This window comes from Prionailurus viverrinus, chromosome F2 (genome assembly GCF_022837055.1).
Source record: "Prionailurus viverrinus isolate Anna chromosome F2, UM_Priviv_1.0, whole genome shotgun sequence".
In the NCBI taxonomy this organism is placed as follows: domain Eukaryota; kingdom Metazoa; phylum Chordata; class Mammalia; order Carnivora; family Felidae; genus Prionailurus; species Prionailurus viverrinus.
The window spans coordinates 38,654,596-38,942,953 of NC_062578.1; the positions used below are offsets into that span (position 1 = coordinate 38,654,596).

At 38.9% G+C, this 288,358-nt stretch overlaps 1 protein-coding gene and 2 long non-coding RNA genes across 6 annotated transcripts; 2 read left to right on the forward strand and 1 right to left on the reverse strand.

The window, feature by feature from the left end:
* The first annotated feature begins 12,394 nt into the window (after positions 1 to 12,394).
* On the forward strand, positions 12,395 to 129,094 carry SLC26A7 (solute carrier family 26 member 7). 3 transcript variants are annotated; one of them, XM_047841993.1, is made up of 19 exons: positions 12,395 to 12,507; positions 12,644 to 12,952; positions 39,232 to 39,342; positions 41,108 to 41,280; positions 62,023 to 62,187; positions 75,953 to 76,105; positions 79,583 to 79,665; positions 81,803 to 81,950; positions 83,839 to 83,952; positions 92,612 to 92,689; positions 93,708 to 93,803; positions 103,245 to 103,351; positions 104,420 to 104,486; positions 107,931 to 108,068; positions 112,738 to 112,786; positions 122,637 to 122,737; positions 127,412 to 127,466; positions 127,545 to 127,648; positions 128,888 to 129,094. In XM_047841993.1, exons 2-19 carry the CDS (start codon positions 12,760 to 12,762, stop codon positions 128,921 to 128,923), a joined length of 1,971 nt encoding a protein of 656 aa, XP_047697949.1. In that variant the 5' UTR covers positions 12,395 to 12,507; positions 12,644 to 12,759; the 3' UTR covers positions 128,924 to 129,094. The 3 variants fall into 3 exon arrangements, with proteins under 3 accessions (XP_047697949.1, XP_047697948.1, XP_047697950.1); XM_047841992.1 differs by having other exon boundaries at positions 12,395 to 12,952; XM_047841994.1 differs by lacking the exons at positions 12,395 to 12,507; positions 12,644 to 12,952; positions 39,232 to 39,342; ... (1 more) ...; positions 62,023 to 62,187; positions 79,583 to 79,665 and having other exon boundaries at positions 76,030 to 76,105.
* LOC125156242 (uncharacterized) lies at positions 79,486 to 211,269 on the reverse strand. 2 transcript variants are annotated; one of them, XR_007148504.1, is made up of 5 exons: positions 211,123 to 211,269; positions 197,834 to 198,040; positions 138,774 to 138,925; positions 83,167 to 84,362; positions 79,486 to 81,912 (listed from the first exon to the last, which is right to left on the reverse strand). It is a non-coding gene; the product is annotated as an uncharacterized LOC125156242 (long non-coding RNA). The 2 variants fall into 2 exon arrangements; XR_007148505.1 differs by lacking the exon at positions 211,123 to 211,269 and adding an exon at positions 199,592 to 199,892.
* Positions 199,989 to 208,759, forward strand: LOC125156244 (uncharacterized). Its single transcript, XR_007148507.1, has 4 exons — positions 199,989 to 200,056; positions 201,162 to 201,230; positions 205,535 to 205,609; positions 208,603 to 208,759. It is a non-coding gene; the product is annotated as an uncharacterized LOC125156244 (long non-coding RNA).
* Positions 211,270 to 288,358: the final 77,089 nt, after the last annotated feature.

Here is a 288,358-nt window from a genome sequence, read left to right on the forward strand (position 1 = left end):
AGGCAGATGGAAATAGATTTGGGTTGTTACTCAGTTTGGAGGCCAAGTAGACTGGTTTGCAAAAAATTATAAACTGGATAAGATTGTCCATTCCAGAAGAAGAAAACATTCCATTCTAATTGAATAATGATGGGAAATAAGACATATATGGTGTTCTTCTTTTAAGCTTTTAATGCATTAAGGCATATGAAAAGCTCAATTCAAAACTGTTGAAATACTCACACACACTGTTCAAATCATCTTAGCAACCAATGAAAGAGATTTATAGGAGTTAACAACTAACATTTATCAGTGCCTCTCCCATATGCCAGGCATTGTCCTTGGTACTCTACTTATCTAAATCCTCCCCTCAAAGACCTTGAAAAGCTAGCATAGAATTTCAGCTTTGCCTGCCAATGGGCCGGTTGGTTGTCTGGCTCCATAGGACAGCACTTCAAATACTTCTTTTTTGTCGTTCTCCTTTTGACACAAACAAAAAGCAAGGTTCCCCAGGGTTTGGTTTATCTGCTCTACTATATATATAGTGGATATGGTGCAAATATCATTGCAATCTATGTGCAGTGTAAACCTTGCAACTTCTAGTGTAAATTTCAGTAATGCCAGTAATTGGGAGAATGAAAACTCTGGTACTATTCCCTATCTGCTACTTCTTGAAGCAAAAGAAATGCTTTATGGAAGGCCTAAAAAGTCCCTTGAAGGTTTGAATTTTCAATAAACTAAAATGGTTTGGGTATTTGTTTACATTTTCCAATAAGTGATAAATTTGTAATTATTAACTGTTTCTTTCTCTGGCTCCATTCCCAGAGTTCTATTTAGCTACCCAATTTGACTTCCTAAGGACAAATAAGCTTGAGCACTGAGAATTTCTGAATATTATTATTTTTAAAATATTTTATTTTTAGTTGAAGTATAGTTGACATGTAATATTAAGTTAGTTCCAAGTGTACAACATAGTACAATTATATACATTATGAAATGTTCAACACAATAAGTATATTGTAATATTATTGACTACATTCCATATGCTCTTTGAATATTATGTGTTTTTTGGTAACATTAGTGGTAGCCCACATTTGAATTATGTTGTCAGATATGGAATGTAAACCAGCAAGTAAAAACTATCTCAAAAGAAAAATATGTTCCATGGCTTCAAGGTCCCAAGAAATTCTAAGCATGGTGCTTTAAATTTTTATTGGAAAGTCAATTGATCCAGAAAACTAGATATCATTAAGTGTTGTGTAAGTCAACATGTGACAGATCGAAGAATGTCCCAGTGAGACCACTCAAAAGATGAATTTATTATAGATCAGGGCTGGTGTAAGATGTTAACCCAAAAAAGTGCCTTGGAGCATGGGAAAAGTATCCACCAATAAAAATGACATCATTGGTGATGATTCTTTGCCAGTTAGACCCTAATAATTCTACTTCTAAGGAAATAATCCAAGACTTGCCTTAAGATTTATGTCCAAAGATGTGTATCCCAGTGTTATCTGTAATTTTTTTTTTAAAAGCCTAAAAACTGGAAGAACCAAAGTGTCTACTCCTAGGGGATAGGTATGTAAACCATGGTACATGAAGGAATGAAGGAATATTGTATAGTCATTTAAAAAAATTGGTCTTCTCTGAGAGTTTTCTATAATATGATAAAGGCTGATGATATACTACTCAGTGAAATGAAAAGTTATATGTACAGTAATGTCTTAACTATGTAGAGGAAAATTTTTCATGAAAAAAAAAAAACCAGAAAACTAGAACAGATATACCAAAATTTCGATCACCAGTATGACTCTGGGACATGTTGTTTTTTTTTAATTTTTTAACACTTTTCTATACTTTACAAATTCTTCTATTTCATAATAGCAATTTGACCATTTAATAACCATAAAAATGAAAAGAATCTAGAAAAATGACTTCTAAATTCTTGTCAAAGTGTAAGTGTTTTTGCATTTTTCCCTATTGATCCTTGACACAATGTATATACAAAGCCATGAGGTTGAACACGGAAAGTAAAAGGAATGGAATGAGTAGGAACTTGAGCTTTAATTTTTGATATTTTAATGCATACGTATTTATGAGACCAGTTTGGTTATTTTTCAGTTTTGTAAGTTTACTCATATTTCATGTACACAATTAATTACCTTTTGGTAAAAACACTTCTTGGGGTGCCTGCCTGGCTCAGTCAGAAGAGCATATGACTTTTTTTTTTTTTTTAATTTTTTTTTTAACGTTCATTTATTTTTGAGACAGAGATAGACACGGCATGAACGGGGGAGGGGCAGAGAGAGAGGGAGACAGAGAATCGGAAGCAGGCTCCAGGCTCTGAGCCATCAGCCCAGAGCCCGACGTGGGGCTGGAACTCACGGACCGCGAGATCGTGACCTGAGCTGAAGTCGGACGCCCAACCGACTGAGCCACCCAGGCGCCCCCGAGCATATGACTTTTAATCTTGGGGTCATGAGTTTGAGCCCCATGTCGGGAATAAAGATTACAAAACAGAACAAACAAAACACTTCTTGTTGCAAGTAAGTGAGAACCTAAAAGTCGTCTTGCATCTTAGAATAGTCCCCTGTTTCATGCGTTAAAAGCTGAGTGACTGTCTCTCAGGGAATGCTATAAAATTATTTTCACACTACTTGGATCTTCTTCATTAGGGATCATCTCTAAGTACTATTTCAACTTTAAGACTTAAAAGCGAATAAGGTTAGCATTACAAAATCCACACTAATGTTGAAATTTCACTAAAAGTAATTTCATAAATTAAATACCGATAATATTGGGGAATAATGTTGATAATGTTGGGGAAATTTACTTTTCTGGACTGATTCTAATGCAGCAATATAGGCTGTGTGGACTGTTTTAGCTCTTTTTCTTCTAAGTAACACAACAATTCCAAAAAGCCAATCTTTCCTCTGATATTATGATCCCTTCTAGATGAGGACTGTGCCCAGAGGGAGAGTCTAATGAAACGATTAGACAAATTCCATGATCTCTTTTAATAGAAATACTAGATTGAAATGTTACATTACTACTAAAGACATAGTATATTTGATTTCAGGAGTAAGTTTGCTATAGACTCTTAAGACACCTTTTTGGACAAAATGAAAAAAAATCCTATTTGACTGTTCTCAAATAATTCCTACTAAAGAATAAATTAAAAAAAATTTTTTTTCAACGTTTATTTATTTTTGGGACAGAGAGAGACAGAGCACGAACGGGGGAGGGGCAGAGAGAGAGGGAGACAGAGAATCGGAAGCAGGCTCCAGGCTCTGAGCCATCAGCCCAGAGCCCGACGCAGGGCTCGAACTCACGGACCGCGAGATCGTGACCTGGCTGAAGTCGGACGCTTAACCGACTGCGCCACCCAGGCGCCCCCTAAAGAATAAATTTTAATCTGAAGGAGTCTAGTAGATGTGTCTGGTTTTTCTTATTCATTGATTTGAATAAGGACACATAGGATGCTTAATCAATTTCTGGGTAATGCTATGGCCTGAATTCTGTCCTCTGCAAATTTATGTTAGAGCCCTAACCTCCAGTATGATGGTATTTGGAGATGGGGCCTTCAGGAGATAATTAAGTTTAGATCAGGTCATGAGGATGGGGCCTTTCTGATTGGATTAGTACCCTTATAAGAAGAGATATCAGAGCTTGCTTATTCTTCCCCCCCCTGCTATGTGAGTAAGGACACAGTGAGAAGGTGTATGTCTATAAGGTAGGAAGAGGGTCCTCACCAGGAATCCAATTGGCAGGTACCTTAATCTTGGACTCTCCAGTCTCCAGAACCATGAGAAATAAATTCCTGAGGTTTCTAGAATAAGCTACTTACTCTATAGTATTTTTTGTGGCAGCCCGAGCTAACTAATACAGGTAACACAATGCTTGAAGGAATAGCTAATATGTTGAAGTGAAATATATAATTATGAGTATTAATAATGACTGGGTCAGATTCAGAAAGACTTTGGCAAAATTAATTGAATGACCAGATTCAATATATCAGATAAGGTTTGATGTAAAACTTGGTGCTTAGATTGTTATAAAAAGGTCCTACATAAAAAGAATGGAGAACATATCATTTAACAGATTGGTTTGGAAATAGAATTTAATCATATGGTATTGTTTACACTTTTAGTCAGAATACAGCTAAGGACTATTAAATTCTGGTATCACATTCTAAAGGAAAATTGGAAGCTGTAGCAAATGATAAGGAAATGGTCATAATGGTGGACTGCTTGAAGCCATATTACATGATGAATAACTTTTATGTCCAGCCAGAATGGAGTAGTAGGGACTGAACTTACCCTTCTGCCTGAAACAAATAAAAAACCTGACAGTGTATGTGAAACAACACTGGCAAGAATTTGGATATTAGGCAACAAAGGACAATAATGGAGAGATTGGAGACAAATTAAATGAGTTCAATGATTGTCCCAGCTTACTGCTAGGAACATTTCCAAGCCATGGTACAGCAGAGCATGGGGATAGATGGGAGCCCAGGAGACTGGTAGTTTTCCTAAGCTACAGAGAAGGATCTGGGAGACTGGGGAGGCCAAAGCAGATAGATTTCACATGGCAGAGTATGAGAGAAAAGAGTGACACAGAGATAGAGTCTAAGAAATCTACACATGCTGAATATTCAGCTAAGTAAAGATCAGCACATGGATGTGAGGAATCTATAGACACTAGGTAAATGGTTAGAAGGAGCGATCCTAGGGACTCACACAGGGTCAGGAATAGTTCATGTTTCCATCAGCCAGAGTGAAAATCTCACGATCCACAGAACATCAAGCAGCGAATTTGGTTTTGTCTCAATAGTGGGAATAAATGTTCTGTGGTCCCACCTACCAGTATAATGCTTTTAGGTCTTGCTTTTGAATTCCAAGATGAAAAACACACTGGATGGAATTAACAGTGGATTAAACACTACAGAATAAAAGATTAGTGAACTTGAAGACAGCAGTAGAAGCTACCCAAAATGAAACATTAAAAAAGCCTGAAATAAATATACATAAAAGCATCTGTAAACTGTGGGAAAATATCAAGTAGCCGAATATATATTTATTTGGAGTCTCCAAAGGATGTAGGGCAGAAAAAATATTTGCATAAGTAATTGCCAGACATGTTTCAAATATGATGAAAACTGTACACTCACATATCTAAGAAGCTTGACAAACACCAAGTATGTACATCAAGAAGAACAAAATAAGTTGGGAGGAAGATGCACCAAGATACATCATAAAGAAATTACTTAAAACCAGTGGTAAAGACTTAAAAGATCTAGGGAAGAGAGGCACATGTACAGAAGAACAAAGAAGATGACAAAAATTTTTTTGTTGGAAACAATGCAAGCTAAATGTGAAGCAATGTCTTTAAAGTGCTAAAACAAACAAAAGAATGCAACAATGACAATAACAACAAAGAAAACCCCTGCCAACCTAGAATCTACAACCAAATGGAATTATCTTTCAAAAACAAAGGTAAAACAAAACATTTTTCAGATATATAAAACCTGAAAGAATTCATTTAGCAAACGTGCACAAGAAAAAATGCTAAAGGAAATACTTCAGGCAGGAGAATAATAACAGATGAAAATCTGGGAATATCCGAAGAAAAACGAAGACCAATAGAATGGTAACTTCATGGGTAAATATAATAGACTTTTAAAATTATTTAGCTGTCTTTAAAAGGTAAACAACTTTAATGGGGCGCCTGGGTGGCTCAGTTGGTTAAGCGTCCGACTTCGGTTCAGGTCATGATCTCGCGGTCCATGAGTTCGAGCCCCACATCGGGCTCAGTGCTAACAGCTCAGAGCCTGGAGCCTGTTTCAGATTCTGTGTCTCCCTCTCTCTCTGGCCCTCCCCTGTTCATTCTTTGTCTCTCTCTGTCTCAAAAATAAATAAACGTTAAAAAAAAGTTTTAAAGATAAGCAACTTTAAGACAGAAAGTAATAATATATTTGGGGGTTTATAACACATATGGACATGAATATGTGACAATAATAGCGCAAAGGAAAATAGAAGTGTATAGTTATAAGGTCCTTATACTAAATGTGAAGTGATATACTCTCTCTTGAAGATAGACTTTGATAAGTTAAAGATGTGCAATATAAACCCTGAAGTGATCACCAAAATAAGAGTTATAGCTAATAGACCAACAAATGAAATAAAAGAGTCATAGAAAGTAATCCAAAAGATGGTAAGAAGAGAGAAAAATAAAGAACTGATGGAATAAGTGTAAAATAAATAGCAAAGTGGTAGATTTACATCCAACTATATCAATAAACACAGAAGTATAAATTTGCCTTCAAAGAAGGTGTAGATTGTCACATTGTATTAAAAAAGCAAGATCCAACTCTATGTTGCCTACAAAAAGCCTACCTTAAATATACAGAAATAGGTTAAAACTAAAAAGATGAAAAGCACATATGGCAAATAATCGAAGGAACTGAGGACATGTAGCTGAAAAATGAGAATACATAAGAGAAGCCCAATCACAATTTTCCAATTTACATATATTTCCTTTAACATGGGGGTTAATGTTCCTAGAAATAGGACAGCTAAAGGAGCAGTGAAAGATTCACAATCATCAAGTCCTTAAGGGGGTGGATTTCTAGCACTGCACTAATTACCCCTTTTGGCATTTTCAAATCTTGTTAAGTTGTGATATGCCCCCAGCCATAGTATATTTCACTTACTGTATATCAGTTGTTGGTCAGAAATGAGAAAGGGCTTTTACTAATTCTTAATGAACTATTTTTACTGTTTCCTTCTTTCCTTTTCCTTCCTTCTTCCCTTCTTTCCTTTCTCCCATCCTTCCTTTATGTCTTTTTCAGCTCAGGCTGCTGTAACAAAATTACCATAGGCTGTGTGACTTAAATAACAAACATTTATTTCTCACAGTTCTGGAGTCTGGGAAGTCTAAGATTGGGGCACTCAAAGATTAAATGTCTGGTGAGGGCTCTCTCCCTGGCTTATAGACAGCTGCCTTCTCATTGTATCTCACATGGCTGAGAGAAAGAACTATAGTCTCTTTTTCCTCCTTAAAAAGACCTAATCCTATCATGGGATCTCTATCCTCATGACATTATATAAAACTAATTCTTTCCCAAAGGTCTTACTTCCTAATACTATCCCATTTACTGTTAAGGGTTCAACGTAAGAATATTGGAAGGACACAAGCATGTGGTCCATAGTAACTTCCTCCCTCCTTTTCTCCCTGTCTCTGTCTCTTTCTTTTTCTTCCCTGTGTATTTGAAAATGCCTTGGATCCTTGTAAAATATGCATTTGATACCTCCCCCCCCCATGCATTTTTTTTAAGTTCCACCAGAGTTATCTCCTTTTGGCTGCTTTTATAAGTCAAAATAAGTCACAGAACACAAAATATTGGCAGAAGGAAAAAACATGGTAAAGAATACAGACTGGGAAGTGCTGTTTAATCCAAAGAAAGCAAAGTAAGGTACATTAGTAATCGACACTGAGAGCACAAGATTTTGTTCACACTACTATAATGGTTTGTGTGTCATGAGTAGAATATTAACTGTACTGCTCAGGACTGGAATTGACTTGTATGTGTGCATCCACATTTAAATTTTTTTTAATGTTTATTTATTTTTGAGAGAGAAAGACAGAGCATGAGTGGGGGAGGGGCAGAGAGAGAGGGAGACACAGAATCTAAGGCAAGCTCCAGGCTCTGAGCTGTCAGCACAGAGCCAGATGCGGCACTCGAACTCACAAACTGTGAGATCATGACCTGAGCCAAAGTTGGACGCTTAACCGACTGAGCCATCCAGGCATCCCCAACCCCATTTAAATGTAACAGTATTTCTGAATTAAATAACACCAAAAAAAAGAAATCAGAACGCTTTTGGGATAGCACTAAATGAATTAGTCCTAAAGCTGACTGATTGTTAAGTGTTACAGGAATTAGGGCAAATACTAAAGAGTGAACATTTTCATGGGGCGCCTGGGTGGCTCAGTTGGTTAAGCGTCCGACTTCGGCTCAGGTCATGATCTCACGGTTCATGAGTTCGAGCCCCACGTCGGGCTCTGTGCTGACAGCTCAGAGCCTGGAGCCTGCTTCACATTCTGTGTCTCCCTCTCTCTCTCTGCCCCTTCCCTGCTCATGCTGTGTCTCTCTCTGTCTCAAAAATAAATAAACATTAAAAAAAATTTTTTTAAAGAGTGAACATTTTCAGTAGTAGATCTTGGCACAATAATTGGGAAACAGATGTTTTAACAATTAGAATGTCTAAAGATTGGAATGAGCTATTGTTCTAAGCTGTTTCAGTCATTAGAAGAATTAAGACAGAGGTTGGAGTCAGGGCTGTGCCAGCCTATATAAAATTTTGGGTGAATTAGGAAAAGGTTTCCTAACCTAGAAGATGACTTAATAGAAGTTGCTCTCTTTGTGTGGTTGTATCCCCAGGCCAGTTCTGTGGCTTAGTAGCAGAACATGGCCTTCATTTCACAGTCTCTACTTTCCTCCTCAGATGGGAAACTTTTAAAGTGTCCTCTTGATAGAAATGCTGTAGATCAACTTCTTGAAGCTGGCATGAGTTTGGAGTGATGCCCTCTGAAGTTGATGAGTCTATATTTACAAGTGTAACCTGGATATAATTCAGTGCTTTAGGTGTCCCGGTCGTCAGCTAGATCACAAAGAAACATAATACTTCAATCAAAAGTAACACAAGATTTTTAATCTTAACTAGTGTCTCTCAAAACCCATTAAATGTGGTCCAATTTATAGCCTGTACAACATTTCTTAGAAGGTTCTTTCCTCATTCGAGCCTGACTCAATTTCCTCACACTTCAGAATTTCTTCAGAGGCTCTTCTTACAGTCTAACCCTGTAAAACTCTCTCTGAAACCCTAGCACATGAGGTTTTCTATCTTTGCTTTGTCTCCTCTCTTTCTCTTCCACTTACTATCTAGTTTGTCCTCCTTCTGCTCCCTAGACTCTATAATATAAGAAAAAGGAATTGTGTTGAAAAAGATAGAGCTTTCCTTACATTGTAAGAGAACTGTGAGAAGGTGAGCAAGATAGGATCTCTATTTTCCCCACTATCTCTTACTCTCTTTCCCTCTACACCGATTTTCCTCATTCTTTAATATCACAGTCTGGAAACCAGGCTGAGATAGACTAAATAATTCTGGGGTAATTTTCAAGAGTAGGGCCATTCATATGTTAATACTTTAGTGAGTGGATCCTATGTACGCTGAACTTTCTATTAGATCCTAAGGAAAAAGGCAAAGCAAGTTACTTAAATAATCCTTACTCACAAGGAATTTATGATCTCATGAGCCAGATGGATTACAATAAAAACAAATAGATTTCAAAGAAGAAAACCAATAGCGGACAATGACTACAGCTGTAGACCCATAAGTAGCTTCGGGGTTACCGGGGTGTTGGATGTTCATCATGAACAGAAGTATGGGGAAGCCAGGGAAGGTTTCATGGGAGAGATAGGTATTGAGTAAATGTTTAGATGAGGAAAAAGACCATAGAACAAGGAAAATTAGTGTAGAGATCTACTGAAGAGTCAAAGTAATGTGCCGTAAACAGTGGCTATACTTACCTGCTGGAACAGAGGGTCTGAGTAGGATGGGAAGCCTTTTTTTCTCCGTGAGCATGAAATTCTCCCTTCTCTGGTAACCATAACATTCCTTGTGCAACCTGTTATTAACTTATCCCATTCTGCTTTGAGTGAGTTAGTTACATATTTTCTATTTCCTTCATTAAATGTTAACTCCCAGACAATAGAGACAATCTCCCCTCACCACCACCCTACTCCACTTTTATAGCACCTCACGCAGAATCTATCAAATTGTGGTTATTCAATAAATACCTACTGAATTGAATGGAGGTAATGAGAAGCTAGTCAGAGTCCGTGGATAGGGGAGTGGAGAAGGGTCACATGCTTGTGCTAATGAGTTTGATATTGGAGATCAGTGGAAGTTCAAACATGTCAAGGATGTGATCAAAATGATATTTTAGGAAGAAGAATGTTTCTGTCATTCCTCATAGGAGGTGGAAGATATGTTCATCTTTCTAATTGTCTCAGTGTTGCCTGGACATTTGGGAAAAGATGTCTCCTATAGATGATTCATAGTACTGAACTTTAAGCTGATTTTAGTCATTGAATCTTTTGAATAAATATATTTAGTCGTCTTGAATTTTATGGGCTGGGTCTAACATACTCTGAGAATCTCATGGGTTTTCTTCATAAGGGTTTTTGGTATTGTTGATTATAAATAGGAGTGACATCACGCTCTGGGGTGAGATTTTGGCATGTTTTAAATAATGTGCAAACACACAGAATTGGAAAAAAGTCTGGATATTGGAATTCCAGATTTACACTTTAACGAAGATTTGGGGGGGGGGTAAGGTTTATTGTAATTTTTAAGTGGTTTTTGATTGAAAGACAATGGAACCATTTTGTCAAACTAATTTGTCCTCCTTCGTAGTCTTAGGATACTTTAGAACAATTGCTGGCACTAATATATATTTAGGTACTTCTATACAGATTTATCTAAAATTCTAAAAATCCATTCATGTGAATTCTTTGTTACTAACAAACATTTAACACATTTTTTTTAATGATTGAAATTACACAAATCATAGCTATTGCTTGGCGATTTCAGTCGAGCTTTCATTTTTTTTTTCATTTTGTCAGTATAGATTTGAATTTATGATCTAGCTATGTTTTGAAAAAATATCTTTAGTGTTAGTTTTGATTGTAAAAGTAATACATAGGATAGATAGATAAATATAGATATATTGATATATGGTTTCTGAATTACTTTGTTTATATCCTGAATGTAGTCTATAAAACAAAACCCAAGATTGCTGTTTGTGAAGGAAAAGCAATGTAGCATCATTATTAAGAGTGGATTTGGTTATCTGGTTCTACTTCTCACACCAAAAGAATAGGGTTAAAGTACTACAACTCAGTCTGTGATATCTAAACTAAGGAAAAATTTGTAAATTTAACACGATGTAAACAATCAGAAAAATACAGGGGAGCCTGGGTGGCGCAGTCGGTTAAGCGTCCGACTTCAGCCAGGTCATGATCTCGCGGTCCGGGAGTTCGAGCCCCACGTCGGGCTCTGGGCTGATGGCTCGGAGCCTGGAGCCTGTTTCCGATTCTGTGTCTCCCTCTCTCTCTGCCCCTCCCCCGTTCATGCTCTGTCTCTCTCTGTTCCAAAAATAAATAAACGTTGGAAAAAAATTAAAAAAAAAAAAAAGAAAAAAAAAAGAAAAATACAAAGCAAATTCTATTCTGTACATATGAATGAAGTATACATACATCCCTACATGTTTAGGATTCGTTGGATTTATAAAGAAAGGTAGACATTTTTGCACAGATAGAAAGCAATGCCATCTTTGGAAAGCTGAGGGAACTAGTCTCCACCTTAATTAAAAAAACAATGGAAAAAGGTCCAGCAGAGGACCTTTTTTATTCAAAAGTTCAAGTACTTTTTTATTCTGAAGGCTTTCAGAAACCAGATTTCTACTCTCTGGACACATAGGTATTAAAAGGGCTGCAGTAAATTTATACCATGATATTCTTTCTCTTGGCCTCACAATTTTAGTTAATATATTGGCTTTTTGGTTTAATTCCAATGGCACAACTCATAAATGCAGGCTTTTTCTTCTGGGACAGGGGGAAACAATCATAAACTAAAAATCTTTGACAGCCTGTCTGTTCTATTATAAAATGTAACACCCTATCTAAAAAAGAGAAATCTCCCAAAGGTCGTGTGAAAAGAGGGCAGCACCACACAAAAATCTGGGGATACTTCAAACAGTAGTTTGAAACAATACATTATTCCTTGAGAAATTCCAGTTACTTAGCATGAGTGTGAGAGTTATATGGTTTGGAGAAATCGAGAAAACTGAATGAACGATTTCAGAGACAGGGAAGAACTATTGCCACAAATATTTGTTCATAGTTCATAGTGATGCTTATTTTCTCAGCCCATGAGATGAAATTTCAGTTTGTTTATGAGACTGGCTATTCTGTTCTCAGGCTGGGCAGTGGCCGTCTGAATGTTTCTGTATGAATGAAAAGCTCATCTTCCAAGGAATAAAAAAGATAAGGACATTTAGCAACACCTTCTTATTTTTCTGAATTTTATAGAACTGGTAGTCGTCTGATGTATTGAAAATATGCACGCCCTCAAAAAGTAAGGCTAGATTGTCTGAATATATTTTGCACTATAAACCCCTCTGGCAGTTTTATGTTTTTGCACAGCTTGTAGGAGAGAGACTGGACTGGCTGAACGCTTCCTGGTTTCATTAGCATAACCCAGCCCACCTCCAACACACGCCCACAACTACCTCATTAGCCATTGGGAATGGAGCCAAAAACATAAGACTACAGTGAATATAAGGGGAATTACTGGCGAAAGAGCTCTAGACCAGCTTAACACTGAACCCATTACTTTTCCAAGATCAGAAAAATATTAGACTAACAGGAACCATTTCCCCGTCTTACTCAGATAAGGATTCAAGGTTTTAATCTATAGCTTTTAATCTAGACTAATTAGCTTCACCATAATAAGACATACAGCCTGGCTGCGTATATTTAAGTACTTCTGTTAATCTCTTTCCCTTTCTCCCTCTTTTATTGATTTATTTTTCTGGATAGCTTTGACATTGTAAACCACGGACGAATTGGAGCCTGGCATTGAAAAGAGGTGTTCTGCAACAATTTTTTTTTTTCTTGTCTAAAGAAGTTTACTTCTACAAGAGAGAATCTGAAACATGACAGGGGCAAAGAGGAAAAAGAAAAGTATGCTGTGGAGCAAGATGCATACCCCTCATTGTGAAGACTTTAAACAGTGGTGTAGAAGGCGGCTACCTATTCTGGAATGGGCACCACAGTATAATCTGAGAGAAAACCTGGTTCCAGACACCTTGTCTGGGATAATGTTGGCAGTTCAACAGGTGACACAAGGTAATGTACTGCATTTGATTTTCCTGTTTTAAGCAGAATAGATGTCACTTCGCTTTCTTGGAAAAGTATTATGACCCATGATCTATAATTTAGCTAGTGAAATGGACACTTAATTAATTGTGGGAAAATAAGCGCATTGACTATCTATATACAAAAGCATTCCTAGTTGTCTTTTTTTTTTCTATTTTTTAAAGCTATTAAACACTGAACCAATTTTTGAATGGTAATATTACATATTTGCAATGTTAAAATTCATACTATATAAGTGTAAAAGATCAGTAATTGTGGGAGAATGAATTTTTATAGCTTGACCTTACTGATACAGTTTGTTATTTTCACTGAGTCAAGCTATAAAATATCTCCTGGCTTGAACATATCGTTTGTAAACCTAATTAGCAGCACACAATTACCTGTTGTAGCCTTGAGAGTCGCTATAAGCAAGGAACAGAGCTTTCTGTACATAAAGGAGGCTCTTTGCCAAAACCATTATTTGCAAAGAGAATCCTGTGTGTCCTTAGAGCTTGTATTTTACTGTGCATGTTGATTTAATTCTGTATCACATTACATACTGTATTTATTTCTCAATAAGAAATTTAAACTGGTGAGAAGTCTGAGTTTAACTTTCCCAAAGCAGATTCTAAGTGGTATTCTGGATTTTGATACATAGGTGTTTCTCTTGGTGAAAGCTTTAAGTTGAGTAGTGTGTACATGTGTGTGAACATGTGTGTGTGTGCATGCGTTTTCCTTAGAGATATATTTATTGAATTATTATTATTATTTTGCTAATTCAAGTAATGATTTCCTACCTGTAGCACAGAAGGGAACCAATTTCTCAACCTTGAAAATTTGGAACACTTTCCTTGGCATAGACTGTAGATTTATATTTCCTTGCAGTTTCACTACATCCCTAGCTTGAACTATTATTCATTCTGTTAAATTATAAGCACTCTTTTAATTGAATTATTCTGTAGCTGGAACAAACTGGTTTGTGTATTTGTGTTTTTAGTATGATTAGGACCATCTGCACTGGTGGCTTTACTTTAAGATCCATAAGACTATCATACTTTATGGGATTCCATTTCCCTGAATAGTCTAATATTACATTTTTTAATGACTATTTCGCCAATAGTGAAGCATGGTAATCTTTAATAAAACTGCAAAGTAAATAATAGGTTAGGGCATTTTGAGCCCTGTTTTTATTCAGTTTTAAATTCAAAATGTGACACTACTATGTACTTTGAATCTAAGCGATTGACTTCCAAGGGCTTTTTCACCAGATAGTTTTAGTATAAATGTATAAATTTATTTTGCTTTAATGTAATGTAAAGTGAAAGAGAAATCTATTTTTTAAATAATTTGTTTTGTCATCTCTATAGAATATCAAGTTAATAAGGAAATCTGGGGATATGATAAAGATGTTTGTGATACACCCTTAGCAAGAGTATTTATGTGTAAGTCTTTGGTAGTTAATTGTATGGCTTTCATTTAGATAGAGATTTTGAGGGATTTTGTTTTATGAGTCATATATTTCATTGGTTATAAAGAAACACATTGGCCAGCCCCTGACTGATGGGAAGCACAAAGCTTACTCAGCCCTGTGTCTTGGAAAGTTATGGATCTGGCTGTTGGTTCTCTTGGAAAGCTACCAGTGACTGGGCAAGGCTATGCCGCTAGAAAGAACTTGAAGGTTTTCGTTGATGTATAAAAAGACAAATTCTTCAAAAAGTACCTATTCTTTTGAAAACAATTCTCTTAAACTTTCTCATGCTTACCCACCATGGAGAGATAAAAAGTGAAATATAGGTTACCATTGTTATAAGGGGCACTGTGCTAAGCCCCTGTGTTCATTGTCCTCCCCTTTCCTAACAAAAGCCCAAGGGACAGCAGTCTCTTCTTCATTTTCCATATGAGAAAATGGAGGTTTAGAAAAGCAAGTAATTTTCCCTGGATCTCATACCTGATAAGTGGTAGAATGAGGGCTTGATTCCAAAGCCAACACTTTTAACATTTTATACTTTATGTTCTACACTGCCAAGATAACTAGACTTTTTCATAATACCAATGTTATTGGTAATAAAAGACATTCCTTTGGAAAGGTATGAATATTCCTCCCTTCAAATTACTTTTTCATTTAGGTTTCATCCCTGAAGTTTTTAGACTCAAAGGTGAGTGACGAAGAAAATAACTACAGCGGAATGCACAGTAAGAATGGCGTTTAGATGTCATTAGCTTCTATTTATGTGAGTATAGGCACTCATTACCAGCTCCATTTCTTTAGGAAAATTGGAAGAAAGGGGTAATTTTTGCTTTTGCATCATAACACAATAGAAACAAATACCTGTTTTCCCTCTGCTGATCTTGGAAGCAGCTTTTCAGTTACTCGGCATAGTTGAATTAGGTGAAATTGTTGAATGAAACATTTTTTGACCTATAAATATGGAAAGTTATATGGTTCAATCCAGTAGTTTTTCATTCTTCTCTCTCTAGAAATGTCTTTAAAATTGAGAAGGATAATGGAAACTAACATTTGAATGTATTCTATATGTCAGATATGTTAAATTACGTATTTTAAATCGCTTTACTAAAGATTTCCCAATTGTTAAATATCGATGATTATCAGTCACTATCGTATTTGACTCACGTATAGCATTTTACGTAGTGAGTATACTCCTTCTAAGACTTTCTTCTCTTGGTTTTGAGACATTGCTCTTTCATTTTTCTCCTACCACATCTCTGGCCTTCTCTTCTTGCGAGCCTCTGCAGCTTTTGCCTCTTCCTCAATCCACCCAAGCATCAGTGTCCAGGAGACTCAAACCCTGGCCTTCTTCTCCAAGAAGGCCTTAGGCTTTTTAATCTGCATAAGAGGTTTTAACTACCGTCAGCCTGCTAATGAAACTTTCTCCTAAACCCAAGATCCACATATCCAATTGGACAAACCTAGACTTTTCTAAAAGCACTTCAACTGCAGCATTTAGTCTTCTAAAACAAACCGAATAGCACCACTATCCTAACTAGAATTATAATAATTAAAAATAATAACAGTAATTTTCAAGCACACATGTAAATGGTGTGGTAAGAACATTTGACATTGTATACAAAACTGAGACTCAGAGAGAATAAGTCACTTGCTTGAAGTCACACAGCAAATGAGTGGAAGAGTTAGGATCGGAACTCAGAGAGTCTGGCTCCAGGAGTGTCTCATCTTACACCAGACTGCTTCTCATACGGGGGGGTCTCAAAAGTCATTCCCAACTCTTTCCTCTCTTTTGCCACTTAGCTCGTTAGCACACAGTCAGCCCCTAGGTTCTGTTACTTCCAGTCGCTGAGTGTCTTTCCAACCAAGTAGTCTTCTGCAGGCCTCCTGCTGCGGCCCTAGTTCACGGTCTGTGCCCTTGAAATCATTTTGTGGCCCTTCCTTCTCTGTCTCCTCCTGTAGGCCATGTTGCATACTGCAGCCAGAATGTGAACATCTGAACACATGTCTTCTCTGTCCAAAAATCTTCAGTCCTCTCTTTCCTGTCGGATAAAAGGCCAATTCTTCAGAATAATTTATTAGATCATTAACAATCTGGGGCCCGTGATACCAAGGTCTACTCAAAGAGGCGTCTCCTCTGAAAATCCCTCCCAATCTCCTGGGAAGATGCATATTTTCTTCCCTCCTACTCCCTCTGTACTTTTTACCTATCTGCACGATAGGCCTTAGCAGATTGAGTTATAATATTTCGATACAACTCTTTCCACACTGGTCTGTAAGCTCTGGAAACAAAGGTAATGTTTCAATCTTTACATTTTTACCAACTTGCATGTTGCCTGTTGCATAGAAGTATGTTTTTAATAAATATTTGCTGGAAGTATTAAAAACAATTTAGCTCCTGCAACCTCTGATTATTCCATGGTAGCATAGTGCCACTCGAGGAAGGAAATTAAATTTACATTTTTAGGTTTTCAAAAGAAATGCAACAGAGATACGAAGAGTAAGGAATACATTAAAAATATGAGTGAGTAATGTCTTCCAATTCCTTTTACTTTCCTGAAGTTACAAACTTGCAGCCCTCCAGACAAATCTGGTAAAAGATATATTTCCTTTCTTCCAAAACAATGTTAATTTTTTCTCCAGCCAACATCAACAAATATGAACAGTTCCTATATAAATCCAGATGCTTGACCTCTCTTGAAAAGGGCGAATACACGGCCATACGGGGCCCATATTCCCATTTGGCAAAGATCTGCTGGGCCTTCCTAGAGGCCACCCCCTTTAGACAGGGCATGCACTTTGCATTTTGCCAGTTTCTTCATCACTCACCCATTGCCACCCTTCCTGCTAGTATTCCTGTTACTTGCCCAGCCTGTGTCTGAATTTGTTTCGCCTGCCAAGACGAAACAAATTCAGACGTATGTTTTGTCAATGGTTTTGTCAATTTGCCTAATATGCCCCTAACTCATCCCTAAATAAAACCTTTACCGAGAGATTACATAAGATTAGGTTCTTAACTTAGATCCACAGAAAGTTTTTTTTTTTTTTGAGAGCGAGAGGGCGCAAGTGAGTGGGGGGGGGGGCAGAGAGAGAGAGGGGGAGGGAGGGAAGTGGGGCTCATCCGAAGTAGGGTTTGAGTTCAACGGAAGTGGGGCTCGGATTCACAGAACCTTTAGGTCTGTGAACCTGGGTTTATGTATTCCAATAGACTTCATTTCTTTATAATCCTTTGCATTTTCTGTTAATTATTTTTTTATTTTTTTAACGTTTATTTACTTTTGAGAGAGACAGAGACAGAGCACCAGTGGGGGAGGGGCAGAGAGAGCCAGAGTCACAGAATCCGAAAGCAGGCTCCAGACTCAGCTGTCTGCACAGAGCCCGACACCGGGCTTGAACTCACAAGCGGTGAGATCATGACTTGAGGTGAAGTCAGCCACTCAACTGACTGAGCCACCCAGGCACCCCTCTGTTAATTGCTTAAAAAAAAAAAAAATTCTGCGAAGGAGTACATAGGTGTTGCCAGACTGCTAAAGAGGATTACACCTCCCCAAAGTAAATAAATAAAAGTATGGATGTCCTCATTTCAAAGGAAGAGAAACCTTAGATCACTCTTTCAGCATATTCAAATATTTCTTTGAAACAATGTGCATTTTTAAAAATCTTTAATAAATCTGGAAGCCCTCATCACCACCAGCAGGTACAAGGCATTATAGTCGCATCTACCACAATAACCTGTAACTGACATTTTGGGGGACCTCACTACAGAATGTGTTTTGAAGATGAGCAAACATCCTAGAGAATGTCATTAACTTAAAACATATCGCAAACATGGTGGGCAAGCTGAGCAGTACAAGACTGTACTCCCTAGAGTATCTAGTCCACATTCTAGCCTGAGCAAGCACTTGGGGGAAATAGTTTCTTTGTTTCCAACCTGAAAACTCAAGCACTGAGACAGGGAGGAGACCTAAATGCACGACTTGCCATGTAAGAAGCTAATCCACTGAGAAGGAATATGAGAATGTTTTGCCTTGCATTCCAAGGGATCACCTAGAAATTTTGTTCCCAAACCATGAAAATTTTATGCTGCCATAGGGTTGCCTGATGTTCAAACCACAGTGTTCTGGGCCGCAGACAAAAGATGGATATTCCTTATAATTATGCAGAATGTGTGGCATTGCTGGCACCGAAACACATGTGTGGAAGCCGAGCCTCGTTGCACTCCTGAGGGCAGCTTAGTGACATGTGGAACAGTAAGTGGAAACTCCTGAAGCGTCCTGCATTGGGAAGATGAAAGGCTTGTCTGGGAATTTTCCCCTGCGTGGTCTCAGCTTTGAGGATACAGAATCCTAGCATTAGTGATATATCTCTAACCTAACCCCCTTAATCACTAGTTCTCCCTGCTAGTAACTTTTCTCTCCTCCAGAACAAGGGGCAGCAAAATATTGCCAAGCAAGTCTCAAGTATACTTGTCCTGACCCTTATAAAAATACGCCCACCGGTTAGTAACACTTTGCTGACTTTTCTCTTGCATTTCAATCTATGCCCTGACCTCACCTCACAGTATAACTTCAGGCTTCATTTGACACTCCTGGTTTTCTTTTTCTTCTTCTTTTTTTTTTTTTAATTTTTTTTTTCAACGTTTATTTATTTTTGGGACAGAGAGAGACAGAGCATGAACGGGGGAGGGGCAGAGAGAGAGGGAGACACAGAATCGGAAACAGGCTCCAGGCTCTGAGCCATCAGCCCAGAGCCTGATGCGGCGCTCGAACTCCCAGACCACGAGATCGTGACCTGGCTGAAGTCGGGGACCGCGAGATCCTGACCTGGCTGAAGTCGGACGCTTAACCGACTGCGCCACCCAGGAGCCCCCTTTTTTTTCTTCTTAAATGTAAAGTGATGATGATCTGTATATTAAAGGGTCATTTACATACTTCTGCCTTTAGAGGAATGCTCTTTATAGTGTTTAGAGTTGTTCCCGTGGCAGAATCATGACCTTTCCTTCTAGGGTGTGGAGAATTTAGCAAGGTTTGCAACAAAATAGATTGGCAGTGAGTGTGAAGATAAAGTGTGTGGCCTATTTGGAGTAGACTTCTGTTTTTGCCAGCTAGGATCCATCCTTGCTCCTGTTAATGACTATATCTTGGATTATTTTTGAAGAAACAACCTCTCTTCCATTTTTAGTATATGTGGTTTAGTATATGTGTATATAAGGTTGTAATTTTGACTCTAGTGATGGAGTCTAGGCTCATCAGTGGCTTAAGTCCCCCTCAACCAGGATTCTCAAACCTGTAGATCTATTGGCGGGGGGGGGGGGGGTGCCTGGGTGGCTGAGTCTGTTAGGTGTCTGACTTCGGCTCAGGTCATGATCTCATAGTTCGTGGGTTTGAGCCCCACATCGGGCTCTGTGCTGACAGTTCAGAGCCTGGAGCCTGCTTCGGATCCTGTGTCTCCCTCTTTCTCTCTCTGCCCCTCTCCCACTCACCTCTGTCTCTCTCTCTCTCAAAAATAAACATAAAAAAAAACCAACCCTGCAGATCCATTGGAACCACGTTAGGACTTAAAAGAATACTGGTACCTGGGTGCCATTGTCAGGCAATTGTCAAATTTCCTGGGAGTGGTTTCCAGACATTGAGACATTATGTTTTTTCCTTTTATAAGTTGTCCCAGATTCTGTTGTGTAACGGTGTTGAGAACTGGGTACAGACGCAGTGATTGGTCCGGGGAGAGCTTGTGGCTCAAGTCTTGGTCGTTGGTACAGTCCCCTACATCAGGCCGGGGACTGGTTCATGGATGAGATCTGCCGCCTAGGCACAAGGGCACAGATTTACTATGCCACAAGTCAGTCACTTTTTGTCACTTTTTGTTTTAAAATGGTAACGGTAATACAGATGACCTGATTGGTCCATCAGTCTGGATCCCAGGGGATCCTGGGATTGTAGTGGGGGCAGCTGGCAGTGAGGATGATGTGCCTTTATAGCTTCCCAGGACCTCTGCAGCCTGAAAATGAAGCCAACCCAGCAAAGAGCATAGCAGAGAGAAACAGTCCGGAAGACAGCTAGCATACCCTCAACTTTTTACTTGCATGTGCAAATTGCTTAATTAGTGGGGGTGCCTGGGTGGCTCAGTCAGTTAAGCATCTGGCTTTGGCTCAGGTCATGATCTCGTGGTTTATGGGTTTGAGCCCCACATCCGGCTCTGGGCTGACAGCTCAGAGCCTGGAGCCTGCTTCCGATTCTTTGTCTCCCTCTCTCTCTGCCCCTCACCCAGTCGCATTCTTTTTCTCGCTCTCTTTCTCTTTCTCTCACACAAAAATAAACATTTAAAAAATTAAGGTGTTTAATTAGGTTTAAGTTGAGTTAAACTACACATTTGAGAATTGTTACAATTTAAATATTGCACATTTTTTTCTAATTCTACAGAACCTGGCAAGATAGATATCATTGTACTTTATATTTTTCTGAGAAGGGGGGGTTTGAGGCTCAGAACACTAGATCACTTGCCCCCAGTTCTAGCGCTGCTTAAGAGGGGCTCAGGCCTGATTCTGCCAGGCTCCATCCCTCATCCCTTACTGCCTTCTGTTCCCCTGTTAGTTCAGTTATAACAGATAGAGGACCTAACGTGGGCAAAAGAATGCCCGAGCCTCCCTTCAGCCCCTCAGGTGCCCCTACCCATGATAACACCTTGCTTGATAAAATAAAACCCAGAGATTCTGGTTGAGAGTGGAAGAGGGCTCTGCCACAGGGAAGAAATACCCGGACCAGGGCTCCTCCTCTCTTCCTTCAGAGCTTCTCGCTGCCCTCTGTTAGACTTGCTTCAGATGAGAGAGGGAGAGGACACGTGCTGTAACACTGGCCTGAGCATCAACGAACAATGGCTTTCACCATGTGGTGGAAGGAACACACGGATAAGCTGTTTGGATGAGACTTTACTAAAGGCTAAGGGGCAATAAAAGGGAAAGAGGGAGTGTCATGGGTTTGTAACCAGGCTTCCTTGTCTTCACTCGGTTTATTCTCCTTCATCTCAGCTCTGCTGTCCTCCATCACAGTAGGTGCCGTCTCTAACCCTCACTACCCCTGCCCAGAGCACCACGGTGGACATTTGTCCTTTGCCATTCTGAGTCTAAGAGAAGGCCTACCTAGAGCTCTTCTAACTTTTCTGACCTTGGAGATGTCTGCCCACCAGGCATGACTCTACTCCCTCCGTAGCCATGAGCTCAGCAGCATAGGTCTGTCTCAGCTTAACACCATTTGTATAAATAAAAAACACGAAAGCGTGTTTCTCTAGTCTTTGTTCTTGATCAGCTTTTCCCCGTACATTTTGTTTTTCAGGAGCTAATCCATTTCCATGGCTTCAATTGCCACTTTTCTGCTGGTGAATTGTAAAAATGTATTTCTAGCCCAAGTTTCTCTTTTTAGTTCTAGCTCTAAATATCCGGCTGCATATTGAACACCATCTTAATATCTCCCAGGGACATATTTACAACTGGACACATCATTTTCCCTCTCAAAATCAGTCCTTATCCTCTGTTCTGCATCATACTGAAAGTCACCCCCATCTACCCAATTGTCTATGCAGGAGTCTGGGGATGATCCTAATTGCCTTTTCCCCTTCACGACTGTTATTCAATTAAGGAGGTTCTCTAAATTCTTTCTTCTGAATGTCTCTCAAATATACCTCATGCCCACTGTCCTTGTGACAACTACCTCAGTGTTAACAGATATTGTAACATTTGCGGAATGCTTAAAATAATGCCATAAAGGGTACTAAACTACAGGTGTATTATATGAATCGATCTTCAGAATAACCTAAGAGTTTGAGACCATTATTATCTATATTTTGCAGATGAAGGAAGGAGAATTAGTTTGCCTGTAGTGCCAAGTAATACAGTTTCTATAAAGCAGAGGGAGCATCTAAATGCTTGTCTTTCTGATCCTGAGCCCATGCTCTGATCTTCATTAAAAGCCACCATCATTCCTTCCACGCCAGTTAGACTGTCTTCTTGTTTATGGTTTTGTGTCTCTGTGATCTATTCCAAACTGCCACAAAATTCTTTTTGAGTTAGATAGTGGAGATCTTTGTCTTAAGTTGCTTCAGCTGCACCTTTGCTGATGGCTTTTGGACCTTTTTTGGTGTTTCACTCTATACAGCGTCCTTGCTTTACACCATCTTGTTGGTCTCTCTCCCTTCCCCTCCCTTCCCTCAGCCCTTCCCTCGTGGCTCCCTGGAACTCCAGATGCTTCCCTGGAACCAAAACCACAGGTGTGTTTTTTATTGACATGTATAATGTTGGGAACCGTCAGTTAAATAACAGAAGACTTTATTTTAAAACTGAGTGGGTGTTCCCCCTGTATTGAATCTAATCATCTAATAACAAAGGGCTCATATTCCTGAACGGAAACTCCTAGGCTGAAGCTGATTGGTGCTTGCGCCCTTTCTGTGGGCATGGACTTTCCAACTTATCATATTCCCCAACGTTCGCTATCCTTTTATATCAGCACCACTTCGTTCTTGTTATTCATCCTTTTCCGGTCCAGAGCAGGACATTCTCAGATTCAGCTCAAGGACAGCTTGATTGTCCAAATTCATGACAGCATGCCGAAGCAGTATGTATTTAATATAAAAGCAGACACAATTTAGAATATAGTTAGGTATATAAATAGTCAACTTTTCTCTCATTAGACAGGATTAGACTTCTGAAGATGTTTATCAAAGCCCTTCAATATCTGGAACTTACTTTTGCAGCCACATCTCTTCTTTTTCACCCTGTGTTCCCTAATTTACCTACTTAACTCGCAATTGCATTTGTTTTTATATTTGATTTCCCCCCTCAGTTAGGACTCTTTATAGTCTAGGGTGACCAACCGTCCTGGTTTCAGCAATGAAAGTCCTGAGTCCTAGGAAACCCTTTCAGCTCCTATCAAAGTATTTGGCACATAGTAGGTAGGTACTCAAATGTTTGTTGACAGTGAAAAATCATAATTGAGATGATAGGGCAGAATTTTCCTGTGTCCACTTTCCTTTTGGTGGCTACTCTCCCCGTGGAAACTTTCAGTCTCTTACAGTTTCTGATATTTAAGCTCGTAGGTCCGTTGATCCTGAAGCTTCTTGGTCCTGGTAATTCTTTATTTTCACGTTTGTGAGATACCACCTGTATAAGCAGCCCTGGGATAACAGAACGATGTAATTTGCCTTAACCTCTCTAGTGATTAGAACCAATGATCTTTGATTAACGATCTTTGTCTATGAACCTAGAGAATGTGTGTCTATAGGAATTTTGTTTGCATATAGTTGTGGTTCTTGAACATATGTAAATTGACTCTGGGAAACCCATTTGTAATATCGCTGAGCCCTGAGCCCACTGATGCTGTGAACCAGACAGCTGATTATACTGTGGTTTGCTAATAACAATTCTAAGACCACCACAAACCAGTTACCGGAGGGAAGTAACTTTCATCATTACCCACACAGTTTGGGTTTGATTTCTTATGTGTAGTTCTTGGAAGTGCCTAGTGCCACCTAATTATTTTGTTTTCAAGAATACTAATCTGTCTTCCTAGGGTGCTTTATTCATTTCTATTAAAAAACATACTTGAAAGACGACGCAGTATTTTGCTATGTTCTTGGAAAGAGACAGAGAAGTATAAGACAACACTCCAGCCCACAAGGGCCTTATTATTTTTTCCTTCCTCAGAAATTCGTACAAAGTATATGAGAATATGATCTTGTTATTCAGCCTTGAAGATCTCAATCTGGTGTGGCTATGTAAGGGTGGGAACATTTTCTTAATGAAAGTTTGTAGAGTATTGGTTTCAGCCACTTTCTGCTGTGAGTAGGTTGCATAATCTAGGCAGCTGCCAAAGAATTCTGTATTTTTATTTAGGAACATGAAAAGTAGTACCAGCCCATCTATATAACAAAACATGAAATGAAGAATTGGTGGTAAAAAGTGGGCCAATAAAGAGACCAAAGTGGCAGTCTTGACAAGCTGGCAAGACTGGATTAGTACAGACATATGGCATTATAGGAGTTGGCGCTTTAAGAAATCAAGTCCTGCTAATCACTCTTTCTCTGGAGATGATCGCAAGGAAACTATATACACAGGTAACATTTGGGGAAGGGCAATCAGTGGCCCGCTTTATTAGCTGCGTTAGTGTTGAGTGTTTAAAGCATAGCTCTCGCTAAGCTGGATTGTATCAAAAACAACTTGAACCTGAGATCAAAGAGGTCTTCTCTCTTGTAAAGCTAAGGTTTGGATGTGCTTGTGAAAAGACTGATAGAGAGGTATGCCAGAACTTACCTTGAGGCAAGCCCTGGGCTTTCTGTCATATTAGGAGCATGGATGAAGAAATAGTGGAAGAGAAAAAATGTACATGTGTGAACATACCTTTACCCATTAAGCAATGTGGCCTCAGGTTAAGAGTGCACTTATTACAATGAGCACTGAGTAATGTATGGAATTGTTGAATCACTGTATTTTACACCTGAAACTAACACTCTTTGTTAATTATACTGGAGTATAATTTGCATAATTAAATACTGGAGTATAATTTGTTAATTAAAAACAAAAGGAACGAGGCCTCATAAGAGTGTTCAACTCTGGCCTCTCCAATTAGCAGCCCTCCTTTTGGGTGGGGGAGGTGGAGGGTGGTAGGGGGAAAGGGTCTGGGAACTTCTGCTCTACCCTTTGAACTGAGGTTGTATCTGTAACCTGGGAGAGGTTGGATAGACTCAGGACATTTGAGAAGGTAGGATTGAGGTCAGGCTCAAGAAGCTTAGTTAAGACATACAGATTCGTCCTGGTAGGTGTAAAGTTTAGTACCTGGATGTCAACCAGTGGGAGCAAGACATAAAAGGTCAACCTGGGAAATAAAGTGTCAGAGCTAAGATAAATACAGGAGCAACTTAGGATTAGAACCTGGGTCCAAGATTCTGGGTAGAAAGGGTCTGAGTTACAGTCTAGGAAGCCAGCAGAATGGAGAGATCTCAGAGTCTTTTCTAATTTTCTTTTTTCAAAAAAATTTTTTAATGTTTATTTATTTTTGAGAGAGAGAGAGAGAGAGAGTGAGAGAGAGAGTGCATGAGGCATGAGTGGAGGAGGGACAGAGAGAGAGGAGACACAGACACTGAAGCAGGCTCCAGACTCTGAGCTGTCAGCACAGAGCCTGGCGCAGGGCTTGAACTCCTAAATGAGGAGATCATGACCTGAGATAAAGTCGGACGCTCAACCGACTGAGCCACCCAGGTGCCCCTCTAATTTTCTACTCAGTATATGAGCAGACTTCAAATTTTGGTGGGTGCACTTGAGTCCATGGGAGGCAGTGAGAAAGGCACTTGGCTGGCAAAGACAAGTAAAGGAAGAAGCATGAGCCTGCATTTAATGTAAAGTGGGAAGAAAGTTCTTGTCTCTGCTGCTTCCTGGCCTCGTGTGTTGTCTAGAGGGGTGTTATGGAAACTTGGTCCTCAAAAAAACAAACAAACAAAAAAAAAGACAAAAGAAAACAACACTGAAAGATGCCAAGGGGCAATTCCTGTTCAGATTTACTCAGCTAGAGTGTTGAAGGGGAAGGAACATCAGGACCTGTGAGAAGTCTTAAATCTCCCAGTCATATTCTGCCCAGTGTGGTCAGTACCTGCTAAAAAACTGGCCTTCAGTACCCTTGGGTTGGTACTGGCGTCTGCAGTGAACTGTTTAATAACCTTGTTTCCTGACCTGTTTACAGTCTTCTTGACTACTTGACCTTGTTTATGCCTTCATCCCTCTGATAACCAGTGTCTTTCTTTGTCTTTGATTCTTTGTTTCTCTCCTCATACCCTTTGTTTCTCTGGGTAAATGTATCATTTCATTTCAAGGACCCTTTCGGTCTTTATCAGATCCCCAGTGAAAAAGATCCCAGTATTTTGCTCAACACAAAATAGTTTCCTTATAAATGGAAATATTTCTTATTATGTTCCTTAACAATAGATCTCACAGTCTAATTCAAACCTAGACACAAAAGCACTTATACTAATTTTGGTAGTAGTACAAATAAAGAATATACAAGTGTGGTAACAGCATTGATAACGTGATCAACTCTCACTGCAGTGGGATTGAGGTTTGTAGTTAGGGAAAGTTTCAAGAAGAAATTACACTTTAACTGGATCCTGAAGGCTAGATGAGAGTTTCTCAGGTAATCTATAGATGAAGGGTGCTATGGATAAAAGAAAAACATGCAATGATAAGAATAAAAGAACACAGTTTGTTTAAATACTCATCAGTAATTTAATTTGGTGGGAGTTGTAGCTGGAGAGGGTAGCAGGGCCCAGATCACAAAAAGTTTGAATAACATGGACAAAGTGTTTGGGCTTATTTTCCAAGGTGATGGAGGGCCTTGGTGGATCTTGAGGTATGCCGGGGTGTGACAGAGGTTTGTGTTCTTGAATAATCACTCTGGCAGCAGCTTATATTACATGCTTGACAAGGCAAGAAACTAGTTAGGAAAGACTCGTTAGGAGAAATTCTATTCAGGAAAGGAAGCACTGTGGTCTGAACAGACCAAGGCAGAAGTTGTGGCGGGAAAATAGAAGGGACAGAGTTGTCCAGTGTTAAAGTGGAGTAGGTGCAGTTTGCTCCGTGTGCTCTGTGATGGGAGGGTGAAAAAGAGAACATTGTTGATAATTTCTAGATTCTTGAATTGGAAGACTAATGAAGGTGATGTCCTTTTCTGAAATAGGGCATAAATAAATAAGGAATGCCAGTATGTGATTTTGTTTTGCGTTTAATGCGTGTTGTTTTGTCCTTATGGAGGGATTGGTGGTGGGAGGGACCAAAACAAACAATTTCCATCTTGGATTTGTTATGTGAGTGCCTATAGAATCTCTGGTTGATGTCCATTTGGGTCTGGGGTTTAGGAGAGATATCACTAACGTGCATATATTTGAAACAATTGGTTCTTTTCCATGTCATTGTGAGGGGTCATGATGTATCTCATCAAGAAAATCACAAGGTGTACAAAAATGTTTTAGCCGTTGTAGAAAGTGGGTAAAAAAAAATCAGTTTCGTATATATGAGGTGGTTATAGTCAATGGGATTGGATGGGGATAATTCATTAGTTTGTAGAACAAAAAGAGGAACCAGAATGGAAGCAACTTTGGGGAATCTGACATTTAAGTGGCTGAGAAGCTAGCAAAGGGGAATGAGAAGATGTGGTCCCTTAGCATCATGGTGCTCTGGGAGCCAGTGGGTAAGAGTTCTAAGTGTGGTTGACGTGATAAAAATTATGTATGAAACATAGAGTTCCCAGGACATGAAGAATAAACCAAAAATGTGAAACTTTATGAGAGCCCTGGAAAATATTTTTAGTAATAAACTCAGGTATACCACAACAAAGTGCTTTGCAACTCTTCAGGAATGCGGGCAACTTGCTGATCAAAAAAAAAAAAATGCTATCTATCCTCAACTTCTACTTGAATTAATTCTTGCCTTCCAGTAAAACTTTTTGTGATTTTGGCTCCCATATTTCTCTATCTTCTCTGAACTTTGACCACACTGATCATTGTATAAACTGCACATATAATTGTTCAATTGTTTCAGGCAAGGGCCTTATAATTCATATCTCATGTCCCTTTACATGTCTAATGGAATTGACGGTGGATTTGGGTACACAGTAAAAGGTTACAAGTACTTATAGAGTAACTGTCAGAAAGACCTCAGTTTTGAATTTCAGCTACATCACTTGGGCAACTTCTTTCGCTGCTCTAAGATGAAGTTTTCCTAGGTGTAGAATAGGAATAATAACACCTAGTAGATAGACTTACTTCGGGGGTTAAATGAGAGAAAATCAAGTGCTCAGGACAGAATCTAGCACAAAAGAGGTGTTCAATAAATGCTGTTATTTCAGTGCTATAATTACTATTTTCTATTTCCCATGAGAATGTAAACTCCAGAAAGGTGGGGTTTTTTATCTGGTTTGTTCATTGATGTATCTCAGGTGGCTGGCACATAGTAGGTGTCTCATTGTAGGCAGATGCTTTTCTACATCTCATTTTAGCTCTGCTACTTGAGGGTAAAAGGAAGGTAAGAAGATGGAAAATATCAATTTTGCCTGAAATCTCCCAGAACAATTAAGCTAGAGGAATTCTAGGCATCTTACAAAATGTTAAAGGTGCCCTCCCAAATTTGCCAAGAGGGTGCTTCAAATCTTACTTCTAGATGTTACTGGTGTCAGTTGCTAGACAGATACCATTTAACATCTGCAGGTACTCTGTGCATGGGTGTGCTAAGATTCTCTCTCTCCCACTTACCTTTCCTCCCCCCCCCTCCCCCACCTGGTTAGAAGACAGAAATAGAAGTGAAAACAGACAAATCCAGAAGGGAATGGGAAGAGATGCCAAATAGCTGAGTTGTCATTTTAGGCTCATTGTATCATTCTCTTTGGGTCTCAATGCCTGTGAGCCAGAACGTCTGTGCAAAACTGGGTAGAAGAACATTTCAATGAGTATTTGTATCCTATGGGTTCATGATCACTCTGCTTTCGCTTGTTGTGTATAAACTGGGGGTATTGCTGGAAGACGGCACTGTGCAGACAGCAGACAGAAGGATCATCATTATTGCTTTGGTACGATTTATGTGGCCAAGCCGCCTGCGTCTCTGAGGCTGCAGTATGTGAGAAGGGAGTGCCAGCCTGGACCGTGGCTGTCGGCGCTGGTCTGCACAGACAAGGGCTCCTCAGTTTTGTCTGGAGTCGGGGATTAGCGACGGGTGCCTTTCCTCTGCTCAGCATTTCCTCATTTTCACGCGGGCCCTACTGTTTGCTCTTAACACACTTAGCCACTTGAAACTGGTGAGCTAATGAATCCTTTCCGGAAGTAGCTGGATGATCTTTAAGTAGTGAATTAACCCTCTCAGAGCAGGGTGGCTGCACCTTATCCATTTTTGAAGCGACTGAGGCCATCACAACCTGAAAAGTGTTGCAATCTTACGTGCATGGTCTGACGTTTACTTACATAATTATGTCACTAAAGCTAAGGAATTACTTTTTTTTTACTCTGAAAATTACAATTTTGAATACAGTTAGGTAACAACTCTTGTATTACAAATATTAAAAGATGGGGGCACCCGGGTGGCTCAGTCAGTTGAGCGTCCGGCTTCGGCTCAGGTCATAATCTCACGGTTTGTGAGTTCAAGCCCCACGTCAGGCTCTGTGCTGACAGCCTGGAGCCTGTTTCGGATTCTGTGTCTCCCTCTCTCTCTGCTCCTCCCCTGCTCCTGCTCTCTTTCTCTCTCTCTCAAAAATAAATAAATAAACATAAAAAAATGTTTTAAAATATTAAAAGATGGAAGTGACCTGGAGAAAGTCCTTCAGATTGACCTGCTTCAAGACAGAGAAACCAGGGATCTACTGTTTCAGTCTCCTTCTCTTCCTAATTTAGTGGGTCTCACACTCCAAAGTAAATACAGTAAGAAGAAACAAAGAAATGACATGTGTCATGTATATTTGAGTTTATACTTGCACACTTGCCTCTGGTTCCTGGGATCCCTGATCACCACATGCCCTTTCTTTATCATCTCTCCTCTCCCTTCCCTTCCTCTAGTCCAGCCGTGTGTCTCCTCCTCCCTGGCTGGTACTTCCAGTGATAGATAGCTTTGCGGCCAGCCTTTACAGGGCATCCTTAGGAACTCTGCTTCCGTAGGGAATAAAATCCACCCTTTCAAAATGTTTGCAAGGTACTCTCTCAGCCTGTTTGCCTTTTTCTTTTTTTACGGTTTCATTTTATTTTGTTTTTTTTTTTCTTACTGTTTATTTATTTTGAGAGAGAGCGTGGGGGAGGGGCAGAGAGAGAATCCCAAACAGGCTCCACACTGTCAGCGCAGAGGCTGACCCGGGGCTTGATCGTCTTGACCCTGAGATCATGACCAGAGGTGAGATCAAGAGTCAGATGCTTAACCGACTGAGCCACCGAGGGACCCCAAACTGTTTGCCTTTCTTAAAAGCCGGCTCCCTCACTCAAGGGCATTATCCCCCAGACGCCCCTCTCCAGTGAAGGCTAATCATGCTCCCATTACCCTTGGTAATTTCACATACAAAGCACATTATACTTGTATTTACATGCTTAATAGCCACCCTATTCAATACTGCATCTCCATTTGCTTGTGCCTCTTCCAAGGTCAGTTGTCTTCATATGGTCATGTATTTTTGTAAAAATCCCACAGTGAGATATTTTGCCAGAAGTTGATTAAGAATACTGCCTCTTCCCTACTCAGCTTCCCTTGGGTCACGCCTCTTATGTCTGGTGGCATTGGAGTGGCTGCAGATATTTTTGGGATCCGGCTAAAAGGAAGTTGCCACAAACGGCTGGCACTGACAGAGATCAAATAAAACTCATCGGACAGCAGTGTAACAAGGGCATTTTCAAGAAACTGGTTAATTAGTGTTGGCAATTCTCAAATAATATTTAAGTTTCTGCACGAGAAAACTTGAAATGCCCTGAAATCTTACAGCTATCAAGAACCTCAAAAGAGTCTTTAGTTTGAATTACACGTAATATTAGTAACTAGTCATAAAGCTAAAATGAAAATTTCTAATCTACCAGTAATAAAAAAACAAACTTAAATACACACTGATATTTTAGTCTGCTTCCCCAGAAATTGGAACCTGAGTCAGAGGGCTTCTGTGCAACTTTATAATTAGGGAATGCAAGCCTGGAGGGCCGGAATAAAGGACTCTGAGGATGCCTGGTAGGGGGCTGGTTACCTCCAAGGTGGCAGGCACGTGGCTCTATCATGGGGGCCATGGCCCCAAGAAGGTATCAACTGAACCTCCAGGCCATCTTTCAGTGGGGAGAAACAAGGAGACGTGTATTCACTAGTTTACTTTGTCATTGGTCAGAGGGGCACCCCTTGGGTACGCCTCTGAGCTGACACGCGGGAGTCTGGGCATTCACAGAATCCCAGAGCAGGTGTCGACAGAGAAATGCTAGGGTAAGAAAAAGAGAAGCTGTCAGATTGCACTGCATGAAGTCAGACAGCTCCTGCAGGGCTACGAGAGACGGGCGAGGCCAAGAGCACTTGACATGATATATGAGAAATGTGTGATGTGCAAGAGGAGAGCCAAATTTATCTTTCCGTTGTCTCTATAGAAAATGTTACAAAAACTATTTTCAGGTGAAGAAGTGTTCAGAGCATATACAGCCTGCAATTATAAAGGGAAAAAGAAGTGTAGAGTTATATCAGGAAGTTAATAAAAATGGTGTATTATTTTTTGTGGGTATTTGATCGTGGAGTTTGTCAGATTTTTATAATTTAGCGTGATTTCTCAGTGTAAATAAATATTCACCTTTGTAACTAATGTTATGCTACTTCTCAGTTTTTTTTTAATTCACTTTGTTAATTTAATTTAATTTAATTTAATTCACTTTTTAAGTATTTTTCCTAGGAAGCCCGTCAAAATGTGTAAGATCTAGGGCTCATAAAACCTGACTGCCCAAGTGCTCATATGTGTCCTATCTTAAAACTAATAAGAAAATAAACGAACTCCACTTTCTTTGACCCCCATGTCTCCATCTGGTACCAAGCCTTCTTCTCTTCTCTTCATTAATAAGGATTTTCAGGGTTTCGTTCGTGTTTCCTGCCCCTTCTCCCTGCACTCGCGTCCATTCCTTAACCCGCCCACGCTTGGTTCCTACACCCTCTTTTCCCCGGGCCCTGCTCAGTCTGAGGTCACCACTGGCCCTTCTGTTATCCAATTCAAAGGACATTTTTGTTCTTTGTCATGTGTACTGTTTCTGTGGAATTGCCGCAGACTTTGGCCTTGACTTCTTTATGCCTTTTTTCCTAATTCTCTTCCCATGCATCTGGCAATTCCTTCGCTTTTCCAATTTTGGCGTTGACCAGGCCTTCAGGCTTCTCACGTTTACCTGTCCAGTCTCTTTGGGCCTAAAGCAGGATGTTTGCTGTCTTTTATGAGGTTCCTGTCATGTCCACTCATATCCGGTCAGTTGCCTTTGACCCTGTGACATGTTCTGGGAAGAAAGTGTTCTGTGCTAACACCATAGGCCAGGGAACTGATTTGTTTTGTTAACTGTGTGTGTAATGGCTATTTATATGTGGTGGAACCACATTTTCTTTGCTTACTGCTACTACTTGGATATCGGCAGTAGTTTTCTAACTGTTCCTTCCACCCATCTTGTGTGTCTTCCACATAACTGCTGGACTAATTTGCTGAAGAAGCCCCTGGGTGGCTCAGTCAGTCAACTGTAAGACTTCTGCTCAGGTCATGATCTCACGGTTCATGGGTTTGAGCCCCACGTCGGGCTGTGTGCTGACAGCTCAGAGCCTGGAGCCTGCTTCAGATTCTGTGTCTCTGTCTCTCTGTCCCTCACCTGCTTGCGCTCTGTCTCTCTCTCAAAAATAAACCTACATTAAAAAAATGTAAAAATCAAACCTCGTCACCTTGCTTCCATTAGAAAAAGAATCTAATGACTTCTATAACATTCAGGATAACGTTCAGATTGCTTTTAGAAGTCTCTATCAAAAATGTATAAGTTGGATAGGTTTATGAACAACATACAGGGTGAAAAAAGTTTCAAAAATGTGTAAAAAAATGTGGAATCTCCTGGGATTTTTGCATAAAGTATTACATAAAAAAGATAAGGCTACAACTTGTTTGTCCTATCTAACAGTATATAATCAACATGTCTCCAGATTAGTGGATATGGATCTAATTCATTCTTTTTAAGAGCTGTGTAATATGCCATAGTACTGTTATACTAAAATTCATCTAATCGTCTCTATATTGATGACTATTCAGGTCATTTCCTTGTTTAGTTACTACCTAAGTTATTTTAATACAAAGAATTAGGTATATATTCTTAGGTAATTATGTATTCATTAACAATTCTAATAAAAGTGAAATGGATTTTCATTAAGCATGAAGGTATCCCATGTCCTTCTCTACACTAGATGCTTTGGGGAAGGAATGCAAATCTCCAGTTGGCCGGGCTGAGCCATGTGTCCCCACCTAGAGCCTGGGGTAGGAGGCAACTCCCCTTTTCTCAGCCTATGATCTTTGGGTGGAAGGAGGGACTTCCCGAAGGAAATTGGTGTCCTGCTACCAACAGAAGGGAAAATGGAGATGGGTGGCTAAAAACAGCAAATGTTGTACCACGGAAGCCAATGACCTATTCAACCAGAGTGCAGGTGGTAACATTATCCCCATGTTGTAGACAGGAATTTCATCCTATGGGAGTAGAGGAGGAACAAAAATATGGAGGCTTTGCAGTGTTCCATAGGTCCCTCCTTATCAGTGAAATCTGACTGGGGACATTATTAGATTTATAAATCTGACTGGGGAATTCAACTGGCTTGAAGCCATGGTGGTTGGTGGCTTTGGTCAGCTTGGGGCCCGTGTCCATTCGTTTGCTCTATGAATGAAGGTTATGTGCCCTATCTAAAATTGAGAAGCACATATTCTCAGCAGTATGTAGGAGTCACAGAAAGTAATCAACTTAGATTTTGAAGGACCCAGAGGTTTTCCCTGCTAGAATCCATGGATGGAGTGAGGGCATGTCTAGGCTTTGCTTCTCTTGAGGGCCTAAATGTTGGTGGTGTGTGTGACATACGAAATTCCCTTTGTTCAGCCGGCCAGTAACCCATCCAGAAACATTCCACACTGTGTGGGAGTCCTGACTTTGCGTGTGTGTGTGTGTGTGTGTCCACATATTTTAAATTAGTTTTCATTATTAGATTTGTAAATGTACCAATTCTGCTTTTAGTCCTGGGGCAAATGATTCATCATTTGAAGAGGAAATACAACGTGTAGCTAATAGGCCATTTGTAGTGACTCAATATTCTTATCTTCCCACTGCTCCAATGTTTTGATTCCAGATATTTCTACCACCTTAGAAAATAGGAGATCATTTTAAAAATAGAGAAAGAGGAAAGGAGAAGTTTGGGAGAAGGAAGGGAGGGAGGAAGACAGGGAGAACAGAACTGCAAGCCACCTTATATCATTAGGCAGCGATTTCTCCTTTTTAACTGTTAACCTGTAAAAGTACTTCAGGTTCATCTTACTTTCCATTTCCTTTATTCTATAAGCTGCCCTTTCATTTTCATTAAAAAGGCTCCTCATAAGAACCTTAAGTCAGTGATTAAGGAATGCGGCACAGGACTGAATCTTTCATTTCCTTTCTTGGAGCCTTATTGTTAGTACTTTCTCTAAATTCTGAACACTTTCTCTGACTCTCACGGAACTATTGATACTTAGTCCTTACTCCCTGGAATGAGAACTTTAAGTGCTTCTATCTTTAGCCATTCTGGGCTGAGAATAAGTTCTGAAATGAACACAAAAATACTTCTGATGCTCCATATTCATGACATCTTCCACTCCCACCCCCTAGGCATTATAAGAAATAATTAAGCTTTTGTTATTGGCTTTTGCTCCTATGAAGTATCTTTACTGAGGGGGTGTTACTTGGGTAATGCTATAATTTATTAAGTGATGTGACTTATTAGGATAAGAAGCTCAGCTTTGCTTTTAAAATAAATATCTCAAATTCTAGAGTTCCTCCTTCAACCATACCTAAATGCAGTAATTCGTCTGTGGGCCCAGCACGGAGAACTGAAAAGTAATGTTTGATTTCTCCTTGGCAACTTGAAACAAATTGAATACAGTGCTTTAACATGATTTTGAGACATGAATATTTTCGAGACTGAACAAACTAAAAGCTTCCATTTTTGCAGAAGATAAGGAAATCTTTCTATGCTTTTCTGGGGAGCAGTTCCTCAGACACAGGTCACAGATAAGGTGGGTTGATCATCCAGCAGGGGGCACCTTTATCTCATTTGCATTTAGTGCTAAGTGATCCTGCAGAGGCCTCAGTTAGATGAAGCCTGGGAGGAGCCTCTGGAGTCTTTGCGTGAGCCCATCAGCCTGGGTTCACCCTTGATATTTTTGTAAATATTTTCTTTCTGATATACTGGAAATTGGAGAGATTAATGAGACAATTAAATTGTATTACTTCATATAAAAACTCAATTCAGGGGCACCAGGGTGGCTCAGTCGGTTGAGCGACCGACTTCGGCCAGGTCATGATCTCATAGTTGGTGAGCTCGAGCCCTGTGTCGGGCTCTGTGCTGACAGCCTGCTTCGGATTCTGTGTCTCCCTCTCTCTCTTCTCCCCTGCTCACACTCTGTCTCTCTCTCAAAAATAAATAAAGATTAAAAAAAAATTTAAAAAAAACTTTTCTAAAAAGAGTTTTAAAACCCCAGTTCTAAGGGGAGTAAAACCAGTGATTCTGAGTCCTAACTGCCTGACCTTAGAATAAACAGGTGAGGTCACTGAGCCAACAAAACAGTCTCCAGCAGTGGCTCTCCACGTGTAACCCCAATACCCAATCCCCAACTTCCAACACTTATTTACTTACTAGACACGATCTTTTGCAGTGTCAGGTTTCTTTGATTTTCTGAATAATTGCTATCACGTAAATGCAGATAAGACTGGGCTGAAATAGAAAACAAAATCTGTATCTTAAAGTATAAAACAGTTCTGTGATAAACAGTTCTCTTTCTCACCGGTAGTGACCGAGTGGCTTTCTAGGCATCTCAGCAGAGAAGTTGTCCTAGGAGCAGAGGTAGAGACTGAGTTACCTATCTGCTTTGGTTCTTTGTCTCCCTCGGGGGTCAGGCGCTGTGTTTAGGGAAGCCATTCTCAAGGCCCTGCAGCCTGCCTGGGTTGGAGGGGCAAGGGACTGGTCGGCAATGTTTGACTTTGTGCTCAGGGGCCCTTGAAATTTTGGTAGTGTTTGCAAGTCCTGAAACTACTGATGACATTGACGTGGGAATATGGAGTCTATCCTATTCCTGTACTGTAATAGCCATCACTACACCTACAAAACATGTTTTCTTAAAAACTGCACCTTTCAAAGCCTTCAGACAGTGACCAATATATGATTTTTGATCTTTAAAAATAATCGGCCCTCTAAAGACCTTAAGGTTTCGGCTCCCTCCTCCAATGTCTCTCTCTCCCTCTCCCTCTCCCTCTCCCTCTCCCTCTCCCTCTCCCTCTCCCTCTCCCTCTCCCTCTCCCTCTCTCTCTCCCCCTCTCCCTCTCTCTCTCCCTCTCCCCTTTGCTCTCTGTTTCCTCCATATCCCCTTTTGGGCACCCTGTGGCCTAATACTTACTTTGTTTCTTGATCCTTCTTTTTGTTGTCTTGCTTCTCCTCCAATCTCAACTAGATTGGGTAATACAAATATTTATTAGCATTTGAAGTTTTTCCTCCCGAAATTGGAGAGTTAGAGGGCTGTAATTCTGCTCTTAATTTATCGAATACCCTGTTTTAGAAACATGGAGAAGAGTGTAGATAATGTGGCTAATTTGTAAGTGACTCAAGCCAGTTAATACTTTCACCTTTTTTGGAGTATTTAACATATTTTAGCTGTGTTAGTGTGTTGTGTATGAAAATATGTATGTGGCTTATGTTGTGATCCAGAACAATAAATGAATCAGAAGAAGAAAATTGTATCCAGCCCCCTGTGCTTTTGGAGGTATGTGTGGGAGGATGGCTTGGGTTTTATGGTTCTTATTTGTGGAAGGAGCATTTGAAGTTTTAAAGCACTGTTTATCTACGTTCGTCCATTCCTCTTTTATTTGGGCCATTGTTCACTGCCGCAGAGAAGCAGATTCTGGCTGAGGGTGAAAGACACTGTTGCTTAAAGGGAAAGCTCAGTGTCAGTATCCGATGAAATGAAGGAAGTGTCTACAGGATCTCTGGTCTTTGAGCTTGTTTTTGTAGAATCTCCTGAAGTGATTGTTTTGCACATATGGATTTAGAGATCTCTTAAAGATTTGAGTTAAACATGTTTTACACGATGGTGCCCATTTTAATTTGGTAAGAATATAAGATCCAGAGAAATTCTGGTTTTGAACTGATTTTGCTATATATAGATTTGGGGGATGGAGATAGAGACAGACAGAAGGAGAGAGAGGGAGAGGAAAAGAGAGGGAGGGAGGGAGGGCAAGAAAGACAGAAAGATATAAAACAGTAAAACAAACAGATAAAGAGGTAGCTATTGACAAGGCAAGAGGCAGGATCCCACTGCTTCTAGCTTGGTCTCTACATTTGCTGCCGCAGGTAGGATAAAAATGTGGTCAAATAGGCCAACTCCTATCTTGCTGAGATTTACCACATTTATCAAAATTTAGCATGCATATGATTTACTCCAAGATGCTTTTGTTAAAGATGCTGCATGCAATTTCCCTTTGCCCCCATCATTGATTTAGTAGATCTGGGGGATCTTCCGAAATGTGGGTCACGTTATTTCTTACCTGGAAACACTCAGCATTCTGTCTCTTGATTGGTAATTTTTTTTCAGGTAACTCATTCTGAAAATGAATGAAAAAAGTTATTTTCTAGCTTTCTGCATGGCTGATGCAATGTACACTTTTTACAAAGTTGCATAAGGTATAAATGCCAGGAGGGGCTTGTTGGTGGGGCGGGGAAGACTTAACATCATCCTTCCCAATAACCAGCGTGCTGTGCTGCCTCTCATCCTGTATGCATGAAATTCTAGAACAGCCTCTGCCACTGACCCTTCTATAATCACTTTTTATTTATTTTCATCAGACATTTAAGAAGACATTGTGTGTAAATAGCAATCCAGATGAGTTTTTAAAAATAAATCAGGGACTGGTCATTGGTAGCCTTTTATGTATTTTAATTGAAGGTAAGATGTCTTGTAGGGTTTGAAAAAATATCTGATGTGTAACTAGAGTTTACATATTTAAAAAGAAATTAAGCCTAATTTTAAAAGAGTAAAAGTTAAACAGTAAAAAGTATGATCTTGGAACCATATTGTTGGGCTCCATAGTGTGAATAATGAATTAACCTCATATTTGGGTAATCTGTATTCTAACACCACTCCCTTCCTCAAGTCTCTTTGTGCCTTATTTATAGAGTGCATTATGCTTAATCAAATGCCTATCAGCAAGTTGTGTAGACTTGAATGGAAATGTCAGAACCTAGCTTAACTAGCCATTTAATGCCAAGGACCAGCCACAAGCAAGATCAATTTAATGAGCTCACACTCACATATATTTCGGTCACATTTAAACCACTTGTGGTCATTTAGACATATCTGAGAAAGTTTTCTATGTGTATGTAACATACACACTACGTAGGCAGTAGTGTCTATGAGGAATAAAAATGAACAGCTATGAGTTACTTCTTACTATTTAAGTAAAAAGTTGTTTTTCACTCTAAGAAACTATATCTGAAATGGGCTGGGGTCCAGGATGGGTAAAGCACGGACTCACACACTGCCCTTCCCCTGTATACACAAGGTGAGGCCGGCCAGGAAGCCGCCAGCCAGGCCCGCTTGAGTGCGTGTCCTTCTTGTCCCAGCCTTCCTGACCTTTTCATCTGTCATTGGTAATACTACCAGTCTTACCTATCCTGCAGATGCTATTGTGCCAATAAAATAATACCAAAAGTATAGAAATGGTCCTCGAAGTGTGTGTGGAGATATTTTGCTTGTGATGTTATCACTTTTACCAGGAAGACTCTGAACCAACGTTTCCTTATAGACACCTCTGTAATCAAGGGGAAAAGTAGTGGTCCAAAAGTGAGAGCTTTTGGAATTGAAATTTAAATATAAAGTAAATAAGGGAGTGGTCTGTAATTGAGGATCATAATGTAGTCTCTCGTTGAGCCAGTAGAATAATTAAATCATAGTCCCTTTTGTCATTAAATAAACCGATATCCCTTCTACTTTGTAGTGGACTGTATCTTGGGGTTATAAGGTGATCCTAACTACCTGGGTCTGCTTGACAGGGTTGGCCTTTGCTATTCTCTCATCTGTGCACCCCGTGTTCGGTTTATATGGGTCTCTGTTTCCTGCCATCATTTACGCCATATTTGGAATGGGACGTCATGTTGCCACAGGTAATAATTTCTGTCTATGTTTATGCTTCTCATGTTACTAATGAAAGCGACCCAGAAGTGCTCATTAGTTACTGATTACATTTCAAAGCAATTCTTTTTTTTTTTTTTTTTTAATTTTTTTTTTCAACGTTTATTTATTTTTGGGACAGAGAGAGACAGAGCATGAACGGGGGAGGGACAGAGAGAGAGGGAGACACAGAATCGGAAACAGGCTCCAGGCTCTGAGCCATCAGCCCAGAGCCCGATGCGGGGCTCGAACTCACGGACCGCGAGATCGTGACCTGGCTGAAGTCGGACGCTTACCCGACTGCGCCACCCAGGCGCCCCTCAAAGCAATTCTGACTTTACTTCTGACGACCTCAGCAAATATTAGGACAAGACATTTATCTCTTTGTGCCTCAGATACTCGACCCATACTGTAATATATTACTATATTATTATGTAATCAAGCTTATTTTAAAGACTCTTTGCATTTTTAGGTTGTAAAAAGGTCATAAGAGAAGGCCATATATTTTGAATTTACAGTGAATTAAGAGAAATTATACACTTTGAGGGAAAGAAAATACTGTATAGAATTTAGTTACTCAAATTTTGAAAAATATTTTTTTATGAAATCGATATTTGGACTGAAGGATCTTTTAGGTTTCTTCTCAGTTAGATTCTATAATGCCCTTTAATTAGTATATCTATTACCTTGCCTATCTCTGCATTACTAAATAAAAGATGAAATATCACAAATAGTCATAATAGAGCCAGCTGGTTAAAAACCTGGGTTTTAAAGTTAGATGGTCCTGGGTGTATGTCTCATTTGTTGTTTGCTATCTGCATGACCTTGGACAGCATTTTAAAGGCCTGTTTTCTGCTTTCTGGACAGTGAAATAAAAAAAAATCATATGACTGTAGTGAGAGTTGGATGAGATAGTTGATGTACAGTGTCTAACTTAGTACTTTCTAGAAAAGATTTAATAAGTTATTATTATTACAAAAATGATACCTTAGTCTTAAATATTAAATTAAAAATAATAAATCTGCTTTTAACTATAAATATCCATAGAGGCATTTCTGTGTATTTTGTACCCTTAAGATCTCAGCCTGTAAGTATGTGTCTATTTCTTCAGTGGTCAGTTTGTGTTATTGATTGTGTTGGTTTCCTATTTCTGATGTAACAAATTACCATGAGCTCAGTGGCTTGACACGAGATAAGTTTATTATCTTACAGTTTTAGAAGTCAGAAGTGTGAAATGAGTTGTACTGGTTTAAAATTGAAGTGAATGAGCTCGTAGTTAGCTACTGAGCCTACTGAGGTTTTCATATTTATCATCTCACTTATATTTCCCCCAAGCCCTGAAAGGTAGATATTATGGATAGGCTTTATGGATGAGGTAATGCAGACTCAGAGTAAGGTGCTTGAAGTCACATTATTGATAAATAGAGGACTGACATTCAAGTCCAGGCCATGATCTTAATCCCTGCCCTGAGGACATTCTCCATGCTCAGAGAGGTGGGAAATTGTAAGGCCTGGGAGGGAAGAGCAAGGAGATTGGTGTGGCTGTGTGTTGAAGGAAAATGTGTTTATGTAGGAAAGTTTGTTTGTTCTGTGGAGAGAAGGGTGGATGAGTCGGGGTGCTGAGAAGAGTGTTTCCGATAAATCTATCTGGTTTTACACCCAGCAGATGGATTCAGCTTTAATGGTGGAATCCAACCATTGTTATCGAGTCCGTTACTAACAGAAGATTCCCCCACCCCCACCATCACTCCCTTTTAGGCACCTTCGCCTTGACATCCTTAATATCAGCCAATGCAGTGGAACGGCTTGTCCCTCTGAGCAGCCAGAACCTCACCACGCAGAGTAACACAAGCATAGTGGGTTTATCTGACTTTGAGATGCAAAGGATTGGTGTTGCTGCAGCCGTTTCCTTCTTGGGAGGTGTGATTCAGGTAAGTGGTGCTGCGACTTGGCAATGAAGAAAGGGAGACAGTGGAAGGACAGGCAGTTGGTGGTTTATTTTTATTCATGTTCATGTCTTTGTCTCTCGAGATGGATGCAGCCCAGATGTGTTTTATCTTTATGGGAATACTGTCTACTATAAGGGTAGTTACTCTGTAAGTGCTAGTTGAATAAATGAATCAGAATCAAGAAATTGAAGTTACAGGGAAGTAATTGTTGACTTTTCAAAAACAAGATTTCTGAAGAATGTTTTACAAAGTGGAATAGGCTTCCTTATAAGGCAGTGAGGCAATCCTTGTGTTCATACAGTGACTGGATCATCACTGCAAAATAAGGTAGAAGTTCCTGCAGTGGGAAGAGACATGACTAGATTTCTAGGGTCCTTCCCGATTTTCAGATTTTATGATGTTACCGCCTATAGCGGTAACAAGTGGTGTTTCATTGGTGCCACACACCGGTTGGTGTGAAGTCTTTCGACTCACACTGGCACCAGCCATTGCCCCTTTCAACCTCAGGCATCTATTTGGTTGCCAGGCCTGCTCTAGCCTGTCTCTTCCTTCAAAATATCAGACTATGTAATTTGCTGTCTCCAATCAGTTGTCAGAATTAGATAATTCAGAAGTGAATATAAAATAAATGTGGGGGCGGGGACTGACTACCAGACATGGACGTCTGACAGCCGTTTTAGCTTATTCCTCTGCTTTCTCTTGAGTTACATGTACATAAACTTCCCAGGTGGCTGTTTTCTGGGTGGGCAGAGGCTCACTGTTACATTACACTGTAACATTATTTACAAGGTCAAAGATGGTATAAAGGTCAAGAAGGGAAAAAAGGGTAGTTGATGATTGCCTGGAATTGGAGGTTTAGAAGAAAAGATGTGATCTCGAGGGAAGGAAACACATTGTTAGAGTTATGTTGCCTTCTAGCTCTGTAAAAAGCGTGGGAGAACTGAAGATGTAAGACCAATACTAACTCCACTCTTCCTAGGTCTTTAGTGAATAGATCATCTGAGCAGCAGTTTTGCCTGGGAAACTACCAGACTGGAAGGCCAGTAGGTATCTTTTACGGCCATAGCGGTGCTTTCATGAAATACAAACTGGTTGAGCATCCTGTGACCTTCATCATATTTTTTTAAACATGGATGATGTCCATGTATTCTGACACTTGCACAGGCAGGCTCAGTGGCCTCTTCTGCCTTGATGGGCCACTGTGAGGCCTTCTAATGGACATGTCATCTGTGTCCACCTCAGAAATAATGAGCCATGTGAACTGATGATTCAGAAATTGATATGTTGCCATAGATTTGGTATAGGTCTTCCTTGATTTCTGTTCATTTAAAATAAAATAAAAATCTCTGTATTAGCACAGCAAAGATAATACCACTACTCCTTCTGGTCCCATTATTTTCCATCCATGGCTTTCTTTGAGTTTATGGTTTTTACGAGGTTTGGACTTCCTCTTATTCTATTAAGCACAGAACAGGTAGTTTTAGGTGTATATTATTGCCATTTTTAAAAATCCAAGAGAGTAAATAATTAACAATAAAACCCAGTAGCCTTCTGGTTAGTCTCATTTTAACCATTTTCCATAGTTTAAAAAACAATCATCAGGTATTTTGTTATTATCTAGCATATTTGGATTAAGAATTCAAATGATAATAAAATATAAAAGTAAAAGTAAAAATATAAAAATAAAAAGTAAAAATATAAAAGTAAAATATAAAAGTAAAATATCTAGCACATTTGGATTAAGAATTCAAATGATAATAAAATATAAAAGTAAAAGCCAGGATTCAAACAACATAAAAAATTAATGTTTCATTTCTCGGAAAGAAACTCCCTAGAATCACAAGAGTAAAACAGGATATTATTAAAGATAATAAAAATAATTTGGTTTTCATGGACTTTTATTACATGTAAAATCTGGTCCAGAGAGTTGCATGTTTTGTCTTATAACTTCATCAAACATCTGCTTTCCTTTGTCTTTAGCTCTGATCCTGGATATGTGACTCACGTTTTAGCCAATTTTTGAACAGATGGCTGGACTTTATTTGACCTCCAAACTCATCTGTCCATTGTCAACCAGAACCGTAGGATCTGTTTGGGTCTGCTGGATCCAGCTTTTCGGTCATTTTTCCTTTCCTCCTTCGGATTTGAAATCTACTGAATAGGAGGGCAGTACCAAGGTGTCCAGCTTCTACAAACACAGATGGTGTTTGTTTACCTTGTCTTACTTATTTTTAATTCCAGCTGATGGAACTAGTTAGGTGAATAAAATTATATTGTTAAGGTGCTTGAAACCGTCACATCCGATGTGGTTCACAGATTGTGTATCAGTTGGAAATGCTCTCAGCTGTAAGTAAGCGATGACCCTACCACCAGAGCTTACACTATGTAGACATTTATTGCATTTTGTGTTACAAGAGGTCATGGAAACAGGTTCTTCAATGTCTGGCAACCCATTCAATTGATGAACTGGTCTGCTTTTTTGTTTTTTGTGTTTTGGTTTTTGTTTTTTAATTAGATAGTAAGGTCTCTGTGACTTAGTGCTTTTCCTTTTTTTTCTGGTAGTTCACCAATAACGTTCCCCCCTAAGTTGTTGCTTTTATTTATTTAACTTCGTCTCCCTTTCAACTGTTTCTGCATTTCTTTACTCGACTTACATTCCTCAATATTGTTTTAATGATGCTAGTATGTCTTTCTCTTTAATTTTAACATGTCTGATGTTATTTTTAGGAGAAACTATGGCATGAAACAATAAAGGAGTTAGAATTAAGATGTATGTTTATAGCAAACGGTTTTCATACCATAAAATTTCAGATTTTATTTTGAGAATTGCTCTTTTTTGCCTTTCCTCCAACTTTCTGTACACCCATAATATTTTGGTTTGCTTTGTATATTAGATGTTATTTGGAACACAGTGTTTTTAAGATTAATTACAGTATCTACATCTGTTTTCCAGTCTTGATAGCACTTAGCATAGTGCTCTGCACATGGTAGATTCTCAGAAAAGTTAGTGCATTAGAAAATGAACTATTAGTTCAGAATCTGAAAACCAAGAAATAGCAGGCATCATGCCAGGTAATAATTTTGTGATTTTAAGAGAATTGAGTCTGACATTTGGTGACTTTAGTTACTATAACAGGAAGAGACTATGAAAAATGGTACATTCAGAGAACTGTCATGCTCCCCAACTCATTCCCATTCTCCCTCTGATTTCCGCTCTATTTTAACCCATCTCCTATGGGTGACCTATCTCAGTCATTTCTGGTTTATACTTTTACAAAATGAATATTTTCTTATTTACTCTTCTTTCTTACATGAAAGATAATCTTTTGTATTTGACTTTTTTGACTTAACAGTAGCATATCCTGGAAATCATTCCATGTCAGCTCCTAGAAATGCCCCTCATACTTTTTATTGCTGCATAGTGCTCAATTGTATGGCTATGCCACTGTTTATTCAACACATCCTCTATTTGGGCATATGAATTCACTCCAGTATTTTGCAGTTGTAAGCAATGATACTGTGAATGTGCACATGTATTTTCATAATGTTGGTAGTGTCTAAGGTGAATTCCTAGCATGGGATTCCTGTCTCGAAAGGTCAATGTAGTTTTGTTAGGTATTTTCCAATTCCCTGCCAAAAGGGTTGTAGCCATTTGCAGTCTGACAGAAATACACGAGAGCACCCTCTGCCTCACCAACAGAATGTATTGTCAGACTTAAAATTTTTTTAATGTTTATTTTATTTATTTACTTTGAGAAAAAGAGAGAGTGTGCACACGTACACACACACACACACACACACACACACACACACACACACAAGTGGGGGAGAGAAGGGGAGAGAGAATCCCAAGCCGGCCTGCACTGTCAGCATGGAGCCCACTGGGGGCTTGATCTCACGAAGCATGAGATTAAGATCTGAACAGAAATCAAGAATTCCACACTTAACTAACTAAGCCACCTAGACGCCCCTAGATTTAAAAATTTTAATCAGATAAGTGAGAAATGTTATTCAAGGGTAATTTGCATTTCTTAAATTATGAGTGATGTCAAATTATAACATCTTCGCATATATATTTTGTAACAGTTTTGTGGATTATGTGTTCATATATTTTTCTAATTTTTTTTTTAATTTTTTTTTCAACGTTTATTTATTTTTGGGACAGAGAGAGACAGAGCATGAACGGGGGAGGGGCAGAGAGAGAGGGAGACACAGAATCGGAAACAGGCTCCAGGCTCCGAGCCATCAGCCCAGAGCCCGACGCGGGGCTCGAACTCACGGACCGCGAGATCGTGACCTGGCTGAAGTCGGACGCTTAACTGACTGCGCCACCCAGGCGCCCCATTTTTTTTTTAATTTTTTTTTCAACGTTTATTTATTTTTGGGACAGAGAGAGACAGAGCATGAACAGGGGAGGGGCAGAGAGAGAGGGAGACACAGAATCGGAAACAGGCTCCAGGCTCTGAGCCATCAGCCCAGAGCCCGAAGTTTTTCCAATTTTTGTATTAGAGTTTTGTTCCCTTTTCCCTCAGATTTTAAGAGTTCTTTATATATATGGATATTAGCCCTTTACTGTGATATGTGCTGCAAGTGTTTTAATCTAATTTGGCAAGATTTTACCAGGCAATTAAAAAAATTTATGTAGTCAGATTTATCAATCATATTTTTAATTGTCTCTGGACTTTGTCAATATTAGAAAGCTTTCCCATGGGGCGCCTGAGTGGCTCCATTGGTGAAGCGTCTGACTGTTAGTTTTGGCTCAGATCATGATCTCACAGATTTGTGGGTTTGAACTCTAGACTGGCAGCGTGGAGCCTGCTTGGGATTCTCTCTTTCCTTCTCTTTTTGTCCCTCCCCATTTGCTCTCTCTCTCCTCTCTCTCTCTCTCTCAAAATAAATAAACTTTGTTAAAAAAAAGAAAGTTTTCCCTTTACACTAAGTTTATAGAAGAGTTCACCATATTCTTAAAATTTTAATTTATTAAGTTCTTTAAAAAGTTTTTTTTAATGTTTATTCATTTTTGAGAGAGAGAGAGAGAGAGAGAGAGAGAGAGAGCAAGTGGGAGAGGGATAGAGAGGGAGACACAGAATCCGAGGCAGGCTCGCTCCAGGCTCTGAGCTGTCAGCACTGAGCCTGTCATGGGGCTAGAACTCATGACCTGAGCCTAAGTCAGACACTTAACCAACTGAACCACCCAGACACCCCTAAATTATTTTCTATTTGATTTTCTTTTGCATTTACTATCCTGGTAGTGTGGAATTTATTCTTGTGTGCGGTGGGAGATAAGGATCTAATTGCATTCTTTTTCCAAGTGGCTGCCCAGTTGGGCCAGTGACGTTTACTAAAACGCTCCCCTTTGCTACTGTAGTTTGTAAAGCTACCTTTACCATTTCCATACTTACTTAGACCTACTCTTTTCTATCCTATCCTATCCTATCCTGTCCTGTCCTGTCCCGTCCTGTCTCGTCCCATTCCGTCCCATCCCGTCCCATCCTGTCCCGTCCTGCCCTATCCTATCCCATCCTATCCTGTCCTGTCCTATCCTATTGGTCTTATATATATTCTTGAGGCAGTAGCACCTTGTTTTAATTATTAAGACATGTAGTTTGGTTTGATCTGGTAGGACTAGTTCACCTTTGCAGTTTTTATGTCTTAGTATGTTTCTGGCTATTTCTGCAAGTTTGTTCTTTCTTCTGAACTTTAGCATCAACTTGTCTAGCTCCATTTAAAAAAAAAACTTGCTGATATTTTTATCAAGATGTGTTAAATTGACATCTTTATGACATTGAATTATCCTATCCAAGAACAGGAGCCTTTCTTTTTGCCACAGTCTAATTTTGTCAGACTTGTTAGTCTTTCAGGAGTGTTTCCTCTTACAGGTTTTGTACATTTATTCCTGAGTATTTATTCTTAAGTATTTAATCATCTTTGTTACTATTATGCATGGGGACTTCTCTACCATTATGTCTTCTACCTAGTTATTGTTTCTGTCTATAAAAGCTATTGATATTTTTCCATTCATTTCTTTATTTAACAAATGTATGTTAAGATGCTTTCAGCTGCAGAAAATATAATGTCCACACAAAAGTGTCTTAAAAGATGGATTTTAGTGTTTCATATAACAAGAATTCTGGTGGTAGCAAAATTTCTGGCTGGTTAATTCAGTACCTGTAATTTCATCAATAGCCTATGCGTTTTATGTCTTCCTGCTATGCCATCCTCGGCCAGTTACTTTTCTTCCTAGGAGACCCCATGCCCCATAACTGCATGATTCAAGATGCTGCCATCGTGCCAGGCACATCTCACATAATCACAGCAAGACTCAGAAAAATGGCAGTTTCTCCTTGTACATTTTTTTTTCAGGAAGGAAAACTTTCACTAGAAAGTTGCCATTCGACTTCTCATGCTTGAAAGTATCACATGCCCATTCTTAAATTAATTGCCAATGAGGTGGGGGTAATATTACCATGATTGCCTTAGACTAATTAAAATTCACCTCTGGGGATGGAAAGGCATTCCTTCCTTGAATACCTCACAAAAAGAAAAGTGAACAAAATTGGAATGTTAAAGAACATGATAGTTGCTAGAAAGATTAAAATCAGTGCCAGCCACAAAATAACTTACTGGGTCTCTACCCTAGCCAGATATCCCTTAGACATAGGGACTACAGGAGGGAGAGAATGGGCTGAGGTCACTTTTCATAGAAGATACAGTCTGGTGGGAAGAGGGGTAACTGAACATGTCATTATCAGGAAAGCATAAATTATTTTTGGATGAAGAAAGTGAATAAGCAAGCTCCAGCATTGTGTAAATGTACATATGGAGTGCTTTGGTCTATTAATTATATATCCTGATACCTTATTCTTACTGAGTTGTTGGTTTTATTTTATTTTATTTTATTTTACTATTTAAATGAGTTTTAGGGGCATCTGGGTGGCTCAGTCGGTTAAGTGTCTGACTCTTGATTTCAGCTCAGGTCCTGATCTCACGGTTTGTGAGTTTGAGCCTCACGTAGGGCTCTTAGCTGACAGTGTGGAGCCTGCTTGAGATTCTCTCTCTCTCTCTCTCTCTCTCTCTCTCTCTCTCTCTCTCCATCCCTTCCTGCTCCTCCCCTTGTCTCTGTCTCTCAAAAAATAAACTGTAAAAAAGCTTAAATGAGTTTTATTATTCATTAATTTTCCAGTATTTTATAAAGATATTTTTACTTCCTTTTTTTTTTACAAAAAAATATAATTTGTGGTTTCCCTTGTTCAGCTTCATTAGATGAGATCTGTTATAATGGCAAATAATAGTGGAAACAGTGGGCTTTTTTGTCTTTTCTTGCACTCACTCAAAATGTCATCTCTGTGAAGATACTGGCCTTGAGAATGGAGTGTGTATATTTTACCATGTTAAGAAATTATTTACTGCTTTATATTTTTGAATTTTAATAGAAATTAGAAAGAGTATTGAATATTTCTATAGGTTTTTCCAGCACCTATAGAGATAATCATATTATTTTTTCCTCTGAAGTCTATTATATGTTATATCATATTAATGGATTTCCTAGCATTGAACCAACCTTAATAATTTCTATTAAACATTCAAAAACAAAATTTAATAATTCCCACTTGATCATGGTGTATATTATTCTTTAAAAGATTTTTTTTAATGTTTATTTTTGAGAGAGAGAGAGAGACGAGTACAAGTGGGGGAGGGGCAGAGAGAGAGGGAGACACAGAATCCGAAAAAGGCTCCAGGCTCCGAGCTGTCAGCACAGAGCCCGACGTGGGGCTCCAGCTCACAAACTGTGAGATCATGGCCTGAGCTGAAGTCAGATGCTTAACCAACTGAGCCACCCAGGCACCCCTGGTGTATTTTATTCTTAAAGTGGTTTTGGATTCTGTTTATCAAATTTTTTATCTAGTACTTTTACATCCTTTTTCTTCAATGGTAGTGGACTACAGTTTTCTTTTTTGTGCTCTTTATCAGATCTAGTTATCCATATTTTACTTTCTTCCTAACCTTTTATCCTCAGTTTTCTTAAGCACTACTGATGGGTCTAGTATTAGAAGGTTTGTAGAATCGTCCTTTTAAAAATATCCCATTGAAATAATCTGTTTCCTGGTGCTCTTTTGGGGGGTAATTTCTTGATAATGTTCTCTATTTCTTCTATAAAATCGGTCAGTTGCAGGACTCTGTCTCCAATATGGTCAAATTTGGTCATCTGTATTCCCTAGAAAATTATCCTTTTTATCTAACTTTTCAAATTTGTTTGTACATAGGTCTTTGATTTCTTACGATTTTCAACCAGTTTCTTGTTTTAATGTTTTCTGCTTTGACATTTTCTCATTTTATATTTGTGCTTTTATCTTTTTTTCTCAATAAAATTAGCTAGTGGTTTGTCTATTTTCATTCTTTAAAAAAAAGTAGGATTTTGAAATAGTATGTCTACTTCTTTCTATTGCTGCCTATGCCTTTATCTTTATTGTTTCCTTTCTTTGGCTATTTTTTTTTTAGTTTATTTGTTCTTTTTCTAGTTTTTGAGGTGGGGATTCAATCATTTAATATAATTTAAAATTTTTTATTGATAAAAGCATTTAGTGCATTTAGTGAATTTTATCATGCTGATTGCTTGAAATGTTTTCTGTAGATTCTGATAGTGTTTAACTGTCCATATTTTTTAGAAATTCTGTACTTTTCAGTTTATATTTCCCCCTTTCACCCAACAATTATTTAGGAAAAGGTTATAAATTTCCAAATGAATGGGTCTTTTTGTTTTTCAATTTTGCCAATAATTTCTGGTGTTATTGCACTGTGGTCACAGAGTGCTGTTTGTAATATATCTACACTTTCGAATTTTCTGATGTTTTCCCTGTAACCTAACATATGATCAATTTTTGTAAATATTTCATGAGCACTTGGGGAAAAGATGGCATAGTCTGTTAGTATATAGCTGTAAGTTCTACCTTATTGGTTATGTTGTTAAGTTCTCAATACTCTGATTCTTTTTTGTTTGTTTGTTTACTTGGTCTATCTTGCACTGAGAACTATGCACTCCTTACTGTGGGCTGCTTTCATCAGAGTAAACAGACTTGCCTAGGAGTGATGTGATTACCTTTTAGGTAAGCTGTTTATATGTATGTCATAAACATAAATGCATTCAAATATATCTCATTCATTGTCATTCAGGCAAAGAAGTAATTCCTGTCTCTCTTCTCCCTTACCATTTCTTTTATATTGCTAGTATAAAGTGCACGTATATAACCACAATAATGTAATGTGACAGGTTTCCATGTTGTAGATTAGGTAATGGGCCCTTTAAAAACAATTTTATTGAGGTATAATTGCCACACATAAATTCCACATATTTAGAGTGTGCCATTTGACAAGTTTTGACATACACACATACCCATGAAGCCATCACCACAGTCAAGATAGTTGTGACTCCCCCAGATTTTTCCTTGACACTTGACCTTCTTCTCACTGCTTTAGGACCCCCACCTGCCATCAACCATTAATCACTATAGATTAGTTTGTATTTTTTAGAGTTTCATAAAAATATACTCATTGTATTATTTTTTGTCTGGTTTCTTCCCCTCTGTATACCTTTATTGTTGTTGATTTTCTACATTTTTGTAACATAGCAGGGACCCCTGTGATTAGAACTTATGCAGTATGTGATTGTAACTGAACTTTCTGGTCTGGGAATCTTTTTGTTTCCATTTCTACCATCTACCTCTAAGGTACATTATATGTCTCATTTTGCAAAGGAAGTGTTTCTGCTGTAACTGACACAATTTTGTGTTATTAGTGTTACTTTTCAAAAAAAAAAAAAAAAGAAAAAGGAAGAATTTTGTAGCCAAAAAACAGTAGCAGCCAAGAAAGGAATAGCTTGCTCACTCACAGAAATGGGGTGTTAATTTCCAGGCAAAGTGGCCCTGTTTAAAATGCCAACATCAGTAAGCATTTAGGTTGGGGAAACAAACACTCAGTAATAGTCAAGGCACTTTTAAAACCATTCTTCTCTTCTCCCTGTAGCTTTTATTATTCTCATGTTGGGCGTTTTGCCCATTCCCTTTTCCAAGAACTGAGAGGGGTCTGGGATTGTCCCCTGCCCATTTACTTCTGGAAGCTTTCCCAAGCTCTACTTTCCTGAAGCAACCATGGAACAGGATTTCTGCCCTGGAGGACATGGGGATATACAGCTCCTTTGTTTGACAGTTGCACAAGCATGGGGTGACACAGGTGGGGGTATTTAGTGCCAGAGCCTTGTATTATTGTACTTGGTGCATTCTGGAAATACAGTCTTGTCTTCAGGGATGATAAAAACCAACTGCAGACCCAAATAGGAAATTTTCAGTTACTTCTGGTTTTGTACTAAACATTTTTTGGGAGTATATTAAATAAGGGGATCGTGAGTGTAGACAGGGTTTAAAATACAGACTAGTTTAACCTGCCTATTCAACACATCATATGTACTCCTTCCAGAAAAATCATTCACTTCATTCTTTTGAAGTGCAGGGGGAGGACAATCTGAAATCTCTTTTGATGATGTTACACTATCTCACAGCCATTTGATGACTGACAGTCATTACTTTGTTTAATCTAAATCTTTCCAGCTGTATTTCTACCTAGCAAAGCTAAGAAGTAATACATGTAAAATTAGAATTATAATCCTTAAGTTTATAAAAATGAAAATCCTTCACATTAAAAACAATAATAATACTTATTACCCTATTATATGCCAAGTTCTGTTCTCATTTTACTACATTTATTCACACATTCAGTCCCCATCAACATTTTATGAAATAAGTAATATTATTCTTCCCATTATACAGATGAAGGTACTGAAAGGTGAAGTGACTTATTCAGAATCTTATAATTAAGACCCGGCAAAGTAGGAGTTGGATTCCAGTATACAGTCTCCTAACTGCTACACTACATGGCTTTCTAAACTCATACTGAGGCAGAAGCAAGGAACTCAACCTAGTAACTTTTTTTTTCAAGTTTATTTATTTATTTTGAGAGAGAGAGAGAGAGAGAGAGAGAGAGCGCGCGCAGGCAAAGGGCAGAGAGAGAGAATTTCGAGTAGGCTCCACACTGTCAGTGCAGAGCCCGGCGGGGGGGCTGGCGAACCCTGAGGTCATTACCTAAGCTGAAATCAAGAGTCAGACACTTAACCAACTGAGTCACCCAGGTGCCCCAACCCCGTAACTTCAAAGGCCAGGCATTTTGTTGGTTCTTTTCCACATTTCACCTCCTTAATAGTAGCAGCAGCCTATACAGAAGGCATGAGTTGAGTACTGGGGCAATGGCCTTGGCTGTGAAAACTGTGTACCTGCAATTCTCCAGGCCCTCAAGGTACTTTTTCATATCACCTGCATGTCCTTCAAGGCTCGGCTTAAATGTAATCATCTCAGAGAAGCCTTCTCTGATATTTCTGGACATGGTTATAACTGATCTCCCCCACTTCCTTTGGTGAGACATTGCTCAGGATTTACGTGATAGGATGCCTCAGACTACCAGGAAATATGTTCCACATATTTATACCTCCCTTTCTAGACTGTGAGTCTCTAGAGCAGAGACTGTTTATAATTCCAGCAGCTGGTATTTAATAAATGTAAGTCGAATAACTTGAATAAGAAAAAGGTCAATTAAATGTTAATGGTATCACTATGTTAAGTAGCCAAAATTGAATTGAGATTTTTTTTCTAATTTACCATTTTCTCCCTTTATCCCTGCCCAGAAGATAGGGAATGTGTTTTTATATTGTTTAAACTGTAATGCAGTTCTTGATGAAAAAGGAGTAAGAAAATGTGTAATAATTTTCCAATTTGATTATGGATTTTGCCAGATCTGTCCAGCTGAAATGTGAAGACATAGTCAATGCAGTCTCCTACCTCTTCCCACAGCTGTCCCCCGGCCACCACCCAATGAACAATGAAAATACAACGACTTCCCATGCCCCTGTGTCTTTTAATACTGTTAATACTGTCATGCTCCCGTCGTCCCATTATACAACATTGTCGTTTTCTATAGCTGGGGCAGGAAGGAAGGCAGAAGAGTCAAATCACTGCCCACCCCTAGCACTCTTGATTCTCACTGCCTCTTGCATTAGAGGATTTTTTTTTTTCTAGAAAAGTCTGAGAAATGAAAAGATTGTGATACTTCTTTCAACCACAGAATTCCAAATAAAGATAATTCTTACACCCCGTGAGTTTCTATATTTGACAATAAAAAATCAAATGAACAATAAACTGTGTTTCCTGGACATATGATCAGTTTGCCTGTAGGTGGTCCAACACGCGGCTCATTTCTGTTCTCTATTCCTTCTGGGTCCGGTTGAGGTGTTCTCTTTTTTCCTTTGGTTGCTCCTCCTCCACTAACATCTTAAATGGTCAATTGTTCCACATTTTATTGTCAGATTAATCCTACCAAAGCCTAGCTCTGATTTTTGAGCCAGCGTGCAGCACACCTCTTGGCAAATTTAGGTGTTTAATAAATGTATGCGAGAGTGATGTCACTCACTCCTGCAAAACTCCCTTTTCACTGATTTTAAGGTGCTCCATATTCTGACTTCAAAATGTCTTGCTTTATTTTCTATTACTCCCTGTTGGCTAGCTGTGCTCCTTCTAAACTAGCAGCTCTGCATTCTCTGAACATATCCTGTGCTGTCCTGCTTTGTACTCATATTCTTCCCTTTTTCTGGAAGGCTGTCTAATAACTTCTCTCACTTGGATTCGTGCTCATGTGTCAAGGCACAAGTTTACCCCTATCCAGAATAATTTCCTTCTCCCTCTGAAATCTGTGGCACATTTTCTTTCTCTCGCTTTTTTTTTGTTTGTTTGAGAATGAGATAGAGGGTGCTCTCCCTTGTAAGTAATTTGGGGAGCAGGGGAGGGGAAGAGAGAGAGAGAGTGAGAGAGAGAGAGAGAGAGAGAGAGAGAGAGAGAGAGAGAGAGAGAAAGACTCTCAAGCAGGCTCCATACTCAGCGAGGAACCCGATGTGGGGCTTTATTATCACACAATCCTAGAATTGTGACCTGAACCGAAATCCAGAGTCCCACGCTTAACTGACTGAACCACCCAGGCACCCCTGTAGCACCTTTTCTATTCCTCTCTTTTATGTGTGTGCACGCTTGTCTTGGTGTGGTTATTTATGCACATGTCATACCTCTGAAGCCCGGCTGTCTGAAGCTCCTCTGAGGGTCCCTCTTTTCCCTTCTGCTCATGTGTGCACAACTCAGATGCCTGCCATGCGCAGCATACACTTTGGGGATAAATGTGGTCTTACCTGAAGATTCTGTGGAAGAGGTGGAGAGGTACTTTTCTTTCCCTTTTTAAAAACGTTTTTGTTTTATAATAATTTCGGATTTCAGTAAAGTTGCAAAGAGGGTGTACAGAGTTGCCACCTGCCCCATCCACCCAAATTTCCCCTATTAATGTAACGTCTCACATTAGTATGGCATATTAGCCACAGTTACTGAACCAGATTGATGCATTGCTATCAACTGAAGTCCATGTGTTCTATTCAGCCTTCTTTAATTTTTACCTAATGTTAATTTTATGTTCCAAGATCCCATCCAGTATACCACATCACATTTAATTGTCCTATCTCTCTTTTGGCTCCTCTTAACTATGAAAATCTCTGAGATTTTTCTTGTTTTTGGTTATCTTCATGGTTTTGAGGACTTCTGGTAAGCTTTCTGTAGAATGCCCCCCCAGTTGAGATTTGTCTGATGTTCTTCTCATGATTAGACTGGGGTGATGGATTTTTAGGAGGAAGACCAAGGAGATAGAGCGACATTCTCATTACATCGTAGGAAGAGTATGGACTATCAATTTAATTTATAACTCTTGATGTTAACCTTAATCACCTGCCTAAACTGGTGTTTGTCATGTGCCTCCAATGTAAAGTTTCTCTCTTCCCTATCCCCCCCCCCCCCCGCCCGACACTTTCCACACTGTATTCTTTGGAAAGTCCACAGGCAGAGCCCACACTTAAGAGGTGGGAGTTACCTTACATGAGGAGTTGAGATAAGGAGTGAGGAGTGTCTAGGTAAAGTTTTGGAATAATAATTAACTTACACAGGAGATTTCCCAGCTCTCTCATTTTTAAGATGTAATCAAGTATTTATATCAATATGGACTCAAAGATATTTATTTTATTCTTTGGGTTATAATCCAATGCTACTTTATTTATGTTGTTCCTCAGATTGTTCTAGCTTTGGGCATTGGGAGATACTTCACTTGGCTCCTGTGTCCATCCTTGACATACCCCCGTGTATTTGGTTCTTTGTTTTTGGAGCATTTGCTTTCTTTCTGGCACTACAAAATGATACAGAATCATATGTATATTTATTTGCCCCAGGCCTATGGGTGATTGCTTAGAATCACCCATTTCTCCAGGGAACCCTCGTTCCTTTTATTGGAGAATGGTATCCAAGGTCAATATCTGGGTGCTGCGTGTGCTCATTGAGAACAGGGTGTTATTGCTTCTAGCCCTCTTGGCTGACTAAGGACATGCATGTGTATATATTAACCCATGTATATGGACATTATCTATCTATCTATCTATCTATCTATCTATCTATCCGTATCTATCTGTATCTTTTTAAACCTTTTCCCCCCAAGATACTCTCCCTGTTGTAAAGGCCATAGCCTTAATGTCATCTGCAAAAGTTCCTTCATAAATTAGTGTTTTTTTTAATAATGAGGGGTGGAAATTTGGGAAAGCATTTTGCCTACCACACTGAGTTTATATTTCAGAACTGGAGTGTGCATTTTTCAGTTTTGTTGGTTTTTAAAGGTGATACAATGAGAAAATGCTTTGCATGGTCTGCTAAATTTAAAAAATCAAAGGCTGATCATCTATATCTGTCTTTAGACATGAGTTCCTAGATACCAACTGTAATCCCTTACCATATTGATCATCCTAGCCTAATGCCCTTTGCTGGGCTTCTCCAACAGTGGGAAACTTGGCTCCCACCATTCACCATCCATCTACTTAATTTTTAAATTTCAGTATATATGGATAGTGGTTTCAGGATTGTTAACTCCTATCCCCATGGAAAATAACTTTATCAGCTGGAATATAGTGTCTCTTTTTCATCGTTGGTTTTACAGACTTTACTCATTTCCAGAGTTCGTGAGCATTTAAAAAAATAATTAAGTTTGTTTATTTACTTTGAGAGAGAGAGAGTGTAGGTGGGGAAGGGGCAGAGAGAAAGAGAGACAGGATCCCAAGCAGGCTCTGCACTGACAGTGCAGAGCCCGACATGGGACTTGAACTCAAGAACCTTGAGATCATGACCTGAGCTGAGGTCAAGAGTCGTATACTTAACCGGCTGAGCCACGCGGGTGCCCCTTTTGTTTGAGAACTAATGAAGACATGCTAACTAACTTGAATGGATTGAGATTCTCAGTTTCCATTATGAATTGATTCTGGAAGTGCAGCTCATCAAGGAAGCGCACACTAATAGAACACATGAAAAACTGTCATTAATTGCTAAGAAACGTGTTGCATTAATATAGGGTGAACATACATTTTTTTAATTTTTTAAGTTGATTTATTTTGAGAGCAAGACAGAGAGAGAAAGCAGGGGAGGGGCAGAGAGAGGGAGAGAGAGAATCCCAAGCCAGCTCCGCACTATCAGAGTGGAGCCTGATGTGGGGGTTGGACTCACGAACCATGAGATCATGACCTGAACTGAAACTAAGAGTCAGATGCTTAATTGACTGAGCCACCCAGGTGCCCTAAACATGAGCAATATTTTTTTTGCCACCCCTTTCAGTGAGGTTATTTCACCCATTTAGTCTGAAAAGTCTATATATTATATGATGCCATTGAAATGACACTCTGGAAAAGGCAGAGTTTATAGAGATAGTAAACACATCAGTGGTTTTCAGATTCTTTGTCATATTTTAGTCTGGGATCTCCTGAACTCCAAATGATTTTTTTTTTTGATTGTCATACATTAAGGCTAACTCTTGTGTTGTAAAGATCTATGGGTTTTGACAAATGCTTATGTTATGTATCCACCATGACAGTATCATATAGAAGAGTTTCACCAGACTAGCAAATTCACTGTGTTTTACTTATTACACATTCTCCCACTCCCAAGCCCTTGGCAACTACTGATCTGCTTACTGTCTCTATAGTCTTGTCTTTTCCAGAATATCACAGAAATGGAATCATTCAGCATATAGCTTTTTCAGACTGTCTTCATTCACTTAACAGTATCACTTAAGATTCATGAATGTCTTTGCATGGCTTGATAGCTCATTCCCTTTTATCACTGAAAAGTATGGAGTAAGGTTTTATATTTTCAATTCCGCAGCATGCAACTTCATTAGGTATCCATTTGACATTTTTTGCTCTTGGGTTTTCTGGCCACACAGACTTTTTTTTCCCCATGCCCCCATGAAGCAATTGTTTTCCTATTGTCATGAGCACTTTAGCTCTCTTCCCCAAACCAGCATACTCTGCTCAGTGAAGAATACAGCTCCTAGCATTTTAGCTCCCACCCAAAGAGCTTCTCTGACTTTACCTTCCTAGTAACACCTACACTATACAGTAACACCTACACCAACTTTTAACATTGGTGTAGTTAAAAGTGCCCCCTTCTGGGGCGTCTGGGTGGCTCAGTCAGTTAAGTGTCCAACTTCAGCTCAGGTCATGATCTCGTCTGTGAGTTTGAGCCCCGCGTTGGGATCTGTGCTGACAGCTCAGAGCTTGGAGCCTGCTTCAGATTCTGTCTCTGCCTCTCCCATGCTCATGCTTTGTCTCTCTCTGTCTCTCAATAAATAAGAATAATAATAAAAACATTAAAAAAAAGTGCCCCCTCCCAATATCTTCATTTCACCTCTTTTTATGTTTTTTTTTTAATATTAACTGTATCTTTATGTCTGTATTCTGCAACAATGCATGCCTAGCCCCTTATAGGTATTCAGGAACTATTTATTGAATGGACAAATAAATGATTTGGTGTAATGTAAAAACCAGATTGCAGACAAACTGAAAAAAAAAAAAAAAACCAAACCCTGAAATGCACGCTGTATTCCCTTGGGTAGGATAGTTGATTACTATATACTTCTTTTCCTTTTTCACTATTTGAAGGCCACTTGCAAAAAATGGCCTGAAATCTGAGATACATTCAATTTATATAGAACACATGGTGTTTATAGAAACGTTTACCCAATAGTGTCACGCTAGTGAACCTTGATAATGTGTGTCACAGGTTTTCAGCATTAGCCCAGATCATCAGAATTACTGCAAACAGCTGAAATATATCGATTGTATAACATTTATTTTCTCATAAAACATTGCATGGCCAAAGTTTGGGAGTTGGCTAGCCAGATTAGAGTTATTGTCATCTATATTATTGTAAAAGGAGCTGAAGTGGTTGTTTATTAAGTCATTAACTTTAAAAAAAAAAAGTCCTTAACATCGGTGTAGAATCTAAATACTGGGCCTACAAGCAAAATAGTCTAGAAGGATCCTCATCTCACATATTTAAGTTCTAAGATAATCTTGGAGGCCACATCCGTCTGTGGTGCTTCTAACAAAACCTGCGTTGCATGGATATTTGCTACATTCAAGCTGTGTACGTCAGCCTCTATATCCTAGAGCCTTAATTTTGATGTGGATGAACTGTTAAAATGTGAGTAGTGGGGAAAGAGGAGTTCTTAAATTTCTCATTCTTCTCTTTCTTATTCTTCTCTTTCCCTTCTTCCTCGTCCTCTCCCTCTTTATCCTTCTTAAAATATCCGCCATTGTCTTGGGTTCTGGAGAATATCGTCATCCAGAAGAGAGTTATTTCTCTCCAGCTAAATCTCACATGTTTGCAATCATCCTCCACATACCCAGTGGTTTGTGTCAGAAATGAGCTCTTCAGGGGCTTGTTGACCTTTCAGAGTCGAGAATTCTCCATTTTAGGGATTTGTCCCTTGCTGGGAAGATTTTCTTTTAAGCATGAAAATGTGCACAAGTAGAATATTACAAAAACACTTTGAGTCTTTAGCTAAGTTTGGAGGAGGATACTCCATCTCTCCTGCTCTCTGTTGCAAGGTATGTGTATGTATTTTCAATATGTGGAGTGGCTGAACTCTTCATGTCTTGCACTTTCCTGGGCCCTTCCATTTGTAACATTAAGGTCATGGAAATAACTAAGAAGCTGCTACGAGTAGACAGTGGTTAGCCGGAAGTGGTTGATGAATGACTTCAGGTTAAGTGACCTTTGTTTCTCAGGCACGAAAAATCATTAACTCCTCTAAAAAGATGATAGAATTTAGGAAACGAATATTAAACAGAAGGTAAAATGATGATGGTTCATACAAGGCTTCCCAAAAGCGTTTGCTTCTCAAAATAAGGTAAGATTTCCTGGCATACAGATAAGAACTTTCCAGCATTCCATGTATGCATAAAATTCCACATATGCAAACAGGTTTCACAATTTCAAAGATTTGGATTGCTTGTCTGCTGCATTTAGATGAATTGAAAATCCAACTCTCTGGTGTTCATCTTACCCCAATAATATGCTAATTTTGTCCTTAGGGCCTGTAAGAGTTAATGTCATAAGTTGGAATTTACTTACTAGTTAGATAGATGCTTGGGGAAAATTGGTTCAATGTTTTTCTTAACTGATTGTGTTTTCAGGATGAAAATCAACAGACTATGAATCAAGAGTTGCCAAGAAGATCAGTGTGTTCCATTTGTACCTATACCATTGATTGCATATTTCCCTCAGGACATTTCTACTTTGACAAACACACACACAGTTTCTTAAAAAAAAAATGTTACTAGCTGGAGTTGCTGCTCGGGCTTCCTCTGTTGGCAGAAACAGAATGCCTGATTTCTATGTTGGCAATCCAGATTATTTTTTATTCTATGTTGAATAAATGGGGCTGCTAAACTGCAAACAATTCAAATACATTTCTTTCTGCACCTATAAATTCTTTCAAGTTTTCCTGAGTTGGGAAATGGGGTGAGGCCCCTTCTATGTGTTCAAAACTGTGGCTGGTTTCCTATGATCAGTAAATATCCATGACATCTCCTGATGTTCCTGTGCCTTACATATTTTGCATGTTTTGCAAGTGTTGAAGTCCTTATATTATTTCACATTCACTTTATAATGATTCTGCAAGATAGATAGCATAGACTTCAGTCTAATGGCTTATAGATGATGATGAGGCTCAGAAAATTTCAGCAGGTTTTCTACAGTCACAGAGCTAGGACATAGTGAAGCCAGGATCAGAACTTCAGTTTTCAGATTTGAGCCCAGAACACTCTACTCTGATGCAAGTTCAGAGCATTATCGCTTTTGGTCAAAGGACATTGCAATATGATAGAAATGATATATTTTGCAATTTATGCTCTAGTGTTAACAGATAGCACTTTATACTTCTCTTTTTCATCACTGTCACCTCTTCACAGAAGGAGATCTCATTGCTGTTCTGTCCTCTGATTTCTTTAATAACTAATCTGATTTTCCAAAAAGAATTTTAAGACATGACCTAAATATGGTAATTAACACACTGAGAGGATATATCAACATGACCCGCTTTGTGTCCCTTTTCCAGTGTGGATACTCATGAATATAACTTAATGTTACTTTCAAAACACTGAATTTTATGTTTTGTAGTTTAAAAACTTTTTTAATGTTTATTTATTTTGAGAGAGAGAGACGGGGGGGGGGGGGGCAGAGAGAGAGAAGGAAAGACAGAATCTGAAGCAGGAAGCAGGCTTGAGGCTCCAAGCTGTCAGCCCAGAGCCCATTGTGGGGCTCCAACTTACGAACTGCAAGATCATGACCTGAGCCAAAGTCGGTTGCTTAATTGATAGAGCCACCCAAGCATCCCTGTTTTATAGTTTCTATGACTGAGTTTACACAGTAGTATTCAGTCAAAGGATGGGCCACCTTCTAAAAGCTCTCTCACTGGCAGAGGAAGAACACTAACCATTGCTATGTTAATAGGAGAATTTTGGTTCCTTTGGTCATCTTTTGCCCAGCAGAACTCAATGCACAGCTTCTACTCAAAGTTGATAATTTTGTTTGGTCATGAAACACAGCGGTAAGAGTAGCAAGGAAATTTTTAAGGAAAATGACTTTTCTGCCTATTCTTGGGTTTCTGAATTCATATCCCTTTAACCTAGCCCTATCTTTTGTTCTTCTCCGCCTATAAATAAGTCCTGATATCTTCTTATTATTAGTGGCCATTTAGAACTACTTGAGAGAGTTTCTAGTCAAAAAAGTGTTTCTCAGGACTGGGGAGAAACTCAGGAAATGGCTTTTTTTTTTCTTCATTGCTTTTGAGATTTTAAACCTACTGGGTGTGGGGTAGTGAAATTCTGAAATTTCTTTTAAATTCTGAAATTTTTTTTAAAGTATGATAAATGCAAATTTAATTTTTCTCCACAGAGCCCCATATACGAACCGATTCGAGTATATTTCCCTTTTTTATGACTTATATGATGAGGAATAGAGAAAAAAGGAAAAGTCAATATTCAGGGGAACAAAACGTGTTCACTTTAACCGAAGCAATTACACTGTACCCAATAACATTTGGAAAGCCTTGGAACCTAGTTATGTTCTCAAGAAAACTCAAGATACTGGATATATACAATTTAAGAAACCCATTTCACATCGGTTCTCTACGTCTGTGAGAAATGAAAATGAAAACGTGTCAGGTAGTAATTCCTCTAGGAACCTGGGGAAATGTCATTTTCCTTTGTCCTCTTAGGTGGCCATGTTTGTGCTACAGCTGGGCAGTGCCACATTCCTGCTTACGGAGCCTGTGATCAGTGCCATGACAACTGGAGCTGCCACCCACGTCGTGACTTCACAAGTCAAGTATCTCTTGGGAATGAAAATGCCATATATCTCTGGACCACTTGGATTCTTTTACGTGAGTTTCCCATATGTCTTTGTTCGTGTGTTTTGGGAGTGTGTTTCACAAAGTAGAATCTGGTTAATTCTAATACTGTGTTGAAGGACCTTAGGTTTAAATACAGTCTTTTAGGATACTTGAAGTGTGATTTAGGATACAAAACTAGTTGAACAAATTCTACTGATTTTGGAAGAAATTCTGTACAACAGTTGAGTATGGTATAATTTGGGGTCATGATTAGGAAAAAATAACTGGAATTTTTTTGAGAGTCAGATATGTTGCCAACTTCTCATGGCAGCCATCTACTGGGGTTGTGGCCCAGTTTAACTGCAGTACGCTCGACCACATTCATTCAGTGTTGTGAACTCTGGTTTGGCTCAAATCACAGGCCTGGTCAAGAATTGGTGGCTGAAGCCCCAATAGCAGACAGTTATTAAAAGTCATTTGAACAGAGAAAGGAACCTAGGGCCAGTTTCAAGATGTTATCCTAATACTACTCCATTGTTTTTGTGTCTTTTTGAAGCTGACCTAAAATCTATGACCACTCAGGAAGTCACATCCTATGGGAGCTTTAGAAGAAAATGAATGTCTGGTTAATAAACTTGAGGGCAATGAAACTTCCTTTTACTTAATTTTATGTGGTAGAGGAAGAAAAAAACATTTCTTTCTACTCTCTAGGTTCTGAGCTGTGGGCCCTCTAACAAAAAATAGATTAACAAGAGAAAACCAACAAGTTTATTACCATGTATATCTCATACATACATGGGAGAAACTCAGAGATGAGTAACTCAAAAGAGGGGGCCAGAACTTGGGCATAAATACCATCTTCACCTAAAACCCAGGAAGAGAGTGTGGGGAGGCAAGTTATGGGAAGGGGACCATGAAAAGTACTATAAACAAGGATAAGGTTTGCTGTGCAGATGCTAAGTTGCACCTTCTCCATTGATAAGAGTTTCTTGTGATTTAGAGTCCTCCTTTCCTTCTTAGTACCCAGAGAGAGACACCTTACAAAGGGACATTTCCTTTATAAATGTAAATTTCTCTTACAAAGGGGTAATTTGTACTCTTCAGAGCTTCCTTGCGTCTGCTGTTTCTCCAGATAATAAGCTGAAAATAATCCTAATGTCAAAGAGGCTTATTTTGAGGTGGCATATTTTGGGGTGGCATATTTGGAGCTCCCACAGTGTAATACTGTATGCTAAATAACATTAATGTTTTATAATGAGGGTATTCCTACCCTCAATTTTCTTGATCTTAAAGGCTAAATGTTAACATACGGAAGTACAGTAATTTCTTTATCGAATCCCTGATGTTGAGGTGGTTTGTCGTGTTTCAGTCTTATACACAGTATTATACACAGCCTTATGAGGATCTTCGTTATTTGTGTGTTATGATCTGCATCACCAATTATTTCATTAGGATAAATTCCTAGTGATGGAATTACCAGATTGAAAGGGTGTAATTTGTTTTTTTCTTTTTTTTCTTTTTTTTTTTTTTTTTGCCAAATTTCAATCTAAAAAGTTGTGCTAATGAATATTGCACTCTCATTCTATCATCATCAACTCTGATTGTTACTGGTTTTAAAATTCGCCATTTTGGTCTGTGAAAAGTAGGAGTATTTATCTACTTAAATGTGTGTTTTTCTGATTAACTGGTAAAGTGGTCAATAAACAATAACAATTGGCAAGACGGAGCTGGGCGCTGGTCCTGAATTTTTGTTATGTAGGTAATATCCTGCTCAGTGATTCATTCATTATAAGAAAGCTTAAAACTGAAACAAGAACACTGGAACAGAGCCTGGAGGCAACATAATTCCATGCTCCAGTACAAACAAGAGCAGACCAAAGTAGCTGTAAGCTGTCAGGTGACCGGTGGAGTAAAGACTTGGTGACGCCAGGTCTACCCCACAGAACCACATCAGCACTAGATTCTGCCTTGACCTCCTTGAATGGGGTGCTCCTCTGTGCACGTGAGGTGAAAGGAAATGTGAGCGGGTTACAAATTAGCCTCTTCAGTCACTATTCACCTACACAAATAATCATCCTTCCTTTTCCTGGTTCTGTTAACGGAAGCAGGGTAGCCGGATATGGGAATGACATTTAGCCTTTCAGCTTGCTTTTCTCACGGCAGTGTGCCTAAAATGCTACCTTAAAGGGTTTTGCGTATGATTTTGTTTCCCATCCTGTTTTCTTGTGAGGAAAACTGCAAGCGAATTAGTCTTTACTTTGTGGGTGAAATACCATGTGGCTTTTTGGGGCGGGGTTAAGTTCTCACAATGAAAGAGAATCAGATCTAAAAATTGTTGCAGGTGTCTGACTTTAAATTCACACTATTCCGTTGGTGGAAGTTGCTGTGCTGTGTGTTGAGGGAAAATGAAGAAAGTTGCTCTTGCTTTTCAATGTCACAGAGTCCTCCAGCGTTTAGGCTCCTAGGTTGGAATGGTGCCTGGATTCTTCGCCGGTGTTTTGAAATGAATAGGGACATTTTAACGTCAAAAATCGTGGCAGTCTGAGCTTTATAAAGATCAAGAAATAAGTTGTGCATCATGTGTAGGTTATACTGGGACATCTGCAAAGTGAGGTTTGGTGTAGTTAGGCTGAAGAATCTGATGATGATAATGTGTCCTCTGAACTCGCCCCTGCATCATGTGGGTGGGATGTGAAGGAGCAGAGCTGAGCTCAGCACAGAACGATAGAACAGAGGACAAAATGGAGGCCTTGGTCACTTGGTCAGAGAACCCAGAGGAGAGCGATTAACACATTTGGGGGATTTTTCACTCCGACTGTGCTTCCGACCTCTGAGCTTTTGCAACTGTTATATCCTTTTTGAAAGCCTCAGGCTGATGGGAGATAAAGATATTATTTGGGACATAAATTAATATCTAGACCATTTGAGGTTCTTGCACAAGGAGCCAGTTATCACTGCTAATTTTCTCAGCTAGAACCCTCATCTTTCTTAAAAGAACGCAAGTTTGGCCAATCAAAATGTTAATTCTGGTAGTAGCAATCCTTAATATCAGCTTTGAGAGAAAACACAGCCTTCTGCCCTTATCCTGTTCTGAGGTCACTGTAAGTTTGGCTTCTCAGTGTCTTCTACCTGGACGATGCCTGATTCTGTGCAAAATCTCCATCCCTTTGGTTGCTCTGGGCTGGTTGATGTTCTTGCCTCAGCAGAACATTTTTATTTTTATTTTTGTAAGTTTATTTATTCTGAGAGAGAGAGAGAGAGAGAGTGCAAGTGGAGAAGGGGACAGAGAGAGAGAGAGACAGAAAATCCCAAGCCGGCTCTGCACTAACAGTTCAGAGCCCTATGTGGGACTCAAACTTATCAACCCTGAGATCATGACCTGAGCCAAAGTCAGACCCTTAACCAACAAACCCAGGCGCCCCATGCAGAACACTTTTAGAGAACAATTTGAATCAGATACAGGTGCTGGTACTGTGCTCACTTCTGCCCTGTCAGATTATAGGAAAGGTCTCTGGCAGGTCTTAAGAAGGAGATATGCCCTAATGCATTTCCGTTTTCTGTGTCTGTAGATCACATGCGACCCATGCTAGCTAAGCTCAATAGTTAGACCACTTTTTCTCTTCTACCTGAAAACTGTTACCCAGCTTCGTAAGATGAGGGGCTCTCCCAGAAGTGTTAAACCCCACTAAAGCTTTTTGAGTGCCTTGGAATTTCTAGGGTCTTTCTATGCAAATGGATCCTCTGGAACACTATTATGATGCTCCTATATTTCCAATAATAAGTGGATGGAATTAGGCCTAATTCATCTTTTTTTTTTTTTGCCTTCCTAAATCCCTTCACACATAATGCTTTACTTTTCCCTTTGTTCTGCAAGTTTTATCTCTAAATTCATATACTTCTAATGAATTTAAATTATGGCTGTTTCTTAATGATCTTTAAAGGAGTGGGTAAATATCAGTTTTTTTCTCTGATTTAACTTTTAGCTCTGGTGATTTTATTAGGACCCATACAATCAAGTAGACACTAATTGATCTATCTTTTCTTTTCCTTACAAAGAGGCAACAGGAGAAAGAACTTTAGAATTTTAAAAGCCCAGATTCAGATCAGAACTCTGGCTTTGACCAAATGACTAAGTATCTTTGGCTCCTGCTCTATAAATTGGTGATAATTATACCTATTGGGAGTCATTTCCTAAATGAAATTTCTGGAACAAAATAAGTGTTCATTAAATAGAAGCCATTATCTTTATACTAGTAATTCATATTGGATATAACTAAGATTTTTTTTAAAGTGCTACTTATGTAATAGATACTGTTATCTATTAATAATAATAGAATAATAATAGATACTTTTCCTATAATCTGCGGAGGACTCAATCAAATAATCAAAGCTAAATAGCAAAACAAACTTACTTCTCTTTTTGCAACTTAGAAATATGACTTCGAAATTCATAAAACTTTAAAAAATAACTATATCTGCTCTTAATAAGGGTTAGTCATCAGAATTGAAGAAATTCTGATTTTTAGTTTATTTTCATTGAAAAATATTTCCATCTATTCAGCTCACCATCCCCAACGGTTATAAACTCGCTTAATAAGTTATAAACACTGCTGGAATATATTTAAAACTAAGCAGAAGCAATAAGATTACGAAGGTCAATTCTGTCTTGGGACTCTGGCTCACCAGTTACATTGTTTCATTCCTGTTGTTCTTAAGATTCAAATATTTGACTGATAGTTGGTTCCCTAAACAGATAAGAGGGAAAGTTTAATGCTTCTCTAGAATAAATTTTTTTAACTGAGAAATGATAATGTATCCTTTTATTAGAAAGGATGTTTCCCCAAAAGGCACAATAAAAATTACAAAAATTCCTAGTTCATATTAGCACATGTGGATTTCTTTGAGATGGCGCCAGTGTCTCGGCCTGTAGCAACATATGATAAATTTGGCAAAGTTAGTTTCACTGGCATGGCTTTATATGAGTACTGTTCTAAATAATTATGTGCAGTTCTGTACATTAAACCAGAGAGCACAAGTCAAGCTTGGCAATATATTCAACTACCCTTTTTGGAAGTTTTTATTTCCTTTCTTAAATATGAGGAGTTTCAAAACTGAAAAACAGTTTCATTCCTGCCCCCATCCCTGAAGTACAAGCGAAGCACTTTTCTAGTGTGAACATCCCTGAAGGCTGCAAAGCAGGAACCAAGAATGTTAATGAAATGGGATAGAAACGTCAGAAGGAAATCGGAGCCAATGAAACTTTTTTTTTTTAAATAGAGAATGAGATCACAATTAAATATGTACAAATGAGGTTTATATGTAGAGAATAAATCTACTTTGAAGGCCTAAGCCCTCTGGGAATTCTGAATCAAGAACACACTTTGATGGTTTATGAAAGCCTATGTTTTCTCTGCAGTTATTGTGACATGTCTATTGTGAATTGCAGGGATGTTCAATATACTCTGAAAAATGGACAGAATAAATTGAAGGGAAAGAAAATGAATGTTCATCTGCAGCTTGATTCAATCAGCAATGCAGGGGATAGAAAATGTGGCAGGTTTAACTTGGGTACGGAACAATTATATGGGTATTTGCAACAAAGGTTGCTTTACAATTCTAAAGCAGAGGGCAACTATTTTTGCCACTCGACCATCTTGGGTTAAGCTCTCTCTATCCCCCACAATTCACTGAAAAATGCAGCACTCCAAAATCCATGCTCAAGTAATTCAACTTAAACTTAGTGTTCTAAACAAGCGATGGCTGGATGCCACCTGGGCTGTGGCAAGCTTGGTTGTGCATGTTGTGAGTTTCGTGTACCCAATGTTGTCTCTTATGTCTAACACACCATACTTCCCCTAGTTCACATTTTGGTTGCAGACTTCATTTATCCCTTAAAGCAATACTGAATGGATTTATGCCCAGTGTGAGAATCACTTATTGATGAGAAGTTTGCATATAATTATGTAAAAAATAATAGAGTGTTGTGTTTTCTTTCTTCCTTTTGAGGTCTTGTTTGTACTCATGAAAATACAGCCTAGGGTTACATTTTCAGCTTCATATTTCTGTTGTCTTTCTGTTTGTGCTACTTTAGGATGTAGAGGGATTTGAGGCATTTGATTTAACAATGCTTATCTCAGAATGTTTAATGATATAATGATATGCAGGCAAAGTTTATAGGAGACATCAAATTCCTAAGAACAGGGAGAACGAGTACCAGCATCAATTTTGGAGGGATTGGAGATGGCTTTAGGGATCCCTAAGCAAAATCTATATCTGCTTGGAGGTGGGATTCAAACATAATAAAGTTGAAAGTGAGTTGGAGCAGGGAGAGGGCATGTCTGGGCAATTGTAGGTCATGTTTAAAGGTCCCAAGGAGGTGAAAGCTGACTTTAAGAACAAAAGTCAGAAAAAAAAAAAAACAAAAAAACGCCGGGGCTGACAGCAGACTTCAGTCTCGTCACCTGCCAGATGGGAGAGTTGGACTAAGTGTGAGGCTTCAAAATCAAAAATGTTCAACAGACTAATCTGGGGAGATTTTCCAAACTACACGTGGACGGGAAGAGATTAGTGTGCATCCTTGAGTCAAGAACCACTAGAATTGATTTCCTTAGTAAATATTAACTAACTGCCTCATAGGCATTGAGGATGCCTTTGAAAAATAATATTCCTGTTCCCATGGAGTTTTATTGAAATACTGAAAGGGCAGGAAGTAGGGCAGGAATAGGCAGACTGGTGAACAGAATCATCTCAGATAATGTTAATGAAGGAAGCCAGGTTGTGTAATTGAATGTGGGTAACGTGACAAGTGAAGGAGAAATGATAAGACTCACCTTTTATTAATTGGGAAATTAAATGAGTCATTGCACATAAGATGGCTAGCCTCGTGCCTAGAAATGTTAATTCTCCCACTCTTCTAGAAAGTGATGATATTGAAACAGTCTCTCCCATTCTTTCTCCCGCAAATTTCCCTCCCCACATCGCTTGTGATAGCAAAAATGTGAAAATTCCTCTCCATTTAGGGTGGTAAGAAGGAGTTAAGGTGAATGCACTGTATGGATGCAAGGAGGCTTTCACCAGATATGCATATGTTAAGAAAAAACAGTTGCGGTCCTTGTACTCGCAGCTTTTAGAATCAAGTTGGAAGGCTTTCTCGCTTGCCTTGCATGATTCTGCTACTGATGTCAAAGATGCAGGGCCAGGAGTGAGAAGGGCTGGTTTGCCTGAGTTGCGGCCAGGTACCTCGACATCCCACCACTAACAACCAAAATCAAAGACTGCATGTGCCATGGTGGTCTCCCCTTCAAAGGGGTGGTGTTGCCATTCCAAGGAAAACAGGAAGCACCAGGAAAGTTTGGAAAAATTGTATGCTGGACTGGAAGAGAGGAGTAGTGAGTGAGTCACTGGTAAACTGGTAAATGTGCTGGTCTAAGCTTCGGGGCATCTGCATTGCAGCCCCGACTCTGTCACTTGCAAGCCAAGTCACCTAGTAAGTCATGAATCTTTACAGCCTGGATTTCCACATCTACAGAATGAGTCTGTTCAGCTGCTTGATTATTGAGGCCTTTGGGGCTCTGACAAGTGTCTTCTAAATACTGCCTTTGTTAGGCACTTTTGTTGAGATCCTTACCACAGCTATCCGCCATGCCTTGTTATCTGGGAGAGATGCTTACATCAGCTGGCTGTCTCTCTTAATGGTGTTAATCATGTAGTGATTGTTACTAAAAGCTTTCTGTTTAGTTTCACTTTCTGTCTTAAAAATACTTCTATCTTAGTTAACTGGAAGAGAGGGTGATTAACTAGGGTATATATGAAGTTCCAAAGGGAAAAGATCTGAGTCACCCGTACCTCTGTGGCAGGCTGCCAGGGCACCTGTAACAAGCCGCCACAGTTAGATGGATCAAACTACAAACGTGGATTTTCCCACAGCTCTGGAGGCTGGACATCAATCATCAAGATACCGGGACAGGTGGTTTCCTCTGGGGCCTCTCTCCTTGGCTTGCGGATGGCCACCCTCTTGCTTCTTCACCTGGTCTTCCCTCTGTGCGTGCATATCGCTGGTGTGTCCTCCTTTTATAAGGACACCGGTCAGATTGGACTAAGGGCCCATGCTAATGGCCTCATTTTCATGTAATTACCTCTTTAGAGGCCCTCTTTCCATGTATAGTCACATTATGAGGTACTGGAGGTTAGGGCCTCAGCTTATGAATTTTAGGGGAGCACAGCTGAGTCCCTGACACCCTCTTTGAGTTATCTCAGCAATGAGAAGCGTTTGACTTGATGACTATGTTAGTGTCCTGTGAAAACTATTGCAGTTTGCCAGGAACCTGGTGGCTTAACCACAGAAATCTATTCTCATATTCGAGTCCAGAAGTCCAAAATCAAGACACTAGCCTGGCCACGCTCTCTCTGGAGGTTCTAGGGGGAAACCTTCCTTGTCTTCCAGCTTCTGGTGGCTCTGCACATTCCTTGGCTCCTGGATGCATCACACCACACTGTGCCTCTGTTACCACAAAGCCTTCCACTCTATGTTCGTGTCTTCTTCTCTTCTGTCTCTTATAAGTGCGCTTGATGGATTTTAAATATATGTCTGTGCACAGATGATGCCACATGTGTTTTCAGACCACAGGCTGAACACATGGTAGCAAGCATTTATGAATGTTACTATTTTTTTCTAGATGGATTCTTGGTTTTGTGCTTAATGATAGACTCAAAGTCATATAGGGGGAATCAAGACCCGTGGATTACAGATTAGTACTTTCTACCTATTATAGAGTAGCATACTGACAGATTTATTAAGGTTTGCTGATTGTACTATCACTCTGTTGTTTCTGTAGTGAAACAGAAAGTGATTTATGACAGATTCCTAACACAAAAATAGCACAGGAACAACAAATAATAGTACTAAAGGGTTTATATATTCTTTTTGGCATAGAAATGTATATTAGCATATTCCGTGTGGTCCCTTTGTAGATAGTTCAGAAATATACTCATTGCTGCTACTGAAGAGTTGTCGATGAAGCATTATATACTTAAAACATTAAAATCCTTTTTTTCTGTCATGGAGATTTCATTACTGCAAAACCTAAAGCAACCAGAATGCTGGCAAAAAGGATATTTTGGTTGACTGAATTTTCTGTTAATTGGTTGATAGAATTTTCTAGTTAATTGAGTATTGGACAGAAAGTCCATTTAGTTTGTGTTTTCTTAATTTTTTTTAAAAAAATGTTCATTTATTTATTTTGAGAGAGAGAGAGAGAGAGACAGAGACAGAGAGCGTGAGTGCAAGCAGGGGAGGGACAGAGAGAGATGGAGAGAGTGAATCCTAAGCAGGCTCCATACTGTCAGCCTGTAGCCCAATGAGAGCTCAAACTCACGAACCATGAGAACATGACCTGAGCCAGAATCAAGAGTCAGATGCTTAACCAACGGAGACACCCAGGCGTCCCGAAAGTCCATTTAGTTTTGAATACTATTAGTATTTCTAAAAAGTTAAGATCTTTCTCTTTGCCTTATTAAGTTTAACAAAATGGATATCATTTAGATTTTTCTTCATTTATAAGTATTTCTTTACAGGGCCTTGTTCAGAACTTCAGTAACAGTTGTATAAATGTGAAACTGTTGAAAGGGTATGACCCCCTTAACTAAATCCTGAATATGATTTTTTTTTTTTAGCTTTAGATTTTGCTTCATTCTTAAAAAAGTGGAGTTATTAAAAATCTGATTATCGGGATCAGATAGCAGATATAAAAAATCAATTACTTGAAATTTACTGCAACGGTAGCTTTAACATTTAGATCCAGGCCTTGTACACAAACATGTTGACAGAATAAATAAATGATAACTACAAATACCCTTAATATGATGTAGATCAGGTATTGATGGTGAGGAAAGAAGAGTCTGGGTCCTGCCTCTCTTCATCATTCTGCTTATTCAGAGTAAAATCTCCTCTTTACAGATTTATGATTATTTTTACTACATTAGGCCAAAGTATTTATTCATTCAACGATATTTGTTTAGTGTCTCTCAACCAGACACTATTCTAGAAGTTGAGAATCCATCAATAAAACCTTAAGAATGATCAGATCAGATAAAAACACATTATATAAATAAATTTGAGTGTGTGCGCAAATGTTTAGTGAGTGCTTCAGTAAAGAACATAAGAAACAATAGGTGTATTATGAATAGTCTGTTTTTATTCCTTAAAATACCTCAAAATGGATTTGTTTATACATATGGATATTTTTCATTTTTTTCAATATATGAAATTTATTGTCAAATTGGTTTCCATACAGCACGCAGTGCTCATCCCAAAAGGATATTTTTCATATTATGTCACGTTATAGTAAATGGTCCATTTAGAGAACTAGTATTATAGTTTCAAAATGAGCTAAACTCCTATTTTATTAAACAGTTTGGTCAGCTGTGATGAAATAGCTTATTTATTTATCTGTACACATATAAACTGTCTTTGATCCTCAGAGGTCTGAGAAGTGAAGTTGATCTTCAATAGGAATTTTTATCTACTGAAGCTTAGTGTGTGATAGCATTCTAAGATGACTGGATTTATATGAGAAATGAGAAATTTTAATGTGTACTTAGGATGCCTAGACTTGCATTAAATGAACATATGTAAATATGTGTAAGTATGTGTGTGTATATGTGTATCCCTATCCCTATTCCTATCTCTGTCCCCATATGCCACTCGTTGCCTACAAGCTGACTTTAGCTGTGACTTCTTTGTGTGGGTCCACATGACAGTCATTAGATGACGCTCCTCATCAGCCTGCTTTTCTGTTGTGTTCTTCATGCTGGTTCTAGCAAAACTTTGCCCGCCCCCGTGTTCTTCTGGAGCATCTTGTGGGATGTGCTTTGTTCTACAAGTTGTAGTTTAACTCAGACAGACAATAAAAACCCTGGTTTTTGTTGTTCTTGTTGTTTTGTTTTGTTTTGTTTTTGTTTTGTTTTGTCATTCCTTTCATTCTGGGGTGGTCATTTTTATTACTGCAAACACATGTTCTCAAAACGCATATTACAGCAAGTTTGGTATGGCTTGGAGTTTAGTAAATTTCTCCCCTTTCTTGTATAGGCACTCTCATGGCATACTTTTATTTTTTTTATTTTTTAATTTATTATTATTAGTTTCTTAATATAATTTGTTGTCGACTTGGCTAACATACTGTGTAAAGTGTGCTCTTGGAATGTACCACGGGTAGATTCCTGTGGTTTATCGCTTACATACAACACCCAGTGCTCAACCCAGCAAGTGCCCTCCTCAGTGCCCATCACCCATTTCCCCTCTCCCCACCACCCCCGTCCACCCTCAGTTTGTTCTCTGTATTTAAGAGTCTCTTATGATTTGCTTCTCTCCCTCTCTGTTTGTAACTATTTTTCCCCTTCCCCTCCCCCATGATCTTCTGTTAAGTTTCTCAGGATCCACATATGAGTGAAAACATTTGATATCTGTCCTTCTCTGACTGACTTGAAATAAGCAGCATAATACCTTCCAGTTCCATCCATGTTGCTGCAAATGGCATGATTTCATTCTTTCTCATTGCCAAGTAGTATGCCATTGTATATATAAACCACATCTTTATCCATTCGTCAGTTGATGGACATTTAGGCCCTTTCCATAATTTGGCTACTGTTGAAAGTGCTGCCTTAAGCATTGGGGTACATGTGCCCCTATGAATCAGCACTCCTGTATCCCTTGGATAAATTCCTATCAGTGCTATTCCTGGGTCATGGGGTAGATCTATTTTTAATTTTTTGAGGAACCTCCACACTGTTTTCCAGAGTGGCTGCACCAGTATGCATTCCCACCAACAGTGTAAGAGGGTTCCCATTTCTCCACATCCTCGCCAGCATCTGTAGTTTCCTGATTTGTTCATTTTAGCCACTCTGGTGTGAGGTGGTATCTCAGTGTGGTTTACATTTGTATTTCCCTGATGATGACTGACATTGGGCATCTTTTCATGTGTCTGTTTGGCCATCTAGATGTCTTCTTTGGAAAAGGGCATACTTTTAATACCATGCATGAAACAGAAGGAATAATCCTCTAACTGTTTTAAAACATTTGGATCCTTGTGTTTTTCCTTGACAAATCATCTGAATGATATTCTCAATTTTTTTTTTCTTAAATTTTTTTTAAATTTTTTTAATGTTTATTTATTTTCGAGACAGAGAGAGACAGAGCATGAATGGGGGAGGGGCAGAGAGAGAGGGAGACACAGAATCAGAAGCAGGCTTCAGGCTCTGAGCCATCAGCCCAGAGCCTGACACGGGGCTCGAACTCACGAACCGTGAGATCGTGACCTGAGCTGAAGTCGGACGCTCAACCGACTGAGCCACCCAGGTGCCCCAGATATTCTCAATTTTATCCTTTAATCATCAGAAAGCTATGTATTTGGACAAAAATTTTTTAACATTCCCCTAACCCCATATCCTATAGAAAATATTTCACTGAGTAGCGTTTTGGATTTTAGTCTTTGACATGGAGTAAGGGGTGACTATGAGAAGTGGAACCTGCTCCTTCACTTGCTGTAGGAATTCTGTGAACAATTACCATCCAAGAGACAGAAAAAATACTGTCTGCACTGCAGGTGACTATGAGATTATAGTACCCTCAGAGTGTGGGATAAAATAGAATACTATGAAAAAGATAACAGGTAAAGCTAATTATTCCTTATGTATTTGATCATTCATGTAGTGTTTTGGTTTTTGCTGTTGTTGTTTTGTTTTTAAACTGGAATTCTGGATTACCTACATTATACCCTGATCCCTTTCACTTAGTGAGGCTCCATTTTCACTGAGTTTATTTTATTTATTTATTTGAAAGAGTTACGGTGTTAATGGTAACATTTAACATATTGAATTGAGGTTCAGCTAGCCTGATGAATCTCCTTTACACCTCCTTTACAACATCCCTCATGTATGTTCCTGATCACTGGACCAGAGGGTCCTGTAATTAGGAAACCTGCTGAGCAGAATTTTAGGAGATGCTAAGGAACATAGTCTATGTAAGCTCTTTTGATCCATTATATACATAATATTTTGATCCAGTATTTTTAGTCGTGGTCAAATTATATTTGAGATACTAAAAAGAGAGGTCAAAGTACCAACCAATAAGTTGGGCTACTGTGAGAATAGCGTGTGAGCTAGAGTGAAAGCTAGTTTAGATCACCTGAAATGACTTGAAGAATTTGTTGTGGACAAACAGAAATGGGCTTATAAAAATTATAGCATGATCCAGCAGAAGGAGGAGTTAAGGGACATGTTGAAGATAAGCATTTAAGGTCTATTTAAAATCTTTAAAATTATACAAGTGCTATATCTTTGCAAGAGAGAATTTGGAAGACACAGATAAATGCAAATATCTCCTTATGCAGAGCTATTAACTCTCCAGATGTATCCATAGATATTTAAAGTACGAGTGCATGTTTGATCCTGAAATTTGAGGAAGAGCCTATGTCCCCTTACTGCTCTTACTGATGAATCTGCATGTAGGTAATGAGTTTTAGCACTCTGCCCATTGAAGTGTCCTGGGAAAGACCCAGAAGAGTCATTCTCTCTAGCCATGTCCTTATGTAGGAAGGAGCAAACACTGAGTTTAATGGGAGAATCAAGGGCAAAGCAATTTTGTACATGCAAATGTACTTGCTCTGGATCAGCACTGGCCACCCTTTACATCCCACGTTTCCACCCCCCATCCGTTAACATATTTTTTGAAACATCACTGAGTTCATTTGGAGCCAGATTTCGATGTTGGTATATTGTGGATGATCCTGAAATTTGTTTGTATTTTTCCTTATCACTGTAGATCTATGCATATGTCTTTGAGAACATCAAGTCTGTCCGACTGGAAGCACTGCTGTTATCCTTGCTGAGCATCGTGGTGCTTGTTCTGGTTAAAGAGCTGAATGAACAGTTTAAAAGGAAAATTAAAGTTGTTCTTCCTGTCGATTTAGTTTTGGTAAGTATAAAATCAACATTTAGCCTTCTGCCTTACAGTGCTTGCCAGTTGTTGGGGTAACCTGCAGAGGTTCACTCTATTGTCTACAGTAACCCACAACTATTCCTGTCTCTCATTAAAGTCAGGCTAATTTTGCAGGGCTATACATTAATGTAAGAACAGGAAACATTTTGAGTCAATACTTTTTAAAAAAGGAGGCACACATGTTTTCAATTTACACAGCATTTCTCATATGCTTGTAATTTTTTTTACATAAATAATAGAACATATAGCTTCAGATTTTAAATAAGAAGACATTTCTAAGGGTGAGACTCAGAAGATCTCTGGAATGATTCTCCCTAAAAGCTATAAAAAGTGATACCCCATCCTACTAATGTGGCATCTGTACGATATGCAGAGAAGTATTATCAGTTGACCAATGTCCATTAGTGATTGATAGAGTTATTAACACCTTTTTTGCTGACCTAATTTTGCTTTATTGAAAGGATACTCATGATTTTCATGGGCCAGGCCTGGTTCTCTAATATATTTTTCATTGTTGTACCTGGCAAAGCAATGAATTATGCTTTACATTAAGGTTTATGGCATTACAAACTGCATTTTGAAATTTTAAGAGCCTCTAATGAGGACTCTTAATTAAACAAAGCACAAGTTGAAAATGAAATATTAACACAATCACAGCCTACTAACCTATCATTACCTGACTGTAGTTTTTTAATGGTCTTTGGGTTATACACATACAGGACAAGAGGTGTCTAAATCATTTCACCTCTTGAAATATTCATTCATATTGCTGAAGTGGTGTAGGTTTACATAAACATGTAAGCTTAGCACGTTGGAAGCTCTCTGAGGACTATGACATATTTCTGTAAAACTGAGATGGATGGCCTCTCTCCATAGCTAGACCTTGGATGATTCTATACTCCTGATAATTTATGGAGATGCATGTAACATATGTGATCAATATAATGTGTGTGTGTTTGTGTGTATTTCAAATAAGCCATAAAAGTGGAGGGTACTATAATTATTAGTTTTCACAGCAACAACTGTGAAACATACCATTTTATTCCAAAGTCCTATAGGTATTAAGAAATCTTATTATATTTTGGGAAGCTTTATTACATAAGTTGCATGAAAACAAAAAAATGAAACCAAACCTTAGGTAACAAGGCCCTTTAGCTGGTAATAAAAAAAAAATTACTTATTCAATGCAAAACTAGTAAGAAGTATCTTTTATCCATATATATATATATATATATATATATAGAGAGAGAGAGAGAGAGAGAGAGAGAGAGAGAGGTAATTCTTACACAAGGTTGCTCCTAATATTTGCAAGAGCCAAGGTAAAAGTGCTAATTCGGGCCTGAATACTTAAAAGTTATAGACCAACGTGTTAAAGAAAACAGGTTTTGTTTTCCTAGTTTGACTAAACCGCCACAGTGATTACCTTGAACGGTCAGAATAGAGAATTCTCCCATTCCTTCCAGTTCTGCCAGAAGAAGGTAGCCTGGGGAGAGCCAGCCAGCTCTTTGGCCTGCCCCTCCTCTTCCTCCTCTGACTCTGTCCCCTGCAGGTGGGACAGAGATTCGTATGTATATGTGTGGCTATTCCTGTCCCATTATCTAAACTCCAAACACATCCTCACTCTTCCACACCAGAACTGTCCCTTGGCCTTTTCATGGGCCACGTTGGGAGGGTGAATCTGGGGGAGATACTCCAAAAGCAGGCATGGGCCATTTGGGCAGGAAATCATCAATTCTTGAGTATCCAAAGTGTCGTCCAGAAAGACCGGGACAGGCGAGTTGGACACATCCCTTCATCCCTACAAAGCTCTCCTTGTATGAGAAGGGCAACAGGTTGAGGAGGGCCAGATTAGAACCCTCTAAAGCACTGGACCTGCCTGGACATGTATCCCATGTTGCCCAAGTCTAAGGGCAGTGCGTGTCTTATACACACCTATAATACTAAAATAATATTGAAGAGGGACCAATGACTTGGCTGATAAAGGAAGTTGAATCATGTCAAAGAAATACAGTGAGGAAATAAGATGTTGTCTGGAAGCCAATTCAGTGGCTTAGATTCCTTGATTTTAATATTGGCTACAAGTCCTCCACCTTGTGTGTTCTTCCAGTTTCAAGAAGGAACCAATATTTTGTGCCTATGGTATATTTTCTTTTATATCTCATAGTATTTTCTGACGTGATGTAAATATTTCTTGGAAATTATTAGCAATTAAATTTATTAATTGTCTTAGGGATTTTCGAATACGTTAATACTTCTGATTCTAACCTAATAGGCCTGACTTTTTACCTACTGCTGTCTTCATCAGAAAACACTATTATATCACAATATTTATTATGTTTAACAGTATAATCTGCATAGTTTTATTTCCTTTTAAAAACATTCTCAAGGCTGTTTTGCTTTGTGAGTTTACTTGTTATTTTAAAACCCTCTATAAATTTGGTTAAATATCATCACAGAACAGAAATACACAGATAGGAAAAATCCCTACAAAATAATATTATTGGGCATTAATTTTCAAATATGCCTTAATTTGCTAGTGTGGTTTTGTTAAACCTTTTTTCTGGCCATGTATATGGTAACTTTGTACTTTAAATAGATAATTGGTGTTCCTCTTTTTGACAAAAAAGAAAAAGTGTCGTGTGTAAGATCTAAACTGATACCATAATCATGTGAAATTTCTAGTACCTACTAAAATTATCAGAAGAATGACAAGAGAACGTGAAAATGGATGGAAAACATGGGGGTGGCATGGTAGGAAAAACAAAGGCTGAACTGAGTTCCGAACATACCTTTTACAGGTGATTATGCACACAGGCAGAGGAGACCTCACCTTGCTTATCATATGTCATATAGCAGAGTGTAGGGCACCTGCGATTCCACGGAGGTGACTTTAAAAACAGTGAGTCCAGCATGTTATTAACTAGTATATTTTGCTTCAAGAAATAGTGAAAGCTCAAAATTAAAAATTTCCCAAGGAGACTGTCAATCATCGCTGACAACTAACCTATATAGAAATATTAATGCGATATCTCAAACTCCTGAGAGGTTGGTGTCATGGAGGGAAATCATGCTGTGTTACAAGGCATTCCCTCACGTCCTGAGACACAGGTATTTAGGTTGGTTGTGGTATCTGTACACACACATACACGCCTATATTCTGTTCTGCGCCCCTTCAAAATCAGACATAATTGGATAGACACATCAGGAAGGATATTAGAAAAGCCATATTGTTGGATGCCATTTAACTTTTGAGGCTGCAAATCAAGTGCTCACAAATTTCAGAGGGATTTTTTTCATTTTTAAAGTTTTCTTAATTTTTAAGTCTGTGCAACTGCATCATGACTCTTAACAATCATGGGGCACATGAACAATGTTTACTTTTAAAAATAGTTTCAAGGTGTTTGAGAGGCCAGTAATAATTTTCTTTTTCTTTTTTCAAATGGAACCACACAGATTATTGCTGCATCATTTGCTTGTTATTGTACCAATATGGAAATCACATATGGATTAGAAGTAGTTGGTCATATTCCAAAAGGGTAATGTAGTCTTTTTCTTTCTTTCTTCCTTTTTTGTTGGTTTGTTTGGTTTTGATGAAGGAAAGGACTTGGGGTAGGTGGCTATGGATTTCATTTCTTTCAAAGGCTCTCTATAGGACAAAATTCTAATTAATTTCTGTTTGAAAATAATAGGAAGAAATAATACACATATGGAGAAAGAGTAACTTCATAAACTGTTTGCCTATTAGTAGGGAAGTTGATGACTATCTCATACAGCCTTACTTCAGGTGAAAGATTTGCAAATTATTTACTAAAATATTATTTGGGGAAAAAAGGAGGACATTGAATTTTCAAATTATGGTCACACCCCTGGGATTTATTGTTCCCTATTCCACTCACATATTCTTATGACTATTTTTATTTCACTTCATACATAGTAAAAGTACAGAAGCATCATCTGAAATAATAACCCCGCACATAGGCCTAGGTGGTGTATAATGGTGAGGGAGGGTAAAAGCGGAGAAGGTTTCTTAAAGCCTTCCTGTGGACACCAAGAGGAAGGTTAATGTGAAATGTTGACCCTGAAGGGCAAAACGTGATCCAAATATAGTCTGAAGGAACATAAAGACATCTTAGGGAAGAGAGGGGTGTGTTATGGGTTATTCCCTCTTAATGGGCTATATATACACCAGTGTTTATAAATGTCCAGCAAAGTTACAGTTGTTGAGTCCTCTGTATTTTTATCTTCCAGTCCAAAATTTTGGTTTGTAATTACATTAAAATGGAAGAACGTAGAAAAATTCTCAGAGGTTATCAAGATAATTAGAAAAAACAACTGTCTTTAGCCTTTATGTAGATACAGGTTATTATTTAAATCATCTTGGGTTTTCTACAGGATTCTCTACTTTTCCACCTTCAAAAGTCAACTTATTGTTTCTTTCTGGGTCAGCTTATTGTTGTTAATAATTAGTCAAGCTCAGTTTTTAGAAAACAGAAATTCATGTACTCTGAAATGGCAACACTTTGTACATCATATTAAGATATCTTAGGGCCTGTAATGTTAGAGATCAATTTCTCTTGGGGGTAAACTTTAGTTAGTGGATAAAAAAAAATCATGCCTCTCCCCCACTGCTTTATTTCTCCTTAATTTTGAATGACCTTTCTAGACCTATTCTCAAGGAATCATAGAAAGAGTGTGGCATTGAAAAGAGATGGTGAACCCCAGCTCTATCATTCGATTTGTGACTTAGATGCATTACCTAAACTTTCTTAAAATGTTTTCTCTGCCAGAGTGCATGAGTGGCGCTTGGTCTAGGGTTGTGTAGACAATGAAACTGCTAATTGAAAGGGTTGAACATTCCACTTTCATGCTAGGTATTAAGTCAACATCAATTATCTTCCCTTTTGTCCCTACTTTTTCCCCAGAGGGATTTTTTGTTTGTTTTTGAAGAGGAAGTAAGTCTTCCAAAGTATCATCAGGGATATAAATCAACAATGATACCTTGGCTCAAGTGCTTTTCAAAACACAGTAAGACAATGGCTGGGTATTAGTTGAAAGAAATAATTTAAACAGTTCTTTAAAACTGGGAAACAGCTAACTGTGGCCTGTATTTCACAACGGAGGGTAGATGGAGCCTTTATCCACGTTTTTCTTCACATATGTGATGCATAGTGTACTGTGAAAGGATCGAGTTAAAAACATAATTAAGATTATGAACTCAATGGCGAAGTTAGGGATTAGCTCAAGAATTATAGCTCACAATAAACCATTGTTTGTACAACACTGTAGTACTCAGGGCAGGAAGTACAGTCTCTAACGCCTGCCAATTAAATATTTGGAAAAGTTCGAATGAAAGAACACTCCAGATTTGCTTTTGTTCTGGTACAGAACATTTTCCTTGAGTCAGAGTTTCTGTAGTGTAAAACCTGAATTCCCTGGGCGTAAATGCCTGATGGACGCATGGAGCTGTCACCATGGCGATCCTTGTGATTTTGCTTTTCTGCTAAGTAATATTGAAAACAAAGGGCTTCTCAGGGCAAGGCTGCTTGGTTTTCACATGGGTGTTTCACTTTTTCTATGTAAACTTCATAGTCATTACCACAGTTGAATTCATTGCAAGTTGTTACAGAAATTACATGAAAGTTGATGACTTCAGCATGGTTTTTCTTTCCACAGAATCCCTCCACCTAGAGCTCCCCCGATGAATGTCCTCTCTGCAGTAATCACTGAAGCTTTTGGAGTGGCACTTGTTGGCTACGTGGCCTCCCTGGCTCTTGCTCAAGGATCTGCCAAAAAATACAAATATTCAGTTGATGACAACCAGGTGGAGTATACCCCAGCCCCTCTCCCCACCTGTTGTATCATGGTACTCTTTACTCAGATCCTGAGAACGTTGAACTTACGAAAAATGTCACTTTCCTAAGTGTATAACAATAATGGATAGAACACAGAAATCTCAAAAATCATCCATAGAAAGCTGAAAATCTGGCCCTCATGGGTTGGTTTATAATTTATCATTTTTTCTCCTAGGAAGAGGGACATCTTGATGTCCTTTTTGATCATAGGAGGGAATCTACATATATTTATCATTGCATTCTGACTTAAAAAAAACCCGTGAATTTCAAAGTAACAAAAACACTAATATTACTTATTCTTTTTTTTCTTTGTCTTTCTATTTTTTTAAATATATAAAATGTATTGTCAAATTGGTTTCCATACAACACCCAGTGCTCATTAATATTACTTATTCTTGTTAGTAAAAAACAAAAGGGTACAAGGGTTTACTCTAAGAATATCAAAGAATGAAAATTTTATTGATCCTATTTCTGAATCTGCTCGTGCTAGTTTCTTCTTTCAAGCCTTATGGCCCTACGTTCCTGCACAGGTCGACAGGGACAGCTGTGGAATAGTGGTTAAGAATGGCAAATTACCTGTGTCTAAATCTCACTCCGACACTATGTGTCGTTAATTGTTTCTGTGTCCCAGTTTTGTCATCTGCAAAAAAGCAGATTTATTCATTTAACGGATGTGTATTGAGCTCTACCATGTACCAGGCACTGGTCTAGGAACAAGGGACACAATGCTGTATAACACAGACCATGTCTTTCCCCATCTCAGTCCTCCCAGGCCTTCCTTGGTACACCAAAATCTAAACACCAGATTTTTCCACTTCCTTCTCTGCTCTGCTTTTCATATTATTCTTGTTTACTGTCAGCATCCCCTAATTAGAGTGCCAGCTCGCTGGGGACAGGCATACGTGTCTGTTTTGTTGGCTGGCAAGAGCAGAAACAGGTAAACATTAGGAGGCCGTTGCAATAATCCAGGTGATACTTGATGACTTGGATGTAGCAGTGCTGAAGATGAGAAGTAGACAGATTATGGATTGGTTGTGGATGCCGTCTGGGAAAAGGGGAAGGAGTCAAAAATAACTCTAATGCTTTTGGCCTAAGCAACTGGAACTTGAGGTGGGGAAGAATGTGGGAGGACACGACTGGGGATGGTAGACAGCAATAAACCAGATTCAGTTAAGTTTGGGATACCTGTCAGCCATCCAAATGGAATGCCGAGAAGCGGGTTGGCCATATGAGTCTGGAGTTCAGAAGAGTGGTCCAGGCTGGAGATGTAGACTTGTGAGTTGTCAGCATATATTTGGATACATAGGATCAGAGAGAGAAATGCTCCCATACTTGTGATTGGTTTGGTGAGAAGGAACCATAAAGATAATTGAGAAGGAGTGGTCACAGAGATAAGGGTAAAATAGGAGAGTGTGAGGTCCTAAAAGGACCCAGAAGGAGCCTTTAAGGAGGAGGAAGTGAGCAACTATCTCAGATGCCGCTTTTAGGCCAAGTAGGTAAGATCTAACCACTGGATTTAGCTTTGTGGGTATCATTGGTGGAGTGGTGGGGGCAAAAGCCTCGAACATCGTGACTTAAAAGATGGAGGAGAAATGGGCAACAGAGACCATAAATCCTTGTACTTCCCTATAAGGTGGTTACAAGCATTAAATGAGTAAAATGCTTGCAACAGCTTCTGGCTCATTGTAAGCACTCTATAAAAGTCAGCTATTTTTGTAGTGGTGGTTAAGTCACAACAAATGGGGAGAACAGAAATGGGATACAAACAAGCCTCATCCTTTGACAGGATGCACCTGTGGTCACCAAAAGTTGATTGTGATTGAGTAATGGTATATTCTCCTATTACCCATCTTGTAGGAATTTTTGGCCCACGGCCTCAGCAACGTGATTCCTTCATTTTTCTTCTGCATACCAAGCGCCGCTGCCATGGGAAGGACGGCTGGCCTGTACAGCACAGGGGCAAAGACGCAGGTAATCTCATTGTTCAGAATGGGTCAAAGCACTTCCGGTAACTCTCCCTCTTGGACAGTGGGAAAATTGAGCTTCTCTCTAAAGACCTGGAAGTATTTTCACTTCTTCAATTTTTTTTTCTCTAACTGGTTTCGAGAAAGTTTGTCTGTCTGTCTGTCTGTCTGTCTGTCTCTCTTATGAATGATCCTTCCAGAAGCAGAATGAGTAGGCGAGCAGTCAAAAATCCTGTACTGGTAGCAGCTTGACTGTTGGCAACGTTTGAATAAAGCTCCCTCTAGTGGTGCCGCTGATTTTGTTTTTGGCTAATCTAACCAGTCCATTTGAAAAAACTTCCATTTTTGTTCATTTTTCCTTTCAATGAAATGAAGTCAATTATAGGCAAAATCGGTCCTTGATGCTGACATTCCTGTCTAGAGAGAGGTACAGGTAGATAAATGAGTAATAAGTCATCTGTGCACATTTTAGGCTAAAGAAACAATCAGCATACATTTTTAGGAACTGAAATCGATTCAACATTTGTTGAGAGCCTGCTGTATACCTGGCATTATGCTGGGTACCAGTAAGCTGACTATGGCGATAATGAAGGTGTTGCCATGATTTTGATGACGATGGCGGTAGTGTTGGTGGGAGCATGCGTTGAGTTATGTACCAAGCACTGCACATCATACTTGTTATATAAGTGAAGTCATTTAACCCTTTACGCAACTCTGTGAAAGAGGCATAATTATTATCCTCAGTTTCCACACGAGAAAGTTGAGGGAAAGAGGGTTAAAATAACTTGCTCAGGTCACAGAGCTCGTGAGTGCCAGAGCTGGGATTTGAACCCAGATAGATGCACCTCACCTCTTGCACTTTTAAGTACTATTTCATATAAGAAAATTTATGTATATGTTAATATAAGAAGTTAATATTAACAGCTAACCATTTTTAAAACAATACGCATTTATTTAGCATTGGAATTGAGTGAGAATTTTTTTTTAAGTTTATTTATTTATTTTGGGGGGGGAGGGAAGCACTGAAGGGGCAGAGAGAGAGAGAGAGAGAGAGAGAGAGAGAGTCACAAGCAGGCTCGACACCATCAGCACGGAGCCTGAAGTGGGGCTCAAACTCACGAAACATGAGATCGTGACCTGGGCCGAAATCAAGAGTTGGATGCTGAACCAACTGAGCCTCCCAGGTGCCCCCAAAATCTAGGATTCTCTACTAGTTTCCACCTGGTTTCTCATGAGGGGTCGTATATCCAATTTCTGCTCTTCATATTCAAGGTAGATAAATAAAGTGAGTGGCTAAGGGCATGGATTCTAGAGCCTGGACTTGTTTGTGTTCTGGCTCACCACTAGTGGTTGAGTGACCTTTCTGACCTAATTGGACTTGGGCTTGGCTGTTGAAGTATTTGTTATAAAGATTATATGCTTTTTGTTATAAAGTATACATGCTTACTTAGCCCAAAGCCTGAGCACTAAATAAATACTCGTTCATTGGTAACAATGATCATTGACTGTGTTGTTATTATCGTTAAATATTTTTATTAGAATAAAATCTTTCCAGGGGCGCCTGGGTGGCGCAGTCGGTTAAGCGTCCGACTTCAGCCAGGTCACGATCTCGCGGTCCGTGAGTTCGAGCCCCGCGTCAGGCTCTGGGCTGATGGCTCAGAGCCTGGAGCCTGTTCCCGATTCTGTGTCTCCCTCTCTCTCTGCCCCTCCCCCGTTCATGCTCTGTCTCTCTCTGTCCCAAAAATAAATAAACGTTGAAAAAAAAAAATTTAAAAAGAATAAAATCTTTCCAGAACCTTTTGTTTAACATTTTAATATTAAAACATCCTGGTTTGATTGGTGTGCAGTAAGGCAGTTTCTATTCCAAGCTGCCCCTCCAACTTGCTGGGGATGTTGAGTAGGTTAGCATCTCCATCCACCACATGGACAAGAGAAGGTTGGTGTGGACTCTGTGAGGTGTCTTCCCCCTGAGTGTGTACCATACCTAGAGTTTCCTTAGGCATCTACTGCTTTTCCAATGACTATTCTGGTAATAACAAAACTGTCTCATGAATCTCTGTAGCTTTAAATATTCAATGTCTAAAGGAGACAATACATTGAGAAAACATGTAGTTATTTTTAAATCTTGGACTTTTTTTCATTTAAGTTGGGCATAAAGTTGCTCAACTAATGGAGTGGGGATGGAGAAGCACCTTTCTCTGTTCTGCAGGCCACATGTTTGAATGATAAGAACAACAGAACTTTTCTAAGGACTTTTCAGAGTTATTTTTCTGCCTGGTACTTTTTTCTGGACTTCAGAAGAAATGAAAGAAATCTCACAAAACACAACTTAAGAGAAATAAACGAAGCTTAGCAGGAGATTATTTTCATGCTGTTCTGCTTGTTGAGACGGTCACCAATCTGTTCAACAATTCCCATTAAACTGCACAGAGAAGGAATCTGATTTAATGTGCATACCCAAATCAAAGATGCTTTCCCATGGTAGTCATTTTAGACCTTTAACACTGCAACTGTTAAGTTTATGTGGGTATAACTGATAACTGACATGATTTGAAGAAGGCACTGGGGAAGCCAAGGACTTAAAAGTTTTTCTTTTTAAATAGGCTATTTGTGAAACCAGTCTTCTGTGGGACAAGACTTCATAAAACAACCCTTTAAATGCCTCTGTCTTTTTTAGGAACTAGAGTTATCCCCAGCAAATTAATCAAAAAGACCTAGAAACTTTTCAACATTTAAGCTAATGACAAGTAATTAAAGGAGCAGTGGGAACCACCTTCCATTGTTAATTATTTCACTAACTTTTTCTTATTCAGAAACATTATTAGGCGGCACCTGGGTGGCTCTGTAGGTCAAGGATCTGACTCTTGATTTCAGCTCAGGTCGTGATCTCACAGTAGTTAAGACCAAACCCTGCCTCGTTCTGCGCTGGCCATGGAACCTGCTTAAGATTCTCGCTGTCCCTCCCGTTTGTACGCATGTGTGCATTCTCTTTCTCTCTCTCTCAAAAAAAGAAACATTATTGATATTTCTCTGTAGAAAGTTATTTTTTTTAATGTAAACATGATCTTGTTACGTCCTCCTAAAGCCCATAGAAGGCTTTGCAGAGGTCTCAGAATTCATACCTGTATTTACCTACAAGGTTCTGGGTGCTTCCTTCTATAGCCTCATCTTGGATTCTTCTCTTCCTCTTTCTCAGCTCTGGGGCTGCATGGTCCTCCTTCCTTCCTGTGGGCCACAAGTGTCTGTGGCTGCCTCCCCTTCCCCTCTAAGTGAAGTCCTCCCGTCCTTCATATCTCACTGCCCCTTCTGGCACAAGTGTTCTTCTCTTCAGGGTCAGTTGTACACAAAATGTTTGTCAGTGCGATTTATATGACTCATGCCTACCTTCTACCCTTGAGTTAAGCTCCTAGAAAACAGCGTCCTTGGTGTCTAGCCCAGGACTCAGCACCTAGTAGGTGTTTGGTAATTATGTGTGGAAAAAATGAATGAAAAATGAAAACATTAGATAATATTAAACTAGTCAGTTTTGCTGACATTAAGCAGGGACAGGTGAGGGGTGCCTGGGTGGCTAAGTCAGTTAAGTGTCCAACTCTTGATTTCAGCTGAGGTCATGATTTCACAGTTCTTGAGTCTGAGTCCCCATTGGGCTTCCCACTCTCAGCACGGAATCCTGCTTGGGATTCTGTCTCTCCCTCTCTCTCTCTCTGCCTTTCCCCTGGTTGTGCGTGTTCTCTCTCTCTCAAAATAAATAAATCAAACTTAAAAAAAAAAGGGACAGGTGAATACATGCAGTTTGTATTGGGACTTATAGTATATTTGAAATCAGGAAAATCCCACTTGACCAGGCTCGGGGTCACAGACTTTAGAAAAGTGCTGTCCAGGGGCACCTGGGTGACTCGTTGGTTAAGCGTCAGACTTTGGCTCAGGTTGTGATCTCACAGTTTGTGGTTTTGAGCCCCGCTTCGGGCTCTGTGCTGACAGCTCAGAGCCTGGAGCCTGCTTCAGATTCTGTGTCCCCCTCTCTCTGCCTCTACCCACTCACACTCTGTCTCTCACTCTCAAAATTAAATAAAACACTAAAAAAAAAGTAAGAAATAAAAGAAGAAAACTGCTGTCCAGTAGAACTGTAATACGAGCCATATAGGTAATTGAAATTTTCTAGTTGTCACGTTTTAAAAAGTAGAAGAAACTACTAAAATTAATTTAACAATACATTTGGATTTATCCAATGTAGTCAGAATATTATTTCAACAAAGAATCTGTCCAAAAATTGTCAACAATATGTTTTATATTATCTTCTTATTGTACTAAGACTTCAAAATCTGGTGTGTATGTTACATTTACAGCCTATCTAAATAAGGACTAAACACATCTCAAATGCCCAAGAGTCACATATGGCAATATTAGTGCATTTAGGACCATTTTACATACAAAAGAGTTGATGGTAAAGCCTTTCATTGCTTCCGAAAATCAAATTAAAATGTTTGAATTGAGGGGCACCTGGGTGGCTCAGTCGGTTAAGCGTCCGACTTCAGCTCAAGTCACGATCTCGCGGTCCGTGAGTTCGAGCCCCGCGTCGGGCTCTGGGCTGATGGCTCAGAGCCTGGAGCCTGCTTCCGATTCTGTGTCTCCCTCTCTCTCTGCCCCTCCCCCGTTCATGCTCTGTCTCTCTCTGTCTCAAAAATAAATAAACGTTAAAAAAAATTTTTTTTAAATGTTTGAATTGAAATAACAAAAGATACTGAGTATTTACTACCAAGTGCCACAGTCAGAGCCCAAACACAGTTCTATCCTCCACACGTTGAGGCCCTTTTCACAGTGATTCCCTTAAGATCTGACATGCTGAGCATGGATGTCTAGGAATAAGAAGGTCTCGGGGCTGCCTGGACACACCAGCACAAAGCAATGTTGGCAGGTCTTGCTTCTGTCCTTCCCTCTGAAGATCGGTAATCATGGGAGGGAGCACACAGTACGCCCTGGCTCTCTCCCCTCTGCATTTCCCTTTGCTTCCAACCGAGTAGCTATACTGGTGCTCTGCGGGCAGTTTGGGAGGCTTCACCGAGCCATGAAGGGTGAGAGGTAGTGTCGGCTGCGGGGAAAGCTCGGTCACAGCCGGAAACGACAGCTGGCATGTTTTCCTGCAACACTCAGATTGCCTTTGGGTTCTAATTGCCAAGCTCTGGTCCTTTATTCTTTAGAATTTGCCTTATTCCTTCCAACGTCTTTAAAGCTGTCTTCGTCTAGCCTTCGTGACCCAACATCCACTCTCTCCATCTGCCCTTTCCCGTCACTTTGGCCATTCCCCTACTTTCCACAAAACGGTGCATATAGTGCACTCTCAACCAACTTTGCATCTTTTGGCAACCATTTAGGAAGGAAATGGCTGGCATCTCACTCTTCCTCCAGCCGTCTAGATAGGTAGGGGTAACACTAATGCTTGCAGAGTCCCCTCTGTAAGCAACCTACAACATATATGGTATATGTAGTAACGTAACAAGAAGAAATGTATATTTCATTATCCTTTATACAGAATTAACTCAATATGAGTAGTTAGATTTTAGAGCAAAAAAATGTCTCTAGTTATTTAGTTAGTATGACCCGGAAAGAACTGAAGAGTAGCACACCTAGACAGTGTTTGCCCTGTACATGACTAAGGGTGCAAACACTTGTCGTTACTAGTTACAACCTAAGCCAACTTGAAACTTACTAAGAAGAGGACACTTAAGTGGTGTTTGTTTTCTGAGTTTAAAAAAAAAGTAACAAGGTTCTCTCTTGTTTTGAAGGTTTATTTATTTGAGAGACAGAGAGAGAAAGCAGGGGAAGGGCAGAGGGAGAGGGAGAGGGAGAATCCCAGGTAGGTTCTGCATTGTCAGCGCAGAGCCTGATGCAGGGCTCGATCTCACAAATTGTGAGCTCATGACCTGAGCCCCAAATTGAGAGTCCAACGCTCAATGACTGAGCCACCCAGACACCCTGGTTCTCTGTTGTTTGGGTTGCAACTTACCTTTACAGTTTTTCTCTTGGTAGATCAAAGATACATAAAAAGCAACATTTCATATGCAAAGTACCAGATATTCAGAAATCGGGTCATACTTGAAAATACAGCTCAACTGTGTTCCAGAAACCTGAGGTTAGAGAAGTCTATGATAGCACCGCAAATATCTGACCTTTGTTCAGCCTCTTTGCACAGTTACTGAGTGGGCCATATATAAATGATGATTTGGACTGCATGATCTCCAAGATTTTTACAAATCCATGTTTCAACATCTGCGGGTCTTAGCTATGGAGACAACGAATGTCAGTATTTTGAGAGCTTAGAGGGAAGGAACTATTATATCATTGATTTCTATGAACTAGAGACACTGGACAGAGCTGATAAAGATTTCTTGTCCAATTAGGTACACTTACCTTGTGAGCTAGGGCATCAACGTTTGGTGAGGCAAAGTGCATTGAAGGAGCCAACATAAGCCATTTGCTTCTGTGGTCTATTTCACTGTATGACTTACCATCAGACCTACACAAATAAACTTTTTTACCCATAGTTTATCATCCTTTGCAAGTAACATCCATTTAGTTCTCAATTCATGTTGACAGTGACTGAAATCATAGTTCAGTGAGTGCACAATTTGATTATTGATGTACATACAAAGAATCATGTGAACTAAAGGTCAGTTAAATATTTGAGAAAAGCCCAAAGGTAGTTGTAGTTTACTGTTTTTAAATAAAATTATTTAGTTAGGTCTTAATTTCTATAGCAGCTTCAGTGAATTATAAGGTATTTAAGAACTTTAAAATACATTTGGCTTTATGGATCCCAACTTGGCTCATAATCCACATGCCTTCTCACTCCTGAACTCTACGATCTTGGCCAAGTCACTCTGCCTCCCTGTGCCCCAGAGCCTTCCAAAGGGGTTTAGACTATAGCTGCCAAAGTTCACGTCTGCAACTAAGATGAAGGGTTTTATTTTTAGGTACATTGTAAGTATATGCATGAAGAGGCCCACAGAAGGGTACATGCTTTCATTATCCTTTGTCATGAAATACATTTTAGCATCTGGTGTCCTTTTCTTTCCATAAACATGCTGAGTCACTGAGCTAGTCGAATGAATTCTATGATCTGCTCTCTGATCTGCTTTCTCCAGCCTAATAGAATGTCAGACATATTATGCTGTTTAAAAATTCTTATGCAGTGAGTGATGGACATTGAGGACCTGTTGGGATGAGCACTGGGTGTTCTATGGAAACCAATTGACAATAAATTTCATATTAAAAAAATTCTTATGCAAAATCACCAATCATTCCTAAATGATCAGTACTATAACAGTTTGGTATACTGTGATTTGTTTTATGAGTGATCTTAAGTCCCTAATGACTTGTTTCCTACAGAAGTATTTTCTTTCCCCTTTATATGCTGGGGAGTGTCAGAGATGAGTTCCACTAAATATGAAAGGAGCCAGTGTCTACTGTCACTTAGCTTAATGGTTTTGAGTTTCATCTATGCTGTTGCATGTATTAATTATCTGTTCTTTTTTTATTGCTGAGTAGTATTCTATTGTATGGATGTACCATAATTTATCTATTCACCGATTGGTGGGATTTCACTTATTTATCATTTTTGGTGTTTATGAATAAAGCTGCTATAATTATTTGCATATAGGTATTCTCATGGGCATATGTTTCATTTCTCTTAGGTAGTTCTGGGACACATGTAAGTGTACGCATAACTTCATAAGAAACCATCAAACTCCTTTCAACGTGGTTTTACTATACTGTGTTCCCACCAGCAATGTCTGGAAACTCCAGTTGCTCTAAGTCCTTGCTGACCCTTGATATTGATAGACTGTTTACATATTAATTTTTCATTTTGGCCATTGTGATAGATCCTGCTTCCCTGTCCTATCCCCATAATGATATTCTGGGCATCTTTGTGGTCCCATGAAAGCCCTCTTTTCTCCTTTTAGGCTGACAGTTTGGCCAAATGTTTTTATTAAGTCATGCACATTCACTTATGTGAGATCAGGTTCTCTATCAAGTGGAGCATAGCTAGGGGTCAGGTGTTCTGAATTGCCTTTTGTCAGCAGGTTGAGTTGGTTGGAACACGACACTAATGACTCTTCAGGATTAATAAAATTAAGCCTATTTCACTACGGAGACTGCTCCTATAATCCCGTATAACTGCTTCATCCTAGAACCCTTCCTAACAAAGAACTCCAAAGAGAATAAATGCTTCGGTGGAAATTTATCATCAGCAGAGAAAAAAACTCTAAGCTGCATATTCAGTTATTATGCAACCTCGCTACGAAATGAAGAGAGTCAAGCTGAACAACAATGGGCTAAAGGACTTTTAATTGAAATGTCACTTTCACTATTAAACAAAAAAAGCCATTGCTGTGATGTGTGATAAAAGTTGATGGTGTCCTATTTCTTTGCGTGGAATTGCTTTTCTCTCATCACTGACTTAATTTGATTGCACCAGTTTGTCAGCTGTCACGTTTGGGTTTCCTCTGCTGCAAAATATAGATAATGGTAGTCTATGCAGTTTAACAATCATGCACTAACATTTGGTTTCTTATAATCAAGATGAACTAAGAATTATATTTCCCCCATAACTTTGGAATAATAAGAAAGTCCAACACTTTCTTTTTTGTCTGTCTTGTACTTTACAGGTGGCTTGTTTAATATCTTGCGTTCTTGTCCTGATAGTCATCTATGCCATAGGACCTTTGCTTTACTGGCTGCCCATGGTACAGTAGTCCTTTTTCAATATCTACTTGTCAACATTACTTTTAATGAAATCATTGTATATTAAAATGTCTTATGAGAGTGGATTCAATGATCCTGCATATGAAAGCCACGTGACATAAGTAATGATTGAATGAAGGGAAGGTGGACAGAGACCACCTGTTATGGGGGAGGAATGGGAAAGGACCGTGGCTGTTTTCTATTTCTTAGGCTCACGTGTAAACGTGGCATTGTGGAATTAAATTTATTCTGGGCTCATTTGGAGGGGAGAACTGGGCAATCTCTGTTATAAGAAATAGGCTTTGGAAGAGCTTTATCAGAACTTGGACTGTTGGAAAAAATGTGTGCAGGGCAAAGGAGTAGGAAACCAAATACATCTTGCCACCTTTGATACATCTTTATACAAACTGATTCAGAACACCAGTGTTAACCAGTGTTTACCTTGCTTTTCATAAGCCTGGGGCACCAATGTGACCCAAGTAAGTTCCTGGTCTTCTGGGGGCCAGAGACCATCTCAATCCTGTCTTGTTCTAATTCTTCATTCATATAGTGAGAATAAATCATTTCCACAGGAGGATCATCTAATAATCAAGTTCACCTTTCCAGAGAGTTATAAATATCTTCAGGTGAAACCAGATAATTGATATTGAAGGCAATTATCAAGAGATATATAATATAAATATTTAATTTTCTGCAACAAGTTTCAAATGGCAGTAGATAATTAAAGAGTACATTCAGCTATATAACATACACCCTTACAATTCATGACTTTCCTTTTTTTCTTTCTTGTGTTTTAGAATGGCGTTAAGTTTTACACTGTGATTTTCTAGAATTGATAGTATATTCCTAAAGTACAATAATAGGTTGGTTCTAAACAAAATGAGTATTGTTTTAGTCTTCTAAATGGTGATTGCTTTTCTCTAGTAAGTACTTTAAAAACAAATAAACAAAAATACCTTGGTCCTTTTAAATTCAGATTAAAATCTTTATCTTCTTCCTCAACTTATTTCCTATTTATAGTGTGTTCTCGCAAGTATTATTGTCGTAGGATTGAAGGGAATGCTAATACAGTTTCGGGACTTAAAAAAATACTGGAATGTGGATAAAATTGATTGGGTAAGTAGATATTTGACCTAAAATTACTGTCTTTGGCTTGACCATGTATTACAAAATCAGCTTTTAATATTTTTATTTGCAGAAAAATAGTTTTGGCCATTTGAGACTTGTCCGCTACTTGTAAACTACTGTTTCTTTTTTTCAGACTATTGAGGCATTAAAATAGAATGTGTCTTTATAAGAAACAGAAGTGGAATTTTGTCCAATTTTGATTGATGTTTTGTTTGAGAACTTTGAAGTTTACTTATTTATTTTGAAAGAGAGAGAGTGCAGGCGGAGAAGGGGCAGAGACAGGGAGAGACAGGATCCCAAGCAGGCTCTGCACTGTCAGTGCAGAGCCCAACATGGGGCTTGAACTCAAGAACCGTGAGATCATGACCTGAGCTGAGGTCGAGTCAGACACTTAACCGACTGAGCCACCCAGGCACCCCTTTGGCTTGAGAACTTATAAAGAAATGCTAGCTAAATTGAATGGACTGGAGATTCTCAATTTCCATTATGAAGTGATTCTGGAAGTGAAGCTCATCAAGGAAGTGCACACTAATAGAAGACATATGAAGAACTGTCATTAATTGCTAAGAAACGTGTTACATTAATATAGGGTGAATGTATATTTTTAAAAATTTTTTAAAGTTTATTGACTTATTTTGAGAGAGAGACAGAGAGAGCAAGCAGGGGAGGGGCAGAGAGAGGGAGAGAGAAGATCAATCCTAAGCAAGCTGTGTGCTGTCAGCACGTAGCCCTACACGGGGCTTGAACTCACGAACCATGAGATCATGAACTGAGCCGAAACTAAGAGTTGATGCTTACCCGACTGAGCCACCCAGGTGCACCAATTGGGAAGGAAATAAGGTTCCGCCAGGAAATTGTGTGGCCCTACGTTTAGCCCTTGCCACCCCCTATAAAGACTCCTCTACCTAAAGGAAGGATAGCTTCATACGTTTGCCAGCATAGGAGGGACAAATGGATTTGAAAGCCCCACTCTGGCAACAAAGGAGTGTATCTGTGGGCACAGGTAAACTTCTTGACAGTGACCATATTCCTTCTAAACATAAAAAGTCTCATTTTAGTTTTAGAAGGGGGTTACATTGAGAGGAGCATTATGTTATTTGGATATTAGGGGATTAAATCATACTGAACAATGATAAAGTGTGGCTTCTGCTAACAGAAATGTATGACATACTAATTCTAGAGAAATGTGTCCGTGTGGGAGCATCCAAAATTCGTTCTCTTTCCCATATGGGTAAAGTATTTCGTAAGTACCTTCTGTTTATTATGACATTCATCATGTTGAAATGCAATTAGCTATATATCCCCCCTCCTTCAGAATCTTTGTTCCGACTTTGGGTGCCTACTTTGTGATGGTGCCCACTTTCGTAATACTTCTCTCAAGGCTCAGTACCCTCCCGCAGTACAATGCTGGGTGCTGCCGGAGTCCAGCTCCAGCAGGTCCAGGGGTTCCCGAAGGATGAACGGCGTCGGCGAAAAAGTGAAAATAAATAAATAAATAAATAAATAAATAAATAAATAAATAAATAAAAATGGGCACAGACAGCAGCAGCGTGTTGAACTGGCCGCTTTATTGTGGCAAACGTGGCATTATATTTGTTAGCAATTTCCTCGTAGCGGACGTCATCTATGTTTTCTGGCATTACCTAATTCTAAAAATGTGCCAATGTGTAATCACCCTTCAAGGAATAACATGGTTATTTTCTCATAATGTTTCCTCCTGCCCTTTGCTTATTGATTGATTTCTTCATATTATTTTCATTATGTATCTACATTTATCTATAATCTATAAAGCATTTGCTTTGCTGTTTTTGTGAAAAGCCATCTATCTCTCAACACCTCAAGTGGAACAGTTACAGGGAAATGACCTCTTAGTTGTTTTCCCAAACCATTTGTGGTTTGAGGAACAAAAGTGTTCGCCTTGGTCCGAGGTGCCAGGAGGGGGCCAAGAGGGCCTTAGAAACCCACGCCTTATACATTCTCAGAGAGACAATGCACCTAGGAACTAATGAACCATTCTGTACTTTAACCAACTGGGTTCAATCATCATCTGGAATGCCTCCTGGGGGCCAAGTGGGCCTAGGGGTTGGAGTTAACCTGTGCCCACAGATACACTCCTTTGTTGCCGGAGTGGGGCTTTCAAATCCATTTGTCCCTCCTTTGCTGGCAAACGTATGAAGCTATCCTTCCTTTAGGTAGAGGAGTCTTTATAGGGGGTGGCAAGGGCTAAACGTAGGGCCGCACAATTTCCTGGCGGAACCTTATTTCTTTCCCAATGGTTCTTTTCCCAGGGGGCCTGTCAAGGGCAATTCCCCAACAGACAATTCCCCAGGTAGTTTTATTAAGGCCAAATTACATAAAAGCAGGAGTATGAGAAAGAAGCTTCGCTGTTCATGGGCCGCCCTGCAGTCCCGATCCGTCCACCGCCTGGGCCGTGCCATCAGGCTGGTTGGATAGCTCGGCTTTCAGCAGGGTGCCATGAGGAATGCAGAGATAAATAAGAACTACTTGTCTCCTCCCGACACTTAACATTTGTGCAGGAAGCAGACATAGAAACATTAACTTACAATGAAAGGCATGCTACAACATGACCCGGAAGCAAAAATACAAGCCTGGTCGGGGGGGTGGGAACACCTGGGTGGTTCAGTCAGTTAAGCATCTGACCTCAGCTCAGGTAATGATCTCACGGCTCATGAGTTTGAGCCCCGCATCGGGCTCTGTGCTGACAGCTCGGAGCCTGGAGTCTGCTTGGGATTCTGTGTCTCCCTCTCTCTCCACCACGCCCTCACTCGCACATGAGCATGCGCTCTTTCTCTCCCAAAAATAAACATTAAAAATATTTTTTAAAATGTACAAGCTCAGCGCTGGGAAAAAAATGGAGGCCGGATCATTTAGTTTGGACTGGGTCGATAAAAAACACTCTGACAGCAGAGCTGAAATGTGAATTGAGACTTGAAGGAACTGTATTTGATCGGCAGGCCAAGAGGTTAAAATTAGCCAGACTGATGGAGGATCATGGCTTTTTAAAGGTGATATGTGCGAAGTAGCACACGGAAATAGAGAAATTAGAAGATGCAGACTGAATTACAATTTATTTGGTAACTCAGATAAAGGTAATCCTAAGGAACTCATTAATTACATAAGACGGAGCACATTACCATATTGGAAGGGAAGAGATGCCAGGGAAGGCTTCTTCCAGGAAATGATGGGTAGAACATCTAGTAACAGATGGGGTATAGAAATCACCGAAAGGAGAAATAAGAATGAGATTTGTGTATTAGAAGGATTGCTTGAGTAATTTAGGGAAGATGGATGAAACTGTGTTAGTAAGTCAGGCAGATAAGTGAGGAAAGCCTGGAACAAAACTGAGACCAGGAGGTTCAAGAGGAAGAAATAAGCTTGAAAAATATTTAAACCATTGCATTAATTGGTCCTCACCACCAATTCATCATATACAGTGCATCAGTCTAGAACTACTTCTGAGTTTCTAGTTAGAAACATCATTGCAGGAAGATGATGTCATTCAGTTATAGAACATGGAAGATTGTTTGAAGGCATTTAGTGGTTACTTTTAGTTAGTTGTTTTTTTTTTTTAATACAGGTTCTCATTCCTGAGTTATTTTTTTCAATTCATCTCTTTGTTTTCCGTATGTCATCAACAAGTAGTTTTTCAAGAAAGGCTCATGTGTTTTATATTCCCTTTTTTTTTTTCTTTCATAGTAGAAGGAAGTTTTTGACTGAGTCTAACATGCTTCCCTCAGGACTGTTTAGACTTGGCACTGTCTTTGGGTATTGAGGGATAAGGCAGAGAAATCACAGGTCAACATGTTTTTTTTTTTTTAAGTTTATTTATTAATTTTGAGAGAGAGAGAGAGAGAGAGCAAGCATGAGCAGGGGAGGGGCAGAGAGACGGGGAGAGAGAATCCCAAGCAGGCTTTGCACTGTCAGTGCAGAGCCCCATGCGGGGCTCAAACCCATGAACTGGGAGATCATGGCCTGAGCTGAAATCAAGAGTTGGACACTAAACCAACTGAGCCACCACGTGCCCCAACACGATTTGTTATTTTATCTGAATTAGTTTTTCAGCATGGATGCTCAGTGAAAGTCTTACCTGCCCATGAATTTGGTAATATTATCAGAATATTTCTTGTGGCTGAATACCCAGTATCGAATTCCTATGAGAGTGACATATATTTTTTATCCCAAAATTAATGATTATATACACATTTTTTCTTCTAATATATTTTTGAACATTTTTTTTCAAACCAGATGTTCTTTTAATGAATTATATATTTTCTGATTTTATTTTGTCTTTTTGTATCTATACATTTTCCTATGATTATTTTTGGGAGTGTGTATGTGGTTTCTCTGGACTATTTACTGTGTCTCTGATTATGGATTTCTAGTTGTGATTACCCTTTTTTTAGCTTTAAATATGGATTTTATCTCTAATGTTTTTATTTCCATCCACATCCTTTTCTAAATTCTTCCAGCTTATTTTTTAATCTTTCAGGTTTTTTTTTAAGTACAGTTTTTCTTCTTTGACCTTTCAAATCTATGTGTGTGTGTGTGTGTGTGTGTGTGTGTGTGTGTGTGTGTTGTATGTGATTATATTGCCTATTACATGTCTAAATCTACCCTCTGTCTCTGTTTCATTGTTTTCTTTTTTTCCCCATTTCTATGAATAAGTCCCTTGTTGATTCTTTTATGATTATAATGCATTTTTAGTGGACCTGTTTGCTGAAAAATAATGTGGGAAGGGCACTAGAGCATCCCACAGCTCTGATGTAGGTATGTCATCAGAAGATTTGGCCCTTGTTGAAACAAAGCCTCACAATCACAGGCTCTCTTGTGACCTGACACTTGCTGCCTTCTCTCCATTCTTCACCTTGCTTCACCTCTGTCAGTCTCCTACTCTTAGGAAGCAAGGATGCAAACGATACAAATGGCATTTCATTTTGCTGCACTTCTTTCTATGGTATCAAATACAGATTAGATGCATGCATTTCCTTCTGTGGTGGCCCACCATTGCCCCAAGAGCTTAGAGCTCTCATCAAAATATTACTATATAGAATTTAAAAAGCCGTTACATTCATTTCAAGAAATCTATAGTTGATTGAAATTTGAGGGTAAATGTGTTGGCTTCCAGTGTCCTCCTTGATACCATCCAAATTTCACAGTATTTGTCAAATATACACAATATTTTAAATCTTTGTAACGTTTATTTTTGAGAGAGAGAAAGAGAGAGCATGAGCAGAGATGGGGCAGAGAGAGAGGGAGACACAGAATCCAAAGCAGGCTCCAGGCTCTAAGCTGTCAGCACAGAGCCGGACGCAGGACTTGAACTCACGAACCATAAGATGGTGACCTGAGCTGAAGTCAGACGCTTAACTGACTGAGCCACCCAGGCATCCTACACCATATTTTATAGTTAAGAGTCGTGACCATGTTCTTGTTTCATTGAAACTGGGTTTTCCTCCCTATACATTCATTCTTTATATTGTTTTGGACGGATTTTAATAGAAGGTAGTAGACTAAAAATGCCTTTAATATACTATCTAAATCTGCTATCCAAATCTATACTTAAAAATATAATCCTGGCAGCGGTATGGCAAATGGCTTACAGTGCTGATAACAAAAGCAGGAAGTTAATAGGCTGTCAGAATAGTCTAGGCAAGACATAGTAAAGTGTGACTTAGGGCAGTCTCAGTGAATTGAGAAGATGGTATCGTATGAGATAAGTTTTTATTAATAATTGATAGGACTTGGGAAGTGATTGGACAAGTAGATAAAAGAAGAGAAAGTAAATATGATTCCATAGTTTCTGATTGTAGTGTCTTAAAAAAAATTTTTTTTAATGTTTATTTATCATTGAGAGACAGAGAGAGACAGAGCATGAGCAGGGGAGGGGCAGAGAGAGGAGGAGACACAGAATCCGAAGCAGGCTCCGGACTCCAAGCCGTCAGCACAGAGCCCGACGCGGGGCTCGAACTCACAAACCACGAGATCATGACCTGAGCCGAAGTCAGACGCTCAACTGACTGAGCCACCCAGGCGCCCCTCTGATTGTAGTGTCTTGAAGAATATTAGTAATGTAACAGAAAGAACATTGAAGGAAGGGGAGATTTGGGGGGGAAGTTATTGAGTTTGCATTTGGACATATTGGGTTTGATGGTATTGGTAGACAGTTTGATAAATGGTTTAATAGCTCAGAATTGGTAGTCTCTATGTAGAGGTGATAGTTGAAAATTTGGAGTAAATAGTGTGGTGTGGGCAAAAAGTATGATTGAGAAAGGTGACGAGGATATAGCAAACGCATGATGGTTGAATGAAACATTGGGTTTAGTTTGACAAAGCCCTCCTAAGATTGAAGTGGACAGGTATCTCTTAGTTGCTAAGGAACAACAGTGAGAAGCTGTGGGTGATCTGGATATGATCTGGGCAGAGCACTTATTGTCAGAATATTACATAGACTTTTTGGATATAGGTTACATTACCCAAGGTAGAATACATCCAGATTATTCAATAGATAGAATATGTCTAAAATATCATGGATGTGGAGTTACCAAAGATGTGTGTATATGTAAAATAATTTGAAGGTTGAAATTTTAAAAAGTCACGTGAGGGGCACCTGGGTGGCTCAGTCAGTTGAGCGTCTGACTTCGGCTCAGGTCATGATCTCACGGTTTGTGAGTTCGAGCCCCGCATCGGGCTCTGTGCTGACAGCTCGGAGCCTGGAGCCTGCTTCGGGTTCTGTGTCTCATTCTCTCTCTGCCCCTTCCCCACTTGTGCTCTGCCTCTCTTTGTCTCTCAAAAATAAATTTTAAAAAATGTAAAAAAAAATTCAAAAAAAATTTTCAAAAAAGTCATGTGAGCAGTCATCACATGAAAAATTAAAAATTTTTATTTCTTTAAAATTTTTTACAGTTGAATACTGATTCCACTTTGAGTTATAGATCAAAACCCTGAAGTAATGAGGGAATAGGAATCCAAAATGAGGCCTGACTTATTAGCTCAGAGCTGAGTTTGAGTAACTGAACAGTAAGAATAGAATTCACAGCTACAGAAATACAATAATGTGTATCAATCACCAAAACAGACCAGGAAGAGGTAAAGCGATTGAGTAGCTGCTCAATGGTGCAAGGGTTTATGTATTTATGTGTTTTCGACTTGAGGTCAGCTTTGGGGTTACCTTGTGTTTAGAGGCTATCAGTACCAGTAGAGAAGGGATCAGGTGGTAACACATAATGAAAAAATACGGGACTGAGAGTTAAGTAATTCCTTATAACTGAAAAACAACACTTGGATCTTTAGTTGAAATTGTTACAGAACCATGTGGGGACTTACTCTAACCAATGGAACTATTTACTGGTCTATGTTGTTAATTTACATTTGATATTTTTTTCAAAACTATAAATGTAGCCCTGGGAAACAACTAAGCAATGGGAACCTAACTCACAATAGATGATGTTGTGGGAAAGTAAATATGCTTTAAAAATAGAACCAGATGGTACCAAAATTTTTGGTTGCTTTGATAAATCAAGGCCTCTGGGCCCTGCGGTTTTTTAAATGGCAGGGACCAGGATCCTCAGTTCCCTATGCTATATTGAATCATGGAGGTTGGCCATGAGGAATTGGGACTTACAAGCTTTTGGTGAGGTCTTGTTCTGCCACACCCAGGCGGTTCAGTCAGTATTAGGAGATGAGTAAGAAACAAAGCAATCATGGCAAATTGAAGTAATGGTCAAAAACTTGCAGCCTTATTTTGTATGGGATGAAGCATACTGTAATACACTAGGGAGGAAACATTACACTTACACAAATATAAGACTCAAATGACTGTCTTTTTGCCTGACTAGAGGAAAAACATCTCCATGTCTACCTATAGGATGACAGGCTGAGGATGATGTCATAATAAGTGCTAACTTAGCATTACATTTCTTGGTGATGGATCTGAACATGGGAACACTTAAGATATATTTTCTTGGGGCACCTGGTTAGCATAGTCAGTTAAGTGTCTGACTCTTGATTTTGGCTCAGGTCATTATCTCATCGTTCATGAGATGAAGTCCCGCATCTGGCTCTGCACTGACAGCATGGACCCTCCTTGGGATTCTATCTCTCCCTCTCTCTCTGTCCCTCCCCTTCCTCCCCCCCCCCCACAATAAATAAATACATACACTTAAAAAATGGTATATTTTCTTTTTTACTCCAGAATGGTTGTTCTATATCAAAAAGAATTTTCTAGGTAAAAAATCCCTCCATTTGTGTCCAACGGCTTAGGTTTTCAAAATAACCCATCGTGAAAAACAGTTCAAGCTCCATTTAAGATAAATAATACAAAGGAAAAGCATTTTGAGTAAAAAATGCTATTTAGAAACATTTGCTTCAAACTGGTCTCACCCAGCACCACAAGAATCTGTGCTATAGTCAGATTAGATAAAAAAGTTTCTAACTTTTTCATTTGCAAATAAATTGAATTAGGTTGTTGAAGATGTTTTAAAGTGATAATATAGACATTAGGACAGAAAGAAGTCAACTTGGAATTGTATGCATAGGTAAAGTAATGCAGATAATTTGAGGGAAAGAGTTTGAATATTTTGTTGGTCTACAATTTGATAAATGCAGGATTTTCTGTTTAAAAAATACAACCTTCTGGATTTCACAAATTATTTTGCTTTTAAAGATTTTTTTTGTCAGTAACAAACCTAGAAATGTCAACTATATACAATATTTGGTTGCTGATTATAATTTCAGGTGGTGGACAAAACTGCGATAATGTTGGAATCCCAACTAAAGGAGAAAAAGATCTTTCTTGCCATCTTCTGAAATATTTCCAAGGGCTAGGTTGGGTCAGATTTTTTAGCTTCAGAATTTCATAAGAAATTGGCTCTTGCAAATAAAAGTATAATGATCTTTAGAGTAGCTGATCTAAAGGTGGCCTTGGTAGTATTTGAGTCAGTTGTTTTAACCATTAGGGCTTGAGGGTCTTACTACATTAGTTCTTTGTATAGGAATCCTAGAAAACAGAAATTGTTGGGAATGACCAAAAATCTGCTAACAATTGCTTGTAGTATTATTACATTAAATGAGAAAACAGTGGAAAATTACGGCAATGCTTTTGAATCGTACACATCAACCAGTTATTTACAGATATTTAAATAAAGTGTTGTTGGGGATTGAACTAAGGGCTGGCAGTTTCTAGAAATAAAAGAATGTGCCTTTTCCCCACCTTTGCCTGCTGAGAGTCTCATGGGACCAGGATTTGTTTCTGTGTTCCTGGGCTTCTGTTCACCACTTTTTAAATAATCTGTTCTTGCTGAGGGTTTTGTTTACAGGAATGCTATAGAATAAGATGGCGAGAAATTTAACGATCATAAGAGGAGAGAATACCAAAGGACTTGCATCTTCGGTTTCCTGTTTCTCTTCTAGGGCATCTGGGTCAGTACATACGTATTTACAATATGCTTTGCTGCCAACGTGGGGCTGTTGTTTGGTGTGGTCTGCACCATAGCTATCGTGATTGGTCGCTTCCCAAGGTAAGATCTCACTTAAATGCTGTTTGTTTTGACACAGTAGCAAAGTATGGTATTGCCAGTTACTTTTATTTGTGTGGAATATTTAGTGCTATTCTCATGTTTTACTTGGCATCAGAGAATTAGAGATGAAAAGAAAAGGTTTTATCTATGTAGTGATACATAACAGTATTGGTTTTAAGTAAGAGAAATATCTTGTCCACACTATAGAGTATATAAAATCTTGATATCAAAGTAAATTAACTCATAGCCAAACAGGGTATCATGGAGCTGGTTTTTTTTGGTTTTTTTTTGTTTTTTTTTTGTTTTTTTTTTTTTAGTCAAGTGAGGGGGACATATTATTCAGTGACCATATAAAATCTAGATCATTTAGAAAATTAAATAACTTCAGTAAATTTAATTTTTCAGAAGCCAGATTTTTATACATATAAAGATTTCTTCTAGATAATTTACTGAAGAATTCTAGATCATATATTGAAGATTGTTACTGCATATCTGTAAGCCATTCCCCTATTTTGACCAATTCTCTTTCTACTTTCTCAGTGTTCATCATCTGATAATGCTTCTACTCATGTCTCATCCTTCTCTTGAAATTCTTTGTGAAATAATATACTTCAAAAATTTTTACGTTTTATCTGTGTCGATTCTATAAAAAGGCTTCTATAGAAATCTGTCTGTGTAGATTCATCAGTATCTGGTCCTATCTTGCCATTGACTCTCTCTTTACTTCTTTTTCCCCTAAAACAAGATTTCCCCAAACACCATATACTCTCTTACAATTCTTTTTGTCAATCTGCCTCTTGTGGCTTATAGAGATGGGGCTCTGGGAACCCAGATGAGGTCAATTGTATTTATTAATCTCTACTTAGATGTCTCTAGTGTTACACTCTATTCCTGAGAATCCCAGAGAAATAGAGATTTACCCATGTTTTATGCACAAATACGATATAAAATTTTAACTATTATGGGTATGTTCTAATTGTTAAGATAAAATGACATCCTTTTTGCATTTTCATTCTTAATGTAGTGATCAGGAAGTGACATTTTATTTTTTGTCTGCCTGAATTCTAGAGCAAAGACTCTGAGTATAAAAAACATGAAAGAAATGGAATTTAAAGTGAAGACAGAAACGGATGGTGTAAGTTTAGTTTTCTTTTCCTTTGTGTAATTATTAACAATATTTGTAGTTCAGATAGCTTTAAGGTACCATAAGTATGACTTTAAATACATGATTATCTTATTTTTAATTAGCATGAATTTTCAGTGGTATGCGTGACCACCATACTTGTAGCAGTTGACATACAACAAATTAACAAACAACAAAAAAATCTTGTGTTAGCATTCAGAGAAGATGATAGCATGGTTTCTAGAATTATATCTCACTTGGAATCATGGCCCACATTAGTTGAGGCATTGGAAACCTCTATTTTACTAGCTAAGTTGCATAAAATAGTCAAACTAAACAGTCTATTCCTAATTAAATGATGGAAGAAGATAGGGAATAGGGAAGGAAATAAAGCAAGGTGGGATCATGCTATTGCTTTTATTATTTTTAACACAGTCAGTGAGATTGTATTATTAGCAGAGGGTAATTGAATGGTTATGGAGTGCCAATAGGATTGGCTTCTTGCACAGAGGCCATCTTTTTAAGGAAACAGCTTATGTAAATTGTCTTACCCTGTCCATGCTTGGGCAGGCCAGTTGTGTTTGAGCTCTAGTTTCTTGTTCTGAAGGATGACCAAAAGAAGTTTAAAGTGAGGAAAAAATGTTGACTTAAATATTAGCAATTAAAAAATTGGCCTCACTTTCAACCTGCTTTGTAAGTGCTTGGGTAACCTTTTTTTCCCCTCTCTTTTTCATATGTACTTGTTTTGGTACCTTATGATTGCCCTCAGAACAAAGAGAACTGGGCTCCCACCAGAAGGACCAATTGTCAGAGTATTTCTGAGTAGATTAGAAGTAGGAAGTAGCACCAGGAGTCTTTCTGTGACACTCAGGGAAATGTGTGTGTGTGTGTGTGTGTGTGTGTGTGTGTGTGTGTATTTAAATTGAAGGATAATTAACATACACTATTGTATTAGATTCAGTTGTACAACATAGTGACTCAATATTTGTATACATTATGGCTGTGTTTTTAGATTTTTTTTAACATTTATTCATTTTTGAGAGACATAGACAGAGCATGAGCGGGGGTGGGGCAGAGAGAGAGGGAAACACAGAATCTGAAGCAGGCTCAGATTCTGTGCTGTGAGCACAGAGCCTGATGTGGGGCTTGAACCCAAGAACCGTGAGATCATGACCTGAGCCAAAGTCGGATGCTTAACCCACTGAGCCCCCCAGGTGCTCCTGGCTTGTGTTTTTACTAAGTGTGAAAAAGTTTACTTCATAGAGGCCTACTAGAGTTCAGAGCCCTAAGACGGTCCCAGGTTCAAGTTTTCCACCAATGATACCTTTCTTTTCTTTTCTTTTCTTTTCTTTTTTCTTTTCTTTTCTTTTCTTTTCTTTTTTTAATTTTCCACGAGAATTTAGTGCTTACAGAAAGTCCCAAACTGGCTCTAGGGTCCCTAAAGTCTGTATCCACCCTACACGTACAGCTGTGTACATTAGCCTTGACATTGTTAGGTTTGAAACACAATATGAGTTTGACCATTTTTCAGCTTAAAGATTACTGGTTAATAAATTCTATCTAACCTGTACCTTCTTCTCGGACTAAACATGTGGGAAAGTGAATGAGAGGATTTGTAGGAAGATAAACATGCCAAAATTCTTCCATATCTTTAAACCTTGACTATTTCCAGTGTAGTCACACACCTGAATCATAACTGTCACATGGACAGCTTAATTTTATTAGAACACTACAATTCACTAACTATTTAATGGTTTGTATCAAAACTAGGAGGAAAAGAAAACTAAGAGCAAGATTGGAACATGAGCTGTTAGGTGGGGTTTTTAGCTAACTTCACACATGGCAGTGCTCTGTCACTCCTCTCCTCCATCCGTGCTTTCCACCTGCTTCACATGAAACACACATCTGAGCTTGGGACACCTCGTTGGGGGGTGAGCTCAACCCCATTGAGAGTTTCTTTCCTGACACAAGTTGAATCTCTATTCCTCAACCAATACGTGCTATTTAAACAAATTCTCTTAACTCAAAACAACATACTGGCCAAATCATGTGATGTGATTGGTGGGTCGATCTTAAGATGTGGGGCTTTGTGGTAACTAAATATGACAAGCCCAAGCATGGTTTTATTTTTGGTTTGTGAGAGATTTATTCTTTTTTTTTTAAGTTTTTATTTAAGTTCCAGTTGGTTAACATACAGTGTAATATTAGTTTCAGGTGTACCTACAGTGATTCAACACTTCCCTGCGTCACCCGGTGCTCATCACAAGTGCACCCTTAGTCCCCATCACCTATTTCACCCAACCCCCACCTCCTCCCCTCTGGTAACCATGAGTTTATTCCCTATAATTAAAAGTCTGTTTCTTGATTTGTCTCTCTCTGTAAGAGATTTACTCTTGACTAAAAGTTAATTTGATAAGTTTTTGTTTTCTGAAATTGTTTACTTGTAGCAAATCTCACTTTCTAGAGTTTAATCAGTTGCGTAGCTATGGAAACTTTTTGAGATTATGTAGTTTAAAATTTTACCTACTTTAAAAGATGAGGAAGCTGAGAGTCGTCAAATGAATTGTCCAAATTCACATACCTAATGTTGTGTTTTGTTTGTTTTTATCGTTCTTTATCTGCCTGTCTGCTTCACTAATCCTTGGGCTTTCTCTTCTATGCAAGTACTAAAGCCTGAAGGAGTATTGCTTTATTTAGTTGGTAAGGAATTATTAGACAGAATTCACCATCTTCTCCATTTCTAGGTCAGACCCCTGCCCCAAATGTCGTGGAGAGCCTGGTCTGAGTTGCATATCAGCAATTGCTGCCAGGAAGACCCGGGAAATGGCCAGAACAGGCACCTTTTACTTGGAAACTTTCCTTCTCCCTTCCTGCATCTCTTACCTGCATCCCAGCAATCCAGTGTAATTTAGGCCTGCCCAAAGTGAAACTACCTTCCAGATACTATCTCTTGGTTTCTTTCTCCTAATTAGGACTGTCAGCCCCTTGTTATAATTCCAGCCAAAAGAAAGCTATATCATTATGAGGCAAATGACTGACAGTTGATAGTTTAGGACATATTTTCATTAAAAAAATACTGATGGTTAAGTGAATGAATTTTTAGTTTCTAGATTGTATGGAAGAGGTACTTTTGGAAGAGTAGGTCTTCCTGGTACTCTTTGGATATCTTAGGGTGTTGCCTCCCCCAAATCAGTGGGAATAAATGCCATTTTCTGAAAAGATGCAGACTCATCTCATGGTTATTAATATTTCTTAGGAAACAGGAAATACATATTTTTCTGAAGAAGCATGATAGTATATTAACTTTTCCAAATAAATTTTAATAATGAAAACCTTGGCTAAGAGATTCTTCCATCGTTGAGTGACATCTGGATTTGTAAGATTTAGACTGTTTGGATAGACTTATCCTCTTATTTCAATCAGAACTCTGAATTTATTCCTATTCTCCTCCAAAAGGAAACTCTTCAGCAGGTGAAAATTATCTCAATAAACAACCCACTTGTTTTCCTGAATGCAAAGAAGTTTCATGCTGATCTAATGAATATAATCCAAAAGGAAAATGCCAACAACCAGCTACTGGATGATATCAGCAAGGTAGGAAAGCTAGTTCCTATTACTGTACTACAAATAACCTTATATTGTGATACTAAGATCTGTATCATGGAATATATACAAGAGTCTTTGGAAACCACTCCCTCATCAAAACTTATATTGTATTATACTTTTTATTTGGTTCTTATAGTTAGTTTTTAGGTAATCACTGTCATTCATTCCTTTGTTCATTTATTCATTCATTCAACATATATATAGTAGACATGTGCACTAGGTACTATAACCCTGAGAAAAATAAAAAGACAAATCATTTATTTTAAATGACCTTTTTACCAAGAGAAAGAAGAGTCAGATCCAAATTTAAAAGAGATAGAATATGATAAATGACTTCAGAGAAGCATAAACTGTTGCCATCATTATATTACTATTATAAAAAACTAGCATTCTTCATCTCCACAAGTTATCTTAATTTACAGAGACATCAAATGTGTATTAGGATGATTTTATGTAAATAGCTACCTGTAATTATTTGAATCCTTAAGCCCCTTAGCATGGACTTTGGAACTGAGCTGCTTGAGTTTGCAAGAACTTAACTGAGTTTATTATTAAACCCTCTGTGATTCAGTTTCCTTATCTATTATCAGGATGATTAAATGAGTTAATATATGGAAAGCACTTAGAATACTGCCTGGCCTACTCAATACTATAAAACATTAGTTAATGTTATTAGTTTGACTGAATGCAAATAATAGCCTCTCCATGAAGCTTTCCATGACTACTCCAGATTACAAAGATCTCATTCTCTTATATCCTTGAGTGTGTATTATCCCCAGTCACTTAGGTACATAGGAGGCACTAACTCTCTCATTTCTAGTGGCTCAGGAGTTGTTTAGTAACTCAGTCCTGTTCCTTGCAGCTTTATGCTTCTGTCTCTGGGCCTCATACTGATCCACACCATAGAGGCCCTAAATACAGAATCAGTTATAAAAATTTGCTGGGTGCAATGCAAAATGAAAATATGAGTTCCCTTGTTCAACAGTTGCTAAGAATTTCAAGATGGCAATAGAGAGCATTAAACGAAGAAGAAGACCCTTCTAAGCATAGGACCCCGTGTAACTACACAGGTTGCAAGCCCACAAGGCTGGCCCTGCCTGTGTATCTCCAGCCCTGCCTTTTCCTTTCACTGTGCTCTTTAGGATGTCACTTTCTTCAGATTATTAGGAAACCACCTGTGATTTTGGATTGAGAAGAACTTGCACTCATGCCAAAGGTGGATATACATTCCTAGCTGTTCACGTTGGATATGAGGCCTCTTTTTTATTTTTATTTTTTAAATTTTTTAAATGTTTATTTATTCTTGAGAGAGAGAGAAAGAGAGAGAGAGAAAGAGGGAGGGAGAGGGAGAGAAAAAGAGTGTGAGCAGGGGAGGGGCAGAAGAGAGGGAGACACAGAATCTGAAGCAGGCTCCAGGCTCTGAGCTGTCAGCACAGAGCCAAATGTGGAGCTCCAACTAACGAGCTATGAGGTCATGACCTGAGCCGAAGTCAGACACTTAACCCACTGAGCCACCCAGGCGCCCCACAAGGCCTCTTTTTTTAAAGCCTTAAAAAAGTACATTTTTTAGCTGTATTATGAGATAGGTAGGTTCCTGTGGCTGACATAAGCTGACAACCACCATGCACAACAGTATTGTGGGAAAATTTGTCCGGGCTTCCAAATAACCTAATGAACCCACGAGAACTTTGTGGTCTTATTTTGCCAAAGTGTAGATTTACTTCTTGAAATTATATGATTCTTTGTAGGCCTTATCATGTCTAGTGGAGTATCTGATGTGACTATTCTTATAAGTAGTTATTTTTTGATAGTTGACAATATTTTCCTTAGAATATTCTCCTGCAAGACTAAAGTTGTTCCAACTTGTTTTTAGAATCGACAATCGGCATATGCTCATCTTGTAGCATATGAAGTCAGAAATAAACCTCACTGACACAGCCTTCTGTGAGGAGGTACCACATACATGATTTTACCAACTTGGGACTTCAGAAATTTGAGTCTGATAATCCAGTACTGTTCATTGAATCTGGGTTACTGGTACATAATGACATCCAAAGGGATTCTTTCACTCAGAACTATAATGATAAGGAATGATTTCTTGAGAGGACATTTCACTATGAGAATAATGCAAATATTGTGTGTATTTACATACTGTGAGTTTCGAAGGGTACAATAAGCATTCAGATGGTAATCTGGAAGGTCTGCTATCTGAGGAATCACGAATAGACCTTTCTTCAGAATGGTTGAATGGGTGGTCTTGGGTAGCATGGATGCTCTATGGGGCATCTCATATCATCCTTGTCACGCGCTGTCCGCCTAGGATATCAACTTCTTGTTTAAGGACCATGCACCTGTTCCAAGTTCAGTTTACAGTCACGAGTCTGCATCAATTAATTTCTATTGCAGCTTTACTCCTTTTATAGGGCTCTGCATAGTGGTCCACAGTTCCTAGAGTAGGGTGCTCTGCTGGGGCCTTGGTCTCCTCTCACAGTTACATTTTCAACAGATGGTGGTAATGGAAGGGCATTTAAAACATCCTGGGGCAAGAAGAATCGCATCATATTCAAAACACAAACTGAAAAAGGATTTCCTGTTTTGTTATACTGCAACAATATACTTCCTATATATCATTATTAAATATCTTCCTAAATATAGAAACTCAGGAGGATCTCAGAGTCTTAGTGTTTATTGGATTCATGTTCATTATTGTATAGGTTATAGATACTCCCGTAATAGTCATCATTTTGTGACCTCACTTTACAAAGCAAGTTTCAATCTGCTGCTTATCCAAAAGTTTCTTTTGCTTAAACAAGGCTTTTTTTTTTGATAGACTTATTTTTTTGGAAAGCTTCTAGACTTACAAAAAAGTTGAGAAGTGTTAGTACAGAGAATTCCTCTATACCCTGCACCACACAGTTTTTTGCTGTTATTAACATCTTGCATTAGTGTAACATATTTGTTACAATCAATGAACCAAAACGGATACATTATCATTAACTAAAGTTCTTGCTTTGTTCTGGTTTCTTTAGTTTTGCCAAATGTCCTTTTCTGTTCCAGGATTCCATCCAGGACATCACATTACATTTAGTTGTCCTGTCTCCTTAGATTCTGCTTCCCTGTGACAGTTTCCCAGACTTTTCTATTTTTGCTCACCTTGACAGTTTGAGTAGAATTGTTCAGGTATTTTGTAGAATGCCCCTCTACTGAAATTTAGCATGGTAAGATCAGGGATATGGGGTTTTAGGAATAAAACTATAGAGATGAAGTTCCATTTTCATCATATCATGTCAAAGGTATATACTATCAATATGATGTATCTCTGTTGTTAACCTTGGTCACCTACCTGGGGTAGGATTTGTCAGGTTTCCCCGGTGTAAAGTTACTCTGTTTCTACCCTTTCCTTATGGTAGTCTTTGGAAGCAAATTGCTATGTGCAGCCCACAGGTAGAGTGTGGAGTTAGGCCTCACCTCTCTGAGGGTGGAGTATCTACATAAATTACTTGAAATTCTTTTGCACAGATTTCAGACGGGATTAAAAATAAGAGCAGGGAAAGGAAACTCACATTCTTTGAATGTCTCTCAGAGGCTAGTCCTTTTAATTAGGCTGTTACTTAATCATCACCAGCCCCGTGATATAAGTGGCATTACGTGAATGTTACAAAAAAGGGAGATTGGGACTCAGAACTGTAAAATACCTGGGGGAAATATAGCTGATAACTGTCAGAGCCAGAATTAAAGTATATGAGCTGCATCTCTGGGTATCAAGAAGAGAAAATAGATGTTCTCTAGTCAGCCTTGAGGAAGAAATGGATTTCGCATGAGAAGCAGTAGAATGTAGTGGTTGGGAGCCTGAGGTTCTGAACGGAAAGGTAGGAGCTTTGGTTTTAGCCCAGGTTCTCTCTCACTTTGTGACTTTGGTCAAGTTATTTAACCTTTGCAATCTTTAGCTTCCTCCTATGGAAAATGAGATTAGCAACTCCATAGGATTGTTCTGAGGATTAAATAATTAACATAAAGTCCTTGGTATATAGTAGGTAGTCAAAAATGTCAACTTCTATCATCGTCATCATCATCAACAACAATAATGACAATAAATCTTTTGAGAAGTAGGTAGCATGCGATCTCATTAGAGGCATCAATTATTGACAATTTCAAAGAACTTTAATTGTAGAATAAAGGATTATTTTCATTTTCCAGCATTTCCATAGATCAATAATGTTTCTCAGGCATTTTCATGGAGCTGCCGGTGAACAGTTAACTCTAATATAATATGGAATATATGGTCAATGCCTCTCTGTTAGGGAATGTTGTGTTAATGAGGTTAATTTCTGATTGGATACACTACACGAAAACACATGCAAACGTTTAATTTGATCAAAAATCAAAACAAACTTAGTCTTGCAGAAAATGTTCTAAACAAGATAGTCTGACTTGGTAACATAAATTATCTACCAAGTTAATAAATACTTAGAACCATTGATTATTTTATTATTTCAGTTTTGTTGTATTTATCATTCTGAAAAAAAAAAAGACTAATGGAAAATATTATCAGAGCCTAGTTTTTTGTTGTTTATGGAGAAAAGAAAAATGTGCTGTTTTCAGGGACAGAAATGAATTTTTATAATGTTATTCTTCCTTATATTTATTTTCATTTCAGTGTGAACAAAACACGTTGCTCAATTCTCTATCCAATGGCAACTGCAATGGTGAGTTAGCTTAAAAAAAAAAAAATTAAAGTGTTCTGACTTGAATATAGACCAGAGAATAGGTCCTCTTTCCTCTTCCTGCCACTGGACCTCCCTCTGCTGTGCTCCTCATTTCCTTCTCTTTCTGCTCCTCCTCCTCCTTTTCTGCCCTTCTCCCCACACCTCCTCTTATTTCTACTTCTGTCTTTCTCCTTCCTCCATGTTCTTTCTCCTCCCCAGCTCCTCCTTCTCCTCTCCCTTCCTCTTCTCCTCCTTCCCTTCTTCGTCTTCCTCCTTCTATCTCACCTCCTGCTTTCTTTTAGAAGTAAATTTTAAGTAAAGATGTGTATGCCTACACAGAACGAAAAGTGTAAACTTTGTTACAAAGTATTAAAAATACTCGCAATACTTAAGTAAATGGTGTTTATTAATAAATAGAAGCAAATTACCATGTCCATTAGATTGCTTAATATTGAAGAAATGTCAGTTTTATTTATGTTGAATTTATTTATAAATATAAATGTAATTCCTATTAAAATTCCACTAGGACACTTAAATGGCAATCGACAAGCTTATTCTAAATTTTGTTTGGAAACTCAAAAGGCCAAGAATAGGCAAGACACTCATGAAATATGTGAAGTGTATGAGAGAACGTTTTCTTAACTCTCAAGATATGTTATAAAGCTCTAATAATCAATGCAGTGTGGTACTGGTTCCAAGATAAATTAACAGATCGATAGGACAAAGGAGAGGGCCCAGAAGGGTAGAAAAATCTCACACTTATTGATGTTTGATTTGTGACAAAATGGCATTGCAGAGCAGTAGGGAAAGGTTAGTCTTGCTAATATACAATGATGAGACAATTGTGTACTTATAATGAATGAAATCATTCACTGTAATTCACACACCATATCTCCATGTCAGTACCCAGTGAATCAAAGTCCTAAGAGTGGTAGACAAAATATAAATTTAGAGGAGAAGACAGGAGAAAATACACAAGAAATGCAAAGCATTAAGCATAAAGAAAATGACCATTAAGCTTTACTAGATTATTTTTAAGTTTTTGTTCAACGAAAGCCACCATATAAAGCATGAGAAGATAAGCCAGAGAGGAAGAATAGGTAGAACACATAATGTGGACAAGGGGCTGCACTCCTCTACAAATCAATGAATAACGAAAGGTAGACGACCCAATAGAAATGGGTAAAATACGTGAACAGCCATTTTCAAATTTACCAGCAAACATGTAAGAATATGCTTGACTGTCATTCGCAGTAATTACTGGAGAAATAGGGGATTTAATTTGCACTTACCCACTAATATATACATGTATATGTGCGTATATATCTATGTGGTTTATTGGTAAACATTTAAAAGTATGAGGATGCCGAGGGTTCCTGAGGATGTAGCACAAAAAGTCTCCCACAATGCTGGTGGAGGTGTAAACTATGACAACTGCCTTGGAAAACAGTTTGGCAAAATTGTGTAAAGTTAAAGATATACCTACCCTCTGACCGCCAATTCCACTCCTACTCAGACAACATGAAGAAATGAGAGCCTGTATACAGCAAATTACAAAAACAAGCATGTTCACAACAGTAGTATTTGTAACTGTCCAAACCTGAAACCAACCCATATTTCCAGAGTAGGTAGCAGATAAACACAGAAATTGTGGTGTATTATGCAATTGAATTTTTATTTGATATGCTTATTATTTGGTATACTTATACAATAAAGGAAATTGAATGTCTTATATAAAATGTAGTAGGGTAAAAAAGAACAATTCCATAAAATTCCAAGTCCTTTTACATAAACTCAAAAAACAGAAGATGCTGACATATTAATTTTTGTACTTCTAAAGACAATAGGAAAAGGAATCTGTTAATATTTGTATCTGGAAACATATACAAGATTGTATAAAGAAGGATAGGCTTTCTTTATAATTCCCCAAATCGAGAAACAACTGAAATATCCATTAACAGTACAATGGCAAAAGAACATGTAGAATGTCTATATAAGAGGAAAACATATTATAATGTTTATTATATTACCATATAAAATATATTCTGAATGAATATATAACATATTGAATGGAATAAAATAAATGTTATATAAATATATGAATCAATGGCATTGACCCCACATCAACAGAGATGTAGCTCAGATGTCAGCTTCTCTGGTCTCTTTTTTTTTTTTTTTTTTTAATTTTTTACTGTTTTTTTTTTTTTGAGAGAGAGAGAGAGACAGAGTGAGAGCAAGGGAGGAGCAGAGAGAGAGGGAGACACAGATCTGAAGCAGGCTCCAGGCTCTGAGCTGTCAGCACAGAGCCTGATGGCGGGGCTTGAACTCACAAACCATGAGATCATGACCTGAGCTGAAGTTGGACACTTAATCAACTGAGCCACCCAGGCACCCCTGGTCTTTTCTAACTCTTTGTGGTAAATGTACTTCATCCTGCCTCATGTTCTCAAAGAATGCCTACATAATACTGGTATAGTACTTATTTAATGATCATTTATTGAATGTCTTATTCTCCTGCTTATCTGGAAACTTTAAGAAAAAATTCTCAAAAAATTTTAGAGAGAGAGAGAGAGAGAGAGAGACAGAGAGAACATGAACGGGGGACAGGCAGAGAGAGAGGGAGAACAGAATCCGAAGCAGGCTCCAGGCTCCGAGCTGTCAGCACAGAGCCCAAAGCCAGGCTCAACCCCACAAACCACGAGATCATGACCTGAGCCGGACGCTCAACTGACTGAGCCATCCAGGTGCCCCTGGAAACTTTTAAGAGTGTTGTCACCTCTGCCTCACTAGGCCAGGCCCGTTTTTCACAGAGCAGCAACTAATGGGCACCATCACTTTTGTTGTGTCCCTTCTGTAATAGTCAGAACTAGTTGATCAGAATGTTTCTTCTAGCATCCTCCTCCTGTCCTCTGACACTCCAGAGTATCCTCGGTCCTCCTATTTCTCCTTCTTGTTCAGAAACACCATCCTGCCCTCCCCTCCCTGTGCTTTATTTTTTGTTGTTGTTTATTTATTTTGGGGGAGGGGCAGAGAGAGAGAGAGAGAGAGAGAGAGAGAGAGAGAGAGAGAATCCCAAGCAGGCTCTGCGCTGTCAGCTTGGAGCCCAGTGCAGGGCTCAAACTCTGGAACCATGAGATCGTCATGACCTGAGCTGAAATGAAGAGCCCAACACTTAACTGACTGAGTCACCCAGGTGCCCCACCTCCCTGTGCTTTAATTAATTACTAAAATCTATAACTCTTGGTTTTATTACCTTTAAATTTTCACCTCTGCAACTCTGATTCTGTCCTTAATCATGTTCAAAATGAATTCGAATTTTTTTTTCCTGCCATGAGAGAGTCCGGGTTTTAATCCATGGATAGAAAATACCCAGCGTCCCATGCTCACCTCAGACAGAACTAATAGGTCAAGGCGCTTCCTCCTATGAGCCAAGGTAGCCTGAGAACTTTTCCACCCAGGGCTGCGGGAAGCTACTGTGAATGCTTGGTGTTGACATGCAAGCTGAGAGGTAATTGCCGTCCTGACTTCATTCTGTCGTGTAATGACAGATGAATCTTAAATCACCTTTACTTTAAAATCTGTCACATGATTCATCATGAAGTTTCCCTTCTGTAGGCCCAGTGCCCCCTCCTCAGCCCTTTAGGGCACCTAAAGCCCTTTCTTATCTTCTTATACTGCTTTCTCTTTCATTCCACATTACACAAATCCTCCATCCAAGTTAGATAAATCAGCTCACGGCCCCCCGGTATCTAATTCAGTCATCCCTGGCTCCGAGCCTTTATTTGGATTCTCCTGAACAGAACTATCTCCTCGATCTGCCAATCCAGACCTTATACTGTCTTCAAGATTTAACAGAAAAGTAAAAAGAAAATTGAAGGACACACTGCTTGGCAATCCCATTAAGTATAAAAAGAAGTCAACCAGACCCATACAGGGGAACGTGCTGTCAGCACAGCCTGGAATTCAGTATCTTCAGCTGTGAAATGGAGATCATAGTAATAGAAAAGCAGAGATACCACATGCTTCACTCAGTCACATATTGACTTAAGTGGTTATAGAGTTTGTTCTTTTTCTGCATATTTTCCTTCTAACTAGATGTTTAAGGCAAGAAATACATTTTAACTTTTCATTGCATTATCCTTCTGTGTTCAATGAACACTTGGTCAGTGAATGAAAATTGTAAGGATAGGCGATATCTGTATAGCATTTGATAGTTTTCAAAGGACATTCCTCTTTATAACTCTGAAATAGGTAATTAGTAAATACTACACTTCCGCTTTCAAATAGGTGATAGGATACTCTTCATGTTACTGATGAATAAGTTGGGGCCCATAAGGGATAATTAACTTGCTCTGAATTGTGCAGTTAGGGACAGAGGCGGGACTTGGGTCCCTGTTGCCAGTGGGCATGCATACAAGAAGGGATGCTCGAAGCTGGGACAGGAGAGACTGGTCTGAAAGCAGTCTGAATGGTCACAAGGTTATGACAATAGAGGGAGAGGATGAATTTGAAAGAGAGTTCAGCATGTCATGAACACTGCTGGCACTGTTTGGGTGTTGGAGGAGGGGAGAGGGCAAAACAATGACTCTGAAGCTTTGTCTCTCTCACACTGGGATGATGTGGAACCTGAGGGGGTGGGGAGTGAAAAGGGAAGGTAACTTTACTTTGGAGAGTGGGGAATATAAGACGTCCAGGAGACGTCCAGTGGGTTTGCGGGAATGCTAAATAAATCTGGAAGTAACTAAACCAAAGAGAGACAAAGCTGAGCAAGGGAGTGGGAAACGGGGGACAATTTAAAAATCTATGCCCTCCCGCAATGATTTACACAGAAGGGGAAGATTTGTTGTTGAGCACATGATTGAATAATCAAAATATATGAAACAAGCTATATAAATTATAAGATGGCAAGCACCATATTTATCTCAATGAAAACACAAATTGCTCAAATGTGAAGAAATCTTCTGTTACCATGTGTAGACTGTGTCCCCAAAGCATTGTAGTCACTTGGGAACGCCCCAGAGGCACTCCTGCACACATCTCTCTTCACGCTATGGTTTGCCAGCTTTACCTTCACCTCCTCCTCCAGATCTCCCCCCATGTGTTCTGTTCTCTCATTCCTGAGTTAATTAGTTAATGTCCTGTTGCCTCAGCCCATGTTTCTTGTACTTACTGAACATCTATTAAGTCCCGGGCACAATGACCAGTGCTGCGTGTTCAAGGGTGAAGAAAGCAGGCATGATTTCTGCTCTCACGGATCCCGAAGTCTAAAACAAATTCCCTGCCCTCACCCACCACCTCTCCTCATTCCCCAAAGCAGCAACCCAGGTACACTGATTTTCTATTGCTTCTGTCACAAATTACCACAAACTTAGTGGCTTAAAACAACACACATTTATAGTCTTAAAAGACAGAGACTGAAATGAATCCCACAGGAGAAAATCAAATCTTTGTCAGGGTTGTATTCTTCCTGGAGGCTTTAGAGGAGAATCCATTTATTTCCTTGCTTTTCCAACTTCTGGAGGCCATCTGCACTCCATGACTCCTGGCCCTTCCTCCATTTTCCAACCAGCGGTGTGGCGTTGTCAGATTTCTCTTTGACCTCTTCTTTCATCACCACAGCTTCTCTGATTCCCACCCTCCTGTCTCCCTCTCCTAAGGACCCTTGTGATTACATTGTGCCCCCCCGGATGACCTAGGTTAATCTCCCTATCTTAAGGTCCTTAACTTAATCAAATCCATAGAATTCCTTTTGCCATGTAACAACATGTTTACAGGTTCTGGGGATTAAGATATGCACATCTTTGGGGGGCATGATTCTGTCTACCACACCAGGTCAGTCCTCTATGTCCTTAACACTTTCTGCGTGATTTTTCCAGCCTTCAGAAAATTTCAAATTACTAATTCAGTCGGCTGACTTCCTGGTGTGGTTGTGTCTGTTGAGGGCAGGGACCATCATCTCTCTTGTTTACCACTCTCCTTGCCTTACTTAGGACAGCACTCAGCCCAAAATATGTCTGTATTGACTGATTGCTTGAATGAATGAATGAATGAACAAATGAGTGAAGAACAAATGAGATGCTCGATAATATGAGTACATGTTTTCCAAAGAGAATGTTACAGTTCTAAATATTTCGTATCTCCTTGGTTTTTTGTGTGAAAAATTAGAGATGTAAATCTGCTTCTCAATAGTTAATTGATATCAACAGAAAATTCCTTCTCTTAAAAAATTATGAGTGACTCACAGACTGTCAAGAACCTTTTGAAGTATATGAAAAGCACTCCTAAATTATGCAACTATGAATACTTTTTAATTAAAGGAGTTAATGAATATTCTACAGGAGAGAGCTTGCTTCCACAGTCTGGAGTTAATTGCCCACCCACACCTGATGGTTAATTTCTTTCTGAAATGTTGTTTTTTGTAGATAAAGCCCATCATTTACCACATCCCACATGGGTATAGATTAGTTGTCTCCTTTGCACATGCTCCAAGCCTACCTCATTTTGCTTAAGGCAGGATATTAGCTGTGAATTCACTTTACTCTTTTCTACGACAATGTGATTTTTATTGCACTGGTTGATTTACTTAGAAGCTTAGAACACAAGGTTATAGCCATAAAATCAGTACAATAGCAGAACCGAGAGGGTACTGTGTAAAAGAAAACTTCACTTGTTTTGGAAAGATTTCAGAAGTGTCCGTTCTATTTAAATTTTCATTTGAGAGAATTGGTAACTTACCATTAAAGATGTCTTCTTTATTTGGAAAAGGCATTATGAATTGCTTCCCTTAAAATAGCTTACGTAAATTATTATCTACAACTACATGGCACAATTCTTTTGTCTTATTCTATTTTCTTTTGAATGGCCTGCAAATATGCCCCTATTTTGATTAAAGGAACAGGAAAGAGGAAACTGGATGTAAAGTGAAAGACAAAGCAAGCCGACTGAGACCATAGAAGGGAAATTTTTGTATGGCTGTTGATACAACCCAAACATTTTTATAGTTAACAATCTATCACCGCTTAAATTATAAAATAACCAAAAGAAAATATAAATAGTGACAAGTACAGTTTACAAGTGAAATTAAGTGTGATAGGATAGGGAAGAAAAAAAAAACTTGGTTCTTAAAGAATTTTCTGTACCTTTTACCATCACTTTCTGGTCGTTTGGATCCAGTGATCAATCCCTCTAAATAACATCTACATAGATTGTTTTCTCATTGTAGTATTAAGTTCAGACTGGCAAATAAGCTTCTTGTGAACTAGCAGTGGCTTCCTGAAGCATCAAGTTGATAAAAATTGTAAAAAAAATACCGTGATTGATTAGCCATGTCTGTCTGGCTAAGGGATGGGGATGATAGAACTCATGCCATACTGTAATAGTTGTAGATAATAATTTATGTAGCTTCTTTTAGGAAAAACAATGAATTAACATGCTTTTGGACATTCTGTCTCTGTACCTCTAAACAAAATGAAATAGCAGTATCTATACTCCAATTATTCTAGTGTCAACCTGTGTGTGTATATGTGTGTGTGTATGTGTGTGTGTGTGCGTGTGTATTTATGGGACTAAGAGGTAAGAGGAATAAATATCAATCAACATTCCACTATTTTCCTTTGCTTTGGATATGAATTTTTCTTTTTCCTGTGATCTTAATCCCCTCCTATCTCTGATCATGAGCAGGGCACATTATATCTAAGGATATAAATAAGAGCCTCTGTATTAGTAGAGGTAGGTCCCGTGTTTAATTAGGCAAAGAGTGAATGGTAATGATTACTACTGAGTGGTCCATAAGAGCTAAATTATGGTAGCTTTCAGGTTTAAATTTCTAACTTACCATTTGGGGCCAATGGTATATAGCCTAAACCTATACTTGTTGGCCCTCCTTTCTAGGAAAGAAACAGGAAAACAGAAGGCACTGCTGGAGTGCCTGGCACACATTAGGTGCTCAATATATGTTGGTTGCCTGGGAGAAGGAGGAGTTTGAAATCTCAAACTGTCATTAGCGTTTAATTACAGCTGTCCATATAGTTGGAATAGTCACGGTGTGTCTTACTTTTTGGAATCCTATACATCCTGCAAGACTCCTTTTGCGTGAAGCCTTGAGTGATCACTCGAGGGACTTCTTCTTGTAAATTCCCATTCTTTTTCATTTGTCATGTCATTCATATACCAACCCTACCCTCGGCACTCAAGGATGAGCTCCTAGAAGAAAGGAATAGTATTTTACCTTCCATTTGTATCACCCAGTACAGTGTTGAAACCTTATAGTTTGAACTACATTTGAACTACTGTGTTCAAAAAGTTTCCTAAACATAGTACGTGCTCCATAGTTGTCATTTCAAATAATAAATATGAATATAAATCTGAAGCTGAAACTTGGAAACAAATCCTATAGCTGAATAACTTTGTAGCAGTTCTCTTTTTTCTAACAATTACTGCTATATATAAATGTTCAATGTTTGACACTCTTTTTACCTCTAAGCAGCAGTTTTCAAAAAATACACAATTTCCCTTCCACTTCCCCCCAATGCTGAGAAACAACCATATTCCCACATTTTTGTAGCCACGCTAGGGGAAAAACATGGGTATTTTAAATAGCAAAACTATTCCAATTAAGAATTTATTTCTTTTTTTTTTTTTTTTTTTTTTTTTTTTTAACGTTTATTTATTTTTGGGACAGAGAGAGACAGAGCATGAACGGGGGAGGGGCAGAGAGAGAGGGAGACACAGAATCAGAAACAGGCTCCAGGCTCTGAGCCATCAGCCCAGAGCCTGACGCGGGGCTCGAACTCACGGACTGCGAGATCGTGACCTGGCTGAAGTCGGATGCTTAACCGACTGCGCCACCCAGGCGCCCCAAGAATTTATTTCTTCAGAGGGACACCTGGGCGGCTCAATCGGTTAAGCATCTGACTCTTGGTTTTGGCTCAGATCATGCTCTCACAGTTCATGGGTTGGAGCCCCATGTCAGGTTGACACATGAGGAGGCTTCTTGGGATTCTCTCTCTCCCTCTCTCTCTGTCCCTCCCCCACTTGTGCTGTCTCTCTCTCTCTCTCTCAAAATAAATAAATAAACATTAAAAAATTATTTATTTCTTCAGAGAATTTCATAATAATTGATGAATTGGAGTGTATCTGATAGATTTTGCCCACTAACCATAGAAGTATCTTACCTCACAAGGTCTGCTCTGAGAGCCATATCAGTTCTTAGAGGGACCTTGTCATTGCTTAGAAATAAGTCGTTTCACACAAGGAAACTGTGGCCATCAAGACGTCGGCAAATAAGAGGTCTTGATCTCCTACGTAAATTTTTTTCCCTATCAGGTACATTGAGAGGCAGATTTACTGTGAACCAAATCAAGCTTAATTTTTAGGGTCCCTCACACACATCCCTTCCAAGCCCAAGAGACAAGCCCCAGCAATGAATCTCCAGACACCACAAAACAGGGCTCTACCTCAGGGCATACCCGTGAAGGAGCCTGGGTGATATTGTGGACAGAGTGCTATTCAGAAGGCCTGGAGGCCTCAACTCTAGTCTGTGGTTGGCCCAGACTTGCCAGGTGTTCTTTCGAAATCACTTAAACGTGCTGAGCTTCCGTGCGTCTCTCTGTAATTAACCTATCCCATGTTCCTCTCGGAGTTATGTAAGAATTACCTGAAATAACGTTCAAATAATTAAAAATTAAAGATTTCAGAAGTCATTACTAATTCACTGAAGAATAAAAGACCCGAAGAGTGTTTGGAACCAGTCTTGTTGCACACGAGGCCACTGTGACCTTTCCACGGTTCAACAAAGTCTGCAGCTGAAATCTCGAATTCTCTCTAACCCAAGTCTCTGTTTCTCCTACAGAGGAAGCTTCACAGCCATGCCCCAGTGAGAAATGCTTTTTAATCCTGGATTGCAGTGGAGTAACCTTTTTTGACTATTCTGGAGTCTCCATGCTTGTTGAGGTATTGTGTTTGGACTGATTCTTTCCCTTTTCTTCAGTAATGGGGGTTTTCACCACCTACTGTCTCAGCTCTGGGGTCTTGAACCCACTTGTTTTAGTACTCATCTCACTCATTCTCCCCAAGGAACATAGAACTTTACAACTCCCACTGCCATAGATTTGTGTTCAGGTGATCCCATCAAGCCTCTGGTGTGTGTGTGGGGGGGGAGGGTTGTGGTGGGGGTATCGGTGGGGGATTCACATGGGGTAGTCAGAAGAGAACGCAGGCTTGAGATGTACTGAGCACAGTGCATTTTGGGAAGTCAGCTTTCGGGCTTCTAGAAAGAAAAGACCCCTTTGTAAGAAAGTGGCCTCGGTGATGGAAGGATGTTTTCTCTTACCCTCCTGGGGGGTATAGTTTGACTAGATACCATATCTGATTTCTGAAACAGCCCCCAGTGCACAGGCTTTTCTCCATTCTACCAGATGACGGTGCTGACTTCTCTACCCTATGATCTTCATGGTGTCTCCATGACCCTGGTGTGCAAAAAATAAAGCTGCTGATTTCTTCAAAATCAACATAGTTCACAAGACATTGCAACAGATGGCAGAGCACCTAGGTTTTCCAATTCAAGGAAAACTCAGACACTTCTGGATTTTTTTTCCTCTACTTTTTTGAGTAAATGCTATATCAACAGAGAAGTTAGCTCCTTCTCGTTTCCATTTGTTCCCTCCCTCAGTATCCTAAATTTTTTGGGAGAGGCTCTTGAGGATAGAAAAACCTCTGTTCTTCAACAAGCCTCAGCCTTCTCCCAGCTTCTGCGGCCTGGAGCTCAGCTTACCTGTCTCTGGGTTCTGCTCCCCAGAGATTCCCTACCCTCACCTACCAGTCTCCCCCATGGGTAGCTTTGTATTCTGCCAGAAACTTAATCAAAATCCTGTGAAAATTTCTGGAGCTCTTTCTCTGCTCATCTCCCTCATTTCCTCGACTCTTCCCCACAGATCTCACCCACCTAGCCCTTCCTGAACTCCAGTTCTGACTGTGTAGTTCAGGGAAGCTCTTGCATTTTACTAAGGCCTCCATCATGCTCTGGCCCAGAAGCTGCTTTGTGCAGAAAGTTGAGATACAGGAGAACTTGCTTCATGTGTTTCTTTGTTTCAGGGAACTCAGTCCTGTGCTCCTTGTTCTCACCGTGTGAAAACAGTTGTTTGTATATTTTTGGTTGGTCGTCTACTTATTTATGGAGGATAGGATAGTCTTATATTAGTTACTTATCAGGGCAAGACGTAGAAATCAAAAATGGACTTTTAAAGACTTAAGATCAGTAGTTTCCAAACAGTTTTACATTATGGGTGTTGGTTGTTTTCCGTGGCGTTGCGTAATTGTACCTCTATTCATTTATAAACATAAATTTGCAGTGTCCAACCTTCCAAATTCAAGATAGTGCAAAAAAAAAAAAAAAAACAAACCGAAAACATAGTGCAGAGATCACCTTTAGTATCGCTTTCCTATGGAGATAAGGCTGGGACTATGGGGAGGGGAAGATGCTTAGTGTGTGACTGTCAGAGAGTGTAATCCCAGTACTGTCACACTGGCTACAAGGTGTTATCCAGGGTTACCTCCTGGATCACTGTGTATTCATCTTGTGAAAATGATGGGACAATTTTGTTTCATTCAGCATGAGCAGATATTTAGAAAACAAGTTGTGCAAAAACAATTGCATTTTAAATATCCTAGGCCTTAAATCTAGTGGCAACTTTCGGTATGTCACCCTTTTGCCTAATTAATATGCTTTTATTTTCTCTTTGTTGACTATAAAATCTTTGCACAGTTTGGCATAGAGTTCAACCTGAATATGTCATGTTTTCCTGCATCTAAATCTGGACTGTAGACAGATATTTCTTCACTGGGGCGAGGAGGTGGGTAGGGGGTGGGTAGGGGCTCCCTGTGGTTCAGCATTTCTATTTCTTCTGTGTCGCCAGGGTCTGGAAGCATGCTCTTAAGTGTGTGTGCAGAAGACTAGACTCACTGGGGGTGCTCATCTACAGTGCAGTCTTCTGGGTCCTAGTTTTGGTCCAGGAATCTTTATTTAAACAACCACAGGTGATTCTGAGGCAAGTGGCCCAAGATCATATTTTGGGAAAAACAAGATTAGGATTGATTGTCCATTTACTGGGAAAGACCAGTATGTGCAGTTTTTGTTTACTAGTATTTTAAATTTATTTTGAATATGCTCAAATGTTCATTAGCTGCTCTCTCTAGACATTGCACATCAGGATTACAGTTTGTCAAGAGGAGGAAATGATTACCTATTCCCACGGAGTGGGAATTCAGAGGAATCCTAATAATTTGGTACAGGACATATTAAGAAAGGTGTTTTTTTTTTTTTGTTTGTTTGTTTTTTTTTTTTTTACATTCATCTTCATGGTCTTAAAATACTACATAATGGAATTATGGGGCAAATCAACCAATGCGTTTTATTTTTAAATTAGCAGAAAATACCATTTGCCCTTGGCCTGGTTTCTTCCATCTGTGTATAAGAACATCATCAATTTTGTGTCCATTTGCCCTTTTTAATTTCCTTATTACTACTTAAGTTTATTTCATTATGGTTACAGTAAATTGTGATGTATGATAAGAACGTTAGCTTTAGGGGGCGCCTGGGTGGCTCAGTCGGTTAAGCCTCCGACTTCGGCTCAGGTCATGATTTCATGGTTCGTGAGTTCAAGCCCCACATTGGACTCTGTGCTGATGGCTCAGAGCCTGGAGCCTGTTTCGGATTCTGTGTCTCCCTCTCTCTCTGCCCCTCTCCTGCTCCTGCTCTTTCTTTGTCTCTCAAAAAATAAATAAATGTTAAAAAATAAAAAGAACATTACCTTTAAAGATAGATACATTATGATGTATGTTAAGAACATTAGCTTTAAAGATAGATAAGTCCTATCCAAATATTAGCCATATAGCTAGTTGCACTATCTGGGCCTAAGCATTTGCTTTTCTGTGAACTGGAAGTAGAAATACCCACTTCATGAAGTTGCACAGCTTAGCAATGATGTATTGCAAAGAAAGCACACAGCCAAGTTTCTAGAAATTAATAAGTACTCAGTAATTCTAGCTCTTACAATTTGTTCTCATTTTGAAAAGTCATTTCTTAAAATGCAAATAATATCCTTGTGACTAATATCATTTCATAGTCAGCCACTGAAAGAGGGTCCAGAGTAAAGAGCCGCAGAGTCTCTTGAGCCATGCCTGCGTGTCTTCCCACTTCCTACCATTCCTGGATTATTTCCTTAGTCACTGCAGTGGTAGGAACATTCCCCTAGCAGTTATACAGGTTGAAGGAAATGGAACAAGTTCTATTTATTCTTCTGCTTAGGACACGGGCAAGGTCAGTGATTATGTTTATCAACATCAACAAACCACCTGCAGCGATGTGTGTGTGCCTCCTGCGCTCCAGAAAAAGTCAAACACTGACCAGTCACCTTGAATTAATCCTTTTCACTTACAAAGACAGGAGCCGTTTACTCAATGGCAAAGGCTCAATCCATGTATAGTTTGTTTGTTTGCTTGTTTTTTCATGCTCAGAGTGACACATCCGCCATTATTCTACAGTTGTTCTAAAATATAACTGCTTACTTCTGGAATCATATAAGGGAATATTTTTGGATATATCATGCATATTCTTATAATGTGTTGTAAATGCAACTTTCTATATTTTGTATGTAAGATACATCTCTATTACATAACCAAATCCATCCTAGAGTTGCTAAAACTTCTCAATTTATTGTCACTGAGTTTCATGGGCTGACTTTGGTCTGGGTGAATTTAAAATGAGAGCCTTCAGTAAGGTGTTCCTACCTGATATTTCCTAGGACCTGAATGAGGCAAGACTCTAAAGTACACCAAGCAAATTAGTTAGGATCTCTCAACTTGATGGACTTTTAAAAATGGAAGTTGGGCAATCAAATTTGCCTTCGATTATTTTGGTTCTCAGTTCTCCATCCATACATGGGATCTGAGAGTACATGAATATGCACAAATTGTTGTAAAATATTAAACTAAGCAGTGGGTCAACAGTGTTCATCACTTTTGTAAATGGGTCCTTCCGATAAGAGAAGGTTGAGAACAATTTTATATCATTCTTAAAGGGAAGGAAATGTGGTCTTTTAATTTTTATTAAACGATGTTTATTTTTTTTTTAATTTTTTTTTTTATTTATTTTTGGGACAGAGAGAGACAGAGCATGAACGGGGGAGGGGCAGAGAGAGAGGGAGACACAGAATCGGAAACAGGCTCCAGGCTCCGAGCCATCAGCCCAGAGCCTGACGCGGGGCTCGAACTCACGGACCGCGAGATCGTGACCTGGCTGAAGTCGGACGCTCAACCGACTGCGCCACCCAGGCGCCCCCGATGTTTCATTTATTAAATGAAAATTTAAGTAGCCAAGCTTAGTTGCAGTAAAGGTTAAATACCCTAGTGCATTAATCTTAGTTGGCTAAGGCAGTCTCTTTTACAAGTTTGTCAGGGGATGCCTGACTGTGTAACAATGCCTCCCTCTGGTGGTCTGACATCATAAATATTGGCTTTTTTTTTTTTTTTTTTCTTTTAAACTAGATACTCTTTTGTCTTAAGTCCGCCTTTTTCTTTCCTGCCTGCTATGATGAACTAATTGTGGGTATACTATTTTAACTCTTTCAGGTTTACATGGACTGTAAGAACAGGAGTGTGGAAATATCATTAGCCCATTGCACAGGTAAGGGAGGATTCTTGGCTGACATTGAACATGATCCTTCTGCTACTCTATCTTTACATTACTTGTGTTTTCTTGTAGCTTCCTTGATAAAAGCAATGAAGTACTGTGGAAACCCAGACTCAGAGAATCCAGTTTCTTTTGAATCAGTATCTGCCGCTTTAAGTAACATCTATTCAAATAAGGTGAGCCACGCAAGTTGGCATTCAGGAGTTATAAGAAAAATCAGAATGTAGAATCAAGGGCTTTGCATTTTTTTTATATTAACCTATTACCCCAGTAGTATAGAAAATCTATTATAATTTTTCCCTCTCAGAGCCGTCTGCTACAGCAAAGGGATGTTTCCATTCCTTACTTGGATCAGTCATGAACATTGTTTAATAATTTGGGTCTTCTAACAATATCACTGTTTAGAGGATTTGGGAATCACCTATGAAGTGCATTCTACTTGCTTGTAAAATAAATGCTTCTTCCAGGATCCATGATCCTGGGAATTTGAATCCACCTCTGTAGAATGCTAATACTTTGGACTTAGCCTTATAGCTTTTTTTCTGCTCCGATACCCTTGCCTCTCACTTCATATTGCCATCTTTGGAAATATTATTTGCAGAGTCCAGTGCTCCCATGATATGAAGTGTCAAAATTATCTCCCAAATACTGGCCTTTATGGTTAGTTTTAGAACTGTTCCCAAAGCTTTGACATCCTGCAATTTTTCATTAGCTTTGAATCATTTTGCTTTCCGTCATCCCTAGAACAGCATTCGGTGCTTCCCAGAGTCATCCCTATTATATTCAATCAGAACAGTATGTATTTGTAAAATAATAATAATAGCACAATTATTATTATTACTATTATTATACACCTAACATTTATTGAATATTCATTATATTCCAGAAATATCCTAAGAGCTTTACCTGTATGAATTCATTAGATCTGGAACGTAGATACTATTATTTTTTTTTAATGTTTTTATTTATTTTTGAGACAGAGACAGAGCTTGAGCAGGGGAGGGGCAGAGAGAGAGGGAGACACAGAATCTAAGGCAAGCTCCAGGCTCTGAGCTGTCAGCACTGAGCCTGACATGGGGCTCGAACTCACAAACTGTGAGATCATGACCTGAGCTGAAGTTGGACACCCAACTGACTGAGCCACCCAGGCGTCCTGTAGATACTATTATTTAACCTATTTTTAGAAATGAGCAAACTTAGGCCTAGGGAAGTGATACCACTTGTAAGTGGGAGAGCTGGTTTCGACGTCAGCAGTCTGACCTTGGACTTGGAGCTTTAAACCTCTGTACTCTGATGTGTGGTAGAATGTCTATCTGCTTAACTTGGCTGGGCAGCTTGCATGAGTTGCTACTTTCTTTGATTGTGGTAGCAATTTAGGAGTCGAACATGTCCTTTTTCTTCCTCTCCTATTTTAGAATTTGAGCAAACTCAGCGATCACAGTGAAGTCTGAGACCCTGTTGCTACAGTACAGCTCTTGTCTTTAGCAACTGCCCTGAAGAGGCCATACTCTGACATTTTGCACACCCTTTTTTGTTGCTGAGATCCTACAGATGACCTCTACTATAAGTACGATGTGACTTAATAACCGCATAGCCACTGGTCAAGATTCACCAGGAAATTTCCTTAATCTTTGTTAGTAAGTAGGTTATCGTATAGTTATTTTGTAAAAATTGGTATGCATTTAGTTTTTTCTGTACTGAGAGGCAAATACGAATTTATTTCCTTTGCCATGGTATTTTGTGTTGTTTTATGTCTGTTTTGTTGTAAGTTAACTTGTAAAACTGAGAAATACTTTGTCATAAGAGATTTAGAGCATTTGCAAGCCATTTGTAAAAACCCAGCATCATCTGTAACTAATACATAAAAACAACTTAGCTAATGTGCCATTTTCCCCTCCAAAAACATAAAAAGGCCATTAAACATCAGTAAGATTAAATGTTTCTTTATACAATATGATATGAAATTCACAGAGATGAAGTCAAACAAAAACAAATGACAAACTAGAATCCATTGTTTTCCATATCTTTCCATGAAAGGAAGTCTTCAGCATTATTTTCAAGATAACTCGTATCCCAGTGACCAAGTTCTCGAAATTAGTCCGTTTTACTACGAATATTGGAAATGCTTAGCCCAAATTTCTGCATTCCAACCCCAGAAAGTCTCTGTTTTACCTTAGGTTTTGTTGGAGCCAGAGCATATGGAAGTTGCATATTTTATACTTTTTCACAAATACGATTTTTAGATGAGAAAATAAATACCACCAGTAGAATAGCTTTGTCCTATTCTAATACAATTAACTGTAGTAATTTGGGACTTTCCTGTTTCAGAGATACAATCAATATAATACATTTATCTCCTTCTGTCCAGATAGATAGATAGGTAGAGAGGTCTCCATAGGATGTTTTTCTTTTGTTAGAGTAGGACTTGGATATGTGATTATCTGTAAATCTACCAAATCAGCAGGGTAATTGACAAACACCACAGGCCAGGGTGACCTGAATAAATTATCATTTTCATGCTTGTATATATATCTGCAATCACATACAATTACAGAGGTTCATATTTTTATCAGGTGATTTGATACACTTATGAAGAAACTCATTTTCGAAGATAGGTCTAGGTATATAATTATGCTTACATTTGAAAGTGTGGTAACTCTTCTTGAAATTGCCAGTGTAACAAAGAGCCAGGCACTTTAAAGTGCATTCGAAAAGTAGGGTGAAAACAAAATTTAAAGATTGGCCATTTGGGTATTTTTGTGGGCATCTGTATGAAACTTCGACTCCCTGCCAAGTGATGTAATGGTCCCTAACAAATGTGTGGTAAACGTTCACATGGCCCTTAATTTTCACATTAAATCATAGGTAGCACAATGCGTTAAAATGAAAGGGAATAATAAATGTTGTGAATCTCATAACTTACCCTACCATTTCAATTTCAGTTTTTTTGGTTGACATGAACTAAAAAGAAAAGTCTTTGTCCCAAAGGAAGCCTCAATCTTTTCATCACTAATTTGGATCAAAATGAGTGAGGCCAACCTTCATTCTCATCAAATATGGTTCCAAGAAAAAGAGGGGGTAAGAATTAGAAGGAAAATGTCCTTAGAGAAAGGAATTTCACTCTGTTTTGTCCATTTAAATTATCCCAATGGTGGATGGTGGCAGCTTTTACCATCCGAAATCCATTGGTGTTGGCATGTAAACATAAGTCAAGGAAAGTTAAGAAAAGAAAAAATATTTTTGCTGTGTCTGAATCAATATTTTGCTCTGTAGCTTTGGCCTATAATTAAATTCATGCACTGCAGGAATTTTATAATTTGTTAGGGATTATGGACCATGGATGCCCTTCAAATCATTATGGTTAATCAATGGGTGGTTTGTTCTATTTTATTGTTAAAGCTGACGCAATACTGTCTGGGCAGGTGTATTTGAATGCATTTCTATGTTTATACTAGAAGTTTAATAGATAAAACTTTAAAGCCAATAACTTGAGTGTCAAATGCTAATATTATTTTTAAAGTAAAGGAAGACCAAACCATATACCCTGTAAAGCTCTTTGTTCTAAGTCTTCTTCTGCATCCCAAGGTCGCAATGACCATTAACATGGAAGAATTCCTTGCAATTGAGTTCTGAGAGCCCAAAGTTGACTTTTAGTTTTATACACACAAGATTCTAAAATATACATATTTATTTCAAAGCAAGCGTTAACAAAGGAACTATAAAGTTATCTTGATGCTAGAATGTTTCTAGTTGTGCTAAATTATTTTTATGAGATCACCTTATTTTTATATATGATAAACTACTTCCATATTACTTATTCTGGTAAAATAAAATTCAAAAAAATTAAAACTGACCTATAAGAGTGTTAAGGACCCAATAGAGTGACATATATAAATTAAGCGTAAAATATGAAACCAGGAAAAGACCGTTAACATTACATTTATGCAAATTAAATGCCCTTAAATTTTACCATTTATCTTTCATTTTAAAGGTTATTTGCCCCCGATTATATGATTCAAGTGTTATAAGGTCTAGCTTGAACTACTTTGCAATAATTTATTTGACAGCTCTCTATTCTATAAATGCGTAATGTAATGAGGAAAGAGATCTTTCTTTTTTAATGAAAACATTAATGTGTTAATACCCTGTATGGATAATGTTTGACATTTAGTGGTTACCAAAATATATTAGTATGTTGTTGAACATACATATGCCTTAGAAATGCACGTTCTGTATTCTGTGGGAGTTTGTTGCCAGATTTCAAATGAGTTCAGTGGTGCCTTCATAATCCAAAGATTTTTAGTTAAAAATCATGTAGTCTAATATGCTGCACTTATTTTTCTATATTTTTCAATGCATTTAATCATCTCTTTTATAATTCTTTGTACTAACTCAGCATGTAACAACCAATTTACATGGAAATAAATTGAAATATGATAACTATTACGCTTGACTGGATCTGTGTCCATTATTTCCAAGTATTTACTCTCCTGCAAAGCAAATAATACATATTGCTTTCTTAGACTGACCACCGTGTGTTGAAAATTCCTGGAAGTATCTATTGTTCTTGGTAATTTGTTCTTATAAAATATCAACGTAGGATTGTAAGATATTATGCTTTAATTTATGGACTGCTAATAAGGGTACTTTTTGCTGCAAGACAACATTTGCACGATCCTCTTTGACCAGGTTTACATCTTTTATGTTCTAATTTTAATGTGTATATGTATATGTTAATTTTTAAATTTGTTTGGGTTCTTCCTTTATATGCTGTTGTTTGTCTTTCCTGAGTTTCTGGTGTTTTATACTATTTCTAGTATTCTAGCACTCCAAGTTCAGTATTCTTTAGCATTTTATTTTATTTTTTTTATCTTTTTTCAAGTTGATTTATTTATTTTGAGAGAGAGAGCGAGAACAGGAGGGGCAGAGAGAGAGGGAGAGATACAGAGAATCCTAAGCAGGCTTCACAGGGTCCGTGCAGAGTCCGAAATGGGGCTTGAACCCACGAACTGAGGGACGATGACCAGAGCCAAAATCAGGAGTCAGAAGCTTTAACCAACTGAGCCATTCTAGTGCTCCTAGTATCCCTTAGCATTTTGAAGGTTACGGCTCCAAAGACAAGAAGAGAAGGCATGCTTCTAGGTATTGAAGACACAGCAGTGAATTAAACAACAAAGAAATCCCTGTCCTCATGGAACTTACATTCTAACAAGGGAAAACAGGAAGTAAATGGATAAACTTAAAATACACTTATCGTAAGTTTGATGATAATATGTGCTAATAATTAGAATGCACAAAGGAAAGAGGATAGGAAGTATAGCAGAAAGTGGGTGCTGTGTCCTTAGGGTGGCAGGAACAGTGACTAATGGGAGTGTCTTAGTCCTGCCGGGCTTAACATATAGGCGTTTATCTCTTAAATTTCTGTAGGTTGAGAAGATAAGGATCAAGGTGCCAGTTTCTTTTTGAGAACTCTTTTATTGGCTTGTAAATGGCCACTTTCTTGCTCACAAGGTGGAGAGAGAGCATGCTCTCTGGTATCTTTTTTTTATAAGGACAGTAATCCTATAAGCTTAGGACCTCACCTTTATGCTTTATGACCTCATTTAACTGTTATTACCTCCTTATAGTCCCTATCTCCAAATACCATATCTCACACTGGGGGCTAGGGCTTTAACATACAAATTTTGGGGAGGGGACACAATTCCTACCATAGCAGGAAGTTACATATTTCTTGTACATTTAAAATTTTCCTTTTTTATGTCTGAGAAACAGCTTTGTAGAATTTTGTGTTTAATATAATGTAATGTTTTTGCATCAAAAACATGATAATCATGAGCAAAGAATTCCAGTACTAGAGACAGTAGGTCAGGATAGACATTACTAACAATATTTGGCCACTTAGATAAGGTTCTGAGTGAAGTGGTCAGAAATGGGTTTGCAATGTACCAGTGGCTATTCAGAAGTTGAGCCATATAGTTTGATGATGGATCCTAATGACTAGCCATCTAGTTATAGAAGACAGAATTGAATTACTTAATTTTCCTTTAGCTATCGTATTGCTTTAAAGAAAATTCAGAGACATGCGTGATCCTACCAGTTGTCACAGAGACTGGCACAGAGCAGTTCAGATGCTAACTTCAGTGAGAGGGCTCCATTTTGGTTTTTTCTTTTTTTTTGTTTTGGTTTTTGTTGCTGTTGTTGGTTTTTTTTTTTTTTTTTTAAGAAGGAAAGGATGCTAGGTTACTACAAACTAGCTAAGTGCTCTGAAATGATCTCCATCAGAGAAGTCCTTATATACAAATCCTTACTTTGTATTGATTTAGCAACAGGAAGGTCATTTTGTTCAAATGTGTCTCCGTGTGGTTCTAAATTATAAAAGATCACTCTCTCTATTAAGTATAGGAAGCTTGGTAGTATTAGTTTTCCTATTTGGAGCCTCTGGTTCTTATGGCCACATTTATAAACTGGCTAATTAATAATTCCAGTAAGAATATATACCTACTAATTGATACGGTAAAAAAAAGATGCTTCAATAAAAAAGAAATAAAAATAAAACTAGAGTTCTATCATTATTTCCTTTGCTTCTAGCTTTTTTTTTCCTTCTTGGTTTTGAAGTAATTTCTGCCTTTGTGAGGATAGAAAAGTAAGGAAAGAGAGAGCCTCTTTGAGACTATAATGTGTTTTCCAGATCAACTTCCATATTTAAGACCCCTGTGTCTACACTTCCTTACACTTTGATTTATATCCTACAGGGTTCCCAAGCTTCCCTATTTTCTTAAATTTGTAGTAAGCGACTTATTGTTTAAATAAAGGTGCCTTTACTTAGGCTAACAAAGCCTGAGAGAGTGCAGGCAAGGGAGGGCAGGGAAAATAATGCCCAGGCAGTAGATAGGTTTGGAGGAGAAAGAAAAATGGAGGGTGAGGGCAAGTTTGCCAGGTAGTGTGTATACGAGGAAGAGGTTGGCTGACATGATTAATCCTATGGTGGGTAGGATTTCAGGAGTATCTTGATGTCTCCTGAATCCAGTTATTTGCTTCACCTGTCTTTCACGGGGTCTGAAGTTCTTATCATAAGTCATCCATTATAGTAATAAGAAAGGAAAGATACATGTAAGCCATTGCCATGCGTTGTGCTAGCCTTAAGAAGGACCAGTTCATCTAATCAGCTTATTAGACTTTGTCATAATTTTGATGAGGAAGGCTGGTTAGAAATTATTTGGAGCCCAGGGTGCCGCTGAGGGCAAGGTTGGGAGTGGGGGTGTGGTGTTAGGATGCAGGCTGGTGTGGTAAGGGGGACCAAACAGTGATGTTGGGGGCTAAGCGATATGCCCCCAGCATTCTTGGATGACCAGGGCCCTCCTTGTCCCTCACCCCGAAGACACACACACAGTGGAAGTGGGGTTCATGAAGCCAAACAATTCTTTCCACATAGCAGATTTTCCTGGGGCTTGGACCTATGCCTTTTGCTTTGGCTCTGGAATTAAAATTTGAGAATAGCATCGCGACTGCCAAAAACAGGATTGACATACAATTCCTGTCTTGTGTAAACCTTTTCTTTTCTTCAGTTGCCTCTCTCCATACTGCCAATGAAAATACTGAAGTAGTAAGGGTCTCACTCCACAGGGTAGAGTTTTAATCAATTAAAACCAATCAGATGATGGTTCCAGCTTTCTCTTAAACCTTAGTTGAAATGTGATCCAGAATCGCCATGAGTATTGGCTAAATATGCAGATTCAAGCACATTTATTCAAGACCTAGGGAGTCAGAGTTTCTTTGAGGTGGGCTTGGAAGTAAGGATTTTTAACAATCATCTGCTTTAGTTTTGCAACCTACAGTTTGGAATTACAGTCACAAAGGCTATCCTGAGTCTGCTAGTTGAAAGACACCCTGTGCTCTGTTAGGCACGTACATGTTCATCACTTGCTCTGTTTGGGCTTGTGCATTGGTCGGTATGTATACCCGGTGGATCTATGTTGCTGTTCCTAAGCAACCGGGACTGGGCGTATAGTTAGGTCACGTGGCAGAGGACCATGTCAAAGTCACCACAGCTTTTGATCAATATGAGTTTGTCAGAGTCAGAAAGTATCTGAAACGTGCGATCCCTATTCATATATTCCTGGGTGAATTTCCTAAGACCGGAAGTTTGTGTTTAATATCCTTCATCAAGAAAAATGTTTGTCTCCTTCCCGTTTCACAAATTTATACCGTATTTGACAGATTCTGATGCAGTCATGTGAGAAAATGGCCCCATCCTCCAGGTTGCTCCTCACGCATAGCCATTAGAAACATATTGTAAAAGAGGGAGAGAGAGAGAGAGAGAGAGAGAGAGATTTCCCTTCTAGCCTCAGGCTCCATGGGTAATTATTTTCTTTCAACACCTTCATTGAAATTCCCTGTGTAAGGCTACCAGAGTGAATTATAGCTAAACCTTTTATTCTGCACATACGGAACTGGGATAAAAAGACGGTGCCAGCAATATTACTCAGCTACTTTCAGTTCAGGGATTGAGGCTGATGTAAACCATCATAACTAGAGAGAAAATAATATTCAATTATGAATCACTGCCAGATGGGTGAATGTATGTCTTCGGGTTTCATTTTTCTGGAAGGCGCTTACTGTAGTACATTCCTCATCTACTTTTTAAGTCATTCTCTTTCTATGGGCAATAGATTTAATTGCCCTACATATTCTGAAGATCGAAAATTAATAAGCTATGTATTTGGACTCCATCTCACAATAAAAAAAAAAAAAGGAAATCAGAAATTGTGCTAAAGTAAATGTTACGTAACAAGATTCTGTAACCCAGGTCCCGGTGGATCTGTGAGGAGGGGGTCCCACCGCACGATGTCTCACTTGCCCAGGGCCAACCGTCCAAGTTGATGCCAGTGTGAGGGAAAGAGAAGGTGAAATGAAACAGGACGTAATAATTGTTAGAAAAAGTGCTTGCAGTCTGGGTAAAACCGAAGGGGTATCTAATGTGTGTGGTCTTGACATCCTGGACCCCAACCCTTGCGGTATACACAGACCACCAGATTGTTGGGTAATCCAAAGAAGGTAGCTGAAAGGTGATCACATTTCTGCAGATTGGTGTCTCGGATAATTTCCACTCTCTAGCCCGAGGTGGGGCTTAGAGCTCCCTGTCAATGCTTTCACTTCTCTGTGCTCAGGGATTCTGCCATCCCTGTTTTCCAGCATTTTCAACTCTCACTACAACCTTAATCTCCCTTCTAAATCCCATTCCTATGGATCTTCCAGAGGTAACCATGCCTCCACCTTTAGCAACCATTATGCATTTTCTCCATCAATTTCCTACTGAGCCTGGCCACCTAAAGATACACACACCAAACACTTATATACTTGTATTGTTTGAACATCACCGGATGGATTTTCTTTTAGTCAATATTAAATCTGTCATATGGAGTTTTTCTCCTCCCCACCTTGCTATGTTCATTTCTTTTCTTTTTTTTAATCAAAACTTTCACTTTGCTTTTCCACCTTGTTCTATTGATTAATCCCTCTTTCCAGTGTCTTCAACCTCTTTTATTTGATTGCATGTAACCCTAGTCTATAAAGAAATCCTTGTTGTCTTATTTCCTTTCCTCAAAAACAAAAACAAAAACAAAAACAAAAACAAAAACAAAAAACAAAAAACAGTCCTCACTTGGCCAGGCTTCCTTTTCTGCCTTTTCTTACTGCTCAGCTTCCGCATCCCTGAATAATCTCCACTCCAATTTGTTGAAACGGTAGTCGACATTTGCTGCCTCGACTTGCTCATCTCTTGCATCTGCAATCTGACTTGTTTTCCCCATCACACTTTTAGAGGATTCTGGAAAAAAAATCCTTATTCACTTCCAAATTCCCAAACTTAGTGGCTACTTTTCAATCCTCCTCTTACTGATTTTCTTTGCTTTTCATACTCAACCACTGTGTCCTTCTTAAAATCCTAATTATAATCTTACCCTTTATGAGCACCTATTTTGTGGTCATTCTCTAGAGACGAGATGGCTACCCTTACCCGAAATTTGGTTCAAGCCTGATGATGCCACACAGGCACCAAGAGGATTTTAAAAAAGTTTATTTACTTAATAATCAGCTTTCTGGGGAGAACAGGGCAGGCCTCCCAAGCTGGTCAAAGATGATTTGAGAGATCAAGGGAAGGAGACCAGTCTGAGATTTTTGTGGTGGTTAGGGGGTGTGGCTAGGGAAAAGGTTGAACTTCCCACAACAAAGGAGGAAGCACCAGGCTTTCTTATCAGCTTGCCCAGATGTGGGGCAAAAGGGAGGGAGTGAGATGTAAGGCTTAAAAGCTGTCAGCAGTAGTCAGACATCAAAAACAGATTTAGATCCTTTATTGCAATTCATCCAGTGTACATTAGATGCCCACTTGTTTTTTCCTCTAATATTTACTAAATATTTTTAGTAATATTTTACTAAATTGTTCATTTATATGCTTTTAAAAGCTTTGGCTATGTAGGAATTATTATTGTATTCTTGCCCCATCAACTGTTATAGTTAATATGTGTTTGTTGAAGGGATGAATAAAACGGTCAATCTATCAACACTAAAACTATATGAAGATATTAAAAACCTAAGAATCAACTAAAGAAAAGAAGTTGGCATCTATCTTTAGAAGACCCAAGGCCAGGCTGCACAAGGTCAGTGACTTGACGTAAATCTGGAAACGTAAATAGAACTTTCCTCATGAGAAAGTTGCTGTCTCTGTTGAACAATTTAAACTTGCCAGTTTTTAATCACAACTACACTTGCACTTTCCTAACCTGACCTCCTAGAGAACTAATCCCTACTTTCAGGTGGAGTCAGTAGGTATCTCTAAGGTGCCATCTGGTCGGGGGCGGGGGTGGGGGGTAAGGGTGGGGGAATCAGAACCTTCAATTCCCAATACCTTGCCAATTTGTGACAGTTCTCAATATGTCTACTGATACAACTTTCTGTTCTAGGAAAGCACTAATTTCATGTCTTCAGTAAAAATACTATACAGTATCCCCCCCCCCCCCCCCGCCTTATCAATGGGAGATATGTCCCAACATCCCCAGCGGATTCCTGGAACCACGGATAACACCAAATCCTATAGATTTTGGTTTTTTCCTATGCATACATACCTATAATAAAGTTTAATTGAAGAAGTAGGCACAGTAAGAGATTAACAACAACTACTAATAAAATAGAACAATTATAACAATACATTGTAATGAAGATTATTTGAATGTGGCCTCTCTCTCAAAATACCTTATTGTATGTACTCACCCTTCTTGGGATGACACGAAATGATAAAATGCCTACCTGATAATATGCAGAGAAGTGAACAACGGCGGCATCGTGATGTGGTGTTTGCTACTCTTGACCTTCTGAAGGAGGAGGTTCTGCTTCCGGACAGCGTTTGACTACTGGTAACTGAAACCGGGGAAAGTGAAACTGCAGATGAAGGGGGACTACTGTAATATAAAAAGAAGAAATCAACTCTTAACTCACTATTACAATTTACTATATTTCATGACCTATGAAAACCCCTGACCTGGGCAAATAGAACTTACAGGGCAGTAGATTTTGGACCAATAGAAAGATGACCTTTTGAGCAGTCTACGAGAAAGTTTCTGTGCTATGTTAATTATCCATTTCGTCTTCTTTTTTTCTTTAATTTTTTTTTAATGTTTGTTTATTTTTGAGACAGAGACAGAGCATGAATGGGGGAGGGGCAGAGAGAGAGGGAGACACAGAATCGGAAGCAGGCTCCAGGCTCTGAGCTGTCAGCACAGAGCCCAACTCAGGGCTCGAACTCACAGACCGTGAGATCATGACCTGAGCCGAAGTCGGACACTCAACCGACTGAGCCACCCAGGTGCCCCAGTATCCATTTCTTCTTAACAAATTACTCCCCAAAAGGTTGAGTTATCATTTCTCACAATGGCGTGAGTGGCTGGACTCTGCTGGTCTCCCCTGGGCTCACTATATTGCTGCACTCAGCCGGTGAGCGAGCTGGGGGCTGGGCTCACCTGGGATGTACCCAGTGAGTGGGCTTCCTCACCCAAGCGGTCTGCACTTGTGCTTCTCATCAGCCTAGTGGTGTCAGGATCCTAAGAGAAGGAAAGCAGCAGGCGCAAGCCCTCCGGAAGCCTTGACTCAAGAGCTCGAAACACATAACTTCCACAACTCCAGTCCGGTTTCAAGCAAAAGGAGAAATGCACTCCGTCCGTGGATGGGAGGAACACCAAAACCACTGTGTGAAAGGGAGGTGAATAATGCCATGGCCATCAAACAGTATACCAGAGTCCACCTCTGCTGAGGTTATTCACGTTATTATTCACGTTCTGGCAACATGAAAAATATGCTCACTCTCCTCCAGGGACCCCAAAGGCTCACACCAATTATGACACCTGGCTTAAAGTCCGGGACCTCGCGACCAGGGTCTAGTTCGTTGTGGGGGAAGCTCCTTAGAGGCAGCTTCCTTTGATTCTGAAAGATGTGAACTAGAAGCACGAGTGATCGTCCAGCTACACACTCAACATAAAATGGTAAGACGGGGGCAGAGTAATCACAGTAGACACCTGTGCTCAAAAAACAGTAAGAATGGAGCACGGAGCACACCCAGCACTTGGGTCTTGGTTCCCAATGCCATCATCCAGTAGAGGGAACCAGGGCTCCTTGGAGAAACGGGCAGATTCTCCATTAGACAATCCCATTAGGGCCGGAGCAGTGCCACCATAAGAAAAACACCAGAAAAGCCCCAAATTGAGGGTCAAAGACCTCTAATTTGACTTTAAAATACCTTCTAAACAGACCTCAAAACCATCAAGGTTCTCAAATGCAAAGAAAGATGAAGATACCGTCACAGCAGAGGAAGCTAAGGAGACGTGTTGGCGAAATGTGTTGTGGTATCCTGCAGAGTTTCCCGACACAGAGCCTTAGGACAGTAGGGAAATGAGGACACGAGGGGACAAGCAGTGGAACTTGAATAAACTGTAGACTTTAATTAATGGCAACGCACCAATATGGTTCCTTAGCTGAGACAAATGCTTCATGGTTTTGTAAAATGTTAACAGTCTGGGAAACATGCATGAGGAGTACATGGGAACTCTCTGTATTATCTTTGCAGCTTTCCAGTAAATATGAAGACTACTCCAAAATTAACAATATATATATTTAAATGAAAAGTAAAGAAGGGGAAGCATGTAGTGGTCAGGATTTTGCCGTGATTCTGAAAAGCAGTTGGGCACCCATCACCAGTGTTCCTTCACGCGGACAAGGCTTGTTCCTTGATCAGGGTCTGGTGCTGCAGCCTGGGAGTGGCTCCTGAATCCGTTGGTCTCAGATCTTGGTTCCACCCCCTGGCCTTTTTTCTGTTCTCCTTTTTGATCAGAGGTAGCTGGTGTTTGCAGCTGAGTACTTGTCTCAGCTTCTTTTTCATGGAAGGTTGAAGGTCCAGAGGCCTTTTTTATTGTTATTTAAATTTTCTTAACCAGGTCTGTTCCTTTGGTCCAAAGAGCCAATGTTTGCATCAGTACCATTCTCTTAAAATTTTCGTGAATCTTAGTAGGATTGATGTCATACCCCAAAGGTGACATCCATAATTTGGGGAGGGAGGAGGGGAACAGATCCCTATAACTCTGAGCATATAAAAGTGCTGTGGGACAACACACTTTCAAATTTCAAACAACATTGTGACTGACTATAAGTCTATTAGCTACCAGTTGAAGTCTTTCTGAGATCTTAAAGGGTTTTATAACTATAGACTCAAATACATCTTTATGCAAAGGCCATTTCTCACAATGAATCTTCTATGGGTTGGAAATGGGAATCAGTTTTATATTTCAACCCAGCAATCCCTAGTTCTCCTACATTTCCTCTAAATTCTGCTTTCAAACTGAGAAATTTTGTCTTTGTTCATCTCTCTCTTCACCTGATCCGATGCAGCTAAAAACAAAAACCCAAACAGAAAAACCAAATGACATGTTTAACAATGCCTGACACTCTCCTTAGCCAGACCCATAAATGCATTTCCTAATATTTCAAGTTGCTGGGCAGTAATGCCTCAGTTGTTCTGTCTGCATATAACTGAGTTGTCTTTTTACCAGTCTCTAGCCATGCTTCCTCACTGATCTTCCAGCTATACCACTAGTAAGCTACTTTCTGGGCCCCCTTTCCCCTCTTTCCTCTACACCTGCTGACTCTCACTCCCCGATACGTGACCTAAACAATTAATTGCCTCTGCCCTATCTCATAAACTTCTTAGCAAAATTCTTTGGCCAGGATATCTGCATTGTATCCCACTCCCTTCCCTGACAAGGAATGAAAAGGCACATCAAAGAAAAACAAGTAATAATAATAAGAATAATACCCTAACTTAAGCCACTGTTAAAGGGCAATAAAACTTGTCCAGAGGGGTGCCTAGGTGGCTCAGTGGGTTAAGCATCTGACTTCGGCTCAGATCATGATCTTGCGTTCATGAGTTCAAGCCCTGCGTCAGGCTCTGTGCAAACCCGTCCAGAGAGTATTCCCTCATTCACCTTAATCTTCTCCAAGAGGAGGGAAAATAGACATTGAAAATGTCTGAACTGATTGAAAACACAAAGAATCTGGTGTATCCCTAGGTTATAAGGCAAACCCTAAGGGATTCATTTTATAAAACAGTGTCTAAAATGTGTAAATATGAAGTATAAATAAATGATCACTTATTGATGACCTGCTATGGCAGCATTGTTTTAAAGACAAGTATTATATAATGTAATGCTTAAAGCAACTCTGTAAGGTAGAAAGTCTTATTCAGAGTTTATCTTTTTACACAGTGGTTAGGATGTCCAAAAAGCTGAACATTCATCTTTAAACATTTCAGGAAGATCCACATTTTCTCTGTATTTACGTCTATGTGTATCTATTCATTCTAAGGGCAAAATTAGCTGGACTTCTGCATGATTTTGCTTTAGTTTGCACTTTTCCCCCTCCCATATAATTGGTTTATATCTGAGACCAATTTCAAAAAGTCATGGAGTCACAGAGCTTGAAATCGGTAGTTTTTGAAGCATAATGTACCAATTCAGAGATAAACTTCTTGGACTATTAGGGGAGATAAGAGTGTATTTAAGGTCTTTCCTCCTGCTCATTTTCCCCATAGTGGTGAAATAAAGATGAGATTAGGAAGAAAAAAAAAAGGAAATAATATAATATTGTGGTGCAGCAACGTGTTTGTGGAAACTTTGTGATATTTCCTAGCATAGAAATCTGCTCAGGGCCCATGAGATGGGTGATGCTGTGTCGCCAAACAAATATTTAGAAGCCAAGGTACAAGTAGTCTACAGGTTTCTTTAAGTTTCCCAAATCTCCCAAAGCTCAATGACTAGAAGGAAGATGATTTACCATAAGGACATGACCAAAAAGTGAAAAAGAAATGATGTCATGGGAAACAAGAGCTAGTAATCACACTTACCTAGTTTTATTTTTGATGGGAGAAACCGTCTCAGTCGGCTTGAAGCACCATAACAAAATACCATTGTTTGGGGGGTTTAAACAAGAGGAATTTATTTCTCAGACTTCTGGAGACTGGAAGTTCAAGATCAAAGTGCTAGCAGGGTCAGTGTCTTTTGATAGCTCTCTCCTTGCACTACTGATGACTTCTTTCTTGTGATGTCTTCATACGACCTTTCCTCAGTGAATGAAGGTGGTGAGAGTGAGGGGGAAGCAAGCTTTCCTCTGTTTCTCCTCATGAAGGCACTAATCCCATCCTGAGGGCTCCACCCTATGACTTCATCAAAACCTAATGACCTCCTAAAGGTCCTGCCTTCAGGTATCACCACATTGGAGGTTAGAGCCTCAACATGTGAGTTTGGGGGAGACATAATTCAGTCCATAGCAGAAACTACAGCTTCCTTTTTCCCTTTCTCCTTTCTTTTCCTTCGTTCCTTCATTCGTTCCTTCCTTCCCTCCTTCCTTCCCTCCTTCACCATGGATCATAGTAGCTGGAAGTTAGTTAGAAGCTCCAGTGAAATAGAATGATCATTCCTTTTGGGTTCCAACCAAGTCCCCACCTGACAAAGCCTGTGGCTTTAATCCACCCGCAGGTGTTAGAACAGGGTGAGGTTTTTGTTCCCTAGGCTTGTACACAACTCGAGCTACAGATCTGGTGGAAACGTTCCACCTTTTCCTTGCCTGATGTGCTTGACCGCAAGTTGCTGAAGAGCTCGGAGGCCGAGTGTAGCTGATGGACGCCTGAGAGCAGCAGCGCTAAAGCAGCACTGAAAAGGTGGCTGTTGGTCAAGATTGTGGAAGAGACTTCAAAATAAAAAACCACAAAACAATTCTAAAGGTCTATAGCAAATGGATACTCCAAGTCTGTGAGAGCTGTCAGATGGGCAAGTCATGGTTAAAGGCATGGTCTGAAGTCCTATAGAATTGGTTTTCGATCTTACCCAGGCATTTACTCTCTGTGAGGCCCATGGTGTATTGTCCTCAGTAAGCGAACAGGAAGGCCACTCATTAAGTGAAAGAATTAATTCAAGGCATTTAGCACATTTTGTCATCCAATGAATGTTTATTGAGCACCTGCCTGTAAGCCAAACTGTTGACCGTGTGCTGGGTAGAGATCAGTGAGTGAATAAGAAGAAGCTGGAAGCTGACTTTGTGGTGTTGTACTCTAGTAAGGAGGAGACAAAAGTCGGGCAAGTCAACATGCAAATAAATACTTGCAAATCAAGAAAGTGCCCTGAAGAGCTGATACGGCAAGGCACCACTATGGTAGAGAATAACACAGCCAGGAAAAAAGAGGGTAGAGGCAGGATTGGGGGAGACACTTGGGAACTCACTCAGGCTAAGGCACTCCAGGAAGGATTCTTAGAGGAGACAATTTTTAACTAGGACATATGGGAGGAGAGGATGACATCCAAACATAAAGCAAGGTTAGGGTGAGGGAAGCAGACCCCCGGAGGATCCCAAAAGGGGAAAACTCAGGCACAAAATCTTAGCAAGAGGAAAGAGCTCGAGGGTCAACTGGCTGAGAGAACAACAGGGTAGCCCCAGGGTGATGGTGGTGATGGGGAATGGCGTGAGCCTGAGAACAAAGGCTGGCAGCAGGGAAGCGTTTACAAATGCTTTTGGTTTTCATTCTTGAGGTTTTTATGAGGGAAAAAGAAGACAATGTATTAAAAACATCTAGTCTACTGCTTGAGACATACTAGGTGCTCAACCAACAGAATTTACTGTTGTTTTTGTTATGTTTAGTGGTACAAGTAGCTTTGCTATTTTCTGAGAAACAGATCACACTTCGAGTGCCTCCTTTTGATATGGCTCTTCTGTATCTTTGTTTCTGTCACAATCTCTGGTTCTTCCTTGCAGCTTTTCATCCTTACCTTCAGGCCAACCGTAAGCTGTCCCTGCCCTCTAGATATTCCATACATATTTGGTAACCCCTTTGGAATATTCTTCAATATATTTGCATCATTTACTGCAAAGATTTTGTTTGGTTTGTTTGCTAAAATATTTTTTTAAAGATAAATGACTAGGGGCGCCTGGGTGGCTCAGTCCGTTGAGCCAGGTCATGATCTCGCGGTTCACAAGTTTGAGACCCATGTCAGGCTCTGTGCTGACAGCTCAGAGCCTGGAGCCTGCTTCAGATTCGGTGTCTCCCTCTCTCTCTGCCCCTCCCCTGCTCGTACTTTGTCTCTCAAAAATAAATAAACACAAAAAAAGAGAGCAATGACTAAACAAAATAATTGAAAGCACAGGTTAGTTTGATCAACTACCGTCCATTTGGTATTGAGAGGAATAATCATTCCTGTAACAATCTGGAAAAAAAAAGGAAGTCCTGCACTCCATGGGGTTCAAGAACCCTCCTCCTCCCCAAAAATGTGCTTGTCCCTCTCCAGCCATAGAGAGGGCTTGTTACTCTCTCCAAACTATCATGAATGATTGATTTGAGACTCTGGGTCCTTCAGAGCTTCTCCCAAACGAACAAAAGACAGTCCTGCTCAGAGTCTCGGTGGCTGTTAGTCAGCCCTTTAATGTGATTCTAATGGTTTGTGTGTGTGTGTGAGAATTCACAGTAAATTCATTATGAAAACCCATTTACCACAGGGTTGACACCAGCAAAAGCCTGAGGCAGCTCAGGGAATTGTGGGACACGACATCTGTTTCAGTGAACATAACTCAGACATTCCACATCCGTGCTCGCTCATTGGTGTTTAATAGCTTCTCGCACAGCCCTTTCTCTCCTCAGGACATACACATTCAGACACAGAAAACCATAAAGGCCAAATGTCTTCTTTAATCCTCCGAGGCTTAGCTAGCTAAAAGGAAACTGTCAAGAGCCATAGCAACCAGCTATGTGGAAAGAAAGAATAATAATAATTATTAATAATAACAGTCATTGGCAACAAAAAGAAAAAAAGAAGCGAGTTTGCTGATTTAATTCATGTAAGATTCTACCTTTCTCTATTTTGCTGTTTTTGTGTCAGATTTTTATGCATATTCAAAATAGAATGTATAATTTGATCATACCTACTTTGTTATGATTTACTGTTAATAACTTTGCTGAAGTGTAAATGGCCTCACATGCTAATTGGGTGTGCTTCCTGTGACATATGCAAACTGACTTAGAAACTAACATATGCTGTTATTACTCATAATAGATCAGCTTTGTCTGAAATATTTGTGCCCAAAATTACCATTTGGCATGTCTTCAAATTCAAATCCACCTTCTGCCCTGAGATGAAATTCAAGGATTTGTTTTCTGCTTTTTTTTTTTAATATATTTTGGATAGGCTGCTTTCACTGCTACAATAAGGAGTGTTCGGTGTTTACATTATAATGACTATTTATGGGGGTTTAATATGTTGCTTGTTGCAAATTGCATCCGACGGAAAGTTGGCAAGATGGCACAGAGATGTGGGACCACATTCAACTATATTTAACATCGTATCAGGCGGTTGATCTTTTGAAAATCTATGGTGTTAAATGATATTTTGCATAATCTTACATAGTCTTTCCATCTTTTGCTTTGTAGAAGTTAAAAATGGTGCTGAGTCTTACAGTAACTTTACAGGAAAAAAATGTGTTTTCTTGTGGCCAACAGTTTACTAAGGTACGAAACAGGAACAATGAAAAGCCCTAAAAATCAATCTACTTGTGTTGGAGCTATTAATGTTTTGCAGATTGTTACTGGATTTTTATATTTTTGTACCTGTTATTATGCGCTCTGAGACTGAGTAGGAGGATAGAGGCAGAAACAGATCTGTAAGAAACATGTGTAGATGTTGCAGAGAAACCCAGTGACCGGAGTGAAATGGTTAGTTTGTATCACAAATAGCATTTTATTTTATTTTATCTTTTTAAATGTTTATTTATTTTTGAGAGAGAGAGAGAGAGAGAGAGAGAAAGAGAAAGCGCACAAGCGGGGGAGGAGGCCATCTGGTCCTCAGAGAGAGAGACAGGGACAGAGGATCCGAAGCAGGCTGCGTGCTGACAGCAGCGAACATGATGTGGGGCTCAAACCCACGAACCGTGAGATCAGGACCTGAGCAGAGGTCAGGTGTTCAACCGACTGAGCCACCCAGGAGCCCAACAAACAGCATTTTATATACTTCTGCACCAGTTTGAAATGTTGCACTCAATTGTAGAGGCTAATTAGCTAGACAATTCTGGATAGGTGGGAATGGAGGAAGTAGGTTCCTTATTATTTCACAATATTAATTTGTAAAAAGGTAAAATGTCTTAGATTCTCAAGGCAGTTAAGATCATTGAATCAGAATCAGATGATGTAAACAATAGTATCTCCAGTTAATGCTTAACTTCAAGGAAAGACTGTGGTTTCTTGAAAACAGCATTGTTAGGGAAGCAGTTCATTTGAGCCCTGATTATTTATCCCTGCATGTCCTTGGATATAAACTGCAAGGTGTATCAATCCCCTGATACTGAGCAGTCTTCATAGTCAGCCACATGAGCCACTAAGCTGGTGCGGATGACCACATCATGACCTCCGTATAACTGCTCATGCTCTAGTGGAGGGGACTGGCTTGTTTGCGGCTTGCTCAGGAATTGCTGGTCCCTTGGTTCTGGGTTCCTCAGCTGCAGTACAATCCACTGCATGTGTAGCCTCCATCTGGGCCCATGGTGTCACCCGTGGGGCTTGGAGACCTGGAATCGGGCATCACTATGCTGATGCTCCTGCTGTGTGCTGTGCTGTGAGTAACACGCTGTCTCGTCTACATTTGGCATGTAAGGGATGGTCTCAGATTTATTCCCTCCCTTCTTGTCTAATTAGGCTAGGATTCTTCCCTGTCAGATATAAAGATCCTCCAAAAATTTGTTTTGATTCTAATCATTTAAAAATTTTATATTGGCAAACAAAGTGTAATAAACAATGGAAGATATTTTAAATAGATAGTACAGAACACTACCCTTATTATTAAAAATTATTATCAACTTATTAGAGCAATGTTAAAAATAACTCCCATTCACCAGCATTTATTATGCACATTTGTCTCATTTATTGTCTCAACCGCCTTATAAGGTCTGTGTTATTATGCTGTTTTTGCACACCAGGGAAATTAGGCAAACTTAGTGCAATAACCTGGCCATGTTAGATAGCTTTTGAACCCAGGTCTGTCTGGCTCTAAATTCAGCTTCTAAATTCAGACCGATGACTGCTGTAGGTATTTGATGATTAGCTTTATTTCCTGATATAAATTTTATATGCTAAAACATTTATTATTGGAAGTATAGTCTTCTACCTCCAGGTGTGGCTCTTCTAGACTTTTCACTCTATTGGATCGTTGTTCTGAAATCCTAAGTCATGCACTTGGAATAAAATCAGGATTTTAAGTCATAATTTGAGCCTGGCTTGAATATCATGGGACTTGGCTGTTTCTAATAAATAAGATGAGATGTTTCAAATAAACTTGATTGTTCATATTAGTAAATAACTAGATAGCCCAAAAAGGTTGAAATTACTTTAAATAAACTGAATCATGGTGTATTTAATTTGCCTCATTTTTTCATACAATAGTGTTTAGTTTTGCCAGACTCCTTGACGCTATAGATAAATGAGTAGAATCTAGGCCAAGCAAAGGACCAGATGGCCTGAAGTGACGGGGAGGAGTAGTCCTGTTGGGTATTTTTGATATCTTACGTTTGATATCGTATGTTTTGATATCTTACATTTAGGGTTTTGTGTGTGTGTGTGTGTGTGTGTGTGTGTGTGTGTTTTCATTTCTAATGCCTCTGGCTACTACAATAACAGTTACAATAAATAAAGCAAAACCAGCTGATTTCACTAAGTCCATCTGATTACATTTACAAAACTTTATTTACTATCAAATTTTCTAACTGCATGTTAATAATTAATACATGGTTGAACATCTATTGGGGCTCTGTCGTATTTAGGCCAAAACTTTATAAAATAAAAACAGACTCTAAAATAGACTGTGGGAAATAGCAGGGGTGTACTCCTGCGAACAAATAAGGATACTTCCAAAATGTTCCTTTGGAGAATCACCGTCTTAAAATTGGAAAGTTTTGAGCATTTGCAATTCTCAAGCTAGGGCCTGAAAAAAAAGAGACGTGGGAGTTCCAGTTGCATAATATGGATTCTGACTCTGCATACAAAAATAGCCCAGGCCTGCTTGGTGGCTCGAATCTACTGCCCTTAGGCATTGCGAATGGGGAGAAGGCAGGTCTATGCTCCAAGGGATCTGGAGCTTAATCTTTTGGAAGTGCCAAATCTTTAATTCTGAAACAGATTACAAAATTAGAAGTGAAAATAGATATTTATTTAGAATGACATGAAGAAAAATGAAATCACATTTTTAAAATGTGGCCAAACTGACAAATACCACAAACCCCCTCAAGACTCAGCAGAGTAGTATATTATTTTTAATTAATTCACTTCTGGATTTACTTCCGGCATATTTTTTAAAACATTTTTTTTTAATGTACTCTTTCATCGCCTCTTCATATGCCAGCAATTATGTAACATTTTTTAAAGAGGAAAAAAGAAAATTCACTATTGCCCTTCGCATGGTTGAGTAAAATTTGTCTTTTTGTGTCGATAATATTTAAAGTACTTTAGATTCCCCGTTTGGTATCAGTAATGTCATGTGGACATTTAGCGTAGCTGCCAAAGTTGTGAAAATGTCTACCAAAATTTCTTTCGTGGGTCAGCTGTACTATTTCGGGACATTTCAAGTTTTCTTGCGCAATAACTACTTTTATGTGGTCCTTGAATTGACCGTTGGCATTCACCGGTATGTCATTGGTGTTCTTGTTGTAGTGCAGTGTTCCGAGGATGTTAATACATTTAATTTCATTTAATTTTTTGCAAATTGGCATTTCTGTTTACTTCTCACTTTGTGAAACCGTCCTCAATTTGTGGATGTAAGCAAACAAATTTCAACTCTGATTGCTATGCAAAAGAACGAAAGATCATCTGCTTTGCGATGAACTTTAAAGTTCAACTGCGCCCCAGCAGCATGCCATACATGAGAAAATTGCTTACTGAACTACAGGTATTGAATACTGGAAAAAGTTCACAGTGTATTATAATTTATCTTATTTAACAATCTAGGGAGTTCGCAGCCATCAGCAGCTCCCGTGCAAGTGCGGCTGCAACCAGGAATACAGGAATCTCCGTGGAGCTGCTGGTGCTGCGAACCTCGTAGGTAAAGCACCTGCATACTTTTGATAGCGCATGTGAAGGGATGTCTCTAAAATTGACTTCATTAATCTCGTTCTCAGCAAATTGACCTGGGCCACTCAACATGGCTTTTATTCTGGATGGTAGTGCGTGTGCTCTTTTGACAAAGAATTCACGACCATGCAGAGTCGGTTAAGCATCCAGCTTCCGTGCAGGTCGTGATCTCATGGCTGTGGGAACCAGCCCCACGATGGGCTCTAAGAGTCTTGCTCTCCCTCTGCCCTTTCCCCACTCGCTCTCTCTCTCTCTCTCTCTCTCAAAAAAATAAATAAATAAATAAATAAATAATAAATAAATAAATAAAATAAAGAGCAAATAATTAATTTAAAAAATGTGTTACCTGATTTACTTCTTTTCGTTAACTCGATTTTCTTTTTTTTTTTTTTTAATTTTTTAATGTTTTTATTTTTGCACAGAGAGAGATAGAACATGAGCAGGGGAGGGGCAGAGAGAGAGGGAGACACAGAATTGGAAGCAGGCTCCAGGCTCTGAGCTGTCAGTACAGAGCCCAATGCGGGGCTTGAACCCACAGACTGTGAGATCATGACCTGAGCCAAAGTCGGACGCTTAACTGACTGAGCCACCCAGGCGCCCCGACATTAACTCGATTTTCAAACAAACCAAGGGCCTGCTCACCCTCTTTACTGGGAAATGAAATAAATGAAATGAAATAAAGAAATAAAATATCACTGCTTTTGATATTATGTGAGTTTTCGTTGGGCTGCAGCTCGGTTGTCATTGTAGGCTCTTTTTCTTCACCTCCTTGCACATGTTTTCGCTTCTGTTTCCTGTGCCACTAATTTTCATCTGGGTTTTTTAACTTATTTAATACGTAAATTTTAAAACAAAAAAATATAAAGCCCAATTTTCTGGAATTTCCATTTGTTTTATTGAAACTTCCCAAAACATCCCTCCAGATGTCATTTCATATGGCATGTCCCCAACCTAATTTCTCCATAGCCAGGTCCCAAAAGGTAGTCATGGCTTGCTGACCTGAACTGCTGCATGTGAAGTTTGATGAAGGAGTAGCAGGCATGGAAGGAGACACCAGTCTTAATCAGTTGAGGTTAATATGTCTCACTTTTGAAAATGTTGAGAAAAGAAGTTCCATCAGTGAACATATGGCAGAAATCTTTCTCAGGCACTTTGCAAGGACTCTTGCAGGTACAGGGCTCTGAAGGTTAAGCCTCACTAGCTTCATGGGGCCTCTGCTGCCCATCTGAGGATAGATCTAGCCATGAGCCATCCCAAGAGCATGTGGGCTCTGAAGTTGTACATGGCTTCCATGATAGAACATTCCCGAAACTTAGCCTTGCATGGGACTGGGAGAAGGGCAAGGGAAGGTAAGTTAGGCAATGTCACTAAGGACTGGTTCAGATTTGAAGACTGGAGAGAGTGACAACTTGGACTCAGCTGAAGAGTGTTGTCCCTTCTATTTCCTACTAAAGAAACCAACAGTGCAAAGAAAAAAATATGTGGGTAAAGGGACATCGCTCCTCAATGTTCTTCTAGTGCCTTGCCAAAGGCAGCTGAAGCTCACTACTCAAAAAGGCCAGGGGCCTAGAAGCCTCTAATCTTCCTTCAGTTACCCCCGGGGAGGAGTAACTTCTGCCCTCAAATGCCCAGCGCTCCATTGAGCCTACTGCAGGCTTGACCTACTGTGGCTCTGACCACAGAGAAGAGAGAATGGGCCAGAGTCAAGGCTCCTAACACCAGCTAGGGTGGCCCCTGGGCCTGGCTTTTCTGAGACTGAGGGGCTTCCCAGGATGTAGCTCTCATGCAGTTAAAATCAGGAGAGTCTCAGGAGAATGGGGATGATTGGTCACCCTAAATCAGAGAGGCTGATCCTCTAAAGGGAGTCCTATGTCACAATCATTCCTAAAGGTCAGAACATGGATTGTGGAGAAAGCTAAACCGAGTTTGAATCCAGTTTCTAGTCAGATCTTGGGCAAATGGCTTCACATTTCTGGGCCTCATTCTGGTAAACTGGAGATGACAATGGCTGTAGTATAGAAGTTTTGTGAGGAATAAACTACTTGCTACGTGTAAAGATCATAGTAAAGAGTCTGATACTTTCAAAACCAGTGGTTATCAATATCACCCCCATCATCACCATCCAAAGAGTTGGACCTGGTGGGTGGACTCAGCAGCGGCTTCCAGCTGATGGTGATATTTTCGACCAGGTAAATTGCAGCATCAAGACTCACTGAGTCTTTCCAAATGAAAGCAGGGTCTTTGAAAATGTCTTGGGAGTATTGAAGAGCAGGCTTCAGTCTTGGGGAAAGGAACTGGCAAGAACCAGGAGAGGTAAACATGTCAGAGCAAATGGGCTGGTTTCAAGGTAGCACATTAGCTGCATCAGGGAATTAGAACCATAACCAGAAAGCTGACGCAGGTTCGAATCTTGGCTTTGTGTCCTTGGACAACAAATGCTTCTCTGTATCTATCCTATAGAAGAACTTTTAAACGAAGATTACTACTAATGGATGCTGAATTCCTAGCCCTGAGCCTGACTCCTGAAAGGCACTGAATAAGTGAGTGCTTTACACTTCCTTGCTGTAAGTACAGGATGATACAGATGAACTACCTTCACCCTAAGTAAAGCTTAGGGATCAGGTACCCCTCCTAGAGCCCATGACAAGTGAACCAGTTACCCAGATGCCTTAGTGCAAGGCCTGCAAAGATCTCCTCTGCCAGCTACACATGGATCTGTCTATTCTGTATTGCCAATCTGAGTGTCAGAGTGTCTGAGACCAGATCTGCTCCCACAACAAAATCTTAAGATAAAGTGTCCATATTGCAGTGATCAGTTGGGCTGTGAGACCCAAGTGGGAGTGCCAATCAGAGCACCAGGAAACTCTAGGCCTAGATGTATTGAGAAAGTCCTAAAGCAGGCCCAGTGGTAGTGACATAGAAGTCCTGAGCTAAGCTATATGTCCTTCAAGGGCAGGAGTTGTGATACCTATCTCAACAGTAGCAGCTCCATCCCAAGACAACAATAGTCACTTACTGGCACTGCTGCTGGTAGAAGGTAGGTTCCCAAGTGTCTTTTAGAAGCTGAGGAAGGAAGGAAGACGATCTGACTTTCATTGGACAGATGGTTGGCTTCATGGGATAATTGGGCAGAGTAAATACACAGGACTCCACAGATATGTTTAGATAAAAGGAATGTCTTTTGGTTCCGTTGTGGGAACCATTTTGGATCTGGAGGGGAAATTGGGTGGGCAAGGTATCAATAGTGATAGGACAGTTATTCCTACTGCAGAGTAGCAATTGTCCTTATTGGGGTGATGAGAATGCCAGAGAAGCACGCTTTTGGCAAAACTGAGGGAACCACTTGTGTCAGAGAGACGTGTGCCCTCTCAGGGAAGAGAATTCCTAAGGCCTTTGGGGAAAAAAAAAATGTTCGCCAATGAACCTGCTAATTTATAAACTTCAAGAGACTAGGGATAATGTCTGGTTTGTTCTCTAAATCCAAAGCCCTACCTCAAATATCTAGTATGGTGACTAGCTTAATGAAGGGTCCAATCAATATTTGTTCAATGTTTGAACAAAGACATTAATGAACAAATGGCCATATTGGTTTTCAAATGCTCTGGGTAACTTGAGCTGCCTTCAGCTGCAGGTTCTCCATTCAGGAATCTGTTAAATACCTACAATATCAGAAAATTGGACAAAATCATGACGTTGGAGAAATTAGAGGGGAATTACATCCCAACTCAAAAGGCAAACAGTATTTCTTAGTTGCAGTTCTTAATTGTTTGAAAGCGATCGAAAGAAATAGGTTGGCTAAAGCTACCGCACAGATTTGGAGCTGAGGGGTGTTTTCACTTGAAATTATTTTGGCTGATTCAATGAAGCTTTGTATTCCCCACAATGAAGAAGCAATAGCTGGTGTTTGATGTGTCTAAGACAGCAAGATGGGTTTATGGTATATAAAGTTTTAGGTAGCACAAGTTTGTAATGTAAAAACTTACCCCCTGTCTTGCAATTTTGTCCCCAAATGGTCACATTTTAAAACTTTAAGAGTTAAAAAGAGCTTTGCTTTATGCAACTTCCTCACTGCTGTCTTTTATGAGGGCTTCTAATATAATATTTTCTCTTAGAGAAAAAACACAAACTTTCTAAATTAATTTAAGCTATCTGCTTTATTGTTCATCACCTTTGGCACATCATGTAGCAAATCTTATACTAAAAACCAGCATGTGGAGCATTAGTACAATCCACAAAATCCTCTTGGAGGGAAAAGAAAATATTTAAAGAAATATCCCAGGGCATAACATGCAAAACCACTTTTCACTAATCAAAGAATCATTGCAGACTTGGCTGACAATCCTATAATAAATTATCTTCATTGTTGCTCAGAAACTTACATGCTCTGTGAATACAGCACATTCCACATTATCTAAAATTCAGTATTGAGGTTTGAGGCTGTTTTTAGTCCAGTAAGGGAATGAAAGACGATTTTTCACTTAATTCCCATGCCCTGGAACATGCCCCTAGCAAAATTGTTGACCTTTCTGTGTTTACATTCATAGAACAGAAACCCCAACTTGATTAATAAGGATGCAAAAAGAATTAGCTTGAGTTTGTGATTAATTCAGTTGCATCAAGTTACTTTGCATACACTAAACCAGAGAAATTTAGATAGCTTGATCTGTCATTTAATACAAATTGACAGATTTCTAAAATATGTGCACTTGAGTTTTTTCTAAACATTTAGAAAATCTATCCATAATCCTGGTCAATTCTGGTTTTGTATTAAAGACTGAGGATATTAAGTAGATTATATCACCAAGAAACCACTTTTTTCTACAGTTATTTTTAAAACTTAAATAAGAACTTTTCTTGTCTATGGTCAATATACTTAAAAGAAACTCACTCAGTAAGTGGATCACTTTATCTACTCAAAGATGAGACCTGATATTACTCTGAAATGAACTGTAGAGCCAAGGTAGGTGTTTTGGAGGACATATTTTGACTAAATACTTGGCAACCAATGTTATTTGCATAGGATGAAAATGATAAAGATATATTTTTTTTTAAGAAATCAATCAACCTCCTACAAAAAGAAAGCTTAGGAGAACATCTATACCCCAGTGGGCCTAACCTGTAAGACCATGACTGTATCCAAAAACCCTCAGGAGACAAGAGGCCACAGAACTTGGAGAGGGTACCATTATGTCACACAACAGCTAAACCATCTTCTGGTTCAATGCCCCTCTCTGAGAACAGTGTGGATGGACAACAGTATTGTCGATGCCTGGACAACTTTGGTGAGAATTGTCTTCATGAAGAAAGCAAGATGTTAGAAAAATATGTCTAAGACAATATTATTTATGCCATGTTTCATTATACTCCCTTGGATTCAAATGATTCTTCTTTCAAAGAAGCTCAAACTCCTGCAAATATAATCCATATTGTTGATTGGACTACAGAACAATCATTTAAAGATACTGGCTGGTCATTCACTTATTTAACAAACATTGACTGAGACGTAACGAGGTCAACTAAAAGAAAGGGAGACATTCAAGATGCTAACAGGTTGCTGTTTGGAGAAGGCCTCTCAGGAAAGTAAATTGATGAGCAGTATATGTCTGGCTCTTGGGTTTGTAAGTCCAGGAATTCCATTTTTCAGTGTATCTATAAGTAATTTGATTCCAGAGGACAGGTGCATGAGACACATTATAATCAAAATCAAAGAAAGAATCTTGAAAGTAGCAAAGGAAAAGTGACTCGTTACATGTAAGGGAGCTCCCGTAAGATACTCAGAACATTTCTCAGCAGAAACATTTCAAGCCAGGAGGGAGTGGGTTGATATATTTAAAGTGTTAAATGAACAACAACAACAACAAAACAAAACCTGGCAACCAAGAGTATTTTATTGGGCAAAACTGTCCTTCCAAAAATGAAGAAGAAATAAATCCTTCCCAGATTAAAAAAAAAAAAGCTGAGGAAGTTCATCACCCCACTAGGCATGCCTTACAAGAATCACTAAAGGAAGTCCTTCAAGTTGAAATGAAAGAATGCTAGGCAGCAACATGAAAGGGTATGAAAATATAAAACTCTCTAGTAAAGGTAAATATATAGACAAATACAGAATCTTCTAACACTGTAAGGGTGCTGCATAAATCATTTTCAATTTAGGTATAGAATTTAAAAGATAAAACCATAAATATTTCACTCTAAAGCTATATTAATGGATACAGAATATTAAAAAGGTGTAATTCGTGATATTGATAACATACAATGGTGGAGGAAGATGTAAAGGAGTAGAGTTTTTATGTGACTGAAATTAAGCTGTTGTCAGTTTAAAATAGACTGTTATAACTATAAGGTATTTTGCATAATCTGCATGGTAGCCACAAAGAAAATACCTATAGAAGTCACGCAAAAGAAAATGAGAAAGGAATCAAAATATGTCATCACAAAAAATCAATAAAACACAAAGGGAGGCAAAGAACCAAATAATTAGACAAAATAGAGAATGACAACATAAGGTCCTTCCCTGCCACTAACTACTGCAAATATAAATGGTTTAAACTCTCTAATCAAAAGACATAGAGTGGATGAATGGATAAAAAAAATAAGATCCAGATATACGCTAAGAGACTCACTTTATTTATTTATTTATTTAATTTTTTTAATATGTGAAATTTATTGTCAAATTGGTTTCCATACAACACCCAGTGCTCATCCCAAAAGATGCTCTCTTCAATGCCCATCACCTCCCCTCCACTCCCTCCCACCCCCCATCCACCCTCAGTTCTCAGTTTTTAAGAGTCTCTTATGCTTTGGCTCTCTCCCACTCTAACCTCTTTTTTTTTTACTTCCCCTCCCCCATGGGTTTCTGTTAAGTGTCTCAGGATCCACATAAGAGTGAAACCATATGGTATCTGTCTTTCTCTGTATGGCTTATTTCACTTAGCATCACACTCTCCAGTTCCATCCACGTTGCTACAAAGGGCCATATTTCATTCTTTCTTATTACCACATAGTACTCCATTGTGTATATAAACCACAATTTCTTTATCCATTCATCAGTTGATGGACATTTAGGCTCTTTCCACAATTTGGCTATTGTTGAGAGTGCTGCTATAAACATTGGGGTACAAGTGTCCCTATGCATCAGTACTCCTGTATCCCTTGGGTAAATTCCTAGCAGTGCTACTGCTGGGTCATAGGGTAGGTCTATTCTTAATTTTTTTAGGAACCTCCACACTGTTTTCTAGAGTGGTTGTACCAGTTTGCATTCCCACCAACAATGCAAGAGGGTTCCCGTTTCTCCACATCCTCTCCAGCATCTATAGTCTCCTGATTTGTTCATTTTGGCCACTCTGACTGGTGTGAGGTGATATCTTAGTGTGGTTTTGATTTGTATTTCCCTGATGAGGAGTGATGCTGAGCATCTTTTCATGTGCCTGTTGGCCATCTGGATGTCTTCTTTAGAGAAATGTCTATTCATGTTTTCTGCCCATTTCTTCACTGGATTATTTGTTTTTTGGGTGTGGAGTTTGGTGTAAGAGACTCACTTTAAATATAATGCCATCCACAGGCTGAAAGTGAGAGAATAGAAAAAGATATTCCATGAAAATGGTAATCAAAGCAGAGTGGATGGATATCCTAATATCAGACAAAATCAGTCAAAAACTTACAAGAGACAAAGAAGGTCACTATATAATCATGTATAATCAACTCACCAGGAAGATATAACACATAAATATATATGTACCAAGCAGTAGAACACCCAAATGTATAAAGCAAATATTGACAGAATTGAAGGGAGGATTCAGACAGTAACAAATAACAGTAGGATACTTCGATACCTTTAATAATGGGTAGATTAGTCAGACAGATCAATAAGGAAACAGAGGACTTGAATCTCAACACTATAGACCAATTGGTCCTGATAGACATACACAAAGCACCCCACCTAACAAGAACAGACTATTCTTCTCAAGCACACATAGAATAATCTCCATGATAGATCACATGGTAGGCCACAAAACAAGATAACTACCATCTCCTTTCTGCCCCCTAATCTAGCAAAAGAATCTCCAGCCCACCCCAACTGAAAATACACAGGCAAAAGGAATTCTGGAAAATAAACTTCAGTCTACTCAAGTGGGCTCATCACATTCATCTTTCAAGTCTATAAAATCATGTACTTTGTTCTCTTCTTTTCTCAACTTACATATTCTTCTGCTACCATATCCCTCTCCATGACTTCTATGTGAATATTCCCCAGCTTTATACACCCAACTCGGCTGGTGTCTTTTGAGCTATCTACTTAGATATTTAAAATGCCCCACTGGACATCACCTTGAGATTTCACATGGCCCTCAGCTTGTTCAAAATGAATTCATTCTGGCTGAGGACACTATTATTTACCTAGCATCCAAAGAAGAAATCTTTTAGTCATTCTCAATAGCTTTCCCTCTTGGATACTTTTAATTAGTAAATACTAATTTCTATCTGTTCTAGTTCTCCTGCATTACCATCACTATCGTTCAGTTCAGGGCATTCTCATCTTACACGTAAATAATTGCAACCATCTCCTGTCACCCCACCCTCTCTTCCCTTACTCTATCATTGTCTGTGCTCTAAGTATGGAGATCTCATCGTATTACTCCCCAGTTTAAAATCCTTAACTTGTTCCCTTTAACGTACAGGATGAAATCCAAGCTTTGTGTAGCATAAAAGATTCTCAAAGATCTGCTCACAACTTACTTTTGTAACTATGTTATCTGTTATCGTGTTGTAGCTCTTATATTCACTCCCTTTTATAAGACTCAGACGGGACCTATTTTATTAGTCCTTCCATGGAAATTCTCAATCTGAAGTTGGCGTTTCTCTCTGTTGGTGGAATGGGTGGTATGTGAGTCTTTCCCTCCCTGTGGTTGCATTCTCTACCCTGTGGGGAAAGCCCTCATATAGTGAGAAAGATTCATAAAATGCAAAACGAGGCAGAGATTAGAGACAGAAAGAAAGAAAAATGGAGAAATAGAACCCTAATAAATTGGATCCCACTGGCCCAAAGGCTACCTTTGCTTTCAAATCAACAGGTTTCCTTTTTATGTTTAAGTTCATTCAAGGTATACTTCTGTCTCTTGTAAAAAAAAAAAAAAAAAAAAAAAGCACTGACTCATACAGTCCCCACATATACATTTCATTTTTAGTCATACTGCACCACATTCACAACCCCCCATGTCTCTGTGTCTTTGCACAATGCATCCCTTCTCAAGGATGATCCTCATTGAAGGATGAGGGTGCACAATGCATCCCTTCTCAAGGATGATCCTTCCAGACTCCAAACATCACTTCTTATCAAACTTTCTCTTGATATCTTCAGATTAAGCTGACCATTAAGCTTTGAGGACCTCAACCTAGCTATAGAATTTACCACCCTGTATTTATGTATGTATTTCTCTTCTCAGGTGGTAACATTTTCAGGAAAGGGACCCCACGCCCTATTCATTTTGTATATGTCATCAATCACAATGTCTGATGTAGAGAAAGTGTTCAATTCCTATTTGTTAAATGACGGATGATTTCACGATTTATGCTTACTATTTTGAAGGAGGGTGTCTTTTTGTGTTCAGAGAAAAGTCTTACTGATCTTGGGATAGTACTTGTTGAAACTTTATTTTTTCATTTCATGTATACTCTAGCTGAACAAGGAAAGGAATACATGCTGTTGTTTCTATTTGTTTTCTATAAATGATGTAAATAAGTCAGTTTCTAGTATTTTTCACCAAAAATATAAGTTAATGAAAGAAAGAATAGAACTGAAAGGAGATTTCCTTTAGGACTTGGATTTCTGGGCAATGTGAAAAGAGATTGATATTAACATGCAGCAATCCAGTGGAGACTCAGCCAAGTCCTGAGGCAAAGTTTTCAAAATAAATACCCTTGTGATTATCAGCTTCAAATTTGGTATGTATAAATGCCTAAGAGTTAAGCTTCCCATTCATTTATTTTCAAAGATTAACAAGGATAAATAAGTGTACCTATGTACAAGTGTTCAAAGAAAGCTCTGTAGCGTCCCAGTTTTGGTCAGTTTCCTAATATTCAAAACAAAACTCACATATACTCAAAATTGCATCACATAGCCTCTGTATTTTATTTTCAAATTCTGTTATAGACCCAAAGAAATAATTTAAGCGATTTAATGCTATTTTATTGTACTTGAGATTAATTAATTTCCAAATCAGTAAAGATGTATATAATTCTAGGCAACTAGATTGAGATTAAACTGTACATTTTCATTCTAATGACAGCATTCTTACATTTTTTTTTAGCACGGCTGAAGATATTTTTGGATGGTAATACATTATGATGCTCAGTTCAATGGAATTATAACACAAAACTTTTTTTTCATTGAACTGCAGGAATGTCCTGAATCAAACCAGTACCTTCTCTCATCTGTAGTCAACCAATAACATACCTATTCTCCTTTCTTAAGGGGTTTTTAGCTAGGAAAAAGATCTAGGTTCATCCGATTTCCATCCCATAGGCAGAGATGACCATTTGAATCAATGAACTCTGATTCTTTTCTATAGGAAAGCTGGAAATCTTTGGAAAATTCTTTACAAAACATAATGTTGGAGGAGGACTTCTTCCTTTTTGGTCTTATTCTCCAACTGCAATTTCTCACAAGAGAACTATAACAGAGCTGACTGTTCTTATACGTTTTAACTGGGCTACTGCAGCTCAGGAGAAGTGGGTTGTTTTTTTTTTTTTCTTTTCTTTCTCTCATCATTTTTCTTTCCTCTCTTTCTCTCTCTTCTTTAATGTATGTGAAATGTCAGTGAGCTAAAAAGAGCTGAGTGAGCACAACTTCTTCATTTGATATTCTTGCCTTTGGCCAACCACTTCTATTTTTCTCTTTCAGGAAGCGCGGGAGGAGTTGATGAAGAGTGAATCAAATTTTAGAACCCTCAAGAAGAAACTGAGACCAGCTCTCTTTATGTCTTTAATATTTTCCAATAGTGACAGAACCATATGATAAAGAAATAGATATTAGAGATAATTTTGTGATCATGCTGCAATACTGAAGGAAAATCCCACTCAAAATATTATGCTGTGAGTCATACAGATTGGACTTACTTTGTATGGGGACAAGCAGGGTTGCAAAGGATCTGTAGATAGAAAAATGGATCTTGTTTTTGTATCAGCCATTTCCAAAGATGTTGTTTTATGCGCTAAGTTATTCTCAGAGACCATTGCTGAGACTTGCTCATAGTGGGCACTCAATAATTATGTATTGAATGATCTCTGATTGAAGACAGGAACTATATCTATTTTTATATAAAATGTTTTTATATAACATTTTATATAAAAATATTTTATTTGAATCTTAGTCACAGAAGAGAATGAGAGAGCAATATAATAATTATTACTATCTATCAAATGCCTTCAATTTGCCCACCGTTGTAATGTGCTTCAATTACTAGATATTTAATCCATAATAATAGGGCTTTCTAGAAGTCTCAGTTAATTTCTTTAGAACAAAGTGAATGATCAGCAAGCATCTGTTATCAATACTCTAAAAGTTTGATGAAATAATGATATTCCATTAGTGATAATGTTAGTTTTGTTTGCAAAATAAACTTACTTTAAATGAGATAACCACATAAAAAGCATTTAAAAGCCTAAAAAACCTCACCATCCAGAAAGAAATATTTTGAGTTTGCTGCAGTAGTGAGAAGTCAATTGTGAAATGTAACATTTCCTATATTTTATTTCTTCCTATAAGTAAATTTTAAAAATTGCTTTATTAATGTAAATGATTGGCTACCCTAACTGGCAAATCCTGATTTTAATACTGATGGATATGATACAGAACAGTTTTATCATTTTTAAATATTTGGGATAAACTTTAAAAACTGGATAGGTCCTAAGTGATAAAAGTGAGTCAGTGTTTTCTCCAAGGTTTGGGGGCTCAGATGAGGCACAATGTAGCACGGACTCATGACTAGCAAGATAGCAACCTACCACTTTTTGAAAGCTGGACAATAACAAACTGGCAAAGACAGAAAACATTCTTAAAGTATACAGCCTATGCGTTCAAAGAAGCTCCTGTTTTGTCTATCTAATCCAATGTTCGTAACCTTTAGCTCACAAAGGATGGGATGTGGACCGCAGACAATGTTAGTGCGTTGTAAGATGGAATCATGGGAGCAGCCAAGACATTCGTTGAAATGAAGGATTTAGTTTTGAAGCAGTCGACATTGATGTTCTGTTATAACAATTTTATTTTGACTGTACCAAATGATGGATGAAGATGCAGTTGTCTGGTCTGATGGATATGGTACTATGCAAAGGTGCAATGCTCTGTGCTTTCTTATTGAATAATTCAACTTGAATTTTTCCCCAGAGAATAACTAGACACGGCATTTTCAACTAATTTACTGTCTCGAAAATTTCGATTTAGTTGGCAACATAATCGTGGTTACTTTATTATCAAATAAGAAATAATTTTGTATGAAATTGTAGTAATTGTAGAATTGTAGAAATTGTAGTAATTGTTAGATAGAATTCGGTCAGCAATTTGTCTATGGTGATGGTGCCATGTGAGAGTACATGGGGATCTGTTATGCACTGAACTGTGTCTTCCCAATTTTATGTTGAAGTTCTAACTCCCAATTGTGACTGTGTTTGGAGATAGGGCCATTACAGAGGTGATTAAGAAATGATGAGCTCGTAAGAATGGGGCCCTGATCCAATAGAAAAGTGTTCATAAAAGAAGGAAAGAAGACATCAGGAGTGTGCATGCACAGAGGAAAGGCGATACGATGACACAGTGGGAAGGCAGCCATCAGCAAACCAGGAAGAGAGGACTTACTAGAAACCAACCCTGATGACACCTTGATCTTGGACTTCCAGCCTCCAGAACTGTGAGAAAACACACTCCTATTGTTTAAGCCACCGTGTCTGTGGTATTCTGTTATGGTAGCCTTGCCAGACTAGTACAGGGTGGTGTAGGATATCAACTTCAGAGTGTTGCCTACAGCTTCAACTCTTCTTAAGTTCCCCGAGTAACTAGTCATGGACTAAGGATACTAAATATCCTTGTGATAAGGTGCTTCTTGAGCTTCTTGAGATCTATTTTCTAGAGGTACCATCTCTGATTTAGTGAATTAGATGTTCGCCACCACGATAGACATAAAAGTAAATTTTTATGGCGGAAAAATATGCATAATGTAAATCTTACCATTGAAGCTATTTCTAAGTGTACAGTTTTATGGCATTAAATATATCCATATCGTTGTACAACCATCACTTGTACAACCGTCCCCACCATCCATCTCCAGAACTTTTGCCTCTTTTCCAACTGAAACTCTATACCGTGAGACACCAACTCCATGTTCTCTGTCCTTTTACCTCCTAGTAAACACCATTGGACTCTCTGTCTTTATGAATCTGGCTATTCTAGGTAACTCATGTAAGCTGAATCATACAATATTTATCAATTTGTGACTGGCTTATTTCACTTAGCATAATGTCTTTAAGGTTCATCTATGTTTTAGCATGTATCAGAATCTTCTGTTTTAAGGCTGAATAATACGTTTAAACATTCATCCTTCAATACACACTTGGGTTGCTTCCATCTTTTGAGTATTGTGAATAGTACTGCTATAATATGGGTCTACAAATATCTGGTCAGGTCCCTGCTTTCAATTCTTTTGGGTACAGATCCACACGTAGAATTGCTGGATCGTATAGTAATTCTATTTTAATTTTTTTTGAGGAGCCATCATACGGTTTTCTACAGTGGCGGCCCCATTTTACATTCCCACCAACAAGGCACAAGGATTCCAATTTCACCACTATCCTCACCAATATTTGTTGTTTTATTATTTTTTTAATAATATCCATCCCAATATGTGTAAAGTAGTATCTCATTGTGGTTTTTTTTTTTAAATATTTTTTTCAACATTTTTTATTTATTTTTGGGACAGAGAGAGACAGAGCATGAACAGGGGAGGGGCAGAGAGAGAGGGAGACACAGAATCGGAAACAGGCTCCAGGCTCTGAGCCATCAGCCCAGAGCCTGACGCGGGGCTCGAACTCACGGACCGCGAGATCGTGACCTGGCTGAAGTCGGACGCTTAACCGACGGCGCCACCCAGGCGCCCCTCTCATTGTGGTTTTTATTGGGATTTCCTTAATTATTAGTGATGTTGAACATCTTTTCATACGCTGGCTGAAGATGTGTGTATCTTCTTTGGAGAAATGTATATTCAAGTCCTTTGCCCATTTTTTTTCAGTTGGGTTGCTTTCTTATTCTTGAGTTACAGGTGTTCCTTATACATTATGGATATTAGCCCTTTATCAGATATATGGTTTACAAATACTTTCTCCCATTATGTGGGTTGTATGTTTACACTGTTTATAGTGTCCTCTGATGTATAAAAATTTTTAACATTGAGGTAGCTCAATATATTTTTTTGTTGTTTTGGCCTGTGCTTTTCGTATCTTCACTGATAAATCATCACCAAATCCATAGTCATAAAGCTTTTTCCCTTAAGTTTTCTTTTTAAGTTTTGTAATTTCACATCTCAGTTTTGGGCTTTTGGTCCATTTTGAGTTAATATTTGTATATGGTATTAGATAAGGTTCTAATTTTATTCTTTTGCATGTGATTATCCAGTTTTCCCAATACTGTTTGTTGAAGAATGTCCTTTCTGCATCGAGTGGGTTTGGCACTCTCACTGAAAATCTTTCAACCATAAGTGAGGGTTTATTTCTGGATTCTCTATTCCATTCCACTGGTCCATACGTCTGTCTTTATGCCAGTACTACGGTCTTTTGATTATTCTAGATTTGCAGTAATTATTGAAATCAGGGAGTACGAAGCTTCCAGCTCTGCTTTTATTTCAAGGTTGTTTTGGCTGTTAAAGTTCTATTAATATTCCATTTAAATTATAGAATGAATTTTTCAAGTTCTGCAAAAAAAATTAATTGGGATTTTGATAAAGATTATATTGCATTCATAGATAATTTTGGGTAGTATTGACATCTTAACAATATTAAGAATTGTAATAAACAGTTCCAGTCCATAAACACAGGATATCTTTCCTTTTGATGTCTTCTTTAACTTTCTTCAGAAATACTTTATAGTTTTTAGTGTACAAGCCTTCTGTCTCTGTCTTTAATTTTTAAGCATTTTATTCTTTTTTTGAGAGAGAGAGAGAGAGAGAGACAGAGAGAGAAAATCTTAAGCAGGCTCCACACTCAGTGTGAAGCCTGACATGGGGCTTGATTCCATGACCCTGGGATCATGACCTGAGCCGAAATCAAGAATCAGTTGCTCAACTGACAGGGCCACCCAGGCGCCCCTTAAGAATTTTATTATTTTTGAGGCTTTGGTAAACGCAATTGTTTTCTTATTTTCCTTTTCAGATTGTTCATTGTTAGTGTATAGAAACAAAACTGAGTTTTGTGTACTGATTTTGATTTTTTTATCTTAATATGTGCATGCTAAATTCATTTATTGTTTCTAACACTTTTTGTTGAATCTGTGGAATTTCTATATATAATCTATGAACAAAAATGATTTCACTCTTTTTCTTTCCACTGTGGGTTCCTTTTATTTATTTTTCTTACACGATTGCTCTAGCTAGGACTTCTAGTACTATGTTAAATAGAAGTGGCAAAAGTGGGCATCCTTGTCTTTTCTGTTTTGGTTTTTATTTTTTTAAGGAAAGGCTTTTAATCTTTCATCATTGAGTATGATGTTAGTTGTGAGTTTTTCATAGATGGCCTTTATTATGTTGAGGTAATTTCCTTCCACAATCCCCCCCTCCCAATTTTATTTATTTACTCTTCAATAAATTTAAATCCTTGAAGTGTACAACATCACATGGTTTCTGTGTCCAATGGTCTTAGCAGGAAGGTTGCTTGGGAACTTGGTAGGAACCATGCCACTGTTTCAACTCTATAGTTGGGGTTGGGGTCTAAGGTAGAGTTTAAGTCAACTGGAAGACAGAGAGTCACTAACTAACTAGAGGCAGAGGCTCTTTGCCAGGAAATGTAGACTATTTCACTATTTTAACGGCTGGCATGGTCATACCAGTGGTCCACCTGAATATCAGTCTTCTTCTTGTATATCATATTCTATTCTAAAGAGTCACACATAATATTATATGAACTGATTTTAAATATTCTTAACAATGACAGTCAAAATAATGACATTTTCTCATAAAAGGTAGACCATATGTGAGCTTAATTTTTGGTAAGTTGATCTTCTTTTATTTAAGAAGACCACGTAAGACCGGTCATGTTTACCAACAATAATGCATAATACTTAAAAATTACTTACTAAAATGATCTTCAGATTTCAAGCTAGATTTGCAATCATTTGCCTCTGAAAGATAATTTAATCACACATTCTCTTTTTTGGTGATTAGTTATCTGCCCTTAAAAGTTAATAACCTCTAGACTGGAACTGCATCAAAATTGTCCAATTTTATTTGCTGCATGCCTGCACACAATGTTTTTTCTTGATTCATGTTGCTTTTATCAATTCACAAATATTATTCTAAATGTGATCATAGTTATATATTTTTATAACTTTACTGAGATACAATTCATTCACCGTAAAACTTGCTTTTTTAAAATATTCAGTTCAGAGGTTTTTAGTATATTTACAAAGATATACAACCATCACCACTAACTAATTTTAGAACATTTTATCACCTCAATACCCCTTACTGGTCACCCCCTATTCCCTAGTGCCTGGAATCACGAAGCTACGTTTTGCCTCCATAGACGTCCTTGTTCTACCCATCTCATGTAAACAAAAATATACAGCATGTCTTTTGTTACTGGCTTCTTCCAGTTACCTTAATGTTTTCAAGGGTCATTTGTGTTGCAGCATGTGTCGGTACTTTATCATTTTTATTGCTGAATAACATTCTATTGGGTGAGCATGCTGTATTTTGCTTAACTATTCATGAGTTGATAGATACTTGTGTTGTCTCCATTTTTTCTACTCTGATTAACACTGGTGTGAACATGTATGTACAAGTTTTGTACAGGTGTAGGTTTTCTTTTGAGTCTGTGACTGGGAGTGGATTTGTTGGATCAAGGAAAAGGAAGTTTTTAAAAAATTTTTCCCAACTTTCTGCATGATTAATATAAATTTCAGACTGTCTGTATAGGAGTATTTGTATATATGTGTATATATGTTTATATATACAGATATATGTATATATACACATGCATATGGATGGGTATTTATAGATGCAATCTTCAGCTTTAAAGAGTGTGGAAATATTTCTTGAAAATTACTGAAATAAATATTTAGACATTGCATTAGGACAACAGTGCTATCTCAATGCTATCTACAGAATATGTCAAATTCCTGGATCATGAAGCATTGACTTAGACATTTATAGTATTAATCTATTTTTATGCTTTTAAATGGTAACTTCTTGTTCCCATTGGCTACTATAGTTGGAGTCTTCATCTCTAAAGCAGTTTTTAATAGAGCAGATTGATCAAATGAACACCGAATCTAGAAAGTTTAGGATGTGCCTAGCATATTTTAAGCCCTGAATACATGACATCTACTCTTTTTCTTCAGTGTATTTCCATCTCATTTATGAGTTTCTTTCTTTGCTGTGAAATTTTGATAAATTATGGAACCAGCAGTTGGTATTTAGTTTAAATGGGGTAATCATCAAAGGCATTCTATTGAATTAGCTATTAAAACACTTAATTCTAATCCCTAATATGTCTCATATGTACAGAGGCAATAAAGACAAAAATAACTTTATGTCTCTTATAAATTTTATTCCCCAAATCAATTGCTATCAATGTCAGTAATGACATCTCTATATGTAAATTTGATTCTCTATTTTTTTGAGAATACAAAATGTCTTTCAGTGTTCATAAATTTGGCTCCAAATGCAGTTCTAATAGTGCTCTTTGAAATTAGAATAATCTTTTATCCCATATTTTAGAGCAAAATTACAAAGCATCTACTTAAAATATCAAAATCATATGTAACGCTTAACTGAGTTTTGAATCATTCTCAAAATTTACATATTAGATTTGGCTTCCTTGCAAGTAGGTTATTTCTGTGACTCTTTCTTTTGAGATTCATGATAAAACAAATAAAAACCTTCAAGCACTCATCTAACCTTTCATGGTTGCTGTGTGCTTTAAAAGATAACTGCCCCTTCATGCTTGCATGGGTGTTATTTCTGAAGAGGTTTAAGCCCCCTTCCAAATCTCCAATTGTTCATAGTTGATATTCTTTTGGAGCCTGCAAGTAAAGCCAGCACAGTGAGCAAAAAAAAAAAATTAACTAGCAGGAAGGTACTGTTGGTCAACACTTGTAATTCCTTCCTGCAATGGGGGGGGGGGGGGGGGGAAGAGCTTTATGAGTATAACCTAGAAAGTATCTGTACAGCTTTTAAAAAGTCACTGAAATGGGGTATAACCTTTTGAGGCAGAGCTCAAGTAGAAAGTTGTTACTGCCGAGTTTATCCTGTGACTTCTCTGCTTAACTCCCCAGTGACGTTGCCAAGAGAGGCAAGAGACCACAGTCGGCCCTTTGCAGCCAACTGGAACAGACAACTTCTCCAGTTGAATATGGACGTGCTAACATTGCAGTAAAAAATGGGACCACAAACCGGAGATGTTTCAATCTTCCTGTGGAAGACTTTGTCTTTAAAAGTTCTGAAGTGTGGGGGCGCCTGGGTGGCGCAGCCGGTTAAGCGACCGACTTCAGCTCAGGTCACGATCTCGCGGTCCGTGAGTTCGAGCCCCGCGTCAGGCTCTGGGCTGATGGCTCAGAGCCTGGAGCCTGTTTCCGAGTCTGTGTCTCCCTCTCTCTCTGCCCCTCCCCCGTTCATGCTCTGTCTCTCTCTGTCCCAAAAATAAATAAAAAACGTTGAAAAAAAATTAAAAAAAAAAAGTTCCGAAGTGTGAACAATTTCAGGTAGATGCCAAAATATACCATAGTTTCCACATTTATCACTGATACAGTGAGTAATGGAGGACAGAAAAAGAGAAAGAGGGGCTGAGAATAAAGTTGGCTCACGACGTATTGTGACTAGTGCAGAACTGGGTGAATGCAGGAGGAGAAAGGCAAGGCTCAGGATGGATGAAATCTCCCAGCTGTTCCTATCTGATGGTTTCATCGTTGCCCGAGTGAGATGGGACTAGATTCTGAGATTAAATCCTGAACCACTCTGTGGTTAGATTTGTTTGGTAAAATTTCAAAGCAGCAGAGTTCAAATTCTGGCTCTTCCACATATGAAAGTGCAAGTTACTAAATTTTATGGTGCCTTGGCTTTCTTATCTGTAAAATGGGGATGATCGCATTACGTCACCAATAACGGTATCTCATTGGGGATATTTAATTCCATCAGTTTCTACACATGTGCATGCAATGCTAGAATTCCCATGCTCATTCTTAAAAATTTCCTGCTCCAATGATTGCGATGGGCAGGGCATGGACTTTTCTTCCTCAGCAGAGTCATTAAGGGGTTAGGAAGGAGAGTCATAGGGCACCTTGGCACTTATCCTAAATGAAACAATAATATGAATCATAACGGCAATTCGTGGTGTTAGAATTACCTCAGACTTGATACAAAGCACATACAACTGTGTTGACACATAGTAACATTTATTAAAAGTTAGTGATCATATTGCGTCTGTTTTTAATTGCTATTTAAGAATCAGGGTAACTTCGCTGAATGATGTGAGTTCATTCTCAGCAACTGCTAACAAATCACGCTGTGATCATTATGTAGTTCTGATCTAAAAGTCCACTTCAGATATCGTCACGGGATGTTATTCAGATTGCCTGTTCCCAAACCAATGATCACCCTCAACATTATTGCACTCCCTTCGAGGGCTGGCCAGGTGAGCAATGTCCCTTGCAGTCTGCAGCAGAGTTAGTCAAATTCACCCCTTCCAGGTCGAGCCTTACGCTAGCAGGACCACTGGGACTGGGATTCATGCTCATTGCCTTGGAGTGGCGGTTCCGCCACGCATGTTTCTTTTTACGGTCCTCAATTTAACTTTCAATCTCCATCTTTCTTTGGTGGCGAAAAATTCTTTTTATGGTTTCTAGAATATTGTAAGATTACAGGCTCCGCATTCCCCAGCAAGCAACGTTTCACTCATCCATGCTAGGCTTTCGTTTCTTCCAGGATTGACTATTTTAATTTGTTCCTGGTGGCATTCCAGATTGTTTGCTAAACTGGCTGCAGATGGTTTTGAATGCTGCTGCTGCCAGCGTTGTTACTAGGACTTGATCTACAGATCATATTTCTCCCATCTTACAGTCTCTATCTTGGCTGCCTCCTAGACAGCATATGGTTTTTAAAATCCTTTTAATGACCTATAAAGCTCTCAATAGCCCTGATTCTGTTTACCTTTCTGACCTTTTAACTTTTTTACACTGCGGCACAGACTCTTTAGTCATCCAATGAGATGTTGTCTTGTGTGTAACTGATGCCAGTGGGCTGGTAACTGAGTTACAGTGCAGGCTGCTTCAGCCTGTCCCAGGCACCGGAAACCAGGATGATTTGAAGAGTGCATAGAAAGTGGAGATTTTTGTGGCTAATACTTTTTCGAGTATTTAATGACTAAGCAATTCTCTTGAATTCTTACCTTACGGCATTGCGAGGTTTTTAGTTATTTGTTTAAGTAGTTTTTAAAGTTTTTGTTTATTTATTTTTGAGAGAGAGAGAGAGAGAGAGAGCAGGGGAGGGTCAGAGCAAGAGGGAGACACAGAATCTAAAGCAGGCTCCAGTCTCCGAGCTGTCAGCACAGAGCCCAACACGGCACTCAAACTCAGGGACTGTGAGATCATGACCTGAGCCAAAGTCGGATGCTTAACCTGCTGAGACACCCAGACACCCCAGTATTTTTTTTTAATAATCTAGCTGGAGAAGTTAAAGAAATGCAAAGGCTGCTCAAATGAGCACTTAACTGGTGATGATTAGTTATTGAATCAAAGTGCTAGAAGAAGACACTGCTGTGTGTAATGACCTTAGTTGTCCGTAGAAATAAAACAAAGTAACACATTGATCTGGTGGACCCACACGCTGTAAAATTATAAACTGCAGCAAGGCACTTTTGGGCACCATTGGACTTGGTGGTAGGAAGGGACCATCAGGTTATTCTCTGGGCAGTGGAAGAGGAGAAAGAACCCATGAGTCCTCTTTTACCATAACTAGCAAGCAGGATTTGTTTGCGTTTCTTTGATTTCTTTCTTATTTTTTTCCATAGCCCCTCATGTAAATTTAGCGAGGGACTAAATGGAAACCCATTTTTTAATACCCGCTGTTGTGTTTTTGCTTTTTCTTTTGGGCCAGGGTGGGGTCAAGTGGGTAGGATGGGTCACTATTCTTTTCCAAGTTTGGAAAGAAATCGAGAAATAAGACATAGAAAACAGAATTGGAGGTCACATTTCCATTTTATCATTGGCAAACCTGAGCAAAGTGTATGGCTACAGATCTGTAATAAAATCCACCTGCGAATACTGTCTGTTCCCCTAAGTCTGGATTTTAGAGAAGCCCACGTGAGGGAGACTTCAGTCTTCAGGGCAGTCACCCATACCCAGAATCACTGCCTCTCCTTGGACTTGGGCTGAGAAAGAATAGGAGAACAATCCGCTTCATGATTTCAGGTTTTTAAAAAATTCTTTGAAAGAATTCTATTTCTGGGAACGGTGAGTTAGATTACTTGCATTACTACCGCCTCTTGCTGAAAACAATAAGATATAGTTGAATGATATGCTTGTTCCATATATATTTTATATTATATATATATATATAATATGTATTTTATACAAATATAATATAAACAGGATCATATACATTATTGATTATATATTTTATAAGGATTAATTAATTTAAAAAATTTTAATGTTTATTTTTGAGAGAGGGAGAGAGAGAGAGACAGAGTGTGGGGGGTTGGAGGGATGGCAGAGAGAGAGGGAGACACAGAATCCCAAGCAGGCTCTAGGCTCCGAGCTGTCAGCACAGAGCCCAACATGGGGCTCAAACTCACGAACTGTGAGATCATGACCTGAGTTTAACTGACTGAGCCACCCAGGTGCCCCCAGGATTAATTTATATGTAATATATTAGTGGGGAACTGCATATAAAATTTAAATATTTTGGGAGAGTCTAAGCCTTGAAAAGTGAGCAGATGAACAGACTATCAGAGCACTAATGCTGTTTGTTTATTTGTTTTGTGTTGAGGATGTGTGAAAGTAACATATTCTTGGGCCTCTTGGGGCTAGGAAAACAGAAATTAAAATCAAGTTTCTGTTTTTATGTTTTATAAAAGATGCTATCCACAATTTATGACTTTTTTTCCCACATTAAGCTAGAACCCAAAAGGGTTTCACCCTGATCTCTTCAGGCAACCCATAATTAAAACTATCTTTGTGTTTCTTCCCAAACCCAGAAAAATCTGCTTTAGGGAGCAGTGAAGTAGGAGAATATGAAAAAAAAAAGATAAAGATATCTTCAAACTTAAGCAACTCTTCCCTATTATTATTATTATTATTAGCCCCAGGTTTGAGATGATTCTCAACGGGTAATACCACTAGATGTTTCTAGTAGAGGACACATTTTTCCTAGGATTTAGGACATCTCTAGGTAATAAAAACAAACAAAACCCACGGCCATTATCCTGCCAAAGATAAATAATTAAAAGGAACCAAGGCACTATAAATAAGAACCAGCAGAGAAAAGAGATTTCATAAACTTATCCAAAGTTTATAAAACATCTATATTTCCTATGTTAAAAGAAAATAATGAACAGACTTCTGTTTTTGATTACTTCTACAAGACTTACTTCATCATTGTAAACTATGAGAAAAAATGTATCAAACGATTCTTTTCAGACGTTGAACAATAGTTCAGACTCTGTGTTTTGCAAGGAGGGAAACCAAGGTAGTGAGCCCTGTACTATGTGTCTGCAACTATGTGTCTGATGGCAATTTCTGAATTGATCGAAAGGTAGGGAACCCAAATGGTATTCAGCACATCTACTAAGCTGAGACAGACTTTCAAATAATAGTATCATAGAGGAGAGAGCCATGCAAAGAAAGAGCTGCAGAAATCTGCATAGAGAGTTCCTTCAGTCTTTGTCTTAGTACCCATCTGTGCACATGTAAAGTGAAACTCCAAAGATTATGCAAAACAAAGATAGTTACCAGGGAACAGTAAACTGAACGGTCTTAAAAGTCCACAGAGACTGGGAGTCATTTCAGTTTCCACTAGTTATAGTGAAGAGACCGAGATGAGTATGTCAGCCTCTAAACAGAAACGTTAAAAGGTCAAACATTAGTGTGGGACTAAAGTAAGGCTAGAGTAAAGCTACTCTAACTTGGTTCTACAAAAGTTTAAAAAGAATTCTGGAAAAGATCAAGCTGATCCACAAGTACCGTAACTCCTTGACAGAGCAAAGCCCATAACTCTAAAGGAATACGACAAAAATCTAGTATTCAAGAATAAGATTTAAGATGTCTGGGATCTAATGAAAGTTACTAGACACATGAAGAGGCAGGAAAAAAAAAGACGCATTACTAGGAGAAAAAGCAGTCAATAGAAACAGACCTAGAAATGACAGAGGTGATGAAAGTAGCAGACAAGGATTTTAAAAGACTTCTTATAAACAAGCTCAGTGAGCTCAAGGATTTAAAGGAAAACAACAAAAACGTACCAAAGCAAAGTATACTTGCAAGGCAATAGGAAATTTAACTCTGGATACTTATTTGATCATAGCAAAGACTTCTAAAGTTCCATCTGTGATAATATTCTTGCAGTTATTTTTGAAAAATTCTTTCTTTTAGAAAAACACATTAAACTACTTACAGATGAAGTGAAATGTTCTCTGAGAATTGCTTCAAAATGTTAAAAGTATGGGATAGGTGGGAAGAGAGGTAAATGAAGTAAGATTGGCTGTGAGCTGATAAGATTAAAACGGTATAGTAACTATACTGTATTACTGTAGCCACTTCTGTCTAAACAGTTAAAATTACCAGAAAAACATCAATGGAAGTGTTTAGCAGCAGACAGGACAAAAAAAAACAAAAAAACAAAAAAACAAAAAAATAAGAATGTGTGAACTGAAAAACTGATCAGAAGAATTTACCCGACACATGGACAGGCAAAAAGGATGTAAAATACAGGATAAGAAATGTGGAGGAAACTCTAAGAAGGTTAGCAGCATTTCATCAGAGTCCTTTAGAAAGAGGAACAAATGTAACACTTGAAGACATAGTGGCTGGGAAATTTTCGGAAATGAGAAATTATTCCATTCACAGATTGAAGGGGCCCACAGGATAAAACGAATTTTAAATTTCACACCAAGTCATACCATAATAAAATCACATCAAAATAAAGAGAAAGAGGAAAAATCTTGAAGAATTTGAAGATGCCAAACCAAACCTGAATTCTGTTTAAACTACTGACAAATGATTTCTCAACTATAAAAAAAAGAAGCTGGAAGTGGAATCATATTTCCAATTTGCTAGGGAAAAATTATCCCCACTTAAACTTTCACACCCATAAAAAATATTTTTTAAGGATAAATATAAAATAAAGGTATCTTCAAAGATATAAATGTGAAAAAACTTACTAATAGCAGTATTTCAATAGGATATGCTAAAGATGTTTAAGAATGAAAGTGATACCAGCTGGAAGGGGTAAGATGCAAAAGCGAATTAAGCGGGGAAAAGTATATATATGGGGGCAAATGAAAATGAACATTGATTGTACAGAATAATTAGAATAATGTCTGGGTTAAAAGTTATTGTGTTAAAATACCTGGAAAATTATAAAATGCCAGTCAAGGAGACTGAAATGGAGCTAAAAACGTTCTCAGGCCCTTGTGCTATCTGGGGGTGGGGTGGGGTGGGGGGTGGGGGTGGGGGCATATGTTTTAACTAGTTTTGCTAAGTATGCATGTTTTAATTCCTAAGATACTCACTAAAGGCATAGAACCTAAAAGGACAAACAAACAAACAAAAAACCCCAGCAAATACTACGAATATTTAGCAATACAAAAGGAAACAATAGAGATAAGGAAAAAAGAATATTTATCAAGCAGGACAACTGCATGATAGATATAAGCCCAAATATATCAGTATTCATATAAATGCAAAGAGAAAAAATATTAAAAGATACAGATTTTCTGAATGAATTTTTTAAAAAATCCAATTATACCACTTAAAATAAAAACACTTAAAGCCTAAGAGTATGGAAAGGTTGACAATCTGAAAGTATTTATATACTAGGTAAATACTTACCAACAGAAAGTTTTTGCAGCTACATTAATAATGCCCAAAATAGATTTTAGATAAAAAAAAATCATTAAGGGAGATAAAGAGGCTCACTTCATACTTATGAAAGTATTAAATTCATCAAGAAAATATACCAATGTAAATTTGTATGCACCTAATAATATAGCCTCAAGATACATAAATCAAATTTTTCCATTTTCTGAGCCCTGACAATTTCACAGAATTGACATCAGATAAGGACTGTTATCTGGTAAAAGGGCAAATAAAAGCTGAAAGTCAATATCAAAAAGAGAACTAGACATTTCCCAAATATTTGAGAATTAAATCTTCCCTGAGTTAAAAAAGAAACAAAACTGGAAATAACATAGTTTCCACTAAATGATAACCTATCACATGTAGAAACACGTCTGCTGGAAACTACAGTAGTACTTAGCAGTTTAAAGCCTTAAATCCCTATACTAGACAATAAGAAAGGTGAAAATAAATGAAATAAGTCTCCATCTCGGAAGTTAGAAAATACATAGTCGAGGTGCCTGGCTGGCTCAGTTGGCTAACCGTCTGACTCTTGGTTTCGGCTCAGATCAGGATCTCACGGTTCATGGGCTTGAGCCCTGTGTCAAGCTCTACACTGGCAGCACAGAGCCTTCTTGGAATTCTCTCTATCCCTGTCTCTGCCCTCCCCTCCCCTCCCCTCTCTCTTTCAAAATAAATAAATAAAGTAAACTTAAAAAAAGAAAAGAAAAGAAGCAGTAAAAGAAACCCAAATAAAGTAGAAAAAAGATTGCACTAACCAGAAAATAGTGATATAGAACAGGAACATAACAATGGTGAACATCAACGGGAACGGGAGTTGGTTTGAAACACAGTGTATACAATTCACAAATATTTGGTGTACGTAAAACATATCAGTCAGGGGACAACCATACCAGTAATTTGAAAATTTAATATAAAAGATTAACTAGCCACAGGGTATAAGCTACTAACAGAGGTAACTCTAACCAATATAAAGACAGCCCAGAGCTGAGAGGAGTCACCCAAGGAAGGAAGGAAGGACCTTGGAAGAGCGTTCCCCTCCAAGGATGAGGTTCAGACCTCACGGAGTGGGCGTGGCTGCAGCTGTGGCCCACTGCATGTCAGAGACATTTGCTGGGGGGCCATAGACCAGGGTTGGCAAATAGGAAACCACCCCCTGAGGTGCCACTGAGTGTCATCAGGTGTCCCTGATGCTGTTGGAGGCTGTAAGCCACAGGAGCAAGAATCAGAAAACACCTGAACCAGGAAAAAAACAACAAAACACCTTCTTCCTTCAGGGCCCCCCCTAGGGCTCTCTACACGCAAAGCTTAACATTGTGCTAGCCAGTAAAGGAGAAATAAGTGCAAGGTGCAGCTCCAGTCTCACAAAGCTCGGACAAGGAAGGGTAAGAGATACGGTAAGTCAATAACTAGCAGACACAGACTATCATATGGCAATAAGAGTAAAGACATTGCAATTGGCCATAACATCTTTCAAATATAAAGTTACCTTAAAGAGGCAAATTACGAAGGATGTATATACTACAATCTATTTTATATTAAGTTGAAAACCAGCGGTGGATCTGAAGTCTAGCAAAAACATAATTGCCACAAAATCATTGTCATATCTTCAGGAGGGAAGGAAGCCACTGGGATCAATAAGAGATGCAAAGGGGGGCGCCTGGGTGGCTCAGTCGGTGAAGAGTCCGACTTGGACTCAGGTCATGATCTCGCAGTTCCTAAGTTGAAGTCCCACGTTGGGCTCTGTGCTGACAGCTCAGAGCCTGGAGCCTGCTTTGGATTCTGTGTCTCCCTCTCTCTCTGCCCCCCTGCCCTGCCCCCACCACTCATGCTCTGTCCCTGTCTCTGTTTCTCAAAAATAAAATAAACGTTAACAAAAATTTTTTAAAAAAGAGATGCAAAGTAGCTTCGGGTGGGGGCGAGCTGTATGAACAATACTCTCTTCTTGATCTGGATGGTGGGTACAAGGTGTGTACTTGGTAATAATTGGTGAAATTATATTTATATGTTTAATAGTGTTATTAACACAGCTACCCCAGCTTGTTGTTAAGTGTTCGCCCACTTTTGTCTTTTCCATTCTTTACTCTCAACCATCTTGAATGCTTAGATGTGTTAGATCTCTTGTCTAGAACGCTCAGGGGTTCGCCAAGGTGGTGCCATGAGCCGGGTGTGGGGAAAAAAGTGACTCCTGGGAACAATGCTAACTCCTTATTTTGAGGTCATTATACTTTGAATGATGAGTCTCTGACTCCATGCTAGAGCCTATGAAGTTTAAATTGCTTGCTGTGTATATGTAAACTGGGACTCAGAGCTAAATAATTATCACAAGGACCCATGACAATGAGGGTCCTGGACCACACAAACCTCTAGGCTGTCATTTCAGGGCTATTACTATTACTCCATAATATTTTACATGTATTTTACACATTATATACATTCATAGGATGTATCTTAGCACCAACTGGAGTTTAAATGGAACAAGTGTCCATCCTATGTAGTTCTACGTGGACTTTATGTTCTGAAAAGTTCTGGACAGGCTTCAGAGGGACAGTCTACTTGGTAACTTTCAGCTTTCAGTCCAGCAACAGAAATACGCATGTATACGTTTTGTCAGATTAGATTGTAACTCTTGGAAGTGAGTGCCATGTTTTCCACTTACATTCGTTCCTCCTCAGGGACTATCATGACATCGCATCTGAGGAAGAGTTTCCTTTCTTCGTATTTATAGAAAAGCAGGCATGTACTGTGTGAGACCTGAGGAGTGCATTTCCACATTTCCTTTAACCTGAGAATTGTGTCCATTCTTCAGGTTTGTAGTTCTGTTCAAACGGATACATTCCTTACCACACCTTACTCCATGTGGTCCTGTCTTGGCCTAAGATTTTATATATTCTGTATCTCTGTAGGATCGTTTGGAGTGGTATATTCAAATGGATTCTTTTTGCTGGAAAGTTTCAAAAAAATCTACAGCCGATCTGAGCTAAATAGTAATTATTGTCTCTTGAAACTTAAAACTCTAGGAATAAAACCTATACTTCAAGCATAGCTACATCCTGGAAATCAGAGATTATCATTAGAGTACTTTCTCACTGGCTCTGCTTGACTTCTTTCCCCAGGCAGGCTCTTTCCATGTAGCGGTCATGGGACCGGAGTCCCTGTTAGCTCAAGAGAAAAGCCTTAGGAAGTACAGATGGGCTCTCATAGAATCATGTGATCATGTTGCAATGACCAGCTTTGGTTTGCACTGTGTCTAGACAAAGGTATGGTAGTTTGAATGAAAGCCTACTGGGGCCATAGGAATGAGAGACAAGTTATTCTCTGAAGGAAAAACAGGCTGCTACAAGCCAAGAAGGGGAGCAGGAGACACCCTGTGATGGCAAACATCGTAACTTTCATAGTCCATTATGGGGTTAAGATTACTGTCCTAGCAAACATGGTCTCATTTTAGCGCAGCCCATCTACATCATGCAAAGAAATGTATGAAGAATAATGTTAAAAATAGTCAGTTGGAAGGAAGATTGCTTAGAAAAAAATATACACTTTTTGACCTGTAAGATCTTTTTTAAGTTTATTTATTTACTTTGAAAGAGAGAGAGCATGAACAGGGGAAGGGCAGAGAGAGGGAGAGAGAGAGAATCCCAAGCAAGCTCCCACTGTCAGTGCAGAACCTGATGTGGGGCTCAAACTCATGAGCCATGAGATTATGACCTGAGCTGAAATCAAGAGTTGGACGCTTAACTGACTGAGCCACCCAGGTGCCCCTGACTTGTAAGGTGTTATAATATTTTATACAAGAATTTGGAAAAAAACAACAACAACTCTTGTTCTGAGGTGTTCTTAAACATTTTTAATGGAAATTTAAATTAGCATAACATATCTGGAAAACAATTTTGCCTTTTGGTAACCAAGAGACATAAGAGACCTCGTAGGGTTTAACCTAGGTATTTATCTGCTTCTCGGTATAAATCCTAAGGAAATAATTGGAAATTATGATACATGAAAAATTATGTATAAGAATCTCAATCATGGGAGTATTAGAACTGATGAAAATCAGGAAAATTACATGTACTACAATAGAAGAATGGTTTAAAAACGTCATGGCATGTCCAAATAATAGAATATTATGCAACCATTATAATTGTAATGATATGAAAAATGCTCAGATGAAGAAATCAGATTCAAAATTGTATGCTCACTATAATCCATGTTTCATTTTTATACGTAGGTGTATTTACACAGTTGTAACAAGATGGCAACAGCTTCTCTCTGGGGAGAGAGATTACATGTGATTCTACATTAATATTTATACTTACAAAAAAATTTTTTTTAACATTTATTTATTTTTGAGACAGAGAGAGACAGAGCATGAACAGGGGAGGGTCAGAGAGAGAGGGAGACACAGATCTGAAACAGGCTCCAGGCTCTGAGCTGTCAGCCCAGAGCCCGACGCGGGGCTTGAACTCACGGACCGTGAGCTCATGACCCGAGCCGAAGTCGGACGCTTAACCGACTGAGCCACCCAGGTGCCCCAATATTTATACTTTTCTAAGTAGATAATCTATTGTCACCGTAGATTCTTCAGAAAAATCTTTATCTGCTGACTATATCCGAGTTAACTTTAGCGATGCTATTAGACACTATCAATTAAGAGTTCCAAGTGCTTTTTCAATAGCTGGGCTACAATCCCTCGCTCCTTCCCACAGAGCTCAGTGCAAAGAACAGCTGAAAACTTCTCAGACCTCGGAGTAAGCAACTGTATTTGTCAACGAGCGAGGAGAAGCCGCTTGGAACCCCTGGAGTGACATAATAGAGTCAGATTCATCAGCAATCTCCCTTTATTATCCCTAAATGGTGCTAGAGGATGTAAGCTTCCTGTGGGCAGGACCTGTGTCCGCTGTCCTCAGCAGAGTGGCACACAGGATGCTCGCGACATGGTCATCAGACACATTGTTTTCTCACCCATGTAAATAACAACTAACTCTGCCAGATGGCTTGGAAAACACTTTCTCGCTCTCCACCTCTGTCTTTGAAATGTTTCACTGTTGGCACATACGAAGAGAGGCTTGTCAGTTTGTGTTTATAGAGAAAAGAACTATGCCACAGGAGGCCTGGAGGTTCTCCAGGTGATTCCCACCCTCTCTGACGCTGTGAGATGATTGTCATGCAAACGGCACTGAAACAATAACCGAACAAGCCTAACATCAAACAAAAGGAGCCCCTGGATTTTCTGACAAACCAGAAACAATTTGCCAGGTGCAGGCAGCATACTCATGCTGGCATTTGTAAGTTCGTACATTTGGCAATAAATATTGGGAGGGGGCCGTGTCAGCAGTCTTGGGGGTGGTTGAACTGTAGTTGTTTGATTTATGGTGTTCCAAATCAGAACAGAAACTCCTTCCTTGCCCCAAGAACACGCAGGGATTCTTGGCAATGTGTATGGACGGAATGGAGCTTATCTAAACCTGCTTTCCATTGACTTTTACCCTTGTATTTGCTTCTGCTAAGAAATCGAAAATGACTAAAGGCAGCAAATAAAACCTGTGGCCAGGACACAGCTCTGCGATTGTTTGGCAAAGGTTAGGCACACGGAGCGAATAGCAAAAGATAAACAACCTAGGAATCCACAGATCGAAAAGATTTAAATGCATTTGTTACAGCATGTACCCCCGGATGCCTCCTAATAGAGCAATCTCTGTGCAGGGGTACATTACATCGGGATATTATGTGTATACAACAAATAGGGGAAATTTCACCAAACCCTTCTCGGACTAAAGCCCAGTAACTCTTCTCTGTATTTAACGGATTCTCAGTGGGCACAGCAGTGCTGAGATGTCTCAGCCATTGTGTGCCAGGGAGGCATCACCTAGAGGTTTGGAATAGAATTGAAAGTGGGATCATCTGAAATCAACAGGGTGTGAGCAAAGCAGATCGCACTGGCTTCTAGCGGCACACTGCTCAATGCATGACCCACATTTAAACCGCAGCATCCTGCTGAAGTCAGGCCGTAAGGGGGATGCCTGGAGGAAGACTGAACAGGAAGGGGTGGGAAGGTAGGAAAGAGATGAGTGCATAATGTCCGGAGTCAACAAAAGTTAATTTTCTCCCAAGGCTCACAGTCGCGAGGCAGAGGGAAGAAGGCTGAAAGCAAAAGGGGAAGTTACCTTGGCAGGCAATGAGTCATAGGGAGAAATGCATCACGTTCCTGTAGGAATGCTGCTTCCTGAAGGGGACTCCTGAAAACATCTGGTGGTCACTGGAGTCCCTGTGGCATTTGTCACTCAGGGGATGTCAATGCAGTGACATCCAAGCAGGCATAATAGGGAAAAGTGAGCCAGGGAGTAGCCTCAGACTGGGATTCCCCAAGAGTTGTCCTTGCTTTGCTCAGAATCAGCTTGTTTGAAAGGCTCTGACCTTCGAAAATCTGAGTGGTTCCTTTATAGCAGCGGTTCTCAAACTGAAGCACATCAGAATAATGTGGATGGCTTGTTTTGTTTGTTTGCTTGTTTTTTTTTGTTGTTTGTTTTGTTTTTTTACTGAATATAGTTGATACATAATGTTATAGTAGCTTCACGTATACTACGTAATGGTAGGATTTAGATATATTGTGACATGATCGCCACCATGTTTAGTTAACATCCGTCCGTCACCGTTCATAGTTACAATTTTTTTCTTCTAATGAGGATATTTAAGATCGCCTCATAGCAGCTGTCAAATATGCAATACAGTGTTATCAACTATAGTCACCATGCTGTACATGACATCCCCATGATTTGTGTATTTTATAACTGTAAATTTGTACCTTTGGATCCCATTTTGCTTGTCAAAGCTTCTGATGAAACAGGACTGTTTGAGACCTGAGAATCTGCATTTCTAACTTGTCAGGATATACAGGATCCTGTTGGTCTGGGCGACAGACTTTGAGACCCACTGCCTCGCAGCACACCGGGGGGGGGGGGGGGGGGGGGGGGGGAGGGGGGCTGGGAGGTGTTTACAGGTGGTTTTGATTCAGGACAGGTTTGTTTTCCTGCTTTGGCTTCCCAAACGATCACTTTCATGAAAAGACCGGGAAGAAAAAGTGAGGAGAAAGTACACACATTAATGTTTAATAATTCCTTGGAGTGTGACGACTGGCAGTTTGCCTGTCCCAGATTTTGTGCTGCTTCATGTGTCTACTTGGACCACGGACTTAGAGATCCTGCTTGCCCCCCAGTCTCTGTGGTAACAGCCTCCCTTTCCTCCCAACTCAAATGGCAGCACCAGGTTATGAAAGCCCGCGGTTGTTATGTCAAGGCTCCAATTCTCCCTGTGGTGCTACTGCTACGCCACCAGGGCAGCGAGGCAAATTCAGAGTGAATGACTGGCAAAGATTATACATTTCTCAGGAGACTCGGATGCCTTTTTTGCACAACCAGCTTAATTAAGAATCCTTGGCAATATATTAACCACAAGCTTATGGATCTCAATATGCCAATCAAACATAATGAGACAAATGCAAATGTCAAAGCACAGACTCTTTGCCTAGGAATATTTAAAGGCTTAAAGCTGTATCCTCAGTCACTTGTCAGGAAGAGCTGGGTCTGTTGGGGGCAGGGCCGGCCCATTATAATTTGAATATCGATGGCATGACCTCCAGGACTGAACTATTTCGTATCTGGGTGCGATTTCAGGCTAGAAAAGTAAAGCTAAATTTTAGGCTTAAAACCTGACTCTAAGATAACAGCAACCACCATCATACTATATCCCAAGGCACTGGCCAACTTCCAGAGAATAGGGCTATACGTCAGGAGCCCCAGTCAAAACCTGGGCCCAGGTCTGTCACTATAAAATCTTAGATAAGTCAAATGATGTCTCTGTTCTGGATACCTACTGAAGTAGGAAGGATCATAGCCGCTTTTACCTATCTCATAATAATGCACGTTCAGAAAAAGGAATAATAGATTTAATTATATTAATTTATCTTTTTTTTTTTTTTTAAATTTTTTTTTTTTTTCAACGTTTATTTATTTTTGGGACAGAGAGAGACAGAGCATGAACGGGGGAGGGGCAGAGAGAGAGGGAGACACAGAATCGGAAACAGGCTCCAAGCTCTGAGCCATCAGCCCAGAGCCCGACGCGGGGCTCGAACTCACGGACCGCGAGATCGTGACCTGGCTGAAGTCGGACGCTTAACCGACTGCGCCACCCAGGCGCCCCTAATTTATCTTTTTAATGACCTGGCTAATAAATGGCTAAGATAGGACTGTCGTGTACTTGAAGTATCTGGTGCTTGGTTAGATCTGATGAACTTCCAATGGGCGGACAACTTGTAATGTAAGGCTGATTAATAGATGGCTGTTAACCTGAAACGCACGTTCTGGTGGCTGAAGGGCTTGGTCTTGTGAGCTTGGCTGGGGTTCGTCAGTTTTACTCAAGACCTGAATGAAAGTACAGTTATCAAATATATGAGAGGCACAAATTTGGAAGAAATAGCTAATATTTTCTGTGAGTAAATGAAAAGCCAAATATATTTTCTTTTCGGTTGGACAATAAGGGGACTTTAATAAGTCACATGTTAATAGATAGAAATGTAAGGTCCTCCACGAAAATGAAAAACACACAGATGCAAATATAGGACAGGTGACTTAAAAATCACACGTGTGGAAAAGGCTCTAAGATTTCAATATGAAGCATTAACGCAGTTTAACTTCTAAGGAAGTTAATGTGATCTTTGTTGCCTTAATGGATCACAATATACAGAATGAAAGTAATGATAGCGTTGCTGTAAATTAGCTAGACTATATCCAGAGTATCAGCCTTGGTTCTGGACACCACTGTCTTGAGTACAGAAGAAAACAATCAGATGAGGGAAGGGAATGATTTCATGTGAGGTGTGGTTGAATGACCTGAGCAATTTTACCCTTATCTTATAAATGAAAACTGAAGGAAGAACACGAGCTCTGGTTTAAAGTACTTGAAAGATAGTCCCGGTAAAGAGAGACTATTATTATTATTATTATTATTTTCTTCTGGAGACTGTAATTAGGACCAGAAGTTAAGAAGGCAGATGTCTTGTCAGCATAAGAAATAAATGTTCTTTTTGTTTTTTAAAGTTCATTTATTTATTTGAGAGAGAGAGAGAGACACACACACACACACACACACACACACACACAGAGAGACAGAGAAAGCGCGCATGAGCAGGGGAGTGGCAGAGAGAGAGGGAGAGAGAATCCCAAGCACAGAGCCCGACTCTGCTCGATCTAACCACTGTGAGATCATGACCTGAGCTGAAACCAAGAGTCGGACGCTTAAATGACTGAGCCACCTAGGTGCCCCAAGAAAGAAATTTTGTTTAAAAATAAATAGTTATCCATCAAAATCCTCGAGGAGAAAGCAGGCAAAAACCTCTTTGATCTTGGCCGCAGCAACTTCTTACTCAGCACGTCTGGAGGCAAGGGAAACAAAAGCAAAAATGAACTACTGGGACCTCATCAAAATAAAAAGCTTCTGCACAGCGAAGGAAACAATCAGCAAAACTAAAAGGCAACTGACAGAATGGGAGAAGATATTTGCAAATGACATATCAGATAAAGGGCTAGTATCCAACATCTACAAAGAACTCCGCAAACCCAACACCCAAAAAACAAATAATCCAGTGAAGAAATGGGTAAAGACATGAATAAACACTTTTCCAAAGAAGACATCCAGATGGCCAACTGACACATGAAAAAATGCTCAACATTGCTTATCATCAGGGAAATACAAATCAAAACCACAATGAGATATCACCTCACACCTGTCAGAATGGCTAACATTAACAACTCAGGCAACAAAAGATGTTGGCGAGGATGCGGAGAAAGAGGATCTCTTTTGCACTGCTGGTGCAAATGCAAGCTGGTACAGCCCCTCTGCAAACAGTGTGAAAACACTATGGAGCTTCCTCAAAAAATTAAAAATAGAACTACCCTCCGACCCAGCAATTGCACTACTAGGTATTTATCCAAGGGATACAGGTATGCTGTTTCAAAGGGACACATGCACCCCCATATTTATAGAAGCACTATCGACAATAATCAAAGTATGGAAAGAGCCCAAATGTCCATTGATGGATGAATGGATAAAGATGTGGTATATATACACAATGGAGTACTATTTGGCAATCAAACAGAATGAAATCTTGCCATTTGCAAGCACGTGGATGGAACTAGAAGGTATTATGCTAAGTGAAATTAGTCAGAGAAAGACAAATATCATATGACTTCACACATATGAGGACTTTAAGACACAGAACAGATGAACATAAGGGAAGGGAAGCAAAAATCATATAAAAACAGGGAGGGGGACAAAACAGAAGAGACTCTTAAACATGGAGAACAAACAGAGGGCTCCTGGAGGGGTTGTGGGAGGGGGGATGGGCTAAATGGGTAAGAGGCAATAAGAAATCTGCTCCTGAAATCATTGTTGCAATCTATGCTAACTAATTTGGATGTAAATTAAATAAATAAAAAGTAATAAAAAAAAGAATTGAAAAAATAAAATAAAAATTAAAAAAAATAGTTATCACAGTAATACACACACATGCACACACACACAGTTTACAGAGAAAAATATACTATAAAGCACATAATTACAAACAAACTACAGTTATCTTCCCACACCCCACCTTAATACTTGCTCACTAGAAGTAAACCTCTTAGGACTATTTTCATTTATTCTTCTGGTATGCCTCTCTATTTCAAAATATCATGCATACTCTGCTTTTTAAAAGAAACACCCTCAGCGTGTCTGGGTGGCTCAGTTGGCTAAGCATCAGACTCTTGGTTTTGGCTTAGGTCGTGATCTCGAGGTTCGTGAGATCGAGCCCTGCAGCAGGCTCTGTGATGACAGCATAGAACCTGCTTGGGATTCTCTTTCTCCCCATCTCTTGCCTGCACACGTTCTCTCTTTTTCAAAATAAATGAATAAACATAAAAAAAAACCCAGAAAGTATTGTCACAAATGGCAAGATTTTGTTCTTTTTATGACTGAGTAGTCTTCCATCGTAGTATATAGTATATAGTATATAGTATATATATATATACTTATATATATATATATATATACATACACACACCACATTATATATATGTATACACACACACACACACACACACACACAGCACATATTCTTTATCCATTCTATTGTACACATAGGTTGCCTCCATATCATGGCTATTGTAAAAAATGCTACAATGAACATAGGGATGTACATATATTTCCAAATTAGTGTTTTCATTTTCTTCAGATAGGTACCCAGTAGTGAAATTACTGAATTATATAGTATCTCTATTTTTAATTGTGTAAGGAAACTCCATACTGTTTTTCATAGTGACTGCACCAGTTTATATTCCCACCAATAGTGCACAAGGATTCCCGTTTCTTAGCATTCTCACCGTTATCTTTTGTCTATTTTGTAGTAGCCATTCTGAGAGGTAAGATGATATCTCCTTGTGGTTTTTATTTGAATTTCCCTGATACTTCGTGATGTTGAACATCTTTTCATGTGCCTGTGGGCCTTTTGTATGTTTACTTTGGAAAATGTGTATTTAGATCCCCTGCCCATTCTTTTATTTTTTTAATGTTTATTTATTTATTTTGAGAAAAAGAATGAGAGTGTGAGTGAGCAGGGCAGGGGTGGAGAAAGAGTGCAGGAGGGAATGCTAAGCAGGCTCCTCACTGACAGCACAGAGACCCTCTTGGGGCTCGAACTCACGAACCATGAGATGATGCCCTAAGCTGAAACCAGGAGTCTGATATTAACCAGCTGAGCCACCCAGGTGCCCCTCTTCTGCCCATTCTTTAATTGGATTTTCTTGTGTGAGTTTTTTATATAGTTTGGATATTAACCCCTTCTTAGATATATGATTGACAAATATCTTCTCCCATTGATCAGGTTGCCCTCTCATTTTGTTGACTGTTTCCTTCGCTGTACAGAAGGTTTTTAGTTTGATAAACTCCCAATAGCTTAGCTTTGCTTTTGTTTTCCTTGCCTTTGGAGTCAGGTCCAAAAACAATTGCTAAGATCAATGTTAAGGAGTTTATCACCTATATTTTCTTCCTGGGATTTTATGATTTGAGATCTTACATTCAAATCTTTAATCCATTTTGAGTCCTAATTTATGTATGTGGTGTAAAATAGTGGTCCAATTTCTTCTGTCCTTCTGGCCTGCTTTCCTTCTTTTTGCATGTAGCTGTCCAGTTTACCCAGCACCATATACTGAAGAGACTATCCTGTCATCATTGTATATCCTTGCATCTTTTGTAGCGAATCAGCTGGCCATATGTATGTGCATTTATTTCTGGCCTCTTTATTCTGTTCCACTGCTCTGTGGAATAGAGCAGCTCTGTGTCTGTTTTTATGCCATACTGTTTTGATTACTACACCTTCATAGTATAATTTGAAAGCAAAGAGAGTGATACATCTGAGATCCTCCTTCTGAGGATGGTTTAGACAATTCAGGGTCTTTTGTGGTTCCTTACAAAGTTATCTGTTCTAGTTCTGTGAAAAATGCGATTGGATTTTTGACACAGATTATATTGAATCTGTAGATTGTTTTGGATAGTATGGACATTTTTAAAAAAATTATTTACTTTTGATAAACAGAGCACGAGGCGGGGAGGGGCAGAGAGAGAAGGAGACACAGAATCCAAAGCAGGCTCCAGGCTCTGAGTCAGTGTTCCGCACAGAGCCCGATGCAGGGCTCGAACCCACAAACCATGAGATCATGACCTGAGCTGAAGTCAGACACTTAACCAACTGAGCCACACAGGTGCCCCAGATAGTAGAGACATTTTAACAATATTAATTCTTCAAATTCATAAGTATGGAATATCTTTCCATTTGTGTCTCCAATTTTTTTCATCAATGTCTTACAGTTTTCAGTGTATAGATCTTTTATCTCCTTAGTTAAATTTATTCCTAGGTATTTTATTTTTTTGGATACAATTGAAATAGAATAGTAGTTTGTTTTTACTTCTAGAAATGCAACAGATTTTTGTTACTAACTTTGTATCCTACAAATTTACTGATTTTATTTATGAGTTCTAACAGATTTTTGGCGAAGTTTGGGTTTTATGTATATAGTATTATTTCATCTGCAAATAGTGACAGTTTTACTTCTTTATTTCCAATTTGTATGCCTTTTATTTCTTTTTCCTGCCTAATTGCTGTGGCTAGGACACCCAATGTTAAGTTGAATAAAAATGGGAATAATGGGCATCCTTGTCTTGTTCCTGATTTCAAACAAAAGCTTTCAGCTTGTCCTTGGTCCTTGTCTATTTCTGGTACCAGGGTAAGGCTGGCCTTATAAAATGAGTTTGGATACTTCTCTCCTCTTCAATGTTTTGGAAGAGTTTGAGAAGGGTAGCTATATTAAATCATCCTGGAATGTTTGGTAGAACTTACCAGTGAGAAGCCATCTGATCCTGGATTTTGTTTGTTGGGACATGTTACTGATTCAATCTCCTTATGAGTAATTTGTTTATTCAGATTTTCTATCTCTTCATGATTTACTCTGAGAAGATTTAAATTTCTACAAATCTGTTCACATCTTTTAGATTGTTCAATTTGTTGGCATATTCCTAGTAGTCTTATGATCCTTTATATTTCTGTGGTTTGAATTGTAACTTCTATCTCATTTCTGATCTCATTTATTGGAACTCTCTCTCTTTTTTCTTGGTAGATGTTTGTCAATCTTTATCTTTTCGAAGAAACAGCTCTTAGTCTCATTGATCATTTCTATTGTGTTTTTTGTCTCTATTTTATTTATTTTTGTTTTGATCTTTTTTCTTTTCTTCCTTCTACTAAAGTTGGACTTTCTTATTCTCTTTTTTTCAGTTCCAATGTGAAATTATTTGAGATTTCTCTCATTTCTTGAGTAGGTTTGTATTGCTATCAACTTCTCTTTTATAACAGCTTTTGCTGCATCCCATGGATTTTGATACGTTGCATTTCTCTTTTCATCTGTCTTAGGTAATTTCTTTATTTCTCCCTTGATTTATTTTATGACCCAGTAGTTGTTCAGGAACATGTTGTTTAATTTTCATGTATTTGTACTTTTTCCATTTTTCTTCTTCTTATTTATATCTAGTTTTATACCACTGTGGCAAAACAAATGTTTGAATTGCTGTCAATTTCTCCCACTAGGTCTGTTAATATTTGCTTTTTATATTTTGGTGCTCTATATTGGGGGCATATGTATTTATAAATGCTGTATCTTCTTGCTGGATTGATCCCTTTATCGTTATGCACTGTCCCTCTTTGTCTCTTATTACAGTCTTTGTTTTAAAGTCTACTTTGTCTGATATGAATACAGCTACACCAGCTTTCTTTTCATTTCCATTGCATGAAATATTTTTTTCCATCCCTTTACTTTTAGTCTGTTTGTATCCTTGCTCCTGAAGTGAGTGTGTTGTAGAGAGTATATAGATGTGTCCCATTTTTTTGAAGCTATTCAGCCACTCTGTGTCTTTTGATTGGAGAATTTACTCTATTTTTAGAGTAATTATTGATAGATATGTATTGACCGTCATTTTGTTAATTGTTTTCTGGTTGTTTTTATAGTTTCTCTCTGTTCCTTTATTTTTCTCTTTCTCTCTTCCTTTGTGGTTTGATGATTTTTTTGTGTGTTATGTTTAGATTACTTTCACATTTTCTTTTGTGTATTTACTATAAATTTTTTCTTTGTGGTTTTGGTGAAGTTCACATTTTTCATTCTATGTTTACAATAGTCTATTTTAAGTTGATAGAAACTTAAGTTTATATATATTCCATAACTCTATATTTGTAGTCACCTGCTCATATTTTATTTTTCTGATGTCACTTTCTATGTCTTTTTATTTTATGTATCTCTTCACTAGTTATTGTAGTTTTAGTCGATTTTACAACTTATGTCTTTTGACTTTCTTAGTAGCTTATAATTAATCCACAACCTTTACTATATGTTTACCTTTCCAGTGAGATTTTTTTACTTTTGTGTGCTTTCTTATTATTAATGAGTGCCATTTTTTTTTTTTTTAGTTTAACAAAATCCCTTCACTATTGTTTCTAAGGACAGTTTTGTAGTGATGAACCCTTTTAGCTTTTGCTTGTCTTGGAAACTTTTTATTTCTCTTTCAAATATGAATGATAACCTTGCTGGATAGAGTATTCTTGATTGTAAGCTTTTTTCTTTTCAGCACTTTGAACATGTCATGTTACTCTAGCCTTGTTTGCAAAGTTTCTGCTGAGAAATCTGCTGATTGCCTTAGGGGGTTGGTTTCCTTGTACATAACAAGGCATGTATTACACTATTGTTTTCTAATTTCAACAACTATTGTTAAGAAGTCTGTGTATATTCTGAATTTGTTTGTTGGTTTTCCTTCTGATAATTTTTCAATAAATTCTCTCTATTCTTATTAGTCTGAAATTTCTCAATGATATTCATTAATGTGCAAATTTTTAAATTCATTGTATGGGAGACTTTAGCAACTTCAACTGGCCTTTAATTCTGGGAAATTTTTATGTTCTTCATTAGTTTTTTGAAAACAAATTTTGGATGTCTGTTTTTTCATTTCCTTTCTAGAACTTTTATTAGTCAAACGTTGTACCTGCATCTTCTATTTTTCTTATGTTGTCTTTTTTATTGTTCATCTCTTTGAATTTTTTTCTATATTCTGGAATGTTCCACAATTTTATCATTCAGTTAGTCTATCAAAATTTTTATTTCCATTACTGTATTTTGAATTCCAAAGAGCTATTCCTCATTCTTTAAAAATTCTGTTCTTATAGCATTCTGTTTTTTATTTTATGAATCTTATCTGTTTGAGAATAATTTACTCTTAATATCCTCTGCATTATCTGTCTGCTCCAAGTTCCTTTTTCTCGACTCCAAGCTCTCAAATACTGTGTAGTTCTGACATTTCTTATTAACATAAAACAGTACCCTCCAAGAAACTTTTACACAACAATAAATTTGTAATATAACATATTATGTCACACAGTATAATACAGTTAAATATGTGAAACACAAAGGGGTTAATAGACTAACCATACCAATGACAAATAAGTACTATTTTCTAGTCACCCTGCTGAAATGTAGTACGTATATTTTTCAATTAATACCCACAACTCCATTGATATTTGTGCCCATTTTTCTGGTTGAGATCATAAGATATAGAGAAATTATGTAACTTGTTCAATTTACACAGCTAGTGGAACCAGGATTTTAACCCAGGTCTGGGGGAATCGAAGTCTAAGGCTGTGACTGTCTCTCAAGATTGCACTCCATGTAACCTACAGAGACCATTGGCTTTAATTTGTAGTACACAATGCCTGCAAATAACTCACATTCCAGGACATCTAGTACAATTAGTAATCATGGAAACATTAACCCTTTGTGGCTGCTGTATGGGTGTTGGACATTGTAATTTATGGCTATTTTGTGGTTCACTATTCATATTCATTTATTATTTAATTAAAAAATTATATGCTCCACAGGCATTTGAAGACCTATAAATTTATGATGGTCTGGGTCAACCCCTCTTGAACATTATAAAATCATATTGCACTTTCCTCCATATTGCCTTTACTCACAATTATGTTTATATATTACACATATATAATTATACTAAATATATCATATAGATGGTCCCTGCCTTACAATGGTTTGACTTATAAATCTTCAACTTTACGATAGTGAGAAAGAAATATGCATTCAGTACAAATCATGCTTCAAGTTTCGAATTTGGATCTTTTCCTGGGCTACCAAAATGTGGTACAATACTCTTCTGTGATGCAGGACAGGGGCTAGCTGCAGTTCCCAGTCATATGTGTGATCACAAGGATAAACAACGATGTACTTACAATGTAAGTACTTGCAATGTACTTACATTTCTGTACCCATATGACCCATTCTGTTTTATACTTTCAGTGCAGTATTCAGTAAATTACATGAGACATTCAGCACTTTATTATAAAACAGGCTTTGTGTTGGATGATTTTGTCCGACTCCAGGCTAATGTAAATGTTCTGAGCATCTAAACCCGAAGCTAGGCTAAGCTATAATGTTCAATAGGTTAGGTGTATTAAGTGCTTTGTCAACTTACCATGAGTTTATTGGGACAAAACCTCATCATTAAGGAAGATCTGTATATAAAAATATAATATACATACATATATATGAGCATGTTTATATACTTTTGTACATAGCTTATAGCTTGCTGCTTTCAGGTTGCATTGTTCAAATAGCTAGAAGAGTAGAGGATTCAAATTCTTATTATCAGGTTTTTTTTCTTTTTTTTTTTTAAAGATTTATTGTTATGGACGCTACTGAGGAATCACCATATTTTTATTTTCAGAAGGGAATTTATTACTGGTATTGGTACCATAAAACCATATCAAGATACAGAGCAGGTGCCAGTTCCCATCATAGAGACACATTTGTTCTCCAGGAAGAGAACGTGTATTTTAAACACTTATTTTGAGAGAGTAGAAATGTTAAGGACAGGACTTTGGGATAAATTTAAGTTATTCCACCAGATGTCACTCTTTCTCTTTTAGTGAAAATGGCTTGCCATCAAATCATTTCTAAGATATTGTAAATAAATAGAAATGAAGTAAATAATTTCCTTTGTATGAGTGACTCAACCTGCACAAAATGTTGTCAACAAAGAGACACATTTTGATATTCAACCCTGTCCTGCATATCGTCTTTGCTATTGGCACAGTACAGACTTCTTAGCAAAGAGCCTGATGTGGATAGTATTGATATATGTTTTAAAACAAGGAGTTCAAGTACAGTTTAATAGTCTGCTTGTGTCTAAAGGAAAATGTGAGTAAAAGTAATTCTTATGTTTAGAAAAAAAAAGGGTTTCAATTATAGTCTACCAAGTCTCACATTCACCTTATTATTTGCTCATTTATTCTTCACGGTCATTGAACTTCCCAACTTTATGGACCCAAATATAGAAGATGAGTTCTAAAAACACCAGAAAGGAGATTGAGAGAAATATAGAAAATCTTCCCATCTCAACATGGAAGCCTAAAATTTATTTGTTAGTATCATCTTACTGTGGGATTATCTGTCATCCATTTCAATAACTAGATCAAATACGGAGGGCTCAGTTTGATTTTTCATGGGATAAGTGTGAGGGTCAGTTTAATCTCAAGCTGTTTTCATTGTCACGTCATGTTTTATTTTCTTGCCTAAAATGCCTTAGCCATGAATACTTGAGAACAGATAAATAAGTGGTGATAAAGTACAAAACAGAACATTTAGAATAGTTTTATTTTTTTTTTATTTTTTTTTAACGTTTATTTATTTTTGGGACAGAGAGAGACAGAGCATGAGTGGGGGAGGGGCAGAGAGAGAGGGAGACACAGAATCCGAAGCAGGCTCCAGGCTCTGAGCCATCAGCCCAGAGCCCCACGCGGGGCTCGAACTCACAGACCGTGAGATCGTGATCTGAGCTGAAGTCAGACGCTTAACCGAGCCATCCAGGTGCCCCTAGAATAGTTTTATATTCTTCCAGAAGCCAGTGTCCTTTCTAACAAATGTATTTGAAGATGTATGCCTGCCAACTCAACAAAGGGGCAATTTGAAGATTAATTTATTTAACAAAATGAAGACCCAAAGACATGAAAGATAAGGTCCCAGTCCTCAAGAAGTTTCCTGTCTAATGAGAGAGCAGGATAAGTAGGAGAGTGTAATGCACTCTTAGGGCAATAGCAGATGTACCCATATGTGTAAACACCATAGGCTGACGAGTAAAAGGAGAGTGTTTGAATTCATATTCTAGAAGCCCAGCTGCCTACTGAGTCAGAAATTTTACTTATGAAAGTTCATTAACATGAGACCATGAAGAAACTACCCAGTTGGGGATATACCCTAAGTCAATAAATACTTTTAAGGCAGGGGCACCTGGGTAGTTCAGTTGGTTAAGTGTCTGACTCTTGATTTCTGCTCAGGTCACGATCTTACGGTTCGTGAGACTGAGCCCCTCATGGGGCTCTGTACTGACAGCACGGATGATTCTTGCTTGGACTTCTGTTTCTTTGCCCCTTCCCCCCCCAAAATAAATAAAATAAAACTTAAAAACTAGTGGAAGGCAGGTACATTGTACAATTGCACATCTAAGAGATGTATTTCAAAATAACGTTTTATTCAAGCAGAAATGAAAATAAGTTTAATTTTTAAAGGTTTCCTATAAGCTCTTAGGCCTAACACCTCCCTGTCAGACTGAATTTGGAAAAAAACATGACACTTCCTTCTCTACCCTAAGTAATCTATTATTTTAATAACATAAATCTGAATGTGGGATGTCAATTGAGAATGTCAATCAAGTCTTCTTTCCCTTTGTAGATGTTTGATAGATCTTCACATAGACCAGATATTTCTTGTCACATGCAACTTTCATCCCCACTAGATAATTGCGTACATTGATTTTAGCATTTTAACCAAAAGAAATGGTTACGTTTCTTCTTGTAATCATTTTAAGTATTTTTAAATTATTTTTCAATATTTATTTTTTGAGAGGGAAAGAGAGCAAGCAGGGAGGGGCAGAGAGAGAGAGGGAGACACAGAATCTGAAACAGGCTCCAGGCTCTGAACTCTCAGCAAAGAGCCCGACACAGAGCTCGAATTCATGGACCGCGAGATCATGACCTGAGCTGAAGTCAGAGGCTCGACCGACTGAGCCACTCAGGCAGCCCCATTTTAAGTGTTTTAATTCTTGGCCAAGGCAATGGCAATTTTTTAAAGGGCAGTTTTTATTTTATTTTTTCATTGTTAATGCATACAGATCATGTACCCACGTCTATAGAGATATAGTGTTTTCCCTTGTTTTTCCTTTGAAGCTTTGAAAAATTTTAAAAATGCATAAGAAATATCAAAAACCAGCCTTATTTCTTCTAAAAGCAATAAATGAAGAAGAGGAGGGAGCAAAAGGAAGCCAAATATCCAACCATTGATAACTGACAATATAAATGATAGAATATTCATAAAATGGAATGGTAAACCATCATTAAAAATGATTTTGTGGAGACCAGTTAGTGATAAGTAAGTATATTCATGGTATGCTTAGGATGTGATTCAAATTTGTTTTGTAGAAAAACCTGGGTGTAGTTTCGCTAATCTGTACTTTCTAAATTTTTAAGAGGAATTCATAATCTACTTGTAATAAGAGAAAAATGTAGTAGAGTTTGCGTGTATCTTCCCTTTTATTAATTTTTGAAAAGTAACCTCATTATTCTCCTTTTACAAAAGAATTCTGTGATTTCAAAGAGATATATTCTATCTTGAAGCCATTGTATATAGATATCTAGTGAGTACTTGAAAAGTATTTATTAGTTATTTTATTTTAGTGGTAATGAGTATTAATTATGTCCCTAAGGGAAAGAGAAATGACTGAGGCCTCACGCCACAGAATCCTCAACCACTTGGATTTTCAGGGGATATATGCAGAGATTGTATTACAGATAAATGTGCATGTTATTTTTCGTATAAACGTTTGTCCCCGAACTTCTAATCCAGCGAAATCCATTGCCCACATGTGCTTCTCAAACACTTTCTGTTCTCCTAAAAACCCCACATTGCTTCCTCCTGGCCTTCTTTTCTCTAGGCCTCAGCCTTTTCCTCTTGCTAAAAGCTATATTCCCCACAACTGTGACTTTGGTATCAGAAGTCCACTGTCTGTGTCTCCTTCTGGAGGGTGAAGGAGCTCCCATAAGACGTTTAAGTATACTTTGTCAAAATGACGGCTGACTCACTTCCTGAATAATTTCTTCTATTCTCTCATCTCATGGTTATGGAATGGTAGCAGAATACAGAGGCAGCCAAAATATGTGGAACATGGTTAGTAAGAAAAGCATAAGCAGCAAATACAAACTTTGTGTGAAAAACACTCATGCTCGTGTACCCCTAGAGTAAGAAACACAACGCTTTTGATGTGATACTGGTGTGGATCAGAAAACGTCCTAAATGTCCGCAATTAATTTTGATTCCTGTCACTGTTCAAATTTCAGAGGGCAGTGGTTGTCTTTGAGCGATTGCTATTTTGACTAGACTTCAAATGGTCTCCTCTAGGTTAGCGAGCCTCACTTCAGGTCCCTGTTTACTGGCCCAGCTACCTTGATATGAACAGAGACTGTGCAAGGGGCATTCACTTCCTGACTCCATCTTGTACACACTCTTCCCCCAAGCATCACCTGGAGCCGTAGTCCCAGTGCACCCTGGGGGCAACCAGTGCTACCATCTGGAATAGGAACATCCAACGTACATGACTTTCATAAGGAGAAAGTAGTTTACAAACGCTCTTCCTGTTACTTCAGGCTTCCAGACCTATAGCTGATTCTTCGTCATGTCTGAGCACAATGGAAATTCTCTTTACTCAGTGTGATCACATTTGCTTTCCACTATTTTTCTCGCTTTGTGGATTTATATATAAAATTTTACCTCTCTACTCACATGCGTTTGTTCCGGTTTCTTATTTTTTAGATATATTGGGACATCAGTTCCTCGTGTTTGGACATGGATTCGGAACCGTTTCACATTGACTGGCTCAGGTTTGGAAGGTCCATCCCTCCAGCAAGGATTTTCTGAACTGCTCTCCTCCTTTCTGGTGTGTTTTTTTCAAACATGAATTGAGATCTTTCACAATCTAGTCACATGGAACAACTTCTTATCAGTTTCCAGAATGTGATATGGTCTTCTCACTTCTTGCCAAGCTGTTCCCTCAGCCTGGAAAGTTTCCCCTACTGCTCACTTTGGCTTGACTAACTCCTCCAGGCTTCAATGTTGATTCCTTTGCTAAAGGTGTCTCTCCTCACCTCCTTCCCCAGTTGACCCCTGCAATACCAGCGTAGACTTGGAAACTTGCATAAAAAGTTTCTCTAGATCTTGGTCAGGTTGGCCAATTCTGCTTACAAATCTAGTCTCTTTCTCATCTAGTTGACTTCCCGTGGTGACTCCCTAAAGGTGGAGGTGGGATGGGGGAAGAAAACCCTTTTAATATCCCTCCTCCTCTTCATCACCCACAAAAAAGGTATCTTCCCAGTCAGATAATGGAGAGTCGAAAAAAGACACTTTGGAGGTGGCCTAGTCAGAAAGATAAAATAAATTTCTAACGTCGTCATCTTAGAAACATGGCATACATTCTCTCATCTGTTTCAAAATCTTTTTTCTTACTTCTGCCCATTGTTAATTCTTTCCCCAGTATATTCATCATCAAACTAGTAATTCCTCTCTCTGAAATATCCCTTCTCTTCCATTCTCCATGTCAATGACTTAAGAGTCATCTTTCTTTTTTTTTTTTTTACAAACACGACACCATTTAAAAATTTTAATGAATTACCTTTTTCCGTAATGACCTTCCCCTGAAGCTTTTCCTTATTTGGCTTCAGTCTTGGCTCAGAGATCTCAGGATTCCTCAGGATGTAGGGCCTGGATGTGATTCTGGTATTATCACACTCTTGTATCTCAGTCATGGTTTCCCAAATCCAGTGTCTTCTCTCTTGGTTTGCTCATTTGCTTTTGCTGCAGTTCACTCGGAAGGAGCTCCCTAAAAAAGAATTCATAGCAGGTAAGTTCTCACAGATCATACTTGTTTGTAAATGTCTTCATTCTGTCGTCTACTGCTTAAAAGACTGGGCACAAGATTCTAGGCTAAAATTTACTTCTCCCAAATTTGAGAATGTTCTCTGTGATCTTCTTTCTAGTAATGAAACTTAGTTTAAAATGCCTTACGTCGGGGCGCCTGGGTGGCGCAGTCGGTTAAGCGTCCGACTTCAGCCAGGTCACGATCTCGTGGTCCGTGAGTTCGAGCCCCGCGTCAGGCTCTGGGCTGATGGCTCAGAGCCTGGAGCCTGTTTCCGATCCTGTGTCTCCCTCTCTCTCTGCCCCTCCCCCGTTCATGCTCTGTCTCTCTCTGTCCCAAAAAAATAAATAAATGTTGAAAAAAAAAGTTAAAAAAAAATGCCTTATGCCATGTGATTCTCCATTTCTGAGTAGGTGATGTTTATTCTTTCTGAAGCTTTTAGTTACTACTCCTCATTCCTACTATGAAATTTCAAAAAGATATGCTTTGTTGAGATCCCTTTTTCATCTGTTACACTAGACACTTTTCAATCAGTAGAATAATGTATATTCACACTGGGAGATTTTCTTCTAAAGTGCCTTTATGAGGACTTATAGTCAATGATTAAGAGTGAGAGTTCCAGAGTTCTGAAGCACAGTGTTTAACATTAGGCAATTTTTACTTTATTTTTTTATGTTTTTGAAGTTTATTTATTTATTTTGAGAGAAATATTCCTCAGTTTTCTTACCTGAAAATTAGTATAATGATATAACCTATCTTATAGAGGCCTTATAGGATTAAATAAGAGAGGATGTGTAAAGCTTCTAAAGAACATTGCCAGCCAGTCATTTTTATTTTAGACTTGAGTTTACACAAAATGGATCCTGCCTTTCATGGAAGATATTACAGTTCACCAAAGAGAGATTAAGCATGACAAATCAAAGCAAAATATCATATATAATAGGGAATTTGCTTAAGGAAATGAGGAAACTGTTGCAGTTTTTAATTTCCTGAGCTTTGTTGCAAAACACAATGGGTGAATTAAACAATGATCACTGAGTGGAGGAAGCCTAGACTTCCAAATCCAGGCTCTTGTATCAAATGATTTTATGGGGACTACTAAGTAAATAAGAGGTTTTATGCAGTTCTGTTTATCTGACGCCGAGATACCCATCTGCCACTCACCACCTTGCCTTTCCTAATCTTTGAAGCTGGACAGAAACATTTTCTGATAGTCGCGTGAAATTTTTCTATAAAAGACTCTTTCGATGCTTGGCCAGAGGGGAACCCTCATTCTACATAAAGATTTCGCACATTTTTCAGCCATGCCTGAGAAGAGAACATAAAATCCATCACTCAGGAACATCATTTGGATTTGTGACTCTCTCTGGAGGCCAGCGTGCTCATAAAACAATGAATGGATTAGATCCATTCAAACGTGGAGTTTTTCATTTATGACAGATGTAATATTGATAATATCCTTCATTTAATAAGTCATCCAAGTATAATTCAATGCAAGTTTCCAGTATAAATTACCAGCCATATTCATCTTGCTTGACTGTTTTATAACACCGAAGAGGAGCAAGCACAACCACATAAAAATTCCATGTTGAAATCTAGAAGGAAGGCTGCTTCTGCAGCAGGTCTGGCTACTCCCGCTTTGAGAAGTGACACAGTTTGGTCTCTGCCAGTAAGTCAGCTCTTGCAAGCCTCGCTCCGTCTGGCTGTGAGTGATTTGTGGCCAGACAGGTAACAGTGGGGAAAGGAAGGAATTCCTTTAAAAAGCTTTATCAAGGCTGTCCGCTTTCCTTTATCACGACACAGCTCTTTCCCACTGGTTTCCCCTGTAATGGATTTCTGCCTGTTCTAAGTCACTGTGATTTAGAACACAGACAGCAATATCTGTTCTTTTTAGAACATGTAGATGCCTGTGAAGTAATGGCTGGTCTGAGAATCGTTGAGGGGACCAAATAGCAAAGGATCAAAGTCCGAATGAAATAGGTATGCTGATACAGTATCGAATGTAGAAATATAGATTATATGCGGTTAGGATTATATGAAGTAGAGACAGATGAAGACAAAAATCCATGTGGAAACAGGATTAGACCTAGTGTTCTTACTTCCATACCTCAAATTCTCTATTTAACCACCCCAAACTAGTTCTGCATTAATAGGGGACTATACCCTCTAAGATCACTACGTACGGTAATAGCCAAATCTATTTTTCACAATTTTAGCTTGATTTTTTTTTTAATTGCTTTTGACCAAAGTAATCAAATCCATCTTCTTTAACCTCTTCCTTGGTTTCTAAGGTATTACAGACTTTAAAACCTGCCATTTCTAAATCTTCTGTTTTCTGAGATTGCTTTTTCTGCCTTGTTATTAGCTCTTTTTTGCTGGTGAGGACTTTTCTTGTGGATGTGGGTGTTTAAGACTGTGCCTTGATTCTGTACGCTTTTCTCATTTTATTATCACAACTTGAGAAGTGACTCATGTCTTTTTCAAAGCCACCACGTTACGTCTATATATGAATAATTTAAGCATCAATATATACACCTATGCTTTGGGAGTATCTATCCCTTTCACCTTCTTCAGATCCTGTATGTAGGTAGTCACGGAGTCATGTTGGTTGACTTCAGGAAGGCAGAATAATGGGAGACATCACTATCAAGAATATGAGCCTGGAAAACAGCTGAGTCTTGGCAAAACTCCCAGCCCTGACCCTTAGTAGTTGGGGAACTTTAGGGAAAGCTGCTAAACCATCTTGTTAAACACCCCCAAGAAGTGTGGTGAGGATCGAATTTGATAATATCTATAAATCATTTATCACAGTACTTAGCCCATAATATGTGCTCTGTAACTAGTTCTACTGGAAAGTTTTCCCGAGTGATATGCTATATTCAGAAACTCAACATACTCCAAACGTGTGCATATAAAAGAGAATTGGTGGTATTTCCCTTGAACTGGGATTCTCACTCAACTTCCTCGTTTTGGTCAGCGGTAGCATCTTTCTCCATTTCCTCAATTAAAGTCTCCATGCGTGTAACTTTTCCTTGCTTTGTTTCTGTCTATGGAATGCTTTTAATAATCATCCTTGCTTTTTCAGGACCACCTTCCTAACTCAAGCCTACTGTGACATCACCCTGCACTATTCCATTTTTCATTTTCCCACAAGGTAAATTTCCAATCATCCAACTTTCAACTTTGACCTTGAACTTAATTATAGAGAGAATAGAAGTGTTTGATACAACGATCTCTACGTCTTTCCAACTCTGAAGTTTTATGGATTCTTAATTTAGTTTTATGATCCAATATAACTGTTTTTTTCAAAAATTTTAATGTCTACCTACCACCCACAGAAGAAACCTCCCACTAATTTTCCAGCTTTAAAGATGTTTTCTGGGATGGCCCCATCTTACTGAGCAACTGTACCTTCCTTTAAGCCTCTGCTCTCCCTGTCATCCAGTCAGGCCACCATCTTCTATACATGTTCCCTTGCATTATTCACACACTTGTCTTCATTGTTAATTAATTCCTGTCTCTCCCTGCTGCTCATTCTTTAGGAACCAGATCAGATAAAATATAAGTAAGAATGATGTATGATAAATGAAAATGAGAAAATAAAATAACATTGGGCTGGGGCTTCACTACTGGTCTGTCAGGTTTTCTTTCTTATGAACGCTCTTCTTATGAAGGGCATGACAAGTGCTGGTACTCCTATATCTGCATCCTTCCAACTATTAAACCCCATGGAGAACCCTGACTGGCCCAGATTGGTTCAGTCCACTTGGAATGACAAGGCCTGGCCAGTGTGTTCCCCTGTCAGTGGTTGGCAGTGGGTTTTATGGCTCTAGACAAAGCACAAAGAATGTGTTACCAGAAGTGAGAAGGAATATTGCACAAACCAAAACAAGATGTTCATGATACCCTATGGGCTCAATTCGCATACTACATCATTCCCAAATGTGTACCTAAGCACATTCATTCATCCATTCAATGCCCATAATATAGTTTGGTCTACCTGAGGCCAAATATCAAGCTATTAAGATTTCTGGCAGGCACATCCTGCTGTCTAGCAAATAGCCATGTTCCCCTTGCATAATGGAGATTATTTGCTAAGAAGCCGTTGTGCAGCTGACTACATGAGATGAACTCTTCTAAATGGAATACGAGTGAAGATATACCACTTCAAGCCAAACTGATAAAGAAACAAATGTGCCTTCTCTACTTTCACTTTTCTTTTCTCCATGGGAAAGAGAAGTGTGTTTGCTTAATCTGTAAGCAAAATACCATGAGACCTGGAGGGGATGGTGGTGTCAGAGTATGGAAAGATTCTTTGTCCTGAATCATGTGGAATGATATATGCCAAACATTCTCACAGAATTGTTGTGCAAGAAAAAAATATATATATATACATATATATATATATATATACATTTGTATTATATTAAAACACTGACATATGGAGATTTCTCTGTTGTAGCAGCTAGTGTTATCCTAATGAAACAGAAAACATCCAACTAACTGACATGACTCAGATAAAAAGAGAAAAGGCTGGTTGTATTAAATGGAGTACGGCAGGGACCCACTCCTTCAGCGCATAATAGAATTTTCTTGAGGGCAAGGACTTTTCCTGTCTTTTTGAGGGTTGTACCCCCAATGCTAGAGTAGTTCCTGGCACACAGTAAGTGCTTAATAAATGTTTTCTGATGAAAGAAGTATTGGTTTTCTATCGTTGCGTAACAAATTAGTACAAACTTGGTAGCTTAAGCAACACACACTTAGGAGCTCACAGTTTTCCATGAGTCAGAAATCTGGGAACGGCCACTATAGCTAGACTATCTGCTCACGATCTCACAGGGGCTTAAGTGAGGGGCTTCCCTTGGCTGGAGTTTCATCTGAGGCCCAGTGTCCTCTTCACAAACTTATGTGGCCCTAGCCACAATTCGTTTTCTTGCAACAGTAAAACTCACGGTAGTTTGCTTGTTCGAGGTTAGTAGGAAAGAGAGTTTTTGACTCCTAAACCCTCTTTCAAAATCATCAATGGATTAGGTCAGGCCCGCCCAATAAAATCTTTCTCTGTATTAATTTACAGTCAACTAATTGTAGGCTTTAATTACATCTGAAATGTCCATCCACGCTTGCTATAAAATGTAACCTGACCAGGGCCATGACTATCCCATTGCATTTTCCATATCCCGTTGGTCAGAAGCCAGTTCTAGGTCCTGCCCACACTTGCTATACTAGAGTGTTACTCATTTGATGTTATCATAGGATTCTATCTACCACAAAGGGCCAAAGCTATTGAAAGTATGTTTGCAGTTTAAAAGCCTGGTACATGACATTATTCGAAAATGGAGCTGGTGACTGCTTGGAAGTTTAGTATAACATATTTTCAGTGATATTAAAGGTTTAGATTTAGGAAGTGCTACAAAGAAATTAGTCAACTTTAAGCAAGTGGCAAAATAAATATTAAACTGCCCGACATTTTTATGGATCTGGAGTAAGTATAACACAACATATATGCATATCCATACAGAAACTTGTTCACACACTTTAGGAAAATTATAAGATAAAATGTTCACTAAGTTATAATTAACAATCCATGGAAGAACATTAAATGCATATTACTAAGTGAAAGAAGCCAATGTGAAAAGGCTACATACTTGATTCTAACTATATGACATTCTGGAAAAGGTAAAACTATGGAGAGAGTAAACAGATCAGTGGTTGCCAAGGATTGTGAGGAGGAGAGACATGACTAGGTAGAGGATTTTTAGGGCAGTGGGAAAACTGTACGATACTATTGTGATGGATATATGTCATTATACATTTGTCCAAACCCATAGAATAGACAACAGCAAGCGTAAACCCTGATGAAAATCGTGGATTTGGGGTGATTATATTGTGTCAGTGGAGAGTCATCAGTTATAACAAATCTACCACTCTGCTGGGGGATTTGATAAAGGGGGAGATTATGCATGTGTGGAGGCAGTAGGTGTAGGAAAAATGTCTGTGCCTTCCTCTCAATTTTGCCATGAATCTAAAATTGCTCTAAAAAAATTGTCTTAAACAAGTTACTAGAACTTAATTTCTGCCTTCTAGGGTAGACTTTTTGTTGTTGTTGTTTGTTTGTTTGTTTGTTTTTCCTTATCCTCTTGTTATGATCCTTTTGTCTACTCTGAGCAGGTTTGTGGGATTTTTAAAGTTATTCAGACAGAAAGTTACCTATATTTTCTTTTTGAGAAAATCCTGAAATCAGAAAAATCCATATGATGATACTTAAGACTGGGATAGCAAATGTTCTCTTTGATAATATGATTCTGACTTAGATTGGCTATTATTTTTTCTTCATTTGTTCTTAGGGGATGTATGTGTTTGTGAGTTTTCCTGTGCAAGCATTTACTCACAAAATGCTAGAAACAGAAACGAGAGCTTTATGGCTTAATCTCAACTTCCTTGACTCCATTGACATTTTTCAATTCTTAGCATTTCACACTTTTGGAAATACACAGAGAATTCTTTGAATTGTGGAATTCTCTTGAGGGAAGCCTGGAACACCAACACCTGTGGGTGGGGGATAGCGTTCTTCCCAAAGAGAATGCATGGTCCCCATGGATCAGGCTAAGGAGAGGTCAGTCAGGGCTGAAATTGAGGATTCCTGGGGGAGTCAGAGGGATGGAAAAGTCATATCTTTTCTCTCTGGCCTCATTGAGTTGGCATATAGACTACAGGAGAAGAGGTGTATTTAGAAAGTTCACCTTGCCTATCCACCAAGACTTAAGCAGGACTATGAAGTAGAAGAGGAAAAGTATGACAGGGATGTTGAGCTTTTACTGCAGTGAGGCAGGGTAAGATCTAAGGGGGAAAAATGGTGCCAAGAGACCCTTGACTATAGATTCTGAAAATGACTACAACTGATTCTAAGTCTTCTGTATTATAATTCCTTTCTCTGGTTGCTTCTAGGAATAGTCCTCTTAAGCACCATATAGTCCTGTTGTTCTTTAGGGACTTGAAGGTTGAGGTTGTCACTGTACTTGGGGTGAAGGTAAAGAAGAGGGAGAAACACCCTCACCCTGAAACACACATGAATTGAAACTCAACTCAGAGCCAGGGAACAGGGTCCAGAGTTAAGATGTTGGTTTTTCCAAGTGACTGCTGAGTACCAGGAAAGATTTTGAGAACATATAACAACGGCTCTCAGCATTCCCAGAGGTACCTGGGAGTGGGAAATCTAATAAAAGCCTAGCATTCCTGAGTCAAACAGGATGAGTGCCTGTACCAAAATAAATCAGTAAAAAAAGGAAGTACTTTATTTTGAAGTCACAGTCTTCTGCAGCCTGGAGAATATGACTTAAAACATTTTCAATTTTCATTTTTCTCTTTTCAATTTTTCTTGTTCTTTATCCAGCTCCTGATAAAACAAATGTCTTCAATTTTCCACCTGTGGGTGGAAAAACTTATGGCTTTATATTTCAGGGAAAGTCCTTGATTACATTTGACAAAAAGGCTGTAGAACAAGAAGAGCAGTGATGTTAGAGCACTTAAAGAATGGTAAGAACTTAAAATTGAAAATACATTATTTTTATAAATTAATTTCTGAATCTAAGTTAATGGGTTACATATGCATTAATTTTATGTGTAAAATAAGCCAAGCTGTGTTTACAATATCACAAACTTAATAAAAAGATACAGTTTAAAAATTACTAGTATGGTGAGAGTATCGGAATATCTGCTAAAAAAATTACCATTTGGTAACAAAAAAATTGTATGGAGACCTGGAAACATTCATAAACAAATGATATGTATTTAGGATTGTGTAAATCTCCATTTGGCTGAACGAACTTTTGAAAATATTTAGTGCTTTGGGGGGCGCCTGGGTGGTGCAGTCGGTTAAGCGTCTGACTTCAGCCAGGTCACGATCTCGCAGTCCGTGAGTTCGAGCCCCGCGTCAGGCTCTGGGCTGATGGCTCAGAGCCTGGAGCCTGTTTCCGATTCTGTGTCTCCCTCTCTCTCTGCCCCTCACCCGTTCATGCTCTGTCTCTCTCTGTCCCAAAAAAAAAAAAAAAAAATAATAATAATAAAAATTTTAAAAAAGTTGAAAAAAAAAAAAAAGAAAATATTTAGTGCTTTGAAAGTCATGCCCCTTGCTCCTTCTCCCTAGAAGATTCTCTGATATCTCATGCCAGGGGTGGATATCATAATTTGTGATACCTAGAAAAAAATTTCAGAAGGAATCTAGAAAAATTGTCATGCATTTAAGGGATGACAGTGAGATCAGCTGACACATTAGCTATAGAGGGGAGAAGAAAATTCCTGACTAGGATGTAATGAAGAGCATCTAGCTGGTCATGAAACTGTAGAGGGGATTATCTCATGAGGGAAGAGGAGGAGAACTCGATTTCTTTCTTCCAGCTTTCCAGATTCTATGGATCTGACAATGTCGTCCACCACTGCAGATTGAATTACACTGGAGTCAGTTGGTTTAGTTTTTTATGTGGTTGCCATCTTTGTTTGGCACTCTTCGTCTTGTGCACTTTTTAAAAAACTTTTCACTGGCCAAATGCATTCTGCCCACACATCACTAACTTTCAAAAGAAAAGAAAAATTAAATTAATCATGTAGCTGCTTTATTCAAGTTGCCACTAAATATTCATAAGAGGGTGGGAACTTGAAGCACCCATATTTTTAGGGACACTGATAAAACTTGGTGCAACTATGAAAAGTACATGACAAGGTGTGACAGCTCTATAGCCCTTTCTTCTTTGATGGTATGAATAATAACAAAGAAGTCAGTGATCTGGGCTGCTGCTATTTTATTTTATATTTTATTTTATTTTATTTTATTTTATTTTATTTTATATTTTATTTTATTTTATTTTATTTTATATTTTATTTTATATTTTATTTTATTTTATATTTTATATTTTATTTTATATTTTATTTTATTTTATTTTACTTTATTTTATTTTACTTTATTTTATTTTATTTTTTTGGCTTTTTCTAGTTGACAAAGAATATGTCTATGTGTTATTTCATTTACTCTCACCACAGAGTGGTAAAATGGTTATTAGTAATTATATCCTACAGATGAGACAATTAAGTTCAGGCAATGAAAGCAGCCGGGCCAAGCTGACATAACTAGGTAATGGTAAAACAGAACCGGTTAATAAGGAAGGAGGCTTGGCTCCAAGGCTTCTGGCTCCAAGGTTTATTTCCCTTTTGTATCAGGTACTGGTTTTACCTCAGAACTTTTTTGGAAAATAAGTTTTACAGGTTACAATTGAATGTTCTTACACCTCAGTGGAAACTGTCCGAATCGGAATTATCGTCAAATGCAAGGTGGGGAGAAAAACAACTGTGGCATAATTAGAATATGGTGGAACATAACTTATTACTGCGTAGTTTAATACTACTTTCTGTACCTTTAAGGAAAGGGAAAATGCTGAATGGTGGCCTTTTCTGATCAAAAAGTGGTTTGTCCCCTCCTCTGAATCAATTTACCATGCTTTCAGTATCACCACAGTTTTCAGCTGAGCTTTTATTTGTGCGGGTAGAAGCTTCTTGAGACAATCTCTGTGATCGATAATGCATTTCCCCTTCCTCCTCAGCAGGCTGCCCCTAGACCCGACCTGTCTCCCTTAGCCAGGACTCCTCTGTAGGTTTTACAGAGCGGCAAAGGGCCTCCTGGCAGAGACAAAAGAAATATCCATGTTTTCCTCACTCTTAGCCTAAATTGGAGAGACTAGGATATAAACTTCCAGTTAATATGGCTGTTTCCATTAAAAAAAATAAGTTGAGCCAGTGATTTAGCACCAAGGGTATGAAAGAAATCATGTTGATTTCCCCTCACATGTCAGTTGACTGTTACGGTAAATATTTTGGCATCGTATAGACATTAACATTGTCTACAAGATGCCAAATGGCTGTTGACAAAAGAAAAATGCAAATAAACTAGTTACATGATGTTTTGTAGCCACAACTTTAACTTTCCTGATGCTAGCTATTATGTATTTTTTTTCCCCGAAGCAGGAAAATTATATCATGCTTTATAATTTCTTTCTTATGGATATAAAATTAGGGGTGCTTTTTTCTTGACTTTTGAAGTCAGGATTATTAAGAGCCTATTTATTTGTTTAGGCAACTAATCTAAAACTAGGACTCCATGTTCGAATCTTTGAGTTAAAATGACCAATTCTCTGTAAAATTACATTGTATTGGCCGTAGTAAATTAAACGAAAATTATGAAGAAGGCAAGAGGTAAGATACACACATGTATAAAATTTACAATTGCACAATGAATTAATAGCAAAATTTTGACTCCGACGATTTTCAACTATGAGTAAGATAAGAAATGGAATTAGATGTTTCTTTAGGAGTTATTAGAACATATAAATACAATCAAAGATGAACCAATGGGAAAATAGTACATTTATTGGGGCTGGAAGGGACACTCTTTTCAGTGGAGGAGAAAATTTTATTAAACAATGTTGAAAAATACATGACAGAATATAAGTGCTAAACTGTACATTCCATAATTGCTTTAGGTGTTCCCAGGAATGAAAGATTGATGAAGGCTCTGTTAGAGGGGTGGTGTTCCAGCTGCGCCTTAAAGCAAAGGTCAAGTTTGAATTGATAGAGGTGAGAAAGGAAGACATTCCAGATGAGAACGGCATTGTAAGGGAATTCCTAAGGGTGAAAGGAAGCAAGGTGTGCATTTTCATTTTGTTTGTGAAAATATAGTACGAGCGTCTTAACCTAAAGAGCTGAGAGGCGGTTTTAGAAAATGTCTTGAATTTTCATCTCCTTTCTGATTTTGCTGACCTTGTCATTGTTGACTTGTTAAGAGCATTAGTGACAGTCATGATCATTAGACAATAACAGAAAAAATAATGATGATATCTCAGTAATCTCCTTGTCATATTATTTGTCTAATCTGCACTTATATTCCTCGATGTCAATGTATACCAATAAACATCCATCCTTAAATGCGGTTCTCCAAACCCATTACTTACTAAATACTGGTTTACAAGTAATATGACGAAGAGAACATGGCTTTCTGGGATTCAGAAAAATGATGTCATTCAGCCAGATTTAGGGGCAAAGATCAGGAAAAGGGAGGGTCAGGAGCTGTCGGAAGTTATACTGTGAATACCAGGCTTTCTGTGCTAATGAATGTTGTGTGGGCACTTTTCCCTTGGTTCCTTGAGACAAACCTTCCTCCCCGCCAAAACTAATGGGTACCTGATAACCCCTTTATATTTATGCTGGAAGTATAGGGTATGCCAAGTGATATTTTATATGTCGTCGGCTAACAGTATAGGCATTCTGAACTTACAGTACAAGTGAAAAAAAATTGAGAAGTAAGAATAACCAAACAGAGGGTAATTCATCAGGGGAATCCAGTGAGATCTGCTAGAAAATTCTTCCAGAAAAGGTGGGATAGGTGAGAAAATTTCTTGGTGGTTCACAAAGCAAACATTGGTTTTCATAGTTACATACTGAACATCCATTATTATATTAGAAAACATATGGGTTCATGTTTACACATAATTAGCCCAGCAAAACCACAATTTGATATGGGATTCCCAAACAGCATCAGCATCACCTGGGAACTTGCAAGAAATGCAAATTATCAAGCCCCACCCCTAGACCTACTGAATCAGAGACCTGAGAGCGAGGCCCAGCAATCTGGTTCAACAAGCAAGCTCTTCAGGTGATTCCAGGGTGTACTGATGTGTGAGAACTACTGATTTGATGACTATAATTGCATAAGATAAGTCTAAGTAAAGAAATTATTTAAATTTAAGCTTACTGAAGTTTAAAAACAGCGCTCTCCTGTGTAGGGATGTAAGAATACTTGTTTGGCAAGAATTTATGGTGGACAACAAATGGAAAAATGAAGAGGAAGGAAAGAAGGAAGGAGAGAATGAGATTTAATGTAAACTAGCATGTATCTAAAAGATCATTTGGGGGGTGCCTGGGTGGCGCAGTCGGTTAAGCGTCCGACTTCAGCCAGGTCACGATCTCACAGTCCGTGAGTTCGAGCCCCGCGTCAGGCTCTGGGCTGATGGCTCGGAGCCTGGAGCCTGTTTCTGATTCTGTGTCTCCCTCTCTCTCTGCCCCTCCCCCGTTCATGCTCTGTCTCTCCCTGTCCCAAAAATAAATAAAAACGTTGAAAAAAATTTTTTTAAAAAATAAATAAAAGATCATTTGGAATATCTGCTATCAAAAAGATTGGTGTCAAAAATTGGGACTATCTTGGGGCGCCTGGGTGGCGCAGTCGGTTAAGCGTCCGACCTCAGCCAGGTCACGATCTCGCGGTCCGTGAGTTCGAGCCCCGCGTCGGGCTCTGGGCTGATGGCTCAGAGCCTGGAGCCTGTTTCCGATTCTGTGTCTCCCTCTCTCTCTGCCCCTCCCCCGTTCATGCTCTGTCTCTCTCTGTCCCAAAAATAAATAAAAAACGTTGAAAAAAAAAAATTTTAAAAAAAAATTGGGACTATCTTGCCTAATGCTGAGTGTCTGAACCTCACTTTCACAAATAATCTGGTTAAAGAGAGCAGGGCAGAAAGATCCCTGACTTCATGGCCCAAGCACAGAAGTACTTCCCAGATGGCCTAAATTAATGGATGTTTTGTTTATTAAAACACCAAATGTCTAAAAGCAAATTAGAGTCATTTGGGTCAGAAAACCCTGCCTTAGATTTCCATGTATTTGGCTGAAGTCCAGTCTGGATTATTCCTTGTGCCACTGTCTGTAATCAGGAAATTTGTGCAAATCTCAAACGATCATATTCTCCCTCACAGAAAATACAAAAGGTAATTATCTCAGCCCCCTGAATAAAACAAATGTGAAATTCTGTTTTTCCCCCAGACTTAAATTTAATAATAGCTGAATTATCATTTTACCATGGAAGTGCATATTGGTAAACTTAATAAATTAAAATATTTAGCGGAGTAATTTCTGGACATAGAGCATATTTTCACTAAAGAAATCTATTTTATTTCTATAAAATGTCTATCAGGGCATTCGTGCATATGTAGGACATTATCAAACTCTTTAAATACCTGGATGGTATTCCAGAATGAAGAGGGATGAATGGGCTACGATAATATAGGTAGAGATCCGGGCCAAGAATTCTCCAAAATTGACTGAAGCCGATGTAGGGGAGGAAAAATAATTTTTCCTCTACCCTTCTGAGTTTGTAGCTGAGACTCCTGTAATAAAAGACAAGAGAAAAACATGCAGAGGTTTATTAACATGTATAATTCATATATATGTGGGAAATACCCAGAAAAAATGAGTAAGTCAAGAGGTAGCTTTAGAATTAAGATGAAATGACATCTTAATAGGGAAGGGAATGTAGGGCTTTTAGGGGAGACTAAATGATTTTGGGGAAACATGAATGGCTCCTAGAAGAATAGATAGTAGGTATGATAGTTTGTGATGAAGTTTGTCTGGGTGTGGTGTGGACTTCTAATCTCCTCTCCTGTGGTGAGTCGGTCCTCCCTGGTTGATGAAACTTTCAGGGAAGGGATCTATGACAACTGAGTTCCTTTTGGGGGATCTGAGAGAAAGCCTCTCCTTGAATTTGCTGGTTTTCAAGTGTTTACAGCGTAAAATAATATATCCAGTGGTATATTTTAGAGTGCTATATATATTATGCTACCCTTCACCAATTAATCAATATTTCAAAAAATCCCAAAGAACACTAAGTACACTAAATACACCTAGGCACATCATAGTCAAACCGCTGAAAAACAAAAGGAAAGAAAAAAACTGTGAAGCAGTCAGAAAAAAAAAAAAAGAAGAAAGAAACATATAGAGAACAAAGCTAATAATGACCGTAGGCTGCTTATTAGAAAGTAAATAAGCCAAAAGTCATGAACGTGACATCTGGACTGGTAAAGAAACAAAACTTGTCAACTGAGAATGTTGTACCTAACAGAAATCCCTTTAAAAAATAAAGGTAAAATAATTTTCCAGATTAAAAACCAAAACTTGGGGCCCCTGGGTGGCGCAGTCGGTTAAGCGTCCGACATCAGCCAGGTCACGATCTCGCGGTCCGTGAGTTCGAGCCCCGCGTCGGGCTCTGGGCTCATGGCTCGGAGGCTGGAGCCTGTTTCCGATTCTGTGTCTCCCTCTCTCTCTGCCCCTCCCCCGTTCATGCTCTGTCTCTCTCTGTCCCAAAATAAAATAAAATAAATAAATAAATAAAAAATAAAAACCAAAACTGAAAAAAATTTATCCCCACACCTGTACTAAAGACATGTTAAAGTAAGTTTTATAGGCATAACGAATATGAGCCAGTTGGAAGTCTGTTTCTACACAAAAGAATGCATTATCCCCAGAAATGATAAAAATGTGAATAAACAGAGAAGACTTTTTTTCACTTATTTTTTATCTTTTTCACATGTCATTGACATTCTATAAGAAAAGGAATAGCAAAAATATTATGGTTTTTATATCACATGTAAAAGTAAAATATATGGCAAGAATAGTACGAATGGTGGGAGGGAGGAAAAGGAAGCATACTGTTATGAGGTTCTTCCAGTGTGCAAAAAGTGGTACACTATTATTTGAAGGAGAACTATGATAAGTTAAAGATGCATGTTATTAAATGCAGACTGGGGTGCCTGGGTGGCTCAGTCCATTAAGTGTCTGACTCTTGATTTCATCTCAGGTCATAATCTCAGGGTTTGTGGGTTTGAGCCCCTCATCTGGCTCTGTGCTAACAGTACAGAGCCTGCGTGGGATTCTCTTTCTCTCCCTCTCTCTCTCCCTGTCCCTCCCTTGCTCTCTCTCTCTCAAAATAAATAAATAAACATTTAAAAATGTAAAAAATAAAATCGTAATCATACACCAACACAAATACATGAGAATAATTAAAATTTAAAACAAAAAAGAATAAATATATCAAGGGTTGGAAAGGTTCTAGAGCAGCTGGAACTCCTAAATATTTCTGGTGAGAATGAAAAATGTCACAGCCCCTTTAGAAAACAGTTTCCTATTAAACACACACATAAAATCCAGCAGTTCCACTTTGAAATATAAATGTAAATGAATGCACACAAAGACCTGTAGAAAAATGTTCTTAACAGCTTTATTCATAATAGCCAAATGTTGAAAACGACTCAGATATCCAGCAACTGGTGAATGGTAAGCAAGTTATGGTATAACCTTACAATGGAATACCACTAGGAAATAAAAATAAATGTACGTACTTAAACATGAAACATCATGGGTAAAATAATAGCAATCATCATTTTAAGTGAAAGAAGCAAGTCGCGCAAGACTTCATACGGATTCCTTTTCTATGAAAAATTTTTAAAGGAAAAGCTATAAGGATAGAAGACATGTGGATAGATGTCAAGGGCCAGGTATGGTGGGAGAGGGTAGATGGAAAAGCTGCATCAGAGAACATTCTGGGAAAAAGGAAATGCTCTGTATCTTGACCCTGGTGTTGGGAACATGTCCACATAAAGTAGCCAATGCTCCCTGACTTGCACAAGAGTGACTTCCATTTTAAGCAAATTATGCTTTATAAAAATTAGGACAATTCACACACAATTAATATTTCCAGTTCTTAATAACACAAATATCTGTTGATATTTGTTCCACATTCTGGAATGGCAAAAATTGGCTGAAGTTAAGTAGCAACTACCCTCATGGGACAGCTCAAGGGCTCTCCAGTTTGCCCCACTTCCCAATAATTCCTAGTGTTCTCCCAAATTGAGAGCAAATGTCAGAGAATTATTTCTCTGAACCTGTGTATTTATCAAAAGTTGAAAAAAAAATGAAAGGCTGCAATGGCTTTGTGTTTTTCTTTATGGAAATGAACTCTATTCATATGTGTTTAATCTCTACCCTGTTCCACTCACTCATTTACACTTTCTGTTTGGCCCTTATGGGAATTTGAATGTGCCAACCCTGCCACAAGTAAAATTATGGAGTAAAACATCTAGCTTGTTAATTATATTTTCTTTTTCTTTGAAAGATTCCATCAGAGCATCTTCAAGCATAGCTTAAGGTTGTACATTTCTGTCTTGCCAGAAGAAAAAGTTAATACTCAGGCTTGGGTTGGTCCTTACAGTATGTAAGCAATCATCCCCAAGTCAAACCAATTCACTGTGATTATTATCCATAGTAATTGTTAGTAGTGGGGCATTCTTCAATCTTTACGCCCTTTTCAGATATTCTGAGTCTCTCAAGCTGCTCTTGCCCATTTCCATCTCAGCCCACAGGCAGAATAAATAACTCTTTGTTTATTGGACCCTATAGATTCTTTGTTACTGTCTATGCAATTGCCTCCATGCTATATGTTTTTGTAATCAGGGACCATTTGTCATTTGTCTCCGCAAGGTAGGACCAAGTCAAGTGACTGGCACACAGTAGTATTGAACAGAAACATCCTCAGTGGATAAACATTCTTTCAGGGACCTTAGAGAGGTGATTCAAGGAGAAGCACCACCTTCAGCTCTGCTGGTCTGTGAATGTTCTTAATGTTCCAAGCAGGAGTCGGCTATTTGATTGTGGGCACTCAGGCTTTCCACGTTCATTTGCGAAATGGTGACACTCTCTAACGATGTACTATTCTATTTGAATGATATGTGTTTCTGTGTTTCCTTGAGCCCAAGACTTTCCAGGACTGTTTTCAAGTCCTCATTGACTCCATAACGGGAAGATGACATAGCATATAGGTTATTTTATAGATGTGGATATGCGCTTGCATAAGAGAGCCCCTGGGGATATGTCAGGCTTTCTGTAGGAATCCTGTGATTTACAGATCCTGTCCTTCCTCCTTTTATTCTTTTTACTCTCATTTACCTTGCTTTTATCATTTCCTATTATAAGGCTAAGAAGAAAGAAAAGGCATGAAATAGAAGAATATGAAAGAGAAGAAAGAATAATTAAATGCAAGAAAATAAAACATGTAGAGATAGAGTTCTGGAAACAGAATGATACATCTTTCAAGGAAGAGTGAAATCCAAATAAAATTGTTAAAAGCTCCATCTGTGAGCACACAAGCTAGCCAGGGGGTGGGGGTGAAGACGGAAGTATTTGGGTTTTTAGAGTCTTAACTATCCATGCAATAATGTACAAGGAAAATTAAAATATTTTATTAGACAGACATTGTTAAATGTCATTCAAAGTCATTCACTATAAAAGTGGATTTTCCTCCAAACAACTTTTTACCAGTAATAAAATTTCAATCTAAAATCTAGAAAAACATTATAAGTTCTAAAGATTTTCATAGAACCTCAACCATCTTCAGTTCTATTAAGGATGTTGCACATTTTTGGAATTGATTCAGAGAACAGTTAAGCACCATCTGTGTGCCATTTACAGTAGAAAAAAAGTATCTTTAAACTATTTATATTCTGAAAATTTTTTTTTATTCTTGTTGGACAAAGTGGAATCAGTTCTGGTTTTAGGAAACAACTTGGTCTTACTCAACTTATACTCAAAGAATGAATAACTGTGAGAATGGCATTGCTAAAGAAGATATTACACTAAACACAGGTGCTTTTCATAAGAAGTTAATGCATAAAATTGCAGGTAATCTGGTGAGAACCTGATCAATAAGCTGGAGAGATCATTAACCTACTGGTAATCAACAGAAACTAATTCAGAGTTAGTCTATATGACATGAGTCTTTAATTGTTTTCAAATGATTATAATGATTCCAAAACACGACATGTTAAACAAGAATAACAGTCTATTCAACTGAAAGAAATTAAAGATAAAAACAGGGGTGCCTGGGTGGCTCAGTCGGTTAAGCTTTGGACTTCTGCTCAGGTCATGATCTCACAGTTTGTGGGTTTGAGCCCCACATCAGTCTCTGTGCTGACAGCTCAGAGCCTGGAGCCTGCTTCACATTCCGTGTCTCCCTCTCTCCCTGCCCCTGCCCAACTCGTGCTCTGTCTCTGTCTCTCAAAACATAAAATGAAAACGTTAAAAAAGTAATTAAAAAAAAAAGCCCGATCCATTAAGCAAAATAGTTCGTTTGTAATATAGTCTCAACTGTGAATTAGTGGTAATTTTTCTTCTATTTTTTTTTAATCTTGTAAGATGACCTCTTTAGTGAAACACAGACCATGACAACTATCATGTAGATTGTTGACATCATCCCTTCAAACATATTTGCCGTATCTTTCTTCGAACATTTATAGCATTTATTATAATGATTAAGTAACTATATTTCTTATATTCTTATTCATATTCATAACCTATGTTCTTTCTTTGGGCTTAGGAATCATGTCTTATTTATTTTGCCATTATCTTGCTCAGTGCTTAGCATTAGTAAGTGCTCAATAACTTTTGATGGTTTCATTGATGAATAAATGAGGAAATAAATGATTGCATGAACCTTAATACACACTTTGGTGTAAATGAGTTTTAGCTAAAATGTAGATGATGATATTTGATTACCTTGTGTTTCATTCTGGGGTTGTACTTTGGAGCAGCAGATTAAAACAAAGAAACCATTGAGTACGTGAAGATCAAAGAGGATAACTCTAAGTGTGAAAACATACCCAGGAAGGAAGCAAATATATAAGAGGCTGGTAAAGACAACATATGTCAGTCCTTGCTTTGGAACCAAGGACTGGGTCTTAATTTATTATTTCCAGTGCTTAATAGTGCCTTGCGTAATTGGTGACTCTTTATTAGTTAATCATAATGAACATGCATTGAGACTTTACTGTAAGTCCAAATCTGTACCAAGTGCTTACACCAATACAATGAAGCTTTATTATCGTCTTCATTTTATAGATGATAGATTATTGTCTTCATTTATATTGAAGCTTAAAGAGTCTTAGAAATAAGATGAAGGCACACCGTAAGTTGTGGGACAAAATTCAACTGCAGAGGTCTGTCTATCCTGAGAACCTCAACTCATGACTTTCAGGATTTTATACTAGAGTAGTCCTCCCTTATCCACAGGGGATACATTCCCAGACCCCCGCTGGATGCTTGAAATCGTAAATAGTACTGAATCCTGTACATACTTTGTTTTTTTCCTATACATGCATGCCTATGATAAAGTTTAATTTACATATTAGGCACACTAAGACATTAAAAACACTAATAATGAAATAGAAAATTATTCAGATATACTGTAACAAAAATTATGTCAACATGGTCTCTCAAATGTCTTATTGCACTGTATTCACCCTTATTCTTCTCGTGATGAGATGACAAAATGCCTACGTGATGAGATGAAGTGAGGTGAATGATACAGGCACTGTGATGTAGCGTTAGGCTACTAATGACTTTCTGACAATTCATCAGAAGGAGGATCATCTGCTCTCAAAACATTGTTGACTGTTGGTAACTAAAACTGGGGAAAGTGGAACCACAGATAAGCAGGGGGGACTACGGTAAAGCTTTAAGTTTATCTTTTGTGGGTGAGTGAAACCCAAATTGTATGAAAGGGTAGTTGGGTCCTTTAAGGCCATATTCAGTCTTATCCTGCTTGAGATAGGCAATGGGTGATGAAGATGTGTTTGAATATTTTTTAAAAACCAATGGCCATTCATTTGGCTAGCAAGCACATTTTGTTCAATTATATGTTATTAACTGTGCTACCCTACATAACCATTTTACCTCAGGTGGAAAAGGGTTTAGGACACAGTGAAAGCTTGCTTTTTAAAATGGCTTCTTGGAGAATTGTATATCAAATAAAAATGAATGTGTCTATTCATTATAGCAGTTCTCAGTGTTTTCTGGAAAGTCACAGGTTATTGAGATAATGTTGGGGATCCAAAATAAAAAATAACAATTTTTGGATACCAAGAAAACTCAATGGAGGAAAGAACAGTTTTCTCAACAAATGGTGATAAGGCAACTGGATATCCACATGCAAAATAATGAAGTGGGGCCCATACCTCATGCCATATACAAAATCAATTCTCCTAAATGTAAGGGTTAAAACTGTAAAACTCATAGAGAAAAATACTGATGTAAATTTTCATGACCTGTGATAAGTTAATGAATGGCTTCTTAAACATGGCACTAAAACCACATACACCAAAAAAAGGAAAAATAGATATACTGGACATCATCAAAATTACAAACTTTTGTGCCTCAGAGGACCCCATGAAGAAAGTGAAAAGACAACTCACAGCATAGGAGAAAACTTTTGCAAATCTTATATGTGATAAGGCATTTGTACATAGAATATACAAACAGCTATAAAAATTTAATAATAAAATGACAAACAAGCCAATTAACAAATGAATAAGAGATCTGAATAGTTATTCAAAAAAAGATACACAAGTGACCAGTAGGCACAAGAAAAGATGTTCAACATCATTAACCATAAGGGAGATACAAATCAAAACTACAGTGTGATTTCACTTTACACACAATAGCATAGCTATAATAAAAAAGAAAGATATAGAGAAATTAAAACCCTCATCCATTGCTGATAGAAACGTAGATTTGTGTGACCAGTATGAAAACAGTCTGGTAGTTCCTAAAATGGTTAAACGTAACATTACCATATAACCCAGCAATTCCACTCCTAGGTATATACCCAAGAGAAATGGAAACATATGTATACAAAAAACTTATATAAAGGTGTTTATATCAACATTATTCATAATTGACAAGTAAAAATAGCCCAAATGTCCAGATTAATGAAAAAAATGAAATGTGGTCTAGCCATACAAATGTGGTATTTGGCGATAAAAAGGAATGAAATATTTATAAGTGTTACAACATGGATAAAAGTTAAAAACATCACGTGAAAGGAGCCAGTCACAAAGGATTCTCTCTTTCTGTGTATATATATACATATATATATATATATATGTGTGTGTGTGTGTGTGTGTATGTGTGTGTATATATCATATATATATGTATATATGTATATATGTATATATATGTGTGTGTATATATATATATATGTATATATGTATATATATGATTACTTTTTGATGAAATGCCCCTAGTAGCCAAATCTATACAGGCAGGAAGTAGATTAGTGGCTGCTTAGGAATGCAGGGGATTGGAGCTGGGGGTGTGGTGGCTAAGGAGTGTGGAATTTCTTTTTAGAGTAATGAAAATAATGTAAGATTAATTGTGGTGATAGATATACTGTGTGATAGATACTCTGTGAATGTACTAAAAGCCACTGTATTATATACTTTAAATGAATAAACTGTATGGTATGTAAATTAAATCTCAGTAAAATGCAAAAAAAATTAGTGCTCTATGTAGTTTTTTTTTTAATATAAACTTTATTTATTTTGAGAGACAGAGAAAGTGAGTAGGGGAGGGGCAGAGAGAGAGGGTGACAGAATCCCAGGCAGGCTTTGCACTGTCAATGCAGAGTCCAACCCAGGGCTGGAACCCACGAACTCCAAGATCATGACCTGAGTCGAAGTCAAAAGTCAGACACTTAACTGGCTGAGCCAACCAGGTGCCCCAGTACTCTATGTAACTTTTGACCTTCATTCTCTCAAAAATGTAGAGACTATAGTATATGTGGTTACATCTTTGTAATGATGGTTAATGGAATGTGTGTTTGCATATTCTTGTGTTTTTCTAGAATTATCTAAGATAGTAGTTTAAGGTTATAAATATGAGTTTTTTTAAGAAATTTGTTTTGCACAATTCAGATATTTTCATAGAAATGTATTATTCATATTAACATGAGATGGGTTTATTGCAGACTCTGAGTTAAGAGAAAGCTATGTCAACAAAGAACCGCAGAAATCAATAAAGTCTCTTGACTTCAGCTAAATACTAAGTTGGTGTGCTTAAGTTAGTCAAAGTCTTTGACTAAAGATTATGTTGGTATTAATCAGACTGAGTAAAGAACACCATATAGAGAATAAGATATTAAAAAAAAACTTAGTGGAGATCACAATGAGTTGGAAGACATTCAAACTTTGACTCTCCAGAGTGGAGAGAACTTATTGAGTAATTGGGGTATTCAGGAGAGACTTCAGAAGGCCATACCTTACGAGTAGAGCTAAACTACTTTTAAGATAAAGGTTACTCTAAACCTGCCCTAACAAGCTGTAAAATAATTCTCAAAATGATCAAATGGTTGGCCAATAAAAATACTACTTTTCAGAATAAAACTCAATATTCTTTTGAAAAGACTTCAAGGGTGCCTGGGTGGCTCAGTAGGTTAAGTGTCTGACTTCTGCTCAAGACAGGATCTCACAGTTAGTGAGTTTGAGCCCCACATCGGGCTCTGTGCTGACAGCTCAGAGCCTGGAGCCTGCTTCTGGATTCTGTGTCTCCTTCTCTCTCTGCCTTTCCCCTGCTCACACTCTGTCTCTGTCTCTCTCTCTCAAAAATAAATAAACATTAAAATTAAATTTAAATTAAATTAAATTAAAAACTTCAAAATCCAGGCAACCAGAAAAGTAATGTAATACCCAGCATGCAATCAAAGATTACTATACATTGAAGAAGTAATGATGCCCATAGCTAGAAGATAAGTCAGTCAGCAGAAATGTACTCAGGGGCACCTGGGTGGCTCCATTAGTTAAGCGTCTGACTTCAGCACAGGTCATGATCTCTCAGCATTCTGTCTCTCTCTCTCTCTCTCTCTCTCTCTCTCTCTGCTTCTTCCCTGCTCATTCTCTTTCTCTCTGTCTCTCTCTCTCAAAACTAATTAAACCTTAAAAAAAAATTAAAAAAAAAAAGAAATGTATTCAGAAATGATGTAGGTTGAGACAACAATGTTTTCCTGTAAAGGGCAAGAAAATAAATATTTTGGGCTTTGAAGTCTTCATATAGTTTCTGTAACATGTTTTTCTTTGTTATGTTGTATTGTGTATTTATGTGTGCATTTTTACAGTTATTTATAAATATATAAACTATTCTTAGCTCATGGACCTTATAAAACAGTCCCATGGACTAGAATATCTGAGCCTTCATATAGAGTGATGGAATGAGAACAAAATTAAAATAGGTTTAATATGCTCAAAACTTTATAAGAAATTATAAACATAATTAGGAGAAAAAGTGAAGCCTATTTGCAAAATAAGCAAATGAAACTTCTTGGGATGAAAAATAGAGATCTGAGAAAAAAAGTCATTGGCTGATGTAACTACATGTTAGATACCACAAAAGAAAATGTTTCATACAATGAATCAGTGCACAAGAAATTTTCAAAACTTAAGTACAGAGAGGAAAAATAATAAACAGAAAAAGTAAACAGAGACTCAGTGGCCTACATTAATAAGTTCTCTGGCACACATGTATTTGAAGTTTTTGATAGAGAAGCATAAACTAATTTTGAATGAATCTGGCTGAAAATTTCCTAAATTTGATATAAAACAAATTTACAAATTCAAGAAGCTCAATGAAAGCAAGACTGGATGCATATGAATAAAACCACGCGTAGACATATAATCTAACTATTAAAAACCAATAATGACAAGAAAGCTTTTAGAGGAAAATGATACATTACATATAAGGGAGCAAAGATAAGGAATTGAACTGACTTCTCATTACTCATAATGCATGCCAGAAAGAAAATGGGATGATATTTTTAATAAGTCGAAAGATTTAAAAAAGTTGACCTAGAATTCTATATCCAGCAAAAATAACCTCCAAGAATGAAAGTAAAACAGGACCTTTTTAGAATAACAAAGTCTGGGAGAATCTGTTACAAGGAGGCCTTCATTAAAAGAACTTAAAAACATTCTTCAGCCTAAAGGAAAAAGATTTCAGATAGAAACTCATATCTGCCCAAAGAAAGGAATAGCCTGGAATAGTAAAATTGTGGGTAAACATAAAAGATTACTTCTTGTCTCAAAAGATCGTTACGATATATTTGACTGAGGAAAGCAAAAAGAGTAACAAGTATAGTGGGAATACATAATACATGTAGAAGTAAAATTATTGACCAAAATGGGCAAAGATCAGGACGGCAGAAAAACATATTGTTGTGTACTGTTGCCATATATTATACATGAATTCATAGCACGCCAAAGAAACTATGCCAGAAAAGCATGTCCCTACATGGGCATACCCGAAAAGGTATTATTATTGGGAAACACTCTATAAGAAGGATTTCTTAGTTCCTCCGCCACCAGAAGAATGCACTCTAAAAAATCTGGACCACATACCACTCACCATCTGCCAAATCCAAATTATGTTTGATTCCGAAATGTATATATGGGAAAAAACCCAAGTATATTGTTGTTGTGATGGATAACACTAAGCAGATATATTAGGTTTGACTGAAACATACCTGGGGGAAAATATGTGCTGAAGCCAGATATTCGATAAACAGTACATAATATTTGAACCCTGGAAAGGAAGTCAAAGTTTGCTTTTTCCCACACTTAACAAAAGTGGGGAGAATAGAGTTCTAACAGTGTGATGAATGCCAGGGAGGTGTCATCAACAAGTAAGAGTATCTGTAACTAAGAATATCCAAGGGACAGAGAATTCTAGGAGCGTTGCCTTCAACTTCCTTATGAGAAAATCCCAAATGCTTTACAGAATCTTTTTTTTGTGTGTGATAATGTAAAACTCTTGTACGTATTTTTATCCCTTTTACCTTCTGGATGGATTTGGGAAATTCTTTCAAGTCGAATTCTTGTAGAATGTGTATCTCACAAGGAGATGTCTATGTATTTGCCTTGTTTGGTTGCAATAAGTAATGAAATTGACCTTAAGTGAAATTCATAATGTGTTGAAACCTTTAATCCAAGGAGCATACATTGGATGAGAACTCGTCTCTGCTCAGTCTTAGTGCCCACACAAATAAGATATTTCCCCCAAATCATAGAATCTTTCTTTTATTCTATTTTTTAATTTTTGTTTTAAATAGCTTTCAAGAGCAAATGCTAAGATGTACACATGGCCGCAGTCACAGACCAGAACACTGAACAAATGTTTGAAGACTGAGAGGGATTCTATCAGAATATTTTTACCAGCAAAGTGAGTTAATAGTTTGAAGAAGAGAAATTCAGCACTAGCAAATAAATGGCAAGAGATTCCATGGCTGTTTCTTTGCCAAAGTAGCAGGCTTGTTTTTAAAGCTTATGTAATCATTTATATTTTAAGCAGGTTTTTGAGAAATTGAAAGACAGCTTGGGAAGCTGACACTTCTTTCTCCAAAACAGGGAAAACTTTTAAAATTACTTTTAACATGAAGTCAGGAAAACATGTTCCCTAGTAGAAGGCATAACAAATTCATTGACTCTCAGATATTGTCGAAGGACTTACTACCTACTGCCCAAGTCGATGAAGATTCTTTAGAGAATAAAACTATCTCTGCCTTCAAGAAATGTACATCCAGGTAAGGGGCCGTAGACAATAAATAAAGGAACCCATATAATGTCAGTGCTCTGAAGTACTGTTAGGTAAAATAAACAAGGTAAACAAATATGGACAGAGAATGGATGAGGGTGCCCCTCCACTCAGAGTGGTCAGGGAGGGTCTCTCTTTTAAGGTAACATTTGAATAAAAACTTGTATGAAGTGATGCAGTGATATCTATTAATCCATGAATACATAGATACAGGTAATTCTCCAGACAGAAACAATAGCCACGGCAAAGGCCATGAGGTGAGAATGGGCTTGGAACATTCCAGGAGCAGCCAGAAAGACAACACAGTGAAGTAGCAGGGCAGAGAGAGCAATCAGTTAGTAGGAATGAGGCCAGAGAAATGAACAGGGCCAGATCATGTAGGCACTTGTAAGTGACAATCAAACTTGGGGATTTATTCTGAATAAGATGAAATGACACAGGAAAATTTGAGCTGAAGAATAAGAATCTGAGCTCGCTGGTAAAGAAATCAATTCTGGTTGCTTTGTAAGGAATAAACAATAGCAGAGTAAGCAGTAATGATAATTGCAGACGACTGTGATATCCAGGCAAAAAAAAATAATGGTGGCTTGGACTAGGGGCTAAGAATGGTATTGGTGAGGAAAGGTTGGATTCTGGAAATATTTTGAAGTAAAACCAATTGTATTTGTTAACGGCTCAGATCTGGGCTGTGAAAGAAGGAGAGGGAATAAGGAGGACAAAGACACTTTTGGTTTGAACAGTTGCAAGAATGGGATTGCTATTTATTGATACAGGGCAAATGAAGGTAAAATAAGTTTACAGGGAGAAAGTTTTAGAAGAGTTGATTTTGAGATGCCTTTCATACATTTAAGAATTTGTGTCAAGAAGAGAATTAGATATGAACCAATGGATACATTTCAAGGAGAGATCAGAGTGGGTTTGTGAACCTGAGGGTTTTTAGCATAAAGGTGGTATTTAAAACCATGGGACAAGACGAGGCCGCCAAGAGTTTCTTGGTATGTAGATTTAAAAAGTGATACCAAGATTGAGTCCTAAGACGTTCCATTGTTCACAGTTTGGAAAGCTAAGTTGGAGGCGAGAGAGAAAGAGGAGAGTAAGTGAGCAATCAGATAGCAAGAGAACTTAAAGAGTCAAGTGAAGGATGTAGTTCCAGAAGACTGGAGTGATGCGCTATGACATATGCTTCTGATACTAACTATTCATGGGCTGAATACATGATAATATGTAAGTTCTCTAGAATTTTCCTTTCCATTGTTGGTTTTACAATCATAGTCTATTTACTATAAAATCGGCACCTGCATCCTGGATAACAAGACCATATTGCTCAAAAGGAGAAGCTATGCAAGGTTCAAAGGTCACGGGAGACCCAATCTTATATAGGTGGTAATACTCCCACAGCCAAAGCAATGTGTCTGGTGATATTTCCTCCTATCCCTGCCCCCACTATGTAAAAATCATTATAGGTGAAAAGAGCAACATTGTATAATAGTAAAGTATCTAAAACTTCCCTCTGGGGAAGACATTGCTGCTTTATCATTAGTCCAAGTTCTTAGAAGAACTAACCTAGAGAAGATGCAAATAATTCTACTCAGATTTGGGGGGAGGTTTTTTTTTTTTTTTTAATTTTTTTTTCAACGTTTATTTATTTTTCGGACAGAGAGAGACAGAGCATGAACGGGGGAGGGGCAGAGAGAGAGGGAGACACAGAATCTGAAACAGGCTCCAGGCTCCGAGCCATCAGCCCAGAGCCTGACGCGGGGCTCGAACTCACGGACCGCGAGATCGTGACCTGGCTGAAGTCGGACGCTTAACCGACTGCGCCACCCAGGCGCCCCTGGGGGGGAGGTTTTTATAAAATTACTGAATTAAAATTATGCCTTTTAATATAGAGACTGTCCTTATCTAAGCTTTATGTCTATTTTTTCTCCATTAACCTGAACAATTAAGAAATTATTGTATCTTGGAGTAAACATAATCCATGTTTGACCTACTCTCACAATTATTTTAACTTTTTGTGTCCATAACGAGACAAATGCCATCTGTTAAAGTAACGTCAGGCTGAGATACTTTGGTATAATATATTTCAGCATTACACTATGCTCATAAAAATATGGCCTTCCATAACGACCAAGAATCTGTTTTAGCACAGTGTAGATTTTCACATCAGTATAAAGCTTACAAAATCAAATGCAAACTTTTGATGACAGACTTGATCTAATATTAAAGTAAAACCAAATATTTGCGAACTTTATTTTATAAAATCAAAATCAAATTTGCAATGGAAAATCAAGAAAGAGAACTGGGCTAAAAGGGATTCTTTGCTCACTAGATAAACCGTAAGACAAGAAAAGCTGTTTCCATTGAGCCTTCTTTTCTTGAGAAGGTGTCCAGACGGTAACTTGGATATGAGTTGGACTGGGGACTCTGACAGCATGCATGAGACAGCCAGGGACGGCCTTTTTAAAACCTCAGGCAAAGAAAAATTACAGGCTACTGTTTTCCTAAGGGAAAGAAAAATTATAGGCTAGTGTAACTCTGGGTCCCACTAATGGATTCTCTACGGGGTCTTAGCAATGTGTGTATGGGAAGGCGGAGCATGAACTGGTTTCCCACAGTAATTTGGTGCCACAAGCAATTCTCTTCTAATGGAGTTATAATAGACTCTTTACTTCAAACAAACATTGATGTTAGTGGACGTTAATTTTCATGGTGTTTTTCCTCTGAGAAAGGAGGGATTTTGTTCAGGACAATAAGACACTGTTTCAATTTATGAGATGAAAGTTTTCAGAGAGAGAGGGAGGAAAAAAAGAGGAGTCTCAGCTTTTATGCTTTATCTGGGATTTGTCTCAACTCTTTTCTGCTTTGTCCTCTGGCCATATCCATATTCACAATTTACTGCAGAGTAATTGATGGCATTTGCCGAACGGTTGTGCACTGGGGTCTTTACCACGCATTGTGGCCTTTGCAATGTTTGCAATAATCAGATTGACGGTCAATCTAGACAGTCCCTAAAAACTTGTCTAGAAACAAAGCAAAACGAAAAGTTCTGTGCTGATTGGATTTTGCGGTGATCTGATTGATTGTTCTATTCCACTTTTTTATTTAACTTTTCAAGTTTACTGAAAAATGTTCAGTCAAATGTCATTTGTTGGTTTGGACATTGTTTTGGAACTGAGGAATCTCTAGATAAGACTGAAGGCAAGTATCGGGGACCTACTATGTGAGGGTTAGGATTCCTTGCTTTTCAGGTCTTGCAAAAGACTGGGACTTTCACGATAGCACTGGTCGAACCCAAACCCTGATCCTAGGCTTAAACTCTAACCCTTAACTTGATATCTGCTCTTGACTCAGGAAAAATTCTTTTTTGAGGAAATAGTACATAGATTTACAAGTGTCATTCTTACTCAGTTTCTAAACCTATACCCATATGTGCCAAAAAGTCCTCTTTATTCTCCAGTAAAGATATATCATGAATTTGTAAATTTTTATTATGGTGCATAGAGTATGTGTCCTACAGATGATTCACTCTAACATTTTCTAGTATGTCCCCTAAAATTGCATGTTCCCTCAAAAGTGTACTGTGCAAGATACAAATCATCTTGTACTTTGCTGCTGTAGCAGCTTTTTGCTACCAATATGGTCAGATCTAAGCTCCTTCACATGGTATCCAAAGCCTTTCTTGATCTGACCGTTTCTAGGCAAAACCTCTTGCACTTGACTTACACTCCACATTGTTTCTTTCCTGTGCATCTTCATGAATTATTATCTCGTGCCCAGAATTCCTTTCCCTTTTTCCTCTTTCTCCAGTCATCTGTCTTGCCCAGAGAAACAGACTTTACTCCCCCAGGAAGCCTTCCCTCATCATCCAGGTTATGCTGTGTGGTCTTCTTCTGGGTTCTCGCTCTGGCATGTTTCTGTCATTGGACCCGCCAACATTGAATTATCATTATTTGTAGTTTTGTCTCTACATCACCCAAGATACTGCGGACTCCTCCAAAGCAGTGAATGTGAAACTTCAATTCCTTGTCAAGAGCAGCGCTTAGCTAACGAATGAATAACTGCTAAATAAGTGCCCATCAGGTGAACGAATAGTAATGAAAAATGGTTAATATCAGACACTATCAGTTTTAGTGTTTATTTTATCGACGTTTTATCCAGCCTCTCCTTGAAACAAATGCATTTAAAAAAATTGTTTTAATACTTATTTTTGAGAGAGAGGGAAACAGAGTGTGAGCAGGGGAAGGGCAGAGAGGGAGACACAGCATCTGAAGCAGGTTCCAGCCCTCAGCCCAGAGCCCGACGCCGACACGGGGCTCGAACCCACGGATCCCGAGATCATGACCTGAGCGGAAGCCTGATGCTTAACCGAATGAGCCTCCCAGGTGCCCCCAAACAAATGCATCTTGAAGGATGCACCATACATTCCACTACCATTTGGCTCAGAAGGAATTTGATACAACTGAAGGCATTAGCGAGCCCTGAGAGAAAGCGCACTCCCGCTGAAGCATTGCTGTAATCATACTGGGGGAAGAGAGCCCTCGCTTCTGATTTATTGCCTGAAAGTTTCAGTGCGTACAATTAGTGCACTCTTAGAATGGCTCCAAATGATGAAGGATTTAATTACATCAAGGAGCTCTACCTCCAGTGCTAGAGACATAGACATAAATTTGTGTGTCTATTTAATTTACTTGAAAGAGTTTTGATTTTAGTCCCAAATTTGAATTTAAATGAATATAACTGGAAGCTATAGTTAAAGTCCATTATTCCTGGGAATCCAATGATTTGAGATAAAAATGTTTACGTTTGTTTAATTCAAAGAAATAGCCCGGTTCTCATACTAAACAGAAAAGCCTACTTTTTCTTTCTCTTCAGGCAGCTGCCTAGGAGGGATTTTTAAACAACCCTAGCATCCATTTCTTTATATTTACTGAGAAAAAATATCCTAGGTGTTGCAGAATTAAGAACTGTGTTATTTACTTTACTCATGGAAATATGCTTATTGGATGTATTATAACTTAATATAACATTGTAATTCTGTTAATTAAGAGTGCAAAAATATATTTGACATATTTTCTGTAATAAATTTAGATTTTTAAAGAGACAAAATACATAATTCACATTCACCATTTTAATCATTTTATAGTATACAATTCAGTGATTTCTTTTTTTTTTTTTTTTTTGTATATTGGCAATTTTGCACAGGCATCACCACCAACTAATCCTAGAACATTTCATCACACCCACGGAAACCCTGGACCTAATAATCACTCTCCAGTCCCCTCTCTTCCCAGACTCTGGACAGCAATAATCTAGTTTCTACCTCTTCAGTAACATTATCTATTTGATGACACATGGTTCTCATAGTTTGCTTTTGCTCTTTGGTCATGGTTTCCTTTAGCCCTTGGAACATACTTAAAATATGTGCTCTAAAGTCATTGTCTAGTAAATCCAGGGTCTGGGCATCCTCAGAGAAAACTTCTATTACTTGCTTTTTACCCCCTTATACGTGGGTTGTGCTCTCTTATTTGTTTGCATGCCTCATATATTTTTGTTGAAAGCTGGAAATTTTGAATATTATAATGTGCCAACTCTGGGAAACAGATTTTACCTCCTACCCAGGGTTTACTTTCTTAAACTTTTATCTCCTTTATTTTTTTTTTATTTTATTTTATTCCCCTAGGGTTTATTTTTGACCTCGCCTTGGTGGTTGTTCTAGATTTGTCTACTGGACCTGTTTTTTGAAGTTGACATTCTTGGTGGTGGGGAGTGACTGAAGTCTCTATTTTGTTAGCTTTGGGGTTAGCCAGTGTTTGGACAGATACTACCTCAAACACCTGGAAACAAAAATATCTTCCAGTTTTGGCCGGTAGGCTCTGTGTGTGTGTTGCAACACATCTTCAACACACAAATAGGCCATTTACAACTCTGCTTTAGACTTCATTTCTGACTCGCACAAAGCTTGAAGGTCAACCAGAAGTGACAACATAGGGCTTTCTTGTTTTTTTGTGTGTATTTTGTTGTTGTTGTTGTTGTTGCTTTTTTTTTCCCCTGTGCATATACGCAGCCTGGGCATGTGCGGGAACTTCTAGATTTCCAGGAATACATCAGAGCTTTTCAGAGCCTTCTTCCTGAAAGCACCTAATCCCTGAGACTATCCTCCCCAGGTTTGGTTAGTCTATCGTTTGCCCCAACTGTTATCCATTGCTATATTTAGCAACAGCTAATACATTTGCCTACAAATGTTTTGACAAATGCCCCCTCAGCACTGTGGAGTCCTGAGTTAGGTGAGATAAAATAAACACTTTTGAGCTGGCCTTCCCATGGAGCCACAAGACAGGTCAAAACAAACAACCACAGTTCTTGGTAAATGTGGTTCATTCTGCTCCCTCTGTGTACCAGAAATGCAGGCTGTTCTGTCTAAGGTCCCCGCTTCCCTGGGGGAGTGAGAGATGGGACATGGGAAATTTAAATGTCACAACTCTCGCTTTTCTTAGTAAGATTTACTTTGTTTTTCTTGATACAGTTTTACCTTGGTTATGAAAGGCTTTTGATTGGTTTCTAGAGTTCCAAAAAAAAAAAAAAAAGTTGATTCTGGCCATTTTTGCCAGATTTCTCATCTGTCATTGCTTTTTTGGAGGGATGGACTTTTGGAGGTCCTTTCTCCACTGTTTGCACTGACATCACTCACTCTTCAATACGTTTTTTTATGGCTTTCATTGCTTGTTCATAATCTAATGATTAAGCATGGAGTCGAAACGTCAAAGAGATGGTCTCTCCTCTTGGGATAATTGTGGATAGATTCCTAAGAAAAATCACCTCTTCTTAAAAGAATTTTTGAGAAGTACCTCAAAATAATAAACCAGATTGCTTTTCAGACTTTTTTCCATTCCACAAAGAAAAACAAGAAAGACACAGAATTCAGGAATAAAGTTTGGTCGCAATAAAAATAGATGTATCCCCCAATTTTAGTGGCTTAATTTACAAACATAATCAAAGTACAGAATGGCTCAGTACTCTCTCCCATTTTTCCTTCTCTATCCATTCAAATAATGGCATAACAACTAATGAATGAAAAATAAAAGACTGTTGATTTACAGCATGTTCTTTTGAATTGCCTTGCAGACCCAGACTGGAAAGTTGTGGTCAGAGCAGGAGCAATACAGAAACAATGTATGTGATGCAAAGCTGTGAGAGGAAAGGAAGTTGGGAAGCAGTCTGTTCAAAGCAATTTAGGAAAATTTCACCTTTGCCAATTTTCTCGCTCACTACTTCACTCTTGTGGCTTTTTTTTTTCTTTTTTTCCCCACCAGTCATACTGATCTGATATCATTCACTATTACTCTAGTGAGAATGAATTTCTGAAGTCAGCCTGGTTCGGCTGAGACCATTAGCCATTTTCCACGAGCTACTAGATGTCTAAGGGCATTGTTTTGCTAAAACAATGTGCTATAGAGTTGTAGCAGTATTGTTCGGCACAATTTTTCATTTGGGGGAAAAAAAGTGAATATGTTTATCTCTATGGGTTAAACGGGCTTCTATGGATTACCCTGAGGATGTCTTTATATATGTCTGTAGAAAGAGAAGGGTGTAGAGATTTAAACAGTGTGAGGAAGAAAACAGTCACAGGGCAGACTTACAAATAAACTTTGGGAAGGTGGTTTCTCCATCCATCATGGAGCCCTCATGTATCAGACCCCTCTTAGGCACCACCACAGATTCTCTCTTATTGCAGCCACAGGAACAACCAGTTCTGCTTTGGCTCGAGCTAGTCGTCCAGGTAAACTCTCCCAGCACTGCAAGCCCACCATGTGGTACAGCTGTGGAGTAAGGAAACCCTCGGAACACTCAAGTGCAATCTGGAGCTGCTTTGACTGGTGGGAGACAAGAGTGCATGGATAGGAGCTTCCTGCTGTCCTACTCTAATAGGAGTCCTGAAATGTGCTTTCTAAAGCTCTTCAGGAGGCCGTATGGGATTGAACCCCCATAGCAACGGCCAACTCGGGGTGGAGTCTTTGAATTGGTTCTCCCTTCTTCCCTTCTTCACTCCCCCATCTCTCATTTCTTCTTCTTGGATCGTATTTCCCAATAAAGCACTCCCACTTGGTTTTAGGTCCTGATTTCTGGGGAACCCAGTCTATGACACCCTGACCCTAAGATGATCCATGAATGGTACGGTGAAGAATTGTATCGGTCAACAACATTAGAGATTTCAAAGTAAGATAGAAACAAATAAACAAAAACATAGGCACTTCCCTCCATCTGTTTAGCTCAGTAGATATGAACAAACATATTGGAGGAATAGACACGTGCACACGATTATCCCCCTTATTACATCTGACCAGAGAATTGTAATTCAAGAATGTGGTGTCGCCACTGAAATATGTAATTCCTGGTCCCGTGTTTTTGATTGGGCCGTGGAAAGAAAAGGTTCTCTACGTGAAGCCTAACACTGGCCAGAGTATTCAACAGGCTGAGCTCTTTAGGTTGACGATGAGAAAAAAATGACTTCTCAACCCTGGAGGGACAGAGTCCACTATTAAGTATATGGTGCTCCCTTTGAGGTCTTTCCTGAGGGGAAGATAAAGAGATTTCGGTTTTAAAATCCCTGAACAAGCTCTCATGAGACAATTGTGAACAAAATTCCATCATCAGTACGCCCAGAACTAAAAGCTTTGCTTAATGTGTCAAGTAAGAATATGATACAGGCTCAATCACATTTTATTCACACAGTGCCACATGTTCACACTGACTTATCTAAAATCCATGCACTTTAGCACTTTGGCCGGCTCTCCCTGAAGATCACACATGCTTCATTCATAGACTGAGCGTTCCATATGCATCTTTTAGGAGTCCAATGCAAGAGCTAGCTAAGCTGTCTCCCGTGCAGTGAAAGCTCTGTCATTTCATATCATCGTTGGTCCTCCTTTGGCTGAGCTTAGACACTTTGTTTTTTGCTGCTGGAGGAGAATCCTGAGAAAGCGATTGAGTGACAGCTATGGTATCAGCAGAAATCACGTGGCATCCTCAGTTTGTCCAAATCATGCTCCAGTCTTGAATTTTAATGTTTGAAATGTTGATTTCCTATGAGGTTTTTTTTTCTTCTTCTGATTTAATGCATTCTGAATGACAAACAGTAGATGTAACTTAATGGGAAAAATGAAAATTATCAGAGAGCTTACTGTCCTGGGTAATATAGCCAGGGCCGGTCAAATACGAAGGCAGAATAAGCAGCGTCTTTCTGGTCTACTGTCTCAGAAACTGGTAAAGCTTCTATTTCCCTCAGAACAAAGTGGGTGCCTGAACTTCTATTACCTGCGTGTATAGCAATGGATTTAAACTCACAGCGCTGGTGTTTGAGTGAGGGCAATGGCACAGGATCACTGTGAGGCTCTGAACAACCACACAATCTCTTTTAGCTTCATTTTCTCCGCCTATAAAATACAGACAATAATACCTGCATGACTACTTCACGGAGCGGCTGCGAGGAGCAAATGAGAAAAGAAAGCAAAAGGGTATCGCAAACGATAACCCCCCGCGCCAAAGGGATGAGTGATTCTTACTGTCATTGGTGATTTCTTTTAATTGCTGATAGCATCTGTTTGCACACTATCCATCGTTCGTGTCTTCCTGTGCTTTGGAGCGACCTACAGGTATATTTTAATAGGCTGTATCCCAGGATTTCTGAGGCAAGTTGGTGCAAATGAGTGTATGAAATAGGAGTGAAGAAGATTCAGAAAGCACAGTCTGAAATTCTGAAGATAAATTGGCCTACTTTTTAATAAGTCTGAGATTCAATTTGGATAAGAATAATTTGGCCTGTCCCTCCCTGTCTGTGAAGATAGCTGGCAGGATGCGAAGTGACAGTCGTGGTGCAAACTAAAAGCAGCATATCTGTGCCAGCAGGACAGGCTGTCCTCAGCCATCCATGCCCCACCTTCGGGGACCTGAGCAGAGAATAGAGCCAGCCATGTGTACACGCGCCCGGTTCTTTTGTGGGAAAAGGTCATTTACTTTTGTTAAGCAGGCATGGATTGCACCCGAGGAATACGTCTGCAGCTTAAAGATATTCTGTGCACTATATTCACGAAAGATGGTGGAGTCGACAATCTTCAATGAGTGGAAAAACAGAGACTTCCCTGTACCCTAATCAAGTGTTTAGTCTCCCTTCTCAGAACCTGCGGAGCACTTTGTATGTCTCTTGTGACGTTTATCAGATTCTGACACCATTATTTGATTCAATAATTCCATCCCTTTCACACCACTTAAACTTCAAGATTTCTGAGGACAGAAACAATGTGCTACTCCTTTAAAATAAATTTTTGAGAGAGAGAGGGAGAGTGTGTGTGTGTGTGTACGTTTGTGTGTGTGTGTGTGTGTGTGTGAACAGGGGAGAGGGGCAGAGGGAGAGAGAGAGAATCCCAATCAGGCTCCACGCTCAGTGCAGAGCCAGATATAAGGCTTGATCCCACCACTTGTGGGATCATGATCTGAGCCAAAATCCGGACGCTCAATGGACTGAGCCATCCAGACAGTCCTGTGCTACTCATGTTTGTATTGTCTATATGCAATTGTAGCAAAATGCCTTGTAACAGTAGTTGATTAACAAAGAAAAGAATGACTGAAAAACACGAGGATACTAGCATACATTCTGATGCAACCATACCTTTCCTGCTAATAAATTGAGGCCATGTGCACTGGTGATTTGAGTAAAAATGTGAAGATGAGTTTTTAGACAAGCCAGCCTGTTCATTGCTTTTTCAAAAAAGTGTTTCCCTTCTATAATTTCAGGATAAAAATACTGACTCAGACTGGATTCCAAACATGAATACGTCTAAATTTAAAGCCATGTGCAAGTTAGGAAAATCCTAGAAGACTTCCTAGTTTTTAAATTAAAAAAAAAAAAAAAGAATTTTAAAGGAATGAAATACGAAGTTTTTATGTCAGGACAAGAAAAATGGTTTGGAATTTCTGATACATAATGGATTAACATTTCTTAAGTCTGTTCTTACAAAAAGAGGATATTGGTTCCCTAATGCACTTGTTTCTTTCAAAAACTTCCCCGCAGAGGAAGGGATTTGTGACTGAGGTAAAGGGAAGGAGAAAAAGTCTAACAGCAAAAATGTGGTATTTCCACTTGGGGAAAGACAATCTGTAGTGAAACCATTAGTCTACGGATGAAATTTCTATGAGAAAGCTATTTTGCAGAAATGGAGAGGCCCCATACTGTGTTCAGCACAATGGTACCACTAGCTGGAGAGTCTGTGTATGAGAGTGAAGCACACAATGGCCTGCTGTGTAATTAAAGAGAGATGTTGGAAAGATTGAGAAACCCCATACTGTGTCCACAGAGAACACAAATACTTTTAGGGAGATGTGATGGAGTTTTACAACTAGTCACCAGGTTTTCAAGATAAATTAAAGGGTACCTGTTAATCTTTAGAAGTGGATGACACTGATTTTTCTTTTCAGACTAAAAGTGCTGATCCATTATTGACTCTTGCTTGATCTGTTTTTGATATTACCTTGTTTTCTTTCTCTTTTCAAAAGCCATGTAAGTTTGGGGAGAATAATGGTTTTTGAAGGGAGGGCTATGGTTATGGTCTTGGAGAATAAAGTATCTTTAAAATAATTCAACCAAGGGTATGTCATTAAAAGATGAAAATGCCTGGGCAAAGTACCTGCCAAACAGAAACTTTGAGGTAGTAATCTAAGCCACGGCCCTCTGACAAAATCAGTGTACTTTCGTTGAGTTTCCTTTTCTTCCTCTTCTCTATGAAAGGTCAGTGGAATTAATTTTATTAGCTTCCTGTAGGCTCTGAAGACAAGAAAGGCATATACTTTATTGGGGTTCCTGGTGAGTTAACAAAAGCTGCTGGAGATGGGTTTCTTTCCATTGTCATACGTTCTTTTAGAGCTGTGGTTCTTAACCCTCATCATGCCTCAATGTTACCTGGCAAACTTTTAAAAAGCAAGGGGTCCATCCTCCATCAACCTTCACCCAAGCTTCTGATTCAGTTACTCTGAGTGGTACCTAAGAATGCTGTTTTCAACCGCCCGCCCACACACTCAATGCTAGTTGATCCTGACCAAGAGCCAAATTTGAGAATCACTTCTTAAGAGACCGAAACTTTGTGGCACTTAATGTAAACTTAATTGATCAGTTAGGATTTGGGTATGCTTGACATTGAGTTGTCTCTTACACTGGGAACATAGAAAATGCTGGGTTTTTTTTTAAATAGTTTCAACATAACTTGTTATTTCTTGGGATATAGGAGTAAATATGCATAAATCAGAATTCTCCCGTTTTACTAGTGAACTAGAACTATAAAAAAGATTATTCTTTGAAGAGCAAAAACCTATCTAAGGCAGCCTGGAGTAGGAAGAGTCAGACACCAATGTGAAGATCAAAGGTACTAGAGGAATCTAAAAGTGAAATGGAGAGATCATATGTAAATAGCAGGGTCACAGTTCCACAGGCAGAATCGGAGTCACTGAGCAGAAGATCTCAAGCCAAGCAGATGAAATCTGTGAAACACCAGGATGCAAGCAAAGAGGTCCAGGGAAATTCCTGAAATGACCTTGAACTGTCTCTGATTCCTTTTACTGGCCCCTGGGTAGAGAGGAGTCATGTGTTTCAGGCTTCCTTAAAAGACAGAGAACTAGTCTCTGCTTGTGATTCTGCTGTTTGCACTTACCCTTAGTACCTGTGCTTGGCACAGAGTAGCCATTTAATAAATGCTTATTGGATGAGTTCATTAACATAATGAAGGATATGTATAGTAACTATAAATAGTAATTATTCTTCCCTCATTTCATATTATACTTGAATGTCCAGTCAATGACTTTTCTCAATTTTTCCTAAAAGACTGAAGTTGACTTCCAGGATGCAGAGCATTAGGTTAGTGGCTCTCAATTTTGCCTGTGAATTTGAATCACCTAGAGAGTTTCTAAATGAATATTGACGCCTGAGACCACCCTCCAGATATTCCATTAAACTGGTTTGAATGGAACCCAGGAATTAGGGACTTTAAAAGCCAAACCAAATTAAACTAAAACAAACAAACGTAACAACAGCAAAAACTAAGCTCTCCAGGTGAATCTAATGTACAGCGAGGGAATTAGACTTTCATGTATATGTACTTAAAACTAATCAACTTTTTTTGTCGCTTGGCTTTATCCCAATCTGATCTAGACTAGATCATCCCAAGAACTTGTCTAATTCTGACTCCTATGTTGTTTATGGGTATGAAAAACATGTGAACAATTTAAGGGGAATCACAGCTACAGTTTAAGCCGTTAAGAGATTCTAGGAGTATCAGTATATGCTTCATCTGTGTATTCACTCTGTGTTATTAACTTTCTATCTCTCTAGAACTCACCTCTGGAAACCTAAAGGTGAACTATTCATAGTCACATGTGTTAGGGTCAACTGCTTAGGAACCTTCTGTATTTACTCATGTTCTACTTGTGATGTGAGCCTTCTTCACCCAGGATGAACTCTTGGTTCAGTAATAATAGACTAGATTTTTACTCTGATCCCCATGTCTGCTAGCATTTAGACTTTGTCGTGTTAATATTCAGATGTTGACAATTCTCAGTGGATCTTGTCAGTGACTGACTGTTAGCAAGTGATGTTGTCTGGAGTAGGAATACTCTAATTCCAACTTCAGCCCCACTTCCAGCCAGGTGTGAGTGTAGACCCATGGCTGGCAACCTTCCTGCCCACCTATCCTCACACACACATGAGAGGTGCACCGGGCCAGTGGAAAGAAGGAAACAGCATAGAACGATGGATAATTATTACCTGCTGAGCTCAGTGTACGGTCTTAACATTCAAACTACAGGTGAGTCTACTGATGCACATTAATAAATTAAAACCAGACAGAAAGTCACATTCAGCTTTTAGAAGCATTTTCTGTGTAGATACCTATCCTAAACCCCAAAAGTCAGCAAGAAATGAATGTCCACTGTAAATAGTAGTTACTTCTACTGAGTTAGGACCAAAAAGGGGCTTTCCTCTCCATTTTTCCCCTCTTTCCTCTTCTCTCATAGTTTACATGCGATGAGTCGTCCCTGGGCAAATTGATTTTTTTTTTAAACCCGAAGTGTGCAGTGCTCTGCCCATTTAATTATAATACATCACACTGACTTGGGTGAAATGCATTCATGGTGCATTTAGTGTATTTAAAAGATTGCTAATGATTCTCATCAGATCTGGTACTTTCCTCACCACTTATAGTATGCAGCTCTATTTGTCTACAGAAAACAGGCTTGTATTAACTTCTGTGGGAGCCTGTAATTTCTGTACAAGCCTTTTACCGTTAGTTTATTTCCTCCAAAAGGCAACATATAATCATTCCTGCCCAGGTATCCAGAGAATCACAGAGAAGAGGGGCTGAATGGAAACTTGCATCTCAGGCTTGGGTTCAAATGTGGGCATATTTAAGTGAGCCCCAGTGGGCACCGCTGGTAAAAAGAAGAAAGGTTCGATGTATGTAGACATCAAAAGAAATGGAGAGCGGGTTGAGAATCAAGAGACGCTAGACCAGTAAGTAGCTATATTTGTCAAGATTCACGTGTGAGATGAAAAATGTTCTGCTAACAGCAGTACAGCTATTCTCGGCATGAGAGTGTCACTATCTCCCTATGACCCTGCCTCAGGCAGGGGCAGAAAGATGGCTCATAAAAGGACAATGCATGGAAGCTGGAGGGGTTGAAAGGAATTAATTCTCAGAAAAGTTGATTTCCATGCCTTCTCTGTGCCTTTATAGATACACACGTGATATTTTACTAAAGGAACCCAGATTCTCTATCTGTTACTGATTAATGTTATAGGGAAAGAAATGAATTCCATAAAATGAGTAAATTCCCAGTATGTGTTTTTAACGCAATAACATTCAGATGGATTGTGAGTAATCTCTTTGAACTAATTCCTGTCTTTTCTTTGAGTAAGAAGTGGCAACTCATTGCCACTGACTTGGAAAAGATTTAAGTCAAGTGGTGCCTCAACCCATATTTCTAGCTTATGGAATGCCAACCAGGTTGGTTGTAATCACAATAAATTACGGCAGCATTGCGTGTATTTAACCAAGCGTATGTGAAAATAATTCTCCATAGTGTCCAAGTTCAAACACCTACTTAATCCTTTGTAATTATAGTTCTGAGTACCAAAATTTTTATTTAATTCTCCCTTTATAAAAGGTGTGCTTTAGCCTGTTTTCACCGCAGAGCTTGATTGCTGTGTACCAAAACATTATAAAGACATAAAAACGGACCCTCACAACTTCGAATCTCTAGCCACTCCTTATTTTAATGCAGCAATTCACTGTGTATTCTATAATATGAAACATTAAACTTGGCATCTCCTTGGAGCTATAAAAACTTAAAACTCACCTATAAACAGTTATTTATGGAAAGTCAATGACATCTGAAATTCTTTTTCAGCGAGAGTTTGGGGAGGCCTCAAACCTCTGCCATTTCTTCTCTAAGTCAGTCTTCCTAATACATGCCCTCCCCACTCTTTTCTCAAATCTCCATGCTTCTGCTTCCCCTCCATGCCATGTGTGGGGATTCTGACAAGGCTCCCCATGCCCTGGGTCCAGCAGCCCAGCCTGTGTGCAGAAGCAGGCATCATGTCTGACTCACATCATGTCATTACCCCAGGCCCTAGCACATGCCTGGAACACAGAAGGGATTCACTGAACACGTGGGAATAAATAAATATACCATTCGAATCAGAGAAAGAGTCTAAATTATATTTGGGGATTTCTCAAAACCGGGCCTAAATCAAGAAGCTTTTTTTTGGTTTTTTTTTTTTTTGGTTTTTTTTGTTAAGAACTTTTTGTTGTGCTCCAGATAATGGTTTCTATTGCTAACTTTAAAATGAAATTAGACTGTGCTTCTTGAGACATTTCTGTGATTCACGTGTTTATAGGCAAATTTGAGGAGAAGATGTGATGTAGAATGGTCGAGCAAGTAAAAAAAAAATTGATGATCATGTTTTAGCTCTATGCTAACTATATCGATGAGTATATTTTGTCTCATGACATTACATGGCAGAAATAAAGAGGAATAGAATGATTCTTGGCAGTAAATAAAAATGTGTATCATTTCCTTTAGGCACTCAAACCATCAATTTTTTTTTTCCTGAAGGAAGAATTCTGATGTCCCATTGAGGCCAGACTCACCAAGTCTTATCCACGTGGGATTTAAAACATTTCTGAAACTCTGCTCATCCATTGTGAAACCTTCCTTTAACTCAATTCCTAGCATCCTCTTTTCTCTATTGTGACACCCGATGGGCCACAGAGGTGTTCTGGATAAATGTTGTAACTAAAGGGATCCACAGATATTTGAGTGCGGTCTGCTCTCCAGGCTCTTGGTCTAATGATGTCAACATTGACATCTCACCGCAGGCATTTAGGAAAAAAAAACAAATTTAGTACTCCTAAGCCTTACATTTACTGATTAAGGAAAACCACAAATAACTTTAAATTGTATTTCTAATTAGTGTCTTATTTTCTCCATCTCAGCTAGTGAACACAGTACCCAGCATACAAAAAAAGTGTCTTAGAATTTGCGAAGCCGTCTCCATTACGTTACCTCACTTTACTTGATGTCAATAGGATAGAGTTTTCCTTTATAGACTGGCGAGTGATAGAATCAGAATTTGATCCAGGTCTTCAGACTCCACGTGGAGAGGCAGAAAAAGTATCTGTTGAAGGAAGAGATTCCCAGCTACGAGCTTCCCAGCTTAATTCTAGGCCTTTCTTACTTCTTCCTTTGGACAAAGATCTCTAGTAGGCTCACGTGGCTTCCACTGGGGTTTAGGAACATGTTGCAAGGCGCCGACTCTCTTGCTTTTTTTGAGGACTGCCTCTCATAATAGAATAGATTCTTTCCCTCCTGGTAAAGGAATAGTTTGGAAATTCTTGAATGTCCCCTAGGCATACAAAGTTTGGGTACAAATGGAGAGTAGCCTGTTTTCAAAGTTCAAGGATTAAACACTGAGAGAAAGAAAAGATGCTCTTCCTTGGCCTTTTAAAAATCCCCATTATTGATAAAGAACCTGAGTGTCCTATTAAGTCACTGGGACAGGCTGCTAAGTAGCACAGATGGGATTCAAACCCGGCACTGCCTGGTCACAAAGCTTCTATTCTTTTCCTCTGGCCTTTGCATTTGGCCTGTCCTGAAGTTAATTCTGCCATTATTCTTTTTTTTTTTTTCAACGTTTATTTATTTTTGGGACAGAGAGAGACAGAGCATGAACGGAGGAGGGGCAGAGAGAGAGGGAGACACAGAATCGGAAACAGGCTCCAGGCTCTGAGCCATCAGCCCAGAGCCTGACGCGGGGCTCGAACTCACGGACCGCGAGATTGTGACCTGAGCTGAAGTCGGACGCTTAACCGACTGCGCCACCCAGGCGCCCCAATTCTGCCATTCTAATTGCTCCCAAACTCTCCCCATTTAAACACCAACAGTTGCTGCTATCGGCCATGCTTTGTTTAGAGTGGGTATGGAGTATTTAACTTTATTTTACAAGATAGACCAAAGAACGTTTCGTTGTAGTAAATGATCTTTGAAAGACACATTAAAATAAGAAGAATCAAGATGAATTAGGATCAGAGAAAACATTTAAAATTGTTGGCATTTCACAGCCATTGCACAGCAGAGAGGAGAAGGAGAAAAATACCGGAAAAAATGTTATGATTAAATTTCTCTGGTTGGTGAACATTCCATTTTGAATGTTTATGCTGAAACATAAACAAAATGAGTAGCATTATTACCTGTATAGCAACCACAGTGAGTGGAAGACGGCACTCCATTTTGCTGTAATCCTGAGGCCACACATCCAGAACATGTGACAAACTGTGCTGTGCAAGTAACTAGTTGTCTGCAAGAGATGCTCGCTGAAAAATCGCATCAATCAAAACAAGCTTCCAGAGCTCAAAGTGCTGGAGATATCACAATCATTAAACAGTAATGCAAATAAAAAAGCAATATCTCACCTCATTAGTACTAAATATGTTGTTTATTCTTTCCCCAAGTAAAATGTTTAGAAGCCTGCATAATGAGGGTCTCGTTGACAGAGGTGTGGAATTATGAAGCTGCTAAATCCAGCACGAAGACAGAGTGATAAAATAGATTGGATTTCGCAATAGCTGTGCTCCGAGCAAACTTGGTGGCCGGATTCCACATTAGCACATTGTTTTGACATTCATGCACTCAGAGCTTCTATTTCCCTGTGATGGGGGGGGGGGGTGACATGTGGGTGGAGAACAGAGTTTGTGGGCTGAAGTCAAAAGCTATAGGCTACAGACAGAGAAGGAAATCGGATCGATTCTTGAAGCGATACCTCATTTTCTAATAAGGGCATTTGCATGAAACACACCACGCAAATGGTCCAGAGACATAATTAAAGCTGATGGTCAGTGAAGGGACCAAATTAAACCTGGGAATGTTTACTCGTCTGGAAGAGTCTCTGTACAAATGTGTCATAACGATAAAAGTCTCTCCTCTGAACTCCATCCTCCAGCAGGCACCAGCGTCTAGAAAGCAGTTGAATGTGAAATGTGCTATTGGCTATTAGTGTGTGATTCTTGAGATGCCAAAGCAACTGGAGTTAGGAAGTTTAATCTGCATGAGTTCATGGTCTTCTGTGTCTGCCTTTGAATTTCCACACTGCCATTTCTTTCACAGAATTATCTACCTGAGCCCATAATGCTGATCCCACCTTGGAGATGCCAGTTCAACCACTGGAATGTGAGTCCAAAAAAAGAGCATAAAAGACCACTGGACTGTAAGCTTCTTGAGGTCCACGGCCTTGCATGATCCTTCCTTGTGCTCCTTGACTGGGCAAGAGATACGACACCTCGCCAGCACTCTGTGACTACGTGCTGCCTGTCTGAATGAAAAGGGTGTGGGTCCCGGTCTTTTTTCCACCTCTGCTTACCTTCTAGCAAAAAAAAAAAAAAAAAAAAAAAAAAAAAATCAAGATGCTGATTGAGACCGAGGGGCATTGTCTGAGAAGATTTCGAAATGGGTGAGGGGCGTGTGGAAACAAGGTTGGGAAGCCTTCATTCTGCCCAGACAGGAGTTTCACTTGTGAGCCCGACCTCAAGTTTTAGCACCACTCACAAAGCCGTGCATATCACACTAAGAAACCAAAGAAGGGGCGGCAGCAGCAAGGGCATCACCAGCGATCGGTATTTCAAAAGATAATTTTCAAGTTACTGTATTTTACTGCCGGCCACACCTTTTCACTCTATGGCTCTTTGGGGACCAGTAAAGAGATGGTTGAGGCAGAATTTTTTAATTTTTATGAACCACTGGATTTTGAAAGGTTCTTTTTTTCCAGTGGAAAATTACCTTAGTCTGTGTGTTGAACTTCTAGTCTACAAGATTTACAAGAGGAAATGATTTCCTATTTATTTGAGCGCCTTTGATGTGCACTAGAGGGCAGTGAGCCCTTGGATGTGTAGACGGGTCCTAACAAACATTGGGACAAGTGCATCAGTAAAGCTGCCATTGGAGCAAGAGTTAGATTCAGACAGAAAGGGGCAAAGCAAGTTAGAAAATAGCTAAACTTGCTTTTCTTTGGATGGCTAAGAAGGCATGAGTTATAGTGGGAGGAAAGAGTCTGGAGCGAGACAAAATTGTGTTCAAATTTTGCCCTGCTGCTTAGTTGTTGTGTAGAAAGCTCCATTAAACCCACTGAGCCTCTCAGTTTCTGCATCTTTACAATGGCAAAACGTATACTAGTCATCAGGTTGTTGCAATAATTCAATGAACATCAAGTTTAGCATATTAGCAGCTATTATAATCTGGTTCATCTCTACTACAACTTTTCCCTCGAATATTCAAACTGCTTTGGTGTGCCTATTTGAGCACCTCATTTATTTACTTGTTTTCATTTTAGAAGGTGGTTTAGCTGCCAAGGCCTCTGAACATGTATCCCTAACAAATAACACCATTCTAAAAATAGAGAAAATTTGTATGCTGTTTCTTGCATTTTAATATGCTGGTATTCCATGCTTCTTGCCTAATGAAGCAAGTGTATGTGTGTGTGTGTGTGTGTGTGTGTGTGTGTGTCTTATTTGCTATGTTAAGAACACATCCCCTGTCATCGACAGTGTTTCCATGTTTCCTATCCTTTCCTAGCTAGCATGCATTTCTTTATGGTTCTATCTCATTCTGTACAAAGAAGGATAACTTTAGGCAAGTGTGTTACCTTTCCGAATCTCAGTTTATTATCTGAGAAGTACAGAGAAAGCATAAGGTGATGCCTCCTAGTTCCAGAAAAGTACATCCACTTCCATAAGGTCCATGATGTTCAAGTTCCTGTTAATCATGCAGACATTTGAACAATTCCTAATACGCTAGTAAGTTTATTGCCTTATCTCCACAGCGAATAGGAAGACATTGGTCGACATAACAAGAAGAATCCAGTAGAATGCCCACTGAGAGAAACTACTAGAACCTTTTCCTTATAAAGAAGAACATGGAAATAAAGATCATCCTTATTACCCCAAATTTCACCATCTGCACTCAAAAATCAACTACAAATATCTTTCATTCTGCGAATGTCGAACTCTCACTGTCCTAACAGAACCCTTGTGCCGAGTGATAGCGAGCGTAGTTTTGAAACAGCCAAGGGTCTCAGCATGGGATCTCAGCCGCCTGGATCTACTGCCACGACTTCTTTTCTTTCCAAAAATGCATTCTATATATCCACAACTCTTCAACCCATTCACATTTGGAAGACCTTCTTCTGTAACTGCAGAGGTTTTGCCTGGTAGTCAGCTTAGGGGGACAGATTCAGTTGGCCTCCCAGAGAGTGTAACTTGGTTGCCAAACAGCAAGAGGAGAAAGGCCTCCCCCAAAACCCGGTGTCTGAGAATGTGGAGAGTGGGCAGACAGATGCCATTCCCCAAATCTTAGAATTAAGGAATAGCTGATCATTCTCCGACATATGCTTCCTAAAAGAAATACGCAATTTGCAAGCACATGGATAAATGCGGTCACCTGAAAGGTTCAAATGACTCCAACCATCAGCCCTGAAGACAGTCTGCGAGCACAAGTGTCCAAAGAAATCATGCGTTGGTCAGAAGTGAGGATTGGCCAAGTAAGTGTAGACGAAGGAAGGCCACCAAGGAAAACGTTGGCAGAGCTCATCTAAGGTGCTCTCTAGAGAAAAGTAAATCTCAATTCTTAGACTTTACGTACTTCCTATACAATCTTATGGAAAGTCCATCCTGATGTCATGTTGTATAAATACAGGAGATAAGAAGATATTATCTTAATTGAAGTTCTCCTTCTCTACTCAGACTACCCAAACTAGAGGCTAACCTCGCTAACTTTCATTCAGCCGGAAGCATTCGGGGCCTCAGAAGAATTGTAACAGTCAGAATGCAAAGACTAAGCTTCAAGCAAACTCAACTTTAAATTGCTAAGCATACATTTGAAACCCAAGGACGAGACTTTGGTTTCATCAGACAGGCCTGGCCCTGTGCTAAGTAATGTTCATAGAAGAATAAATATCACCCAGAAACAGTTCTTCCTGTGAACTCAGATGAGATGAAGATCCCATGGGCCAGGATCAGCATATATGTGAAAGGAAACAGGGCAGATGCCCCTGAGTGTGCTATGAAAGGATCTACCCTCTATCCCCAGACCTAGTTCTGGAGGACCACAGAACTCTCTATTTGTTAAGGTAATACTTGCTGCTATCACCAAATTTTGAAGGCTTACCGCAGTAGTATTTTATTTTTTATTTTTTTTATGCAAGTGTCCAAGCAGGTTAGTCTGATCGGTAGGCAGCTGTTGTCCATCTGATGACTCATGTACTCCAGCTCCTCCCATCTTGGACTTCCTCAATTCCTTGGAAACTTAGCATCCAACAGGCAGAAGAAAAAAAGAGAAGGTGAGAAAGCCACCCCCACTTTTTATAAACCCTGCTATAGAAATGGCATACGTCACCTCTACTCTCATTCAATTGGCAAGAACTATCTGAATTACATACCCACAACTTGATGCAAAAACTTGGAAATACAGCCCCTGGCTACACAGTCTAGACGCGGCAATTATTCCATACTGTGGAAGGAGAAGCATGCCATTTTGGTGGAAAGCTGGCCATTTCCACCACTAATTACCATGTAGGTTTGGGCTACAGGACAAAACCAACATGCACCCCATTTCCCATCTGTGGTTCTGAAAAGTGGCAAGAGTTGAGGGGATTCTGCACGCTAAAATGATGAAGGAGCAGTCAAGAAGAAATGTAGCTTGAGTAGTCATAGAAGTTCAAAGACATCCCCTACCCAGCACTCCCTCATTGGCACCCTCCTTGGAAGTCTGCTGTGCCTCCAGAGCGGTATGGGAGAGCACAGGAACTTTTCTTGTGTACCTGCAAAGCCTCTTCCAGAAGAGCACGACGGTATTAGAAAGAAAGCTGGCAGATGTGAAGGGGCCCCCGGAGTAGGATGAAGGGAAGCCACGGAGTGCCACCGTGAGGCATACATGGGGTGGAGGTGGGGGTGGGGCATGGGAATGTAGCAGGCTGAGCCAATGCCAGCAAAGTAGGAAACGGTGAGCCAAGACAAGGTGGCCTTTGCCCTCAGTGCCCTGACACTAAGTAAACTTCCCAAGACTTAGAAATCCACAAAAGAGGAAGAACAATTCTGGATTGGCTGAGTCTACCTTGAATCGAGTATGTTTAACTGTTAGAAATTAAGTGATTCTGCTACCAGACAGAATGGGGCTCAAGCTAAAAATTAAATGCAATTAAATGAAATTACTTATTTTGAGGAGCATACCCAAGATTATGATTTGAGAGTTAGTTGCTACTACGTGTGTAATCAATTGTCTTAGCCTGGTTGCATACTCCCCAAACAATCCCAAATTTTTAATTTTCTTACCATGTTCCACTGTCTACTGAGTAAACACGGGAGTCAAACTGTACATGAGTATCCTATTTATATTTTGTATGTAACAAAGCAGCATATTTATCATGCCACATATCACGTAACATAAGTTGTCATATTTACATTTTTACATAGTGTGATGGTTAGTTTTACGTGTCAACCTGACTGATAAAATTATCAGTGTAATTTTAAGGGATAATAACTAAGGGATGCACAGTTAGCTGGTAAGACGTTATTTCTGGCTGTGTCTGTGACGATGTCTCTGGAACAGATTAACATTTGAATCTGTAGACAGATCACCCTCACGGATGTGTGCATCAATTAATCCTTGAGGGTCTGAATAGAACAAAAAGGTAGGGGAAGGGCAAGTTCACTCTTTCTGCTTTAGCTGGGACACTCATCTTCTTCTGCCTTGGACATCAGTGCTTCTGGTTCTCAGGCTTCGAACTCGGACCTGGACCCATACCACTACCCGATCCCCCAGTCTCAGGCTTTTGGACTTAGACTCAATAACACCACCAGCTTTTCTTGCTGTCCAGTTTGCATATGGCAGATCAAGGGACGCCTCTGCTTCCATAACTGTATGAGCCAATTATAATAAATCTCTCTGTCTCTCTGTCTCTCTCCCTATATGCATAGACATACACACATAAATCTACCATTTGGTTCTGTTTCTCTGGAGGACCCTGATAAACATAGTTTTAGTTATATATTTCTCTATTAGTTAAATAATTAAATGCATTTTTTTCCTTTTTTGCTTTTATTTACACACAAACATATTCACTTGCCAAGCTGTTTTTAAAACTAAAGCTCTAAACCCTGTCCTATCATAGGAGTACCAGGAGTACTTTGAAATTTACCAATGCCTCCCTGCCCCCCCCCATCCTTACGGTAAGATCGAGGAGGGGAACTGCTTTTGGGGAGTTTTGTTTGGGGAGGGTCCCCATTTTAGGTTTATTAAATGTACTTTTAATAGAATAGCTATTATGTTCCAGGCAGTGTTCTAGATTCTGGGGATACAGCTCTGAATAAAGGAGACAGAGGTCCCTGCCGTCATGTTTACCTTCTAGTAAATAAGCAGAATTTATATCTAGTAAATAAAAACAAACAAAACGAATAAGTAAAGTATGAAATTGCATCAGATGGTGCTGCGGAAAAAAAGCAGAGAAGGGAAAGCAGTGAGAATGGGGTGGGGTGGGGGAGACATGGAATTTTAAACAGGGACATGAGTCCCTGGCATTTGTGAAATGGGCCATAAGAGGCGAGGGATCCAGTTGTGAAGACAAGTAACGACAAGGGCCCTGGGAGAAAGAACATGTCTGGTGTGTCTGAAGAAGATCATGGGGGTCAGAGTGGCCCAAGCACAGTGTGCAAGGGGTAGGGTAGAAGGATGTTCGCTCAGAAAGGTAATACGGAGGAATGCAGACAGGCAGAAAGACTCTTGGTGGCTCCTGAATGCCTGGAATGACGCTCCTGTTGCCTTCGTCAGGCTTATGAATTTAGTTAATGTAGTTAACTCAGAAGACAGTTCTTCTCAAGGTGTGGCCAAAATTGGGTTTCTGAGTCTGCATGGCTGTGGTGCTCAGGCTTTTGATTATGGTGACCTTCACACAGCGCTGCCAGCCTGTGAGACACCTGGGAAGCTTCGTGTTGCCAGGGAATAGTTTGCTCAGGTCATGATCTCACAGTTCATGAGCTTGAGCCCCCCATGGGACTCTGTGCTGAGAGCAGGGAGCCTGGAGCCAGAGTTCTCTCGCCCTCCCTTTCTGCCCCTCCCCTGCTTACAGGAGCGCTCACATGCTCTTTATTATAAATAAATAAACTTGAAAAAAACGAACACAAACTAGGTGAGGGGGATTGGTTACTTTTTGATACTCCTATGATATCTTTTTTTTTTTTTAACTTCTTTTTCCTTTCCTGTTTCCCTTGGCTCTGTGAACACATTGAACCCGCATAAAAATACTGGGGAGACAAAAAGAAAGGAAGTTCCTGCAGGTGATTTGTGACCCTCCCCAATAGTCTGGCCTGGCCTGAGCACGCAGCTGAGGGTCCCAGAAATACAGCCAGATCCACAGGCTCAGGGAAACCCAGGAGCTATGCTCCCAGCACTTCCCAGATGCCTCCCTGCTTCTTGCTCTCTGCCCCACTCTCCACCCTGTAGAGCTGTATAAGTCCAGCTGGTCACCCAGGGCCACATCGCAGGGCAGATACAAAGGCATGGACCAACACGAAGATTTCCTTCTAGCCTTCAGATTGAAAAAGCTGAGTATATTATATTCTATTACTTGATTGTGTTGCTTTTCTTACAACTTTGCCAATTCTATGGAGTAAGTGCTTCCAGTTATAGGTAATATCACAGTTATTATTATCCCATTTGCACTTTAACAGATTCCCATTCATAATTTCAGCCCCTGTGGAATAATTATTTAGCACCATTCTTTTCTTTTAACTCAATTTTTTAAATTTTTGGGTTTTTTTTAATGCTTATGTATTTTGAGAGAAAGAGAGCACAAGCAGAGGAGGGGCAGAAAGAGAGAGAGAGAGAGAGAGAGAGAGAGAGAATCCCAAGCAGACTCCATGCTGTCAGCACAGAGCCTGCTGTGGGGCTTGAACTCACAAACTATGAGATCATGACCTGAGCATGAAATCAAGAGTCGGACACTTAACCGACAGAGCCACCCAGGCACCTTTTAGCGTCATCCTTTGTATATTAAATCATAGACCTCTTTCTCCCTTATTTTATCTTTTTGTTAGTCATGTTGAATAAAGGCTCTTAGTTAATCATATTAGCTTTTAGCCTGGATATCTCCTAACAAATGAGAGTAATGTGTTAATTTGGAAAGAATCTTGTTTTCATTTTAGTAACCTATTCATAAATGCTCCTTTCCAAACAACAGTAAAATATAGGCAACATATTAAACACTTTTCTTAATGTTCGTACTAGAGTAGAGTTGAAGTTGAGACTGTCAGTGTGATGGCCAGCATATACGATATATTGGGGAGCTTTGACCTTTCATATAGCATAGGGCACAAATCTGCAGACAGACTGAGGGCTAAATCTTGGTTTTCTTTCTTAGGAGAATCACACAATTTCTTTATACAATATTATATTTCTAAAGTGAGTGCCAACCAGCCTTGATAAAAAGACCCCAAAGCAGACTTATTTTCCAAAATGCACTCTTCTTTTTTTATAATCTTCTAATGTAGGGGCACCTGGGTGGCTTAGTCGGTTGAGCGTCCGACTTCGGCTCAGGTCATGATCTCGCGGTTTGTGGGTTCGAGCCCCGCGTCAGGCTCTGTGCTGACAGCTCAGAGCCTGGAGTATGCTTCAGATTCTGTGTCCCCTTCTCTCTCTGCCCCACTCCTGCTTGTGCTCTGTCTCTCTCTCTCTCTGTCTTTCAAAAATGAATAAACATAAAAAAATTAAATCTATAATCTTCTAATGTAGAAGGCAATCTGGTTATCTAATGAATATAATGAAATTCATTTCTTTATATTCTTTATAAAACTGTGTATGTTGGGATGAGTTCTTAAACCTCTACTTACATTCTAGGTTAAATCTTGCCGCATAAAGAACTGCCTCCTTTCGTGAACAAATGTGCCAAATCAGCTTGGTTTTCTGCTTGATGGTTCTCACACCTTTAGTGTTCTTAAGACAACATTTTTATGTTGCCAGATGTAACCCAGATGGTATGTATTAATTTATATATGGATATTGGAAAAATATATGGTTTCCATCTGAGGTCTTTTAAGTATGAGTTTTAAATTGATGTGAACATTGCTTTTTCCTTTTTTTTTTCAACTTGCAGTCAAAATATGGTTCCCAGGTGAATGAACACTTATCTGTTTCATTTGGCATCACTCTCTATTTCTGAGCCATGACTTCTGAATGAATGTGTGTCTTTTGAAGACTTGGTTGCAACTGGCTGAAAAGCAATGAGATAGTGTCAAGTAAGTATCATTACGTTGAAAGACAGCGCTGATAAGATAAATTTAGAACATCTTTCATCTCATTTTCAATATGAACAACTGTTCTATAGTCTTGCCCGCAGACACACATGTGTGATAACGTTTAGACATTTTAATCCTTTAGCCTCTCCTGTTTTGATAAATATTAGACATAAGGTGTCCTGAAACACCATCCTGAAATCTGTAGGATTTCAGACAACATAGTCCATCATAAGCTCATTATGAAACTATTTACAAAATAAATTATAGAGCCATCTCAATAGACAAATCTGAGATTTCTGCCTCCTGTAGTCCTTCCCTTCATTCCAGGAGGAGTCTGAAGGCGCTTTGTTCAAGAGAAACAAAGTGCGTGAACATTCTGTGGTGGCCCTTGGAGTATATCTTTCAGAAGAGATCTGATAAACACGATCGGAGGAAAAAACCTACTCTCTTCACATTTCTCTTCCTCTCTTGCTTTAGCCTGTTATTTCTTGACAGGTATCAACATTTATACCCTCTTTGTGTATCTAGCATGTGGGTGGATAAATGGATACATTTTAGTGGCCAGGATATGGTTCACAACATATAGTATTAGTATGCTGACATATCCACTTACCTATCCAAAATAATACAGGAATATCAAGTTAAAGCATGCCTCTGGATATAGATCAGAGGTCAGGGTAGCAGCCATCACCAGCCTGCCTTCTCCCTCAGCCTTCTGCTGTGAAACCTAGAGAATTAACTTAGAGAATTAAGAATTTGGCTTTCCTTATTATTTTTATTTCTTTTAATTTTTTTTAATGTTTATTTTTGAGAGACAGACAGAGACAGAGCATGAGTGGGGGAGGAGAAGAGACAGAGGGAGACACAGAATCTGAAGCAGGTCCCAGAATCTGAGCTGTCAGCACAGAGCCTGACGCGGGGCTCGAACCCACGCACCATAAGATCATGACCTGAGGCGAAGTTGGACGTTTAACGGACTGAGCCACCTAGGCTCCCCATTCCTTATTATTTTTAGATACAAATTAGGATGTTTAAAACCTCCAGAAAGTGTGATCACTGAGTCAAAGGAAGAAAGGAAGGTAAGAAAACGGAAGAACTACAAAACAGGGCACATATATTCCTGAAAATAATTAAGTGTTCACCTACATATCCAGATCCAGTATGTACAAGGCTGCTCAGACAAGAGTCATCCATTCTTGCAATGCTTAACATTCCCTTTTACAGCTGCATAAAAACCCAAGGACACAATCTCCCAGCACTTCTCGTAATTCAGAGTCTTGAGGCACTAAAGCTCCACCCCCTGCATTCTTGCTGTAGAGAACACAGGCTATATAAGGACAAAGCAATGCTGTGGTGCATGCAGAAAAGAAGAGCATATTCTTTATATCCATCCAGTGTCACATGTTGTCACACAGCAGAAAAAGCCACAACTCTCAGGTTTCTTTGAATCCTTCTAGGTGAAAACAGTCCCTCCAATTCCAGCCTACTGAGGGCCTCAGCTCAGAACGTGGGGACATACAGGTCCAGAAGCCACCATCTGGGGTAGACCCACAACTTCCCTCGCATCCCAATCTCTCTGTCCTCAACCATCCTGAGGTAGGCAGATAAGATTGGCCCCAGTAAGGCCTCCTCCTGTTATTCATGCCCAAATGTCATACCTTCCCTTTGGGTGAGGGCTAGACATAATGGTCTATGTCTAACCAATAGAACACCTTACAGGTAATGGGATGCCACTTCCATGTTGAGGCTGTAAAATGTTGTGACTTCCAATTTGCTAGCAGATTTTATTGTTTTCTTGGCTTGCAACTTTGATGAAACAAGTCGCCATGCGGAGAGGCCTACATGGCAGGAAATTAGATGACCTGTGGCCAATAGCCAGTGAGGAACTAAAGTCCTCAGTCTATCAGCCCTTTAGGAACTGAATCTTGCCCACGACCACTGAACCGACAAACACATCTCTCCTCTGTTGAGCCTTCAGATGAAACCTCACCCCGGGCTGACACTTTAATTGCAGGTTTGTGGAAACTGAAGCAGAAGACCCAAGAAGCTGTGTCCGAATTTCGGACCCACGGTAACTGTGAGATAGTGTGCGTGTACTGTTTTAAACCTCTCAATTTGTGATAGTTTGTTACATAGCAATAGATAAAAATAATGCCTCCCAGTGGAATACTTCCCAAATCCCTCTTCCTCTTGTCAATCAAATCCTGGCAGCCTGGCTCACCAATTAGCATAGCTCAGCTCAGTCTCCAAATGAGACCTTGTAACAATCCATCCATCAGCTTCTTCCCCAGAGGGAGGACTGTGAGAGACATTTTGTGTTATCTGTGGGTTTTATTTATCCATACCCTCCTATTCTCAAGAATAACCAAGAGTTAACTGCAACAGTCATCTTATATCTTTAACTTATGGCAGGAGTATAGTCACAGATTTGAAAGCATCAGGTCGCAGAACAAAGACATTGCATAAAAGTGTACATGTTGCACTTCTTAAGGCTACTTTATGTTATGTCACTTTCTTTCCAGATAAAGGGTCGTTTCATTAAAGTGGCATCTTCAGCCTAGAGATTTAAGATATTCACAAGGATTAAGTAATTACCTTGTCATCACTAGAGAAACCCAATGGTTACATTTACACTGGTAAAATGTGCCCTGCTATTTAAACTGGACAACACACACGTAGGATACAACTGACTTTTTTTTTCTCCCTACATTGTCTAAAAGACATCTTTTTCAACGCCAACATTGATTTCCAGGGTCCAACATAAACTTCCGGGGCTATCCCTGTTGACAGCAACAGAAAATCCACCACTGATCTTACTACTCTGAAGAGGGGAACTGCACGTGCAGCCATGAATAGAAGAGGGTGGAAACATCCGGGGCGGAGTATTGGCTACTGATCGTGGATCTTTCGTGTCTACTCCGCCTTCCACGCACTGCCTCCAGATAGTATGATTTGGCAACAAGAAAAGCAACAGTTTAATGGAAGTAATGAAAACTCTGTCTCCTACATTATTTTTATTCCCTTTCCCCACAAATGAGAAAACTGGCAGTTTTGCTGACAGTTGAATAATGCACTTCATTTTGCTACTGTTTTCAATGACTTTCTCAGTTTCTTGTTTAATAAATCAATGCCAAAAGAAAACTTGGAGGTAAACAGATTTTAATTGAATCTTTGTGATGTTTAATATCTGGGAATTTGGAAAATGTCGAATTATGAATAATTTGGGAGGAGCTTATTTTGTTTGAATATCTGGCATTGAGTATTATAACAGCTTTCTGATGGGAAGACAAACATTTAAGGAGCTCTCTTTGTGGGTTCTCTACAACATTTGGGAAACATTTGGGGGACATTTGGGGAAAATTCTGCTTTTTATTTCGCCCAACTGGCCTTATAAGTAATTCTTTTGATAAGAATGAGGATGTTGGGACTTAGAATTAATAATGTATCACTAATTTGCCCATCAGTAAACTTGGTTCCTTTGATTGTTGCTTGAGATTTGGTTTTTACCTGTTTAGAAAGAGTTGCTTATTCAACCAGTGGTTAGAAGGTCAGAAGCCTAGAAGCCCTCATATATTGTAGCATGTAACACTCACAACAATACCTATGCAAGAGATCGGGTATCCTAGCCCTTTCCTAATGCTCATACTTTACGAAAAACAAAAGGGCACAAGAAGAAGAGGTGTTTAACACATGGATCTTAGATATAAAGGATATTTTCTTCTTTTTAAATTTTTTTTTTGACATTTATTCATTTTTGAGAGACAGAGCGCGAGCAGGGGAGGGGCAGAGAGAGAGAGGGAGACAGAATCTGAAGCAGGTTCCAGGCTCTGAGCTGTCAGCACAGAGCCCGAAGTGGGGCTCAAATTCCCAAACCGTGAGCTCATGACCTGAGCTGAAGTCAGACGCTTAACTGACTGAGCCACCAGGTGCCTCTATAAAGGATATTTTCATAAAGCAAACATAGTCTTGATGAAAGTGCGATTCTGTTTGTCCCAGTAGCAAAGTTTACTCAAAGCACGTTCTCACAATTCAAGACAACAGGTGTGCTTTACATGTGGCACCCCTCCCTGACTTATAGTCACTAAAGCTACCACGTATCCTCACTCAAGAAGCCATTATCTAAAGAAGAAAGATGCAAGGTTAGAAATTAAGTTCGGTGTTTTTATTTATTTATTTTTTGTTATTTTGAGAGATTTGTAAAAATGTGTGCAAAGGCTTGTACAGAGTTTGTTGAAAGAAAAAAAGTGGAACAGGAATGTACATGAGATGGTAGGTTTTATTATTGTGGTAAATTATATATTCCAAAAATAACATGACCATATTTCCAACGCTACATGCTCTTCTCTCTAGGTAACCCCCAATGAGAGGTGGGTCTACTTTTCCTCCCCTCCTATCTGAGTAGGCTCCTGACTGTGACAGAAGCTACGATGTCTCAACTTCAAGGCTGCTCATGAGTACAGAGCTTATAGCTTCTGCACAGTTTTATGGAGGAGCTTACTCTTGGAACATAGCCTCCATGCCATGAGGCATCTCAGGTACCATATGAAGTGGCCCATGTGGAGAAAACCCAATGTGCATACTCCACATTTTCATCCGAGGTTCCAGCCATCAACAAGCCCCCACCAGAGATGAATGGTGAGCCTCCAGATGATTCTAGCCCCCAGCTGGCAAGGTATCCCCAGCCACTGCTGCATGAAACAGAGACAAGTTGTTGGTGTTGTCCTGTCTAAATTGCTGATTTTGGAACAAAATTCATGATTGGGTGATTTGTTTCACAGTAATAGGTAACTGGCACAAGTATTGTCTCCGTTTTCCAGATGAGGCACTGAAGTTCATAGTGAATAAGGAATTTGACTAATGATACAAAACTTGTGAACGATAGAGCTTGATCCCAAGTTTTGTCCACTTTCCATGTGTGTGTGTGTGTGTGTGTGTGTGTGTATACAAAATATAGTGTGATATATATACATAGTGTTCCTGAATAACTGTTTGATGGAATTGAAAGTTGGCCTTTGAAAGTAATTGCTGTCTTTCAGGTTCATCTACAGATCTTTACACTTACATCTCTGCTGGGAAGTTACAAGGTCATGGTTAAGATGGTTCCATGGCTTTGAGAACAAAGAAAATATTTTTCAGACCACCATGGTGATGAAGCAGTCTCTCTTTTCAAGGTTCATATTGCTCCTAAGTTCATCTGGACTAGATCTTCTTTTGCTCTCATTCCTTAGGATGTCTGCTTGACTTACGGCATCATTGAGTTAAAAAAAAAACAAATGCTGAACACCTGATTAATTAACTCTGCTGCTATTAGAAAGAAACAGTGGAAATACGGATAGAAAAGGAACTACTTCGCATCTCACTTGTGGTCTCTGTATACACACTGATTCCACTCATATTTGACTTCTAACACTGCACAATTTGCAAATTGTAACCTTGCCGAACATTTACACCTGTGCCTTGTTCTTTTTCTAATCATCATAGGTATTATTACAGGAGAATGGGGAGAGCTACGAAAGTGTTTCCCAGGGGACTTAAAGGAAGCCCGAAGGGCAAATGCCATGTTAGAATATACAAAGGTAAGAACGCTCCCTGCACTCCCTTCACCCCCCTGCCAGATTTCTCATAGGCTTTACACTCGAAAACTTATTTCTTAAAAAGTCATCTATTATAATTCTTATTTTTCTTCTTATGTGTCAACTAATAATTCAACATCCATTTGATATATGCAATTGTAATAAAAGTAAGAGTATACTCAAAAGCTCCTATGTGATAGTAAGTAAGACAGAGGCAAAAAGCAGGCGATGGAACTTTTCAATGACCAAATAAAGGTATAGATGCTAGACAGATTGGCTTTCAGGTGCTGGCTGTGTCTCCCATGGGACAGTGAGAAGCCAACTTTCTATCACTCTGGATCTTGTCTTCCAACGCTCGTTAGAAAGATGGCTTGAAAAATTCTGATCTCTTCAGGATATAACACGACTGGTAATATAGCTGGTGGTAAGATTGGATAATGGAACCTGAGCAAAACTTTTTACTTGAAACATCTTCTATCAAGTGCAGCAGCTTGGGACAATTTTTTATAGTATACCACGATATATTAAGTACCACTATTTGTCTTCTCTGAATGCTATTTTGAGCTGGGTACAGATGGTATGATTCCATGAGAAAAGGAAGATGCGAAGCTGTTACCGGGTATGTCCTACTTCTAAGCAGTTGATCAATATTTCCTCACGTCACACCAAAGCCCAGTGAGGTAGATGTTTTTGTCCATTGCCAGCCAAGGAAACGGATTTCTGAAGTTAAAAGACTAAACCAAATCCACCAGCTACGATGCAGCAGAAGCAGGCTTCAGAACTCTCTTATGTCAAGTTTCCCGCTCTTGCCATCAGGCCATAATTCTCTAAACAGCCGCGTATGTGGGAGCAGTTGTCAGCGGAGAGGGCACATCGGAGGCATCCTGCATGCCCTGCCACTGCCATTTGGTCACCTGTGTGACACAGTCTTCGGGGCATCCGTTTTCCAGTCTCTAAAATGGGAACGATTTCTGCTGTGCATTTAAAGATTACGTAGTGCCTTACAGAGCGTGCTGTAAGTTGTAGCTGTCATTATTTCGTGATATGAAGAATTTAGCTTTGCAGTCTGCTCCCAATAACTCGTGGGAGGAAACAAAGAACCAAGTTATTTATGTTTTAGTCACCATGGCACTGTAGGCCTCTTCCTAAAACAATTGTGATTTTTCTTGAGACTTTCTTGTCCCTTTAGGTTTTTTTTTTTCCTTCAAAGCACCTGACAGACATGAGTCAACTCATTTCTCCTTTTTCTTCTGATTAGTTTTCATTGCCCTCCTTGTCAAGTTGCCTTTAATAATTTATCAATTATGCCCGATCAGGCCTGCGTGGCTGGCAGAGCTAAGCTCTCAAAAAAAGCAGGAACAGATGTCAAAAATGCACTTGTTTTCTTTTTTTTGCCAAATGCCAGGAAAGAACAGCACCGTTCTGCTCGCCTGCCCCTTTTACTGGTGAGTAGTGCAAAATGGCTCACACGGCATCTGCTTTTGTAAAGACCCGCTAGCGTTGCCTACATCTGGCCAGATGTTGTTGCGCACACGCAAATATCTGTAGGGCTGGAAGTGAACACACTCTCCTGGGATGCCAAATCTAGAGCTGGTTTTTTATCCACTTTGTCCCGGGGCCCGGGGAAATGGCAAAGCAATGGTAGCATGGACCAGAACAAAAGATCTAGTCTTCTTTTGACTCCATGCCCTGGGTAAATTGACTGCCATTTTAATGACAGAGCTATGAGATGAAAAATGTAGTTTAAGCCCTCGAGCTGTGCCCTTGACGTTAGGAAGGGTGGGAAGGGACAGTCCATTGGCCCACATCAAACCCACATCAAGATAACCAAGCCCACATCAAGATCCCAGAAAACAAAGTGAAAGAATTTACTTTTTTGCCCAGGAAACCTATGGATCCTTATTGATTTCAGAGTAAGGGGAGTCCTTCCCTGGGGCCCATCTCTCTTCTGTACCACCACCACCTTCCTTAAAACTCCCCCACCTCTCTGCATGTCCTTTATTATCCCACTTCTTTCTTTTGGCCTTTGAAGAGAGCTCTCAGTTATTTACTTCCATTCAGTTTCCCCTCTAGTGAAGCTCAGATGGATGGGGTGGGGAGCTCATTTCAGATCATATACCTACAAGGAAAGAGTGGAGAAAAGTTGCCCTACGTGGTCCAGTATTGGGGTGAAGCGTCTATAAGACCGAAGGTTTTCCTCATTAAGATAAGCCATCTCCAAACACAGCTTAGGCACATGTAGGGAAGTATTCCAATCTCTTCACGAGTGTCTTAGTTTTATCTGGGCCAGCCCCCAAAGGGGCATGACCATGTCCTAGGCCCCAGGAGGGAATGACAAAAATTCTGTCATACACTATAGAAATGATGAATTCGAGGGACGCTTGGGTGGCTCAGTCGGTTAAGCATCAAACTTCGACTCAGGTCATGATCTCACACTTTGTGAGTTCAATCCCCATATTGGGTTTGCTGCTGTCAGCACGGAGCCTGCTTTGGATCATCCGTCCCCATCTCTCTGCCCCTTCCCCTCCCTCTCAAAAATAAACATTAAAAAATATTTTTTTAAATAAATGATGATTTCAAGTAATGCTGGTATCCTTCTTCCTCTTCCTGTGATAACATTTATCTCTAGACTTGCCCTGTGGTAGCAGGTCTAGATTGACAAATGGTGCATCATCAAATAACCTATGTAAGACAGTCACTGAGCATTATGTTGTAGGGCTGGGGTTGCAAACATTTTTTTCTGTAAAGGACCAGATATGAAATATTTTCAGCTTTGCAGGACATATGGTCTTTGTCACAACGACTCAAATCTGCAGTGGTAACATGAGAGCAGCATAGATAATACAGAAATGAATGGGTATCTCTGTATTCCAATAAAGGTTTATTAACAAAAATAGGTGACAGGCTGGATTTGGCCCATGGGTCATCATTTGCCCACCCTTATTGTAGAAAATAGAAGTAAATATAACAGCTATCTCTCTGTGGTCCAGTGAAGAATATTTTACTCTGCCCCTTCTCTGGACACTTTCTTCCAAGACTAGAATTTTAACTTCTGCCCACTTTTTTTAAAATCTCAAAAGAGACCATATATGTTTATTTAATAAAAATATATCCAGAAATGACCAAGGAATGGAATCACTGTTAGAAATATCTGTTAGGGCAGTACAGCATGGGGGCTGATCCCTTACTCCTAAAGTCAACTGCCTGGGCTTAATCCTTCACTCTACCACTGTGGAGTGGCATTTTTCAAGCTTGCTGTGCCTCAGTTCTCTCACATTAAAGAGGTATATTGGTAGTAAAAATAATGCCTACCTCATAGGGTTGTTGGGTGGATTAAATAATTTAACATTTGTAGAACCTTCGGGCAAGATCAGCAACATGGTAAGGTGTTAAATAACCATTTATGAAATTAAAAAGACATACAAATATGACAGCATTACGAGAGAAGATCTGATCCCAAATATTAACATTGGAGATGGAAAGAGGAGGTAGTTATGAGACGTGATAAAGAGGTATATCTAAAAAAAGTTTGTTACCAATTAAATGAGAATGATGTTTCCTTAGAGAGGATTGAGAATCTCAGCAGAGAACAGTTTTATGGTTTGGCCATTTGGGTGAATGGTGGTAAGGTCTCTGGACAGAGAATCTCAATGAAGAAGCAGAGTTGAGAAAAGGTACCAGAAAGATAAGTAACTTGAGCTTTAGTGAGGTCATTGAGCTGATGAATCAGCCAACCCTACTTTGTCTGTTCTTTAACAGAAAATAACAAAATTTTCCATAAAGTATAAGGCAAATTGAGTACGTCATTTTTTTATTACAGCCCAAATCATCTTTAAAAATACATGTAGAAAACCAATACTGTGGGCAATATGAAGCTTTCATGACACTGAGAAGGCAAGTGTGAACAGAAAAAGAGCTTATGAGACTGGACAGACAGGAATAACAATGCAAAGGTATGGGCCTGATTCCTGACCTTCTGGTCCAATCCCCACCTGCTAACTTCACCTCAGCATTTGTCCCTGGAAGCCCATGTACTTTTTTTTGTTGCATCCTGTTGTAAGCCCCCTCTTCCTGGAATTAATTTCGGTAGGATTAGACTCCTAGCAGAGGGTCTTAAATTTCACTTAAAAAAATGTTTATTTACTTTTGAGAGAGAGAGAGAGAGAGAGAGAGATGCAGAGAGAGAAGGAGACACAGAATCTGAAGCAGGCTCCAGGCTCTGAGCTGTCAGCACAGAGCCCGACATGGGGCTCGAACTCACGGACCGCAAGATCATGACGTGAGCTAAAGCTGGATGCTTAACCAACTGAGCCATCAAGCACCTTTTATTTATTTTTTTTAATTAAAAAAAATTTTTTTAACATTTATTTTTGAGACAGAGAGAGACAGAGCATGAACAGGGGAGGGGCAGAGAGAGAGGGAGACACAGAAGCAGAAGCAGACTCCAGGCTCTGAGCTGTCAGCACAGAGCCTGATGCAGAATTCAAACTCACAGACCATGAGATCATGACCTGAGCCAAAGTCAGACGCTTAACCGACCGAGCCGCCCATGCGCCCCTCAAGCACCCTTTAAATTTCACTTTTAAACACAGTGTGAATTTGATGGACCTCTGTGTCTCTCAAAGAGGTAATGTCTAACTGTGACTGATTTATTTCACTTAGCATAATACTTTCTGGCTCCATATATGTCATTGCAAATGGCAAGATTTCATTCTTTTATGTGGCTGAGTAATATTCGTTTGTATTTTTTTTTTACTACATCTTCTTTATTCAGTCAGAGAAAGAGAGATACGTATGATTTCACTCTTATGTGGAATTTAAGAAACAAATGAGCAAAAGGAAAAAAAGGGGGGGGGAGCAAACCAAGAGACAAACTCTTTACTGTAGAGAATAAATTGATGATTACCAGAGGGGAGGAGGTGAGGACATGGGTGAACTATGTGATGGGGATTAAGGAGTGCACTTGTGATGAGCACTGGGTGATGTATAGAAGTATTGAGTCACTATATTCATTGTATAGTTTCAGTACACCTGAAATTAACATTATACTTTTTATTAACGAACTGGACTTTAAATAAAAGCTAAAAAAAAAAAAAGAGGTAATGTCTAATTTGAAGTTAAATATTCACATCTCAGTCAGAGACACTCATAAGAGAATCATTAACATGTCTAGCCATAGAAATTGATGGAATTGTCTAGTTAGGTTATAATACTGGAAGGAAAGAGGGCTAGGAACAAACAGGAATACTGGGATTTAAGGCAGTATTTGAGTGAACGGTCCTCAAAGGGGTAGCATGAGGGAATTAGAATGAAAATCACCTTGGGGCATCTGGGTGGCTCAGTCGGTTAAGCATCCAGCTTTGGCTCAGATCATGATCTCATGGTCCATGAGTTTGAATTCTGCATCAGGCTCTGTGCTGACAGCTCAGAGCCTGGAGTCTGCTTCTGATTCTGTGTCTCCCTCTCTCTCTGTGTCTCTCCCCCACTCACGCTCTGTCTGTCTCTCAAAAATGAATTTAAAAAGATTTTTTCAGCAATCCCTATGAAAATAACACCAGAATTCTTCACAGAGCTAGAACAAATAATCCTAAAATTTGTATGGAACCAGAAAAGACCCTGAATAGCCAAAGCAATCTTGAAAAAGAAAACCAAATCTGGAGGCATCACAATCCCAGACTTCAAGCTGTATTACAAAGTTGTAATCATTAAGACAGTAAGGTACTGGTACAAAAACAGACACTCAGAAAAATGGAACAGAATAGAGAACCCAGAAATGGACCCACAAATGTATGGCCACCTAATCTTTGACAAAGCAGGAAAGAATATCCAGTGGAATAAAGACAGTCCCTTCAGCAAGTGGTGCTGGGAAAACTGGACAGCGACATGCAAAAAAATGAACCTGGACCACTTTCTCACACCATACACAAAAATAAAATCAAAACGGATGAAAGACCTCAATGTAAGACAGGAAGCCATCAAAATCCTCGAGGAGAAAGCAGGCATAAACCTTTTCGACCTCAGCCACACAACTTCTTACTCAACATGTCTCTGGAGGCAAGGGAAACAAAAGCAAAAATGAACTACTGGGACCTCATCAAAATAAAAATCTTCTGCAAAGCAAAGGAAACAATCAGCAAAACTAAAAGGCAACCGACAGAATGGGAGAAGATATTTGTAAACCACATATCAGATAAAGGGTTAGTATCCAAAATCTAAAAAGAACTTATCAAACTCAATACCCCCCAAAACCCAAATATAATCCCATGAAGAAATGGGCAAAAGACATGAAATAGACACTTTTCCAAAGAAGACATCCAGATGGCCAACTGACACATGAAAAACTGCTCAACATCACTCATCATCAGGGAAATACAAATCAAAACCACAATGAGCTATCATCTCACACCTGTCAGAATGGCTAACATTAACAACTCAGGCAACAACAGATGTTGGCGAGGATGTGAAGAAACAGGATCTCTTTTGCATTATTGGTAGGAATACAAACTGGTGCAGCCACTCTGGAAAAAAGTATGGAGGTTCCTCAAAAAATTAAAAACAGAACTACCCTATGACCCAGCAATTGCACTACTAGGTATTTATCCAAGGGATACAGGTGTGCTGTTTCGAAGGGGCACATGCACCCCAATGTTTATAGCAGCACTATCAACAATAGCCAAAGTATGGAAAGAGCCCAAATGTCCATTGATGGATGAATGGATATAGATGATGTGGTATACACACACACACACACACACACACACACACACACAAAGGAGTATTACTTGCCAATCAAAAAGAATGAAATCTTGCCATTTGCAACTACATGGATGGAACTAGAGGGTATTATGCTAAGTGAAATTAGTCATAGAAAGACAAAAAACATATGACTTCACTCGTATGAGGACTTTAAGATATGAAACAGATGAACATAAGACAAGGGAAGCAAAAACAATATAAGAACAAGGAGGGGGACAAAACATAAGAGACTCTTAAATATGGAGAACAAACAGAGGGTTACTGGAGGGCTTGTGGGAGGGGGGATGGGCTAAGTGGGTAAGGGGCACTAAGGAATCTACTCCTGAAATCATTGTTGCACTAGATGCTAACTAACTTGGATGTAAATTAAAAAATAAATACATTAAAAAACACTATAAAAATTTTTTGTAATGAAAATCATCTTGGGGATCTTTTTTTTCCACATACACATGCTACAACCCGCTGGGGCAGTCTAGCCTGCTCTTGAATGCAGGGAAGATCAGCAAAGCACCTAGTGGGCAGAGGGAATAAATAAAAGACACTGAGAAGAAAAAAATCAAAAGGTAGAAGAAGTCCCTACCCCTCTCAGTTCTTTCATCTGAAGCAAACACTTTCTCATAATTTATGGATTCTTATTCTACACTGCCTTGGTAAGATCTGGGATGGGTGGGGTTCCATCCAGAATGTTCCCTGTGCAGATTCACCTCTTCAGCACAGCCAGTGAGCTCCTTTTGTTCATTTTGGGCCACTCGCTCACAACACCTGTGTGCAGCTCAAATCTCTCATCTCAAGAGCTGGCGTTAGAACATATTAGGAGGAGATGTATTTTTAAATCCCTTAGAAAATAGCACTGAAAGTAATTGGCTCTTGGATCTCAGTAAAGCTTACTGGTTTGATCTATAAAAATATCCCCCCTCCATTCCCCACCCATCGCCTTATTTTCTCTTCATGTTGGGAAATGATTTTTCATTTTATTTCCTACCTTGTTCTGTGAAGTCCTGTACTGGTTTCACAAATAGGGAAGAAAAGAAAAATCTCTATATTTGTTTTCTTGCTGCTGCTTAAATATTGATCTTTCAAAATTTGTGAAGGATTGCCTGAGGCCTCCTAGGAAGCCTGACTCGATTGGAATTGTGGCTTTTCTTCTTGTTGCTTTGTATGAGTCACTGGGAATAAGTATTTCTGTTATTTTTGATTATTATTTTAAAAATAACACTAACAGTTTTCGTGGGGCTTAATTTACTGCTACGGAGGATGTCACAACTGCTTTAAAAGCTCCCTAGCAGTTATTGCTGTCTCTAAATGCTTGACAGAAGTCCTGTGTAAGCCAACATTTTTTGTGATGCCCAGCATACATTCATTACTGTGATTCACTCTCCAGAACGTATTTACAAATGCTCAAGTTAATGAAAAACTCTTAAATAAATATTTTTCCATAGTTGTTTTTAACATGTCTATGAGATTCAAGAAAGCTTATATAAGAAGTTCCCTTCGTGACTGTGTGCCCAGGAGGGAAGTCAACTCGTTGGGACAGGTGATGCCTCTAAGGAAAATTCTGAATTAGTCACTTCGGGTTGCTCTAAGAAGCAAAATAAGACTGCACGGTCTCCTCCATATTTTTCTGCTTTAGTTTCTTTAGGAGTAAAGTGCGGATAGCGGTTATGATATATGCAAACAGATGATGATTCAAAGCAATATTACTTTGGGGTGCCTGAGTGTCTCAGTTGGTTAAGGGCCCTACTCTCGATTTTGGCTCGGGTCACGATCTCACGGTTCACAAGTTCGAGCCCTGCATCAGGCTCTGCACTGACAGTGCAGAGTCTGCTTGGGATTCTCCATCTCCCTCTCTCCTTCTGCCCTCTCTCTCTCTCTCTCTCTCTCAAAATAAATAAACTTAAAAAATAAAACCAAAGTAATTATTACTTTAAAAACAGTTATATAAACAAAAATGGCTTCTGGTGCATAGGCACTGGCTGGTGTTGCTGGGGTGATACACATATTCAGAGGATGGCAATTGAAAACTCAGTTCAAGTGGCAGTTGAAAGGGTTGGAAATATTCACTAATATCCTGGATTCCCAGGACCATGGAGAGAAACCTTCAGTAGGCAAGGGAGTACTGGCTATCTGGAAGGTTACAATAGGTTACCTGTAAGTTTCTAACCAGTAAAAAGTCCAGCATGTTCAAGAGACATTTCTTCTCAGTGACAAAAGGGAAGATTTTTCAGATAATTAGGATAACAAGATTAATTGATGCTTCCATAATATGGAGTGTGGATCTTCTTTTGGTTGAAAATTTCTAATGACTATTCGGTGGTTAGGCTTAATATCCACATCATGAGCAAAGTCTGCTGTAAGACATGACTGGTCTGGAAGGTGGCCAAGCTGATACTAAAGGAAGATGCATTTGGTGGGCATCTAATTCTTTATGTGCATTGGATTTTTGATTTCATCTGGTCTTGACGTGTACCTATGTCTGTACTCTGCAGTGAGTAGAAATTGGAAATTGGCCACTCAATCTACCTTGAAAATGAGAGAAAATTTGTAATCAGAGCATAATTTTGAGTGCTTTCTTTATATAACAATGATAAAGTCTTAATTATGTAAAACAAAGAAATACAGAAATACAAAGAAACACCACTATTGTTTACTGTTTTGTTTGTTTTAAGATGTGGTACATTGTTCAATTTTCTTTTATATCTAAGAATATTTCCCCTCTCTTTCCCTGTCTTTGTACTATGAAAATACTTTTTAAAAATGAAAAAATACTGTCATTAAATTTAAAAAGAAACCCTCCAAATGAATGGTTTGGGTCATTCTGATTTTTCTGTGACTCTTAGTCTTAAGGGAAAAAAAATCCCCTGCAAGCCAATAGTTAAGCTCCTTCTTTAAAAAAAATTTTTTTTTTTACTTTTCATTTATTTTTTGAGAGAGAGATACAGTGCGAGCAGGAGAGGGGGAGAGGGAGAGGGAGACACAGAATCAGAAGCAGGCTCAAGGCTCCGAGCTGTTAGCACAGAGCCTGCCATGGGGCTTGAACTCACGAACTGTGAGATCATGACCTGAGCCGAAGTCGGGCGCTTAACCGACTGAGCCACCCAGGCGCCCCTTAAGCTCCTTCTTTGGGAGAAATACAAATAGCTTTAGAACCAACCCCAAACTTTCTCTAACCTGGCATTTAACATGGCTTTTTCTACAAAAATGTAATAGGCAAGAACAAGAATTCAGGAATGAGCCACATCAGATATAGGAAGTTTAGGTTTTAAATTTGGAGAAAGGTGGGAATGGTTCCTGGCTTCTTGCATTTTGAGTTACATTTGACTTCTTCCCCAAAATGCTACCCTCATGCTTTCAAAAAATTTCATTTTATCTCTGAGCCTAAGAGTGAAACATTCTTCAGCTAAAAATCCGAACACCTAGGTGTTAATCTTAGAGGCGCATTTGGTCTCCACGTGCTTCTGTTTCTTCAGCTGGAAAACAGGGGTGGGAATCACTCTATGCTTTTCACAGGAAAGGAACACAGAGAGGATAAAAACGAAACAACTTAAGTGCTAAGAGAGATTCCCTATAAACTCAAGCTATTATGGTTACTTAATATGAGGCTTGTCTCTGGAGGCTATCCTCATAGATTGTTTGCCAGCTCAGCCTTAAATATGTCAGGCATCACAGAAAGGGAACTCTGTAAATGAGAAGGTTGGCTGCAGTCACTCCCAGGGGCCTTCTGGCACTGGCACTGTGGGGACTCGTGGCGTAATCAGTTGAACCCGTGTAAAGGAAGTCGGCTCCCCTTCTGCCGCACCCGCCAGCATCACTGAGGTCCGGAGCATCAAGCCAACACCTCCTGCTGAGTAACAAAACGTTTGTGCCACCTGCCATCCTGGGGAAAACAGTCATGTTGCTGCAGAGCATAATCAATGGAGAGGAAGCTTGGGCAGTTTTCCCGTTTCGCCCTCCTTCCGCCTGGGAATATAAGTGACAACTATTGAGCCATCAGAGCAAAAATCTTTAGTGGCCCTGCAGTGCTCCATCTAGAACGGCCTGCAATAATACAGGGTTAGGAAGAATGGCTGATCGTGTTACCTGTCTAGTAAGAAAATGCGGACCTAGTTCATCTGTTATGTTAACTCTACCTCTTACTCTTGTTGGCTTGCACATATTCAACAAACATCATCTGTGATATTCCAGGTTCTGTTCTAGGTTAGCAGAAGGAATCAGAATTGAATCAGAAATAGTCATCTACTCTCAAGGAGTTTACCATCCAGCAAAAGGTGAGAAGACAAGAGCAATATAGAGTCATTACAAGACAAGATAGGTGTGATTATTTGCATATTCATATATGCTTGTGAAAATGAATACAGTCCTGGGTTATTTTTATTTAATAACATCGCAAGGTACTATAAGAGGTGAAAACAAGGGCCAATGAATTACGATTCACTGATGACTCAAGACAAGGCGATTGTAATTCCGAGTTATTAAAAAGTACTTTTTTTCAAGTGGTAATCCACTGACACTGTTGTAGGAGGTAGGGATACCATGGTGAGCAACACTCACAACAATCTGCGCCCTCGTGAAGCTTGTATGTGAAAGAGGCACAGGGTGGAGAGAAGAGTAGTGAAGGGTTCCTCGTAGGAAGTTTGGTTTTGTCCTTGAGTGAGATAGAAATCATTGGTCTTTCCTGTCTTTTTATGATAAAGAGGCAAATGCAGTGACTAGAAAGATAGGGACTGGAACTCAAAAATAGGGTAATCTTAGAAAATTATTTTGAAGAATCCCAGACTTTCAAGCTTCTGTAAATTTTGACAAGGGGTCATGGAAAGAGAGCCCAAAATACAACTTCTGATGGGTTTGGTCATTCCACTGATTACTTAGAGCTACAATCATGTGTACAGTATTGTTGTTGGAAATTGTTAAAATAAAAACAAAATGCCCTTTTTGTTGATTTATGCAAACCGTATGTATATGTGTGTGTATATATATATATATATATATATATATATCACCAAAAATGGACGTGTATCCATATAGCTTTTCAGCAGGTGGCATTATAGTGTTTACTCTCTATTATCTCTAAGAATAAACTATTAAATATATACAGTAGACACATGAATATTCTAATACATTAAAGATGATATGTAATAATGTTTAGAGAGATACCATGGCACCACTCTCTGGATTAGGATGGGTTATTAATATTTCACTCAAGTATCCCTTGAGGACTTATAATAAGTTTTGAAATGATTTGTGACATCTGGTCACCTGCAAGATCATGTGCAAGGGTTATTAGAAGGGAGACTGTCTTCCCCATGGAGAAGCAAGGAATGAGAACATGCTGGGCTATCTGTTGCCATTCTCCTTCCTCTATCTCTCCTTCCTGGAAGAGGAACTCTCCTTCCTCTATCTCTACGTCTGAGTTTTCTGCTCTGTCTTTAGGTTTTGGTTGATATATTCCTCCCTCTGAAAGCTGTTCCTGAAAGGGCTTTTCCTTTAGACAGTGGTTGGCCTTCTATCATAACTCCTGCAGGCCCTGTAGTCATTGAGTCAATGTCTGATTTTCCCACCGAACTGTAAGTGTGAGAGAGCCCGGCCTCTTGTTGAGCATTCCTTCTGCCTGGCACACAGTGATGCTATTTGTACATTTTGCGACTGGCCAGCAAACTTCCTGCTATAGGAACTCAGTACCTTCTAAGAAAGGCAGCTCATGGTACTCAAAGAAACATACTTTGCTCTGGAGTGGATATAAACATGTCGGTTTGAGAAAAAAGCTATGTGACTTTGCTTAAGAAAAGTGAGAGAGCTGGGGGGCCATTGGAGGGAAGAGGAGAGGCAGCAAAGTGAGTGCTACAATGAAGAAATGGGGGATTGAGGACCCCTGTTTGCAGCATGGGGAAAAAGAAAAATTGTGGAAGGATAGTTTTAAGTAGTTTGCTGAGGTGTTTCCAGTGTAAACCTTCTCTTCCATCCCTCCTGTGAAATCATTGGTAAATTCTAAATTGCCTGCTAATCCTTTTGAGAGGCTCTCTTAGTTATGGTGACCCAGAGAAGGAGAAAATTCTGTAATCACAGTGGCTCAGGCAAGAATGAAGGTTAACATGGGCGTGTGGAGACATGATGGTGATATTCCTTGAGAAGAAGACGGAAAATGGAGAGGTGAGAGAGAGAGAGAGAGAGACCAGGAGAACCCCTGAAGTCCTTGGGGAGGAAGGTGATACTAAACCTTTCCATTCATTTCCCCTCACCTATAACACCTAAAACGGAAAAAAAAAAGAGTCAACAAGTCAGAGGAAAATGACTTGGTTTTGGTGTGTAAGAGAATTACCAGCCCATTTCCCCACACATTACAATGTTAGCTGACCAATCCACAATGGCTGATCAGTTGGAGAATTAGGAGGGTGATCCTGCAAGATGCAGGTAGCCTTACCTTAGCTCAGCCCAGACACCTGCTTTCCCACACCAGAGGGCTTGCACTCAGTGGCCTCATGCAGGTTTTAGAATCAACAAAGCTGAAGCCAAAACTTGGACCTGCCGTGTTGGTAAGCCATGAGGCCACTCACCAGCCACTGGAAGTATTTGCCTTTGTTTCTTCACCTGTAACATGGGGGTGACAAGGCAATCCTACAGTGCTGTTAAGAAAATTAAAGGTGATAATACTTGGCATCTGAGGCAAAATCAGTTTTCAGCACATGCAATTTTCCTTTCTGCTCTGGAACAAGTTGATAAAATGCCTTTTGAACTTTTCTCTCTCCTAATGTCTCAAGCAGCAATAAATCATGTTAATTCTGATTCTGCTCTGTGCTTCTTCTAAATCTCAGGTTCCATACCTATAAAATCAGTCAGACTCCATTCTTTGATAATATATCTAACATTTTTTGAGTCTTAGCTTATGCCAGGCTCTTTTATTCCCTTGTGGTAAAACAAACAAACAAACAAACAACCGCCCCCAAAACCCAACCTCTACATGGTAGATGATATTATTATCACTATTTTACAGTTGAAGAAATTGAGATACTTGCTCAAGGTCACATAAGTAGTAAGTGGGAAAATTGGAATTGAACCCAGAAAACCTGTCACAGAATCCAGTTTTTATCACCAAGAAGTATATCATAGAGTATGTTATTTCTCTATTAGGAGAATGAAGGGTACCTCTGATTAATAATAAATAAAACCTGCTACCTAATTATATTTGACAAGAGAATTAATAATTTTATTTAATATAAAATGGGACACCTGGGGAATGCCAGGTCTCCTTAATTCCATCCCCTAAACTGGAAAAGTCACTATTTCACTACTCTGTGTGGTCCACAGGGCAGCATGGTACCTGGGTGCTTGTTAGCAATGAAGAATCCTGGTCCCTCTCCAGACCTTCTGGATCAGAATGATCAGTTTGACAAGATGCTTTCTATGAAGGTCAAAGTTTGGAAAGCATTGTTTTTGCTCCTGGAACATCAGTGCCCTCATCTCTAGAATGAGGAGCTTGCTCTCGGGTTTCCTCAATCAATTCCAGGGCTTGTGTGTGGTTCTCACCCTTGATGTTGACTCATGCTTTCTGTGCCCATGCTTGAGAGATGAATTCTTTCCTTCTCCTCTGTCTGCATCAATCCCCAAATCCCTCTTTTGAAGAGCTAAAAAAAAGGATGAAGCTATTCTTTATGGAAGCAGAGAGAATACTTGGAAATTCTTCACATTTTACTAAATTGAGTGGTACAAGCAACCTCTTTAACTGGTTTTCCATTTGCACGAATTTTTTTTCAGTAGGTTGATCTATCTTTTTCTCATACTTTTTAGTGGGGGTGTTTTTTGTTTGTTTGTTTTAGCGAAATATGTACCTGTCAAGGCCAATATGGCATTATTTAAGATGATTTAGCAGGTGCTCCCTTCCTTCAACAGAAAATACACATGGCCTTTTTACCTTTCATTCCTCACAATACCCAAGGAGGAACAATTTGTTTTCTATTCTTTAAATATTATTTTGTTACTTTTTTTTTTCTGATCTGGGGTGTGTTTTTTTATTTAAACAAAATGTAGTGAGCTGAGTCATTTTCTTGTATGTTTTCTGAACTTCCCATAGCAAACTGGAAGGGCTTTGACCAGCATCTGCTAGAGTGAATTTCTGCTAAACTGTTGGGCAGGAATAGTTGACTGGTAAGTGACCTGTGCCCGAGGATTGGCTTCACAGATTTTGATAAATCCATATAGGTCAATAGATAGATCCATTCGTCCATAGATGATAGCTAGCTAGCTGGGTAGCTAGCTGGAGATGGATGGATGGACGGACAGACAGATGGATGGATGGAAAGTGGTTATGTTTCCTGCGAGTATCTTCAGCAGCTACGCCAGCAAGGCATCATCAGCTTTGTAGACCCTGAGACACAAGGAGATGAGCCTACGTATAGTCACTGTACTTTGATGACAATAAATCTGGATCACTGACAGTAGAGGCTGCAGTTACTCTGACCTCAGATTGTTTTCTTTTTGCAGAAGAAACACATTTCTATAATTGGGCGCTTTTATTCTTTGTATAATTCAATGTGTGCTTAAAAAGAAATCATTCTCACTCCTAAATGAACTTCTCAAAGAAGATATACAAAAGGCCAACAGGCACGTGAAAAGATGCTCAGCATCGCTAGTAATCAGGGAAATGCAAATTAAAAGCACAATGAGATATCACCTCGTGCCTCTTAGAAAGGCCATCACCAAAAAGACAAGCGATGACAAGTGCTGGTGAGGATGTGGAGAAAAGGGAGCCCTTGTGCACTATTGGTGGGAATGTAAACCGGCACAGTCACAATGGAAAACGATACGGAGGATGTTCAAAAAATTAAAAGTAGGACTACCATACAATGCAGCAATTCTACTTCTGGGCATATATCCAAAGGAAATGAAAACAGTAACTCAAAAAGGTATCTATAACCCCATGTTCAGAGCAACATTATTTGTGATAGCTAACACATGGAAATAACCTAAGTTTCCATCAATAGGTGAATAGATAAAGAAGTTGTGAGATATATATGTATATGTATATATGTATACATATATATATATGAAATCAAACTGATAGAAAAAGAAATCAGACTTGTAGATATCAGAGGTGGAAGGTGCAGGGGTGGGGGGCAGTAGAAACTGGCGGAAGGTGGTCAAAAGATACAAAATTCCAACAATGTACAACCTGATGATTAGAGCTAACACCACTTTATGATATACACAGAAATTGATAAGAGAATAAATCCTAAGAGTTCTCACATCAAGGAGAATTTATTTTCCTTTTCTCTTTTCTTTTTAATACATCTATATGAGAAGATGGCTGTTAGCTGGACCTATTGTGGTAATCATTTCACAATATGTGTAAATTGAATCACCATGCTGGAGGTCTGAAACTTACAGGGTGATACATGTCAGTTATTTCTCAATAAAACCGGAAAAAAGAGAAATCATTTTCATTATCTAATTTAACATATCCTATGATTATCATAAATAAATACATGAAGAGAAGAGCCCAAATTCACACACTGAATATTCAAGAGCCAGTAGTTACAACATTGGTATTTTACTTTTTGTATTCCGTTGTTTTTCTTTTTCTTTTTTTTTTTTTTTTTTTTTAGAGAGAGCAAAGAAGGGGCAAAGAGAGAGGGAGACAGAAGCAGCTCCACCTTGTCAATATAGAGCCTGATGTGGGGCTTGAACTCACCAACTGTGAGATCATGACCTGACCCAAAACTAAGAGTCGGTTGCTTAACCAACTGAGCCACCCAGGAGGTCCTGTTACAACATTTTTATAAAAACATTCTTCAGTATTTTCAGAGTGTTTTTAAACTCCTTTACAACGATCAGTCATCAGTAAATAGGGAGTGTGTTAATAATGAATGTCTTTTTTTTTTTAAATGTTTATTTTTGAGAGAGAGAGAGAGAGAGAGAGCACAAGCAGGGAAGGGGCAGAGAGAGAAGGAGACACAGGATCTGAAGCAGGATCCAGGCTCTGAGCTGTCAGCACAGAACCTGATACAGGGCTCGAACCCACAAACCGAGCGATCATGATTTGAGCTCAAGTCGGACACTTAACCGACTGAGCCACCCAGGTGCCCTGATGGATGTCTTAAAATTTGTGCTCCTCACTCCTAGTGCCCAATCTCAAACAAGGGATCCACAACTCCATGTAACTTTTCCTCTGATTTCTGCAAGTGAGAGGATGAGGAATGTTTCTGTAAAATTGCCTGCAAATCAGCTGTAAGCATTTATGCAGCTGGGAAAATGGCCAATTTCTGAAATCTCCACATTCCAACTCTAATGTAGACTATTTTATTCCTAGGTCTTTTTCTCCTATCCTCACTCAGAAAATACTTTGGTTAATACTGGGAATGATCGCTTATGATTTTAATTTTTTTGACTTAAGTTACGAAATTCAAGCCTCTATTTTTTTTTTTTTTTTTTTTTAATTTTAGGGAGCAAGAAAGAAAAGCAGACTCTACCTCAGTGAGGAGCCTGACACAGGGCTCAGTCTCATGACACCAAGACCACTCCCCAAGCGGAAATCAAGAGTCAGACACTCAAGGTAGTCGGCTAAGCATCCGACTTTGGCTCAGGTCGTGATCTCACGGTCTGTGAGTTCGAGCCCCGCGTCAGGCTCTGTGCTGACAGCTCAGAGCCTGGAGCCTGCTTCGGATTCTGTGTCTCCCTCTCTCTCTGCCCCTCCCCTGCTCATGCTCTGTCTCTCTGTCTCAAAAATAAATAAAACGTTAAGAAAAAAAAAAGAGTCAGACTGAGCCACCCAGATGTCCCATCAGGCTCCTAATTCTCTAATTGCCCAAACTTTTCACAAATGTCTTATTACATAATGAAAGTGTCACATGAATAAGGACATCAAAATTACCCAGTAGTAGAACTTCAAGCAGATATTAGAACCTCCCATTCAAACTAACAAAAATTAGGCAGACAGTTTAGACCATAATACCTCCAGGATGACAAATTCAATGAACTTTCTCCCAAGGCAGAGAAGTTGGCATTTTGTTTGCTTGTTTGTTTGTTTTTCTCCCATGACCACATAGCTAGAGGTGATTTAGATTGTCTTCAGATCCCACCTAAACACTTTGCAGACTATAAATGTCTTCTAAACTACTATTTCGGAAAATAGAATCATGCTGTGCATTGCCTTCAGTTTAAAAATGTGCCTAGTTTTGGGGCGCCTGGGTGGCTCAGTCGGTTAAGCGTCCGACTTCAGCTCAGGTCACGATCTCGCAGTCCGTGAGTTCGAGCCCCGCGTCGGGCTCTGGGCTGACAGCTCAGAGCCTGGAGCCTGTTTCAGATTCTGTGTCTCCCTCTCTCTCTGCCCCTCCCCCATTCATGCTCTGTCTCTCTCTGTCTCAAAAATAAATAAACGTTTAAAAAAAAAATGTGCCTAGTTTTTACATACATATATATTTTATACGTATATATGTATATTTATATATATATATATATATGTCTCTAGACAAGTTGGAAAGGTTAGATATTGCCTTGCTTATTTTGCAAATACCATGCAGATATTCAAAGGTAAATTCAAGATCACCCGTTGGCCCAGAACCCACAACTTGTTCAAGCCACCAGACTGTTCTGTCTTTCCTGGACTGCCTTTTATACTTATTGCTAAGATTAAAAACTCCTTCCCTAAGTCATTCTTCTCCCACTGTTCAGTCAAGCGTGTCGCCTGTTCCTGGCAGAATGAGCACAATGTGAGCAGAGCTCGGGGAGGTGGAGTCTTTGCACTTCCTCCTCGGTAACACTTGATTGGGAATCTGGAGACTTCATTCCTGGTGGGGTAACAACAACCTTTCCCCCATAATTAATTTCTGTAAGCTGCAGTTCATTAGCGAAAAGAATGACAGCCTCAAGACACTGATGCTGGCTTGTGTGTGTGACTCTAAATCTCTATTACCTTATTTAAAGGTGGAGTCGCCATTAATGGTAATAATAATTCAAACATCTTTTAATACCAACAGCAGCTCAACCACCTTAAAAGAATTCTGGTTGTGAGCAAACTAAGCAATTTAAAGGCAGCTCATGTTCTCTCTAAGTTTTTCATGGCTGCTACTGGGAATACTTGATAATTTATGAAGGCTTATACCATCAAATTAATTACATTTTCCGGATGTCACATGTCTGTCTTTTTTTTTTTTTTAATACCAGCTAGCTCTGAATTATAAGTAAGAATACTGTAGCTATTCATTCCTCCAGTTTATGGAAAATAATATTTGAACCATCTTAGAAATTCCATTATTCCAGGCACCGTCAGTTAAAGATGTGTCAGCAATTTTTTATTCTTCATCCTCTGTATTTTTGGTTCAAAGTTAGACGACAGTATCCCAGTTGGGAAGTGATTTTTTCAACACAGTGTGAAAAAACATTGTTAGTCTTTTGAAACTAATTTGAGAGAAGAAGAGCCAGTTGCTGGGGTATTTGAATTTCTTTTAGCATATGGGAATGTGAACAGGTTTAGGATTGAACAGCCCTGGAAAGTCAAATGCATCAGTCCATAGTCAGAGCTGGAAGGAAATGGAACTGATTTATTGTGAGGCCACTGCCGATGAGAATCCACATAATGGAAAATAGAGCCCAAGGTCCAGCGGCTGTTGTTAACGACCGGTCTTTCCTATTGGTTGTAGACTTGAGATACCACTAAACCAGTACACAGAGGGGTCCTGATTCCAAACGGATTAATTCTCCCTTATATTTTAAACTCAGTTTAGAATAGGAGTCAGAAGCCCTGACTCTGTGCTAACTTAATGTCACCGAACTAATTTTTTTCTCTTGTACAAGGAATATAATAAGAGAAGTTCTCATTTATTCAACACATAGAGAGAGAGCCCCTTTGACTAGTACAGTAGGTAGTTGTACCACAGAAGAGTGGTTAGGGAAAGAAGTTTTAGAATTAGACAAATCCTGCTCTGCTCTTGTGAACTGTGTGCCTTGAGCACATTACTTAATCACACCTGACATTAGCATATCACCTAAAGCAAGCATTGGCAAACTATGGCCTGTGGGCCATACTTGCCCACTGCCTGTTTTTGCAAATAAAGTTCTGGCCATGCCCACTCATTTACATTTTGTCGTCCACTGCTTTTATGCTACTGTAGCAGTGGAGTATCTCAGCGGACGTCCCATGGCCCACAAAGCCTAAAATATTCATTGTCTGGCCCTTCACAGGAAATGCTTGCCAGCGTGGGATCTAGTAAACAGAAATGATCGTATCGACCTGATAAGGTGATTGTGACAATTGAACAAGATAACAGGTACATATTGCTTAGAACATCGACTGTCCTGGGGCCCCTGGGTGACTCAGTCTTTTAAGCTCTGACTTCGGCTGAGGTCATAATCTCGCGAGTTTGAGCCACGCGTTGGGCTCTGTGCTGACAGCTCAGACCCTGGAGCCCGCTTCAGATTCTGTCTCTGGCTCGTTCTGCCCCACCCCCGCTTGCACTCTGTCTCTCCAGAATGAATAAACGTTAAAAAAAAATTAAAAAAAAAAAAAAAAGAACATTGCCTGGCCTGTAGTGAATTCTCATTAACTGTTGGGTCTCGTTTCCTATATTTTGCCAGACATGTGGCTCAGTGATGGAGTGGAGACACCATGACTAGCTATGACACAGCCTCATCCTCAAGCAGCTTAAGCCAACTATCTAGTGTGATACAGTCATAAGAGTAGCACAAGATGCTCAGTGGGGACACAAAGAAGCCATTTTTAATGGCCATCTCTCTCCTATATTGGTTATGGGGTCTACTGTGGCACGTCCTGATCGGGTGGGGGCTGGTGGTGCAGGTGGTGAAAGGATTCACCCGACGCAGAAGAAAAGAGATAGAAGTGTATTGAATACACTGCAGGGGACCAGCGGGCAGGACAGCAAAGGAGAGACTGCCATGAGGCGTGAAGACTTTGGGGAACGAATGGAATTTTCCCTTTTTTGGTAATCTTGGTAATGACCAATGGTAATTGGTCATTTAGGCCCGATGGCTGTTTTGAGGTGGGTCCCTTCAAGCGCCAGTTTGCATTCAGCTCAGGGGTGGTGCTCAGTGGGCCCTTGTGCCTTGTTCAAATTTCCATTGCTCAAGCCTGTTGCCTAAAAGCAGTCTCTTACATCTGTGACACGGAACATCACGCTTAGTTTTTTTCTTTCTAAGCGTGTAAAACGTTTTATAGGTGACTTCTTGGTTATTAATTTTTTAACGTTTCTTCTCTCCCGCGATGAAATTGACAGACACTGTGACTGTAAATGGAGTGGGGGTGGGGGTGGGGGTGGGGAGACTAAATGAGAATTTGAACAGGACTATTGATTCACTTTTCTGGGTACACAACCAAAAACAGAAAGCAAGGTATTTACGTATTAAACTTGGTACGGTGTGAGACCTAGCGTTAAGGCTATTTAGATACTTCCTAGACGTTTGGCAAAATCGGGAGGGCCCCACGTGGCCTACCTGCAGGTCGCCTCCCCTCTCTGCTCCTGAGAATAAGGTCCCTGGCCAATCAACCTCCCTGTCAAATGGGCCAGGTATACTTCCTGCTTATCCATCCCCCCCCCTCCCCCCCCAGCAGCAGGCTTCAGTCCCCTGCTGGCCCACAGAATTATTCAAACAAGACAATCACATCCTGGAACCTGAGGATGCCCTGCAGTCTTGGCAGCAGGAAGCCTTCCCCCCGCCACCCCCACCAGCTCCCGGTTGCTCACTCTGTTCCCATTTGGAAGCCCCTGGGGTCTTGCGTGGCATGCGTGTCTGCCTCCCCCAGGCAGTCTGTGCACAATAAACTGCGATTGCTTTCATCGGTCTGGTGTCGTGTGTTGAGCCATCCCCTTAACCTGAGGGCGGGAATCTCTCCCTTACCGACAAGATGACGAGGAGGTGATTAAAACACTCGGCTCAGTGTGCTCTATGACATATCGGAAACTCCTCCAGCCTAGTGTAACCCACTGCTTACTAGTAGGGACATCGGCACTTTGGCATTTTGTGTTTTCTTTTGTTTTTTTTTTTTTTAAAAAAAGGGCAGAGCCAGAAATCACTTAACCATGATAAAGGTGCTGGACCGGAAGCACCACTGCTTCAGACTTTGTGCAAAACAGCGCGAAAAATATCCTGTGAAATGAGTCCACACGGAACGGGCATTCAGTTGGTCCCCTCGGAGCGAGCACAGCGTTGAAACCGTTTGTCTGTTGCAACAACACGTTTTTATGAAGAGGGTATGTTACGACTCATATCTTGAACTGATTCGACAGCTAATGTCAGCATTAATTAGTATATGAACCAAAAGTAGGGCGAGGCGCTGAAATAATAAGAGAAAAAACTCTTACTTCTAAAATTTAGCCTCATTTTCCCCCTAAACATTTTTTTTCCAGTTAAAGATTTTTAGCAAATTTGGTTGTGCAAACATCAACACAGTCGGGTTTTAGAACTTTTCCATTGCATCCGTGTGCAATTTTTCTACACTCTAGCTCCCAGCCTTCAGAACGCACTGATCTGATTTCTGTCTCTACGAATTTGCCTTTTCTAGATATTTCATATAAATGGAAGCATACAATATGTAAGGTTTTTGTGTCTGGTTGCTTTCACTTAAAATAACGTTTTTCTGGTGACTATAGTTAACAATACTGTATTGTATATTTAAAAGTTGCTAAGAGACTAGATTATAAAAGTCCTTTATCTCAAGAAAAAAAAATTGTAACTATCTGTGGTCATGGATGTTAACTAAACTTATTGTGGTGATCATTTTGCAACGCCTGCATGTATCAAGTCACTGTGTTATACACCTTAAGCTAATATAATGTTATATGTCAATCACATCTTAATAAAGACAAAATAAAGACATATTTGTTGAAAGCATTAATTTAGAAATAATGGTTTACAAGGTTCGTCTATGTAATAGCACATGTCAATAGCTCATTCCTTTATGTTGCTAAGTAGTATTCTATTCGTATGGATGTTGTTTATCCATTAACCAGTTGTTGGATATTTTTACCATTTCCAGTTTGAGATTGTTATAAATAACGCCACTGTGAACATTCACGTACACGTCTTTGTGTGGACATGTGTTTTCATTTATCTTGGGTAGATTCTGAGAAGTACAATTTGTAGGTTGTATGGTAGGTTTATGGTTAACCTTTGAAGAAACCCCCAAACTGCTTTCTAGATTGGCTGTTCCATTTTAAAACAATCTTCTCCATACTTGCTACTGACGTGTCTTTCTTATTATAGCCATTCTAATACATGAAATGTTTATTTACATCTTCTGCCATTCTTAAGTTGATCTCTTTGGTTTTTTTAATTGAGCCGTAAGAGTTCTTTACATATTCTGTTTACAAGTCCTTTATAAGATGTTTGATTTGCAAATATTTTCTCCTAGTCTGTGGTTTGTCTTTGTATTTTCATAATTGTGTTGTTGGAAATATGAAGGTCTGGTTTCAGTGAGGTCTAACTTATCAACTTTTCTTTTATGGCTTATGCTGTTGATCCCATATCTAAAATTCTTTGCTTAACTCAAAGTTAAAAGTTGTTTTCCTATGAAATATTGCAGAAACTTTATATGTTTTGCTCTTACATTTAAGTCAATGACCAATTTTGAGTTAATTTTCGATTGTTTGACATAAGATCTATTTATTTGTTTGTTTTACATGTGGGTATCCAGTTGTCCCAACACCATTTGTTGAAAAGTCTATCACTTCTGCCTTTGAATTGCCTCAGCATCTTTGTTGAAAATCAGTTGATGTAAGAGTTTGTTTATGGACTCTTAATTCTATTCCTCACTGATCTATATGCTTTTCCTTGTACGAACACCATTTTGTGTTGGTTACTATGGCTTTATGGTACATTCTGAAATTAGTAGTGTAAGTCCTTCAAATTCTAGGCAATTCTAGGTCTTTTGCATTACTGTATACATTCTAGGATTAGCTTGTCGATTTCTATTAAAAAGTCAGTTAGACTTTTGATAGTGATTGCATTGAATTTAAAGATTAATTTGGGGGAGAATTGCCATTTTGATAATATTGAGGTTTCCAATCCATGAATATAAGATATAACTTCATTTATTTATATATCTTTTAACATTTCTCACAATAATATTTAACAGTTCCAGTGTATAAGTCTTATACTTTTTTGTTAACTTTTCCCTAGGTAGTCTGTTTTTTCATCCAATTATGAATGAAATTGTTTTTTAATTTCATTTTGGATTGTTCATGGCTAGCATATAGAAATAAAATTGATCTTTGTATCTTCATTTTATATCCTATGACCTGGCTAAACTCAGTAGTAGTAATTTCTGTGATTCCTTCGGATTTCCTACAAATAGCAACATGTTGCTGCTAAAATGGAGTTTTGTTTTTTCTGTTCCTACCTGGTTGCCTTTTAAAATAATTTTTTTCTCTCTTGTTTTCTTTCCTTTTTCTTCTCTGGTTGGACCCCTCCAAACAATGTTGAATAGAAGTGAAAGATTAGACATCTTTGCCTTATTCTCAATCTTAAGTGGAAAAGGTTCATCTTCAGTCTCTCACCATTAGTGTAATATTAGCTGTTCTTTAAAAATTTTTTGTAGATGCTCTTTATTAGATTGAGGAAGTATTCCTTATACTCTTGGTCTGTTGAGAGGTTGTTTGTTTGTTTGTTTTTTAACATAATTGGATATTAGATATTTGCCAAGCAATTCGTCTCCATTATTGAGATGACTATGTGGTTTTTGTCCTTTATGAATATGGTATATTATATCAACTGATTTTTTTTATTTTTAAATAATATTTATTTATTTATTTTTGAGAGTGTGAACACAAGTTGGGGTGGCGCAGAAAGAGAGGGAGACACAGAATCTGAAGTAGGGTCCAGGCTATCAGCACAGAGCATTATGCAGGTCTCAAACCCACAAACCCTGGGATCATGACCTGCTGAAGTCAGATGCTTAATGGACTGAGCCACCCAGGTGCCCCTTGAGTTTTGAATGTTAAAGCAACTTTGCATTACCAGGAAATATCCTAGCCAGTTATGCTCAATAATCTTTTTTATAGAATGTTGAATTGTGTTTCCCAATATTTTATTAAGGATTTTTGCATCTATGTCAGACTCTGGTTTTCTTTTCTTATGATGTCTTTGTCTGGCTTTAGTTACAGTAATACTGGCATCATAGAACATGTTGGGAAGTGTAGCCATTGCACCTCTTACTGTGTTTGGATGTGGATGAAGAGCTTCATAAGTCACTTAGCACCTGAATTAGTCACAATACATGGCCAGAGTAATGGCAGTAATGGCGGTGAAGCATGTCCTAAAGAAGCAGATGTCAGAGATCTCTATTTTAGGATCACCTCTTCTTAATGTCATTACCTCAAACCAGGTCTTTCAATTCTTTATTTTAAGAGTTTTCTTTCTTTTTTTTTTTCTTTATGTTTATTTTTTTATATATTTTAAGAGAGAGAGATAGAGAGCAAGCAAGGGCCGGGCAGAGAGAGGGAGACAGACAGAATCTCAAGAAGGCTCCACACTGTCAGCCCAGAACTCGATGCAGGACTCCAACCCATGAACCATGAGATCGTGACCCAAACAGAGATCATTAGTCAGACCCTTAACCCACTGGGCCACCCAGGCGTCCCCAAGAGTTTTCAGTTTCTTTATTCTATTATAAGGGTGGGACAGATGTGGATCAGAGCCTTGTTGTGCAAAATATGGCCTGCGGACCAGCAGCACTGACATAATCTGGGAGTTTGTTAGAAACACAGACTCACAAGCCTCATTTCAGACATACCGAATCAGAATCTGAGTCTTAACAAGGTCTTAGGTGATTCATTTGCACATTAAAGGTTGGGAACCCCTAAATTAGATGCTCCTAAGTTTACTTCCACCTTTAAAATTTATATGATTATAAAACTCTGGTATAACCAGTGATGTTGGAAACACTACAGAAGTTGTTCTAATTAGAAACATGAAATGTCATATAGATTGGAAGGGTCAAGAAGGAAAAAGGGATTAAGCTAGATATAAGCGTTAAGTGTGAGCTTTTCACTTACCATCTGGGATTCATGGCTACCCCACCTGTTGTATGGAACATGCGGGATTCATGGAGTGTTTTCATAAAGCAACTTTATTTTGTACTTTCATTGCCTTTTTGTCTTTAATTACTGGGGTTAGGTTTCCATGACTCTGAACAAAAATTTGGCATTTTTGTAACTTTCTGGTGAAGGCTTTTCTAGTCCTCAATTTAGAAATTAGAATGTTCAGTTCCTTCATTGAAGAACATGCCCGCCTTCTCATCCCACAACTAGGAGGGACACATCGTGTGAGCAATCTGCCCTGAAAAAAAGAGTGTAAGTCAGCTTCTTCACTCTTTTTGGATCACCTCCTCCCCACTTGATAGCTACTGATTTTGAGGGGAGAAAGGGAGGTGAAAAGTGATAAGAAAGCAGGGTGGATAAGGGGTGTAAGGAAGTTTTTGTTTTCCTGGTCCTATGTTCAATGGGTCTTGAGCGTTCCCAGTTTGGACAAACTTCAGCTACTCTGTGCTGAGGCTCCTTTGGGCTTTTAGGTACTCCTCTTGGCTAGAACCTGTCTCATGTGGCCTTGAACACTTAGTAAATCATAGTGCTACATGCCATTTATGGCCCTGCTGGCCTTCTCAGCCTCAGAGTGGCCAGCCAGACACTCTGACTAGCAAAATCTGACATGAGTCCATTGTAAATGTTCCAGATAAAAGAGACACAAATCAAGTTCTTTGAGAGGCCTTGGGAAGCCCCTCTCACTAGGCTTCAAAATGGTGGAACTCATAGCCCACCCTAATTTGTTCCAGGGAGTTTATTTCTAGAATTCCTTCCTGATCCCCATGTAGTCTGACCCAAACTGCAAGCTAGGTAAAAGAGATAAGTCATGAAACTAATTTTCAGATATTTTCCTTTGTAAATGTAAATGCTTTTGGTCTAGTAGTTATTTTAGGAATGCCAAATCTATTGAATCTTCATGCCCATTAAAATACCCAATTTCAAAATTGAGGTGAAACTGTCCTAAATTGTAAGAGAACCATTATGCGTGTGTGTGTGTGTATACATACATACATACATATATATATATATGTATATATAACACACATATGTATATATATGCAGCTTTGCTGTGGGACATCTAGAGAAGAGACTGTTTTCTTTTTTTTTCTTCTTTTTTTAAATGTTTATTTATTTTTGAGATAGAGAGAGAGAGAGAGAGAGAGAGACTGACAGAGTGCAAGCCAGGGAGGGGCAGAGAGAGAGAGGGAGACAGAACCTGAAATAGGCTCCAGGCTCTGAGCTGTCGGCACAGAGCCCGATGCAGGGCTTGAACCCATGAACCGTGAGATCATGACCTGAGCCTAAGTCAGACGCTTAATCGACCGAGCCGCCCAGGCGCCCCAGAGACTGCTTTCTGATAGAGGGCAGCAATACCTTGGCTCATCTGAAGCTCTGGTGGATGATCCAAGAAAACCTATTGCAGGGAGAGTAGAGGGATTGCTAGAAGGAAAGAAGAAACCAGGCATCATGAGCTTGAAAAATATAAAGAAGAGGTATTTGGAGAAAAGTATGGATTTGGATTACACTGTCTCCCACATGAATGTATTTCTAGCTTCAATTTTCTGGGACATCTGAATCCTAGAGAATGCAGTAAATAAAACTAAAAGAACTTTCACTAAAAATCATACCCCACGTGGCCCAAAGAACTCTATTTCAAGAATGCTGCGAACAGCATGTGACCCACAGAGAAATACACCATCTCTCTCATCCTGCCACTGAAAAAGACTCAGGAGTGACTCAGGCAAAATGGTTCCTCTGCACTAGGGAAGGAGGGAGAAACAGTGGCCACAGGGGCTGGAGGAGTAGGTTTGTGCCTGTAGGTACCAGCAGAGCAGTGGTGTTCACGGGCAGGGACTCTCCTGTGTCCATAGGAGTGCAGAAAGACCGTTGTCTCTCATGAAGCAGTACCCATTCTCAGAGGGCGTCATGGCCATCACGCAAACGGACTTGCTCATGGCCCCATAGGACCTCTCACGAAGCCTTGGAGGTATGGCAGTATGGGGGGAGAAGTTGAAAAAAGCCAAAGTTCTCTTTAAGTAGGTAGGGATTGTGAATTAATGAACTTTCAGTACAAACGTTTGTGTGATCCCATTTGTTAAGGATAAAGAGGCCTAAAAAAGAATCTGGGTTTGGAAAGGCAAGGTTGGTCTCCTCAATAACAGAGAAGAGTTGTGAACATTGAGAAGAAACTCACAAAAATAGGATTTGAAGTCATCAAGAATGGGGTCAGGCTTGCTAAGGCATCATAAAACCGCATGAAAGAGCGGCACCCACAAATGTGCTCCTTTTTCTCTACAGTTTCTCTCATTCTGAATGGAGGAAGCACTGTAGCAATTATCTTAGTCATAAACCACTGACATATGGTGAGCAGAATGTATAGAAGCTAACCTTAACCTTTTCATCCTCCAGAAACAGTTACATCTTTTTCAATGGAATTAGCATTAATGCATTTGCACCTTAAAACTGTCTTAACACTAACCACTCTTCCTTTGACTGTGACATTCCCTCTCTATCCATCATCACCGTGTTGGAATCTTCACATTTTGTTCTGCCAATTTTCAAAAATTCTCCCTCTCATCCATTCTTTGCATTTCCTTTCTCACCTCCCTTTTCCAAATGAAGAGAAAGGAATATTTATGGGGGGAAAAAAAACCATGCAACTGTCCCCAAATGTTTTTCCAACTAGCAAAAAATGACTTTTGTTTTACTTTTTCCTTTGGACAAACATGTCATTTTAGCTCTTGATTGCGCGGAGACACAACCGCATGTTAGTACTTTATTCTGTGTTCAGTTGAACATTTCAGCGTCTGAATCTAAAGTCTGGGAAGATAGGGAAAGTATCATCAGAGATGTTTGGGCTCTAGGCCAAAAAAGAGAATCAGACCGCCACATGAAACAAGACTCAAAACTGAGAACAGGGCTCAGCTGCAAAACATATGTTTGGGGAAGAAAAGCACTTTTCTTCTTTGTAGTAGCCTTACCTTTGATACATTCCCCATTTGGCAGTCTGGACTAATAAAGCATTTTTAACGAAAGCAATCTTGTGAAATTCTCGGTTTTCATCCTTCCGTGTTTTAAATTCATCAGATTCAGCAGTGCCCTTTTCTGAACATTAAGGTTAGTGGTCTTTAACAAAGATTTGTAAGGCACATATGCACTGATGTTAAATCAGATGAAACAGACTTAAGTGTTTCTGGAGGATGGAGAGGTTGAGGTTAACTTCTGCCCATTTGACTAACTGTATGTCAGCGGAGCGTGACGGAAATAAATGGAGCACAAGCATTGGATCCTGGGCCGGACGACACGATTCAGTTTATCACCAAGGTGAAAGCAGAGACCAGCGACCAGCCGCCATGCTGTGCAATTGCATTTTCTGCTACATTTGTGCTACACCTCTGAACTGGGGACCTGGGTCACTGTCCTATTATGTTAGACAGAGTATGCAAGTCATTGAAGGCCTTCCAGGTAGCAACATCTGGGTGATACGTCCCGGTACAGAAAGGGCCTTAAGGAACTGAGCTCACATAGTTGCACATCTGTTTCAGGTCTGAAAATATGGTGTTCTCCCTGTGAGGATGTCCTTGAAGATTTTTTAGTTGCCGGTTGCAAATTTCACCATTTTTCAGAGTTATGGATATAATGCCACAAACACATTTTGTGAGCAATGTTTTAAGGGCTACATGCTTCCCAGAGGAAGAACATTTTGGGAACTGATCAAGAAGCCCCTGATAGAAAATGTATGCTTCTGAAATGTGGTGTATATGTTTCATAATTACTCAATAAGCAAGGTCAATCATAGCATTTCCAGGGTCTGATGTGAGAATAATTAATATGTCTTTCCCCATTTTATTCTGGTTTGGGTGCTCCTGGGGGTTTGTTGACCTCAAAAAGAAAAAAAAAAAGATAAATTAATTAAACAATTGGCTTGGTGACAGTTAAATGAAAAAAAACACACCAAAATATTCTATGTATATGTTCGGGAAACTTGGTGTTCCACTGAGAGTGAGTCAGATGTGGGACCAGAGGTTAAACACCTGTCTTATTAATGGATCTTTGGAAGAATGGCTACCTAAATATAAAATAATTCATCTGGTGAGTTAACTGAGCCTCAAGTCAGCCCCACAAATGCTAGGTTTATGCTTGCTGTCCAAATTAATTACCTCCAAATGATAGCTTGGAATTGGCCAAACATTAGTATTCAGACTTGCTTCTATTCAGGCAAGAAGGATAGAAACCAAAAGAGCAGGGCAGCCAACTGAAGAAAGAGAAGAATGAATATTCTCAGCATAATGACTACAAAACAAAGCCCAAAGCCTGTAGGCTCAGTGAATGTGACTCACCTTCCATTTTTCTACAGATCCATTTATCTACACCGAGTGCATATCTACACAGAGTGCTGTTGTAAGAATTTGGAAGGAGCTTAAGAGGCTTTAGCTCTACAACACCTCTGGCTATGCTGTCTGTATCATATAGGTCTTTCAGAGTTAGAACAGAAATCGCATGGTTTACTTTTTCCTATTTGATTTCTAACACATGAGTTGTGCTTAACGTAAACTTTAAGTGGTCAGAATCTGGTGGCTACGATTGCCATAGGGTAGAGCCTCAAAAATTCCTGAATAAATGTTTTGTTGACAGTAGGAGAATTCTAGTGGCAAGACTGAAGCATAAAATACAGCTTTAGCTCAGACAGAAGGACGGAGAGTAAAAAAATAATAAAAATAGGGGTGCCTGGGTGGCTCAGTCAGTTGAACGTCTGACTTTGGCTCAGGTCATGTCTCGCGGTTCATGAGTTCGAGCCCCACGTCGGGCTCTGTGCTCAGAGCCTGGAGCCTGCTTCGGATTCTGTGTCTCCTTCTCTCTCCTGGCCCCTCCTGTGCTCATGCTCTGTCTCCCTCTGTCTCTCAAAAATAAATATTAAAAAAAAATTTTTTTTTAATTAAAGTAAATCCCAGAGAGATTGCACATTTTATCCTGCATAACATGATAACATGATGTGAACGAATAAGGACTGAGCAGGATATAGGCCCAGGCAGTTTGATCCTGGTGCCCACATTCTCAGCAGCCATTCTGCACAGCCTTTCCATGATGTCAATAATCAATTCTGAATTATGGGATTTTGAGATCCCGAGATGTGTGGAATGGCATGTGTGATTAATGAGCTTACCAATACAGGCTCAACTCAAAACAACCCTGGTTTCTAGGTGTACAGAAGGTTTAAATTTCAGAAGAAAAGATCCTTAACCAGAATTATAATTTCAATTTTAATACCTCTCTTCTTGTACTTAATGACATTTTCTGACACGGAGGTGATAAATGCTTACTTTACTAACCTGAGTAAGGCAAGAAATACATTCAGGAAATAAGAACATTTTCACATAATCCTGTTCAGTAAAGATTACTACTTTGAACATTTTGTTGGGTTCTCCTATTGCTATGCATGTGCAAAGATGTGTTTATATATGTATGTGGATGTTGTAAGGATATTACCAAAGGTCACAGAAAACTAAGTGGTAAAACCAGGATTCAAACCCAGATCTGCCTAAAACAGATTTTTGAGTATATAAATATCTAAAAACACCTATCTGTATGTATAACACAGAAGTGAGATTTTACTTAAACATTACTGCTATTAATTATATTATGCATCTAGTCTCCAGTGACCATTTTCTCATTTGCATTAAGTTTTATAATCATGTTGGAAATTAGGTAGGTACCGTTTAACTGATCTCACTGTTCACTCCTGTTTTTGACCCCTTGTTGCCTTTTCTTGAATTTCTTTTTTTTAAACCCACTTAATTATGGTATGGTTGACATGCAAAAAGCTGTGCATATTTCACGTACAAACCTTAATGAGTTTGGAAATACGTATACGTCTGTGAAACCATCATCCCAATCTATGCCATAAACATATTCATCCCGCCCAAAAGTTTCTGCCCTTCATTATTTTTCCAGATGTAGGGTATAATTGACAAACGAAATTGTAATATATTTAAATTGTACAATACAATGATTTAATATATGTATACATTATGAAAAGATTCCCCACATGGAGTTAATTAACCTCACATATTTAACCTTTTTCTTTTTTTTTTTTTTTTAAGTGTGATCAACTATAGTCACCCTCTTATACATTAGAGCCTCAGACCACGTTCATCTTATAACTGAAGGATTGGACTCTTTACCAACCTCTATTTGTCTCATCTCCCAGCCTTGGTAACCACCATTCTACTCTCTGTTCCTTATGAGTTTCACTTTTTTGTTGTTGTTCCATGTATGAACGATACTGTGCAATAATTGTCTGTCTGGCCTATTTCACTTGGCATAAGGCCCTGCAGTTTCATTCCTGTTGATGCGAATAACAGGATTTCCCTCTTTTTTTTTTTTTTAATTTTTTTTTTCAACGTTTATTTATTTTTGGGACAGAGAGAGACAGAGCATGAACGGGGGAGGGGCAGAGAGAGAGGGAGACACAGAATCGGAAACAGGCTCCAGGCTCTGAGCCATCAGCCCAGAGCCTGACGCGGGGCTCGAACTCACGGACCGCGAGATCCTGACCTGGCTGAAGTCGGACGCTTAACGGGCTGCGCCACCCAGGCGCCCCACGATTTCCCTCTTTTTAAAGCTAAATAATATTTCTGTGTGTGTGTGTGTGTGTGTGTGTGTACCCCACACCACATTTTATTTTATTCTTTTTAATTGTTTTCAACGTTTATTTCTTTTTGAGAGACAGTGTGAGCAGAGGAGGGGCAGAGAAAGAGGGAGACACAGAATCCAATGCAGGCTCCAGGCTCTGAG

Coding starts and splice junctions, on each gene's coding strand:
- SLC26A7 (XM_047841992.1), top strand. CDS start 12,760: ATGACAGGGGCAAAGAGGAAAAAGAAAAGTATGCTGTGGAGCAAGATG. Junction 62,188..75,952: donor GACCACTTGGATTCTTTTAC/GTGAGTTTCCCA, acceptor TTATCACTGTAG/ATCTATGCATATGTCTTTGA. Junction 104,487..107,930: donor TGAAGACAGAAACGGATGGT/GTAAGTTTAGTT, acceptor CTCCTCCAAAAG/GAAACTCTTCAGCAGGTGAA.